The sequence below is a fragment of the Podarcis erhardii genome (assembly GCF_964252035.2).
Source record: "Podarcis erhardii genome assembly, chromosome: 5".
NCBI classification, from domain to species: domain Eukaryota; kingdom Metazoa; phylum Chordata; class Lepidosauria; order Squamata; family Lacertidae; genus Podarcis; species Podarcis erhardii.
Genome location: NC_138509.1, coordinates 26051706 through 26340063, shown reverse-complemented (window position 1 = coordinate 26340063; position 288358 = coordinate 26051706). Strand labels below are relative to the sequence as shown.

At 43.0% G+C, this 288358-nt stretch overlaps 5 protein-coding genes and 3 long non-coding RNA genes across 34 annotated transcripts in view; 5 read left to right on the top strand and 3 right to left on the bottom strand.

Moving 5' to 3' along the window:
• The window catches only part of CCDC6 (coiled-coil domain containing 6), a 36763-nt gene extending 13216 nt beyond the window's left edge, over window positions 1-23547 (top strand). The window contains exons 2-9 of the mRNA XM_081861251.1: window positions 2252-2401; window positions 5176-5304; window positions 11498-11601; window positions 13772-13932; window positions 17929-18085; window positions 19235-19335; window positions 19890-20014; window positions 21992-23547. Coding sequence (XP_081717377.1) covers window positions 2252-2401; window positions 5176-5304; window positions 11498-11601; window positions 13772-13932; window positions 17929-18085; window positions 19235-19335; window positions 19890-20014; window positions 21992-22171 — 1107 coding nt within the window. The 3' untranslated portion in view covers window positions 22172-23547. The remainder of the gene's footprint in view (window positions 1-2251; window positions 2402-5175; window positions 5305-11497; window positions 11602-13771; window positions 13933-17928; window positions 18086-19234; window positions 19336-19889; window positions 20015-21991) is intronic.
• Window positions 23548-44251: 20704 nt separating this feature from the next.
• SLC16A9 (solute carrier family 16 member 9) lies at window positions 44252-63783 on the top strand. 9 transcript variants are annotated; one of them, XM_081861244.1, is made up of 10 exons: window positions 44252-44372; window positions 45755-45829; window positions 46548-46629; window positions 47128-47232; window positions 50918-50981; window positions 51911-52139; window positions 58464-58607; window positions 59041-59136; window positions 61212-62123; window positions 62604-63783. In XM_081861244.1, the coding sequence occupies exons 6-10, from the start codon at window positions 51944-51946 to the stop codon at window positions 62786-62788; spliced, it is 1533 nt and encodes a 510-aa protein (XP_081717370.1). In that variant the 5' UTR covers window positions 44252-44372; window positions 45755-45829; window positions 46548-46629; window positions 47128-47232; window positions 50918-50981; window positions 51911-51943; the 3' UTR covers window positions 62789-63783. The 9 variants fall into 9 exon arrangements, with proteins under 9 accessions (XP_081717370.1, XP_081717371.1, XP_081717368.1 ...); XM_081861245.1 differs by lacking the exon at window positions 44252-44372 and adding an exon at window positions 44403-44419; XM_081861242.1 differs by lacking the exon at window positions 44252-44372 and adding an exon at window positions 44638-45252.
• A 5246-nt stretch (window positions 63784-69029) lies between these two features.
• Window positions 69030-108686, top strand: LOC309341587 (protein FAM13A-like). 5 transcript variants are annotated; one of them, XR_014156394.1, is made up of 7 exons: window positions 69030-69136; window positions 71482-71641; window positions 73176-73385; window positions 74372-74558; window positions 77423-77561; window positions 78337-78452; window positions 108071-108686. XR_014156394.1 is itself a non-coding variant. In XM_081861285.1 (6 exons), the coding sequence occupies exons 1-6, from the start codon at window positions 69107-69109 to the stop codon at window positions 78400-78402; spliced, it is 792 nt and encodes a 263-aa protein (XP_081717411.1). In that variant the 5' UTR covers window positions 69030-69106; the 3' UTR covers window positions 78403-81756. The 5 variants fall into 5 exon arrangements, 1 of the variants encoding a protein (XP_081717411.1); XR_014156395.1 differs by lacking the exon at window positions 108071-108686 and adding an exon at window positions 80710-81756; XR_014156396.1 differs by lacking the exon at window positions 108071-108686 and adding an exon at window positions 80710-81756 and having other exon boundaries at window positions 78337-78526.
• Window positions 103152-106205, bottom strand: LOC309341617. The gene is made up of 3 exons (XR_014156438.1): window positions 105925-106205; window positions 104526-105215; window positions 103152-104359 (listed from the first exon to the last, which is right to left on the bottom strand). It is a non-coding gene; the product is annotated as an uncharacterized lncRNA (long non-coding RNA).
• A 1024-nt stretch (window positions 108687-109710) lies between the features above and the next one.
• FAM13C (family with sequence similarity 13 member C) lies at window positions 109711-183926 on the top strand (the record flags this gene model as incomplete). 13 transcript variants are annotated; one of them, XR_014156384.1, is made up of 16 exons in its annotated part: window positions 124014-124141; window positions 133986-134042; window positions 136841-137021; window positions 142806-142927; window positions 144199-144262; window positions 156132-156285; window positions 160846-161056; window positions 163524-163662; window positions 164299-164380; window positions 166641-166843; window positions 173261-173356; window positions 174869-175068; window positions 175617-175718; window positions 176695-178139; window positions 181940-182024; window positions 182655-183926. XR_014156384.1 is itself a non-coding variant. In XM_081861210.1 (14 exons), exons 3-14 carry the CDS (start codon window positions 136947-136949, stop codon window positions 176816-176818), a joined length of 1572 nt encoding a protein of 523 aa, XP_081717336.1. In that variant the 5' UTR covers window positions 109711-110129; window positions 133986-134042; window positions 136841-136946. The 13 variants fall into 13 exon arrangements, 8 of the variants coding, with proteins under 8 accessions (XP_081717336.1, XP_081717337.1, XP_081717334.1 ...); XR_014156383.1 differs by having other exon boundaries at window positions 176695-176963; window positions 177911-183926; XR_014156385.1 differs by having other exon boundaries at window positions 181940-183926.
• Window positions 123396-128966, bottom strand: LOC309341648. Its single transcript, XR_014156495.1, has 4 exons — window positions 128868-128966; window positions 126954-127144; window positions 123808-124133; window positions 123396-123582 (listed from the first exon to the last, which is right to left on the bottom strand). It is a non-coding gene; the product is annotated as an uncharacterized lncRNA (long non-coding RNA).
• On the bottom strand, window positions 180451-266404 carry PHYHIPL (phytanoyl-CoA 2-hydroxylase interacting protein like). Of its 3 annotated transcripts, none has more exons than XM_081861227.1 (6): window positions 266339-266404; window positions 265324-265405; window positions 195384-195580; window positions 188646-188820; window positions 187098-187215; window positions 180451-185057 (listed from the first exon to the last, which is right to left on the bottom strand). In XM_081861227.1, exons 1-6 carry the CDS (start codon window positions 266387-266389, stop codon window positions 184523-184525), a joined length of 1158 nt encoding a protein of 385 aa, XP_081717353.1. In that variant the 5' UTR covers window positions 266390-266404; the 3' UTR covers window positions 180451-184522. The 3 variants fall into 3 exon arrangements, with proteins under 3 accessions (XP_081717353.1, XP_081717354.1, XP_081717352.1); XM_081861228.1 differs by lacking the exon at window positions 266339-266404 and adding an exon at window positions 265774-265889; XM_081861226.1 differs by lacking the exons at window positions 265324-265405; window positions 266339-266404 and adding an exon at window positions 231588-232048.
• Window positions 184941-186852, top strand: LOC309341620. Its single transcript, XR_014156441.1, has 2 exons — window positions 184941-185074; window positions 186076-186852. It is a non-coding gene; the product is annotated as an uncharacterized lncRNA (long non-coding RNA).
• Window positions 266405-288358: the final 21954 nt, after the last annotated feature.

Here is a 288358-nt window from a genome sequence, read left to right as displayed (position 1 = left end):
GCAGCCATAATCTTATACTTCGTCTTTTTGCTGGCCTGGGGTCGCTGCACATTTTGCAACAACCCCAGTGTCGCCCCACTCTTGTGCTTGCTGCTGTTGTTGAATAGCGAATTACTAATTGCCCTGTTTCTTTTTATATACCGTATTTTTCGCTCTATAACACGCACCAGACCATAGCACGCACATAGTTTTTAGAGGAGTAAAAACAAGAAAAAAAATATTCTAAACGAAACAGTAGATATATGATTTTTGTGGTTCATGCTGTGGCCACAGACATGTGATCTGACAGTGAGTTTGGAGTAGCCCAATGCAAAAATCCTGAGGATCCATGTGGATCCATGCTTTGTAACCACGTTTTTGCACCACTGCGGCCCCAGGCAACAGTGGGTGTGTGATTTATTTGGTGCAAGATGTAGCCATGGACATGCTATGTGATCTGATGGTGAATTTGGGGTGACCCAGTGCAAAAATCCTGAGGATCCATGTGGATCCGTGCTTTGTAACCACGTTTTAAGTGGGGAAGGAAGGAAAAGCACTCAAGGGACAAGGAGCACGCGTGGGGTGTGTGGAGGAGGATGCTGCTAATAATGCAGGAGAGGAGTTTAAGGGGAGAAGAAGCACGCGTGGGGTGGGTGGAGAAGGATGCTGCTAATAATGAAGAAGAGGGGTATAAGGGAAGAAGGCTCCTCTCCCCTCCCGCTTTGCTCCTGTAAAGAAGCAGGCTCTCTGTCCCTCTTTCCTCCCCACTCCGCGGCTCTTCTCCTGCTTTGCTGTTTCAAAGCGAGCCACGGAGGAGGGAAGGAAGGGGAACCATGGATCCTCTGCTCATGACTGCAGCAGATCCCCTCCACCACCCGAAGGCATTCACTCCATAACACGCATAGACATTTCCCCTTACTTTCTAGAAGGAAAAAAGTGAGTGTTATGGTGCAAAAAATACGGTATCTTTTGTTGAATTTCCTGCTCTGAGAAAATGTGTGATAACTGTTAAGTATTGCTAAGTGAGACCAAGTGTTTAGGTGTTCTACTGGATTACTAAAGGTTTTTGTCTTGTTTTATTTGCAGTAGCATTCACATTACATTTTGAACTTCAGTATTTTTCTCTCTCCAGATACCTTTGTGCAGTGTTGTGTCAGTTTCTCAGATAGGGAACCGGTATGAATCAGATGGTGGATCTTCCCCAAGAGCACACATAAATCCTGCAGTAGACTGGAAGCACAAATGAAAGCTGAAGTCTCTAGAGGCCCAATCCAGTTCTGTAAACACAAAGCAAACCTTCCCATTGCTCTTTCTGAGCTCTTTGAATCCTAATGCAAGTGTTACTGCTTCGGGCTGTGAAAATTTGCAATTGTGTTTAAAACATGCACACTGGGGCCTTTATTTCTAATGTAATTTCTGAAATTTCATTATGTACTGTAGAAGTTGACTATACATAGAAAACAGGTATTCCTATTAATGTGTTTCACTTGTTGTTTCTCCTTGCTTTTTTTGAGCCAGCTGCTGATAAATGTGGACCAAAGAATTGATGTTTTAAAATCTTGGCACCTGTATCATGTGTGGTGTGTGTCCTGTATAAAGGTGATGAAGGATCTCTGACTCCTCAAGTAGTCAAGAGACCCACTGTCACTTCATCACATCCCCCAGTCCTTTTATATACATGGCTTTATTGTCTGTTAAAATCACCTTTACTCTCCTAAGGGCTTGCATTTTGTGACGGCTAAAAATATTCTCACACTGGTTTGGTCATTGCACAGCATTGGCTAAAACTTGTGCGTACAGATCTGCTTTGCTTTTTATAGGAAAGCCCACTGTCTATTTGGGAACTTAAGAAAACAAACAAAGCTGACCACACCCAGGAATCTATTAAATGTATGGGGTCGCTTGGGTTAGTTTATATAGCCCAATCACCATCAGTCCACACAGAGCTAGGCACTGTTTGTCCATTGGTGCAGCAATGTGTGCATTACTTCTTGCTGTTCTGTGGCTCTCTGGATAAGCACTTGGGTAATGTGGGTTTTATGGGTAGCGCTGCTGTTTCGCATCTCTTTGAATCTGATGAAAGTGGGGGCAGAGCAACTGCATTTTTCTCTTGGTGCCCAGTGCCTTTCTAGGCTAAGTGGCAAAAGGAAGGACTGAGCAGAGAAACATTTAGGGTACAATCCAGTTCATTGCTGGTGACTGGATCATTTCATCTTGTGGTTTCTGGTTTTATTATTTTTTTAAAAAAACAGCAGACATGTTTCTCTTACAGCAAGCAAGGGCAGAGCAAGAAGAGGAATTTATCAGTAATACTCTGTTTAAGAAGATTCAAGCTTTGCAGAAGGAGAAGGAGACACTTGCAGTGAACTATGAAAAAGAGGAAGAATTTCTCACTAATGAGCTTTCAAGGAAGCTGATGCAGGTATGTAATGTTTCAGCCTGACTTTTCAGACCCAAAAAACCCACCAGATGATTCAGCTGAGGCACTATTACGAAAGTCATAGCTTCAAAAATTGTGGGTAGTATTCAACTAAATAATTGCACTTGTGTAAGACTGACATTGGCACAACAGGACATCTCCCCCTCCCTCTGTGTATGTCCTGAACCATCGCCAGATCTGCTCCTGAGAGTTGAAGGAACATCCAGAACATATTTAGGGGGCATGTGGGGGGAGAAATGTGCAGACTGTTCCATTGCACAAGGAGAAATCCTTGTAAAGATGGAAATGGAGGACATTGAATAAAACCCTGTAGTTTGAAATCTTTAAAACCCAGTACTGTAGTTTGAAATCTTTAAATGGGAAGTGATATGTAACTGAGAAAGACCTCTTAGGTAAGTAAGCATGGGATTAGGCTATAAACTAATAAATGAGCTTAGTTGTGCATGTTTAGCCAGAAGTAAGTCTCACCAAGTTCAGTAGTGCTTACTAGAGAATAAATGTGCATAGGATAGCAACTTAACTTTGGAACTTGAGGAGGGTATGGAATAATAGGGTCAGTGAGGGATATGGCCTGGGTAGGGACATGGCTTTGGGGGTGACAAGGACTACATAGAGGCACAAAAACCACATACAGCAAACCCCACAAGCCTGAAGTTCCCCAGCCCTGGCTTAAAACCACCATAAACCAGTCTCTAAAGCCAGCATGTGACGGCAAAGATGAAATGAACACGTGGGCACAATCTTGTTCTCAGCTAAATCAACCATGGTTTAAGCTGGAATTGTTATATCTGAACTGACCCACATGTTCCATCTTTGACTCTATCATTAAAGAGAATACATGTGAGCTAGGGATGTTGCATGTTCTGAACGTTGTGTTCTTGTACCATTTCCTTCGGTGTTTTTGCTTTAAAGCATTAAACACCTTTCCTCCCAGGCATAAGAACAGCCCCAAAGCATTTTGTTCTCAAGATGGCAAATCAGTTGCCTGGGGACATGAGACCGATAGCCTTCTCCCTTTTGCCACTATGAAAATTGCTGTGAGGAATTCTGGAATTCTAAGCTACTGGATTCCTGAACCTGTAAACACAGAACCCTCATTTTGAAGTGCTGCAAATTGTGCCGTTTTCGCATTAACTTGCTTAATTTACAGCATCTCAGAAGATTTTTGAAATCTTTCTCAAGGTGGTGGTCTCTTTTTGTCCTACTCTTCATGGCATGATCACTCAAGCAGATTTCCGATGTCCCTGATTGCTACTACAGTGGTACCTCGGGTTAAGTACTTAATTCGTTCCGGAGGTCTGTACTTAACCTGAAACTGTTCTTAACCTGAAGCACCGCTTTAGCTAATGGGGCCTCCCGCTGCCGCTGTGCTGCTGGAGCACAATTTCTGTTCTCATCCTGAAGCAAAGTTCTTAACCCGAGGTACTATTTCTGGGTTAGCGGAGTCTGTAACCTGAAGCGTATGTAACCCGAGGTACCACTGTACATCATTCCATTGCAAAAACAGTTAACAAAGCAGCTATCTCATAACGCCTGCACACATGCATTGTTAAACTTTTGCCTTTCACTGTGTAGGGACTTAGACTTGTGTATTCAAAGAGGCATCTGGAAAAAGCTTCCAGAAGGATTTTTTCAGCACACTGTAAATACAAAAGCTAACAGCCAATGTGAGAGCTATAGATCTCCTGTTAGCAGCTTGGCAAGAATTCCCCACATCAGCATGATTTGCTTTGTTGTAAGAAACACACTGATGTATCAGCTTTTCAGTTTTAGTGTAGGAAGGTATTGATTTTAAATACTCTTCAAACCTGACAGCTTAATTTAAAAGTAAAGTATGCTTTCACATGCAAGAGGAACATTTACTTAGACCCACCTCCAGTGAGAACATATTTTTTACAGTAGCATGTCATGACACACTATGCTAGCCTGAGCTGTAAAATGCCTGGATGTTGCTTTTAGTAATACTGTGTACTTATTTATTGGCCGTGTAAAGGCACTTTGTTCAATTAGGTTTATGTAGCACAGTAATTGGTTCCATAGATAATGCGCTACAGAAGCACAGTGAGGGGGAAATACCCTATTAGCAGACATCTTGGAATAGACTGTACTTGTCAGAAGAAAAGCTTTTAGAGAGAGACTGATGATGTAGAGCAAAACTTTAATAGACCCCTGCCTGTTGGATTAGGTATTCGCTGGGTCAGAGTGGATTGGTTAGGTGTTTCTCTGTGCTCTTAAAAGTCGTTGGGTTACAAGAGAGCTGAAGTCTGTCCCATTCTTCCCAGACTGCAAAAAGTTAACTAGCTCTTTTGTGTCCTTAACATTATTTAGAAGCTGTTCCAGTTCAGCTGATCGTTTGAGGCTTCATAAACTATTGAGTGCTGGGGAATAGATTCTGGTGCTGAGCGCACTTCCATTACCCTTGCCTTCCTCCTGTCGCACACCAGCTTTAGTTGTTGCTTTCCTAACATTATGCTATCCCTTCAGCAATCCCTTCAACAAATACATTGCTATATTTAGTGCCTTAGGAGCCCCAACAGAAATTTCCTATTAATTATAATGATGAAGCTATCCTTTCAAAATGCAATGCAATGTTATTTGCTTTTATTTCTTAACCATAATTTACAGATCCTTAATGTTTCACATTGAATTGCAGAGTCTTCTTGTTTTTAAGCCGTATAAATTAAATGATGCTCGTAAGTGCTTTGTAGCTCTTCAAATGCTTATGTCTTGGGTTTCAATATCTCTTCCAATCACAGCTACAGCATGAAAAGGCTGAACTCGAGCAGCATTTAGAACAGGAACAGGAATTCCAAGTGAACAAATTGATGAAGAAAATTAAAAAACTGGAAAATGATACCATTTCAAAGCAGCTAACTCTGGAGCAGGTAAACGCTATATTACCTATATTTAGGTTTGTCATATGTCAGGAAATTTCCTGAGATGTCCTGGTTTTCGGGTGTAAAAACGGGGTCGGGGGGGGGTGTCGAATCAGCAAAATGTCAGGGAAAACCCAGATGTATGGCAACATGATGGAAAAAGCAGCAGAAACAGCTCCAAAAGCTTAAAATCACTATTTTGGGAGGAGCTCAACAATACGGGTTTGTTCCCCAAAAAAGCTCAGCAACTTTGTGGGTGTCAGGAATTTTACTTTTTGAAATATAGCAACCCTACCCATATTGTATTGCACTTGTGCCAGTGAATTCTTTGAGGCTGACTGAGCTCTGGTAAAAATGTTGGGCATTAAACACTTTTGTGTTGCGTCCCATCAAATACTAATAAACAGGGACAATAAGAAGAATCTCTCATACATCTTATTGCATCAAGGTTAATAGAAGTAAAAGAAATGGCCTCTAGGTGGCAGTTGTTGCCTAATTCAAGTGCAATTGTTTATCTTCCAATGATTTGCTGGTTTACTGCAGGTTTTTAGGATGAGTTAAGATCTTCCTGTCTACCCTGCCTTTTATTGTCTTCAATATCCATTACAGATATAGCGTTACTGGAGTTGGTCATGTGTGATGGTCTTTGTGTTTTTTTCCTTATTTTAATTGCAATTTAAATTGGGAAGGAGACGTTAACACAAGTGTGTGGTTGTTTGCTTGCGTTGTAAGCCAGTTTGTATCCATTTCACCCAAAAAACAGGTTAAAATGTAGCAAAAACAAACACTATTGCAAAGGATTTCTGTAGAATAATGGCAATACACACAGACTTCTGCATAAGAAATCAGAGAGTCTAAAACTTGTTTATGTGATGACAACCACATTCTGTTTTAAATTTAAAATGGTTCTGTCATTTAACCTTAAAGTAAGGTCATTGTGTGTGGTGCATTTAGCATATTTTTTGCTGACTTGTTTTAGGTCGTGTTCTGTTTTTAAACCGAAAGCAACTCTCCACTGAGAACTAATTTTATGTGAACTTTAGTAGCTGGGAGTTGTAACAAAGAGAGGTTTGTTCCAATGGTTCACATTCTAGAATGATTCCTGGTAAATGATACATATTGGCCCAGTTAGCATGCAGTGCTAAACCATGGTTATCCTTATATGCAAGAGCTGGAACAAACCCCCCACACAACTCAGACTCATTCACTTCACTCCCTTCCATCTCCTCTTCCCATGCTGACTTAAGAGGAGGACTGTGACATTCTTTACTCTCACTTTCACAGAATCCTGACTTACTGTTGCACAAGAACCAGAGACCGTGACTTATAACAACTTCTGGTTTGTTTCAAAGCAAAGCAAATTCAAACCAGAGGTTAGGAAGTGGATTTGTCAAGAGTTATAAACCACAATCTCTGGTTCATATGCAACAAGTCGGATTCAGTGAAAGTGAACATGCAGTTCCACACTCTGTGAGTTCATCTTCAAATAACTTTGAGGTGCTGAACAGCTTCCATTGATCTAGAAAACAGCAACACACAAGCTGCTTATGTGGAAATTGTAAATGCATTGCCTTCCAATTTTTTCCAGCATGGCATGCTGAAGTAGCAATTCTGTGCACAAAGGGAGTGTGCAGGTATATTTTGTTTTTATTGACTAGTCTGCTGCTGCAGTTTGACTGGTCCCCTGTGGTGTAGGAAATGAACAACAACCGGATTAGCAGGCATGGAAATAGAAACCTTTGATAGAAGTGAGAACCATGATCATTCCAAAAATATTCTCTACAGATTTATAACGCTGACAGCCATAGTTGAACAAATGTCAGGTATGTTAGTATTTGTCTTTAGATGTGGAAAAAATTGATTAAGCCTATTAGACACATACTGCAGGTTTTAACATTGCCATTTAATTTCTGGGATTAATCCAAAGGCTTTATAAGAGTGCTCTGTGGCATGCTCCCTAATGGAATCTGCATCCCTTTGCAGTAGCACAAGGGAACAATGTGTGCTATGCATTTACATTCCTACCATTTAGCCTGGCTGTAGAGCCATCAGTGTGCGTGATATGCCCAATGGATGTGCAGAACTCGAGCCAGGTATCTAAAATAGCTCCTCTCTGTGGACAGTAACCTGTGGTCCTTCTCCAAGCCCGCAACCTTAGTTCCCCCAGCTTCTAAACCAAGCTGTGCAATTCATTAAAGCACGTAGCTTGCACTTGCGGCTTCCAAAAGTGTAGTTGTGAAGGGCTGTCTGGATCAGAATTATGGAAGAGGACTGCTGCAGTCTCCGTACCGCCTGCCCAGTTGTAGATTATGTAGATCACAGTGTAGGGGGGAAAGGTGAACACCACTTGTCATGATACCAATACTGATCCATCCCCACATGCAAGTGTCCAGCCAAGGTTTCTGCTGTTAGTGTGGATAGAGCAGGAAGGGGTCAGAGGTTGACCCAGCATCTGCACCTTGGCAGCACTGTGACCCAAGAAGCTGAAGCACCCTGCTTTTGATGTGTTTCCTTTTCCCAGGAATCACCTGGCAAGGAGAGCTGGGAGCACCTATATACTGTTGCAGAAAAGAAGGGTCTTCCTTGATGCATCTTCATAGTTCACTGGCAATCACTACAGTCCCTTCCTTCCCTCCTTCTGTGTGCCATCAGTTTCATGACCACGTTTTTATTTCCCTCAGCACAGTTGGCAAATCTTTAGACATCTACTTGACAAGCAGATGCAGGCTTTTCAGCAGTCACTTTGAGTGAAAAACTGGTTCTTATTTGAGGTGTCTGGTAACGCTCGTAACATCTAGCAGAGGTTTGAGCCCTACCTGCCAGTGATATTCAAGAGGCTGTTGAGCTAGTGGGCTTTGGAGTAAATTCTTTTCACACTAGAGGAAGATTTGTGCTTGGTAGTAAAAATATGGACTTCCGGGTTGACGCGATCAGTCTAATGGCGGATTCCCTCCGAGCTCTGGAGGGAATCGGCTCCGCTGAAGACTGGTCTTGCCGCGCCGGCGACGCGGGGACCCTTAGAAACCACAGGTGCTGATATCTGTGGACTTGGTGACTCAGTGGGCACCTTAAGCGCCCTCCTCGACAATCGAAGAGCCTTTTTAAAGGCTGCGGAGAGGGTACGAGGAATGGCGTGGTGCTGGGAGTAGACCGCTACTTCAGTGGAGTGAAGCCACAAGCCATTACCGGAGAGCGTCAACTTTCTTCCCGACATTTGGACTGGAAATAAATACCCCGTGAGTAGAAGGAAATTTGGACTTTAAAAGAAATTTATACCTTTAATTTGGAACGAACGGGGGGATGTGCTAAAGGGAAGTCCGCACCCCCCTACATACAGACAATTTAAAGCAAGGAGCGAAAACCTAAGATCGGAATAAAAAAAAATTGTGTCTTTTGGGACTGATAAGAGATTCCATTAATTTGTGAGAACAAGCTTTTATTTATTTTTAAGTTGCGCTGGAGGGAAGAGGTGAACTTTGAAAACTTTTGTGTACCCCCCCCCCTGGACCCGGGAGCGTCCTGCATCAACCTAGCATGAAAGAACAGGAGTTTGACAGCTGTTAATTGAGCTGTCAAACGGCTGGATCAAGATAAGAACTGCATTACTTTATATCTCTCTGATTTAACTAGAAGTGGTTGGAAACAAAGTAAATAACAAGGTATAAGACTGTTGGCAAAGAACTCTAACAATGGCAATCCCCCTAGGGGGAACCAGTGACACTACAATGGCTGCAGAAGGAAAATTACTAGCACAAATAGAAAGAGCCTTTTTTCTCGTGGGAACTTTACAAGAGCAAGCTATGGTTATGGACAAACAACTCACGACCTTGATCGCTAAAACAAGCAACCTTGCTGATGGAACTAAGGATCTGACTCTGAAAGATTCTGCAGCTGAAACAGAAAAGATATCTTTGGAGCTGGTGGAAAAGGAGGCTGGAGGGGAAAAAGTACAGATAAAAAATTTCGAACAGGACCTTTTGCAGTCAGGGAACAGAGAAGTTTTTTGGATTACAAACCATGAGAAGAGAAAAGCAAAGGAGGAAGCCATTGGACACTATGGAACATGGGAAGTTAAAAGAGTAAAGAAACATAACTGGGACTTCCTCCTCTTTTCTGGCTTGGATGACTTTGAAATTCGGGGACCCCTGGCAGAACCCTGGCAGCAAGCTTTTCCAATTAGGTTTGATTCGAGAAAAGATGAAGTGACTGTGACAGACATCCCTCGAGATCTGAAGACCAACAAAAAAGACTACCAACAGAACAGACAGAGAGAGACTGAAAGAGACTTAAAGGCCTCTGATGTGAGGAATCTGGGCTAGGAGTTTCATGGGAGGACAGTTATTTGGGAAGGGACAGATACCTGGGCAGGGAGGAAGGGGGAAAAACAGAATTCAAAAATTTTATGATTTTGGGGTTTTATAATTTTGATTTATATTTCAAAATAAAAAAAGGGAAATTTATGGTATAAGAACCTTGATCGATCTTAGATAAAGGATCTAATGTATATAAGTGAATGGGACAATAAATTGGGCCTAACAGAAAGAATTAAGTCTAAACATAATAAGAATAGGGTTAAGGAGAGAAACAAGAACTTGCTGAATTAAATATGGAAATTGGGATGTATGGGGTATGGGGGGTGGTGGGGGGAAGTCAGGGAAAGAGGGATATGAAAGTAAGGATATGAAAATATTCATGTGTTTTTTTTTGTTTGTTTGTTTGTTTGTTTGTTTTTGGTATGTGTTGTTGTAAAATGTGAAAATCCAATAAAATTTTTTTTTAAAAAATGGAGCTGGTTTATGTTCTGGTTCTATCATGAACATTCAGTGTAGCTGAGATACAAGTTTCCATATATGTTTTTTAAAAAATGCCAGTAATTTGTGAAAGCTACAGTCCCATGATGTGATTGGAAGTCATGTGATACAGCATTGGTCTTCAACTGGTGCGTTGGAACGCACTACTGGCTTGATCTATGATGGATCACCATACTATATATGGTAAAAAATTAAGAAATTGTCCCCAAGTTCAAATTTGGGTTACATGTAGGTCCTAGATCTGAAAACATTGACTACTACTGGGATACAGCAACCTTGCTAAAATTAAGCCTGTCTAGATCTGGTTAGTTGAATGGCAGATTTCCTGGGATCCCAGTGTACAAAGCCTTGATGGAATCTAAATGAAATACAGTGGTGCCCCGCAAGACGAACGCCTCGCAAGACGGAAAACCCGCTAGACGAAAGGGTTTTCCATTTTGGAGGCGCTTCGCTAAACGAATTTCTCTATGGGGTTAAAAATCTTGCGAGTTACCGCTAATAGCGCTAATCCGCTAAGCTGTCAATGGGCTTGCTTCGCAAGACGAAAAAACCGCTAGACGAAGAGAATCGCGGAACGGATTCTTTTCGTCTTGCGAGGCACCACTGTAGATAAAATAGAGCAAGACTACTATTTGTTTTTGATTCAGTAAGTATTTGGCATTATAGTCTCAAGCCCAATGGACTATATCTCTTAGTTTGTATGGGACCATTCAGCCTTGCAAAGGGAGGGGAGAGTGTTTGCGGCTTTCGAGGGTGGGTGAAATCAGATGGTGTGGGCTTACTTTTAAAGTTGTGGAGACATGGGGCTGCTTTTTCCTATTTTTTAACATAAAGGAAAAGCTTTGTCACCACTTCAAATGGCAGCTTGCTGCCCTCAGCAGCCCTGTAGAATCCCTTTGAAATTTGTGACAGACTGACCACTGGGAACAAAGGTACATCATGGTCAATGGGGACACGCTTTTCCCGCCAAGAATGCTCCTTGGAAATCATGCTATTTTATGATGGAATATTCTTCCTCAGATTTCTGTAATTTCATTTTCTGCAGTGAATGGTACCAGAGCAGTTAATCATTAGGAAATCAGAATACAAAATTATTCAGATGGTAGTTTTAATGGAATTACATTCACATTTAGGCTGTTACTCTTCTATCGTGTAGGACTGCTTCCTTTTTAAGGTGGGTGGGTTATTATTTTTTAATAGATGTGGTTTATGACAAGGGTAAGTAAAGGCCATCTAAATATGTTTTCTTTATCATCCATTACTTTGATTACAATTATTTAGTTGTTGATGATTGAAATTATCCCCCCCCCCATTATGCTTCTGCAGTGAAATGCTCATCTGAAACAGCAGTTTCAAGCTCTCTCTTTTTATCCACAATTTCTTTTTCCTAGCTAAGACGTGAGAAGATAGATCTTGAAAACACCCTAGAACAAGAACAAGAAGCACTAGTGAATCGTCTCTGGAAGAGAATGGATAAACTTGAGGCAGAAAAACGGTCTGTCATGGCTTTCTTTCTGTAGCTCCCCCCTCCCTCAAATTGTGTGATAAAACTCGGAATATCTCACAATACCTTTTAGAGAAAAGAAAGCTATTTAAGGAGCAATATAGTAATTAAAATAGGAAAGCTACATTTTTTGCATGCATTGATGCAAATAGTGTTTCATTGAAGATAAGAACCCTCTTCGGGCATCTGTCTGAACATACCAGGGTTAATTAAAATTATGTAAGGGGTAGAACTACGCACACAAGCCTGCTCCAAATGATGTGTGGCCTCCTCTCTGCCCTTAGCGCTAAGTGTCTTTGAACTGAGTGCTCTTCGAAGCCTCTGCAGCCCCCATACTTGTGGACCTTGGGAATGAAGCTTCTGCCCCTCAAGAAACTTTTAATGTTCACATGTTCAGGCAAATGCTTGAGAAGGACTATAGAGAAGGTTGCTGAGTCATGCAGTAAGGAGCAGAGTGGAATGCTTGTTGGTGTTTATTCACCGGTAGTCATCCTCTGTGTCCTATGACGAGCTTCGGCTTAATGTTACGAAACTCACTTGAAAACAAAAACATTAATATTCATGTAACAATCCTGACTAGTCTGGATCTTCATAGGAACTGACATTTTACAGCATTCGGTAGATTTCACAGAACTAGTCAAGTCTTTGAGGCTATGAATATTTGTGATGGTGCTGTTGTTAATCTAGTTAATGAAGAGGTTAGAGTGTGATCTCTCTTGGCCTTGTGACAGTTTATTTGATCTTTCAGATCACATTGGGCTGAAAATGCTTTTTTATGGCTTGGCTATGTGATGTAGCATGTCATGTGTTCTTTTGCTCCAGTTTGCTTCAAATGATGTTGTTTTTTAAGCATGGAGTTCTCAGTGCTAGCTGTGTAGTCAAATTGTGGCCATCTGATTTATTGGATGGATTTTTTCTTGAAATACAAAATGAGCAAGAAATTCCTTTTTATATGAGTGATATGTAAAAGGGACTTTAAAACAACATTTTGAATACATTAATGTTGACTTGTCCATTAAGAGCGCGTGAAGACACTAGGTGAATGAAAACGATAGTTTTCAAAGTGGTAACTTAAATAAAGTATTCATCTAGCCATGTTGTAATCTTTATTTGAATTACCGTCACATGTATTGGGGGAAATTCAACTAATCCCCTAAATCCTACCACAGATTTCTGATCAGGTATGAAAGCATTTTTTAAAAATAAAATAAATAAAACAAAGCTTATAACTTGGCATAAGATACCACCTCAGCAAGTATTGACTACAAGACTGAAGGTATGACTGGTAATTGCAATATATTTACCATCCATCATGTATCAGGAAATACGTTATTCAGATTTAGTGTCTGCAGTGTACTAACTAGGTGGCCTTGGGCATTTGCCGTCCTTGTCTTTCAGCTACAGACCTCCATTCTGCAGTATGATGGTGATAACAATAATTAGATTAAGTATCAGAAGCACCTTGAACATTCTGAAACACTAGAAAAAAAATTGGTAGTGATGACTACTACATCAGTTGTAGCAGCGATGTGGACCCTGACATCTTAAATATATCATTAAAACTTCACTCTTCTCCCACCAGCTTTGTTGCATTTATAGGATCAATGCTGAGTAGTATTTTTACTTTTTGCACAGAGCCAGAAAAAGGGGAATAAAAGTTCAGTCAGGTTTTTAAACCATTGTTAAAAGTAACCTATACTGAAATCTTTTAACCTATTAGAGATTCTGTAGAATTTGTCTGTGGTGTTCTCTATTGTCTGTTAATGGAAGAATACTAAAATGTGATGGCTCGTTTCCTTACATTTCTGTAAGGAAGTGTTAATACTGTATTTGCAGTTTGTTGAATTGGCAAAGCAAAGACTCCACATTAGGTAAAAGTATGGGCTGGCAAACCATGGTTTGTCATTAATTCCCCATTCCCTCAATGCTTTAGACAACTCCCATGGTCCCTGGTTGAAGCTGAATGGCTCTCGGTGGCCCATGCAGTGAACAACACACCATGTTAATTTTTCAGGAAATGAGTTTACCAGAAAGAATGCTGATAGTTTCAAACCACCTTGCTGTTTTATCTGTTGGTGTAATATTACAAAGAATTGAAACAGAATGTACCAGTTGGCATGTTTGATGTCAGAAGATAAAATCTCATTTATCTTGATTTCAGAATTCTGCAGGAGAAATTAGACCAGCCTGTTTCTGCTCCTCCATCTCCAAGGGACATATCAATGGAGATAGACTCTCCAGAGAATATGATGCGGCATATCAGGTTTCTAAAGAATGAAGTAGAGAGGTTAAAGAAACAACTCAGAGCTGCACAGTTACAGCGTAAGTCCCGTTTGCCTTGGCTGTGTGGTCTTACTCATAATGCTGAGGTGTGCTTTTCATGAACTGTCTCCTTTTCAAGTTGAAATTAATAACTCAAGGACCAAGTCAAAAATACAGTAATTCGTTTGTAGTATGCTAAACCATTTCTTTTTGTTCCACTTGGGTAGCTGAACAAATTTTAGTTGGACAGATCCTTTGGGCAGAACTGAAACAATTTTGTTACAAAGTTACATGTGATCTTATACATTTGAATATCTTTGCTAAAATGCAATCATACTGCTTTACTTTGCCTTCAGTAAATATACAGTAGACCGCTAGTTTGATTGCTATGCTATAGTGAAAACATATTGGACAGTATCCAGTGAAATATACACCCCATTTGCACCCTAAATCTGTTCTGGGGGTTCCCCAACCCTCTGGTGACAAGGAGAAATTCCATTGTTCAAGCAGAAATTCTTGTGCTGGCAGAAGCACTTTAGTTGAACACCACCCTTAGGTTCTTCCAGAATCGGCCCTACCATTTTGCAGCGTGAGGCACCCTCAGTGCTGGGGGGAGGGGTAGAAAGCAGCTTCCTCTTGAGTTATTTATTTGATTTCATTTATTAATCACTTCCCATCAAATAGCTCAAAGGGATTTCATAATGAAAAGGTGGGGGAGGAATAATGGAAACAGTTTAAAACTATTTTATATATACTGTACAAACAAAAACATTTCCATGTGTAAAAAGTTAAAACAATTTCAGCTGCCAGTCTGTTCAGAGTCATTAGGTGGAATGGGGTGTGCCCAGTTTTGTCCTTCAGCCAGCAAGCTGTTTGGGCCATCCTTGGGTCCTGCAACTGCCTAGGAGCGTAATCTAAGATCTCTGGTCATGCAACCCACATGCCTTTTGCGCTACATCATCATAGCCTTCAAGGAACAAGTGTGGACATCTTATGGAGAAACACTGTCTTGTGCATTTCATGTGCACACATGGTGACTAATAGTCCATAAATAACAATAAATAAGTGACCTATTGTGTAGAATTGCTATTCCCACCTCCCAGAACAACAGGCAGTTGATTGCTTTTGACAGAGCCTTGAATTTTATTTTGTATTGGCCTCATCCTTGCGATATCTGAATTTAAACAAATAGCTGTTTTTTAAAGTGAGATTTAACTGTGTGTGTCTATGGGTTTGGGGTTGTTTTTTTAAGGGCGATATCCATTGTTGGTCATAGTTGGAATAGACCTACTGAAATCAGTGGAGTTAAAGTATAAACTCTAAGTATGACTTTGTTGGATATCGCCCACTGAATCTAATACTCAGAAGAATGTTTTTATTATTATTACTCCCAATTTTGGTTTCTCATCTGCATTTTGTGAGGGGAACAGAGACTAAGTGTGCAAGAATGAAGGCTTATATCAGTTTTATTGTGTTTAGAGATGGGATTGGGGCAGAGGCTAAAATCTGCCCAGGACCTTATCTCAGATTTAATATGAACAATAGTTTAATGTTCTTATTTCCTTTGGGTGGAGTGAGGAAGAACTGTGCAAAGAGTTGCCAGTTCTCACTGCTCTTGGATGCCTATGTAGTCATCTTGATGAATGTGATACCCCTGTTTTGTCCTTTAATTCTTACTCTCATATTTTTAATTTAAAATCTAATAAAGCACTTTGGAATAGCAGTGGATTTTATTTTCAGCTTTGCTTTCTGGGGAATAATGTTTTGAATAATATATTCTTACCATTTGGAGGAGAAAGTATGTTGCACACTGAGACCTTGTATGCAAGTTCAGAAAATTAATATTCTTCATCCCTTAAAGGAGATGACATTAATCTCTCTCTACTTGTCGGTCTCTTCTATGCATTGCCTTTACTTTACTGTGCTCAAAAGTGGGAACAAGGGCTCTGAGTAATAGCTGTGTGCAAATGCTGGCCTGATTTATTGCCACGAGGGTGGATCTTGGTTTTGCTCTTCATCTTCTGAACATTCCATTCTTGTCCTTGAGTGACCTAATGAACAAGTGAAGCTCTGCGTGCGTGGATGTGGTTGATTTATCATTGCATATGCCACCAAAAGCAATCATAAAAAGATCCTAACAGAAGAGCTGCAAAAAATACAGGAGGTCTTTGGAAGCTGCTGTAATTTCAGAATGGTCCAATGACGTAGGAGAGAGTTCTGTTGTACCCTTGACCTGTTTCTGGGCAGTTGATGGGCCACCATGAGAACAAACTACGATTTGCCTTGAGCAGCTTTTCTCAAGGTGTGAGACTGAGGAAGAGGGAAGCTCTCCCAAGTGAGAGCTGTGAGAATTCACTTCTCTGTATGTGGATTGAAAATTAAAGATCTTATGGAGGGCTATATATGCACAACTTTGTGCTTTATTATATTATTTTATTTCTCTTTCTTCTTCCTTTTCTCTTTCCTCACCCTCCTTTATTTTTCTTTTTATGTTGTTATTTTGACTAGTGTTTTTATTTATCATATGTTGAAAATTCTTAATAAAATGGATTTATAAGAACTAACTGTCATGGGCCTGACCAATAGGGCTCTTCTTATCTCTGTCATCAAATTTCAGCTGGGACTTTTAATTCTACTTGAATGCCTTCTTGCATTTCCTTCCTGGCTCAGAAGCCTTTTCTCTGGGGTGCCTCCCCACAACATTGTTGCCCCATACCTCCTCTCAATGTGGCACAGGTCTTCTGATCTTGTTTCCGCATCATGACACTCAGTTGTGAAACTTGCTGGGTGGGCCTGGGGCCATTCAGTGTATTTGAAGCTAACCTATAGCACAGTTATTATTATTTATTAAATTTGTATACCACCCTTCATCCGAACATCCCAAGGCAGTTCACAACAGAAAAAATAAAAAATGAGAATACAAAATACATAATAGAACAAAAACAGACAAAACCAATAACCCCCCTCACTTTCAGTGAGTATACTTTGAGGACAACCAACTTTGGATACAGCCCAGCCTATCCAGGATGCTGGTGGTCCCTCTTAACCTCCCCATAAGACACAGCAGCGTCACTAATATTGTTAGCAGTGAACCAGAATTAAGGGTCGGGGGGATGCTTATGTGCTGGTGAGGATAATGATGATTTCCCCCTTTCATGTCTCTATAACACACCGCAACATCTTGCTAGTTATTTTTTAATAATTTAATGATTTTAAATATTAGGCACTCTTACTAGCAACGAACCAAATTTCTGGTATAGGGAGGAGGGGTCAAACCATCAACTAGTTAGTTACTAACCGTCTACTCTTTTTGTGAAAATAAATTGGGTGAAATCCCAGGGAGATGGGAGAGGGAGTCAACAAATGCAAATAGATAAATCATGCCTTGTGCGCTTGGGGATTTCTGTAAGTGTGAAAGGGTTTCAAGGTTTTAAATTATCCTTTTAAAAGGGTAATGACGTCTCGATCCAAACAGTTTTTCTCATTAATGTAGTAATGGCAAACCACTGCTATCCAGCAGGCAGCAGTCTCTCCAAAATTAAAGCTTCTGGCTGAATGCCTGGTTCTAATTTCATCACTTCTTCAAAGTGGAGAGTCTTTCTGTACTGCTGCTTGAAAATGGAGCAACAGATCTAGTTCAGACTACCATTTTAACCCAGAATGGGAAGCCTGTGGCCCTCCAGATGTTGTTGGATTCCAGCTCCCATTAGACCTAGCTAGTATGGCCCGTGGTCAGCGATGGTGGGAGTTGTAGTCCATAACATCTGGAGGGCCACAGGTTCCTATCATTGACCTAACCCATCATTTAATGCTTGCAAATAAGCTTGCATGACCAAAAAGACCAAAAACTTCCATTTTCCCTTTACAATAAACTCTGCATCTCTGCTACATATGAACTTGTCAAATGGGGGTCAGATTGGATCAAATCAATCCACATTCTCATCACTTGGAAAAGGCAAGATCTGAACTCTAAACACCTACCTGTATTTGACTGTGCCTCCAGAACAAAACATGAGTTTAGGAATAAAAAGGCTGATCAAATTTTTGATTCTTCAGATTCAGAGAAGATGGCACAGTATTTGGAGGAAGAACGCCACATGAGAGAAGAGAACTTAAGGCTCCAAAGAAAATTACAGAGAGAGATGGAGCGAAGAGAAGCCTTGTGCAGACAGCTGTCAGAAAGTGAATCGAGTTTGGAAATGGATGATGAGAGGTTTGTGTTGCCCGTATATTTAGGTGCTGCAGTAAGAAATCAAAAGCAGTCTAAAAACCAGGTTTCTAAAAATGGTACTGCCATAAAAATGACATCCTTTGTCAAGTTTCCCCCCCCCCCTCTATCATGTATTGGACACTGTCCCTTATGTCCCATATTATTACGCTGTGCATTTCCCTCCACGTCAGCCGACCTGGTGGAGCTGGGGAGGGAAGAGACACAGCATAATGATACTGAGAGACGAGGTAAGTTGTAATTAGCTGTAGTGGGGAGCATTGTGACACAAGTCTGATGTTTTGGGCAGCTGTCCAGTCTAGGGATAACTTAGCAAATGATATATATAAAATCAAAGTAACAGTCGAGCCATTCAGGCCAGAGCATAACAAGTTTTGAGCTTCTAAAAACTGACCACTCTTCTCAGTTACTTTTGAGTAGTGACTTCATGGTGCACCTCCTGGCAACCAGGTCATTTGTGAATTAAGCTAGTCTGTGTTGAGGACTGCCGAAAGGAAGGAGCACACACTAGATCTGTTACGGCTGGCACCCGGTCAGATAAATCCAAGTCCCTTCTGCATTTGGTCACTGCACTGGCTTCAACTGATACGCATAAATTTGCTTATGAACAATTCCTTTGAAAGAAAGCAAACACACATAAGCACACTGCGGTAGAGCTTTCCTTGCTTTGTCATTGAAGGGAGGCCTTGCCTTTCTGGAAATGGTGCTTGCCACCATTAGTTCTAGCGTCGGTACTTTTGTAAAATAAATGACTACTTTAAAAACCTTTTAAAACTAGTTGGTCACCAACCTAGACGGCTTTATTTAGAAGAGGATTAGAGAAACTCATTTAGGATAAGGCTATCCATGGCTACTAGCCCCGATGGCTATGCTCCGCCTCCACGGTCAGAGATAATAAAACTTTCCAGTTGCTGGGAACCATAGGAAGGGAGTGTACTCCTGCGTTCAGATCACGTTAGTTCACCAATGATTTAACTAAACATTGCAGCCTTGCTAACTACTGATGCTGCTCTAGTATCTTCCAGTATTTGTCTCATGGTACACAGGACATATGCTGGAGGGGAACCTAAAAATAAAACTTAAGCAATAGTTCTTGGAAAGAGGAAACTCATCCGTGTTTATCTCTTAAAATAGATATTTTAATGAGATGTCTGCACAAGGATTAAGACCACGCACTGTGTCCAGTCCAATTCCATATACACCTTCACCAAGTTCTAGCAGACCTATATCACCTGGTAAATATATGCACCGCTTTCTTCTTTATTTTTAAATGTATTGTGATAATATTTATATTTATCTAATCTTTCTTTTTACAAAAGCATTCAGCGGAAACTTGTGATGTGTCCTGAATTCTGTCAGAGCTTTTGTGTGTAATTAGCCAGTAAATGGGATTGAAGCATTTTTAATGCATGGACATATTGGAATGCATACTTTTTTACTAAATTTGTTTGTAAGTTTTGTCCTTTTTTCTTCTTTTTAAATAACCCTTCAGTGTAGCTTAGGAAGCCCAGCTGTTGGTGGTGAGAAGCAGATGTGCAAGACCCAACTGTGTGACAAATATGGTGCTAAGTGCTTGGAATGGGGCAGGCTAGAAATTAAAATAACTCAGTCATATCTTGCTTTGTCAATTCCACTAAGCATAATAATTGTGCAAACAGGTGTTCAAATGCAGTTTGCTCAGGTTAGGAGATAATGGCTGTTGCTTTCTTTTTTATAAGGTGCTGGGTGTCTTGGTATCTGAGCACATTAGCATTTGTAAACCTACACCGTCTCGCTTTCATTATTTTAGGTCTCTCGTATGCAAGTCACACAGTTGGCTTTACTCCCCCAACTCCACACACCAGAGCCGGCGTGTCTTATTATAACAACCCAGGCCTTCATGTGCAGCATATGGGACCATCCCATGGTATTACAGTGAGTATTTAAGAACTGAACATCATATCTCCTACACATTTTTGGGGGGGAGGGAGAATATATATTCTATGCTGGTTCCATTTAAGTGTCTTCTACCAGACCACCATTCATTCCATGCTTCCCTTTTTGCACTAGATAAAACATTTAGATTTTTGCTCCAGTATAAAGAATAGTGCATGCCTTCATCCCTCACCTCCAAAATCAGTAATGACTGTGACCTATAGATGGCGCTGTTGCTGCAAGATAGCGTGGCTCAGATTTGGGGGCAGGATAGTTTCACCTACGACCTCCCTCCCTCCATCAGTGCCTTTCATGCGCCAGTTCAGCTGCTATGGTTTCCTATAGCGTTCAGCTTATTAACTGCTTTCTACTTAAATAAAAAGTTTTTTTAAAAAAGAAGAGGAGGAGGAATAGTGCCAGTAGCAGCAAGTGTTAGAAATGAAAGTGGTGGAAGAAAGAAGCTTGGCTACATTGAGGATCAGAGCAGTGATACGATGAAAGCCCTTCCTGCTCCCCAAGAGAGAAATGCTGCTTTTCACATCTTTCACCACCCTGACAGATGAATCGTCCCATATTTTTCCAGGATTAGGTGTTCTTGCAGATATCCTACATATACTGTCATTCAGTCATTGTGTACTTTCACCCATTTTCTGCCAAATAGACTAGAAAGATCAGACCTCTTTGCTAAGATTGCCAGCTGTCTGAGTGTATTCTGGTCTGAAAAGCCAGGAAGCCTCAGAGCTGGCCCAACATACTTACTTATTGGCTCTGAGTCTGCAAGGCCCACCAATGTGCAGACTTTCTTCTAATAAAAACCTGGGAACCCCACTTTGTACTGGGTTTCTGGACAAGCAAATTGTCCATCCCTTGCAGTTCTTTCCATTTTGGACAATAGTTTTCAAGCTTTTGATTCCATTCTTAGTTCCATTCTGTTTCCTCAGTTTTCCTAGGAAACATTTTGTAGACTCATAGTATTATAGAGTTGGGAGGGACCCCAAGGGTCATCTAGCCCAACCCTCCACAATTCAGTTGTGGAGCTATGATAATAATGATGATTCACTGCTCAGCCACAAGGGGAGAAGGGTAGCAACAGTGACTGTACCTGTTGACTCACTCCCGCACAAAGCTCTGGTAAAGGGCTCCATAGGCCTCTTTCACCAAATGCAAACAGTAATAAAGGCTTTGTGAGAGTTGAGAGCAGTGACTGGTATAAGGGGAGAATCCTTGATAGAGCCTCTGTTGCTGATCAGTCTTGAGGGGCAGGTTTTGAAACAGCCCTTTCCCTGAGTATCATCTGGAGAAAAAGTGGTCCAAGTATTGGATGGAGTGAGGTCAGGAGCTATGATGGGAAGCCTTTGGAGTCCTTGACCTCCGATTGCTTATCTCTGTAGCAGTTTCTCTTAAACATTAAAACAAAAATACAGTTAATATCTAATCAATACACTTAGAGTTTCCTCCCCTCACTTGTAACTTCCTTCCTTCCTTTTTTAATTTACTCCTGCCACAGTCCAAAGGTGAGGAAAGTTGTGGTTAGTGCCAAGAAGGAATTGTCTCAAAACCATGGTTTGAAACGATTGATTTAGTGTCCAGCTACTACATCATTAGAGTTGAAACATTGTGTGTTGTTATTCAGGCGTAATTCAAATTCAGTTCTTCTAGAAAGGAGCCATTACTTTCAGCTGCTTTCAAGCTTTCTGCTACCATTTTGTATTTCTACTGTGTCAGTAGCATTTGTTCTTCTCATTTTGCCCTGCATGGGACACATCATACGACAGCAGCATCGCAGTATCCTGCTAAGAGGACAGAGGGCTATGTACAAAAGGCCAGCTTGGGACCCATAAGTTAGCTTTTCCCCTGTTTGAATTTCCCCACCAGGAATGATTTTGAGTTTAAGTGTGTCAAAAGGCAAGAGTGTCCCTGTCTTGTAACATGAGTCTATGCTAGTCAAAACTCTAGCTCTGTTGTTTTCTTTCACAGAGACCATCGCCCCGAAGAAGCAACAGCCCTGACAAATTCAAGCGTCCCACTCCTCCTCCTTCTCCCAATACACAGACCCCACTGCAGCCTGCCCCTCCACCTCCGCCACCCCCTGTGCAGCCTGCAGTCCAGTCGCCAGCCACTTTTCAACATTCAATGCATCCTTCTTCTCAGCCTTAGTGCATGTGCTCAGCAAATCTGTATTCCGAGTTGGACTCATAACACAGAGCAGTTTACTACAAGCCAAAGGCTTACAATGGTATATTTGGATTTGACTTATTTGCACTGAAGTTTTTGAGGCTTCACTGTTTAATTGTGTTGTACAAGTTTGTCCGAGGTTCAAATGTTAGCACGTCTCCTACATGGAAATCCCTTCTGTGCAAGGGGGTGGGGGAAACATGAAACCTGCATGTAGATAATCACATGAATACATGTGGTGGTTTTCATGGTGGGTTGTTTTTTCTTTTTAACATGGATGTGCTTTCCACGTAGGAAGTGTGCTATATTTGAAGTTGCCGTAAAACGCAGCCAGTGTTGTGGATCTGCAACACTAAATTTAAAATAAAATAAAAATTCCATCAGTGTTTTACTTGAACTTACATGTCTGTCCATCCTCTGGCTGGAAAATTTGCTACTTTGTTTGGTATTATGGCATTGCTTTGCTGAGCTCCCAAAGCTTAAATATATATTTTTTTCTTTTCCCCCAGGCTTCTAGGTTTGTAAAATAAAAGGGACAGCTTTTTATATTTTTTCATGACAACTTGCATATAAAATTACAGGCACGAGCTGTATGTTACGAACTCCTAAATATTATAGTGTGTTTCAGGCATATAAAGTAAATCAGCACTACAGTTCAGTAATAAAAAGATACAGCTTTTAGTGCAAAAGTGAAAGTCTGACACCTTAATGCCCAAGCTCACTTTTTTTAAAAAAATTATCCCTTAATTTTCTGATACAGCAGCAAACATACATTGACAAATCCATACCTTTTCTCCAGTGTGTGGTACAGTCTGAAGTACAATGTGGGAAGCCTGACTTGTCAGAGTATATAGAATGTATTGATCCATGGACCTTAAAAGTTGATTGTTTCATTTCTCATTCATGTTGACCTGTAAAACTGTCCGTACTGTTGTTTTCATCACAATGATCTTCTGTAAGTGTGGTTCTGCCAACAAGATCCTTGTGGCTGATTAACGTGTACTCTCCAATTTCTGCTTTAGAAAAGCAATTTGTATTAAAAAAGGCTGATTTTCCTCCCCTCCCCTTGTTTAAAATATATTGTGTGACACCCCCCTCCTGAATGTTTGAACCAATATTTTAAGCATTCAAAGAAAAATCTGAAGAAAATATGATTGAAGGTGCACATTATAGCAGCATATAGGTGTAACAGCCGAAAATGTTGTATTGCTTGGTAGAAAAGGAACAGATTGCAGAGAAAAGTTAGATGACAATAGCAAATGCATATTTAGCAGCATAAGCCGGTACAATGTATAAAGAAATGTATTCTGAAATACATTCTTTCCATTCATTTAGCACAAATAAATTGTTTGGTTTCACTTTGCAGTGTAACAAAGTGTCACTTTTTCCCCCTCGATAGGGCACCTATCTACTTACGCAGGTGCTTTTTTCTTGGTGCTCCTGCTCAACAGCTTTTACATAATGGGGATTAATTTTTTAAAAAGCAACAACAACAAAAATCAAGCCTGAATTTGCACAGCTCTTACATGGAATTCCCCTTAAGCCAGCATCAAACCACAGATCAGGCCATTTCGACGGCACAAAATATAAATCCAAAAATAACCACGGTGGTGTTGAAAAACTCTTGGCTGCAGCTTGTGGTGATGAGGGAGCTTGACCACAGATCCCAGTTTGGATGACCTGCTGCACCAAACCTTGGGTTAGCTTCCCACAGCTTGACAGGGGAAAGGACTAGGGAGGAGGAAAGCAGCTGAAAGCACCTCTCCAGGAGCCCGCAAATTTATGTGGTCTCCCCAAATCAAGGTTTGGCTTACCACGCCATGTGAACCAGCTCTCTCTGTTTTGGTTGCTTCTCTTGAGCAGCCATAGAGCCAGGTGGAAGCCTGGTTCCTTGTGAACCAGAATTGGCAAATGAGCCATAGAAGTGCAACTCTAACCAATTCCATGAAATTCTCCCCTCACTGTTCAACCTTGATTAAGTGGTATTTTGGCACAGGTACAAGCCACAGTCGAAAGGGGTTCTCCTTTACCCGGGATCTTGGAGTGCAACTTGAAATGTGTTCCACATCCTGGGTGGGAGTCAAAGGTGACATTTCACCTGACTAGAAATTGTCCATGTTAGTCACCATTATTACTTTTGATTATCCATATAACAAATAGAAAATGCATTTATTCCTTAAAAGTAATAACTTGTGTCTATCGCGGGCTGCTTAACATCTAATTCTGCTCCAGATCTAACTACTCTCCTTGTGTAGTTTTGTGTGTGTTTCGACAAATGATGTTATGTTGGTTGTAACTTAGAAAGCAACAGTGGAACATAGATGGACAACGGTTGAGGTTCTGTTGTGGTGCTTAAAAGCCAAAACAGTGCAATTTAACTTGAATTTGGGAAAGCTGTCCAAAACTGAAGTCCTGTATTCCAGTTTGAGCATCAATTATGTGTGCTGTGATGAATTCTCCCCCATTTGTCTTCTGATACTCATTAGCTGAAAACCAAGTAAAAGATAGAGTGGTATGCATTCTTATTCAAATAAGTATTGGCAGATTTGTGCAGCTAAGAATTTGTACCTCAACTTTTATACAGTCATCTGTAGGCTAGAGAAGCTCATTCAGACTAGGACTCCCATTCTATCAAGGGATTCTTTTTTCTTGTCTTACAAACTAGAACAAGGCATCTGGTTGAATTGTTGTTGACTCCTTATACTTCTGACATCACTACACTACCTTTCTCAGAGTTGCAAAGCCACAGCTATCAGCTGCTGCTCAGTTTCCTCTCTGATGTAGCAGTCACTCTGTGCTGTAGACACTTCTTCACTTGTTCTAATTTCCTGTTTCAACTTGCTAGACTAACCAGCCACCCTTACTTTTAAGAAGAAGAAAAGTGCTGCTACAGTGAATGTCATCTGGTTATCTCACCAGCAGACTTGTTTGCATAGCATGAGCAGAGCTGAGAGGCAGATAATCCAAAATGCATTGTTATGGTAGTTTACTTGACATTTTATGGAAACAGCTATGTGGATTAAGATGTAATCTGTGGAACCTCATTTTCTTTCCCAGCGTTGCTACTAGAAGTGATTGGATACTGTTTCTAAAACACATTTCAAGTGAGAAAAACACTCCCTGAACATTTTTTTTACCATTCTCAAGAAGGTAAAACATAGCTGATTGTGTAGGGCTTAGTGGTTATTTTTGTATCCCCGGTATTGTTTGTATTCCTTCCTTGCACAGAGTTTGGAATGAGGGTGGTATGCTAGATTGTTAACGGCCTAGCTGTTAATCTGTATATGTAAAATTGAGTTCCTAGAATGAAAAGCGACACAGGAGAAGAAGAAGAAGAAGAAGAAGAAGAAGAAGAAGAAGAAGAAGAAGAAGAAGTTGTTGTTTGAAGGGATGCTGCTCAGTTCTCAATGGCTTGGGTCACTAGGGGGCAGTGAGCATCATCATCATATGGTCCTCCAGATGCTGGACTCTTGAGCCCATCAGTCCCAGTGAGCAGGAATGATGGGAGTTGTAGTTCAACATCTGGAGGACCATAGGTTCCCCATCCCTGCTCTGTGCAAAGAGTAGCCATTGCACTGGAGGCAGCAGAAGGGGGCTGGGGCAAACCTAGAGATTATTTTGCAGTGCTGTGAGGCATCTAGAAGAGCTGGAGTGAATCCCAACCTTCCATTCCTGTGCTTGAAATCTCAACATACCTTTCGCTAGTAGCAAGAATACTTGGTGTTTGTTATTCTGTTAGTGGTCAGGAAGCTTCATAGACAGGACTGTGAGGTAGATCAGTATTCTTAAAAGTGAGACTGGTTAGCCATTTTATTCCAAGGGCTGCACTCGCTATGGGTCAGCCTTCTCTTGCACGCTTGTAGACAGGCAAGAAGAGGTGACGAAGCAGTTGTGGCAGCATACTGGAGCAGGCATCTCTCTTGGACCCTTGGGAACGGAATGCGGAACTAGATGTGCACTGGTCGTCTCCTGCAAGGCAGTTCCTTGTTGGCTGTTTGTCAGAGATGGAATTTATAGTCTTATATAAAAGTGGGGACACATCATGGGAGCAACTCAGCTACAAGTGCCTGCATGCTCAGCCTTCTAAAGGAGCTGCAAAGCACTGCATGACATACAGGTAAAAGTACAGCTAAGCCCTTTACCCTTAAATGAAAGATTCACACATCTTTATTGCCAATTCCTTTTGCCAGTAGCCTTAACGCAACATATCTCAGCCTAATGTAAGAGGATGCATTACTCTCTGTTTAAACAGAGACAGTTTTAGCAAACTTTAATGAGCTATAGCTGTCATACCAGCTTTATTTAAATGAATGTATAATTCTGTTTGCTTCTTTCCAAAACAAGCAGAAGCCATGACAACATATTAAAGTATCAAGTCAAATTCCTCAACCTATTAAGTAACTCACTAGGATTATTTCCTGGTATTCGGGGGGGGGGGGTTGTTTTTTTCTAAATCACAGACTAGTTTAATGCTTAATTCCTGGGGTGTAAATAAGGATTTTAAAACTTGAAGAAAACTTCCCCTTGTGCTATGAATTTGGACTTCTGCCAGATGCATATTTTTTGTTGCGTATACACTTAAATCACATGGAACAGAGTTTTTGGGTTTCCACCATTTCAGACTGCAAATAACATGGAGGACTGTTAAAAAAACACGAACCAAAAAAAGCACCTGCCATTGGAAATTGCATGTCTGCAAATTTTTTGTAATCCAACCTTCAAGTGACAGTTTTGTCTGCCAGTAATCTGTGGCGCACCCTCACACAAAGCAAGGCACACACATATCCTGACTGACCCCTAATAGACCTGCCTGTGCCGTTTGAATCTCCATGCGCCATGAGGCTCACTGGGCGATCTTAGGCCAGTCACACACACTCAGCCTAACCTACCTCACAGAGAGATTGAGAGTCTAAAAAGGAGAGCTCAAGAGGAGTCTGTACCTTCTGAGCCACACCTTATCTGAATAACCCATTCCTGGCTTCAATTTATTGGCCCTGGCGCAGGTGGCGTGACAGCGTTCCCATGCCTGTGATAAAGTCTGGTGTCCGCTCCTGGCAAATACCAGGGTCTGTGGTCCTCAGAGGGCCTACTGTGGCTGTAGCCAGCTTCCCTTTTTTGAGGGTGTAGGAATACATATTTTAGAGCCCAGCACTGTGATGTAGCCAATCCCTATCTTCATTGCCTCGTAATGCTGCTCTCCCCACATTTCCCCAGAGGCATTCCAGAAAAATCAAGATGATTGCAACAGGAGGCTGAACTCCTGCTCAGCACCAGAGACTGTCGCCATTTTCTCCTTTGCGGCCCAGTAAATATTTTTGTGGAGAGGAGGGCACCTATAGGGTGGTATTTAACACCAGTTAAACTGGCCAAAATGTATAGAACAAAAAAAGTTGGAAATGTAAGGAAAAGGAAGGTACTTTTTACCATATGTGGTGGACATGTGAAGAGATAAAAGCTTTCTGCGAAATGATATATAATGAGTTAAAAGAAAATGTCTAAAAACACTTTTGCTTAAAAACCAGAAGCATTTTTAATTGGGTATAGTGAGGAGGCAAGATAAAAAAAACTTCTTATATGCAACAACTGCGGCAAGAATTTTGTTAGGCCAAAGATGGAAACAACAGGAGTTACCAACAAAAGAAGAGTGGCAAATGAAGCTGATGGACTTTGCAGAACTGGCGAAACTGACAGGAAGAATCCGGAACCAGCAAGACCAAGCATTCCCAAAGGACTAGAACAAATTTATATGCAATTAACAGCATTAGCAGGGTTCTCTGAAGATTTGTAAGATGAAATTGCTACCTATTCAGGTTGAGTAATATAATATTTTAGGTAATGATACAACAAGGATGCGAAATGAAGCAGAGTGTAAAGATGTAAAGTTTAATTTTGTAAACCATCAAATGGGAGGGAGAAAAGTCGTTAGGCTCAGTTGAGCCAAAAAGATAAAATAAGAGGGTACGATGTTATGAAATGTGATTATATGTAAAACCAATAAAAATCATTTATTAAAAAATAAATTGAGAGAGGAGGGCACCTTGACCAGGGCCTCTTCAAACCTGGGGCAGTCCTGTGCTGCGCTGAAGACTCGAAAGCAGTTGTATCTGAGAATCTGCACCCATCTCAGCCAAATTAGCTGATGCTTATCTGTGCCTCTGACTTAAAAATATAGCCTGGGAAATGTCCAGTAAGATGAAGGTGTGTGTGTGTACTTGTTCATGTTGCCTCTTGTACAGCTGGAGGGCATGGGACGTATCAACAAAAACTAGTGTGAACCAGCTTCAGGGTTTCTTCCGTGAGATTTTGTATATAGAAATACTAACCAGTTTGTGATGCCAGTAAAAGTAAGGAGTTAAACTACCTTTCATGTGGCTATTCATTTAGATGGGTAAAAGAGAAGCACAACCCTGGTCAAAATGACGTATGTTGTGAGGGTGACTTGCTGTGCTGCTGCCATTGCTGCTGAATTATTTTTTTAATTGGATTTCATTTCCATTCCAAGGTGGGTCAGAACACTGATCTTCAACTGGTGGATTGGTACCTAAAAGCAGGCCACAGCCTAATTGCAGCTTAGGTCACAGCAGGAGCACTACCACCGTATAAATACATTTTTAAAAATATATTTCTACTTTTGCAGTGCTGTTGTCAATTAAGAAATGATAGCTAAAGGTTGAAGGCTGCTGGTTTGCAACAATGTAAGAATACAAAAATAAAATCAGTTGGAACAATGCAGAGAGGGGGCCAAACTACACCCAGCCTTCTTTCTCTTTTAACAGTGCAATCCTAGACAGCTTTTACTTGGAAGGAAGGCCCATTAAAGAAAATTAGGTTTTCTCCCTGTTAAGTGACTTAAAGTTTGCTGCTTAAAAAGTTGGTCAGCCACAATCATATGTAAAGGTAGGTTGACTTCCAGTATCAGAATGTACAACAACTCTCGGAAATCAATGTTGCCTTTTCCTATTACTTAAAAGACAGGGGGAAGAGACATGGAAGGTCATTTTATAATTAACTTTATGGGAAGTATAAGCTTGACATACTGTTGCTTTGATGCGGTCTTCCAATTTGGAATAACTGGAAAAGGGAATCTTGCAAAATTCCAGAAGTGGAAATCATGGTTGCACTCACAACCACCCTCTTAATTAGTATTGGATTATTATAATCTCACATTTAGGCTGCAGGCCATTGCAGAAAATAATTCTATGAACTCTGTACAGGAGTATAAGAAGAGGAATTGGGAAATGAGCCAATAACCTGCTAGGCCATACTCTCTCCTCCTGTTACGCTTTTGGCGAGCCAGTCAATTTAGTTTCCAGTTACCGGTAAGTGCGTTTTGTCAGAAAGCACAATCAAAAGAATCATTTTTCTTATGATGCTCCTTATGAACTTCTTTCAGAACAGAATATTGTAACTTTAGAAGCAATAGATCTTCTTTAGAAACAAATAAATAAGAATCCAACCATCTGACAGTCTTGATGTTATGGACTAGCAGGACACCAAGGAAGAGGATCCCAGCAAGGGGTGCAGCTATAATTGATACACACCATGACAAGCTGAAGATGGGGAAGAGGAGGCGGGGGACTTAGGAGGTACTCAATGGGCATCAGAGGATGTTTGCGGGAGCCAGAGAAAGTGGACACATCACCAAAACTGGAGATGCCCCCTTCTCCATGAACATGAAAAGCAATGAGCACTTGATTGGTTTTTGCGTGTGCCAGCAATGGTTCTGAAGGTGCAGGATCTCTGCTCTTGAGGGTATGCTTGCAATGATGATATAATTAATCTCTTGTCACTTTTGAATGTAATATACAGTGAGGAGATGTACCTGATACCTGCCCCCCCCCCAGCTAGATGACCCTTGGGGTTCCTTCCAGCTCTGTGAATCTATGTTCTCTATCCAAAGAACCCATAGTATGAGGCCCATAGTATGGAGTGAAGACACATGAGCCCATCATCAAGCCAAAGTTAAGCAGGCCTGGGTCTGGTCAGTGCCTACCAGGGAACTCCATGTAGGTTCCTTTGGGATCCATGATGGAATGCTGGTGGTTGTGATGAAAGACTCCCTATATAGTAAGGCCCTGAACAAAGCGACAAGCCTAGACATATGAGTGTCCTCAGTCTCTATAGATATGAAAAACCAATATCAGTCTCCTCCAACTTTGTGGTGTGCAGATGCCTCCCATCAGCCCCAGCCAGTAGTACAAAATAACTAGAGCACACCAGGTTGGAGAAAGTGGATCTACATCATTCCACATTCAAATGTTGCCTCCCCCTCCCCCAGACTCAGCAAATAGTTAATAAAGGCACATGAGGCCATCTGATTGGAGATTTTAATCCCCCTCCTCTTGGGGAATGTCCTCCACACTTATTAGAAATAAACGGGAAAACCCAATTCCTTTGTTCTTTGTGTGGGCAGCAAATGAAACACAGGCCAGCTTCCGTTCACTTATCTGCAAGCTGTTTTGCACCACTTTTTTGTTTTGCCTATTTTAGACTTCCTTATATGTAAAGCTTAGCTAGTTGATTTTGTGTTTTCTTTTCATTCTTGCAATTCCCCACTTCTGAATTACTTTATGCTTGGTTCTTGGATAAATGTATTTAATTGGACTCTGGAGGTGATTTGAGTTATTTGGCATAACCTAGGTTGGCTCTGCACCCACTCCTTCTTAGACCTCTAGCTTGGTTTTGTGGAGTTTAGAGAAAGCTCTGTAAAATGTCCTCCAGAAATGAAAGCTGTAAGCCTGAGCTGTCTGTGCTCAGGACACTGAGTGCATAGAATACCTTTAAAGGATATTTGAAACACATTCTTTCCCTCAAAGAATTCTGTAGTTTACCCCTCACAGCAGTGGCGTAGCGTGGGTTGTCAGCACCCGGGGCAAGGCAAGTAATTTGCGCCCCCTAACCCGTGGATTTGCGCCCCCTAACCCTAACCCCCAGATGTTGCGCCCGGTGCAGCCGGCCCCCCCTGCACCCCCCACGCTACGCCACTGCCTCACAGAGTTCCATGTCTGGAGAATAAACAAGTTGCAACCCATTGCTCACCTTGAAAGCATCTAATGAAACATTGGTATTTGGGAGTAGGTTTTTTTTGGTAACCAGAAAATTGTTAAGAGCCCTGCTGGATCGGACCAGAGGCCCAGCATATGGGAGCTATGTTCCCATAGTGGCCAACCAGATGTCTATAGGAAGCCTGCAGGCTTGAAGCAGTAAATTTAATTATATATCTGTCATTATTTAAAATCTAAAATTCTCTAAATCAGCAAAATTAATCTGTGTGCAAATTCAGTACTTGTTTGTGCAAAAGCATATGGTTACTTTGATGCAAATGTCACATACAGATCACGCACTGTCATCCATGTATTTTGGACTTTTGTCAGGGCAACTTAAAATCTAGTACTGGGCATCAGTTCTGACATCTTTGTTTTGTTTCACTTGCCACAGTAATGAATTATTTGCCTTTTAAAATAATTAAGGTTAATTTTTCATAATATAATGCACATTTTGTTCTCTTCATGACAGCAGTGAAGTCTCTTTGTGCTTACATATCCTCCTTCTATTTGCTTTTAAAAATTATTCTTAGTGATTGAATAAAATACCAGGAATCACAAGACAAAGAAACCAGTAGGAGAACACTTCAGTCTCCCAGGACATTCTATACAAGATCTCAAACTGGCTGTCTTATTACAAAAGAATTTCAGAAATAGACTGGTTACAGGTAGGTAGCCGTGTTGGTCTGCTGTAGTCTAAGGTGCTACTGGAAGGAATTTTTTAATTTTGTTTAGAAATAGACTGGAAAGAGAAGTTGCTGAATTGCAACTTATTACCAAACTTAAAACCATGGAGAGACCTGGTCTGAATAGAGACATTGGATTCCTATCTCATTATACATTATAAAGTTATTTTTAGCCATCTCACTCCTTGCTTTTTCCTGTAAGACCAATTGCAGTCATTAAGTGGTCAACAGGTTTACCACACTTATCAGCCAATCACCCATTCCCACCACCCTTCTTAATAATACCCCTCCCCACCCTCTCACTATATATAAGGGTCTGGTGACTTCTGTTTCAGTGTACAGTCACACCTCAGGTTGAATGTGCTTCAGGTTGAGCGTTTTCAAGTTACGCTCCGCGGCAACCCAGAAGTAACGGAGTGCGTTACATCCAGGTTTCGCAGGTCACGCATGCCTAGACGCTCAAAATGACGTAATGCGCATGTGTGGAAGCGGCAAAACGCAACCCGCCCACGCACAGACGCATCTTATGTTCTATTCAGGATGCGAACGGGGCTCCAGAACGGATCCCGTTTGCATCCCGAGGTACCACTGTATCTGAAGAAGTGTGCATGCACACGAAAGCTCATACCAATAACTACCTTGGTTGGTCTCTCAGGTGCTACTGGAAGGATTTTTTAAATTTTATTTTTTTTTATTTTATTTTGTTTTGACTATGGCAGACCAACACGGCTACCTATCCATGAATAAAATACAGTTTACCTTAGCATATCTATTTATGTTCTGCTAAATAAAGAAAAGGAAGTTAAAATGCCTTAGATATATACTTTGTTCCCCTTGCATTTAACTTGATACTTTTATCTGGGAGCAATTTAGCTTAATATATTGAACTGCTAATTATTTCAAATTCTACCTGTAGCCCCGCCCTTTTAATCTGTCTAATTTACGGCTGCATTACGATCCAATTTCCTGCATAGATATAAATTCTGCAGAGTAAAATGCATACACCTTGCAAGTGCATTTTGTCACACATAGCAATGAACATGTATCTATGTTGCCGTATTTACTGATGGGTGAAAATTCCTGACGCAAGCACATTTCTGTAGATTGTACATCTGGAAAATGTATGGCATGAGCTCACTTTCGTTTAAGAGGGTATCAGTGTAAGGGGCGGGGGGGGACTAAGTGCATTAAAGTGGTTCAGCAGTTTATGACTCCAGCTAAATTGCCCAAAAATAGTCAGGATATGAAAAAGCTCTGTTTATCTGAAGAAATGTAAACGTAAGAACGCTCTATTTTAAACACTGTTGGATTGTAAATAAAGTGCTCAGAGAGTGGGAAATTGTCTTATTCCTAACTGAAGCCAGAGAGAAACATTGTGTTGGGTTTTAGTTGACAGTCTGCCAGTTAGCAATTATGCTGTTGCTGGAGAAATGACATGTAACTTGGAAGGTTTCAAGTTGTGACAGTTGGCTGTAGAATTTGGTTTTTAAATGGTTCAGTGGACTTGAAAACACCAGACTGTTAAATATCAGAATTGTTGTTTTTTGGTGGGCATTCCATTCATACTTATTATAGGCCAACGAGGTTTCAGAATTCTAGAGGGAAACTGCTCTCTCGCACTCGGTTTTGCTCAGACAAGCACCTACTCCAATCAGTTAATGAATCCACAAACTCAAAAGTTTGGCAGAAAGAGAAATCCTGTTAGCCAATAACCATATTCGCCTGCCCACAGGGGCTATCTGCACCCCAAAAGGTGTCAATCCACCCCCACTCCACCTGTCAAACATGACACATAAGTGGCTCACGTAAGTGTAAACAAGCTTTAATAATGAACTGAGAAAAAACTGTAAGAGAATAACATAATGTCTGAGAGAAACTAAACATCTAGAGACAAGTCTGAGGCAAGAAAACAAGAAGTGCCAGTTGGTCTCTCTCAACTGACATTCTTAATGGAACAAGCACTGAAGGGAGGGGCTGATTCCAGAGCAAAAAAAACCCCCGCACTGCACAAGCCCCGCCCACCAGATACCAAGCACTCTATTATTAAAATTAGGCCCCAGTGTTTTTCTTACAGGGAGAACCCTTTAAATAGGCCTGGGTACCACAGTCTTTTGTCCCTACCATCTGAGTTCATTGATCTCTTACCTCAGGGCATGTCATCAGATAACCCGGCAAGTGACCCCCTACATTGTGTGCTACTCATGAGGAGACCAGACCTAAATAGGCATAACAGATTAACTAAGTAAATCAGCATACTAGATTTGAGCTAAAGAGCTTTTATTTTCCAATCTGCTATGTCCATTTGTCCTCTCCCCTACTTTTAAAAATCCTTATTAAAACCCCATATAATGTCAAATGTTAAGGTTCACATAATCCCCCACTTGCCTAGTTCTCTTGGTTCATGCTACAGGAATATAGGATTGGGGTTGATAGAGAAGAGCAGGCTGCTCTGATCTAAGTTGGCTGCTCTGATCTCAGTTATCATACATATTTTTGATGAAGAGCTGAAAGTTCTATTGTCAATCATTGACAAAGAAAACTCAATATGTTCCTGGGTCTTGTACGCTGGAATATAAAATTACTTGTTTCTTCCTAATTGCTCTGGGCGCTCTGTATTTTTACACTCAATTTAATTAACACTCCCCTCTTCATTCTTTACCTTATCTTTCATCTTAACAAATAAACCCTGCAAACCACTTTTAGAAATTAGATTTTCGCCCACATTGAACAAAATGTGGGCGAAACAAAATGTGTCTTGTCTTGTTTTTTTTTTTTTACGAGTAGCATATTTTTTTAAAGTAAAAAATTGAAATCCAGAAAAAAGGCATAAAGTTTTAACAAGACAAACCTACAATATCAAAATTAAAATGAGCATGTTTAGCCCCAGCAATTAAAAAAAGCCTAATTTTTAAAAGCAATAAACTCTGGGCATGTTTGCACTATGTTGAGCAGAAAGGAGTGGCACACTCCACAACCACAAACAACTTTTATTGTAATGTGGAAAGCCTATTTTCATTTACAGTGGTACCTTGGTTCTCAAACTTAATCCACTCCGGAAGTCCATTCGAAAACCAAAACGTTCCAAAACCAAGGCATGCTTTCCCATAGAAAGTAATGCAAAACGGATTAATCCGTTCCAGACTTTTAAAAACAACCCCTAAAACAGCAATTTAACATGAATTTTACTGTCTAATGAGTCCATTGATCCATAAAATTAAAGCAATAATCAATGTACTGTACTGTACTATAAAATAAACAAGATAGTATTGTAGATGATAATAATTAAAATTATTATTTTTTCTTACCTGCACTGATGATGGTCATTGTTTGGATGGGGGGGCTTTTATCCATTTCCGCAGTCACACCATCAATCAGTAGCTGAACTGGGTTCCACACAGCCACAAAAACCATTTAACCGAAAAAGCCTCAAAAACAAAAACACAAAATAAAGAGCAAAAACAAAAGCGCCAAACTTAATCCATTCCAGAAGTCCATTTGACTTCTGAAATGCTTGAAAAACAAGGCGCAGCTTCTGATTGGTGCAGGCGCCCCGGAAGCAATAGCCAACAGCTGCATCGGACATTCGGCTTCCAAAAAACATTTGAAAATCGGAACACTTCCAGGTTTTCGGCATTTGGAAACCAAGGTGTTTGAGTACCAAGGTACCACTGTACTATCTTATCTTACCTTCAAGCTGGCACACTGTTAAAAAGGGTTTAAAATCTAAAGCCATACAGTGTAAGGGAACACTGTCAAACAACCTCCAATTAAAAGAGGGCCAGAGTTGTGTAGTGGACAGAGTATCTGCGTTGTTGTATAACGAAGACCTGTGTTCAAATCCCCAGACATGAAATTTACTTGGTGACCTTGGGCTAGTCACTCACTCTCAGCCTGAGCTGACTCACAGGAATAGTGCTAACAAAAAATTCCTTCCAGTAGCACCTTAAAGACTAACTAAGTTAGTTCTAGGTATGAGCTTTCGTGTGCATGCACACTTCTTCAGAACTAACTTAGTTGGTCTTTAAGGTGCTACTGGAAGGATTTTTTTGTTTTGACTATGGCAGACCAACACGGCTACCTATCTGTAACAGGAATAGTGCTGACTGAGAATAAAACAGAGTGGGAGCTCTTTGGAGAAAGGGATTGTTTAAATAAAATAAATACGAATGAAAATGTGTATTATACTCTAAGCTTGCTTTCTAGAATATGTGCCTTGCTTACAGAAGCGCAAGAGATAGGTGGACCCTGCTCATAAGAGTTGATGACTCTGCTGTGGGTGGGAGGAGCTGGGGTAGACAGGAGTCCCATAGAAGAAGCCCTGATGAAACAAACATGTGAATTGCTGAAGTGTGGCTTTTGTTCCAAGCTGGATAAATTTGCTTGTGAATAAATAGATGGTCTAGTTAACAGGGGTCTCTCATGAGGCATTGCATATAGGAGGCATTAGATCTGATTTCTCTTTGTCTCTGACTCTCTCTGGGAAGAGATTGCACTGCCAGTTTTCATTACCGCTGCTGAGTTACTTAACTCATTTCTAAATCCCACTGAAGTAAACATGCTATGTATTTTCGTTTGAACCCTGCATTCGAGACTTAAAGTGTGCAGCTGTGTGCGATAGCGATTATTTTGCTTTTTGTAGATGTGCCATTTACTGGGATTTTCATTTCATTAGCTTAAAAGCTAGAGAAGGGCTAGGGCAGGGGTAGGCAACCTAAGGCCCAGGGGCTGGATCTGGCCCAATCGCCTTCTAAATCCGGCCCACGGATGGTCTGGGAATCAGCGCGTTTTTACATGAGTAGAATGTGTCCTTTTATTTAAAATGCACCTCTGGGTTATTTGTGGGGCATAGGAATTTGTTCATTTCCCCCCCCCAAAAAAAAATAGTCTGGCCCTCCACATGGTCTGTGGACAGCTGAAAAAGGTTGCTGATCCCTGGGCTAGGTTCTACCTCCCAAACATTTGCAAACTGGCACAATTCAGTTACCCTGATGTGGTGTTCAGACAAATGAATTTTGTTTTATTTTTTCCTCGTTTGACTTCTTGTACTCGGATTCATAAGACCGAGTACAAAATATATTCACTTTATGTCAAGCATGGATGACGTGTATCTGTATGTATCTTGGTGTGTGCAGTCTGTTGTCCCCCTTCCACCAAGCTTATACGAATACCTAACAAAAATGTAAAAAACCATTTTCAGTGCATGAATTTCATTTACTATATCAAGGCTTTTCCAAAAATGACTTAAGCTATCCTTTCACATTTCACCAATTTAGGGCACACCCACACTATACATTAAAAGCACATTCAATGTGTTGGTTGATGGAACCGCTGTTTATTGGTGAAGCAGTGTTACATATCTTTGTTTGTTTGTTTGTAAAAGATGTATATATAATTTTCTTTTGCATAATTTTGCTATTTCTTTGTCTGTTTTGTTTTTGTTTTCTTCTTTGATTTTTTCCTAAATGTTCTTTGTGTGTATGTGTTGATTTTAAAACCTAAAAAGATTAATATTTTTAAAAAGCACATTCAATGCACATTTAAAGTAAATGACAGCTTGCCCTAAAGAAGAATCCTAATACAGTGGTACCTCAGGTTACATATGCTTCAGGTTACATACGCTTCAGGTTACAGACTCCGCTAACCCAGAAACAGTGCTTCAGGTTAAGAACTTTGCTTCAGGATGAGAACAGAAATCGTGCTCTGGCGGCGCGGCAGCTGCAGGAGGCCCCATTAGCTAAAGTGGTGCTTCAGGTTAAGAATAGTTTCAGGTTAAGAACGGACCTCCAGAACGAATTAAGTACTTAACCTGAGGTACCACAGTAAACTGTAGTTTGTTCAGGATGGAAATTGTAGCTCTGTGAAGGGTGGCGGTAGAAGAGGAGAATGAAGACCCATGATAAAGTATGCAATTTCAAGAGAATCATTCAGTCTGGACTCTGTCCCCCGCCCCCCGCTTCACTGTCTGCCCTCAGTCTTGGCTGCTCCATAGAATCATATAACTGTAGAATTGGATGGAAGCTCAAGGGTCATCTAGTCCAACAACATGCAATCTCAGCTAAAGCATCCATGACAGGTGGCCATCCAGCCTCTGCTTAAAAACCTCCAAGGAAGGAGAGTCCACAACCTCCTGAGGGAGACCATTCCACTGTCCAACAGCTCGTACAGTCAGAAGTCCCCCCCCCCATGTTTAGTTGGAATCTCCTTTCTTGTAACTTGAAGCCCTTGGATTGAGTCTCCAGAGCAGGAGAAAACAAGCCTGTTCCACTTTCAGTTCAGCTGTTCGGGTGCCAGTCTGAGCCTTGAAAAGTACATAGAGCTGAGAGAGGAAGTGGGGGAAATTGCTGCTCCTTTCACTTCCTACTCCAGCTCCATTTACTCTTCAAGCAGGGGGTGGGGTGGGGAGGTGATCACCCTTGCCACTCTATGACTCAGGGGACAGTGAGTGGGAAGTGAGATGCAAAAGATTAATGGGTACCAAGGGAGGTCCTCATGGAAACCATTGTGCCCACATTGATGACCTCTGAAGTATATCATGCTTTGTTCCAGGAGTACTAAAGTGTGCTTACTTTAACTACAAACATGGCATGATTCTGGCAAAGCCAAGCCTTTATAAGACTAATTGATTTCAGCATGTCATAACATTTTTTAAAAAAGTATACCCACCTTTCCTTATAAAAGGTAAACATGACTTGTATGCCAGAATCAAGCAGTAATGCAACAGAGCAGCAGATCAAGAGATAACAGATAAGACCAGCAATAACATTTAATTAAAACCCGTGTTTTTTATTAAAAAACTCTCCCTCCCAATACACTGATGTACTCAGGTTAAGCCAACCCTTTCTAAACAGGAAGGTTTAAACACCATGACTAATGCTCTTCCTCACGAGTTTCAACACCTGGGTGAGCAACAGAAAAGGTCCTCTTCCTTTTTTCCATCAAACACAAGTTTGGAACTTTGTTGACTACCTTAATCTGCAGGCAGCCTCAGCTCACAAGAAGCATGTGCTTAAGGCTACAATCCAATACGCACTTTTATTTTAATTTTTACAAGTAAACAGTGGACACTCTCAGGATGGTTAACAATAAAATTTAAACCCATAAAGATTAAACAAGCCAAACAGAATAAAACAACCACAGTGTAAATCTAACTAAACAAAAAATGTGACAAAAGATGGCAGACTACCTAAAACTTTTTTTGAACTGACTGACAAAATGGACTTGATTGACATCTGGAGGACAAAGAACCCCCTGGGAAGAGAGGGAACATTCTTTTCTGAAGCCCAACTGACATGGACAAGAATCGACCAAATATGGATAACTAGAGGTCTGGCACCTAAGACGAGAAAGGTGGAAATCTGCCCAAAGACCTGCTCTGACCATAACGCTGTAAAGATGGACATGAGACTAATCCCAACCGGCTCCTTTAGATGGAAGATGAATGACAATCTGTTTAGAGATCAGGAGATTACCAAAAAGGCCCAGAAAGCTTTGAAGGACTACTTTGAGATAAATTTGAATACCACAGTGGAAAAAAGAATAATCTGGGATGCAAGTAAGGCGGTTATGAGAGGGTTCCTGATACAACAGAACGCTGTAAAGAAAAGAGCACAAAATGAGGAAAAAGATAAGATTTTGGAGAAAATTAAAGAATGTGAGAAGAAGCTAAGATTGAAACCGAAGTCAAAGGAGATTTTGAAAGAAATTAAATTTTACCAAGCACAATACTCCAAATTGATAAATCAGGAGGTGGAGTGGAAAGTTAAGTTAATGAAACAAAGATCATTCGACTCGGCAAATAAATGTGGAAAACTGCTAGCATGGCAGTTGAAAAAGAGACAAAAATTAAACACGATCACCAACCTAGAGACTGAAGGAAGAAATATTCAGAACCCTGTGGAGATAAGGAAGTGCTTCCAGATATACTTTAAACAATTATACACTCAAGGGCCGCAAAATGAGGCTGAGATAGAACAATTTTTGACAAAAAATGGACTACCAAGGTTGTCTCAAGAAAATAGATCAATCCTGAATTGTAAAATAACACGACAAGAGATTGAAGTTGCCATTCAGAATATGCAATTGGGCAAGTCTCCAGGACCAGATGGGCTTACCTCCAAATATTATAAGGTACTGAAAGACTACTTGATACATCCACTAATGGAGGTTTGCAATGAGATTATGGAGGGGAAGAAAGCATCGGAAACGTGGAAAGAAGCCTTCATCACATTGATACCTAAATCAGAATTGGAAAAGACACAACTTAAGAATTACCGCCCCATTTCCCTTCTAAATGTGGATTACAAAATTTTTGCAGACATTTTAGCAAACAGATTTAAAAAGGTTTTAAGTGAAGTGATTCATAAAGACCAGGCCGGCTTTCTCCCAGGAAGACATTTGTTTGCTAACACAAGGAACATTATTGACATTTTGGAACTTCTGCAAACAAATATTAATACTAGAGCAGTGTTAATATTTATAGATGCGGAGACGGCCTTCGACAACATTTCTTGGAAATTTATGAAGAAAAATCTGGAAGGGATGGGAGTGGGAGGGGGATTTGAAAATGGGATAGATGCAATATATTCAGAACAAAAGGCTAAACTGATAGTTAACAATGTGGTGGCAGAAGAGTTTAAAATCGAAAAAGGAACACGACAAGGTTGCCCTATTTCCCCACTGTTATTCATTTTGGTCCTGGAGGTGCTCTTGAATATGATTAGAGGGGACCGGTTGGTGGAAGGAATTCAGGTCGGAGCGAAACAGTACAAACTCAAGGCTTTCGCAGATGACCTAGTTTTGACCTTACAGGAGCCAGAATCTAGTACGAAAAGGGCATTACAATTAATTCAAGATTTTGGTCGGGTGGCGGGTTTTAAATTAAATAAGCAAAAAATTAAGGTATTGGAGAAAAATTTGACAGTTTCAGAGTCAGAAAGGTTTCAGAAGGAGACATAGTTAAACGTGGTTAAAAAAAGTAAAATATCTAGGGGTGAACATAACAGCAAAAAATCTGAGCCTATTTAAGGACAATTATGAAAAGTGCTGGTCAGAAATTAAGAGAGATTTAGAAAGTTGGTCAAGATTGAAACTTTCCTTGTTGGGCCGAATTGCTGCTATAAAAATGAATGTATTGCCAAGGATGCTGTTTCTATTTCAGACTTTACAGATTGTGGACAAAATGGAGTGTTTCGGGAGGTGGCAAAGAGATATCTCTAAATTTGTCTGGCAGGGCAAAAAGCCCAGAAATAAGTTTAAAATATTAACTGATGCTAAAGAAAGAGGGGGGTTTGCCCTGCCAGACTTAAGGTTGTATTATGAATCAGCAGCTTTTTGCTGGCTGAAAGATTGGCTGCTTCTTGAAAACACTGATGTGTTAGATTTGGAAGGATTTAACAATGCTTTTGGATGGCATGCATATCTGTGGTATGACAAGGTTAAGATTCACAAGAATTTCAAGAACCATATTGTAAGGAAAGCAGTGTTTAATGTCTGGACAAAATATAAAGACTTATTAGAAAATAAGACCCCAAGGTGGTTATCACCTATGGAAGCTAAAGCTGTGAAAAGACCCAATATGGAGGTCAAATGGCCGAAATACTGGGAAATATTAGAAAGAGATGGAGACAATTGGAGATTGCAGAGTTTGGAGAAACTAAAAGACAAAGTGCGAGATTGGTTACATTACGCTCAGATTAAAGAGGCTTTTAAATTGGATAAAAAGTTAGGATTCCAGGTGGAAAAATCGAAACTGGAAACAGAACTGTTAGAACCTAAGACTAAGGTACTTTCAAGAATGTATAACTTGTTGCTGAGGTGGAATACACAGGATGAAACGGTTAAATCAGCTATGATAAAGTGGGCACAGGACATTGGGTATAATATCATGTTTGTTGACTGGGAAAAGTTATGGACCACCGGTACGAAGTTTACGGCATGTAATGCCTTGAAAGAAAACATTATGAAAATGATATATAGGTGGTACATGACCCCAGTCAAGCTAGCAAAAATATATCACCTCTCAGATAATAAGTGTTGGAAATGTAAGGAAACTGAAGGAACGTTCTTTCACCTCTGGTGGACTTGCCCCAGGGTTAAGGCCTTCTGGGAAATGATATATAACGAGCTGAAAAAGGTATTTAAGTATACCTTCCCTAAGAAACCAGAGGCCTTCCTTTTGGGCATTGTTGGCCAGAGGGTGTTAAAGAATGATCGAACATTTTTTATGTATGCGACAACAGCAGCAAGGATACTTGTCGCTAAATATTGGAAAACTCAAGATTTGCCCACGCTGTAAGAATGGCAGATGCAACTGATGGACTACATGGAGCTAGCAGAAATGACTGGCAGAATCCGAGACCTGGGAGAGGAAGTAGTGGAAGAGGACTGGAAGAAATTCAAGGACTACCTACAAAAACACTGTAAATTATATGAGTGCTAAGAAGGATGAGGGATTTGAAAATAACAGGGCACCATAAAATTTGGTGAAAAGATTATGAGAATGAGTGAATTTTATGAGAAAAATAAATTTTGAATAAATATTATGGTAAGATTAGATATTTAAGACCTAGATAAAAATATTCAAAGTTAGGGACAAAATATTGGAAAAGTGTACAAAGAGAATGCAAATAAGGTGATAAATTGCTGGTTAAAGTGTTATAAATTTGGAAAGTAGGAGCGAGAGACGTGAGGAAGTCCAAAAATGAAGAAAAGTTGGTTATTATATGATGCTAAATTTTATGTTTGTTTTTCTTTTTTGTTTGTTTTTTGCTATGCTGTTTTCTTTTTCTCTATTGTAACAAAAAAATTCTTAATAAAATTTAAAAAAAATAAACAAAACCAACTGCAGCAAAGCATTAATACAGTAAATTGAAAGCCTTGTGATTAATATGCCTGATGAAATAAAGATGTGCTGACCTGGTGCCAGGTGAGTCTTATCAGTGGGAAGGGAGGAACAAGATCACAGGAGGAGTGTTTCCACCTGGCTGCCTCTGGAAGCCTAGCAAGTTGCTGCAGGAGAGGGGCTCTGAGCAACATCACGAGGCAGAGGGGTTTCCAGGACCAAGGTAAAACTGACAAAAGCTCCCTTGCTATTGTTACTATTGCCAGGAGGTATAATCTGGTTGATGCGATCATGTTATATTTATAGTACTGAAATGCTGTCTTTGTGTATGGTTGCTATTATGTTGCACTGTAATGAAATTGGTTGATGTGGGAACGTGTTTTAGTTGGCTTGCAAGGAGCCTTCAGCTCGCCACCTTTTGCAGAGAGACATGTGGAGGTGAAGGGCTGCTTTTGTGGTATGAACACGTGGGGGCCCTGCGTTATGTCACCTCAAACAGCAGCAGGGGCCCCTCCAAGGTTAAGGTTGTGTTTTGTGCTCAAGGGCACAGCCCCGGCCCTTCCCCAAGAGCAGTCCTTCCTCTTGTTCACAAAGGCAAAATTCCTGGGAGCGCACACACTAATGAAATGTGGTGCACTCCCATCGCTGCCTTGAGAAGTGGTGCGTGCACAACATTAGCCACAATCCATGTCTACCCCGTATCTACTCTTTTGTTCCTTATGAAATACTGTGTCCCCCAAAACAACTTTGATCCAAATTGAGAAACAGGATGACCTAGCAGCACTTTAAGCTAATGTGTACATAGCAATAAATGCAAGCTTAAATGTTAGGAAACCTGGTCTTTACAGCCCTCATCGCCCATTTCAGTAACTATCTTAGAAAATGATGTGAACAGAAAAGGGTCTGGGAAATTCCCTCATGTCCAGGCTTTTGTATGTTCCTGGTATTAGAAGGAATGGTAAGGGGGAAAGGACCTAGCCCTGCTTTGCTTAAATATGGAGGAAGGAAATAGTTACCTTGCTTTTATCTATTTTAGGGGTTCTTATATACCATGTGTGATCTTTTAATCCTTTGCCAAGTCCTTTTATTTCCTGGTGTACGAACAATGGAGTGATCCAGGGTGTGTAGCTCATCCAACGAACTTTTTATTGCCCCACTTTTAACGATACACAGAGTTAACAGGGAGATTTCGCTGGAATGCAAGAGACTTGAGAAGCACCTCTATGGCCTCTTTCTGCATGCGAGATGCAGAAAGGTATAGGTTTGAGTCCGGGATGTGAGATTAGGCTACTTTAGGAAGCTTGGAGTGAAGTGTGTGCACGGTGCCAAATGCAGAACATAAAAGCAAGCCTATAGAAATGCTGCAATGTCTTGCCTTGACAATTGTTTTTGCAAAGCCAGCACTCTTCAGCTGCTACCTCCATTGTGTCAGAGAAAGCTGCTCCCAGATTAAAGGACAAAGCAGATAACTCTCTCTTTGTGTGTGTTTCAAACCGAGGCAACTCACTCTGCTCTACCTAGCATTAGAAGCATCAGCATAAAGAGATTCACCCCAAACTTGACCCGCGCAAAACAGAGCCAACCGTAGAAAAAGCAAGCCTGTCGTTACCAAGGTGTGTGCAGGGCTTTGAGGCGAAGACTTGCGCCGAAGTTGTTTGAGGTGCTTAAGAAAACGCGTAACCTTTCCCCCCCCCCAATGGGGAGTTTTTAAAAAGTGACTTTTTCAGTTCGGGTCTCCGCCCGTGAACGCTTGCAAAGGCACTGGCTGCTGCTGCCTATGTGTGTGTTAGCTTCACCCCTCGCTAACCCCGCGGCGCGCGACGGAGAAGCCGCGGGGGACGCAGGGAGGGAGGTGGGCGAGGGGGGGCTTCCCGCCACCACCGCCTCCTCCCAGGGGCAGGAAGGCCGCCGACTTCGGCACCCAGCAGCAGCCTCCGCTTGACGGCGGCATTTCCCGCCTCGCTGCCTCGAAAAGGCGCCGCCTGCTGCCCATCCCCGCCCCGCTCTCTTCTTTGCAGCCAGCCAGAGGTTTATGGGGACAGACGGAGGCGCCTCAGCCGCCTGCTCTCTCTCTCTCTATCCGGCGGCGGCGGCGGCTGCAGCCCGAGCCTCTGCAGCGCCGCCTTTTTCCTCAGCAGAAAGGAAAACACACACAACACGCACACGCCCCACACGCTCGCTTAGTTACAACCGGTTTGTACCGGCCGCCGGCTCTGGCTGCCTCCACACGGCAGCGCCTCCCCGCCGGAGGATGAAAGGAGCCCCGGAGGGCGGCGGGGGAGAAAGAGAGCTCGGCGCTGGAAGGCGGCCCGCGCGCCCCCCGGCCGGCCGGCCGGCTAGCTGCCTGCCTCCCTCTCTCCCTCCAGCGGCCTCTCTCGGCCTCAGGGCGCAAATAAATAGAGGGCCGCCCCCCGCCCTGGGGGTGGGTGGGATCCCTGTCGCCGCAGAGCGAGCCTCCCTTGCTTGCCACCCCCCCCCCCGGGACGGCGGCAGGTAAATAGAGGGGTGGGTGGGGGGACAGAGGGAGAGCCCCGTGGGAATATTTAGGGGGCTGGGGGTGGGTGGGGGGTTGCTGTGTCACACTGGGGGCTGGGGCGGGAGGGGCAGCAACTCTATTAGCAGCAGGGAGGTGGGGGGAATTTAAATATTAAATCAAGACTGCCTGGACTAGGGATGTGTGGTGCAAAGGGGAGCCAGCCAGGAGACTGCAGGAGTGTCGTGGGCTGCCTGCAGACGCGGGGAGGTTTCTGCAAGCCCTGATTGAGCCGCTTGCTGTCCTTTTTAAGCGGGCAAATCGCCCCCCCCCCGCCCCAAAACAACGAGCAAGCGCAGGTCGCCGCCAAGAGAGCACATAGCTTTTGCTCAGGTTGCTTCTGCAGGTTGCAGATCTTCTCCCCGTGCACGCTCCCCCCCCCTCCTTGGACGTAGTGGGATTTGCTGCTGAGCAAGCATGCATTGGACTATGATGTTAATTAACTTCTTCTCTTTTTTGCAGTAATGCTATGGCAGGGCAGCGAAAGCTTCATTTCCTGGTTGTCTGCACCGGGGGATTCTAGCCAGCTTTCGTGAGGTTAACTTGCTGATATTTGTCCTTTCTTAGGCTTCTCTCTCTCTCTCTCTCTCTCTCTCTCTCTCTCTCTCCCTCTCCCCCCCCCCCCCCGTACGGAGCTTATTACTAAAAACTCATGCAGGCTGTTTCAGCTTGTTATCCCGCAAACCTCCCATGTGCATTGATGGCCATTGTATAAACAAGCAGGAATAGAAGACGCAGGGTTCTTAAAATTCCTCAAGTTTTGGTTAGAACTGTATGTTGTGGACAATTAGCGCACTACTCCCAAGTTAATTTTGCCCCTGCACACTGTACCCGCTGTCATCTGGAAGAAGCATGCTTGTTTTATGTTATGTGAACACAAGGTGTTTCCTGTGGTTAATGAGCTACAACTGTCAAAGGTGGTTGTCCCACCAGTGACACATAAGCGAAAAAGCTACATTTGTTCTGGGGGAAGGAAATGTTAACACTGTTAAATAGGCTACTTTTGGAGTTTGGGTCTCAGGCTGATGCTAAGGAGTCCCATTGATGGTTTAACCAACTTTAAATATAATTTTGATAGAACACTTAATACATTACTGCCATGTTATCTTATTTGCCCTTGCAAGACTCTTGCTCTTTTTACTGATGGAAGACCTAAGAGGTAGTTCCCCTTCAGTCATCTGCTGAGTGCCAGGATTTGAATCCAGAGTGCAGAGTCCAAATTTCTTTCCAATAAATTCCTTTTCTTTGGTCATAGTTCCAAGATAAGCTGCAAGCTCATCCCTTAAACGAGAACGTCAAAGTGCCTTAAGGACAACAAGGTGTTCCTTTATTTAAAGGTACTTTAATTTCCACATAGGTTTATCGTGTCCCCTCTTTTTAAAATTTCATTCTGGAAACTTAATTAAGTGTATTGTTAACATTCAAGCATGAGGATATCACTGTGTTTAAGCCTATCCTCAGCTTGCCTCAAGATACCCTGAGAGTTAAAGGGTATAAATGTGTTGAGGCTGAAGTGCATGTTGTCTTATGACAGCCTGGAGTTAAGTGTGTGTCTCTGGAAGTTGAGATTATTTTGAAGCTTCATTTTATAAAGCCAGTTGTATGTCTGAGGAGGTTTTTCTACTTCACAACTTAGTGTTAAAATACTAGAACTGGTCCTCCCCCCCTTAAAAATAACCCCCTCCCATGTTTCTTATTGGTTTGCCCCCTGATGGCACTCCAGTATTCTTGAAGGCCGTCTTTTATTAGACGATGATTTTGGTTTTTTTGTTGTTGTCAGCTGTGGACTAAGTAAGGAGACAGTCTTCCTGTTTTTGTTGTTTTTTTGTTGTCAGTTGTGGATTAAGTAAGAAGGAAGGATTGGAAACACCAGGAAGCAGATATGCCAGACACTTAAGGCTGCATTGCTAAAGTTAGCTGACTTGCTGTGAAGGCTTCTGGTAAGTTAAACCCTTTTCTTTAATTATCCTTGCATTTTCCACATTTTCCTCTGCTTGTGTGCCACCCTTTCTCCAAGATGCTCAGGGTAGGATATGCAGGATTATCTAATTTTATCCTCCCAACAATGCTCGCTCTCTCTCTCTCTCTCTCTCTCTCTCTCTCTCTGTCTCTCTCTCTCTCTGTGTGTGTGTGTGTATGAGAGAGAGATGGATGGATGGGTGGCTATCCAGTGAGTTTCATGACCAACTGTATCTTTGAACCCAGTTCTCATGTGTACTTGACTAAAACTCTATCCTATAACAAGGCAGAAATTCAGCTACAACCAACTAGTGGTTCGCAGAATTCTTACAAGGAATGTTGGACTATGTGAACCTTGGGTCTCCTCCAACAAAACACTTCTTACGTTAAGCAAGAATGCATGCTCAGGATCACTTAGTGCAGATTAGTTGTGCTTTAACTGTTCAGAGGTCTTGATTATTCAGTTCTGCTGTGCAAATTGAAAGCACTTTAGTGGGCCATGGGGAATCTACTTTAAAAACCAAACAGTAGACCAAACAACACTATAGTTGGTAACTCCTGCACAATATTATATTGGTTGTCATTGTCTTTTTTCAGTCTGTGTGCATGGTGAGCTGCATAGCGTTGCCTTGATCTGACTTCTAGATAAGTGCCAAAACATGTTAAAATAAGACTGCTTCCCTCAGTTAACCATTGTTACCTAAACAAACACAACTAAATCAATGCAAACATTTAGTGGTTATTTTCTAAAAGTATTTTCAGCTGTTTAATGTCAGGTGTCATGAAAGCTCAGTACAACTTCCCCTTAGTCTTATTAGTGCAATTCCATGTAGCATTGCATTATTTATATGCTACTGTTTATCAATTTGACAGTTTTTTGGGGGGAAAGACACTTGGCAAAAAGTTATTGTGAGTGAATAGAAATGTCTGAAAACAGGAACAATAATCCTTGTGCTTTGCTTCTCTGCACAAAGTGTTGAAGTGGAAATAATTAGTTTCTGTTTAACCAAGAGCGTGATAGGATTGTAGGCTATTGAGAACAGTGCTTTCTAGAGTGTTGGGCAAGAGATGTTAAATTTGTTAACCTAACCACAAACGGAAAACAGATTTTATCTGGAAACCAGGTAACGTAAAGGAAGTTCACTTATTAGTGATCTCTGAGAATGTGTATTGTTTGTCATAAGCAGCTCTGAAGTGGTTTGGGGATACTGTGAGGTAATAAATAGTTCAGATCTGTGTATCATTTAAGAGGAAGTTTGCCGTATGGGTGAGTAGGAGAACAACCCTATAAAACCCTGCATCCCTTCTTTAAAATAAGAACCCAGTTGCATGGACTTACTGAAATGGAGACGAGACTCTGAAAGGAGCCGACATGGATTGTGGCATGTAAGATTACAGCTTTCAGATGTTAGACTTTGTAACTAACATGTCAGCTGGCAGCTTGATTCAAGAAGCCATTGGAAATGCTTCTTGCTATTTAGCAATCCAGTGATGTGCTTTTTATTTATTTAAACAGTAAGCTCATTTCCTCCTCCTGGTTATATTTTTCTTCTCTGACAGTTCAGAAGCCATGAAATGTGAATTGGGAATACATTTTTATTTTATGAAATCTAGCCTTTGATAGGTAGACAAGGGCCCTAATCCAGTGAGTGTGAATGTTTTAAGTTGCACTGAAACTAATGGCACAAGTTAGTCACAGCTATTTGGTATCCAACACTTTCACTGGGACTTACCTGAGTAAGTTCCTTTAATCATTAGGACCTACTTCCTGAGGGGATAGGTAGAATCAAGTTGCATGCCAAAACTTAACTTTAGTAGAAACAGGGCCAAGTGTAGAGGAGTTAAATATTTTATTTACAGCTTTCTGATTACGAAAGAAATAAGACAAGTAAATGAAAGCTTTAAAAGAGAACAGAGAAATCCATGGAAATTGATGGATATGACTAATGTGAGTCCATTAATTTCATTGTGCCTACTGTGACTAGAAATTAACTGGATGCAACCCTATTTTTTCAGTAGCAATGGTTAGAAATATCAAATGGTCAGCAATTGCGAAGGCAATAATGCTTTAAGTAAAACGCCACCAATGACTAGCATACGATTTTCAAATTTTATAATATTAACTTTTGGTCATTCGTATTTTAGTAACCATGAACTCTTGTACACTTCTCGTCTGGTATGAGGTTCTTTTGATCCTTAGCCTTCTACGCTCTTAGCCCCACTGCATACCAGTACAAATGTAAACATTGGTGCAGATCATGGCACCTCACACCTGTGGTCTCTTGGACTACTGCAATGTGCTCTATGTGGGGCTACCTTTGAAGGTGACCTGGAAACTACAACTAATCCAGAATGCAGCAGCTAGACTGGTGGCTGGGAGCGGCCGCCGTGACCACATAACACCGGTCTTGAAAGACCTACATTGGCTCCCAGTACGTTTCCGAGCACAATTCAAAGTGTTGGTGCTGACCTTTAAAGCCCTAAATGGCCTCTGTCTAGTATACGTGAAAGAGCATTTCCACCCCCATCATTCTACCCAGACACTGAGATCCAGTGCCGAGGGCCTTCTGGCGCTTCCCTCACTGAGAAGCCAAGTTACAGGGAATCAGGCGGAGGGCCTTCTCGGTAGTCGCACCCGCCCTGTGGAACGCCCTCCCACCAGATGTCAAGGAGAACAATAGCTACCAGACTTTTAGAAGACATCTGAAGACAGCCCTGTTTAGGGAAGCTTTTTATGTTTGGACTACTGTATTTTAATATTTTGTTGGAAGCCACCCAGAGTGGCTGGGGAAACCCAGCCAGATGGGCAGGGTATAAATAATAAATTATTTATTATTTATTATGTAGGTTGGCAGACCTCTAGCAACTTTTTGTGGGGATGCCTCTTGCCCCCAACCCCATGCATCGAGCTGTTTTTGGATGGGATATTTGTTTTTTTGGGGAGCTGCTATATTTGCTTGTTTATTTTGTTTGCAAAGAGAAGTGTATAAAAACAACTTCTACTTCTCATAAAATAGCTAAGATAGTATGGTGGCTAAAAGTGTGATCTGGGAAGATCCAGTCTTGCCTCTTATAGCTACAGACTAACTTCAAAGGCTTCAGGCAACTCACTGTTTCCTCAGTCTCAGCAACCCAGACTGCAATATGGGGTTATACTGGCCTATTTTACAATTGGAAGGGTTCCTGAGATAAGTGTACATGAAGTGAACATGTGGGATCCATTACATAAATGTTGTTTGTTGGGCATAATTATGTAATATTCAGTTCCAAACATTGGGTTTAAAGGTCAATAGCTATCTTATCTATAGGGGGGTAAAATGATTATACATTAAGGACAAGTCATTGCCAGGCAATAAATAAAATCAACCGTCACCTTAGAGTTCTGTAAATCATTATAAAATATTGCAAGTTTCAAAGCTTACTTGCATTGACCTCCTTTTTACTTTCCTTCAGTCCAAGGCTGCTGTCAAGAACTTGAGTGATGGTAGGAGTTGGGTCATGATTTTTCTTTCTGTCTGCTTGTTCCAGAGAATATGATCTTTTGAAGTTGGCATGAAAGTGTGTAAAAATCAACCTCATACCAGAATTTCCTATTTCCATGTTCATTTCCACTACTTGGTACAGTAAGAGTTGCTTCGGTTTCATGTACCTGATACTTCTTTGCAGGTTGAATTGCCAAATACACCAAAAACAACATGTTCTAGAAGACTGAATGACAAGATTCTATTCTGTAAGTAATATACTTTTCCCTTTGTAATATTTATACGGAAGGCCTTCCTTCCTTCCTTCCTTCCTTCCTTCCTTCCTTCCTTCCTTCCTTCCTGGATTTTCTTTTAACTTGAAATTCATGATGCAATTGATATTTCTATGTCCTTCCCATTGTAATTCTGACTATCCTTCTTTCTTTTACAAAAATGAATCATTATTTGTAATACTTATTTTGCATCCTCATGCTTTTTGACATTTGGATATACTGTATTCAGTTTCTGTAGAAACGAAGATTATGCTAAATCCTCTGCCTTGGGAACCAAAACCTCTGATTGTTTTCTGGTTAATTACTTTATATTACACAACATAACTTCAACTATCTTTGGGAATTCAGATTGTGTTCACATGATACATAGTCTCAGAATAGTCAACCCTATCCAGCTATTGTGGCATCCTTGTGCCTTCAAAGCAAGCAAAAGTGTTCCTTTCTGCCTCCTTGCAAAACAAACATTTCTCCAAACTTTGGTTCCACAATGTGAGGCCAGCAGCAAGTTGCAAGTGCTCTTAATGGGAGCCTCTGACCAGTCATGATGTTGAGGGCAGTTGTTAAAACACCACTGACAAATATTTCATTCAGTAAACCTGAACTGGCTCCCAGGTCATTGTTCTATCAATTCTAAGACCATAGTACCCAGTCCTAGGCAATCTGAACACCACCTGTTAGCAGGATGAGACTTCCAGGTTTTTTAAGACACTTGGGGTATGTTGCAAACTTTCAGATCTTTGTATATTTACAATGAGCTCTTCATGGAGTTTAGGCAACTGGGTCAGCTAAGAGCCAGTTCACATAGTATGTATTTCCCAGAGGAAGAATCTGTCTCCAGTTCCCTTGGTGCTCTGTGTTCCTTCTTATCAACTCTGTTTTCTATTTCTTTGCATTCTTTTATATAGAGCTGCTTTTGACCCTTGAATCTATCCTGGAAAATGGTGTTCCAGAAGTCACCAGATGGTGGATGGGGCTGGATGATTGTACTGGTGTCCTTCTTTACCCAGTTCTTGTGCTATGGATCTCCATTAGCTGTTGGAGTTCTCTATCTAGAATGGCTGGATCTATTTGGAGAAGGAAAAGGAAAGACTGCATGGGTTGGCTCTCTTGCAAGTGGAGTTGGACTACTTGCAAGTAAGTCTTTTAGATAAAGCATATGATTTAAAATGAAGTGTTTACTTATTAAATGCTTTTAAAATGCATATACGTTATCTTTAAATTTCTGGCCTGAAAGAAATGAATTCTTTTAAGAATAGTTCCTTGCATATATTAGAATAAGAATATAAAGAAAGAAAATGTCATTTGACTGTCGTCAAGTTGAAAACATGCAACTTTTGAGAAATTGCAAATAACTAAAGTAAATTGGCATGATGGCTTGGAGTAAGGATTGACTTCTAATGAAAATTAGGTAAACATATTCTCTTTCCTGATAACGTGCTCTGGATTGTGTGGTTTTACCCAGAAGCTAGTCCCCAGCACTGAATTCAATTGAATTTATTCATAGTAATTGTTCTTAAGATTGCAAGCTTAGCAGACAGTAGGAAAGCCAACGTAGATGTTGCTGAAGCCAGCTTGTGTGAGCAGTGTAATAATACTTGACGTAGGAAGATGGAAGATTGTAGCAGCTATTTTCAGGGCTAGAAAACCTGAAATATGCAATTTTTCAAATAATAGAAATAGCTACTGCAGTCTTATACACTTATCTGCTTCAGGTGTTAGTTGAAACATGAAACAAGAAATAGAAAACCTTCAGAAGTGAAACATCTGCACCAGCTTTTAATGCAAATAGAAAGTCCAGTTTTGTAAGTTCACCACAACCTGAAGGAGCTATGTTTATTTTGGAAATAGTTCAAATGGTGGGTGCCATCCAGAGAATGTTGGGCACATGTTTGATCTTTTGAAATGATTTTTCAGTGTTTGTGGTATTTTTAAATACTGCACAATTCAGTGGAGGGACAAGGTGCTGTGAAAAGTGAAAATTTCTTACCCTGGTCGCTGAAAAGTTCAGTAAGGAAGCAGACACTGTTTTCAACTTGCAGAGCTTTCTCATGAATTTTTTTTTAAGCAAAAAACTGGAATCTGTAATATGATAATTGTAAGCTGTAAGCTGGACTCTAATCCTTTGAGCTCTCAAAGTCATGCTGTGAAACTAATTTTCTTAAATGTAAGAAGTTGATGAACCAGGTTTTATACGTTTTTTCCACATGATATCTTCACACATATCTTTCCACATGATATCTTCGCACATAACAGTGAGTGTTGTAACTTAGAAAGACCCACTATTTATTGGGCATCTCAATTAAACTGTGGTTTCCAGTTGTAGTTTTGAGGCAAGCTGCTTCCCTTACACAGGCAGAGCTTTCCAAATTGTGTGTCATGACACGTTAGTGTGTCGGCTGCAGTGTGTAGGTGTGTCGTCCAAATCTCCCCATGTTCCTCCCAGGGCTGGAAGGGGGTTAGTTTAACCTCCAGTTTGCTAGTAAAACTGAATTACAAAATGATGCATGTCTAAAAAGTGTGTCACCAACATGAAAGTTTGGAAAACTCTGGTGTAAAGTGTTGATTTGGATGTCGTGGCAAGGTGAATAAAATATGTACCTTCTGCAAACCACACAGGCTTTAAAAACTGTTCTTGGTCCTTATAGTAGACTGGGGCAGCGTGGCTGGCAGGGACCAAATTTGTTGCAGAAGGTCCCACACAACCGTATCCCTCTCTTCTCCAGTACAATCTCCAGTTTAATACTGGGATTTAGTGTTTGCCTTTATATCCTGTCTTTCCTATTAAGAGCTCAAGGTGGTACATGGAGTTCTGTCCTGTCCTCTTTCATCCTCACTACAGCTCTGTGAGGTAGATGAGAAAGAGTAACTGGCCTAAGGACTGCATGGCTAAATGAGGCTTTGAAACTATTTCTCCCCAGTCCTAGCCTGGTACTCTGTATCACCAACACCACATCACTCTGCCTCTCAGGGATTCAATCCAAGACAGGATTTTGCCCATAAAATATGATTTTAAAGATTATTTTTTTATGCGGTGATGAAGTTTGGATCAAAATATTTATCACCAGTGCTTATGAAGAAAAACGCATTACCCTTGAAAAGTGATTTGCTGGATTTCAAGGAGTGGGTCATAAGGACATCATATTTAAGCTTTAGAAATGGCATTGCCAGCTGCAGGAGGGAAGGCTATCCTGTTTCCCTCTCCATGGCAACCAAGGCTCTTTGGAGGTGCCTCATCAACCAAAGCAAGAAAGATGTATAGCAAAACATCCAGCCTAATTTCCCAAGTCGTAAACACCCCTGCTAGTGAAGAGGAAAAAAAACCCACTTGATTTTTTTTCTTACAGTACAGTGAGTTTTAGGCAGGGGTCATCAACCTTTTTCAGCCGTGGGCCGGTCCACCGTCCCTCAGACCATGTGGTGGGCCAGACTATATTTTGAAAAATAATAATAAATGAACGAATTCCTATGCCCCACAAATAACCCAGAGATGCATTTTAAATAAAAGGACACATTCTACTCATGTAAAAACACACTGATTCCTGTCCGCAGGCCGAATTTAGAAGGCAATTGGGCCGTATCCGGCCCCTAGGCCTTAGGTTACCTACCTCTGGTTTTAGATAATTCTTAGTGAAATAGAGCCTCATTTATTGAATGCTCCCTGTGCTCTTCTAAATGCTAGATGTGCAAGGGATAACTAATTTGGATAACCAAGAGCTGGTTACTGATATTTCTTCCTTTTCTGTCATTATCTATAGCTGTAGACAATAAATGTACTGGTTTTGTGTAAATGAACATTTATTATTTTAAATATTATGGGCTGAAAACACTCAAAATATTGCAAGTCCTTCATGTTTATTTTTTCCCATTGATTTAAATGGTACTAAAGTGTGCCTAATTTAGTTTGGATCCAGCCCATTGTGTTAATTTCTTAAAAGCAAATGCAGTTTTTCTCTTTTCCTTGGCCTATGTGCTGTGTTATCACTGTTTATATACCTATAATTATTATCTATATTTTAGATGTAATGCTCATGAACATTCAAATGAAAGCATGAAGCTTTTGCCCTTGAATTCTGACATCTACATTGGTGAGATCTAAATCTACCATCGGTTTCTCCTGTACCTTTAGGGCTTGGTGGCATATAGTTTTACGAAGTATTACCGGAAGAAATACCAAGAAAAAAGTTTTTACCATTAACCATGGCTTTAATGCCTCCCTAAATATCTGGAAATTCAACATTTCAACTGTGTGTCTGCTGCCAAAAATGGATCCCCGTGTTTGGCTCTCATTTTATAAAACTAAATAAAATTTATACCTATGTCCTCAAATTTCCCCATGCCTTCTGCCAGCAGCCACCAGTGAGGGAACAGGGAAGGGAACATAATGACATGGAAATGTCTACCAGACATTGCAGAGGCAGAGGACAGCTGCTGCTAAACCACAGAGCTTCCATCATTGGCAGCAGCTTCTAGTTTAGCATAACTTCTACTTCGGTCCTTAAAAGTGCATATTATCTTGGTTACTATGCCCCATTTCCCCAAGCAAACCAGAAGAGCATATAGCTAGAGATGGCTTATAGTTCCCCTCCCTTTGCCAGAATATTGAAGATGCTATGGCAGAGTCAACAGCTGCTAGCTTGCTGTCCTGACCCGAGGCAGGTACCCATAAAGCACAGCAGCCTGGTGGTTGCAGCACTATGGAAAGCTCCAAGTGAGCAGCTGTGCTCTGGCAAAAACTGAAGGTGGAGTGGGGTCTTTTGAGTCCATCTGTCCCATTCACCCAGCCCATGGCTCCGCTCTCCTGCCGGAAGAATACATGTTTTTAAAGGGCCAATTCCCTGTCCAGAAGGAGTGCTTCCTTCTGCATTGACTCCCCAGGTAAAGCGGGCTTACAGGGAAGATGTCTACAAGCATCCTGGTTCAGATTCTGCAGCCTCCTGATCACCAGACTCAGGCTCAGCCTGTGAACCCAGGTCTAGTGTTAGAGCAGCCCCAGATTCATCAGGCTCATCCTTCCTCTGACCAGAGCTTGAGTGCAGGACAGTAAAGCACTTGTACATTTTGTCTTCTGCATGCACTTCTGTAGGTCCAGGCTTAGGTCTCCTGCCTATGACTGCATGCACTGCCAGGTCAGACATGCTTACCATGCTAACAATGCTCTTTGATACCTTGTCTATTTCTTATTAAATAGCTTGCACTAATACAATCCCATTGCTGGTATGTGGTTGCAGTTTGCAACTAACTCACTCATTGTTGTAACAATGTAGCACATCACTTAATTCATGACAGCTCGTTAAGATATAGTGGCAAATTAGTCTATTCTGAAGTCTTCCGTAGTACTCCCATTTTTGTGACATGCTATAAAATTTGCTGTGTAAGTAGACCACTTTAGAGTTAAGCTTTTTTTAAACCAGCTCAGCGAAAAAACTTAATACATTATGCCAGCCTCTTAGCAAGAAATAACTGTTTTCCTGCACATTGCCTGGCACACTGATAGTTTCTATTGATAGTTTCTACATTTAGTTTCTTTAAGGGTCCCTATCAGCTTCATTTGAATGAAGAGTTGTGGAAGACTACAGAATCCTGACTTGGAAGCAGGGACCTGTTGTCTTGTACAGTTCCTTGCTGCATCAGTATAACTCTTCTATTAATACTCTGTTAATATTATCTTCTATTTAAAAGAATTTCTAAAAAGAATTTCCAAAAAAGTTGAAGATTTTGGGGGGAAGGTATCTATCTGCCTGGCTATTGTGAGAATAGAGTGCTGGACTAGATGGGTTTTAGGCCTGATTCAGTAGATCTCTTCTTAGGTTCTTGAGTGATGCTCAAGGTTTACTGAAATAGCAGAAGAATGTTGTAATGATAGAGAGGTTTAGTTTCTGGATTTCTTGTGATATGCCATTTTACCTTTGCCATTAGATCAAACATCCACTGGGGTAAGCACTGCCAGCATAGAACTGTGCATCTATTTTGCTTACTTGGTCAAGCGAAATTATTAAGAACAACTTTCTCTCCAGTTGAAATCCTAGCCATGCTTGCTTAGAAGCAATTTAATGGAAATATTTCTGCTTATGTTTCCTGCCCCCTTTTTAGGATTACAGCGTTTTGTCTCATCAGTTATGTATGCCGCTGATCAAATAGCATGTTTGCTTCCAAGTCCCTGCTTTGAGTCTAGGAATGTAGGAAGTTGCCTTATAAGTCAGAACAATTGGCCCATGTAGTGTCTACACTGACTGACAGCAGCTGTGCATGGCTCTAGGCAGGTGGCTTTCCTAGCCCTAACTGAAGATGCTAGGGATTGAAAGATCTTGGGACCTTTTGCATGTAAAATATGTGTTCTACAATATCTGGCAAACATCTGGAAAGATTTGTAGGAAAAAATACTGTAGGAAGCTTGCAGGCAATATGTATTTGTGTCTGCACCAGTTAGTGCTGTTGTATATTCTATATTTTGATTATGTTCTTTTGGGGTTAAACAACTATTTTATTCATCTGAACTGTGAGCTTTCAGGGCTCTTTTAGTAGCCAACCTAGAAGCAGGAGAAGTAATAAAGGACATTGTTGCTAGATAAAACGGATTTGTCAGCAACACACCTTAGAGAGTGGCACAGTGGGAGCTTGTCTCGCATAAAGCTGCTCCCCTGTAAAACTAGTTGCATACAAAGTTAACAGTTCTTGATCAAATATATTTTCAGGGTGGGTCCTGACTGGAGAGAGGGGGGTACCTAGTGAAACCTCAGGATTTCAGGCAGGACTCGGGTAGCAGCCTCTTATCCTTCACAAGGCCAGGGGAAAGAGGTTCGGTTTTTCAGAAATCGCCTTGCATAATTTGCACTGTGAATGCTTTGGGGACAGTAATGCATTTCTGCCTGTTTTTATAAGTTTAACTTGTTAAGTGTGTAAATATATATGTAAGCCCTCATGATCCATACAGAGGAGATTGAAGTCCAAAGGATATAGGTAAAATCAAGCATGTTCTTAAAGAATAAATTTGTGCTTTTTCAAGTGTAGCTGTACAATACTCTTTGTTATAAAATTGCTTAATTTGTCACCTAGCTTGAGGAAATCCAACAACGGGTATACTAGGTGGAAGCACTAACCATGGCACACTGTAGATGGACGGGAGGGACAAGGACTACAGAATTATTTCAAACTCTAGTTGGGCAGAGATCATGTGGGGAAGCAGATGTTGGTGAAAGAGTAGGTAGCCTCATTGACTCTTGGAGCCATAACTGGACCACCATTTCCTGGTTCAGCCAAGACATAAACAACTGATTGGAAACAGAGAGGTGATCTCAGTTCCCCATGCGTCATGGATCTTTTAAAAATAGATGCCTTCTTTCATATTGAGAGCAATTCTGCTAAGGGGAGAAATCTCTTTAGCGCTTGCTTATGGAACATTATTTTCTTTTCTTTTCTGTTCTTTCCTTTTCACAATTCACTCCTCTTCTTCTTAAATAGGTCCTATTTGCAGTTCATGTGTATCTGCTTTTGGAGCAAGACTTGTAACAATCTTCAGTGGCTTTATGGTTGCTGGGGGTTTGATGATGAGCAGCGTTGCACCCAATATCTACTTCCTGTTTTTTTCCTATGGAATTGTTGTTGGTAAGAATCATGAGAGATTATTTTTGAACAACCCCTAAACTAAAAAGGGGGTTGGAAGGGGTTGTGTGTCTCGATTTCAAAATTAAAATGTCAAATCTCCCTTTTATTTGTAGCAGCAAAGAATTATTATTATTATATTTCTATACCACTTAATATATAAAAAAACACTAAGCGGCGTACAAAAAACTGAAGCAACAGCAGACAACTTAATTCTTGTGCAGTTTTGATGAATTCAAAAACGGCTTATATGCAGCTGCCTCACGAGCCTTCTTCAGGTGAATGGAGGTTGTGTAGCATGGGGGGCGCTTTGTGAGTTTCACTTCCAAAATGGCTCTTTCTGTGCTGTTTTAATTTAATGAATCAAAACTGAACCATTAGCAGTGTTAATAACAAGAGTGCCCGATTCTTTGTGATTCATGCTTTGCCTTTTTAGGACTCGGGTGTGGCTTATTGTACACAGCAACAGTAACCATCACATGTCAGTATTTTGAAAAACGCAGAGGCCTTGCACTTGGTCTAATTTCAACAGGTATGGTTTTTATCTCTATTTTGAATTACCTTATACTGGTTTAGGACTTAGTTATGGTTTCATTAGCTGTGATTATTGCATCTTAAGTCTCATAGAAAAGTGAACTGTTTTGAATTTGGTTTGCAAACCATGGTTTGCATCTATAGTTGGTAAGCACTGTATTTGTTCTGAGCAAACTGTGATTAATGTGCTTTCCCATCTCTCCAGCATCTCAGCTTCCTAAGTCACATGCAGGTCCTGCTGGTGCCTCTGCCTTCCAGGGGAAGGGCTTGTCTAAGCAAGCTAAACCATTGGTTCATACATAGGTCATTTGGTGCCATGAGAATGATATCTTTGCATAGGCACTCACTTCTCCCCTTCTTTTCTGTCTTCATGTTCTCCACTTCAGCTACTTTCAGTGCAAACTCTGGGTTTGTGCTTGCCCTCTAAACCATCTTCATATCTTCATTTGCTCTCCTGGTTTGTAAGGCAATGACGAGCAATAATTTTGCTGATTTGGATGTACTGTAATGGTTTATGGTAAAGAAGTAAGCAAGTAACTGAAGCAAAATGTGAGATGGAAAGCGGTGACAGTGCACATCAGAACAGGGCATATGTCCTTAGTGCCATACCATGGTTATGGCTTATAGCCAAATGAAGTCTTAATATTTGTGCTCTTAAACCTGACAGTAAACCATGGTTAAGCAGTATATGTGCATTTAACAGTAGTGAAGAAGTGCAAAGGATTAGATCATGAATCTGCTTCAGACTGTAGTCCATACATTTCAACCTCACTTCCTTTAGGAAATGCCTGTTTTAAAATTCAGACTTTCATGTATTTTGATACCATATAGACACATTCTGATCTCTCTTTATGAAGCTTTCTTTGTTACTTTTTGCTCCAGAGATTATTCTCTAGAAAGCAGTGTCCCTCACAGACGTGTAATTGTAACCTTTCAGCAATAACTGGTCAGAAAATCAGCATTATCTTAGACACACCTAATCCCTTTGTACCATGCCTGACAAATAAAAACAAAAAGAATGCAAAACTGTACTAGATTTTATTAATATACTTCTGGCAATTTTTTCACATACTTAATTTGTCTTCAGTTAATTCATGTTTATTATCAGTCAGAGTCAGGTCAGGTCTTATACATCAAACAAAATTGTTTTTAACAAAAATATTTAATTTTAAAGCAGGTAGTGCATGATATATGGTAGCCATGCCTGCATTCTCAAAGAAAGAGGAAACATACCACCCCAAAAAGGGAACACAGATTTGCATTTTTTAAAATGCACATGCTAATTTATATGTAGAGATTGAAAATTAGAAATGCTGACTATAATTTAAATAGAAATAAAATGCATCTCATAGCGAGGGAGACTGTGCCCAGGGGACTTGTGTGCTTTCTTAGTCTGCTGTGTAGATCAGGCATTCCCCAACCTTCGGCCCTCCAGATGTTTTGGACTACAATTCCCATAATCCCTGACCACTGGTCCTGTTAGCTAGGGATCATGGGAGTTGTAGGCCAAAACATCTGGAGGGCCGCAGGTTGGGGATGCCTGGTTTGGATGTTAACAGTTGATGGGCCACTTCCAAGACCCATATTGTCTTACAAGTCTTTTACCTGTAAACAAAATTTTGAGTCAGACAATCTGCAAAATAGAGAACTGGTGCTTGTAGACATATAGCCACCCTAACATGGTTGTTTATTTATTTAAACATATCTGTTGCCTTTACAAAGAAAATTTATGCCCATAGTGATGTCCAATACAATTATCAATAGTTCATCTTTTATTTTAACTATTTAACTTTGCCAAGCACAACCACCCTGGTAATTGCAGCCCTTCAGCCATGGCATGACAGCCCACAGAGAAGCTTGATAAATTTCCTGTTTTTGCTTGCCTGCCTGGGAGTTCTCAAGTTCCTGCCAGGCCACAGTATGGGCTGGAGTTCTTTGTTCAGCTTGATGAACGAACACAGGATTTATTATCCAGTTTCATAAATCACACGTTCAGTCAGTGGATTGTGTGGAGCATTGAAGTTGTAGGATATTTTATGAACTCATTTATATGTTTCCATTCTCTCCTTTCAGGATCGAGCGTTGGGGTTTTTATATATGCAGCATTACAGAGGGAGCTAATTGAACTGTATGGATTAGATGGGTGTCTGCTTATTGTTGGTGCATTGTCTCTAAATATATTAGCGTGTGGGAGTCTGATGAGACCTTTGCAGTCGTGTGGCTCTGCCTTACCAGAGAAGCCAATCCTCGAGAAGGTTCCAGATCAATACCTCATTTATAATGAAAGAGAAAAGAACGCTTATGAAGAAAATGTACTTGAAAAAGCCAGCAGTGAAGGAAAAGGTGTGAACCAAACATCCTGTGGTGACTGCAAGCAGGAGTCAGCAATAACTAAGAACAATCTATTAACAATAACACCACATGAGAGAGAGACTTACAGACGGAAAGTTGTAGAACGGACCTATTTCTGTAAACAGCTTGCCAAGAAAAAATGGCAGTTATATTTAGACTACTGGGGGGAAACGCTGGGACTTTTTAAAAACAAAGTATTTTCATCACTTTTTATTGCCATCTTCTTCTTTGACATTGGCGGCTTTCCTCCTTCATTGCTCATGGAAGACATTGCAAGAAGTTCCAATATTGGTGAAGATGACACTGTCATTCCTCTCATTTCTGTCATAGGCATCATGACTGCCATTGGAAAACTTGTTCTAGGAATACTGGCTGATTTTGAATGGATTAATACCTTATATCTATATGTCCTGACTTTGATATTGACTTCGGTGGCACTAGTTTTGATTCCCTTTGCCCAAAATTACATCACACTGGCAATACTTTCAGGGGTTTTGGGTTTTCTGACAGGCAATTGGTCTATTTTTCCATATGTTACAACAAAGACTGTAGGAATCGAAAAATTAACACATGCATATGGCATACTGATGTTCTTTGCTGGACTTGGAAACAGTCTTGGACCACCAATTGTAGGTAAGGCTGTGTTTTAACAGGCATATATAAGTATTCTGAGGTACTTTACAGCAGTTTGTCTGCTCTAAAGTTCTACCTGTTCTGTACTCAATTTCATAAGTTCACTCATGTCTCCATGATGCAGCAGCCTGTTTGGCAGAACAGTAACTATAACTATGGTTTGTAGATTCAGACACAATCATACTACCTTGTGGTCCCCAAAGCAGCCTCAAACTGTTCATTAATGTCCTGGTTTGACAGCCCCTTGTAAGCCACAACTTAGCTAGTCTGAAGTGGCACCTGAATGCTGACAATGTCTTGCTTCATTTGCTTGTGCAGAATATTTATTTTATAATTACAATGCTGTTTTCGGGGAAATGCAGCAAGTATTCTTCCTTTTACTTTTTAACTGCCTGGCTGCTAGGTAGTAGGTTGCTTTATTTATCTGTTCTGTAAAAGCTACTTCTGACAGCTTCTCTTTTTGTTGTTGTTGCTTTTCAGGTTGGTTTTATGACTGGACAAAGTCTTACGACATAGCATTCTACTTCAGCGGACTTTGTGTTCTGTTTGGAGGGCTGCTTCTGTTGGTGGCAGCGCTGCCATGCTGGAACACCATGAACGGTAGCAATCAAGCTGAAAAGGCACTGCCAAATATTTACTCCTACAAAGTTGCTTCCAGTGTGTAGGTGACAAGTGCGGAACAGTTGCTCCTCTTTTTATACTGCACAGCAAGATATTTTTAGTAATGTCCTCACTTATTTATGAGGCTAAAAAAACACCACAAAAATACATTTTTATACTACTTTGAAATGCTTTTAGCCAGAGCCTCTTGTCTGGATGGTGCACCCATTGCTGGGTGTGGCAGATGAAGCTCCGTTTTAGCACAAGGGGCCTTTTGCTGTTACCAGCGGTGCTGGAAACCGTAGGAGTGGATGGGGCAATTGTGCTCATATCCTGCTTGGAGGGTTCCCGTAGGCATCTGATGGACCGCTGTGAGAACAGGATGCTTGATTAAATGGGCTACTGGCCTGATCCAGTAGGTTCTTATGTTCTTCACAATCAGAAAGCCCTGCTTGTGCCTATACAGCTACATTACAGCCTAAGGGCATTAATGTGTGTCCTTGAGCTCTAATGCACATGTTGAGCTCCTGTTGCAAGGGCTTGTTCACACACGGATCCTTTGTGTATACATGAAAGTGCACAAAGCTATCTGATACGCAGCCAGCAATGTACTCCTGTGACTTCCTTTTTCTGACACGTAGTATATAATACAGTTTCACAAGTTAAATATTTTTCCAATGGAACAAAACGTATTTTGAACCAACCTCTTGCTTTTGCTTATCTTTGACAAAAGACGGCACATTGCTTCTCTCTTCAGAAATCTCGATAACTATGTAGTGAAAGACCTTTAAGACAATTGGACCATTATCGCCATGAATGTAATACGAATTTGAAGTGCTTGCTTCTTTGGTAAGGTAAATGCTTTCTGTTATACAATCTCATGTGTTGCCACAAGCAGGATTTGGGTCACATTACTTGTGAAGTGAACAGTATGGCATGAATTGCACTTCTAAATGCCACTGAAGATGCTGCTGTCCAAATATTTCACATTTCACTTCTCCAGAAAATGTGTTAAACCAAAATCTGTGAAACCAAGGAATAAATATAAGTTCTGAAACAACCACATGATTTTGAAATAGTTTCACCCTGTGTCAAAATTCCATTTTAGCAAAACTTGAAGGTTACTTTATTTTTTATTTTTTAAAAAAAACAAAAACCAAAACCAAAACTATAGGCTCTTAAGTTTCAGGAATTTCACTTTTAAATGATCAAATATTTTATGGTTGCAATTGACAAGCAATCGGCCAATAGTTTCCCCTATATAGGCTTGATAGAAACAACTGGTGCTGGCATACAGTATCAACTTCTTTGTAGACTGTTTCCGTTTACTGTCATTCAGCTCTTTTATGCCAAGCACAACAACATGGAAAATTTTGCAACATGGGGAGAAAACAACAACCTCAAAGAAGTTTACAAAAAGGTAATACAATTAAATTATTGATAAGAAGAATTGACCACAATAATTTAAGGATTTCCAGAAGTTAAAGTAACAGTAAACTAAAAACAGATTAAAACTCACATCAGCTTTCTAATTATCTGGGTGGGCTTGTCTAAACAAAAAAGTTTTTAGCAGGTGCCAAAAAGAGTACAGTGAAGATGTCTGCCTGGTATAGGCTAGATGTTCTGCCTGGTATAGGCTAGATGCTGCCACACTAAAAGACTGAGTTCTTACAAAGGGGAAAAGGGTTCTTACATGGCACCCATAAATAACAGTGCTAGTCCACTGACTGAAGTGGTTGAATATGGTTTCGTAGGTACACTGCTCCCATGTTTTTACCGGCTTCATATACTAATGGTAGCACCCTGAACTTGGCCTAGTAGCAAATTGGCAGCCAGTGAAAATATCTGAGGACATGTCTTGTATACCGACAAGGCCTCAACTCTTGTCAGCAATCGTGCTGCAGCACTCTAACTGCAGCTTCTAGATCAAGCACAAGGGAAACCCCACATAGGGTATTTTTCACATAAAACTTTCCAAAAGACACATTTTCTTTATCAATGATAAAATCAAGGGGGAAGAGGATAATTTCTGACTCAGAAACGGTTATGTGATTCAGTTTTGGGTGCATCAGCATCTCAAGTAGTTCAGAGATCCCAGATGGTCCTCCTTTTTTAAAAAAAATTGTTTGATTTGTCACACAAAAAAGCCAAGTAAAAACTGAGACGGTTCTTCATTTATGCAATTTTATTCAGTAGAGGCCACCACTCAGCAGAGCAGAGGTTGTAAATACAGGACTGACATACATGTGTTAAAAGCAGAGCAGAGGTTGTAAATACAGGACTGACATACATGTGTTAAAAGCAGGGCAGAGGTTGTAAATACAGGACTGACATACATGTGTTAAAAGCAGGGCAGAGGTTGTAAATACAGGACTGACATACATGTGTTAAAAGCGTTAAAAGTATGTGTTCCATATACTATGGAAGTATATAAAGTGACATCAGACCAGTGCCGGATTTATGTATAAGGTAAACAAGCTATAGCTTAGGGCCCCACTCTCTTGGGGGGCCTCAAATAATGTAAAGGAAAAAAACCTGGATGTACATTTCCAAAATATAAGAGATCATGGTTGAGTCGGTCCTCATTTTGCTGCTGAATTGCACTGATCTAAGCAATGACTTGGCATAGCACAAGGGTGCTGAAACTTTTCCAGCCTGAGGATCCTGTTCCTTTCTGATCAACCTTCCAAGGATCACATGACATTGGTGAACAGAAAAGCGAGTGGAGCCATGGGTGTAATTTTTGCCTTTGTACAGAGGGCTGGTTTCTACACAAGCACATGCACCCCTCGCTATCTTCCATGCAGACAAGCAAGAAGCATTATCAGAGTTAAGGACACATTTGAGGTGTGAATCAGGGCCAGCAAAGATTATGGTTGGGGAGAATCATGAGAGGCCCAGAAGGCCATGTTTTCAAGTACTATGTGCAAAAAGAATTCAGTTCAGGGAATGCCTGGTGCTTCATCTCCATCTTGTGGCTCAAATGAGAAGTGAATGAATTTTATTTTTTGCTATTTCATTTTTATTATTTTATTATTTTTTATTATTTTTTATTATTTTTTTATTATTTTATTATTTGCTATTTTACCCCGCTTATGAGTAGCGCACTATACTCATACCATTCTAACAGCCACGGCTCCCCCACCCCACCCCAAAGAATCCTCAGAACTGTAGTTTGTTTGAGGTGCTGATTTTTTTTTAAATTATAGGGTTTTTAAAAATTGAACTTTAAGAAAAGACAACAACAAAAAGTCAAGTAAGTCATACTAAGCCACAATGAAGCAAAGCAATAGTTTTATGCAGGAGGGGTGTGTGTAGCTGGTGGTCCAGTAACACAAATAGATTTGTATATGGTATCCACATATCTTAAAATCTTCCACTTGTGCTTGTTGAAGGTCATCTCATATGCTGGGAGCTGTTAGAAGACCCTCCTCACAGAGCTACAATTCCCAGCACCCTTTGCAAATGACAGTTTCCAGGATTATTGGGGAAATGTTGCTGTTAAAGCGGTATAAGAGCGCTTTAAATGTGTTGGTGTCCATTTACAGGTCAAAAGTCAGTCCTCCGATCAACTGTAGCAACATCACTCTGGAAATATCAGTAGCCGCATTGGAATCTCCCAGAGAGGGTTTGTTTTTAATGAGAGGCAGTTAATTCTGAGCCTCTCAAGACAAAAAGAACTTTCCTCCGCCTTCTGGAAGGAAAGCTTTCAGCTGCCTGCCTGCTTCCTTGCGGCCTGCCAGGAGCCGGGAGAGACGAGCTTAAATTGGCAGTGAGCTTCGCCACACCTTGTAAGGCGCAAACTCTTCGTGATGCATGGCGGCAGGGGCTGCTGCTCAGGCTTCCTACTCCCAGGGCCCGTTGGGTGGGGCCTGCCTTAGTCACAAGGAGTCACGAAATGGTGGCAGAGCTTGGCACGGCTGACAAAACGCTGACGTTCTCGCCTCACATCTAATCCACCTTTGGAAATGGCTGAGTTCTCCCTCTCTTTTTTGACACCGTGATTTCCTGTCTTGTGGTATTGTGACTCAGCCTCCCCATTTTAGGCAGAATTTGGAAGTCCATAAGCTCTTAAACGGAAAAAAGGCTTTTCTTTTTTGTATCTTTTTCTATTTCCGCCCCCACAAGATCTCTCACATCTGTGATTTCTTCTCTCATTCTTTCCCAAACTCGGCTTGTACCTAATCTGCCACCTCCCCCCACAGCCCTTTTGTATTCACTTTCTCCTTCCATAATTGCATTCCTCTTATACTCTTCATTTCTATTCCAAGTTCATTTATTTACTAAATATAACAATATGGCTGCTGCAGAGAGAGAGAGGAAAACCCCCCGTTCTTCTCATTTCCTTCAGCATCTCTGGCCCCCTCTCCCCTCAGTTGGAGGGGAGGCCTTCCTTCCCTCTTCTAAACTTAGCTTTTCTGCCAACCACCTTTGTTCAACATGCAAGAGGTTGCTGGCGCTTCCTTTGCTCCAACCAAAAGGCTGCTGGGCACTGAGGCCTTCCTGGAAATGGCTCAAGGCCCCCATTTGAGCAGCGCTGCTGTATATCATACAATCCTCTTGAAAGCTTCAGTTTGCCATGTGGCATGAAGGGCTACTACTCAACAAACGCAGGCCCGATACTGTCTTGGGCCTGTGGAACTAGGAGTGCAGTTGTTTGGATACTAGCCGCTGTGCAGGTTTTGTGTTCACTTTTTAGAGGAAACAAAAACTGATTTTCTAAAGGAGATTTAACACTGGACAAGGCAATCCTAAACCATGGCAGAGTGGCAAATGGACTGCTGTGTCCCTAACGCTCACACCACCGAGGAAGGTGGAGTGGCTCCCCCCCCACCATCACCAAACACAAAATTAGACCCCTTTGAGGATCTGCAGGGTTTTGGATCTAGCGACTCCAAAGATGCCAGTACTCTGTCTTGAAACAGACTGTTTTACAGCTGGTAGGAGAGCTACCAGTGATAGCTTCCAGTCCCCTCCATGCTGGCAAGTCCAGCAGATGTTCTCCTCAGCCTTATAATAATCCCCTCTAGAAACACGGATAAAAGGGTTAGGATTGCACTGTTACGATTACATCTCTTTTATGAGTTTTGTATGCATTGTGCAGCCATGTCAAAATGCACACACCTCATAGCTATTAAGCCCTTCCTGTTAGGTGGTATCAGTGTTAAGAAAAGATTTGTGACAGATTGAGGTTCTATGGGAAAATATATTTCTGGCACCCAGCCTCCTATCTGGAGTGGATGTTGCCAACCTTTTCTACCTGTGGGCACTTCTGGAGATTTAAGAAATGTCATGGGCACACACCGCAACCTGTTATATTGGCTACAACAGAATTCTTCTTTCAAGCCTGATTTCAGTGGGGCAAAGGGACCGCAATGGCACCGGGGAAGGCCTTTGTGTGCACATGTGAACCTGCAGTCACTGGATTGGAAACCCCTGGTTCAGGGAATGCAATGGTGGTGACCTCATAGCATTAAAAGTCTTTACTTATGTAAATCCAGATTCTGTGACAAAAGTTCTGCACCAGAAAAAGCAACCTGTATAAATCAAGCACGTAGTGGAAATGTGCATTAGTTGTCCCATTTAAAAAATATTTTCTGCTAGCCATAGCATAGAACAATATTTTCTGCACAAAACCACATTCACACCTGAATTCTGCAAACAACATACCGGTAAATGACGCACATAAAGCATGTGTTTGTATATTTTTCTATTTGCATAATTTAGTCTGCTTCCACTAACCATGGTGAGGAGAATGCGTGGCACAGAAATGGTAAATCCTGGCCACTGGGAATCGCCCCAAGCCCCAGTATTTCACCAGACATTGCCTATTCACTTTTACAGTCCCACCCGCCTCTAAATAAGAGCTAGAATATTACCAAGAAGAAAGGTGGGATCCTCACAATTCGGCACACTATTCTGAACGCTATGACTCTCTAGTTTTCATATGTAAGCAATGGTATCTCCTGGGTAAGAAGTGGTCAGGGTTGGCAGGAAGGAATAATCGGCAGCTCTGCTAGTTACTTCCCCGTGGAATGCAAAAGCTGAATGTCAAGCAGGCTGTGAGCATGTCGGAAGTTATTCTGTGCTGCTGCTGTGTGTGTGTGTGTGTGTGTTAGGCACTATGGTAACACCATTGGCTCTGACACCTCAGTAACTTTTTGTAGCTACAGAGCTGACTGAGTAAAAATTATTGTTAGAGGAGGAAAAATAAACTAGATTATTTAATTTAGATCAGGCTAGATTAAAGTAAGAATCTGCATGTAACAATAAATTTATTTTAATGTATTGAATGGTTGCATGCAGAGTTGCTGAGAAGATGACATGGATTGACCAAGGAACATGACATTCGGCACAGTGGAGCTTGGCTGATCAGGCTTAACATGGGAACAGGTGCCTCCATTTCGATCTGTGTAAGTGGAATGTTACTAGCTAATTGTTTCTGACTTGTGACTGATCCACATCTGAAAAAGCAAAAGAGGTCTTTATTTTATCTCTGAAGATTAAAAAAATGCAGAGACTGCCAGAATCAGAAACAACATTCCTGAATATTTGAAGGAGACTTAAGGGTTGTTGTTTTTACAAATCATGAACTTGCACGATCAATTCAATCAACGTTCTTGTTTTTTCTCCTGACTGCATTTTATTTTTCAACACCCTGATTGATTGCAAGCATATTTACTTGGAAGCAAGCCCCATTGATTTCAGTATGATTTGCTCTAAGAAAACAACAACTAGTAAAACACAGTCGTTGAGATTCACATTTAATACTGCATTGCAATGAATTTTGCACTACCTGGCTCAGGATAGCATATGGGAGCTGAGGCTGGTGTTCGTAATTCAAATGTAAAAGGTCAAAGATGGATGTTCCAAGTTTTATTGCAATTATTCAGTGCTCAGTGGAGAGATCACATTGCAATCTCCCTGACTCCCTTGAAAACAGTATATTTGTCAACAAGGGCTGGTAATCAACTAAATTTTACTCCGAGCAGACCATTGAAATCAATGGACCTAACTTAGGTTAATTAATTGTCGTGGGTAAAACATGAGTAAAACTTTCTTGGCTACCACCCCTGTTTGGGAACTGCAAATTAGATAGTTTCACCTATAAATGCAAGCTTAACCAAGTTCTCACCCCCTTCCTAGTTAGATTAGGCCAAAGGCCCATCTAGTCCAGTATTCAGTTCTCATGGTGCCAACCAGATGCTGATGGAAAACACACAAGCAAGACTTGACTGCAACAGCATTCTCTTGACTTGTGATTCCCAGAACCTGGTATCAGAGGCATACTGCCTTCAGAAGTGGAGATCACACATAGCTATCAGGGCTAGTGGCTATTGATAGTCCAACCTTTTTTGAAAATCATGAAATTTAGAATTGCAGCAGCTATTATTTTCCTGACATAGCTGGTACAGTTTGACTCTTCATTCTGTTTAGAGCAGAGTAAATCACAATTAAATCAGTGGGATTCACTCCAAAGTAAAGGTACATCAGATTGCAGTCTTAAGGCTGTCCATTTCTAGCAGGAATTATATCTGCATATTTTTGTCATGGCAACAGAAGTAAACAATCCAGCAGAGCGCATAATTTTACTCGGTTCCGCTGTTATAAATCTGTAGAGCAAGAAGTGTACTATGTAAATGACACTAGAGTATTTTGACCTGAAAAGAAGATATAAATAGGTGTTTTCAATTTATCAACATTTAAATACTAGCTAATAAGTGAAAGATCAAGATGTATTAAATTCAGTGTGAGATCTGCAATGATGATTCATGCATGATATTTAACTTACATCTCAGCTACTCACTTTTAGGTAATCTGTGTGATTTTATCTTTTTTAAATAGCCCCTACTTGTGGCTTTTGGGAAAATTACAAAAAAAGTTAGAATTGTATTTCCTTCCTTCCTTCCTTCCTTGGAAGAGATCATATTCAAAGTCAATAATCCATTATTTATGCAGAAGTTACTTTGTGCATTAGGAAGAGTAGCCATTGCTGAAAACTTGCATCACGAAGAATGGATTGTTTGACTCTTTTAGTTTATAATGCAGCTGCAATTTTCTAAAACCTGTAATAAATAAAAATATTAAAATGTTTGGTGGTTATTATTTTTTTAAAAAATAGTTAAGTTGAGGCATCTGTAAAACTGCCGGTCCTATGTGCAGCTGCTGGGTATTTTGAAGATGTTTGGGCATTCTATCAGGCTATAACAGAACTGGTTTGCTGAGAACCAGAAACCTTTAGCTACCCCTTTTCTTGAACTCTTTCCCTTCAACTGGTCATTGCAAGAACCTCACAACTAAAGACTAATGTCTGTGTCTCCTTTCCCCCCTTCTCCCTCCCAATCCCTTTTCCTTTTGTGTCATGTCTTTGAGAAGTCAAGAAATTTGGCATGGTTAGATAAAATCTTAGTCTAATCACTTGAATTTTGATACTGTGGTAGTATACAGAACAAACCAATAACTAGAAAAACCAAAGCTTGGAATTATTTGGACGGGAATCTTTTTTATGACTCAAGTTGCTTTAAAAGGCAACAATGGGAGCAGTGGGAACCTTTGATTTTGCTCTGCTGGCAGAACCAAATTTTCATTCCCAATTTGAGATTTCCCCCCCTCCCAATATTTTGTAGGAATACATTTTTAACCCCATCCTCACAAAAAGCTTTCCAAGCTCGTTAGATCTCTTCTGCTCCTTCAATTTCTTTTCCATCAATGGTGCAAAGAGGCCTCAAGAAGTTGTTGCATTTCTTTCTGTTTGCAGCAGTCGTTATCCTCTGTAGAAATTAAGTACTGTAGAAATAAAGTTGGACCACAACCTCCGAGAACTTTTGGCATTCCTCTTGACTACTTTGCCCAAGAGGAAACTCAATTTCCTGTTCCTTCCGTCGTCAAGCACTTGGTGGAATATTTAGAAGAGTTTGGTAAGTTCATTATCTTTAGCTGAACTTTGTAAGAATTTCTCTTGTTCCTTTCAATAAAAATGCTGAGCTCCGCACTGAATTTCTGTGGCTTCCTGATCTGGTTAGGAAGCAGCATTTGAAGTGGGGATTTCGTATGGCCTGTGGCTCCCTCCAGAACATTGATGACATCATTGATCCTGTGCTCTGCTTCAGGCCTCTGATGTGGGCATCTGGTGAAGTGTCTATGATGTCATCAATCCTGGGCATGCCCTAAGGCACTTTCTGGGTTCTGAAATAGAGGGTTATATCCAATATTAGTCATACTCTGCTTAGATCCATTAAAAATCAAAAGACTTAAGTCAATTATTTCATTGGTGAATCCCAACTCTTTCCCTACCATTGACACATCTTTAAAGAAAATGTTTGCATAATTTTTTGCAAAGCTATCTTCTTTTCCTGGGGGAATGAGAAAAAGAAAGATCTCATAAATTTCCCCATAAGAATGTCTTCTGAGAATTTTTTTCTCAACCCATTTTTTGGGTGGGTGGGTGAGAGAGAACACAAAATCTGTTCTTGGTAGCAGACACCTGCCTTACCTCTAGTCATATATTCTTTGCAAATAACCACTTGTAAAACAATAAAGCAGAAGTTAAGTATAGCAATAAATGATTTTCATGTAGGTAACCTGAAGGAATAGTTATGCAAATTTGTTAGATACAGAGCTAAGAACCATTTTAGAACTGACACCAGGCCTCCTATTGATTTTGACAGATCAGGACTGTGTATTTACTAATATTCACTAATATTCATAATGTTCATACACTGAAATGATAGATTTATCTTATTTCTATGGGGGGAAGTGTTTTAGTGCCATGTACTTCTCATATTGGACGCGGGTGGCGCTGTGGGTAAAACCTCAGTGCCTAGGATTGCCGATCGTATGGTCGGCGGTTCGAATCCCCGCGGCGGGGTGAGCTCCCGTTGTTCGGTCCCAGCTCCTGCCCACCTAGCAGTTCGAAAGCACTCTTAAGTGCAAGTAGATAAATAGGTACCGCTTTATAGCGGGAAGGTAAACGGCGTTTCCGTGTGCTGCGCTGGTGCTGGCTCGCCAGAGCAGCTTTGTCACGCTGGCCATGTGACCCGGAAGTGTCTCCGGACAGCGCTGGCCCCCGGCCTCTTAAGCAAGATGGGCGCGCAACCCCAGAGTCGGACACGACTGGCCCATACGGGCAGGGGTACCTTTACCTTTACCTTTACTTCTCATATTACTTAAAGAAAATGTTTTCTTGCTTACAAAGATGCTGATTAACTACCAGGTTGTTTAGTTTTGTTGCCATGACAAAAGCATACCCAGAAACCATTCCTACCATACATGAACAAATTTAGAGATGCAGTCATGCATCTGAGACAGTATGTGAGGAAGCAGGTGTTCTTCCCCCCTACGTTTTTTGGGTATTTTTTCAAATCCTAGTGTTCCCACAAGCCCCTCCTTCTGCATGGATGTTAGTATGAAAACCAATTTGCTGTTACTATAGGATGTTGCCTATTTCAATAGGTCTGAATCACAAAGGCCTATTTCGGATCAGTGGCTCAGTGACTAAAATCAAAGCGCTGAAGGAGAAGTATGACCAAGGAGAAGAGGTGGATCTTGTTAAGGAAGGAGATGTCAATTCCATTGCCAGCCTGCTTAAACTCTTCCTGAATGAGCTCCCAGTCGCTGTTCTCCCTGACAATCTGTGCGCCAATATTTTAGCTACTTTTGAAGGTAAAACAATTACATATTTTTGTTCAAGTGGGCATGTTGCCACATCTTGGAAAGATACAGGTGCAAAGGTTCTTGATCAGGGAGAGGGTTGAAATGGATGATACATATATTTTGGTCTATTCTGTAATTAGAAGCCAGTTTGTCAAACACGAATGAAGGCGTTTGACCTTGAGCATAAGAGAATGAACTCAGATGAACACTACATGGATGTGCTCAAGATTGCATAATGGTTTGTGGCCATTGGTATCAATTTGTGTACACTGACTTGCTGTCACCCTCTTCATCGAGCTTTAAAATTCTTGTATATCCTCTTGTGTTCCCCCTTCTTACCCTTTTCACTTCTTCCGTTCTTCTCAAACTCACATGTTAATTAACTGCAGCTTGCTCTGCTCTCATCCCTGTGCTTTCAGCTATATCACGACATATGCTTGGAAAGGTTTTTCCATCTCCACTCATCAGACCACATTCCTTTTTTCCAGTAACCCAGTACAGCTCTCGCCCGGTGGTGGCACCCAGCACTGTGTCTTCAGCCCCTACACTGAGTCCCCATATGATGTGTCTTGTGCGCAACACATCATATGGGGACTTCCAGTGAGGCAAGATGGCAGGCGCCTCCTGAAGCCAGCCAGAGCCAACTGCGCTACCAGGCTGGCTCCGGGCTGCTGAGACTGCCGCTGCCACGTTTCCCGGGGACATAAGATGAAATCCGGGGACATTCCGGGGATGGAATTTGTCCGGGGACAAATTTGCAAATCCGGGGACTGTCCCCGGGAAACGGGGACATCTGGTAACCCTATCATGTTGCACAGGACGTCACTCATGTTCATGCTGTTAATGCTTCTCTGCCACCCATCTGGGCAGTGACCATCTTACCTCAGTACAAAACACCTTGCACATGCTTGGTACTCAGTAAGTATGAAACGCTAGCAATAATAACTACAACTTATGCTAACCTTAGTTAATGATTAACATTTAATCCTTCACAGATAATAAAAACGACATGGCAGACTGCCCAGGATGCACCCTAAGAAAGCTATTAAGTAGCCTACCAAAAGCCCACTATAGCCTTTTCCATTTCCTTATTAGATTTCTGGTCAAAGTGGCAGCACATAGCGATGAGAACCACATGACAATGGAGAACCTTGCCATTGTTTTTGGCCCCACCCTTTTCCGGTAAGATGTTGTTATGATTGCTGTATAATGTGTAAACTCCCTTTTCCTGTGGTAAAACTTTCCTGGCAACATTCCTTTAGTCTGCAGGTGGGGGCTTGGATGTTCCCTCTAAAGAAGCCCTCAACCTTTCTTGTATATGTTATGTCTAGAAATGCATGCAAGAGAGAAGGCTTCTGGCCTAGTTGAGAGACTAATTTTCCATTTACAGGGAGTTGTTCCCACAAAGGAGCTTTCAGACTTATTTCACTGCCTGAAGTGGGATAGTTCAGGAAACAGTTTACGCAAATGATTTTGCTGGTTGTGTATTCTGGTCCCGAGGGTAGTATGCTTAAACTGACTTAAAATGCAAGTGTCCTCTGAGTTTCCATGTGCCTTGGAATTTACAAGTTTGTAAGTACCGTATTTTTCGCTCTATTGGACGCACCGGACCATAGGAGGGGGAGAACAGGGGAAATTTTTTTTTCTTGTTCTCCCCCTCTAAAACAAGGTGCGTTCTGTGCGTTCAAGGTGCGTTCACCCGAAGCCTCCGGATATCTGCCCGAAGCCCGGGGCGCACTGCGCAGCGCGCCTCAGGCTTCGGGATGCAGGCTGCTATCCGCAAGCCTTGGGAGCCTGGCGGGAACTCCCGCCCGGCTCCCAAGGCTTGTGGATAGCTTCCTGAAGCCTGGAGAGCGAGAGGGGTCGGTGCACACTGACCCCTCTCGCTCTCCAGGCTTCAGTGAAAGCCTGCATTTGCTCCATAGGACGCACACACATTTCCCCTTCATTTTTGGAGGGGAAAAAGTGCGTCCTATAGAGCGAAAAATACGGTAATAGCAGAATTACTTTTTCTTGGCAGTTTGTTCACTATGTTCAGTCTTGGAGCTCCTCCAGATGTGCTTTTTATTGTGCGTTCATGACGATGTGTGTTCATGATGGTATCAGGGCTGTTATACACAATTCTGCTTTAAATACTGTTTTTGCTTGCAGAAGTTTTAGGACAGATGTACTGCTTTTGTTTCCATGCATCAGTGCATGTCCCATAACTTCTAACCGAAATCCTGTAACTTTCCATACCATAAATGTTCTGGTTTATTTATTTAATGTCCCGCAGTTGTCAAACACGAATTTATGTCCCGCAGTTGTCATGCTATAGTGGTCCAACTACAACCTTGGTCCAACTACAATCAGAGTTACCAAACTGCATCTACGTTGAAAATGGCTTCCTTGATATTGCTGATGCATTTTCCCCTCTGTGGCTATCTGCTCTCCCAGCCTGTGTGCTGGGGACCTTGACTGCATTAAATTATCACTTAATTATAGTGAGTTACAATTTAATATTCAGCTTCAGAATTTATATGGGCCTGAGAGGATGCACAGCATTAGACTATGAAGTATGCCACCGTTTTACAACCCTCTTTTGATGTACCATAACTTATATAGCCTTCATAATTACACCAATAATCGCTTTATTGAATTAACAGCAGGACCAAACACCCAAATATTTTTAATGTCTGGATTAAACAGAAACTTACTGTTTACAGTATCATTAAAAATGAATGAATCTCTTCTCCACCACAACAACATTTGCAATAATAATAATAATAATAATAATAATAATAATAATAATAATAATAATTTATTATCTGTACCCCGCCCATCTGGCTGGGTTTCCCCAGCCACTCTGGGCGGCTTCCAACAAAGATGAAAGATACACTAAAATGTCACATATTAAAAACTTCCCTGAACAGGGCTGCCTTCAGATGTCTTCTGAATGTCAGGTAGATGTTTATCGCTTTGACATCTGATGGGAGGGCGTTCCACAGGGCGGGCGCCACTACTGAGAAGGCCCTCTGCCTGGTTCCCTGTAACTTGGCCTCTTGCACTGAAGGAACCGCCAGAAGGCCCTCGGAGCTGGACCTCAGTGTCTGGGCAGAACGATGGGGGAGGAGACGCTCCTTCAGATATACTGGACCGAGGCTGTTTAGGGCTTTAAAGGTCAGCACCAACACTTTGAATTGTGCTCGGAAACGTACTGGGAGCCAATGTAGGTCTTTCAAGACTGGTGTTATATGGTCTCGGCGGCCACTTCCAGTCACCAGTCTAGCTGCCGCATTCTGGATTAGTTGTAGTTTCCGGGTCACCTTCAAAGGTAGCCCCACGTAGAGCGCATTGCAATAGTCCAAGCGGGAGATAACCAGAGCATGTACCACTCTGGCGAGACAGTCTGCAGGCAGGGAGGGTCTCAGCCTACGTACCAGAAGGAGCTGGTAAACAGCTGCCCTGGATACAGATTTGACCTGTGCCTCCATGGACAGCTGTGAGTCCAAAATGACTCCCAGGCTGCCATTAGAGAACAACAGCATCATTGGCCATGTTATATATATGCGCACGCTGTGTGCATGCTGTGAGCTTTCAGTTCCTTGCAATATTTGGATGACTTTAGCATGGAGTTACCAGATTTTATCCAGATATTTTAATAACAGTTTTATTATACATACAAATAACTATTGCCAAAGCAGGATAGCAAGCAAAATTCCTAACGATAATTCAGGTTAGAAGTATGCTACATCAAATATGTACTGACTTGTTAAAAGCAAGCGCAGAAAAGGCTTCTTTCTTTTTCTCTCTCTCTCCTTATGGCAAGTTCAGCAAAAATTGTCGCTGATCACACACACACACACACACACACACGAGCTGTCTACAACATGCACATTTATCTTTTCATTTCCTCCTTTTATAAAACATAACGGTAAGCACTTAAAACATTTATGTTCTGTAAGTTCCTTTCTAATGACCACCAGACTGGGTGGTTGATGATTCATAGGGCTAGAGTATGAAGACCATTAAACTGATGGCATTCCATTTTCTTTTTTCCTTTTCAGAATTCCTTGCAGCCCCTCAGCTCATAAAAAACAAGCAGTATGCAATGGCATTCTCCTATATATTCTTCAGCACCATGAGGAGATATTTGTGGTCTGCCCTGACACTCATTTCTCACTGACAGAGGCAGGTGACCCCCAGGTAAGGAGCTATTAAGGGAGACTGAGTCAACAGATAATTTCTCATTAACTCCTAGGTATGTATTTTTCTCAACTACACTGTGAAGTCACCCCATGGTCAATGCTTGGTTTATCAGTAGCACATTGAGTGCAGATGGGAAACTTGGTTTTTAAATTATAATTTCCCCTGCCAAAGAATACAAATAATCAGCTTTAAAGAGAATGTTGTTTAAACTAAAGGCGCTAATAAATTGTTCCAGGGCAAGTGAGTTTAAATCTATTTTTTTGTCGTTTCATGTAAGGGTCTTAAATATAGTGCACTTTATAATTATGATATATCTGGTTTAATAATGGAATGATATATATTATGTTGTAATTACATAATCAGTAAATATGACAAACTATATATTGTGTGTTGGGGAAAAGCTTTTAAAAACTAGGGGAAAGGGTTCCAGCCTTGTCTTTTTATTGACAAGCTGGTTTTCTAGGTGTAAAGATGTTTTTAGGAGAAGTGGCCTTTCAAGCATAGTCAAGAGACAATTTCACCATTTGATAAGCTGTTTGTGTGAACTTGGCTGCAATGCAGTTTAGATTCTGGGGGTTAATGACAGAGGACATATATGCCTCTAATATATGGTGAAGGGGGTTGAAAATGACCTTTTGATCTCTCTTGCACAGTTATAAATCTATTATAAAGAATAGGTTATTAACAGTTTTCAACATAACATCACTCTGCTCCTTCCCCCTTATTTCCGCCTCACCATCCCATTCCAATCATTTGTACGCTTTCCCCACAGATTCTCTCCCCTGCCCCATTGTCCCAAGAGCTGACACAACAGACAGAGGAAATCCATCATCCATAATGTATGCGGCAAGCAACCTAAGACTGGCTGGCCCCTTCCCTCCACATGGTGTCAGTATTGCGTTTTGGAATCTCACTGTTCCACTTGATGGCAACGGGCTGGATTTTAACCTGCAGTTTTCAAGGTCTTTTTTTTACAGTTTGCCCCTTCTTCTGTTCACATGCACAGCAATGTCATCATGACTGATTTATAACAACTCAAAGGATCCGTTTGGATAATCAGATGTTTGGGGACATAGGTGTGCAAATTTAGATCCTTAATTAAAACACTGAGATGCAAAGAACATTCCCTCCGCTGGTCCTGTAATGGGTGGAGGAGCTGTGAGACTCTGCAAGGGTTTCCTCTCAAGCAAAGGCCCTTTCGAAGCCTCACCACTGGGCAGGAAGAGCCTGGCAAACTCCACAAGGACTTCCAGAACGCCTCTCTCTTGCTGAGAGGGAGTCATTCTGGAGAGCTTTGCCGCTGCCCCTAGGGATGGGGAGGAATAGCAGCAATCAAAATAGGTGGTGAATCAGTTCCTACTCTACCTCCTATTTCCAACCGTATGTGATTCTTTCTTAGTAGCATCTATAACTTTGGCCCACTCATTGATTTGACACCTGAAATGACTTTTAAAACAAACAGTTGAATGTGCATAGGCAGTATCATATGCCAAAGGCACAAATCCTGTTGCTAACAAAAGTGTCTGACCTCTGTTGATAATATTACTATAGCTATTGTGTGTGTGTGTGTGTGTGTGTGTGTGTGACAACAAACGGCTCTTCTCCTTTTTTCTGAAGCATGGATTCAAGGCTGGGCCTTTGGATGTTGATAAATCTTGCCCCACCCCTTTGAAAACTCTTTGGGGATGACTGTCAATTCCCTGACATGTTTTCGGTTATAGGATGGTTACTGCCATGCTCTGTCAGTAAAATGTTACTAGCTGCACTTTGCCCCTTGTTTCTGGAAGGCTAATGCTGTCGGCTGTAGTGTGCTTCTCTCTCTCTAGATGCTGCTGTTTGCCATCTGTCTCTCGTTTGTTCCAAGAGGACAAATTACTCTAGGTTCTGTGCTAATCCAAAGCAATAGGCAGTAACATTTCTACTCCCCTCCACAAAATCTCTCCAGCCATCCAGAACGATGCACAATTGAAAATCGTTTCCACTGATAATACCTTCGGAGTTTAGGAAAATTATTTCACAAAGCGAAGCAAACAAAGCTCGGGTGAATTTCCACTGTGACTCTGCAAGAGATGTCATTATATCCCTGTTGTCTTTATTTCTCCGTGTTCTGAAAGCACCTAGGAATTAAGTGCTCTTGAGTTTGTGAGAAAGGGGAACTTGAGTGCAGCTTCTCACATGTATGTGCATGCTTAAGTGTCTGGAGACAGAGCTCTGCAGAGGACACATTGCAGGCACATTTTGCTACTGGTCAGCACCCCTCCAAGAAACCTTGAGTGACAGCTGTGGGCTGGGCCAGCAAATGTGAAACTCTGGGTCATTTCCTCTGTTGTTTTCTACCCCATTGCTTTTCACTTGCTTACCTCTCCCCACACACACTTCTTTCCTTCGACCCATTCCCATTTTCCCAAAGATTCCCTTCATCCACCCCCACTCCTTCTTTGTGCTTCCCAGCAGAAGATACAAGCTGCCTCCCACAGGGTCAGGCTTTTCCACCATCCCATTGACTTCAAATCTGTCCAACACAGGCAGAAGCTTTGCCTCTGGTGAAAACTGTCTCCATTTAATGGGAGAGGCCAGCCATTGAACTAGAAACCTGCAAGCTGTGGTCCCTCCTATTTTCCGCTGGGGCTTCTCCTCTTGCCCCTAGAATAGAGGCTGCAGTTGGTCTGGATCGGATTCTGACAGCGAAAGGTCAGCACAGCTGAACCATGCCTGTCCACCACCTTTCCCTTCCATCTTCTACTGTTTTCAAGGGATTCTCTTTTCAGCTATCTGATTTCACCCACCCACCCATGTTTATTTATCCAGTGGGTGTCATGTTAATTTTATGCCCCGGGTGCCAGATTCCTTTAGGCTCCCCCTGCAGACCCACACACACTCTTTTCTTGTTCCAATGTATGGAGCCGTATTTGGAAGAATGCAAGAAGCCAGATATGGAGGCAGCCAAAATTAATTTCTCCCTCCCCCCCCCCCCGCACTGCCAATCTCTGGGAACAAAATGAATAGCTTTGACTTAGAATCTTTTTCACTGGGCAGGTTGAGTGGGACCTTCTAAAAATAGCAATGTGTTCTATTTTGTTGCTGCTGTAACTCTACTGCACAAATTCTTTTATCAACACAGTTAATATTTGCATATTTCTCTTAGGAAATATAACAAGGAGTCTGCCAAGTCCATCGAGCAAAGGGAATATTTTCTGGATTCAGCTGCTTGATCTGTTTTTTATAATCATTATTTGTGCTTCAAGTCTGACCTTCACATCCCTCAACATGAAATCCATGTCAATAAAGTCCCTGTTATTTGATCTTACATTTACAGTCCATAGGGTGCTGCCTTTGCATAGAGCAGTGCTAGACATTGCAAAATAAATAAATAAACAAACAACCACCAAAAAACCAACAGCACTGCCCCCCCCAGCTGAGTTTTCCTCTTCCTCTCTTTTGGATTTGGCCTGCCTCATTCTGGATGTTGTTGTTCTGAGTTTTCTCTGCCCCTGATAGTCCTGTAGATATCGGGATATGTGGTAAATGGGAGCAGATGTTATAGAGCGGGGCAGGGGAGGAGGAACTTGGCATGGGGCTACTCTTTTTGGCAGTAGCAGCTCTGTATTTTGTAACATCTAGGTACAAACACACACTGCTTCCACTTGGCTTGGTCCCATGAGGCTGTTTTATGTGTGTGGATACTGCAGCCTCCCACACAAAGCCAGTGGCCCAAGTCTTTCTCAGGTGACTTCAGTCTCAGTGGTACAGATAAGTAGCAGCTTGCGGACAGGATACCTAGCAGCCCACCTTCCCCTTTACAATATACCTCTGGTTGGTCGCTCAGATCTTCCAAGGGGGCCTTTCTGATGCAAAAAATGATGGGATGCAATTTTATAGCATCTTGCAAGCAGGCCTTTTCAGTAGTGGCACCGTTCTCTGGAACATAAACCATGTGATGCTCATGAGGTAACAATACCTTCTGAAGACCCATCAGTTTATGCAGGCTTTCTCTGGCCTGTAAGCTTCATTGCACTGCTCCATTTTACTGATGTATTCTTTGCTTTTATTGATGTGGGGTTTTTTTTGTATTTTGGTTAACTGTTGTAATATAGATCTTTTAATGATCTTAACTGTTTCATGTGAGCTGTTTAGAAACGTCACTCATTAACTGGCACATAGATATTATAAATAAAAATGAATGAAAGAATAATATGGGCTGAAATATTTGTGGACTGCTTAAGTGTGTGTGTGTGTGTGTGTTTAAATATTCTCTGGGAGAGGTAGAATTCGCCAGGAGTTTGGGTGAGGGCAAACAATAAATTTCTCAGAAAACTTTCTCCTGAGAAATCTTGGCTCACATAATCTTGAATGAACCTCTGTTGTTAGTTCATATAGGTGAACTCCATATTTGTATATGCAGCCTTTGTGTGTACATGTGCCCAGTTTTGATGGAAATATAGAACTACACTCTATCTATCTATCTATCTATCTATCTATCATCTATATCTATCTATCTATCTATCTATCTATCTATCTATCTATCTATCTATCATCTATCTATCTATCTATCTATCTATCTATCTATCTAATCTATCATCTATCTATCATCTATCTCTATCTATCCATCTATCTATCTATCATCTATCTATCTATATCTCCATACCTTGGTGGAGGAAGTGTTTCCTCCCAGCTGAAGAGATCAGTGCCTGCATTTTCCCTCTACCCTTTTTACTGTCCAGTTCTTCCACATGCCATATACCCTCTTCAATAGCTAAGGAGGCCCTGAGTATTTGCTGTGGAATCCTTGCACATAGCAAAGCCAGTGTGTACACTCAGGACATGTGGGTCACTGACCAGGCCCATTTGGGCCTCACCATTTTCCTGCACGAAGTGACCCCATGCTGTAGGGATCACCTAGCACTCGGCCACAGATGTCCATTAGAAGAGACCAGTAATGGGTAAGCAAGCTCTTTCAAAGGAAATCTTCTCTGCCATTTGTGGAATGCCTAATCAGGAACCACAGGGCTCCGGCAATCTAGGAAGCACTGCAATAGGATGTATTTCTGTGGGTATTTACCATGAATTTTGTGATATGTTTAAAAAATGAATATGTAACAGATATTGCGAATAGTTCCACTTGCCAAGCCCTTCTGATGTTGCTGACCCAGACTAAAAGCCACAGCAGTCATTTTGTCAGATATCGGAGAAAGAACCTAAGCGTCTTCTGGTTGCTAAGGCAACGCAAGAGTACATTCCTCTCTCTTTTATCTCCTTTAGCAAATTTCGTTCTTTTAGCTTCAAGACTAGCCGAAGTAGATCAAAAGTAGTCTCTTCATTATGTACCACCGAGATAGCTGCTTCTAAGGCAAATGAACTGTTAAGTTGAAGTGCGTTGCAACCTGAAATACATTTTGTTTTGTTTTGTTTTGTTTGGAGGAAGGCCATTGACTCGGGAGTGACTTGCTGGAGGAGATAAGATTAAGCCAAAGCAGAGAAATTTCAAAGCACATTATAAGGATAATCTCTATTTGCAAAATATTTCAAAAGGGCAAAAGAATTAACATTTCTTAAAAAGACCCTTCCGCTCAATGCTGAAAAACATTCCTTCATCTACACATATTCAGTGCTTGTACACAGTTTGGAATAGTGTGTGTGTGTGTGTGTGTGTGTGTGAGAGAGAGAGAGAGAGAGAGAGAGAGAGAGAGAGAGATTTGTTATACTGGACTTCCTTGGACTTCTCAGAATGTTTCAGATAGTAAGAGCTGTTTGACCGTGGAATGGTCTCCCTCCTTCCTCAGAGGTTTTTAAGCAGAGGTTGGATGGCCATCTTCTATGGATACTTTGGCAGATATTCCTGCATTGCAGGAGGTTAGACTAGATGGCCCTTGGGGTCTCTCCCAACTCTACAATTCTATGATTCTAATTCCCTAGCTAACAGGACCAGTGGTCAGGGATGATGGGAATTGTAGTCCCAAAACAGCTGGAGGGCCAAGTTTGGCCATTGCTGCTATAGATAAAGCTTTCTGTTTACATCCAGTGCCCAGCTATGTGTTTACTAGTCTCCTGCCAGCAAGCAAGACCACATGCACATCGATGTAATATAGAGTTACAGTTGTGTGTAAGAACTGAATGTAAGAACAGATGCTTCATGATCTGTGGCCACGTTAGACCACATGTATAACACATACATAAACAGTACATTGTTTAAAGAATTAGCCAGCTAGAATGTGTTCTAGAAACCATTTATCCCATTTGACATGAGAATGCTGAGACTGAAGTTTCAATTCTAGCCCCACTTAATAGGATTAAATCCCATTGACTTCAAATGGGCCTCTGAATAGACCTCGTTAACATTACGATATGACTTGCCCAAGTACACAGTGACTCATTGCACAAATCCCTCCTCACTTCTCATCTTGCACTCACCAGAACAGGAGAGTAAAAGCTTCTGCTTTCAGTTTTAGTCTAACCACCAGTCCTGTGATGACTGAACTTGAGGAACTGTGGTTTGCTTAGAGTTCTAGGGATGGGTAACCTGTAGCCCTCCAAATATTGCTGGAATCCAACCTCCATTAGCCCCAGCCAGCATGACCAATAAGCAAGGAGTATGGAAGCTGTAATTCAGCAACATCTGGAGGGCCACAAAATCACTAGTTTTACCTTTGCTTTGAGAACAATCTAGGATATGAAACCATAGTTTGATCCTGGATTGTTTAAACAAGCCACAGTTTCCTGAGTTTGGGTGCCACATGGAACTGTGAAACAGATGCTTCCGTTTTCCTCTGGCACATGAGAAGGGGGGAATTAATTTTTCAGGGACTCCTTTCCTTCCACATAGACATGAATTAACCCATCAATGATATAAATGAATAAGGGAGATTGAAGCAAGTTCATTTTATTTTCTGTGGTAGTTTCTAGGAGCAGAGGGAATGCAAATTGTTTCAGATTATTCCTTTGCTCCAAAGAGTCGGCATGGTGTGATTAGACAAGGAATGGAGAGAACTGGCTATGAAGCTCTCACTTGGTGACCTTGAGCCACTCAACATCTCTCCACCAAATTGATGCAGTGGCGTAGCGTGGGGTGTGCAGGGGGGGCCGGCCGCACCGGGCGCAACATCTGGGGGTTAGGGTTAGGGGGCGCAAATCCACAGGTTAGGGGGCGCAAATTACTTGCCTTGCCCTGGGTGCTGACAACCCACGCTACGCCACTGAATTGATGCATGGAGTGCTGTGAAGGACAGGAAAAGCCATGGATACCGTCTTGAGAGCCTTAGAATAAGGGTAATTACAAACCGGTCTAGACTGGTTCCAACCAGCTTGGACAGGTTCAAAACAGCACGGACCAGTTCCACCCAGTCTAAACCGGTTCAAACCAGTCTAGACTGGTTCCAACCGGTGTAGACCGATACAAACCGGCTCCAACCGGTTCCAAACAGCTTGGACTGGTTCCAACCGGTCTAAACTGGTTCAAACCGGCTTCAACCGGTTCAAACTGGTCTAGACTGGTTCCAACTGGTGTAGACCGATTCAAACCGGCTTCACCCGGTTCCAACCAGCTTGGACTGGTTCAAAACAGCATGAAACGGTTCAAAACAGCATGGACCGGTTCCAACCGGTCTAAACCAGTTCAAGCCGGCTTCGACTGGTTCAAAGCAGCTTGGACTGGTTCCAGCTGGTCTAAACCGGTTAAAACCGGCTTGGACCAGTTCAAACAGGCTTCGACCAGTTCCAACCGGTCTGAACCAGTTCCACCCAGTCTAGACTGCTTCCAACCAGCTTCGACCGGTTCCAAGCAGATTGGACTGGTTCCAACCGGTCTAAATCGGTTTGGACCGGTTCCAACCAGCTTGGACCGGTTCAAAACAGCATGGACCAGTTCAAAACAGCATGGACCAGTTCCATCTGGTCTAAACCGGTTCAAACCAGCTTCAACTGGTTCAAACGGGTCTAGACTGGTTCAAACGGGTCTAGACCGGTTCAAGCCGGTTGAACCAGTTCCAACCAGTCTAGACCGGTTCAAACCAGCTTCGACCTGTTCAAACTGGTCTGAACCAATTCCACCCAGTCTAGACCGGTTCCAACCAGCTTCGACCGGTTCCAAGCAGCTTGGACTGGTTCCAACTGGTCTAAACCAGTTCAAACTGGCTTCAACCGGTTCAAACCAGTCTAGACTGGTTCCAACCGGTGTAGACTGATTCAACCCGGCTTCAACCCGTTCCAACCGTTCTAGACTGGTTCCAACCTGCTTGGACCGTCAAAACCAGCTTCAACCGGTTCAAACCGGCTTCAACTGGTTCAAACCGGTCTGAACCAGTTCCAACCAGTCTAGACCGGTTCAAACCGGCTTTGACCGGTTCAAACCGATCTGAACCAGTTCCAACCAGTCTAGACCGGTTCAAACCAGCTTCGACCGGTTCCAGGCAGCTTGGACTGGTTCCAACCGGTGTAGACCGATACAAACCGGCTTCAACTGGTTCAAACCGGTCTAGACTGGTTCCAACCGGTGTAGACCGATACAAACCGGCTTCAACTGGTTCCAACCGGTCTGGACGGGTTCCAACCAGCTTGGACTGGTTCGAAACAGCATGGACTGGTTCCAACTGGTCTAAACCGGTTCAACCAGCTTCAACCAGTTCAAACCGGTCTAGACTGGTTCCAACTGGTGTAGATCGGTTCAAACCGGCTTTGACCAGTTCAAACCGGCTTCAGTCGGTTCCAACTGGTCTGGACCGGTTCCAACCAGCTTGGACCAGTTCAAAACAGAATGGACCGGTTCCTTTTTTTTTTTTAATATTTTTTTATTAATTTTCCAATTTTTAACACTAAACAACAACAACACACAAACATCAACAAATACGAACACACACAAAAAATATCATTTCTTAACCTCATTTTCATACGCCTCGTTTCTCGGACTTCCCCATACCTCACCCTTTTTGCATCCTTATTTTACAGTTTTTCAACAACCCTTTTTGCCAATTAAATTTGAACTCATTGTCATTCTCAATTTCACCTTAAATCATCAAACAGTTTTAGCTGCAATTCTGCATCTTCCTTCCCCTTGACATTTTATCACTCCTCTATTTTACAACAGTTCTTAAGATATAGTTTAAACTTTTTCCAATCTTCCTCCACTGTCTCTTTCTCTTGGTCGCGGATTCTGCCGGTCATTTCTGCCAGTCCCATAAAGTCAATCACTTTCGTCTGCCATTCTTCCAGTGTGAGAATGGACCGGTTCCAACTAGTCTAAACCGGTTCAAACCAGCTTCAACCAGTTCAAACCGGTCTAGACTGGTTCCAACTGGTGTAGACCTATTCAAAGTGGCTTCAACCGGTTCCAACCGCTCTGGACCGGTTCCAACCGGTCTAGACAGGTTCCAACCAGCTTGGAGCAGTTCAGAAGGGTCTAGACCAGTACTGACCAACTTGGTCCGGTTTCTACCAGTCCCAACCTGTTCAAACTGGCTTGGGCTGGTTCAAACCAGCTGTGACCGGTTCCTACTGGTCTAGACTGGTTCAAACAGGCTTGGACCGGTTCAAACCTGTCTGTACCGGTTCAAACTGGCTTCAACCAGTTACAACCAGCTTGGACCGGTTCCAACCGGTCTAGACCGTTCCAACAAGCTTGGAGTGGTTCCAACCGGTCTAAACCGGTTCAAACCGGCTTCAACCGGTTCAAACTGGTCTGGACTGGTTCCAACTGGCTTCAAACTAGTGATATTCAATGCAAATGCATTTTAAGGCTGAGTCTAGGTAGCCAGTGTGGTGCCCTTCAGATTCTGTTGGACTCCAACTCCCATCAGTCTCAGACAGCATGGCCAATGGAGAGGGTTGATAGGAGTACAACAGCAACTGGTGAGATTAAATGCATGAGCCGCTGCATTTAAGAAAGGCCACTCACCCTGCTTTTTGTCCACTTTCAGTGCTCGAGCTCTATTTCTTCAGGGAATCTCTTTAACTTGTAGAACCATTATCACCTACTAACAAATTGCTCAGTAGCCTTGTTAATTGAACAGCACCACAGTTCATTGGCATGCACTGCGCCTCTTTGTTGGAGCCATGGTGTAACTCTGCAGAAAGGATCATCATTAGCCTTGGGTTTAGCATTTGACTAGCCCACCCAACGAGCTCCCAGTCAACAAACTTAAGAACAGTAACTTTAGATCGAATAGTTTAACCTCTCTTCATTTCAGAAGGAGAAGGTAAGGTCTGTGTGAACATGTGTGTATGACAGGGAGCTGTGGAGTTTGGTCAGACGATAGTAATAGGTGAAAAAAGAGAATGAATGCAGAAAGGACACCACTAATATAAATAATCCATTCATTTTCATGGGCACTGATGTTAGTAAATAAGTATTCCTTGAGATGGACCAGGCAGGCATTTCATAATTATGACCTGTTGAGATCTGAGGGTCCCCCCCCCCCGCCCGCCCTTTGCAATCAAGTGGCATATAAATTTTATGAATAAATGTATAAATAAAATTGCTGGCTGTTGTAATCCAGCTCAGCTATTTGTGTCTGTAAATACTACTGCATTTAACCATGGGCAAGACTGCAGCCTTCCTTTGTTTTCAACTTTTTGATCCATTCCATTTTAAGACAGAAATGGTAGATGAGAGCTATTTTTCATGTACTTATCTCTCCCTTCAAGTTAATCCGCTGTTACTAGTCCTGAGCCCTTTGGTTTCCATAGAAACTGCCGCAGCCTCCAACTGTGCAGCCCTCAGAGACTTAATTGCATTCCAAGTTTCATAAACTTTCTATTAACCTTCGCCTGGCAGACACATGCGTGTTGCAAGATAATGAGCTGAATTAATAGTCCAATATGATGGATTTGATTTATCCCTCAACAGCAACCGGCCCCTCAAATATCCTTTTTTTTGGGGGGTGTCAATGAATATTATCTGTAAAAACTGCTGTGCCGCCATTGTTGATGTTTTGCTCGCTATTTGCAAAATGTCAGACATAAATGAAAACGATCCCATTGGCATTCAGAAAATGGCCTCCAGTTGGCTAGCTAGTCTCCCCCCTCCCACTTTTAAAATACGCTGCTGCGGCTAGAATTTCTGACACAGGCTGCATGCACACCATATATTTAAGGCACACTTCTCCCCCCCCCCCCAAAAAAAATAATTCTGGGAACTGTAGTTTATCCCTCACAGAGTTACATTTTCCAGCACTTAACAAACAACAGTTCCCAAGATTCTTTGGTGGAAGTCGTGATTTAAGTATGTGGTGTGTACAGAGCTGTATTCTTAAGGCAAACCTATGCTATGCACTTATGGCTTCAAGGAAACCTAAGAAAGATAAGTCTAACAAAAAAAATGTCTGTGAGAAGATTAGAGATGTATAACAGATTTCTCTCTTTTTTATTTTTTATTTTTATTGATTTTAACATATAAATTATAAAATGTACCACAAAACTTATCACTTATACAATCTTTTTAGACTTCCATCAGCACTTCTGATGATCCACCGTTTTAACCACTTCTTATGTATTTCTTAGCTTTATATTGCCTTTACATCTCTTAACAAATCATCCTTCCCCTTCTCCATTTTTGCAATACTTCCAATAATACTCCTCACAAAACTTCTTGCAAACCTACAAACGTCGTCTGATCTCCACAAATACTTTTCAAGCAGTCCATAAATTTACTCCAGTCTTCCGTGAATTTCTGGTCCCGCCGGTTTCTAATCCTTCCTGTTAGTTTATCTAGTTCTGCATAGTCCATTAACTTCATTCTCCATTCTTCAATTGTCGATAATTCTTCTTGCTTCCATTTTTTGGGCCAGTAATATTCTTGCTGCTGTTATTGCATATAAAAAGAGCTTACATTCCTTTCTATTTATATTACTCCCCACAATGCCCAATAAAAATGCTTCTGGTTTCTTTATGAATGTATATTTCAACATTTTTTTCATCTCATATATCATCTCCCAGAAGCATTTCACCTTTTTACATTCCCACCACATGTGATAAAATGTTCCCTCTTTTTCTTTACATTTCCACATTTTTTACTGACTTTATACATTGTATAACAGATTTCTCAACTCCCTAACAAATCTAAAAATCTAAAGGTTTCCTCATGGGGAACCACAGTTAAGGTATGTTGTACAGATAGAGCATCTTTTTCCAGGCCATCCCTGCCCCAATTTCTGACTGTGGTAGAACTTCCAAGGAGGCCCTTTCTACCAGTCTTAACACCCTGATTCAGAAAGTTACCTGGTCAATGATTCTCTTTCAGAAGTGAAGGAGTGTGTAAATACCTCCTGCAAAGGAAACAGCATAGGAATTGTTGGAGTTAGCAAATATGGGGCAGCCATGCAGGGAAGATCTATCACCGACAACCTCTCCTTTTTCAGATCTAAGTTTTCACCCAACACTGCCCACACAATTTCAAAGCTGTTTCCTGAAACCATGTAGAATAGAAACTTGGAGACAGAAGATTTACAGGCTGTCAAATTCCGCACCAGTTTGAATGGTTTGTCCTGAAACTCAAAGATGAAAATTGTTTGTGAGTTCCTCCCGCCACCCCTGCAAAAGAGCACCTGCTTTGAGAGGCTCCAATGTGACACAGAAAAGCAGCACAGGGGAGTGCTTAACCCTTGCCCTCTTTCCCCCCTGCAATTCCCTCCCCCAATGTATTTCCAGATTATTTGCAAGGAACTCTGTGAAGTGTATGGATCAGCTAGGGAAGGGGAAATTAGTGGGCAGCAAGAGAAAGGTTTAGCATCCCTTTTAACGCACACACACACACAGCTTCTCTGTTCTAAACTCCCCAACAATCATTTTCCCTTGCTGAACTGGCTGTCATGATTGTGGGATACACATTAGTCATCCCAATATGTTTTGAATGCATTTGGCTGGGACAATTAAACAGAACACAGACACCAAAACATTGATCCATCTACAAAGCAGGCATCTGCTCACAACTAACATAGATGCAAATTTGTACCTGCTTCAGATACTTCTTCACAAACTGCCTGGCCGTGTCTTTTCAGTGTAGATGGAGAAATGCAAACTGGGCAACTAAGCTGTTTTACACCATTTGTTGCACATCATTAGAGATGGGTTTTTTAAAAAAACTAACTAACTAACTAACTAACTAACTAACTTATACCCATGATTTCTTCATGCCCAGCAAGACCACATATGAACACATTTGAGTCCCCGAACATTCAACCTTGTGACCTGAACAGCCTTGTTACTTTTGGCTGTTCTCAAGATGACCTATTGCATAAAACCAGCTTATGTCAAGGCGCATTTGTGTTTTTCCCCTTATACAGTAATTCTCAACAGGCAAGGAGCCTAGTTCCCACAGTCCCTCCATCAAAGCCAAAGAAAAGAAAAAATAATTTTGGTTAGATAAGGAAAGATATAAATAGAAATAGGTTTAGTCTTTTTTCCCACCTCCTCTGTGCCCTGTTATAAGTTATTTTCCTGGTTACTCTATGAGGCAAAGCATTCTGCTGATCATTATCAGGATTAAATTCTTCAAAGATGGGCACAAACTAAAAATACTACATTCTACTGTTTTTCATTAAAGGCACACACTTAAAGAATCTCTTCTACTTAATGCACTATAGAACAGAGAGGATGAAAGTGAGCATTAGGGCCTTTCTCTTTTCTTCTTGAAAAGCACATCAATACCCTCAGCTGAAGACTGTGGGAAATTCTCAGCTCTCGTCATTGGAATGTGAACTATTCCATGGGCCCTCCAATTTTAATGTTAGCTAGCGGCACCATCCATGCTGGAATATCTGCAGTTCATCTTCCTGGTTTCTGTATAAATTTATCCATGTGGCCAAGTATACACATTCTCCAAAAATGCATATTATCTTCACGAAAGGGTACCGTCAGGTGGAGGGCAGGGGCAGAATGACAGGACCTTCAAAGGTCTGGCAGTGGCTATTAGCCACTGGTGTGAAATCACACTGTTAGTGGAGTGAATGGCAAAAGAAAGCAGGAAAATGGGCACTTGAGCCTTAATAGCTTAGTTGGTTAGAGCACGGTGCTGATAATACCGAGGTTGCAGGTTTGATCCCCTTATGGGACAGCTGCATATTCCTGCATTGCAGAGGGTTGGACTAGATGATCCTCAGGGTCCCTTCCAAGTCTACAGTTCTATGCTCTATGAAGCAGGGCCAGTGAGGGAGATGGCCTTGGGAGACAGGGTGTAGCCTGGGTGATGGGGGTGGCCAGACAGAAGGCTGTATTCAATCCAAACCTGAGGTTCCCTACCCCTTTCATAGATGCGGGTGGCGCTGTGGTCTAAACCATTGAGCTTCTTGGGCTTGCCAATCAGAAGGTCAGCGGTTCGAATCTCCATGACAGAGTAAGCTCCCATTGCTCTGTCCCAGCTCCTGCCAACTTAGCAGTTCGAAAGCATTCCAGTGCAAGTGTATAAATAGGTACCACTGAGGTGGGAAGGTAAATGGCGTTTCTGTGTGCTCTGGTTTCCATCACGGTGTTCCGTTGCGCCAGAAGCAGCTTAATCATGCTGGCCACATGACCCAGAAAACTGACTGGACAAACGCCAGCTCCCTCAGCCAGAGTCACCTTTGACTGGACTTAACCATCCAGGGGTTCTTTACCTTTTACCTTTTCTACCTGTACCTCTGGATTTTGCTGATGCTAAGGAAAAGAAATCATAACTGAAGCAGAAAACGCACACACAATCACAGCCAATGTTTATTGTTGTTGTAGAACCTGAATAGTATTACAATTGCAAGTCCTTTTTTTTTTTTTTTTGAAAAAGCATCCCATAAACCCAACCCTAATCATAGCATGCTATCAGGTCCAGGTAGGAATTACTTGATGTGTGAAGCAGCCTTAATGACTCGACCTCTTCATTACTAGGCCTGCTTGTTGGAATGCCGCACTGGGAAAACGGTTCCATTTAAAGTTCTAAGTGTGCTGAAAACATGAGGATAATTTTAATCAAACCCGAGGAGCTATTGGAGAGGGCCAAACACTTTAGACGGCTGAGTAGCAATACCACAAGGTTTCTTAGGGATCTGATGAACTGGAATTGGTGACTTGTACTCCAGCAATGCTTGATTGCATCTGGAGGAGCAGTATCAAAACTATTAAGTGTAAAATAAAATTACTGCAGGCTCTCATCTATAACGCCTTAATAAAGGCATATGACTTGGACACAAGGGTTTTCTGGCTTTTGAAATTAAATGCTATTAATGATTGCTAACGTGGTGTTATGCACCCCATGAAGTTAATGAGCATAATTTAGAAGATAACTGAAGTGTCACCGGAAAGCTCCAAGGTGATCGGGGGTGGGGGTGGGGAGGAATGGGGACTTGAAAAATATGCCAGATGAACAGAGCAGAAATTAAAGGCTTCATTTTCATGCTTCTCAAGCAGCCCACTCTAGAACAGGATATTGATGCACACAGTTGATGTGTATGAGCTTCATAAGCAGATGCAGATGGAAATCTGGATTCTCTCATCCAGGGAAACTAGTTGCATGGCGCAAAGCATTCCTACAGCCAGGGATGAGAAAATATGGCCAGTTTCTCATTTTTACAGCGTTCAGTTCAGTTCTCTGTATTTCATCATCAGATATATATATATATATATATGCAGGTTTTGGTGTCCTCGGGTGTCTTCCCGTGTAAAAGTTGGGGTGTCTAGGCGACGTTTTGACGAGGTCTCACTCGTCATCTTCAGGCTGGTGCTTTCGGCTTCTTGTTACTGGAACAGAGCAGGATCTCAGTGTTTGAGTTCCTATAAATACTGTAGAGGGGGTGTGGTGTATAGCCTCCAATGTTCTGGGCAGAGAGGAAGTTCCCAGGCTAGTGTGCCTTTTCTTCTTTTGTTCCTTAATTACTTGAGAGATATCTTGAGTGATTTCTTGAGTGATATCCTGAGTACCACTTAGGTGGGTCATTAGGTGTGGATTAGTTGTTAAAGTCTTTGTGTCTTGACCTCTTGAACTTTGTGAAGAGTTTTCCTGAGAAGATGGCTGAACTGTACTTAGTTGTGCTCTGGCTTGGCAGAGCACAACTAAGTACAGTTCAGCCATCTTCTCAGGAAAACTCTTCACAAAGTTCAAGAGGTCAAGACACAAAGACTTTAACAACTAATCCACACCTAATGACCCACCTAAGTGGTACTCAGGATATCACTCAAGAAATCACTCAAGATATCTCTCAAGTAATTAAGGAACAAAAGAAGAAAAGGCACACTAGCCTGGGAACTTCCTCTCTGCCCAGAACATTGGAGGCTATACACCACACCCCCTCTACAGTATTTATAGGAACTCAAACACTGAGATCCTGCTCTGTTCCAGTAACAAGAAGCCGAAAGCACCAGCCTGAAGATGACGAGTGAGACCTCGTCAAAACGTCGCCTAGACACCCCAACTTTTACACGGGAAGACACCCGAGGACACCAAAACCTGCATTCCTGTACCCGTGAAAATCTACGAAAGCATATATATATATATATATATATATATATATATATATATATATGGTTGTCATGAAAATCCACTAGCATTTTAATGTGGATTTCTCCTAATAAACACATTTTGCACTTGCTTTTGTCCACTATACAGTTTCCCCATACAATGCAATTTGATATGTTAGCTTTTCTAATATATATGCAATTTAATGCACATTTTACCCTAGTAAATGCATTTTTTGCACATATTGATTTCCTGGTTTAATCGCATTGCAAAACTGGGTGGTGTGCACTTTTCAAAGGATAACTGTGTTTTGGTTTGCATATTGCTTCGGAAAGTGTGAACTAGTTAGGTCAACTTTAAATTTGAATATAAATTTCTCTCCACATCCCTAATGCAGCTGATAAAAACCACTTTCTTTTAGCTGTTTTGCCCTGGATGCCTCAGTGTCATCATGGATAGTTTTTCAGATAAGTAAAAATTGTAACTAGAATGGTCACAATCACACATAAAGTGCAATGAATTCCATATAATATACAGTATGTGTGTGTGTGAGAGAGAGAGAGAGAGAGAAAGAAAGAGAATTAAAACTGAATTGAATTAAGAATCACCCAAAGTTGTACTGCAAAGAAACAATTCATGTTTAGTTCATACAGGAATTGTAGGAACTACTTTCAGGTGTAATTCTGAGATTTTTGAATTAGTTAAGTGAACTAGTTAATCCAAATTAATTCATGGCAAGCGATGTATAAAACTGAGGATTTTTTTTCTACTAAAGCTTCTCTTTTCTGCTTCTTTGATTATTAATGCAGACAATTTCTCCTCATAGTCTTCTGATCATGAACCTTCAGTTGGTTTTGTAGAATTCTCTTTCATATTCCTTTCACATATTGCTATGTCTTGTCCTTTGTTAGCCTTTAGTATTGTCAAAATCCATCTTTTTCTATTTTGACTGCTAGGATGATTGCCTGGGTTCCGATAATTTTTCACCTTCATTACTGTAATATTTTACTTTCGGAGCATCCTGCCTCAAACTTTAATCTCTGTTCCGAATGCTGCTGCTCGGGTAATTCATTCCACTTGTCATCTTGATCATGCAAGACCTCTTTATCATCCCCTCCTTTATCTCCCAGTTCCTTTCCCCCATGCATTTTAAACTGTGTTTATACCTTTTACAATTCTTTGTGGGCTGGTTCTTCCATTTTTGCCCAAGTCCATATTCATTAGCTTTGCTATTCTGAGTCTTGGCTTCCTTGTTTTCCATCAACATCTGAATTTTCTGGACACAGCAGAGCAGATTGAGGGGAGTGTGCCCGCTTCAGTTGCACTGGGCCTCAGGGGCACCACTGGGGACTCCGAACAATGTTTTAGAAGAGGCCGCACAGGGCAGCACTGAGATTTGAGATCCCAAGATCTGCCACTGTCCCAATATTACTTTGTCAGACACAATGGATCTGGTCCAAGGAGGCATTGCCCCACCAACCTCAGCCTGCCCTCACCTCCACCTGTCTACTTTCTTACTTACAACCAATTCAGAGGGTGGCACTGTCTGTCAGCTTCCTCCTCTGTAGTCTCAGTGTTGCTGATTTGGGACATGTCAGGAATTTTCCTGACGTATGGCAAGGCTAGGCTCTTAAACCTTCTACACAACTTCCTTGCAGGCTAATACCAAACATCCAGCTGAAAGCAAGCATTACCAAGGGGCATGTGGGGAAGCAACAGTTTGGGAAAACCAAGGAGGTTTAAGTGGAGGGAGGAACACCCTGGATCAACTGAGCCAATCTGATCCATGGGAATAATTTCCTCTCTGCCACAAATATGACAGTCAGCTGAACCGCCGGGATAAATTAAAAAACCATCTACAGGGCTTCTCCATAAGAAATTGTTCTTGGTCAGCTTTCTGTAAAGCTTGCAACAACACATGATTTGAGATAGGCATTCTGTTCTAAGGAAACACTGTGACCCAGCCAATTTAGCTTCCAACGCTATAATATGTGGGTTTGTTTTTCTTGGACCAGTCTCTCCAATGCTCAGTTCATACTACCTTATTAAACTCACTGCCCTTACAGTATCAGTGGTGAAATAAGGATCTCGGGTGAACATGCTGACCTGCCAAATTTAAGAGCTAGAAAATCTCTCAGCATTGAGTTGTCTTTTCCAACCAGTGTGGTTTTGTGCCAAGTAGCGTCCAACGAGATCATTCTGTGATGTAGTTGTGTGTAACTGCAACAGTGAAAGAAATATCACCCTTTGCTAACAGGAAGTCAAAGGCAGAAGGAAATTGCTACCACATGTGTAGCATTAGTGCCCTCAAAGCTACGGCATTTGATTCCCACCCACCTACCCTGTTAAAAAAAAGCAAATCTTGTCTTGTTGAGTTGGCTTTTGGCAAGTCCAAGCATAGTAAAGTATATCTCATGTTTTGTTAACACCACAGCATTGCACCTGGTCACCTGAGGAATGTTCCTGGTGGGTTTGGCACAGAATGTAAGGAATTTTAACAAACACCCACAAAAGTAGGTGGAAAATGAGTACCAAAACGAAAAAGACAAATTCAGGCCTTATGAGGGGAGTCACTGAATGGCCAACTTTGAATGTTTTGATTTCTTGGTCCCTTTTGTTTATTAATTTTATTTGCAATTTTGTTGACATATGCTCTCTGGGTGACTCTCAAAATACGCAACAATTAAAGTTAAATAATAATAATAAAAAGAATTAATTCATTTTTTTAAAACTAAGAGGACCAGAGTGTAAGACACATTTAAAAGCACTAGGTGAACAAAGAGGTCTTCACCTGGTGCCGAAAAAGATTACATGGTGCAAGACAAACTGCTCTGAGAAGGTTCTTTGCATAACTGGGCTGCCTAAGTATTTTTGTAGGGAATGTTAGTTTAACCAAGTTTTAATATGCTTGGACCAATCACCATTGTACTAACTCTTCTATGGGGGAGTAAGCATCTCTCTTCCATAGCATACAAACATTCAACAGTAGGACTATCTGTCAAGACCAAATCCATGCAGAGCGTGTAGAGAACATAGGCTGCATACACACTATACAGTGGTACCTTGGGTTACAGATGCTTCAGGTTACAGACTCCACTAACCCAGAAATAGTACCTCGGGTTAAGAACTTTGCTTCAGGATGAGAACAGAAATCGTGCGGCGGTGGCAGTGGGAGGCCCCATTAGCTAAAGTGGTACCTCAGGTTAATAACAGATTCAGGTTAAGAACGGACCTCCAGAACGAACTAAGTTCTTAACCCAAGGTACCACTGTATGTTTAAAGCACACTCAAAGCACATTTGCCCCCTCAAAGAATTCATGGCACAGTTGTTTGTTAAGTATAGCTGGGAATTGCAAACAGTGCACAGAATTCTCTGGGGGAATGAATGTGCTTTAAATGTGCCTTAGAGGTATATGGCGCATACACAATCATAGATGGCTGGTTCATATGTAATGCTAGAATATAGAATGTAGCCCTAGATGCATAAACTAGCATAAGCCTGAGCAAAGTCAGAGGCTTCTAAGTTCATTCTCCATTGTGTGTGGGCTGGAGGAGGATTTCTGCAATGTTTTGTCCTCCCCCACCCCCCCCAAATCTTGGCTTAGTCTTGCCTACAAATCAGAGCTTGTGGTTTAAAGCAAACTCTGGTCAGTTTCTTTAAAAAACCAACTTCAAGGCATGCATTATGAAGCTGGTTTGTTGAACTAGCCAGTGTTTGTTTTAAACCACAAGCTCTGGTGTGTGATGCTATGCCAGAATTCTTTGAAAGTGAAACTAAATGCTGCATAACTCCTTCTCCTGCTGTGTGCCCTCTTTTCTTCCAGCATCCTCCTCCCCACCTCCACCCCCGGATCCTTGTCCACCATTACTGATCTTTTCATTGTGGAATCTCTCAGGAATTTCCAAGGAAACATGGTGTTTGCTTGGTTACATTTTGGAAAATACTGATTTACATTACCTCAATAATCCTCCCCCAAACCCTGCCACGTAGGTCAATATTATATTTTTACCTATGTACAATATTACAAAGTCAGAGAGAGAGACCTATGCTGCTTGATTTCATGTGTGGAATGAGGTCTGGACTCCAGCTGGTGTGAAAAGTAGAACCATAGACCCATAGTCCCTAGTCCCTCCCTGAAGTTTTGTCTTCGTTGATTGATGACAGGTCACTGTCCTTTTCAAAGAAACCAAGTGGAACTCTGGGGAAAGGAAGAGAAAACATATTCCAGGAGAGTTGCGAAGGCGTGTGGTTATCTGTGTAGGTTTTTGCTGAATTTGGGGATTTTTTTCGAAGATAAAATTTTAATTTTCTAGAGGTCCTTGGCCTGGGCTGTAACATTGATAGTCTTATCTCATTATGCTACACTGCACCAGCTCTCAAATGTATACAGTGGTACCTCGGGTTACATACGCTTCAGGTTAAATACGCTTCAGGTTACAGACTCCGCTAACCCAGAAATGGTGCTTCAGGTTAAGAACTTTGCTTCAGGATAAGAACAGAAATCATGCTCTGGCAGCGCAGCGGCAGTGGGATGCCCCATTAACTAAAGTGGTGCTTCAGGTTAAGAACAGTTTCAGGTTAAGAACAGACCTCCAGAACGAATTAAGTACTTAACCTGAGGTACCACTGTACATTATAAGCACATCCATGAATAAGGTAGTCATACTAAATAAATGCCCTAAATATTTACTAATTAGAACCCCCTCCACTTACAAAAATTGTGTGATTTTTACAAGTCAGAACCATAAACCTTAGTACTGAGGCAGTAGTATTTTCCAGCAGAAACGCTGCAGAATTTAGCTCCATGTACTGCTTGATTTTATTCTTAAAATTTGTGTACTGCTTAACCGTTAAAGCCTCTACATGGTTTACACAGAGCATGAAACGTACATCAAAATTAGCAGCAAAAGTCAGATGTGAAAAACAAGTTGACCAAAAATATTTTCATTATTTGTTACATTTATATGCCACCATTATCTTCCAAGATCAAGGTGGTCTCCATGGTTCTCCTGCTCCCCATTTCATCCTCACAACCGCCCTGTGAGGTAAGCTAGGTTGAGAGGTAGTGACTGCCCCAAGATCACCCAGTGAGCTTCATGGCTGAGGGGGGATCCAAACCCCCCTGGTCTCCCAGGTCATAGTTCAGAGCTCTAACCATTACACTACACTGGCTTCCAAATATAAAGAAAACCAGTAAACTCTATATATCTCATTGAAGTCAAATGGACTTAAGCAGACTTAACCGTGTACACCAGAGCGTTCCAAACTTTTCTTGTTGGTGACACACTTTTTAGACATGGATCATTTTGCAACACACTAATTCAGTTTTATTAGCAAACCAGAAGGCTGCCCACTCCCTTTTCAACCCTGGGAGGAACGTTGGGACCGTTTGTACGACACACCTACACACGCAGCCGACACTAACGTGTCGCGACACACACAGTTTGGAAAGCTCTGGTGTACAAACTTGCAGCTGGAAGCTAATATTCTGCCTTGTAAGGGTCTTTGGGAGATGGGGTCAGATTGCAGTTTCTAGTCAAACAGTTTCTAGTGTGCTGTAGCTTTGTATAAAACTGGTAATATTCTCAGCTTTTTTTTAAAAAATGAAAATATTATTCTAAGACACTTTCAAATGTCACATATTTGAAATCATCATAATCACCATTCCAGACAACTTTCCTTCATAAAGATGGAATAATTTTCTTGGTGAGAAAAATCTGGTTGATGCTTAAATCAGAGGCATAACTTTCTCCCATCGCCATCTGTCGTTTTGCATCTACCTGTTCCCTAAGTGACTTTCTGGCTCACTCGTTCTTTCTTCGTGACTAACCTCACATGCCTCTGTTGCACTCATTCATTTTGCAAGAGCAGCAGGGTTTTCCTAACTGCAAAGACATGGAATGTGCTGTGGAATGAAGTGCCATATTAGACCAGTGTCAAGATGTTAGGAAGGAGTATGGAAATGTGATCCAGACATATGCCTTGCATAATAATGGCATGTGATGGTTCCTAGAGCAAACCTCCTTTACAGTGGTACCTTGGGTTACAGACACTTCAGGTTACAGATGCTTCAGGTTACAGACTTCGCTAACCCAGAAATAGTACCTTGGGCTAAGAACTTTGCTTCAGGATGAGAACAGAAATTGCATGGCGGCAGCGGGAGGCCCCATTAGCTAAAGTGGTACCTCAGGTTAAGAACAGTTTCAGGTTAAGAACGGACCTCCAGAACGAATTAAGTTCTTAACCCAAGGTACCACTGTATTAAACATCACTCCAGTGAGGTTTATCGGAGGGTGGGAGGTGCTTCAGAGTGCGATTTGCCAAACCGCTCTCTGAAGCGCTCCCCTCCATTAAACATTGATAGGGTGGCATTAACCAGATGGGGCCAGCAGTAAGCAGGGGCACCCCCTCTCCCAATGAGATCAGACCCCAGCCTCATAAAGCGGCACAGGGCTGGCACCGCTCCAGTGGTGAGGACTGGGCTGCATGGAGCTCAGTGGGCTCCTTTCGCCCTCCGTGCCCCGGGTGTCGTTAAAGCACTCTCTGCCACTGCCCTTATGTGCTTGTTTTCTGGGTGCAGGGTAATATCTACATGGAGAGTTTTCTGCCGTTTGATGTGGTTCAGTCCATTTTTCCATCTCCTTCTGTTCCACATGCATTTTCAGTCTGTGAATCAGTTTTTCACACACTGGCTAGGGATTCAACTTGCAACTATTGCGAGCGCATCTGGGGATTTCCTATTGTTGGCAAGGGCAGGACTTGTGCATAAATTCTCTGCCTTCTACAGCCAATGATTAGACTCCCTTGCACATATTGTTCTCTGAAATGCAGCCAAATCCTTTTGGAAGCAAGGTGTAATTTGCGCAGCAGCAATTTTAAAATTCTAGATACGTTTTTTTCTATTAGTAGAGTTATAGCCTTATGAACCATAATGTATGGGCCTTAATTCAGAACACTAATACCCTAATCTAGCATATTGGTATGGACACAGGAACAAAATGCCAATGCATACAAAGATCTCCCCTGCTGTAAGGTCTTCCCTGTTCATTTTGATGAAGTTGGCAGCTGTGTGTGTATTATGCTTTGTCTGCGTGGAACTGATGCTTATGTTGAAGTAAACAGGAACACCAACAGCCATGGGGGAACTTTGTGCGCGTATCACTGGAGCTGCAAAGCTCTGGCTAGGAATTCAGAACTGAAGAGGAAGCAACACAATTCCAAGGGTATCCTTCAGCCCCAACTGATTGCAGTGGATCTTACTTCCAGGTAGGAAGCGCTGCTAACATTTCCCCCCCTGGCAGGGCCTTTGTGCCTTTAACAACTGCACAACAACCAGAAAATCAACTGGTGAGCCGTTTCACAACAAGCAGATGCAGCAGTTGGAATGAGCTACACCTGATGGAATTCTGCTTGCAGATCTGGGCCATTGATGAGAACCAGCAATGCTCAGTTTCTAGAAAAAAGAAATGCCAAGGTTGAAATAGGTTTGGAAACCCCACCACAACTCCCTTCACACATAAATTCAAAATGTGGAAAGTGGGCCAGGGGGTGGTGGGACCAGACCACCTTTGCTAGCCCTTCCCCCAGTGTTGTGCTGCCTGGGACTATTGTCGCCAGCAACACCTCCCTCTCCAAATATCCATGCAATTGGCACAATACTTGAAAGGGGTGTCCTCACCTGTACAACTGTATGCGCTTAGGCTATCCTTTCAAATAGGACTCGGAGCACAGGGCATGAGGGGTGGGGCCAATGGCCTGTGTGACTTTAGAGTGGTAGGCATGGTCCCCTGCCCCTTACAGACACTGGAGAGGGAAGGGTACCTAACACTTGCTCAGAGAGATTTTCATCTAGTCTTACGCCATATGCTCCAGGGTTGAGCCTTAGCATTGGAAAGCACATGCTGGAGCAGAGTCTTGGTGAGCCCCGGCACATTTTAAGCTCCAACAGCCTCTGGGGCTTAGGAAAGAAAGTTACCAATGTGCTAAAGTAACTAGGTCAGACAGGGCCTAGGAAAAGCAAATACGTAAGCCAGTCAGTCATTTAATATTTATGCACTGCAGAGCCTAATCTGTGAGCATGAATCATCTGGGCACATACATACTTGAAAGAACTCAAATGCTCACATCTATTAAACAGAAAATCACCAATAAATATATAGCCAAATTATAAGAGGTATCGAATGCTAACAACCTGAGTGTCACGAGCGATGTGTTAGGAAACCAAACAGCTATAGAGCTTGTGTTACCCATTTCAGAAAACATGACAGCAATCATGGTGGCTGGGGATGGGCGGGCAGTAAGCGTGAGCAACCTGTTTCCAAAAAACTTCACTTCAATGACAAGAGGTGGGGATATTTCCAACTGGACACACCACAGAAAGCCAAACTATGGTTTACTGAGGATGCACAGATGTGCTGGTTCCCTGAGAGCAGCAGCTCACACCTGCTTTGTTCCTCTTGGTCCTTTTAACACAGCACGGCGCAGCAGCTACACCAAGCTGTGTAATTCAAACTGGGATTGTGGTTAAGGTCTCTTCTCCTCACAGTGACCTGTAGTCAAAGTTTTTTGCTATCCTGGGCTTGGACAGCACTTTAAGTCAAACCTTGGCTCAGTTGCCATGTCACAGTAAAAGGATTGGGTAAGAGCTCCTCTCTGGGAACAAGCACAAGGGTTGTGTTCCTGCCCCACCCCACATTGACGGAGTGTGCATTAGCCCTCCCCGCCTTGTTACACCCCTGTTATGCTCCTGTTTCACCCTCTTCCAGGTCCAAAATGACCCATGTGTTGGCGGTTGTGCATCAATTGAATGTGCTCAAAATGGTCACAGCCTGTAATGGAAATGTGAAAGACCTTTGTATTATGAGGAGTTAGTGGTGTACAGCAATAGCTCCTCTCATGCTGAGACCTTTTTGGGGTCTGGGACACTTTAGCCAGCCACATTTCTTATCTTATCTAGACAGCATCTTAAAAAGCAGAGACATCACCTTGCCAACAAAGGTCCGTATAGTTAAAGCTATGGTTTTCCCAGTAGTGATGTATGGAAGTGAGAGCTGGACCATAAAGAAGGCTGATCGCCGAAGAATTGATGCTTTTGAATTCTGGTGCTGGAGGAGACTCTTGAGAGTCCCATGGACGGCAAGAAGATCAAATCTCTCCATTCTTAAGGAAATCAGCCCTTGCAATTGAATGCCTGCAGATAAGGTGGCTAATTTCTTATCTATCACTTTGTCATGGGTAGATCTTCAGAGAGCCCCAAGTCAAAGGGGCACTGGTGTACATTCCAGGAAGAATGTACAACAACAGTAGGCTTGAACACAGCTACAAGCTGTCTCTCCTAATACAGAAGGGTTTGTGTGAATTAGTGCATACGTGTTCTTTATACTGTATACATAGTTACTCAGACAAGTGTACAGCTCAACAATTGTGTATATGGGTCCACAGACTGTAAGGCTGCTGCTCTCTTACCATACCCCTTCCCCCAAACTGCTACACTATTCTGTAAAGTCACTTAAAATGAAGTGAAATAAAATGGGGAAAGAGACAAGAGGACAAAAAAAACCACCACATATATTTTCACTGGAGTTCATGGAAGTTGGCTGCCCTTTTCTATTTGAATGGCAAGTATAACTGAGCACCCACTATCCACAGGCACCTTTGAAACCTTTAGGTTTAATTACTTGACTAAATTTTACTTCCCTTTCCCTTTTGATGCATGATAAGACCTGCATAGGCACTAATTGACTCATAGATCCCAATGCAGGTGTGAAGGTGATTTAAAAGGGCCCATTTGCAATGATGGTCTGGATGCTAATTAAACCCTCAGAAGTTCTGTGAACTTCCATTTTCCTGCTGTCAAGGTTAAAAAACTGAAATATGGAAAGTACGTTCGACAAATGAGAATCATTACATTTTTCTCATTTGCTGTGCTTGAATTAAACTTTCTAACCCTTCAGGTTTAGAGGTTTAATAGTTAGCTTTTTTTATCCATGGTGTGCTTTGCTACCCAATCCTATCAGGAGGAAACATAAATTGACCCTTCCAGGTACGTAGTGGTTTTAGCAGTAATTAAGGGCAAAACCACTGGAATATGGCAGACCTATCTGAAAAGTGTTAGTGTGGGAAAAGGAAAAATAGTAGATACAGACAAAAGAATTCCCTGGATGCGTAGATCCAGGTTTGGGACAGCTACTTTTTGGTGAGAGAGCTCCAGCAGAGATTTAAAATCACAAAGCATGCAGCAAAGTAAAGGGTGGAAATATAGGCTGTCAGATCTTTAAAAATATCCCCTTCTAAATTGCATCCCCACTTCCTATAGCATAGAGAGACACCACATATTTGCTAAGTTAAAAATGGTTTACTTACAAACTCTTCAAAGGTCAGAACCATGTGCTTTTCCATACAGCACAGTGGCGTAGCGTGGGGGGTGCAGGTGGGGCCGGCAGCACCGGGCGCAACATCTGGGGGTTAGGGGTAGGGGTAGGGTTAGGGGGCGCAAATCCAGGGTTAGGGGGCGCAAATTACTTGCCTTGCCCCGGGTGCTGACAACCCACGCTACGCCACTGATACAGCAACAATAAAAGCCAGGCAGTATAACTTAGATTCCAAAACGGTAAACAGGGGTGCCAATGGATAAATATTGTGAGGGCCCAGGTAATCCCTGTCCCACATAACCAATCACATTATGCAGTGCACACACAACATTTGAATGGGAATGCCCATCAATTTTGTGGGTGCTGAAGCCCCTGCAGCACTTATGAGTTGGCTCCTATGATGGTAAGAATTTCTAAATTATTTATATGGAAACACAAAGATGGTTTGCTTAAGCCATACAGTCTAAGCATGGAGCATCTAGCTTAGGCCTCCTTGCTGGTAGGGTTCACATGGTGGAAGAGAGAACAAAGAGTTTGGTAACCCTTTCTCCCAAGGTGAGAGGGTGTGACCAAGTTAAGCCTGGCAGGACTCTATGGTCTTAACCCCTTCATACATTAATTAGAGTTAAGCATGTTGGTTATACAAGGCTGGATATGTTGCATGATAGCCTCTCATGCTCTGCTGTCATTAAGTTAAGTAGCTCCTCTCTAGTGGCTACCTAGAGTGAGCCCTCTGTGCTTTGTTCCCCTCTGGGTCTTGGGGCAGTTTTCATATTCCCAAACATCATTGCAGTTAACTTTATCTCAGGCCTTCACTATAGTTACACCCTTCCCATTTAATGGATTCTTTAATGGCTTTGCAGTTTCATTGCAGCCTGCAGGTATAAAAAAAAGAAAAAAGAATTGCATTCTCAATAAATCAAGAGGAAGGCATCTTTATTTGATGTGCCGAGTCTCATTTGTGGATGTATGTCTCCAGACTGTATTAATGTCTGCACATTCTTTAATCCCACCCCTCCTTTTGGCTGGACCTCCTCACACTTCACTACTGATTCTAATCTATTTCTGTCTTAGTTTAATTTGAAGCAAGTCAAAATCCATCAGAAGAAGAAGAAGAAGAAATGGAATGAGAAGGGCTATCACAAATGTTTTAACTGCTAATAAATGCCCAGAGGAGTTCTACACCTATTACATTTTACCTCTTGATTGCTGTACCAATAAAACTCATACCTTGATAGCAGTTAAGGGAAGGGAACCTGTAGCCCTTCAGATGCTGTTGAACTACAACTCCCATCAGCTCCAACCAGCATAGACAATGGTTCAGGGATGATGGGAATTTTAGTCCAGCAACTTCTGGGGGAAGGCATATGTTCTCCATCCATGCTCTTCCAGTAACTAACTACCTAAGCCTACAGTCCTAAATTCCCAATCTTTGGGAATAAATCTGGGTGAAATAACTGAGTAAACATGGAAAGGCTGAGGCTTTGTGGTACAGCAGAGAAGCTGACTGGATTGGCAGTTGAATCTTCTCTGACTACTGGAAACAGGACAGCACCCTCCACCTCCACAAGGTCAGTCTGCTACCTTATGGTATAGGGTTGGCCATGTGGCACACGCAGCTCAAGGCTCCAACACCTTACTGCTACCCACTGAGCCCCAGCTACAAAATCTGTGGCCCGAAACTGCCACCTCACCTTGTGCCATGGTAGGGCTTCTCCCAGAAAGTGGCTGCAGCAGGCCTACAGCATAGCATAGTGACACATAGAAATGAACTCACAATTGGAACCAAACTTTGTTATGGGGCAACTAGTAATTATAGTCTGCATTAGGGATGGGGGAGAAATTTGATTCAGTTTGCATTTAAAAGTGAGTTTCCATTGTCATGGAAAAGTGAGTTTCCATGACAATATGAAAACTGAAATGCAACCACACTTCAAAATTCACACTTAACCTGAATTTTGTGGTGCATTTCTCTAACCAAGCAATGTTTACAAAAATACACATAAAAATGAATATGCTACTTAAAATAACATGCAAAAATGCATTTTATTGAGAGAAATTGTTTGCAAGGAATGTGTACACTAGTTAAAAATGTATATAAAATGTGTTTATTTGGAGAAATTCACAGTGTAATGCTGAATAATTTTCATGATACTCTTCCCCCCCCCCCCGATACTCTTAAAACAACAACAACAACCCACAAATTGCTGCAGCAATGTGGAGAAATGGGAAGTAATGTGGAAATTTAAGATTGGAAAATGAAAAAGTTAAGAGAATTGAAACTGACAATTCCTTCCATTCATAGTCTGCATTCCTTAAGGGGCAGACAACAAGCTAAAGAACCTCCTATTTTAATAAGAGGAATATTTCTCTTAAGATTGTGGTGGTGATTTTTTTCTTTTTGAACAGCTTTGATATATTTTCCAGGGGCATGACTATGGCTTGGTGATATAGCAGATGGTTTGCCTGAAGAGGGTCTCGGGTTCAGTCCATGGTACCTCAATTTAAAATGAAATAGCAGAACTGGGAAATACCTTTGCTGGCTGAGAGCATGGATGCCAGTTAAAGACACAGTAGAGAGCACTGGGCTAGACCAGGGGTGAGGAACCATGTCACACCACATGTTGCTGAACTGCAAATCCCATCATCCCTGGCCATGGGGCATGCTTGCTGGGGCTGCTGGGAATTGCAGTTCAGAAATAACAGGTCCCTCAACCCTGGTCTAGACAGACCAGTGACCTACTTTGGTATAAGGCTGCTTCTTATTTTGTTGTGAGTCTGAGTCCTTTTCAGGCATTACGTTTAGGTGTTATTTAAACATGTGGGGGGCAGTGGGAGTGAATTCACTATCTCAGCCACCTTGTTGCTAACCCTGCCACCTTCCAACTTGTGGTAGGTGAACGTCTGCAGTGGGGAGCCCCGATTTCCCATGGTTCTAAAATGCATGGGGAGCATCCATAGGTACAAAAGCTTCCCTGCAGCAGAAATTCATCTTTCTCAGTTTGAAAGGTGACAGAAATGTCAATGGGGATGTTGTTGGCAGACATATTCCCTCTGCTCCTCTCATACTTCTAGCCTGAAGTATTACTTCTGTTATACTGATTTCCATAAATGTTTCTCTCCCTGAGTTAGGTCTTAAAGGTAAGCATCACGCGATGATTAGTGAGGCAGCAAATGAATGTCAGTGGCTCTCTGGGCGTGGAATTATTTCCTCAATAGGTAATTGGTTTGCAGAGTTTGGTGCATGTGTCTGAGATCTTCACACTCTCTCTCTCTCTCTTTCTCTCTTTCTCTCTTTCTCTCTTTCTTTCTCTCTCTCTGTGTGTAAAAAGAACACAATATTTGTCACTTAAACCTTACAAGAAGGACAGGTTACATATTGCAATCAGTTAGTCATTTCCCCACCACAGAGATGGTTAGAGCTGATAAGGTACTGCACATAATATGCTGGATGTGGGTTCAAATGTTGACAACACTGTGCTATCTCAAGCACTGGCATGTCTTCAGAACGGCTTCTTAGGATGTGCCACTTATCCATTTCTTTTGGCTGCCAAAACCTATTATCAATTTCAGTTAACATCTCTTTTTTTTAAAAAAATGTATTTTTATTAAAGATTTTCTTGGTTTACAAAAGTATGTGCAATCTCTCTCCTCCCCACCCTCCCGCCCCAGTAACATGTTTAACAGATCAGTTTCATTAACATCTCTTTTTGAAACTTTTCCTTGCAAGGCACTGACATGACCAGCCACCAGGTGGAACGCTTTGAAAAGCGTATGAAAGGAGGTTGAAGAAATTGTATCCTGGATCAATTGCTCTTTTTCAGCAGTGCCGTTTGCTGTTATTAAACTCTCAGCATCTCATTTGTCTGCTCTGGATAACCACGCTGAGAAGCATGTTCATGACCCTGGTGATGAGAGCTGATATGGCTGTCTTCATATCTCTTCATTTTAAGCCCAGAAAAACAAACACACTTGATAACTTTTCTGCCTCGACAGCAGCCCTGTGAAGCAAATTTATGCACAGTGCACTTCTGATGTCTTTTTTTTTTTTTTTGGAACGGGGTAGCCATCATGAAAAGGATTAGCAAATGTTAAGGAGAAGGCTCTGAGAAAGCTGCTGCCTTTCCTCACCAATTACTGTAGTTCAAAAGGCAACTCAAAATCGGCACTGCCAAAGATGCCGTCCACAAGTTGGAGCTGCGAATTTCTTTAATCTGCAAATCTGTTTGTTGGAGAGCAATTTGTGTGTGCATGTGTGTTTGTGGGAAAAATATAGGATGCTTCTTGACAGTAACAACAAATCTATACATTTGATGCTAAAGATAAATTTGTGGAAACTGTAATGAATAGATAAAACCTTTATATTTTAAAAAATAAAATGTTTTTACTGAGTTTTTCTTGGGTACAATTTGCAGATGAAACCTTATTGATAGAAAAGCTACCTCATTATATATATAACTCATGAATTGTTAAAACTGCTGTCAATAGCAGGCTTTTTAAAAACAACAACAACGGTTTGTTGTATTTGCTGGGTCTTTATAACAGTCCTTCCTTTCTGATATTCGTATGCTATGCTGTAACCTAAAATTCTCTGATGGGCTTACAGTGAATAAAGAAAAACAACTGTAATACAAAACATAAACCATTAAAAGGGAAAGAGCTAGATAAATAGAACAAAACAGAATTTGCTGCACCACTGCCACAATTAAAAACTGTGTGTGTGTGTGTGTGTGTGTTTTAAGGTTCCAGACCACTTAAGCTATTTAAAAGGCCTGGATGAACAGAACTATCTTTACATGGGATGAAAAAAGATCACAAAGATGGTGCTGGGTGAGCCTTTTTTAGAAGGCTACTCTGCAACCAGGGTGCTACTACTGAAAAGGCTTTGGTGGTTACTTCACTTTGTGGTCACTTCATTCACCCTGGAGCAAGCAGGACATCGAAGAGATCCAGGTCGGATATATATGGGAGAAGATGATATTTGGGTTATGCACCAAAAGGTGGCCTATATCGTTACATATAAATGAATTTCTAATTCAGATGAATCCCAGACCATGGTTTGGAGACACAGAATTGCCATGTATGAGGAGAGGAGCACACAAAAGTCCAGGTCTCAGTGTCCCCTCATGTGTCTCACATCAAACCATGATTTGGTGTTGCATCTGAATCAGCTTACTATTGCACCTGATGTCTGGCCTAAATATCCATGTGTGCACAAGTATACCTGTTACTCATTTTGAACCTTTTAAAAACCCCTTAAAGAGAGCTTTTAAAAGATCCTTTACCCCTACCCTTTAAATCCATCTTCGGCTCTAGTGATAGCAAATGGGGGGGGGGGGGAGATGTGGAGAGAAGAAAAGCATTGGAAGAGACAGTTTAGCTATAAAACTAATCTAAGGCTGTGTGATCATTAGCAGCTTAAGACTCAGGCCATTTCCCTACATGGCATTTCAAGTCACATTTGCATGTTGCTGCACAAACCAGAGAGCGAGGTGGGATGTCCTATGCACATTACCTGTTTGTTTCCCTGGCACCTGCACCTGCCTCTATTCGTTAAGCTGTGATTGCACATGCAAAACAGCTGCCTCACAGGAACACACCTCAGCTGAACTGTGAAGTGATTGTGGCTTATTGTTTTCAAACTGGATGGGAGCTGGTTGGAGGGGAAATGCATCAAACTGCAGTATTCCTCAAGAACTACGGGATATGGATGGTGGCTAATAAACATTGTGTGGACACAAGTTCAGACATCAGGAGCAGAAGGAAGCCTACTGGAGCCAGAGGAAAAGGTAATGCTTACACAGCGTTGTTAATTCATCTATGAAATGTTATAGGTATTAAAACCAGGCTCTCTCCAGCTAATTCAACATAACTGGGGCCATGGGTGTAGCTAAGGAGGGGTGGCTGCCTCCTTAAATCAATAAAATTCAATAAAAATACATAGCAAACTGAGGTTCTGCCCCCCAAACAAAAGGCCTGCCCCCCTAGCAAAAATCCTGGCTATGCCCATGACTGGGGCAGTTTTGTGCTTAAATGTGGCAGTAGCAGTTCCATGTGTTTATTTTAGCTTTCAGACCCAAGCTGGCACACTGTGTATTTCATTGAAATGTCTTGTGTTGAGGTGGTTCTTGAGGTAATTGGATGCTGAAATGAATCCTCCCCCTCCCCCCGTCGAATCTGGTGTTTCTCCTCTAGCTTAAATTCACCCACTTCTTGAGTCCTTTTCCCTCAGTTCTTTTTGTTTTACTTTGTCTTCCTTCTACCACAGGCTCTTAACTGCCATTTTCACTGAAAATTCCTCTCAAGTGCCATCTTCCTTTGTTCACAGCCTGGCCTCCCATTGGTCAGGGCAAATATGCCATGACATCATCACCCTGACCAGGTGATTCCATCTTGATGTTGCTCCTTTTTTGCCTGTGAGAGTTGTGATGAAGCAGAGCTAAAGAACTGACACAGTTGAGGGTGGAGTGGAAAGTTAGGTGCTTTCCCCCTTGCTTCTCTTTCTTTTGTTAACCCTAGAACTGAATAATGTTTTCCCTCATAAAATGTGACATTAAGGGTTCTGTTGTTCTTTTTAAAGGCGTTTAAATAATTCACAATGGTGTATCTCCACAGCGCTGGAAACGTTGTTAACAAGTGTCTCTCTAGAGAGTCACGGTTCTGCTTTGAAATTCTCACTCCATGTGAGAAAGGAAGAGTTCAGAACTTCTTGGCACCGTAGAAACTGTAATACGCAGGCATATTATCATTTATTCATATAGCATAATCTATGTACATGGTGCTTTGGAAAGAACAGGCATGTGAGCATTTTATTTTAGTGGATATTGAATATTGGAACATAAGCATTGTGATTTTCAGTATGTGCAATATGGAAACAATATGTTCCAAAATTTGTATTTGAAAACATGTGTTTGAGAACATGGGCACATGCCACAGGCAATTCCCAGTTAACCATGAACTCCCTGTGGCATTATATAGAAATACTTGTTTTCCCCCAAGCCGTATATCAAATTGATCTGAAGTCTCTTAAATCAAAGGGCTAGACTCTGGTGTAGCTGATTTGTTGTTTGAGGTACATTTCTTGCTTTAGGACCATAGTTTTCAAACTTTGTTTTGAAGGAACCTGGGGTACCTCAGAAGCTGATCAGCAGTTCCTCAATGAGATCACCATAATGGCAGACTTTATTATTATTATTAATTGATTGAATATATATATATATTTCATATATTTCTCTGCAATACAGTCCACTGCTTGGAAAGTCCAAAACAGCCACAATTGAAGTGTGTGTGTGTGGGGGGGACGCTATTAAAAAAGAGAAAAGATCTGACACAACATTGCTCCAACAGTTATGCAGAGACATGCAGGTGCAAAACCACATTTTGTACTAGTGTGGACAGGACCCATGTGAGCGTCTACCTCCTGATACAGTACAGATACAGGTTGAGCTGCACCTTTAATTACATCCTGTGGTGATAGCCTTCCCCCTGTTTCGCTGTAATCTCTGCTTTGCGTAGAAAAGTGGATTTGAATTTTATAGAATGTGTGACCTCTTGACTTAGTTTGTCCTGAAGTTTGACATCTTGCTTACTGCTTACTGGAGGTTTCTCTCTACTTTTCAACTGTGCTTTTAATTTGAAGATGATTTGCTCATCACAGGTTGATGAGGCACTCATGCGTCTTCTTCTGTACAGCAATATCACCGTATCGATAAAGACAGTTACGTTTTGTCTGAATGCCAGCCTCTGTGTCTGCCTTTCTTAAGCAGGGAACCTGGTAGCCACAAAATGGACAATCCAAAAAACCTTAGACCATAAGTGTATGTATCCCTGTGCCTTTTGGATAATTAGATTCTAACTTCTATTACTTTGAACTGGAGTGATGTGTGATCCCTGGAGACTATGCTATTTAATGTAACCTGGTAGAGGCATTATATATATATTTTTATTGGTTAATATTGCTATCACATAGCAAGCGAGTTAAAAGACAGGTGTGCCAATACAGTTTGGAATTGGGTTGGATATACAACCATTTCTGCACTGTGACATTTGCTCGTGAGGCCACTGTGTCTAGCTGTGTCTCTTCTTGGGGTTGCACAACTGACTTGTGGGGCTATTTGTTGTGTCTCACTTTCAAATAAGGTTAATACTGTATCTGAAATTAAGAGGATTGAAATGTCTTAGAGCAGTCAGTCCCATCCTGAATGCAGAAATGTAACAGAATTACCTTCCCTTAGGGATGCAATCCTATCCTACTTGGGGTTAAGCCCCATTGAAATAAATGGAGCTTATTTTGAGGTAAATGCACATGGGATCAAACCACTGTCAGGCCCCACCCATTTGCCGTGACCCACAGAGCACCTGCCTTTGGTCTCCTTACACTTCACCAGGAGGCTCATCTGGCTATTTCCTGAAATTTGAAGGCTTGATTAGCTAAAACACTTGCTGGATTCAGGGCCAGAGAGGTCTGGCACCCACAAACTCATAACACTCTCCCTTTGTCTCCCTCTGAGACTCGGGCTCAAAGGCAATTTTGTGTTTCCAACTTTTTAAATTTCTTTTTTTATAAATGACTTTCCTTCAAAAGATCTGAAGAGGCAGGGAAGCTATGCCAGTACCTTTGAGACATCAATCACATATGGTGGGAGAAAATGATACTTTGCAGATCACTGAAATTTAATAGAACAATTTGTATCGGCCTACCCGTCTGTGTGCCATCATTCTAGCTCTGAGCAGCATCTATGAGCTAACAGAACCACATGTTGCAACTCTCTGTGAGTTGCCATCCTGGCCTTCCTTCCTTCCTTCCATCTAGGAATCCTTATAGATTAGTGGCAGAGGGCCCAAACAGATGTAGTATTAAATATGAAAATACATAAAATGTCCCCGACTCTGTCTGAGCACGTGGGAGGGCCACTCTGAGCCAGAGTGCATATGCATAATTTTTGAGCCCCCCCGCCCCCGGGTCTGCACCCAGCCCACCACTGTGGTGACCAGGAGGTTCCTCACAAGTGGATGGGCCAAAAAAATGCCCTCCTCTTTTTTGACACATAGTTTGAAGGATGTACCACTTAAGAGCTCCAAACATGCTTGGCTAAGGAACTTCCATGAGGCATCTGGCTCCTGGCCACTACTGGGAACAAAATCCTGGACTAGATATGCCAGTGATCTGATCCAGCGAGGCAAATCTTCTAACACACGAGACCTGGGCAGCTACTCAACCTTCCCAGGTGCTTCTGGCAGTCACTGTTGTAAGAGAACTGTGGGACTCTCTCTCTCTCTCTCTCTCTCTCTCTCTCTGATTAAAAATATTTTGGTTCCTAAATGTATTTTGAATAAAGAAATATGAGCTGGTCTTGCTTGGTAGCGCACCATGCTTTCATGTTGTGAATAATTGATGATCATTGGGTCTGTTTATTGGTCTTGGGGGTATTGCTTGGGTGATTGATCGCTGCTTCGCACACAGCCTTTACATAATTTGGCAAGTACACCTTGCTCTAGAAAATAATAAATGTGCCAGAGGATGGAAGTTATCCCTCCCACCTCTCCACACATTTAACAGCAACAGCCATATTTTCTGTTGCATCTTGGGTTCGATAAAAATAGGATGCTGCTCACTGGAATGGCTTGAACTTGTGCGTGCAGTTCACCTTATAACGGGGCCATGGGCTGATCTGCAACAAGGCGGATTAGTCCCAATTGGTTTTATGGGCAAGCTGGCACCTCTGGCTTTGACAAGGTATTTATCTTGCAGAAGGATCTTTGGGTCTAAGAGAACACAGTGCCGTTTCACACATTCTGTGGAAGTGAACCATGGGGTTTGCCCGCTCAGTGTATACTTGGCAGGGATTTGCAGCCGGTCTCAGCACTCTGCCAGGAGTCACTGGAGTTCGGAACCTTTGGCTCTCTACGCAGCTGACCATGTGGTGGACAAAAAAAATATATATATAATGCAGTTTGGAGCATCTTACTGGGCTCCTTACTGGTCCTACCAGTAAGTCATTGGGCCCTCCAAACCTGGAAGGGCTATTGAAAGCTTCCTGTTTGGACTCGGTAGGACCGTACTCTAGTAGGTAGAGCAACTGCTTGAATAAATTGTCCCAGGTACAATCCTTGGTGTCTCTAGGTAAGGCTGGGAGAGACTCCCACCTAAGGAGCCACTGCCAGTGTAGACAAGGCCAAGGTAGATGGACCAATGGTCTGGGTCAGTATAAGGCCACTTCCTGTATCCCTCCCTTCCTCTGTTGTCTCCATGCTCCTGCTGTATCAAGCCCCAGGCCCATCTAGTCTAGCATCCTGTTTTGACTGTGACCAACCAAACGCCTGCGGGAAGCTTACAACCAGGGCAAGTGGGTCAGTGCTCTCCTAGTTTGCAATTCCCAGGTTGCAATTCCCTTGGTGTTTCCAGATATGGCTGGAGAGGCTCCTGGCTGAAACCCTGGGGAGCTGTTGTCTGCTCAGGGTGCTGGGAATTGTAGCTCTGTGGGAATTGGGGGAGGGGAAGGGCAGAAGCTACAGGGGCCATTTCAGAAGTGGGGAAGGGATGTCCCATGAAGCATATCGTGCATTCAAGAGGCAGAGAGGTGGTGGCAAAATGGTGACAAAAGATGGCATTTTAAATTTGGTTGAAATTAGGAAAGAATTGAAAAGGGTACTACTGTTAAGTGGGCCTTTGAAAGTGTGACATGCTGTATGGACATTCCTGGAGGAGGGATGATTCATCAAGCTCCAGAAGCTTGTTCTTAGATGCAGTCAAGGTTAAATTGTCAAACAGCAATGCATTTCAAGAGCATTTATTTGCAATCATAATTAAATATAGTGTTCTACAATGTGGATTTTTGTTCTTGTCTTTTGCATGTTTGATCCTTATTCATGTTTTTGAAAACTGCTTATAGTTTTCCTCCTAATATATAAAAATTGTCTAAATCAATAAAACAAATTGCTCTTTTCTTCCTTTTCCCCAGCCTCTCCACACTACCCCCCCAAATGTATTTAGGCTTCCTTGTGTGGTTTTTTTTTGTAATAAAAAAAAAAACTTACATCAATTTTGCTGTCTTCCCACCCTGAAAAATATTCCCAAAGCTTTTTAAAAAATATACTGATACCTCCCTTCTTGTTTCTTAGTGACCCTGTTATGGCTTCAATCCTATTGGCACTCAATCAGCATAATTTGCTATTAGAGTGAATGATGGCAATAACTATTGTGAGGTTAGCTGCATGGAACAAGCACATTTCCCAGCTATATCTTTTTTTAAACAAAGGGATATATGGTTTGCCCATGCTTGCCTAGTATAGAGTCCCATTTGATTTGTAGCAATGTTCAACCTGCATGCAGAACCGTTGAGTTGAGAGAGAGAGATAGCTGTGGGGCACAATCACATACTGTACAGTATAGGGTTTGAAATATGGAGGACTGGGAATTACATGGATGATCCCACCTGCCCTCCCTCAATGAGTGGAGGGCTGTTGGAAATTCTGGCTGTAACTCACAGTTGCATTGCCAGGGTGACTCAGCAATGAATGGCCCCTTCAACACGATGGAAGCACATTTAACAGTCTGACTCACTTGGTGTGTTCTGCACCTCCAAGCCATTTTGTCCTAAAGTAGAACTGTTAAAACCATCCAAGTACTATGTCAAACTTAGACAGTGAGTTAACAGTGATGGAACTGGGAGCTGCTAATCTTGGTTCAATATAGGTCTTCCACTTCCTGTTTCAGAACAGTGTAAAATGTATTCTGCTTGCTTATCCTATACAGATTTGGAGTGCAAAGAGATTTGAACAGCTATTAATGCCTAACTGGCATTTGGTTCAAAGCGCAGGTCTTGAAGGAACGGTGCTGACTCAAGTCACAACTTGTGAGTCATTTATTTGAGTCATCCAGTTCTACTACTTTTTGGTGGCTGTCTTATTTTTCTGGATACAGCCTGTTCTCCTAAGAATAATTGTTATTTCTGCCTTTCATTAAGAGTATTTTCTTTCTTGATAGCATTACAATCATGTATAGGGATCAAAAGTAGGCTGTTTTATTGAATATTTACATTAGATAGAACAAAGCAAATGAAAAATTAGGAAAAACTTTATCCCTGACTGGCAAGGGTTGGCCAAATGTTATGGGCAGATCATGGCTTTGTCCAGACAGGGGGATTATCTTGCATTTGGGTCATTTGGATATGATTTTTCTGCATGCTCAGTGAAGGACACCCCCCTTTTTTTGCTCACCATCTTTATTGATATTCTGCTTCTGAGTGGAGCTTGGCAGAGAATAACCTGGGGTTATGTTTTGTTTTCGGCCTCCTCCTTAAATATTCCCAGTTACCTTGCAGGATCAGACTGCAGTTTGCTTGTTCATTTATTTAAAAATAAATGCACTTTTGCACAATTTGGATTTAATAGAACTGTGCAAAATCAGTAATGATAAAACAAATTCGGGCCACTTAATGGTCTGAGTGGGATGTGTGCTGAGCTCTCGGTAAATTAATGATCTCGTCTATCCTTCTCCAAATAGCATCCAACTTCATATTAAACCACACTGGGATCTGATTATGTTACTGAGGGCCCAGCTACACTTTCCCATACCTCTTTGGCCCATTTTCAATTTGGTCCAGAGCTGGGTTTCGTACTTGGGATTTTTGCCTAAGCTTTTACTTGAGGAAGATCTGTGAAAGCCCGTGTTTCCCCATGTATTCTTCCTTCAGCTCTGCGCAGCTATGGCAGAGAGTAGGAGAAACAGCGAGTCAGAGAATCGAGAAGGGATTACGTTCACATAGCTGGACCTGCATGGATCTTTAAAACAAATGAGGGCAAAATCGAAAGAAACAATGAACTGCGAAGGCAGCAGACATGTTTTGCGCATGTATCATGTGATCAGTCGGGTCAGCAACTGGTGGACCAGAAGAGCTCTGCTCAGAAGTTGGAAAGACAACTGGAAAATTATTCTTGAGGGCAGGCAGGGAAAGAAGGTGAAGAGGTGAGGGTGGACTGCTCCAAAATGCAACTCCAGGGAAAAGTATGAGGAATCCCATTTAAGAGCTGTTTTCAGAGCAGTTTAGGAAGTGGAGCAAATCTCTTTCTGGGTTTCCCCTGGATTTCATAAAACTTGATTTAATGGTTAACCAGAGCAAGCAGAGAAAGAAAGCTGTTGGACCCAGGATAAGAGATCAGTACAGAATATGGGGGTAACATGCGTTCAACAAAAGACAGCTACACCACCCCTTTGTTTAGGTGTAATGTTTGTCTTCACGTTTAAATTGCTATGTCTCTGTCTTGTGTTATTGCATTACAGTGAATGCATTTATGTAAGATGTGCTGAAGAAACAGAGAGGCCAATTCAGCCATACCCAAGCAAGGAGATATCAATACTTACTGATCCGGCAGTATTTGGGGCAGTGGGGGCTGTTCTGTGCCCAAAAGGCTGCCCTACCTATAGAATCCTCAGCTTTTTCAGCAGGACATGATGTGCCAAAGGTTGTGTGTGCCTCCTTATATTGAAGTGAATAAGAAAGCCTGCTGGCACAATACTCCACATAGAGAAAAATGAAGAGCTGAGTTATTTTTAGCAAGCTGCCTTTTGTCTTGGTTGTTCTAGATTCTTGCTTATGTATGCCTCTAGGTCATGCTCTGCTGAGAACCTGCTTTTGGTGAAATAGAATTTCCTCCTCCTGACACTCACAAGGGAAAAAAATACATATATTAAAGGGGATGCATGATCAAAGCCTTTTTTCCTGAACTGCTAAATGACCAAGTCTCTTGAGGTAAAACGTGTCCTCATTCTGTGAAATGTGTGGTAGAAAGCTACTTGGGCAGCAAAATTGAGCACACATAGAAATGGGACACAAAGACAGGCACTCTGAATGGAGAGATGTAGAGTTAGGACTGACCGGTGAGGTGGCCAAGTTTGCTGAAAACGAGAGAGAGATCGTGAAGAGCTTTTAATGGACCTTTCCCAACTGAGTGAATGGGCAGCAAAATGGCAAATGCAAGTGTAAAGTAATGCATTTTCGGGTGAAAAATCTTAAATTTCAAATGATGGCTCTGCTCTGCCTCCACTGTTCAGAGGCAGTAATGCTTCTGAATGCTGTTTTGTTCAGGTCCTGCTTGTGGGGTTCCCACAGGCATCTGGTTTGCCACTGTGAGAACAAGATGCTGGACTAGATGGGCCACTGGCCTGATCCAGCAGGCTCTTCTTACGTCCGTATGTTCTAATGCGAAGCCTACTTGAGAAAACAACAACAGACCACTGCTGACATCTTTAAATGTGTATGCATTCATACTGAACTCAGTATGTGAACAGGGACACCCCAGAAACCCCTGGGTGGTGGATATTACCTCAGTGTCTGACTGTGACATGGAGCAGAAGACTCACTAAGGGACCTACCACTTGACATGGGTGTGTGGTAGTGGAGAGGACACTTTCCTTCCTCTACCCTGTCCATAGCCACCATGAATTGCTAAGGGGGACAGGTGCAGAACTATAACCTGGTTCATAGCACAATCCTAGGCTTGTTCACTCAGATGTAAATCCCACTGTATTCAGTGGTACTTAACACAGTTGTTTGTTTAAGATTGTGGAGACAAACTACAAAGCTGCCTTATAGAGCATAATGTCAGCTCATTGGCACAGACCAATGTGGGGAACCTCTGGCACTCCAGATGTTACTGAACTACAAGTCCCATCAGTCCCAGCAAGCATGGCCAGTGGCTAGGGATGATGATAGTTCAGCAACACCTGGAGGGCCAGAGGTTCCCCATACCTGGTCTATGTAGTCCAGGATTGTCTTCTCCAGCCTTACTATGTTGTGCCCTCCAAATGTTTGGGGCTGAAACTCCCATCACCCTCAGCCAGGGTCCCAAAGCCAGCAGCTCTCCATAAACTCAGGCAAGACTCTTCCCTCTTCTGCAACCTGGGATTCTTTTAACTGATGATGCTGGAGATTGAGCTCAAGACTTTGTAGATGCAAGTCATGAACTTAAACCCTGCACTGGGGGCACTTTTCTTCTTTCTCATTTGGTGGAAACACTGAACACGTCACTCTTGTGACACTCCCAGTTCCTATTCCTTTTACCATGTCAGAGATTTCAAATGCAAAATGCCAAAGTGCAACAGAGTCAAAGTTTTTACTTAAAAAACTAAATCATAATGCTTTGTGTGCTTTTCTCTGTGGGTTATTTTTTAAAAAAACCCTTAAATCCTGGTTAGTCATTTCTATGCTAAAACTCTTATCTCCTACTCTGCACCTTTACAGCATCTTACATCATTGTTAATGTTTCTCCTTTGAGGTTTTAGTCAGTGCTGTTAGCACTATGTATAAATATGAGTAACCCTTCCAAAAAAAAAGTGAAGTGAGAAGAACTGCAGATTTGTTCGCAAACCTTATTTGCAAACAGGAAGCGAGGCCCATGGCCATTCTGGAGAATTATAAGGCAGTGAAACCCAAACAAGCAGAGCTGAAAGCATTCATCACTTAATCTGTGGAATCTGTTCATTAATCATAGATTTTAAGCTCTGGAATTTCTCATCAGAAGAACCCTCTCTGCAAAGTCTTGTAAACAACCTGTGCACATTAAACCATAACCCTGCCCATGTAGTCAACAGAAACAAGTAATTATTATTGAGTAAATAGCTTCATAAGATCAAAGGCAATGAAGCTTCATTGTACTAATTATTAAATTGTTAAATGCATACATTAAGTTACAGCCACAACTTCTTTGTTAGACAGAAGAAGAACCTCCTTCTCTGATTCAGGCTAAAGGTTTGCTTAGGGCAGGTGTTTGGAACCTTTGGCCCTCCAGATGTTGCTGAACTACAACTCCCATGTCCTGGCAAGCATGGCCAGTTGCCAGGAATGATGGGAGTTGCAGTTCAGCCCCTCCCCCCTCTTAAATGTGAATGCAACCTGGATCAAAAACATCAGACAGCCAACCTAACAGCTGCCAAAGAATTATAACAAATAACCATAACCACCCCCTGTTCATTATTGACTTCAAAATTCTTTTAAGTAGTGAATGGGGGGTTGTAGAAACTATCATTGTCTGATTTCCCCCCAAAGCAATTTATGATTTAAGAACCCTTGGCATTAATGCTGTCCTTTGTTTTTGTTAATACAGTGGTACCTCGGGTTACATACGCTTCAGGTTACAGACTCTGCTAACCCAGAAATAGTGCTTCAGGTTAAGAACTTTGCTTCAGGATAAGAACAGAAATCGTGCTCTGGCGGCGCAGCAGCAGCAGCAGGCCCCATTAGCTAAAGTGGTCTTCAGGTTAAGAACAGTTTCAAGTTAAGAACGAACGGAACTAATTAAGTACTTAACCTGAGGTACCACTGTAGCTCCTAAAGGAGCTGTCCAAAAGACAGTGAACTTTAAGAGATTTGCATCAGTGAACATTGGGGTCTGTTTTCCTTTTTATCTTGTTCATTTGGGGTGCTTTCCCCATTTTTTCTTGCACTCCCATAGTTTGGGAGCCAAGATTGTAGAGGGGTGTGTGTGTGTGTGTGTGTGTGTGTGTGTGTGTGTGTGTGGTAAGCAAGTATTTTTAAGTTTACTAGTCAGCAGTCTCAGCTTTGGCTTCTCCTTGCATATCATTCCTTCAACTGGAGTCATCTTGGTTTTTTAAAAAACTTATTTCCCCAGAAATAATATTATTGTGTGCTACAGAACAGAATGTGAACCCTAATGGTCACTGGGACAATGTTGGGGGCAGTTCAGTAGAAGTAATCTAGGCTCTGTGAAAAATAGCATAAAAATAAAGGCCCTGCAATCTGGGGCTTACGAAGTGGGGGGCGGAAGGAGTGGGCTGCCCCGGGTGCCACTTGGGGTGTGTGTGACAAGATGGCCCCTGCCTTCCCCCAGCTGTAGAGCGACCAAGGGTGCACACAGTCATAATGGGCGCTACTCACGTGGCATCCATATGGGCTGCCGCTCTTGCGAACCGTCCATATGGGCATCTGTCCAGGATGCCTCTCGCACGGCAACCGTATGGGCTGCCGCTCGTGAGCAGCGGCCCATAAGGAGTGTGCACGCGTGGCAGCCTGTATGGTTGCCGTGGGTGCGTCACCGGGCGGTTTGCCCCGCCCCTCGGCATCCCACCCTGGGTGCCAGAGAGGGTTCTTCCGCTACTGCCTGCAATCGCTGTGAATCATGCTTTGTAGGACTGACAGCAAATGCCACAAGCAACCAAGCAGAGATGCTCAGTTTTCCTGTGCACCAAGGAATGTGGATTTCTCTAGTATTCACTGTGCTGCCTATGCACCAGCTGAGCAAACATTTTATTTCCCCAGATTACAAATATCATTATTCTGTTGCTAGGACTGAATACTCTACTGGCTTCGGACAAATATTCCTTACAAGTGTACTTGGTGGCTTTATCACATAGCACAGACATGGTGTAGGAAACAGAGCTGCATTGATTTTCATCCTTGAATATTGTTGAGGCAAAATGTTTTTTTCTCCCCTTGGTTTTTTTTAAGGGCAAGATGTCCAGGGGGTGGGTGGGTTGCCAAACAGTGAAATTTCTCTCACACACTCCCCAAGTGTTCACAGGCATTTATAGGCTCTGGTTTTCCTTACGATTATTGCTTTAGTGCCGTTTGCGTTTACCTGGGATTTTGTCTTCTGTAAGTGATCCCAACCTATCAGGAAATGTAAATGGAATGTGATGACATCACTGCGGCACAAAACCTATCAAATTTTGGTGACCACAACACTGAGGGCAAGCAAAGCCGATCCTTTGGACTGGTGAGGGGAGGAAAGGCCAGTCTGAGCCAGAGCAGAGAGGTGAGTTTTGTGCCCTCCAGGGCCTGACAAGCTGGTGGCAGAGCAGAGAGGTGAGTTTTGTGCCCTCCAGGGCCTGACAAGCTGGTGGTGGCAGACAAGCTGCCAAACCCTAGGTATGTCCCTGCCTGTCCTACCTACATTTCAGATTATTTATGCTTGGGGAGGGAGATCTGGGGCAGGATATAGACAGATTATTCTCTGCAGGTGCACATGGTGTTCTATATTTAATGCAGCAACCTCTGTTTCCCCAAACACCCATTCCTCCTCCCCCTCCCCCTCCCCCCTCCTCCTCCTCCTCCTCCTCCTCTTCTTCTTCTTCTTCTTCTTCTTCTTCTTCTTCTTCCCCTGTGAAAGATGAAGTGTATGGAGAAAGCAGAGTCAGGATTCAATATGACCTATTGAAATTCATTTAGTTAGTTTGCTATTCAGCTTTGGTCAGACCACACCTGGAATCCTGTGTCCAGTTTTGGGTGCCACATTTTAAGGATATTGCCAAGGTTGAATGTGTGCAGAGGATGACGGCCAAGATGATTGAGGGTCTGGAAACCAAGTCTTATGAGGAACGATGGAAGGGGCTGGGTATATTTTGCTTGGAAAAGTGGAGACTTGAGGGGAGATATGAGCACCAGGGCTGTCTTAAGCATATCTGGCACTGTGGTGCAAAGCTCCCTCTGGTTCCCCCTCTGGTTTCCCAGAGTTTTTTTTAGGGAGGACGGTGCTGCCAGTGGGGCTAGAGGAGGAGAGCAGCAGCAGCAGCTGGAGGGTGGCTCCTCTGGAGGGGAAGAGGCAGAGGCTGGACGCAGCAGCACCTCCCAGCTCAGCTGGCCACTTTGTGCCGTGGTGGCCATGGCAGACGGAGGCTATGGGTGCGGCGCTGCTTCGGCGTGGCATGGCGAGGGTGGCGAACTGATGCCGGGAGGCGCCGCGTCCATCCTCTGCCTCTTCCCTGGCGCCCTCCAGAACTTGGTACCCTGTGGCACTAGCCTCTATCGGTAAGACACCCCTGATGATCGCCATCTTCAAATATCTTCAAATGTCACATGGAAGATGGAGAAAGCTTGTTTTCTCCTGCTCTGGAGGATAGGACTCAGTCCAATGGCGTCAAGTTACAAGAAAACAGATTCCAACTAAACATCGGGAAGAACTTTCTGACAGAGCTGTTTGACAGTGGAATAGACTCTCTCGGGAGCTGGTGGTTTTTAAGAAGAGGCTGGATGTCCTGGATGCTTTAGTTGAGATTCCTGCATTGCAGGGGGTTAGACTAGATGACCCTCGGAGGTCTCTTCCAATTCTACAGTGTTATGATTCTCTCTAACCACATATGTAAACACACACAGAGAAACAACTTCCCCTCTTGAATCTCCATAATTGCAATGGTGAGCGCGCTTCCTCCTCCTCCTAATTCTCCAGGCGGCGCGGGATATTTTTCTCGCGCTCTCTCCCGGGAGGCGTCGCGCTGCTGAGCAGAACCTGCGAAAGGGAATCTCCGAAGATGACTCATCCTGGCGGCAGGGAGGAAAGGAAGCCCATCCTGATCCTCGCACCTACCGCAGGGACCGACAAGTGTGGCGAGAGGCTCGCGCCAAAAGCCTGGGATCGAGGTGCGCGCGCGGACTGCTCCCTCCTCTCCCCCACCCCCCAGTTCCCCAAGACGCGCGCAAGGGCGCGTTCCTCGCCTAGCCCTTGTTTCTGTACGTTCATTCAGCGCAGCAGCAGCAGTGCCTGATGGGCGTTGTGGTTTCCAGCAAGGCTGACACGCAGAAATCCCAGGGGGTCCTCGGATGGTGAGCATGTGCAGAAGAGGCCAGGATACAGCCTTGTGTACGCCGAGCTAGCCGGCGCGCGCGCCCGCCCGCAGGATAATCTCGCCTTCGCCGTGCCATGCCTCTGCATGGGTTGCAGCCGCTGAGAAGGATCCGAGGAGGAGGCGGAAAAGCAGCCTGCCCGCCTTTCTGATCAGCCCTCCGATGTTTTCTTGCTTCTGCTTCAGCATCCAGGACCATTCCTTCAGCAGCTCGGCTCTGCCAGAGTAAGTGTGCCTGCTTTCAGTGGCTGCCCCCCGGCTGCCTACCCCCCCCCCCCCCATGATGAATGGCAACGGTATGCGTTTTGGCCAATGGATATGTTGCTCAAACCCTTTGCATGGAAGGCAGGTAGGAAAGGAAAGGGGGGGAACATGTCCCCTCCCGTAGTCATCGTTAAATTACGAGCCGGCCGAATTGCAACACAATAAGCGAGCAACCTCTCTCTACGTGCAAGGAGTAGTTAACTGTTTACCAGCTGGACGCGCCTGGCAACCTCTAGTACGGGTGTCAGCACTGGTGCAGATGGCGGGGTTCCTGCTTTGGATTCGCACGGTTCTGCAGAGAGGAGTTTTATGCCTAGGGCACGCCTCGAGAGAAAAGAAGGTGACGATCCAGCTGGTTGTAAATCGGGGCGAGCCAGTACGTGAGGGTTAGGAGAGCACATGAGCTCTGTTGCAAGTGACGGCAGGAGCGGGGAGGTGGGGGGGGGGAACCACCCCATAAAGCATGTTTTCAGGGGAAACCGCTGAATTCCTGCAGATTTGGCAAAATCCGCCCTCCCCACCCCTCGCCTTGTTGGGAGTTAATGCACAGTGTGTGTGTGTGGGGGGGAGGCATGCATTTATTTTATTAATGACCCCAGATTTTATTTTATTAAAAAACCCTTGATGCTGTTTTCCTTCAAGGTGTCATTTTCATATCTGAATATTGCTGAGTTTATTGCGAGCTGCAGTTGTGGATCCCTAGAGCATGTGCCATGCCTGGAATATTGTGGTCTATTTTTGCATCACGTCCCCCCCCCCCCCCGTTATATTTTTGGAGCTAGGAAACATGAGGGTTCAGCAAGGTCAGGAGCAGGGAAACAATTTATGGATTTGTTTATGTGTGGAGTACAGTTTTCCATTGTGGAAATGGTGGGAACGCAACAAAATACATTAAACACATGCATAAAGGTGTGTTTTCAAGACTAAAGTACTGCAGGAAAGATTATATGTATTGTTTCATTAGCAATAAGCAGTGCTGCCAGCAGGTGCCTCTGAAAAGTGGGAGTGCTACAAGGCCTACACATTGTGCCAGGTCAGGCCCTTACCCCTTTGCCCCTCAACTCCACCCACACCAAGCTCCTCCCATTTTTCCTGTCCAAGGTCTACCTGTGCACACCTGTTAGTGACATTAGATAAATGCATAGACATAGCCAGGATTTATTTGGGGTGGGGTTAATGTTAGGAGGGGGACAGAACTCAGTTATCTGCAACACAAATGGCCAGTGGGGGGGGGGAGGGACAGCTGCCCTCTGCCCCTCCTGGCTACACCCATGGATAAATGGAACCAAAACCAGGTATTTGAAGGCGCTGCTGGACACATCAGATGGGGGGTTAGTGAACAGGGTCTTTTTGTGGGTTGGGGCAGGATGGCAAATCAGATTGTGACTACAGTAGTGGCCAAGTGGAAGTTAACTTCCCCCCTGTTTTAATCACCCCCCCTTCTATTTAGGGGGAGAGACCTTGCATATGTGACATGTATGCTTTCCCCCAGCAAATAAGGTGTTGGTGGTGTTGGATATAAACCTGGAAAATTGTGTTTGTGAGGGTTAGGTGGAGGGTTTAAATCTCCCCCTCACAGCAGTAATATGATTCCCCCCTTCTCCTGTAGGTAGGGGCTTTAATTTTTGTTATTTTTAAAGGTGGGAAATCCTGTTGACCTATAGATTGCCCTCTGCATGGAGCAGAATCATAGAATTGTAGAGTTGGAAGGGACCACAAGTGTCATCTAGTCTAACCCTCTGCAATGCAGGAATCTTTTGCCTAATGTGGGGCTCCAACCCATAACCCCGAGATTTAGAGCCTTATACTGTAGAGACTGAGTTTCTCAAAGCATATGCTACTTCTAGACTTGCTGATATGCCATGCTACAACCTTCCAACCCATCCACCAATTTCCCAGTGATCAAAAGGAGTACAGTGGTACCTCTGGATACACACACTTCTGGTTGCATATCCTTCGGGTTACGCACACGGCAAACCTGGAAGTATTTTTCCAGGGTTTCGCCATGCACGCTTGTGCAAAAGTGCTCTACGCACCGCGCTCATGAGCAGAACAGGCACTTCCGGTTGCGAATTCCTTGGGATCTGACTGGAGCTCCAGAATGGATCCTTTGCACAACCGGAGGTCCCACTGTACTAGTTTTGGAAACTTTGGAAAACAAAGGTTGCACTGCCTCAGATGGCTCTTAAGAAGGTTAGAAAACCTCAGAGAGGAAGGACCCATCAAGGGCTACTAGCATTTGGATACTCCATTTTCAGAGACATTGTATCTCCGACCCAAGCACTAAAGCCAAGCAGGTACTACTTTGTATCCTCCCATTTGCTGACACACCTCCTATTTGCTTTTAATTGCTTCCCCTCTAAAAAAAAACAAATAGCATTTCAAAGTTCACAAGGCTCAGAAGGAGAAACAAATTCAGGCATCTTCAGAAAGCAATTCTGTAGCAGCTGAAGATGTAGGACATCTCCAAACAGGGCCAGCCCAACTGTTAGACAGAGGGAACAAACACTCTGGGGCAACCCCTGGCTGTTCCTTCTGACCACCACCACTCTACCCAGTATAGAGCAGTGCTTGTTACAACTGGCAATGGGGTGGGAGCAGGGTGTTTGTAGCTTCACACAGCACCACGTCTTGGAGTGGCCTGGTTTCCTGGTGTTTTAGTTTTCATTGAAAATCAGCTAGAGCGGTGAAGCTTCCCCTGTATGCCAATTTCCCCATTTACATTGCCTGCCCCCCCCCCCCGAGCTGCCGTTGGCTCTGCTATGGGACATACTTGCATAGTTGTGTGCTTTTCCCAGGGGCAAAATAATGGCAGCTTTTAGGGGGCTACCACAGATCAAGAAAACTGGCAGAGGGGAAAGGATCAAACTCTCTCAAGTGCCATTGGCCTGAATACTTAAAACTTGGTCTCCGGTGTCTTGTGCTATTCGGCCTTAAATGGTAGGTGCCTCAGAGTGGCAGAACCTGAAAAAGACAAAAGCAAAATAATAAATAGGTAAATGACAGTCACTTAGTTTGCATACATGTGTGCTGACCGTAAATGATTTTTGTCCTTAATTTTTTGTATGTCCTTGGCAGACTTCCCCTCCCCCTGGCTGTAATATAGTGGTTCTGCTTTCTGGGTTTTCTGTAAATCAACCAGCGTGTAATTCTTTATTCTATAATGCTATCCTCCAGGGTAGGAAACCTTCCCCCCACCCGAGGGTGACATGTGGTGGTTCATGGATAGTTGGGGGGGCATCTGTTCCCCCCACCTCTCTGACACACATTATTTCTCTCTTCCGGTCAGTCTGGGAGGGTAGTGTGATGAATTGGTTTAACTACCTTGCTCTGCTGGCTGATGCAGGGAGGCTTCAACCCCCCCATACCACCCCCCCCACTCCCTGCACCTCCCCAAATCTGCTATGGAAGATCAGGGGAACCCCCAGAACAGTGTGTGTGGAGAGGGGGGGAGGGAATTGTTCTTCCAGATATGTAGAAATGCTTGTGCACTGACAGAACAATCTCCATAGGGCTGTGTTGGATTCCATCTTTTGCCTCTCAAGAGGAGATGTGTAAAGAGTTTCCTGTGAGCGAGCGCATTGGTGTTTGGTGTAGGTAGGCCCCATTTCCTCCTGCTGATTGGAGTGGTAGGGGAGGACAGGCCTGCACCCTTTTGTGGCTCCCGTCTCTGCTCTTGTAGATGTGGCAGCCATTTTGTGACTGGTGCCCACAGCACTTTCCTCAACATTCCATATTTGCCCATTGGCCTGAAAAGGTTGGTCGACCCTTCATGACTTAAAAAGCACAATCCATTGCTACGTGGGCAGGGAACGGCAAATAACACAATGGGGGCACGTTTTTCTCACTCCTCGGCTAGCTCTTGTCATGCATCAGAAGCCATGGGCAGCAGAACATGAGCACAACAGCCATCTGATCCCAAGTGACTAGTATTCAAAGGCACACTGCCTTAGAATCATGACTGTTATATAGCCATGATGACTAGTAGGCACATAGCCTTATGTGCCATGAACATGCAGTGCTGACTCTTTTACAGAATGGGAGCCCTGTGCTGGCTTTCAGTTTTGGAGACTCTTGCGCCTCTCCCTCATTTAAGTTCCATGGCAGTCAGGACACTTAACTGCCTGGATCATTCCTAGAATTTTTGTGAATATATTAACTGCTTGCTTTTAACCTTCAAAGGCTGGATATAAAATAGCGTTCTCCTCTTTTTCTTGTAGGATGTATCAAGTGTGGTAGCTCATTTTTTTGAATTACCCATTATGGGTACTCAGCTTCTTCCTTGCGGGTTTTTACTCATTCATACCTCTGCTTTGTTTTTGGCAGTGTTGTGGGGGCATTTTGTAGGCTGGCGACTCATAACAGGTCAAAAAACAATCCCAAATAGCCCCGAAACGACATTGTTGTAACTAGTTGACAAGACAGTTGAAAGCCCTGCAGATGTCTTGTCATGCAAATGATTGTCATGTCTTGTCCATAGTGTGCTGGTGACAACCAGAGACCATGCAGTTGCACAGTAAAAATATTTGGGGAGTCTTCTATTTTATTCCATATTAATTTTGGGTGTTATTGAGAAATAATCGCCCTCCCAATATTGCTCAGTTTCAAATTCTATGTAAAAATGGAATTCAGTGAGGTAGAAATCCCCCCCCCCTAAAAAACACATTGCAATTGTACAAGCATTCACCCTTCTTTTCCTTTTTTTGTTTTGTTCTGTTGCTGCTTCTGGCTCTTGCTGGTTCTGGCTCTTGCAATTTGTCCCCCATGGCTGCCGCCTTGCCCTCCTCCTCAGATAGGCCCCATGGGTGTCTCCAGCCAATCAGGTACCATGTAGTGAAAAGGATGACATCACAATCCTGTGTAGCCCATTACTTTTGACTTAAGTAACAAAGCCACTGAGGACAAGCAATGTTGAGGGCAATGCCAAGTGAGCAAGTTTACATTCTCAGAAGTAGTAACAACAGCAACAATAATTACTGGAAAATTGCTGGGGAAAGGGGAGGTAGGTTCTATGGGAGTGGAAAAGGGGGAACTTACTTGAAATGTCTATGGCAAAATGTGAGTGGTTCTGGTTGAGCAGTAAGCTCTAATCCTTACATTGTAGTTACATGGTATATTTCAAAACTTTCCAGACTGTGGGGCCTTGAAGAAGCTTAGATAAAGCTATTTCCTCGCTGATATTTTGGTTCTTGCACTGGCTAAAGGTTCTGAGTGAAGAAGACCACAGTGTTGCATGTATGTTATAATGACAATTCTATCTCTCAGTGTGCAGCAATCTCATGTTCTTATAAACCCATATGTCGATTCATCAGAAGTGCGGCCAACATGGTAACAGGATTTTGAAAATATATGTCCTTGGCATGTACATTAGCACAGCCCTGAAGTTGCCCAGCCTAACATAGTGCTTAATGCCCTTCACCTTGCCCTTTTCAGGAAGTCTTAAAGTTGTGAGGTGTGCTTCATTTGTGCAAAAGATCTTGTCTCAGGTCTTCTGGGCTCTGCTTGATGCCTGCCTGCCACTGTTGCTGGTATCCCTTGCTACGTAGATACTAGTCTCCTGATAGTATTAGGTCTTCTCTCTACTGCAGCAGAAATGCATGTACAAAGATTTTGTTGGAAAGCCAATACCTGGTTCCCCACTACTAATGCAAAAGCTGTTCCCCTTTTTTTACACCTAAGGTCACTTGGAACTCAGCACATGCTACTCTTGGGGATTCTTCAGATCACGGCAATGCCGTGGTGCGTTTGCTACATTCCCAGCTGCAATGTATATAAATATGTAATATTCCTAGAAGGGTGATGATTAGCAGCGTGCTGAGAGTTCCCATGTGAGTCACCATCAGCTGCATGATGATAGTAATCCGTTTGATAAAGACTTCCAAGCAAAACGCTGTGACCAGTCTGTTGACGAGGACAGACTATATAGTCTGGTGCTATTAACCTAGTGCTCAAAAGCCTGCAGAGGCTGTCCATACACTACTGAGCCGGGTTCAAGGTTCTTGTATTAATTTACAAGGCCCATAATGATTGGGACCCAGGATACCTCAGTGACTGCCCATTCACTGAGGTCTTTGCGGGAGTAACAGTTAGTGGTCCCCTGCCCCCTAGATTGTATGCTCATCTCATATCCACCAGGAGATGTGTGTTTAGTATTGTGGGCCGAATTCCAGTTGAGATCAGACAAACCCCTTCTCTACTGAGCCTCAGGCACCTACTGAAGACTTCTTTTTAATTTTAGCAGGCATTTTGTTGAAGTTTGATTTTATAGTTTGAACTGATTTTTATTTTTTTGTATTCTGTCTTTGTAAACTGCTTAAAAACTGTTGTAGTTAAGCAGTATATAAATTGTTTAAATAAAATAAAATAAAAATGTTAGAGCTGTGGTAGAGAGCTGATCAGGGAGGTTGTTTTTAGTGATCTTCTCATAGGCAGAATAACAAGAGTGCTGCCTCTTGTTGGCGATACCTGATAACCCGCTTTGGTCTCAGAGCAACTGATATTTCCTTCCCTGGTGTAAGGCTTCAGTGAGAGGAGGAAGGGACAAGCGCAGAGCAGGGGACACTCTGTGTTTGAATCCATGTTTGAAATGTTGCTCAGATTCGGCGTTAAGAAGCCAATTGGCACCAAGGGAGCTACAAGCTGTAGTCACTGCCTTAAGCATTGTTTGGCTGCCAACACAGATACACAACAGTAAAATGGGCATGTGCAGACATATTGAGTAAAAACTGATCTATCTTTAAGTATAAATCTATGTTCCTCAAGGAGTGGAACCAGCAGTGGGTCTGTCAGAACCAGGCAATTTTTGTCTCCGTGAGAAAAAGCTATATTTCCATAGGGACAGAAAGCTTGCATTGCTATACACCAAGCCCCAGCCCAACAGCTGCTATGACCAAAAGGATATATGCATGTGTAGCTAATGATAATATTTCTATCGATCTACCTCATAATGCAATCTGAGCTTCGGTACTGGAAGAAGAAAGCAGAAAATTAATTACTAGTTTGCATAATGGCAAGGCCCAAGGGAGGACTTTTTACTCAGCAACATTTTTTTAAAAATTGACTCTGGATGGTTGGTTTGTATTTTTGTGGTTTTTTTCAGATTTTTGGATCAAACTGGCTAATTTCTATCAGGTTGGCTTACATGTGATTCACACATAGTAGTTCTCATGGTTTGCATGCTGCAATCTTTAATCATAGAATTGAGCCCAACATGGGGCTTGAACCCACGACACTGAGATTAAGAGTCTCATGATCTACTGACTGAGCTATCTGGGCTTCTAAATACATATTTCTGACTACGGCTGAGCTGTTTTCTGATTTGAAGGTCACTTAAGCAGCCAAAACAGCCGCGCCACCACCACCACAGATAGCCTTGAAGTTTGCCAAAGTACAACCAAATATTTAGAATTCGCCCTTCCAAATAGTCCCATGAAGACTGAGCATGCTCAGTGCCACCAAAATGCAGACTGACTATTGGATGAGGTTGGCGGTGAGGACACAGAAAAGCACAGGGAGGGGAATTGAATGGAGGCAGCCTCAAATATGTTTCCAATTCTAATTCAAACAAATGAAAAGTCTCACAGCCCACACTGAGATGTGGTTTTGCTTGCTTTCTACTATATCAACCAAACGTCATGTCATTAGTGGTGATGGTTAGATAACATAATTGTCTAGCAGTGGCGTGTCTTGGGCCACGAATTTTCTGCATTTCATTTTCCAGGTGGAAAACACCTAGAATTTTGGAATATGCCTCACGTAATTTCTAGTAATAAAAGCAAGTCCTGGATCATGTAAGAACATAAGGAAAGCCCAGACAGACCAGCGCAAAGGCTCTATCTAGTCCAACATCCTCTTTCTCACAGTGGCCAACTAGTGCCCTGGGGAAGCCCGCAAGCTGTGCATTAAGGAAATAGTCTACTACCGCTGTTGTTCCCTAGTGTGTGTGCTGGCACACAACCTCGTGGTTCTATGTGCACCCCCTCAATGACTGGCAACCATTTAGAGATTTATTGTCAATGAATTTGTCTAATCCCCATTTTAAAGCCATCTAAGCTACTGGCTGCCACCAGGTCTGAGGCGACAGCAAATTGCATAAATTAATTATGTTCTGTGTAAAGGTATACCTCTTTTTATCTGTCCCAGATCTCCTGCTAATCAGTTTAATAGGATGTTCCTGGGTTCTTTTCTTATGAGACACTTTCTCCATGCTACGCATAATTTTATAAATTTCTACCATGTGCCTTTCTGCCCTCTGTTGCTTCCCCCGTAAAAAAACATAATCCCCCCAAAACATGTAATTCTTCTGTTATTTATTTGTTGGGCATTCCATGACTCCATATGGTGTTAATGTAACCTAAATAAATGTTCCAATAACAGAAAAGGGGAGGGGAGGCAGAATAGTTGTGGGGTGATATGAGGTTGAGTGAGTACCTCCTCATAAACAGCTAACAGTAGCAACTTCTGGAGAGAGACAGAGAGTTGGGTATATCAAGCTCTTCTCAACAAAGAATGGTTGCAGAGTATAAATACTACCATTGTGCCAAAGAAGGCAGATGCTGTAAATAGTGGAGGAGGTCAACCACATTGCAGACTGTTTCTCAAATCAGGAATAGGCCCTACTCCACTGACAGCAAACTGGAAATATAAACGCAAAATAATTGTGAAATATAAAGGCAAGAGAGAGAGTGAGTGCGGCATTTGTGCAGACTTGGCAATCCAGCGGAGACAGGTTGATTTAAACTGATAGCCACGGAAACCTTCGATATGCTTTACTGCCTCCTTCTACTAGGACTGCACAAATGAATGTCCTTATTTTGCCGGCACTGTTGCTTGTGTTAAATATTTATCTTGTATTTCTCCCATAGGATTCTGGGGATGTTTAGTTTCAGAGACATTTCTAACTGTCAGGTTTTTAAATTTTAAGTAGTTCCGAAAGCTCTTTCCGTCTACTTTATTTTCAGTTCATTGAAAACCACACTGGAAGTATTCCTTATTGGTATTAAACATTCTTAATGCCGTTTTTGGAATCAGAAAAATTTGCTGGGGGCATCCAGTGTGGCCTTTTCCTGTTTGAATATAAATGGGACTTCCAGAAGGCCAGGATTACAATAATAAAGTGTCTAATAATGTGCAGAGCAACTTCCCATCATGACTGACTAATTGTATCTAGCCCTTAAATATTTGGGCTGGGGGTGATGGTGGCTGCCATTGCTTCTAACTCAGTGGAAATGTCTACTAGGCAGGCATGAGAGTGCTGAAATGAAAATTAGTTATGCATTTTTGTGTTCTTGCGCGTTTGACATTATTTTCTTTTGGGTTTCCACATGAAAAGTTCCTATAGGACCGGGACAATCCCAAACTCCATAGACCAGATGTGAGGAACCTTTGGGTCTCCAGATGTTGCTGAATGACAGCTCCCATTATCCCTAACCATTGGCTATGCTTGCAAGGGTGGATGGAAGTTTCACAATAGCAGTGGGTTTGTACAGCACAAAGCTGAAGTAACTCCCTCCCAAGAGAAACTCCTGAGAGGCATAGGATTAGGTGCTGGACCTTCTTACAGTCCTCCTTTGGGTAAGGAGTGCAGGCACAGGATAAAACTGGTGTGATTGTTTTATACAGGCTTTATTTAGAGTATATGAAAATGAGCATCTGTATTTATCAGAACAGCGTTTGTGACCTAACCTGTCTGGTCTTGTGACTGCAATAAAGACTGATTGATTATGACCTGAGAATGAACATATTAGCTACTTGAAAAAGACCCAAGTAGAAGAAATCCAATAATTATTTTATATCCATTTTCAAGGTGTGGCGAGGATACAGAGTCTGTACATGAAGACCAAACAGCCAGTTCCCTTCACAGGTATCTTGCTATTGTGTTTTATAAAAGGAAATAAAATGTAGCAAGCAGATCTCTTTTTAAATTTATCTTAGGGATTTTTCAAGAACCACTTTCTTAGGAATTGCAGACAAAGCATAAATTATTACCAGACAGCAACTCCATAGCTGGCCGGAGATTTAAACAGAGGCCTAAACACAATTCTATAAATGTAGGGCAACAATGGTGATAAACTTTATGATAAATACTGGGTTCAATACCCCCTTACCTCAACCCTTTATTATCCACTAAATGCTGCACAATGTGAGGCAAATTTTCAGATTTTAGCTTGGGCCAAAAATACACTGAGGAATTTCAGGAGATAATAAAACTTTGTCTAGAACCTGTGAAATCTCTGAGTTTAGTTTCATGTCATTAGTAAAAACCTCTGCAAATAAAGGGTCATTACCTTGGGAGTTATCAGATTATACTAGGTGGAAAAGAGAGAGGCACAATATTACTTTCAGATGCTTGCCAGGTTCACAAATTATTGCAGGAAGTTCTTTTGGAATTATCCAGTATTTCCCTGAAAATGGCTTGAGGACACGTATGTTAAACTGTTAATGCTGAGACGGTCTTATCCTGGTCAATTGCTGGGATGGGAGACTGCTTAGGGGCCCCATGGAAGACGATGTGAGTCTTCTGTAATAGTAGTGGTCTGTGCTTTCTCCCCTTAAAAACAAAATGTTCATGGGTACTCTCATTTTGACTCAAGATAATCACCATTTTATAGTTCAAATCGGGGAAAATAAATACACCAAATGGACAAAAGTACAGAGATTCACAAAATGTTTAAGGGTATGCGTACCTCTGCATCCCCCCAGAAAAAAGCACTAGTAGTGGTATATAAGTTTTGTAAATATCTGTACAGTTTATCTCCCATTAAGCAAAAGCTGGTCAAGTCTTGGGGCCTGCTAGGTCTTGAGAAAACCTCTTCTTTTGTAGTCTCAGGCAGATGACAAAACCAAGAGATTTATCACGTATTTGGTGGGACACACTACATGTTTCGTGTGCTGTGGTTAGCAGCCTGAGGCCCTAGAACCGTGTGCGGCCCTTACTCTAATTATTTGCGACCCCCAGCTTCATTTCTAAAGTCCTCTCTTAGTGAGCAGTTCCAGAGGCGGTTTTAGGTTAGCATGGCCAGTGCGGTTACACTGGGAGCCACAACAATGCCGTATAATGGAACACGAGAAGTGGGGTGGGGTGGGGCAAAGTTTAGTGTCACACAGGGTGCCTGAAATTTGAGAGCCCAAAGTCCACCACGGTCAGTTCAGACATTTCCCCCAGTAGCTTGCTAAGTGAGGAGGGGAGATGGAGAGAGATAGAAGGGGTTGGCAGAAAGCCAGTGAGAGAGAAGGGTGACCCCACCCACAGTTCACATGTGGCTCTGGACAGATTGCCCCTCCACAAAAAGGAAGGGAAAAGTCCAATTTGCTCACCCCTAAGTTAAAAGCGGGACGCAGGTGGCACTGTGGGTTAAACCACAGAGCCTAGGACTTGCCGATCAGAAGGGCGGTGGTTCAAATCCCCGCGACGGCGTGAGCTCCCGTTGCTCGGTCCCTGCTCCTGCCAACCTAGCAGTTCGAAAGCACGTCAACGTGCAAGTAGATAAATAGGTACTGCTCTGGCAGGAAGGTAAACGGTGCTTCCATGCACTGCTCTGGTTCGCCAGAATGCTGGCCACATGACCCGGAGGCTGTATGCCGGCTCCCTCGGCCAATAAAGCGAGATGAGCGCTGCAACCCCAGAGTCGGCCACGACTGGACCTAATGGTCAGGGTCCCTTTACCTTTACCTTAAGTTAAAAGCAGGTGGTGCTGTGGTCTAAACCACAGAGCCTAGGGCTTGCTGATCAGAAGGTCGGCGGCTTGAATCCCTGCAACAGGGTGAGCTCCTGTTGCTCGGTCCCTGCTCCTGCCAACCTAGCAGTTCGAAAGCACATCAAAGTGTAAGTAGATAAATAGGTACCACTCCAGTAGGAAGGTAAACGGCATTTTTGTGTGCTGCTCTGGTTCGCCAGAAGCGGCTTAGTTATGCTGGCCACATGACCCGGAAGCTGTCTGTGGACAAATGCTGGCTAGAGCGAGTTGAGCGCGCAACCCCAGAGTCGTCCGCAACTGGACCTAACGGTCAGGGGTACCTTTACCTTTAAGTTAAAAGCAGCACAGCTGAAGTATATGCTTGAAATGCAAAGACCACAGATTCAGTCCCTAGCATCTCCAGCTAAAAGGCTCCAACAGCAAGTGATAGGGGAGGGCGTCTGCCTGAGACCCTGGAAAGCTGTTGCCAATCACATTAGACAAATGGTAGTACTGGACCACATGCACGAGCTGCCAGACCTAATACAGAAACATAGAATTGTAGAGTCGGAAGGGACCATGAGGGTCATCTAGTCCAACCCCCTGCAACGCAGGAATATTTTGCCCAATATGGGGCTAGAATCCATGACCCCGAGATTAAGAGTCTCGGGCTTTACCAACTGAGCTATCCCAGCATAGGAACGACCTGATATAAAGCATCCTCTAAAGTTGTAGAGACCTGAAGTATGGCCTGATTAAGCAAAAACAACCATCTCACATTTTAGCAATATTTTTTGTAGTTTTAAAAATGTTACATTTGTACGTAGCTCTGTCCTGGAATGTTAATTAAATAGGAGAAAAGGGGGAAAAGGGGGGTCTAAACAAAAGTAATCTAAAAATAAATTGTGAGCATGATGTCTTGAGCATTACATTTCTTGCTCACTCGTCACGGTGCCTTTTAAAATTTGCTTTTATTTTCTTCTAGAGATGAAAACAAGGAAAACCACCCAGACAAAGCTATAGTCTTAGAGGAAAACCAGGCAGTGTTCCAAGATACCCAGACACCCTGTGATGGCACATTGAGGGTTGGAATGGGGAACTTAAAATCCAGAAAGCCCACATCCATTTCAAAACCAGAAAATGGGAAAAACCGTGAAGAAAGTCAGGTAATAATAAGCTCTCCTATTTGCGCTATAACTGTTTGACGATAGAAGAAATGCCATTTAAATGCAAAGTGGCGGCATTTTTAAACATTTGGGCAACTGGCTTCCACTGGTGATCAGGGTCATGTACGTAAGCGATAGGGCCACCAGCCACATTTCAGCTCATCTTGGAGATAGACTGGAGTCGCTGCACCTCTACAAAATGTGCAACAAAATAGCCCAGCCCAGCCCATGTAGCTCTAGGCTTCCCAGCTGTGTGATTGGTCACAGCCCTTTCCTGTCTCCCTATAATATTTCCCCTTCCTCTTAGCAGGTTTGTCTGTGCCATAGATTGGGCGATGTGCATCTACGGTGGAAATGTGTCCTACTTTATAGAGGACAGTTGTCCACCTGAAAGCCAGGTGTAAGGCAAAGTTCAAAGTCTTATCCAAGTCCAGCTTGGAGAAGTTGCTTATCGAAATTTAGCACTTGGATATCAGACTGAGCAGGCACACAGGCCACAGGCACCCCCACCATTGAAATTATATTATTTATTTCTAAATTTGCATGCACACAGGCAAATTAGCACGCACACAAATTTGATGCGAATAAGCTGTCTCTTTGGTCCTCTCTTTTTTGGTAATGCAAATGGCTGCCCTGTCTCAGACTCTGCTGTCCCTCATCTGCTCTGACTTCGCTTACTGAAGGCTGCCTGGAACTGTCCCTTGGCTGCCCTTGATCCTTAGTTAGATGTCTTTTCCCGACCACCTAATTGTCTGTGGCTCAATCCTGCAGATACCCAGATTTTGCTCCTCTCTTCTCCAGGGATATTGAGCCCCATCTCCCCCCAATCTGTGTGATTGGGCAATCCCGTGCACACCTACCAGGGAGTAACTCTCATGGAACTCAATGATATTTTCAAGTAACACGAGTTGGATTGAGCTGCGTAATATTTCCACTATCTTTAAGACCAACTCCAAGGAAGGGCAGTGCAAGGTCAGTTCAAGGACAATAAATTGTCCTGGGCTGTTGCTAGTAGTGCAAAGCATTCAAGTCAGGATGGTGGCCCTTTGGTGGATACATTGGGTGCCAACTTTTTTGGGGTGTGTGTGTGAATTGTTTGTACCCATTTATGGGACCTTCATGTCAAGCTAGGATTGCTCCTACATATGACTAGGGAGTGATGGGATCGGATGAAGCCCTGAGCTGGTGGGGTTGCTGGCAATGCCTTAAGATGTCTCAAGCTGGTGGAGCTAGAATTGTGAATCTGGGATTTTTCTTTAGCCCTTCATGGTCTGGGAGGTTTGGCAATTGGCATGTGTGTGTTCTTCATCTAGTTTGCTATGCAGCTCAAGTCTGGAGAGTGCTGTTGTGCTTTGTGGGTTTCTTATAGGCTTCTCACTTGGTTGGCCATTGTGAGAATAGGATGTTGGAAGACGTTAACCTTTCATCTGATCCAGCAGGGCTTTTCTTATGTTCTTAAATGCATTGTACCTTCGCGATATTTTGTCACAGTGCTATATTGAAAACCAGCTCTTCACCAGAGCTGATGTTCCATCTTGGTATTCTTTTTAATGATTTAAATTAGTATAGTCGTTAATGGCAAATGCTACAACATATTTTCATGGAACTGAGATAGGATTTCTCCAGCACAGAGTACACACTACCTATCATGGTTGATCTGCAATAGGAATCCTACATGTTTTTATTTATTTATTATATTTATATATCGCCATTCCACAAGCAAAAAGTGCCCAGGGTGGCTAGCAAAAATGAAACAGACCCAAAGAAAACAAGCATGGTAAAAAACCAGAGCAAATAAAAACAAGCCAATGAATTAGTAACTAATCAAAACCAGCAAAATATTCTATTAGCTAGATCAGTTTCCTTTGTACAGACTCTGACTTCAGATGGATCTCCACTGTGTGCAGGCTCCTTTTATTCTCAGATCCCTCTTGGGCCAATAGAGCTTCCTCTTCCGTGGAAGTATAAGGGCAAGCCATTTATCATGTGTGAGATGTGCTCTTAAAAACCCCTATGTCTGCATGGATTCACTTAAGACTACAGTATTTCTATTTGAAGTCTGCTGGATAAAAAGCAACCGTGGAATTTGTAGGATGAAACTGAGGTGTTAGAAGGCAATGCGTATCGTCCTCCAATTGCACATGTATCATATGCATGGATATAAATATGGATAATGAAATGATTCACTCTTAGATCCTTAATTGGCACAGAGATGAACTTCTAAAATGATACTAAACTCCTTGGTTTAAAAAGGAGAGCAAAACAGAATTTGTTAATTTTTGTCCTAATTGCTAGGAATGGAGCGCTAAGAAAGTACAGATCTTCAAAGGTGAAGATGCTAAGAACCTCAGTTTGAAAGAATATACATAGTTTGATTTAATCTAGGTGGGTGGTGGCTTCCAAACCCTGAACAATTCAACATTTAGGATATGTTTTTAAGTATGTGAGGCTGCAGTCCTATTCCCACTTACTTGGAGGCAAGCCCCCCCCCCCCGAGCTCAGTGAGACTTACCGTACTTTGAGTAGACGTGTAAGGGATAGCTCTGTAAGTCAGAGGGTTAATGATAGGACAGGTAACCTCACTATAAGGAGGTTTAGAAAGTCTGAAAGACCGAACAAATTCGTGAAACTTTCCTGCCCATGTCAATGTCATGTTCTCTCCAATGGCGAAAGCAGGCAGTGGGGTAGAAATGCAGGTTGTTTAAACACAACCAAGGGATAGGGTAAAATTTATTATTATTTTATTTATTAAATTTGTATAATTCCCTATACCCGTAGATCTCAGGGCGGTTTACAACACATTAAAATATAAAAAGCACAAAATGCATAATGAAAACAAAAACAAAAATAACCCAATAATCCCTGCTTCCACAGCACATTTAAAAGGGTGTTAGATGTCAGCCAGCTAAATGCCTGGTTAAAGAGGAATGTTTTTTTCCTGGTGCCTAAAGATATGTAACTAAGGCTACTCCCTGGGGAGAGCATTCTACAAACAAGGAGCCACCACAGAAAAGGCCCGTTCTCGTTTTGCCATCCTCTGGACCTCTTGCGGAGGAGGCACATGAAGAAGGGCTTCAGATTATGATCTCAGGTTCCAAGTAGGTTCATACGGAGAGCATCGGTGCTTGAGGTATTGTGGTCCTGAGCCAGTTGAGGCTTTATAATTATTATTATTATTTATAAGTCAAAACCAGCACTTTGAATTGGGCCCAAAAACTAATTGATAGCCAAGGCAGTTGGATCAAAATCTGTATCTGTACTCAGTGTATTGCATTCTACCAAACTGAGATTATTATGAGATATATACGACGCAAACAGCTATATCGGGACCATAACTATATAAAATAATAAAGTCTACTCCCAATCACACCATTCCATTATTCATTAGATGAATGCAGTGTGTGTGCATAAGATAACATCTGAATTGGGGAAATCTGTGTTTTGTGTCAATCAGTGCGTCTGATTTCCTTCAGCCTTGGACTTCGACTATAGAATTTTCTAATACTGGAATTAAGGGATGTACAAAACCCCATGAAGCAGCTATGCTAGCATGTCCCTGGGAGTCATGGTTGATCTGCAGCTTGCACGTTACCCAAGCAATTCCATTGATTAGTCATATTGATTAACACTTTCAGCCCGACAAATAAAAGATCAGCTATGGACAGAGGGGTGAAAGCCAAGCGCTCACCTCTTTATTTCAAGGGCATGCTATTTGGCATGCAGCGTTAAAGCCTTTTAAGTGGGAACCATTGCAGGCTGAAGTACAATTGATTTGATGTGAATGTGAGCTCGGGAACAAAGATCGTTGCAACTTTGATGTGCTTCACGATTTATTTTGTCTGGGTCAGTGAATTTGGCAATTTGTAGTGTAAGCACCTCAGGGCAGGGACTTGTCTGTTGGCGGCTGTGTAGAACACCAGGGAAGCTGATCATGTGAAGGACCATTTAAATATGTAAATAAATAGCAGCAGTTGCTTAGTGTGGTAGGCCTGAGATGCAGGAGTCCCTGAGAAATGATCACATGTCATATGAATGGCTGGGGGGGGGGGGACTTGCCTCCCGAAATACAACCTTGGGAGGTCTCCTTTCTTAATCCTTACGGTTAGACTAATGTATTGGGCTGTACTGTCTCCCAGCCTCTAAGCACAACAGCTATCTCTAGTTAATTTCCTGTCTACAACAATAAAATATGTTCTCCTGAATTAAAAGAAAAATACGCAGTGGGAAGCAATCGAGCGTTAAGATCTGGTCTCTGATCAAACAAATCCTGGCTTGTGAAGGAAAGAAAACTGCTGTGATTTATGGTTTCTCCAAACCTCATGGGTGTGTGTTTGTAAGATTCACAAAATAATGTTGCTTTCTGACAGTGTGTTGCTAAGAGGCCTTGCCATGAGACTGTCTCCTTTGTGTGTTGCCTCAGAAAGTCAGAGGCTTCGTTATCACCAACAGTGGTACAGGTATATATATCACTTCAGACTGGCAGACCCTCAAAGTGTCCCCATTTTCCAGGGACAGTCCTGGATTTACAGAAGCCAACCCAGTTTCTGCTGTTATCCCGAAATGTCCTGCTTTCCCTTAGGAAGTCCTTTTTTTTTCATTGGAGAAATGTTGGAAGGTATGGAATAGAAGTGGGGCTCACATGATCATATGCTCCGATGATAATAATAAACAAGCTAGCAAGCAAACAATTAGAATAGTTGATAATAACGAAAGTAACCATGGCTAATAATAACAATAGATAAGAACAACAGCAATCATAAAAACAACAACAATAATCCCTGCACATAGAAATCTAGCATACAGGGTGAGGCCAGAGCTGCTTGTTTTCTTGAGAGCTGATTTTCTCTGTATAAATAAGTGTGTGTGACAGCAACAGAGCAAGAAAGCATTTGGTTGCCTGCGTTGTGAAATGCTGCAGCCCAGACATGGGTTTTTATCACCTCGTTGAGAATTAGTATTGAGCGGGAAATTTTGACCCTGACTCAAAAAGTGCTGATATTTAACCTAATTGTACACAATGAACATAAAAGTCTCAGTCTCCTTCGGGCTTCAACTTTGGAGTTATGTTGACAAACTCTGGATTCCTCTTTCCAGCTCTTCTTCCTAGGCTGCTTGTGTCCCTTGCTGCCCTCTTCCCCTTAAGCTCCTGCTTCTTCAGTCACCAGCCGAGCTATAGGCCAGCCAGTGGCAGCTGGGCAATCTCCTGCATGCCCATGCTTCTCTATGGCATTAAAGCAACCCCATTATGGACAGAAACTTTATCCCTACCACCAGAAACCCTTGGTGCACCACAAAACTGGTTTTCAAACTGTGCTGAGGAACTTAGAGGTACATTGGAAAGCTGATAGTTCCTGAGCTGGAAACTCTGTAATGGTGGGCAAGCTTTTCAGAAATTCACTTGTCCTCTTTGGTCCTCCTTCCCTTTCAGTGCACAACTATATAGGGTAATGATGGGTTAGGGTTATCTCTTTTAAAATGAGAAAGTGACAGAGAGTTACAATAATAGCACTGATACTGCATGCAGATGTGTCTTGGGGACTCCTCCCCACCCCACCTGTCCCCATTACAATCTTTGCATCAGGTTGCTGCCATTGCATCGAGACAACGTTTAGTACAGTCCCTTCTTGGGCCCCTCATTTCTCCTCCCCTTCTCCAGATGAGCTTTGATTACACACTTACATTCCCCCCTCCCACCTCCCAAAATAGACAGCTGACACCAGTCCGGCCACTGTTTACTTGAGTGGGTTGCATTTGTCGATTTGTTTGCTTGTTTATTTATTGCAGGAGATGGGAAATGCATTGCCGTGGCTCTCCGACTGCCAGAGGAAAACGGGAACGCCGGCTAATGATTACACCGAGAACGTGGCATTCAGATACCAGGAAACCGTCATCAAGTTTCAACCCAGGTATTCTCTTCCAAGTAAACAAATCTTGTTCACTTCTGTTTAACTCTAAATCAGGGCGGACACCTGCACTTCTCTGTTTGCAAGCTGGCATAACTTGTTATCCACTCAGTCAGACATAGCCAGCCAGCCATGGTTGGTGCTCCCCTGGGTGCCTAACACTTTTCCCCAGTCTCAGACAGGCAGCAAAAACCGATTTATTAATCCCCCTGTGGGCTAACCCATACATGGCTGCCAGATCATAAATTTTGCAGGTCTACTCCCGTCAGAAACAAGGTTTTAGAAAAAGAAAAAACACAGCTGAAAGATGAAATTCTATGCTAAGGTAACCCAAGTTCTTTGTTTAGAAAACCTGAATTCAGCAACTTTGAAATTATGCTTCATTATTTTCTCTCATAGAAGCTAATTGAAAGCACTTACTTCTGTGGTAAAAGTAAGCACTGTCTGTGCAACTGATAGGCACTTCGCTAATGAAAACAAATGTGTTATTTTTTGCTCAGTTTGCTAATAAAAACAAATGTGTTATTTTTGCTCAGTTCTTTGTATTCTTACTAACCATTACAAACAACTGCTTTTGCTCAAGTGGGAATTGATCTCACACTTATTTGGATAACTATCTTACGATTCCACCACCTTGTCAAAATACGAATTGGATCGAGTTTCAATTTTTTCAAGACATTCTAAGGTTCAAACCAGTCTCTATGCCATTCACACAAGTACCAGTTGTGTGAATCTTTTCTTTCTTTCTTTCTTAGTCTAACTAGTGCACACAAGACCAACTATCTGGGTTGGGACCCTGGCACAGGAAGATTAAGGTGGTTTATCCATTTGCTACAGTACTAGTCTAGATCAAGGGCCCCACAATTGCTATTTGAAATGTAGAGAAATCCTCCTAATGGTGTCAGTGGAAACTTTCTACTCAGTGCTGACAAGCAGGCAGCAGGGGTCTGATCTGGACTGGGAATGTCACAGGGAGCTCTCTGCGTGCTTTTTACGCTAAAAAGTCACTCGCTTAATTGCCATGAGTGTGTGGTTCATGTCTAGTTTGGGCCTTAGAAAAAAGGAAAACTAGGTGGCATTCTTAACAATGCCACAGTGGGGTCTCCTCCTGCAGTGTGTTGCTTTGTGACACATGCAAGCACACACAAAGATACATGTGTAAGCTGAATCGGCTCTCCATCTTGCCCCAGTCCTTGTTCTTGAGGTGGGCAGTCCACCTTTAAAAACACTTCAAAGTGGCACCTACAATTACCCTCCCAATTTTCATGTTTCAGGACAGATCAGAGTGCATTCATTTCACCAAAGGATGGCACTGAACATTTCCAGAACTTCAGTGAGGTAAGTTTATCAGTGACCTTAAAAGCCTGCTATAGGATGCTGTGGGCATCTTTATTTAAGGAAGTAAAAGAGCCAAAGGGCCGGTTTGCACTTGCATGTCCCCCATGCGTCCCTTTATGACTGTACGGATAATCTGTTAGAGACGAGTGATGGGAAGCACCTTTGCCCAAGATCATGGAGAGCTGCTTTGCTGCTTTTAGATATAGATAATAATGGGCTAGATAGACAAATAGTCTTACTTGGCATAATGCAGCTCTCTCTCTCTCTTATTTATTATTATTTATTATTATTTATTACTACTACTACTACTACGAATAATAATTTAACCTTCACATGTACAGATAAAAGGGCAGGTACAGAACATAAAAAGTAACAACCAAAGTATACAAGAGACAACAAAGCCTTATACTATGCACCATCAAAACAAGCAAAGGCAGCTTAAAAATAGCAGGGAAGGCTAAACCATCACCAGCGTGAAAACCTTAAAAGTCCTGGGCAAACAAATACAAGTATTAACCTGGGGCCAATATGGTAACAATGTCAGTTGTAGTTATGTGCATCAGAGGAGGGTGTTCCACAGAGAAGCAGTAGCGACCGGTGGGGCAGTGTGGGTACCAGTCTGCTGCTGTCCTGGCTACCCAACACCACAGGCCACTGTTGCTTAGTGATAGGAAGAAGGAAGAGGGATGAGGCCCGGGCAGCTTGTTGTGGTGCGACAGGTGGTGGTGGAGCCTGTCCAACACTCCTGTGACTGGTGCCAGGCTCTTCACACCCTGCCCCTTCCCTCTTGGTAGGTGGCTGTGGCCTGCAGTGCTAGGAAGCCAGGAGAACAAGACTCTCTTCCCCCTCACCGTGTAACAAGCCATCTCCAAGCATCTTCTGAAGAACTCAGAGACATGAGCAGGCTGGTACAGGGAGAGCCACACTTCCAGGTGTTTGGGTCCCAGATAGCGGTTCAAATGGTCGGATTTCAGTGAGCTTGGTTCATGCTTCCATTGTCAGCCAAGTAATCAAGAGTGCAAGGGATGTGCATGCATGTATGAATCGGCCTAATTTTATTGAAGGCATTTGCTTCGAAACACTAATTCTGGAGTACGTGCAGTGGTCCTGAAAGGAGGCAGGAGTTCTGCATTGTGATCTGAATGTACATGTACTTAGTAAAGAGTAAAGGCCATCATTGACAGCATTGCTTTTCTTACATGCATTGGAATATTCCAGAGATTTGCATCATAGCTGCTTACTCCTTTAGCCTAGTGATCGGTGTCCGTACAAATTATTTTGTTTTGTGCTGCTTATATGTCAGCTACAAAGGCTGATCAGTAAAGGGAGGGTCAAAAAGAGCCACTTCCTCTTCATCAGGCAGTCACAGTGGATAGTAATTGGCTAGTAGAATGCTCTTCTTACTCTTGAGAGCCAGCCCTGTATTAAGCTCAGCGAGTAAGCGGAAAGCTTGGTGGCAAGTGTGGCAATTGGTTAGCAGTTAAGAAGGTGGCACTGCTGCCTTGAAGAAATTGGGGAGAAACTTTGGGCTCGTCCATACTTCCGCTTGTCCTGTGCTGAGAAATATGGATCTGAGCGTTTTCCTGCTTGTCCCATGCTTTCCGAGCAGTTTTGTGTTTGCCCCACAACTTCCCCCTGGAAAAAACACTCTTTACTGCTGAATTGGAACAAATGGCAATCTGTGGAACCACCCAATTGCTATTTGGTCTGATTCAGTAGTAACCACGGGTTTCTCCAGGCGAAAGTGGCAGGCTAAAGAGAGGTGCGGACAAGCCTTTCTTTGCACTCCTGTAACTTGGTTGCCCTTGTGCTGTTTTGAATTACATGTGGTTCAAAATTAGTCCTGGGATGGCCTCCTTTTGTGAAATTTCGCACCATACAAACCATGTGTTGCCACGTTGCCATGCCACCCATCTTGTGACACGCATGCAGATAAATTAGCTGCCACTACTTGTTTAGGGTTCTGGTTTGTTTCTATTTTGAAAACTGAGATGCCTTTGAAAATCAGAAGCATTTGTAAGCTTAGAGCATTGTAAGGGTACAAGGGCAAGATTGCTCAAGGTAGACGAGAGACCATGTTAAGCTGAGGGGAGAACGTGCAGATGTTATGTGCTGATAATAGCAGAGCGTAGAAGAACAAAAGAGGCAAAACTATAATGAAAGAAAATCAAGACTGGTGACTAGCAAAATAGCAGGATCAAAATGTGTTGCTGAAGAGTAAATCTGAGAAGCTTTTTAAAATATAATGATAAGATTGCCTACTTGATCAGGCAGTGGGAAACATATTAGGCCAAGAGGATATAACTGAGCGAATTTATGCTCTGATGATCATAACAGTGTACTACTGTTGCCCTGGGCAAGACTACCATCATGAAGGAGGTTGACTAAAGGCATATTTGCACCAGATTCAGCATTGTGGCAAGCATGCATAATAAAATAGGAGTGATCTGGCACAACAGAACCCTGCTCTAGATTTGCCCTGCCTGTAATGCAGTTGTGGGTGCAGGACCACTATGGGCCAAAGCAGCACTTCTCAAACTTCTTTTTCATAGGACACACCACCTTCCCCCCACCTTTTGGTTCCCCCCCTCAAAAAAGCATATAGGTAACTCATATTTTAAAAAGGTACTCTCTAGTGCAACAAATGATAAAAAATAAAATACACCGCCCCCTTCAGCACTGAGTTCATAACTAACACCAAACCAGGTATGTATTATGAAAATTATGTGCCCTTCCCAGGCCATGCTACATAGAAGGGCCCCCTTAACTCGTACATTTTTTAAAAAGGAATAATTAGTAGAATGCACTAGCACCGTATTATGAAAATCACTGGCCCTAGGCCAGGAACTTAATGCTAGTTTGATAGTCTGACTTTGACCACCACCACCACCACCACCACCACCATCATCAAAATAAATCAAGTTCAGGGCCAAGTATAAATATCCTCAGCTGTTCTCAACCTTTCCATTGAGCCCCTAAATGGAGCTTGCTGACCACCAGGGATATACTTTGAGAAGCTTTGGGCTCAGAAGTTTGGGGTATATAGACTGCAGGTGCATCTACCCTCAAAAGCCTCTGCTTTAAATGGAGAGGTCCCTGTGGCACTACAGTACGTCCCCCACCCTAGACATTGAGCTTGAGCAGAAAAATCCAAATCTTGCACCATGGTAACTTAAATTCAGTGCCAAGAAAATCTTTATAGTTCTGCAACTTGTATAACACACGCAGCATTCTGGGCTTGCTGGTATTTCTCAGCACCAAATAAAAATGTATTTCATTTTGTGAGAAATCGGCAAATGCAAAACAAACGTTCAGTTATCGACCTTAGAAATTGTGGGGAAAGGGCAGATTCATAGATCTCCTACATTTCTTTAAGGGTACAGCAAAACCGGTGGTAAGAAAATTCAGAAACACTCCACTTTTATGCATGTGTTGTAATATGTGTAGCTTAATGGTAGTGGATAAAGTTGTAGTCTAGGTTATGAACACAGAAGCATCGAATGCAAAATTGAATTAATGAAACACTTCTTTTTTTTTTTTTAAAAAAAAGAGCACACTTGCTTGGTTTATATTCTCCATGGGGGCAAAGCACTATCCAAGAGTATTGAAATCCATCTTGTAATAGCTAGAAGTCTTATTCTTTCTCCCTTCTCTAACATCTGGTGTTTTGCCAGGCAGCGTCCACCCACTTTCAAGCTATCTTAAGGGCCGGAAACATCCGTTTTAAAAAAAAGAAGTGAAAGCTTATGATTTCTTACTGCTTGCATCTGTACCCAGCACAAGTCCTGTGCTTAGGTGGTGTAATTGCAGAATACATCCTGCCTTGACAATGATGCTTCTGCACCCAGTTCTGCAGACTCTCGCAATATTGCTTTGCAAGCACTTAAATGGAACAAAGAGTTTCGGATGAAATATAAGTCAAAATGATGCCTTTGAAAAGAGCGTGATTGCTGCCACAGTTCTGCTTGTGAATCATATTCTGACGTGCATTAAGTGAACAAGTTGCCTTTAAGAGCCCACTCTTGGCTCTTTAGTATACTGTGGAGCCTTCCCTGCTTTATTTGGATCCGCCTTTCCGTTTGGTCTGTTGTTTACCGGGATCAGTAGTTGAAGTCCAGAAATGTTATAGTCTAAATGAGCTGTCTGCTAGACAGAAGAATCATGTGGAGTGGCTTAGACTGGAGACAATGTGCAGCTCATTAAGCCATCGATAGCAATCCAAGATTGTAGGCCAAGTGCACAAATAATTCAGATGAGTTGCTTCACACAGTTGCACCAAGAATGTAGGGCCAGGGATGTAGTGGTAAATTTGGAAGTGTAAGCCCTCATCCTGACTGCCCACATAGTCACACCCCCAAAGAGCATCTGAAAGCAGCGTTGATCTCTGTGGATTTGTTGGCAGTCAAGAGAGTAACAAATGCCTCATTCTCTGACGTCCTCTATGCTAATCTGTCACAACGAAAGTCAGAAGCTGAAGGTCTTGTTATCCACTCAGTCGCTTGCGAGAGCAAGGAGGGCCTGTCAGTTACCCTCAGCTCTCTGACGGATGACAGAATTGCTACTGCTGTGTTTGTGTGGGGAAAGTCCTGGAGCTGTGCTTTGCTGTGTCCATCCTCCTCCATGCTGCTGATGCATCGTTTGTTGGTTCGTGTACAACAAGCCGTTAGGTGGCTTGGAAACTGTGGTCGTTTCAAAAATGGAATATGGAATATGGAGGTCTGGCAAGGGGCTTGGATAGCTGAGTAAAGGGGGCAGTCCCAACCATGTCTGCTCGGAAGTCAATCCCACTGAATTCAAAGGAGCTTACTCTCAGGTAAAAGGGGTTAGGATTGCAGCCCAAGTTGCATATACAGTCATACCTTGGTTTTCAAACAGCTTAGTTCTCGAATGTTTTGGCTCCCGAACACCGCAAACCCAGAAGTGACTGTTCCGGTTTGCGAACTATTTTTGGAAGCCGAAAGTCTGATGGGGCTTCTGCGGCTTCCAATTGGTTGCAGGAGCTTCCTGCAGCCAATCAGAAGCTGTGCTTTGGTTTCTGAACATTTTGGAAGTCAAACGGACTTCCGGAACGGAACGGATTCCGTTTGACTTCAAAGGTGCAACTGTATACTTGGAGAGCTCTGCATATTTCTTGCAGGCTTGGTGTGTGGTGTAAAAACCTTAGAAGAGTCACATCCCTACCTACGGAAGCCAGTTCCCAAGTTCAGGATGGGCCAATAAGTCCATGCCACTTTTCCATGTGTTCATTCCTGTCTCTTCTTTCTCGTTTCCACATTAACCTGTTGAATTTTAAATAAAGACGTGTGCCCAAATTTGTATTTCATATGTGAATTTAAACACATGTTTCCAGCTGCATATTCCTGCATTGCAGGGGGTTGGACTAGATGATCCTCAGGGTCCCTTCCAACTCTACAGTTCTATGATTCTATGATTCTATGTGTGTTTTCTCTCAAAATGCACATCTGAGAAATTCTGTCTTTTTTGTGTTCTGTGGGTCAAGATTCATGTTGGAAAAACCAGGAAGTGTGGAAAGCTGGCAGCTAACAAAGTTCCAGCCTGTGTGTTAGTCTTGGGAGGTGTGTATCAGGTTAGTTCATACCAGAATTCAACAAAGATCAGATTCTTCAAGCATCCCTCTCCAAAGGTCCACCGTACACGAATATATTCTAGCAAAGGAGTGGGGGGGGGAGGGGGACCTATGGCCCTCCATGTGTTGCTAAACTACACTTCCCATCATTCCTTTACATTGCCCGTCCCCTCTGGGGCTGATGGGAGTTGAGAGTCCCAACATCATCTGGAGGGCCAGAGTTTCTCTACCAGTGTTGCAGTGTGACCAAAAGACACAACCCAGGCTGGGTCTTCGAAAGCAAAGGGGCAGGGCTACGGAGATGGACATCGGTTCATATTACAAAGTCCCACCCCCCCATTAAGTTCTGTTGGGGGAAAATAAGGTGGTTCTGTGTGAGGAGATGCACTTCCCCTCCAGAGGTCCTTGCAATAAACAGGTTCTTCATCTCCCATCAGCAAGAGGGACATTTCTTTAGTAAATAAGGAAAAATAGCTATAGCCGTTATGCCATGCCTGAATAAAGCAATTTCTGCATAGCTGGTTCAGCAGTGGCCTGTAACAAACAAAACACGAGTCTCTTTGTGTTTCACCGCTGTTGGTTTGCTCTGCGCACAAAGGAAATGGCTGACTGGAAATGGCAGTGTGTTTTCTCCCCTTCTTTTCCCATCTTAACAGATGTTGACAGTTTCCTTGTTTATCACATATAAAAACCATAGCAATTTATTTTTGGATAAATAGAGGCAGGCAAAGATGTGTTCTCTTTGATGCCCCCCCCGCACTCCCCACAACCAACACCTAAATAGACTCTGAATCTACCACCTTCCTTCTTTTGAAATGTTGCTTTCCTTGAAAGGATGCTGTGTGTGTGTTGTTGTTGTTTTTTTTTTAAATAAAACCTAGTGTTTATTAAAAGCCTAGCGACTAGTATTAGAAATGGCCCTTTCATTGTTACGTATTTCATTGTGTGCTGACTTTATTTTTTTTAAAAAAAAACCCATTTGATTAAACTTGGCTTTCTGAGGTCCTTCCAAAGACTTCCATATTCAGCCTACATAGAAAGAGGCAACGTGAGGCCAGTTTGAGCCTGGAAGGGAGATATATTATTATTATTATTATTAATTTATTTAGCACCATATATGCAAATGAACAGGTGTGACAGCTCCCTTTCCAAAGAGGCCTGCTATCTAAAACAGACACATGGAAACAACACAGGAAGGGATAAGCAGAGACTGCACAAATGACAGAAGAGCATGTTATAATTTCTATCACATGCCCTTTTGCTTAGGTCACACGCACACTATATATTTACAGCAGATTCCCCCCCCCCCCAAGAATCTTGGGAACTGTATTTTAGTCATCACAGAGCTGCAATCCCCAGCACCCTTAACAGACTACAGTTCCCAATATTCTTTGGGGGGGGGTGTGTGTGGCAGAAGTCACATGCCTTAAATGTGTTGGTGTGGATGTGACCTTAGCTGCAGAAAGATACAGGGAGCAGGAGGTTGATCCAAAGGCTTCCTTGAAATGGTGCGTTTTGAGGACGGTTTAAAGGAAATAAGAGAGCTGGTAACACAGAGGCATTCTGGGAGGCCATTCCAGCCATAAGAGGCAGCGAGGGAAAATGGGTGGAGCCATTTCAGGAAGCAGGAACCTTTGGAAGCCATGAGTGGTCGTGATGAATGAATGAAAGGAGGAGTCAAAGTTAGGGATGGGTGACGAATTCAATTCAGTTCACATTTAAAGATGAGTGTACCTAATTCACATTTCCCGAAACAATAGGGCAACAAAAAGACAGTCATCCTTTGACATCCACACTCCTCTGAATTTTGCAGTGTGCTTCTTCCACCAAGCAATATGCTCAAAAATGCATCCCTTCGTTTTTTGGAGTGTACATAGAAATGGATATATTGTTGAAAATACCGCGGAGGACATTATATTAAGAAAACTGCTCTGTAAATATATGAATGTAAGGCAAAATTGCACACAAACGTATTTATATTAGGAGATACCCACACTAAAGGGCTGATGAATTTTCCTCAGGTGGAAATGCGGAGAACCTAATTGAAGATTTGAAAAAATATATATCTAGAAACCAAAATAAAGCATTTTTAAAAGACCTGCAATCTTAAGCGCGCATATTGGCTGTGGGATATTGGCTGAATGCTGTGGGACCTGCTTCTGAACAAACACGAGTAGTAGGACTGTGCTGTAAGAGTCATAAAGAAAGCAGAATTTTGCTACAAGTTACTTTTCCCCTCCATTGTGCTGCAGTGAGGGAAAGAGTTGTACCTGGTAGACTTTTGTCTTGTACACAGCTCCTTAAACGTAGTTCCCCTCAAGGTCTGGAGCTGCCAACCTTTATCAGCGAATCGGGGCAGGAGGAGGAATGATAAGTCTTACCAATGGCTTCAAGTGATTGATATTAAACCTTCAGGTTGAGAGACGCCATTCCTCTGAATACCGTTTTCTAGGAAATAGCAGGAGAATGCAATTGTCGCCATGCTATGCTTGATGGCTTCCCAGAGGCATCTGACGTTCTGCTGTGGGAAATGCCATGCTGGACCGGAGAGGCCTTTAGTTGATCCAGCAAGACCCTTCTTATGTTCTTAATGCTTTTGTGGCTCAGGCATATGAGGTAAATGTGCACGTTAGAAAAATGGCTTATTTCCCAAGGGTTCACCTTTGAAATAGCTTTCCTCCATCTTTCGATAGCACTTCATTGGCCCATCCCCCTGAAAAGAGGAAACAGTAAGAAATGAGAGATTTCAGACTTGATGCTTTGCAGTTATTTATATTGGTTCTGTATGCCAAGTCACTATCAAGGTCATGTTTAAAAATATATTTTTTAAAAATATATTTTTATTTCAAATCCCTCAACAGTAGCTGGAAATCTTCTGGAAACCTCATGCCTGCAACAGATGGGGAAAATATATATTTAGAGCTGATTTAATTTTTCTAAAGATGAGTATATTACAGCATCGGCATTGCTAAAAACAGCACTGACCACCCAGTTTTTAACACATTAGTCTGCTTGGGCAGTTTTGTACCATAGTTAGTAATGAATGCCAGCTGTTAATTACGGAACAAATATATATATGTAGGATTATTCTAAATTGAGGAGTGTATTTTCCTCTTGATGAAGGAGTTAATTGCTTCTGTCTGGTCAGCCAAACGAGAGAGATATTTCAGACATATCCCTGCTTATTCTCTTGTTGCCTCCCAGGGCAGTGATGTGCAAACCGTTCTGGGGAGCTCTATGGTTTGTAAGAAGTTTAGTGGGGATTTCCAATGGGAAGATAAGTAATGGCAGAGAAACATCCCAGAAAGACTGCTCCATCAATCCCCATTTGAACATCCTCTCTTGCAGTATTACGACTGCAGGACTGCCCTTGCTGGTTTCTCTACACATCACCCATTGGAGGGAAGAGATCTGAAGTGGTGTGCGTTCTCTATATAGGTGGGCTCCTTGCATGACTTAGAACCCCGCACTATATGAGTTCAAAGTCACATAGGAAGCAACGCTCCCCACAAACAGATGGTGCTGGAGAGAGGTTAGGGGTCAGTGACCACAACCCCAGTTACCAACCAATCCCCTTTTCTGGGTGCCCTCATCACCAGAAGTTAGTTTGGAGGGTGGGGAGGGGAACGGGCATTTTTGGCTGTGGTATGCACTTAAAGGAGCTCCCCACAGAAACCCAACTAGTGCCTAAATTAATACTATTTATATTCCAGATGGAAGATTTTTTTCTCATTCACCTAAGCATTTTTATATGCCTGTTGTCTTTGTCCATGGAGTTTTCTTGGCAGGGATACTGGAGTGGCTTGCTGGTTCCTGCTCCAGGTGGATCACTTTTGGTCAAAACTCTCCACTATGACCTGTCCATCTTGGGTGGCCCTGCTCATAGCTTCTCTGAGTTATTCAAGCCCCTTCGCCATGGCAAGGCAGTGATCCATGAAGAAGCATTTTAGGTTATGCTGTGGATATACCCTCTGTAGATTGTGTTACGTTGCTTCAAATTTTGCTGCTGGGTTGTTAGTTATTTTACGGCGTTGCACCTTGCCCTGGAAACAATGCCCTCCCTGCCTGATGAAAGTCAACATAGAAGTTCTTGAAACAAAATGAATTAAATCATTTAACGCTCCTATGAGCCAAAAGCCCCCCTGTATTTCTGGATGAGGGAAGTTCTAATGCTGAATGTTCTGGCCTTGCCTTCTTCCCGTCTGCCTCTGCTGGATGGGTGACGGTGCAAAGTCTTTGGTGTAGAATGCAATTTGGTTTGTTCAGTTCTTCCCGGTGCAGAGAAGGGGCACAAGTTATTTGCCTGAGGAGGAGAAGGAGGTAATTTCAGGGCAAGTGCTTCATGCAGAAACCCAGAAGCTAAACTCCTGTGAGGGTGTGCATTTGTCACACTTGCACACTCTAAAAGTTAAACTCCCCCCCCCCAAGAGGAATACATGAAGTGTCTCTTCCAGCTTTGATTCAGAAAACACCTGGCAGTTATCAGAAGTCTGAGAAACATTGGTGTAGGGTAGGGATGGATGAATCTTATCCATGCTGGTTTCTCTTTCTTTCTCATTTTTCCATTCTTAAATCCAGTTCTCCACATTTCTCCAGCAATTTGCATTAAAAAAAGAATCATGAAAATTTACCGGTTCTTTAGTGTGAATTTCTCCTAATAAAAACATTTTAATGCAATTTTCATTAATGTGTTGTCACGTTAGTGAAAAATGTTTGCAGAGATGTGTTCATCTCTGCAAACATTTTTCACTAACGTGACAACACATTTCTGCACATTTTCACTAAAATCTGCATTTTCATATATACTTTCTACAGATACACACATTTTTGCACACACTGTTTAGTGATAGAACTGTATCACAAAATTCTGAGAAGTGTGAATTTCTAAGGATACCTGGGTTTCGGTTCACATAAGGGTCAGGAAATGCAGATTAGGTGATTTCTCATTATAATGCAAACAAAATTGAACTCCACCTCTAGTTGAGGGTATATTTGCATACAGTGTAAGAGGTTTTTGGTTCGGATAAAGATATTGCTGGATTGAGCTCCTGTACCCCTCTCCCTGGGCTGTCACTTGCCTGTCTGCAGTTTAAGAGCCAGTGTGGTATAGGGGTTAGATTGCTGGATGAGGGCCTTGGGAGACAAGGGTTCAAGCCCCCACTCAGCTGTGAAGCTCCCTGGGTGATCTTGGGTCAGTCACTGTCTTTCAGCTTAACGTTTCTGGTAGGGTTGTTGTGAGTGTAAAACCGGGAAGCCAAGAACTGTGGTTGCTACCTTGAGCTCTGTAGAGTTGGGGTATGAATGCAAATCAATCAATCAATCAATCAAATTAAAATCAAATGTAAGCTGTAGAAATATGAGGTCACACGTTTTTGGAGCAATGCTCGTTTATGCCTTAGCGTTGACAAGCTCTCCTCATTTTGCTTTATCTTGGATTGTTACCTGCTCAGAGGGTGTGAACTCTTTTGCATTCTGCCCTGCATTTGGGGGTGTGGGGGGAGAAATTGTACTTTCATGGCCTTCACACGGACTTCCATCACCTCCTCGGTCCATGAATGATTAGGGCTGTGGGAATGCTTGCGTCCCAGCAAGATGCTTGTATCAGATTATGCGGCTAGAATATTGCACTCTGTATTCAAGACTGGGAATGAGAAATGGATCAAGCGTGAAACAGGAGCTGGAGGAGCTGCTAAGAGATAAAGAGCCTTTGCCGTCATTGATTTGTTTGCAGCGAATGACAAAGATCTGTTAATTTTGCCCTGGCGCAGGATGGAAAATGAAAAGCCAACCCTCTTTTCCAAAAAAGAAAAGAAAAGAAAAACAAAGAGGAGCCTAGAAATGTAACCCTTTGCTTTCTGCAATGTACTGCACAATATTCTATGGAGGGATTTTATTCTCCCCCTTTTTTTATGAATGGAAAAGGGGGAGGGGCTTAATGCCACCGGGCCCCGCAATCAGCACAACCTGTGAAATCCTTACATGGCATTTTTTGCTCCGAGAGCAAAGCCTCCAGCTTCTCAGACTGGCTTTCAGGAACAAATCTTTTCTTCTTTTTTGCTGATGAGATGATCTTTCCCTTGTGTCATAAATAAGCCAGATCAGTTAAATAGATGGAGGAAACGAAGGCGCATAAGGAGTATGGCATGTCTAAGCAGTTAATTCACTTTTCCTGAGCTGCGAGGAGGAGCAGCCTTTCCTGCAGACAGCCCCAAGGAGCTGAAGACTTGATCCTTGCCATTCCTTCGCTCTCCATCTATCCCAATGTTCTGTTTTTGCCTGCAGAATTCTTTGCTGAAGCTGCAAGCCCTTGAAACTGACCTCTGCTCTGCATTTCTGCCGAACCAGGAAGAAACACCACAGCTGCCGGCTTCAAAAGACCCAGTCGCTTCATTGATCCCAACCAGCAGTGTGCAAGTTGATGGGGAGAGTTGTGGAGGTAAGAGAAGGTCTTTGTTAATGGGCTGTCCTTGTTTCTGATTATAGAGGCAACTCAGTGGCATACATCGTGACCTAATAAATTGCAGCCCCCCCCCTTCAAACAGCATGGAGGGCTGAGGCATAATTTGGGGGCACAAGTGTTTATTATTATTATTATTATTATTATTATTATTATTATTATTGATTAAATAAAAGTTAATACAGTCACACACACACACACACACACACACACACACACACGATTGTGAGAGGAGAAATGAAGGAAAGCCAAATGCCATTTTGTTTGTGTTTTGATTCATATAAATACTGATTACTTTGGGGAAGAGCACTGTCTTAAATTTGGCCAGTTCCTTCATTTTCACACAAAAGTGGTTTTTGTAGGTTTCCAGCCATTTCACTTCTGATATGTTCTGCTGTTAGGATTGTGCTAACATGTGCTCTTTTTCAGTGACTGTTAGTCTGTTGCCTGTGTTCCCCCAACTCCAACACACACACTCGCACACTTTTGCCAGGCCATTGTTGATTTCCCCATTCTGTTATTGATTGCAGATTGATTGCCTGAGCAGAGCAAGTGGAAGACTTAAAAGCCACACATTAATTTTCATCACCAATGACTTGCTCATCAAACATACTATTTTTATGTGTGCATCCTTTTTTTTTTGTTCATTCCTTCCCTTTCCTCTCTTGCTCAAAATCAACTGTTGGAAATAAATGGATTTGAAGCTTGGGATTCTTTTCTGTCAATTCAGAGCTTGTAATCACGCAGATGGCATGAGATGGATTCCTGGGTTCAGGCAGAAGGCAAATCACTGTGCATGAAAGTGGGTCATAGTTAGCAAGACCAGTATAGCAAGCAGATGAGTTATAGGCAAGCTTAAAATCTGCAGACCGTGTGTGGTCTCCATTAAGGCAAATGGGTCAGTATTACATGGCCTAATCCCAAGGTAATTTTTATAGATAAATAAAGTGACTGTAGCAAAAGAGCTTATTTCAAAAGCTTTTTATTCTCGGTCATTTTGCAGAGGCTAACCCATCTCTTTCTAAGAATCTCTCAAATTAGTTTGGCAGTTCTACCTTTTGAGATGCATTTCACATTCTTAAAAGCCACTGGTGCAAAAACTCTATAGCTCTCGAGGGCTAGAGAGATCCTCATTAGATGTGCCCCAATTAAGTCAAAGAATGGAAGATGCATCCAGCTGCTTCCGTCAGCATCCCCTATTTTGTCTTGGTTTAAGATATATAAAAGAGACCCAAGCCACTCTGCTTTTAAAATTGCTGAGTAGATCAATTTGAGATGAAAGAAAGAAGCTACCGTCCTCCGTGCTCAAGGTCGGCCTTCCTCCGATACGGCAAAATTCAGTCCACACACCAGGCATAGCCCATGTAATGCTGCCCAGATGTTGGACTATAGCTCTAACTATTGGCCATGCTGACTGGGGATGATGGGAGTTGTAGTTCAACAACATTTGGAGGGTAGGCTGTTGGCTGCTCCAGCACGCACACATTCAAAAGCAGCCAATGCACATCTTCCCTGAATTCATTCTCTCGTGTCCATGAGGATCATTGTTCCAGGGCTAGTACATTTGTAAGTTATTCTTAAGTTGCACTGGAACTAGAAGGATTTTATTTTCCCCCTGGCCACCCGCAACTTCCCTGCACTTCCCTGTTTTGAGAATTGTGGACTTCTCTTGTTCATGAGCTAGGAGGCACAGATCTCACTGGAAAAGCTTTGCATCAAAGTTCAGGATATATAAAATAAAGGAAAATGACCCCAATCTTGATCTTCGTATATTTGGAGCGTAACAAAATGGCTTGTGGCCATTGTGCTGAGGGAGTTGATTTCACCCTAAGCATTTGTTTGCCACTTGAACCAAACTTAGGGCCGGGCATTAAATCAGTTAAGCAAAGTCATGTGAATATACAAAAGTGAGGGTACAATATTTGTCATAAGAAGCCAATTCCTCCCTTTGCCCCAACCTGATTAGCCTCGCCTTAATACAGAGCTGCACAGCTTGCAAATGATCTTGTTGTTCAGTTATCAGTCACGTATGCTTGGTTTTGCTTCCAGCCTTGTTCTGCAATAACAGGGCGGTTGTCAGATGCCGGCAGGTCATTGTGTGTGGCTGGCAGGGTGAATTCAACCATGTGGGGAGCCTGTTGTGGAAGACCTGCTTTCTCTGTACATGTTCTGATCACAAACCTATTTGAAGAAGCAGATTTATGGCTGGAGCATATGTTAGGCTTCCATAAAATATTACCTGCATGGACTGCCTCCGTGGGGCAACTGCTTTTGTCTCACCCCACAGAGCGGTTTAAAGTGGTTGTCATGCAGCATCTACATTGTGTACAGCTCACAGCAACTATTCTGCAGTTGCATAATTCCCAGATCTTTCAGCCAAAGGTCTGGCTGAAAGTCCGCTTCACGCTGGATTGCAACTCCCAACATGGCTGATGGCAGTTGGAACTCCACAACCTCTGGAGGGCCACAGGTTAGCCACAGGCGGATTGTAAATCCACAATCACATGTGCTGGCGAAACTCAACATCCCTTTCTTGGGACTGCAGAAGCAGGAGAGGTGTCCCATTCTGGCTTGTCTGGTGAGGTGCTTTTGGCTGCAGAGGATTAAAAGCTGAGCAGGCAAAATAAAAGTTCTTACCTAAGAATGCATGTAAAGCAGAGCACAGCTCACAATGCAGCAAGGTTGCCTTGTGCAGACAAATGAGTGTCTGTCTGTGGACCCTCTTCTGGACCGAACCCTGCACAGGTGCAAAGGTACTACTGGGTAGGAAACTGCAATGCTGCTTACACTGTGGTTCCTTGCTGAACTTGGGCGTTCAAATGTATTGAAGCACAGATGTGTGCATAACCACGGTGCTATCAGCTTTGTGTGTGTCGAAAGGGGGGTTGATTCCAAGTACCCTCTTTTTCCTTCTCCCTCTCCCTCTCCACCTTTGAATGACCAAACTGAAATGTGGAGCATCTGTTTGGTGGAGAGAATAGCAATAATCTCTGGATTCAGGCCTCCATGATGTGTTGTTCTGTAATGTCAATATTGTGTCCCTGTTATTTCCTATGCATAGTGTACAAACTGCTCCTACAGGTCTTAGCTCACTTATCTCTCGTCTCAGGTGTATGGATCTGTTTATGATTAAACACACAAGCATAGTTTCCCAGGAAAATACATATGCACCCCAAGTGTCAAAGTGCTGGTTCACCCCATAGTCCATCTTTTAAAGACCAGCTAGAATGTTAACAATAGGCAGTCTTTATATGAAAAGGAAAACTTGCCCTTTCTTTTTAATGTAAATATAAAATCTATCCTGGGTTGATTGTGTGAGTGGTGATTGATCCATGATCATAAATTATAGAAGCTGTCAGTCAATACAGTTTAGAAGTCAGGGGAAAGAAAACTAGGTCAGATTCGCTCCTCATGATGTCTGCCAGAATGCAGCACTATTCATTAGTGTTTGTTTTCCCCCCTTTAAAGAGATTTATTAGAAGCTCGCAAGCTCTTTAATCCTTATATATATATATAGACAGAGAGCGAGAGAGCGAGTTTGTTTTGTTGTTTGCCACTATGGGCTACTGGGAGGAAGGGTGCAATAAAAATCTAATAAATACTACTACTACTAAATACATGTATTGCAAATGCCATCTATTTAGCCTAATAAATGGTTTTGATCCAGCTGTTTTAACTTTAGATAAAAATTAGGCTTTGCGTGCTCTGAAAGAAACTGATAGGGGTAAAAAGCCCCCCCCCCATTTTATTATTACACAGCTCATTTGTTTGATGTTTTGTAATATTTTGAAAAGAGTCATACAACCCATTTTAAAGTAGGGTTGCCCTTTTTTTTCCAGGGCATGTCCTCCTTTTCATGGGTAGTCATAATAGTGATCCCTAGTTAAAAGAAGAAGTCGGCAAATGTGCCCTCTTTTTTGCTCTTCAAAATTTGGCAACCCTACTTTAGAGGTTCTTTGGTGGATGTAGGCAGTCCCATTCATCTCTTTATAGGGAGCTACTTAGGCCCAAGGACTGCCTAATATAGCTAGCATATAACCATTTTAGTGTCGCGTCAGGATTCATGAACACATAGTATTTTAAGAGTGCGAGAAAACGATTATCTCAGGAAGTGTAATAGAAAGATTTATTCACTTATGCCTTACTGCTGCTAGTAAGTTTCATTCATGTTAACCCTGACTCCAGTCCACTGAGGGATGGCCGTTCCTCAGTCTCTTTAGCCAAGCAGCACCTTTGCATGCAACTGGCAATTTATTCTTCCAATATTTACCATGTGGCTTTGCCCTATGCATGTTAACTCAGAATTAGATACCACTAGGTTCCTTAGGACTTCCGGTAAGTTTGTTAGGATGTCAGTTTTAAAGTTTTTCTTTTAAACTATTTTTGATGTGCACAACCTTCTCTTGCTATATGCTTACATCCCTTTTCCGCTATGTCATGTCACAACTTTCTCCAGGGAGCACTGGAGGCTCTTTTAACGTGTGCAGCTAATGAGCTTTACCCTTCTAAATGCCTGTTAAATTCATCTTGTCATTGCAGAGCCTGCACAAGTCTACAAAGAGGGCCAGGCAGATGCAGACAATGGACATGAAGACCACCATTCCTTAGGGACCAGCAGGCTGCTGTATCACATTACTGATGGAGATAATCCTCTGCTGTCTCCTCGCTGCTCTATTTTTAGCCAAAGCCAGAGATTTAATTTAGACCCTGAATCAGCTCCTTCTCCACCAAGTGCTCAACTGTTCATGATGTAAGCTAAGACATGGTTTATTTCCCAGGGCTGCCTCTGCGTGGCATATATATATTCTCTCTAATATATATCTGATGCTTTCCTCCCACCTATTAAATAGCAAACACCAAATGATAATGATGTGGGGATAGCTCAGCATGAGACTCTTAATATCAGGGTTGTGGGTTCGGGCCCCACCTTGGGCAAAAGATTCTTGCATTGCAGAGGGTTGTATTAGATGACCCACATGGTCCCTGCCAACTCTACGATACGATAACCCTTCCCAGAGTGAAACAAGTGGAAACTTCCTCCAAATAACCCTGGGAATTGTAGTTTGGTATAGGTGGTGAGAATTTTGTTAGCCCCCTGCTCACAGAACCTCAATTCCCAGTGTTCTCTGGGGAAAGGTAATAACTTAAACAGGTCTAGGTTTGGAGTACGGCTAGCCCCACAAATGCTCAGCTACAGTGCAATTACTCTGTGCACACACACACGCACACTGCTGAGATATATTTTGAACGGCTGATAGCAGCCATTTATTTAAAGATAAAATAGATGAGCTTAATTGTGCCACAAGCATAATCTTGGCTAATAATAATAATAATATGCAGTGCTTTTTCGGGGGGGACGCACACCCCTAAACATTTTGTGAATCTAAGTTTGGTCTCATTGAGGGGCAGTATTTCAATATGAGTAGGAAAATGAGAGTACCCCTAAACATTTTTTAAAATAGAAAAAAAAGCACTGATAATACGTAATATATTTGCATAACACTTTCAAGTGTCCCAAGTGCTTCATATACATTATCTAGGTGAAATCTTTATAATAACCCTGTAATGGAAGTCAGTGTTGTTACTTTCGATCTATGGTAGGCAGGCTATTGCAGAGTAAAAGGATACATCATGGACCAGGTTGAATAGAAGCATCAGAACTGTGGGGCTGAGACAGAGGTTCATGGTAAAAGAGCAGAGATGTTATAAAATGTATTCCTATTTTTATCTGTTGTATGGTGAGTATGCAAGAGGCATGCAGTGCAAACGAACTTGGCCTAGGATGCAAAAGGGAGAGCTGGGTTCTCTCAAGAGGAAGTGAAATAATAATATTGGGAGAATTGGTGTTTTGGTTTGTTTTTAATTAAATAAACAAACTCTTAAAAACAAATTTAAATATACATTGATGACCCTTAAATACTGTCCCTCTGCCAATCTAATCTGAGAATAGCACTGCCACATGTCTGAGCAGTCCCTTTAAAAATCTTAGGTGCTTTCAGATACTGCTTGGGAGCCCTGGACTGATCATTTGTTCCCCTTCCTGGGCATCCCCATCGCTCTAGCCAACTGAGGGCCAATGTTGGATCAAGTGGAGATCACCCTTCTGTCTTATGCTCTGTGTTATTCCTCTTCACTTTCCTGATTCTTCAGTGCAGGGGTGGGGGGACCTGGTGCCCTCCAAATCCCCATCTTCCTCAGCCAGCATGGCCATGTTAGAATTCCTGCTCCATGATTGCAGTCATGGGATTTTTTTCTATCTCATAACGGTGTATGTTTTGACTCCACAAAGTGGGAAGTGACGGAGACAGGATGTTTGTGTTACTGAGTTCTGTGAAGTGGGACTAGTGTCCTATGTTCTTTATCTTTGCTGTCTGATGCTCGAGAGAGAGGGAGCCATGTTGCAGTGCTTTGTGTGTGTTTATACATAAATAAAGTAGATCAGCCAAAATGCTGAGTTGCTGAGGTCTGTTACGCAAGCTGCAAAGACTCTGTGGATCCCTAAGTGTGCTGATGTCTGTTGGCATTGGTCACTTGGATGTTCGGGCTGAAGAAAGCTTTTGAAGCTCCCGAATGAATGACCAGGAGGGGGAGAACATGCCAGTCAGGCATGTGACTCTACCAGGGTCCTACTCGAGTGTAGGATGAGCTCCTGACAGGCCAATGGTCAGGGACAATGAGAGTAACCTCTCATCAGTAACCTCTGGAAGGTCACAGGTTCCCATCCCCACTGTATTCCTTTCTTCTGTCCCAGCACAGACACACATAGAAAGAGGTTTCCAACTCCAGCCCTTGTTTTGCTAACCACACCCTTGAACAGTATAAACGTCATGGTGCCAGGTGGACTTCTGGGATTTAAAGCAGACCTGCCCAATTGGTGAATGGGGTTGTCAACTTCTGAACTAAGCACTGTGGCTATGTGTCTTTAACAGCAGCTTGATGTGTAGACATTAGCAGGTGACTGTCCTCATTTCCATGAAAAGCTTCACTTCCTGCTTTCAGCAGATTCCATAGCTTTTCAAGGAACAAGCAGGCCAGACCAGGCCAGACCACTCCTCCGTTTCTCCTTCTCTCTGTTATTATCCCTCCCCCATCACCCTCCTTCATGGTCTAACCCCCCCCCACCTCCACTAGAGTCCCATCACTCCATTGCAGTTGTAGACCTAATCCTGCAAAGCAATTTCACATTTAGGACATTTTCGTAACTTCTACCTTTGTAGGCCAAGAAGTTCTTCCAGAGGTAGCTGTGATGACTGCAAAGAGCCACAGACGATAGCACAACTCACAAAGCACCTGCAAAGTCTTAAGAGGAAAATCAGGAAATATGAAGAAAAATTTGAGCAAGAGAAGAATTATCGGGTGAGAAACTACCTTGTTTCTGTGGTGTTTGATGAGGTGGATGAGACTGCATTTGACTTGCTGGGTCACAGTGTTTATGTGCCTGGATTAAATTATGTTTCTTTCTTGTTGTTTCCTGGGTCCAAAGCAGATGCAAATCTGCTTTACTAGTATTTATGTTGGTGAGAGACATGGTAGTCACTAGTGTTGATGGCTGCAAGTGACCTCATAACTACAAGTGACCTCATAAAGGTCTGGGCTAGTTAAGCAATGATGTCACAAATACTCAGGTGCTGGTTATCAGATACACTTGCCACGTTAAGCAAAAAGAGCCAGTAGTCACCTGGGCACTAGCAAGGTTAGGGAGCAGCAATGTGCAGTCTTATTATAGAGGCTGGTGAAAGGGCAGGTAAGTCATTTTTGCCATTTAGACTCTAGTGGGGTTTGGATGCCATCAGTGTATAACAGAGTTTGGCAGTCAAGTTACTTTTGACCCAGCCTGGACCACAATCCAGATGTCAGCTGGAACATTATATATTCTGGATTAATAAATGCAGAATGTATGTGGGCAACTTTGCCCATTAATAATGAGAGCTGTATGAATAACAACAGCCACAGTCTAACCACCTGGTTTTCCCCTTGTTCTTTCCTGTCCAGCCTTCTCACGCTGACAAAATATCGAATCCCGAAGTAATGAAATGGATGAACGACTTGGCCAAAAGTCGGAAACAGCTTAAAGGTACACACAACTATCAGCTGCAGTCTGTAGGATAGGTCATTTCTCTTTCACCAATAAATCTGGTGGAAGACACATGGGGAAAAATGCTTCTTAGGGAAGTTTAGGGAAGTTTTTAATATTTAATGCTGTGACTGTTTTTAACATCTGATTGGGAGCCGCCCAGAGTGGCTGGGGAGACTCAGCCAGATGGGCGGGGTATAAATAACATATTATTATTATTATTATTATTATTATTATTATTATTATTATTATTTTAGCACTCGGAGTCATTTCTCACCAGGGCTTGAAGGAGGGTCAAATTCAGCTAGATCCTGAAAATCCAATATTTAATATTGTCTTGAACCTTACCAGAAAAGCAACTACCGTAATTTCCTAAGAGCAGGAGTGGACAGTTGTTGGACTTTAGTTCCCATAATCCCCCACCAGCATGGACAAAGTTCAGGGATGATGGGAGTTGTAGTCCTGCAACATCTGGGAGAGGTGCATAGGACTGCTATAGAATACACAAAACTGGTTTTACCCAAGCCTTAACAGCCATCACCTCCCTGAAAGCATCCTAGGAACTGTAGCAATACCCCAGCCCCACTACCCTAGTCCTCAGTTTTCTCTAGGGAGAAGGAAGTTGGTTAAGCCTTGTGTAAGCTGGCAGTGTAGATTTGCCCTGTAAAGTGCAGTCTGCCAGGAGCTGTTCCTGTGGAAGCCTCAATGAAATGAATGGGGCTTGAATGGAAATCATGCTTGCTAGATTCCATCCCTTTTCCTGTAATTTTAAATAGCAGCGTCTCTCAGTGCCACAGAGTGCAACACTAATGAAGTTAATGCTGAGCTAATAGCTTCATTACACTGATACCTTTTACACACTCATAGTTAAGTGATGCGTTTGATCCTGTGTTAACAAACTGCTTAAAACACTTAATTTCCCCCCATTCTGTTAAGTTGTGAGTGTCGGATATTCCCTTGAGTGTGAGTTTCTTACGCTTCCATTATAAGCTGTATCCCAACCAGAAGGAAATCACGTCCACTTCATACTTTTTCTTCAATTAAGAATGAGGGTTATGCTGCAGGATGAGACAGATGAGGTTGGTTTTTTGGTTTTTTTGCAAAATGCAAAGTGGAATAAATCAGGACAAGTAACCTAATCATCGTACAGTGGCACCTCGGGTTACAGACGCTTCAGGTTACATACGCTTCAGGTTACAGACTCCGCTAACACAGAAATAGTACCTCGGGTTAAGAACTTTGCTTCAGGATGAGAACAGAAATCGTGCTCCGGCGGCACAGCAGCAGCAGGAAGCCCCATTACCTAAAGTGGTGCTTCAGGTTAAGAACAGTTTCAGGTTAAAAACAGAAATCTGGAACGAATTAAGTACTTAACCCGAGGTACCATTGTATTACCATTATTATGAAGGCATGTGCAAAGTTCAGAATGGCCACAGCAGGTGGAATTCAGATGCAGAGCTTCCTGTGGGAAGCTGGAGTGATTTAAGTCTGTTTTAGTCTACTGATGTCGACGCATCAGAGGCATGTCGCAAGGGCAGGATGTGGGAGCAAGGATCCAGGGCCACACTCAGAAGCAGAATGAGGAGGAGGGTTCCCAAATGCAGTAAGCAAATGGGTAGCCATTGTGAGAACAGGATTCTGGACTTTGATTTGAATCAGCAGGGATCTTTTTAGGTTCTTAAAACCAGGAGTTTTAACACACGTTTTGTGAGCTGCCATATATGGACAGAGGGACGCAGGTGGCACTATGGGTTAAACCACAGAGCCTAGGACTTGCCGATCAGAAGGTCGGCAGTTCGAATCCCTGTGACGGGGTGAGCTCCCGTTGCTCGGTCCCAGCTCCTGCCAACCTAGCAGTTCAAAAGCACGTCAAAGTGCAAGTAGATAAATAGGAACCACTCCAGCGGGAAGGTAAACGGCGTTTCCATGTGCTGCTCTGGTTCGCCAGAAGCGGCTTAGTCATGCTGGCCACATGACCCGGAAGCTGTACGCCGGCTCCCTCGGCCAATAAAGTGAGATGAGCGCCGCAACCCCAGAGTCGGTCACGACTGGACCTAATGGTCAGGTGTCCCTTTACCTTTATATATGAATGGGGGATTGCATTTAACTCTATGGGTCACCTGTAAGGGTTGTATGTGAGCAATCCAGCTCAGTGTGGTGATGGGGTGTGTGTGTGTGTGTGTGTGTGCACATTTTGTGGTGGCAGAAGGAATGTGTTGTGAGTGGTTGCTCATTCGTATCCTGGGAATTTTCCTCCCAGAGCTGAAACTCAAACTGTCAGAAGAACAAAGCTGCCCCCTCAAAGCCACTCAAAGGAACCTTCATCAGGAGAGCTCCAAAGAGACTGTGAAGCAGGACACAGCTGGAGCTCCCCCGAGCCCCTCCGTAGAAGAAACCATGGATGCCGTGATGAAACGACTGAACGAGAAGCGACAGCAGCTCCATATCCCCGAGAACGTTAAGGTAACACGGCTCTTGTACGGTATTTCTATTTGCGCAGCCTCAAGCCAAGTTCAGCTCCTGAACTGTTGGGCCTGTTTGTCATGTGCCAAGCCATCAAAAAGGCAGTGGCAGTTTCCATGCATTGCTGTCCCACCCCTTCAGTGTAGCTCCACGTTTTGCCACCAACAGTTTAGAAGAGTTAAATGAAACAGTTTAGTAGATTTATACGAAAACTGCAGGGGGAGATACCGTTCCTCCTTTACAAATAATGTCTTTAGGAAGTCTTGGATAGACAAAGAAGTGATAGGCTGTTCAGAGAAAAGGTGCAGTTCCTGGTCAGTATGTTTCATGAAACTTCCACTAGGAATGAGAGGTGTGCAATAGAACACTAATGTTTAGATTGGGGGAGAGTTGTCTATATATATATTTTTAAAAAACCTTTTTTTGCATCACTCTTCAGCAGAAAGATGCTGCCTGAGCAGCTTAGGCAAGATAAAAACAAAACAGTCCTGTATTTGCAAGACTGCAGTCTATAGAACATAACACAAAAGGAAAAGGCAATGAGGAGGGATGAGCAAAACAAGTCAGCTTAGACATCCATTTTTAAGAATACAGAGTAGTTCTTGTAATGGCCACCTATAGGAATATAAACACCTCAAGAAGAGGAGGAGCCAGTTGGAGCTGGTCTCTCAGCTAAACAGCCCTGCCCACCATCTCCCCCCTGTAGCCAGATAGATTGGCTGCTATTGGGTGACAACATCTTGATGGATCTAGTCTCTCAGCTGAACTGATGGAGTGTCCTTGCTTCCCACCTCTTGCTCTGCCACAGCCTGGTGGAATGGTTGCTAGATGTCAGTTGACAGAGGGAAGACCATGATGGGCCTCGTTTATATGTCAATAACGTAATTAGGAAGCATGTGTCTTAAGACTTTAGGCCTTGTGTGTGTTGTTCGTAAGCTCTCTGGTCTTAGACAAATGATACAGGCAAAAATAACAGGCTCAGTCCAGAGATAGTGTCCCACTGAAATCAGTGGGACAAGGACATCTCTGTTTTTCTGGACTGGGCACAATGTCTTCAAAACAAGGGATGAGGGCTGTTTTAATTGTGATGATGGCCATGTGGAGACTGTCATAAAGCAGTGGCTCACTTAGGAACTCCAGGGCACCGGACTCAAGGCTTATCAATGTGTCATCAGCTGTATAAAGCATTTGCACAGGAAGATGCTTCTCCGTGGTCTTTGTGTGGATGCTCCCATGTTTAAATCAGCCCCAAGGGTTTTTAAAAAGACATTTTTGTGTCCTGCCTTATGTCCAAGGTGGTATCCAATGATCATGATTTTTAGGCAGTAACTACATGACCCTCAGTTTAGGCTAATCTGCTTGTTCCTGCTCCTCCACATGCAGCTGCTGGGGGACCTTGGGCTAGTCACACTTCTCTGAAGTCTCTCAGCCCCACTCACCTCACAGAGTGTTTGTTGTAGGGAAGGAAGGGAAATGAGATTGTTAGCTGCTTTGAGACTCCTTAGGGTAGTGATAAAGCGGGATATCAAATCCAAACTCTTCTTGTTGTTGTTGTCGTTTGTGGTCTGATAGGCAATCTCACCTAGAAAGGGAATGCAGCCTCATAGCACCAGTGGAGATCAGCTTTGTTTTTAAGTTAACTTATTCAGTTTTGAGAACTTCTCTGCAATGTGAACCTTTTCCATCTCAGCCTGACTTGTCTGGCTCAGTTGCTTACCAACATAACCTAGGCTGTTGTTATTATACATCAGATCTATCCAAAATAAAGGATCTATCATCCACGGTTTAATCGTGGATGTGGGGGCCAACCTGGCATGTGTTACTGAGACCTGAGTGGGTGAGCTACATGGAGTTAGTCTTTGTCCAGTGTGGGTGTCATTGTGATGCACAGGGATTCATTCTCTCCCAAAAGTGGTGGTGATGGACACTTGGATGGTTAGAAAAGAGAATTTGACAAATTCATGGAGGACAAGCTGAAGAAGTGCATTGCAATATTCGGAGAAGTTTCAAACAGTGGATGAGTTTTGGATCGTGTATTGTTTCAGAATCTACCAAATTTGGTAGGTTCACCTTTGAAATGAGAACTGAATGAAATTTCACTTCCATCCTTACAGTGATTGTAGGAGATGCTTTGTCACTCTTGTGGTGCTGTGATGTAAAATTGATTTATTGTTGTAGTGGTTTGATTTTTTCCGGATTGTTATATTTTATTACGTAGCATATATTTTTTATGATTTTCCCTGCTCTGGGATTGATTTTAATGAAGAGTGGATTATAAACCACCCATATAAATCAGTACATAAATTAAATCCAAAAACAACCCTTAGCGGCTTTTGCTCTGCTTGCTTATCATCCCCATCCCCCACCCTGCTCCCTGGCCACAATTTAATTCGGCTACTTAAAATTATACCAAGAAATCATGAGCTCTGTCAGAAGCATATATATGAAAGCTGGTTTATCCCCGTTAATCCTCAGAAGTTTAAAACAAATTGCAGAACTTTTCAGGCAGCTGTAACTGGTCTAGGATTAGTTAAATGTGTGCGCTCACATGGCACCTGCAAAATAAGATTGGGGAGTGGATGTTTTTTTCATCTCTGCCCAGTACTGTAAGCTGTTGCCTGAAAAGATGTTGCACGAGAGCCAAGGCTGATACCAGGAGAGAACTTTGTCCCCTTTGTCTGAAATTCAGTGCAGACAGCCTGCGGCACATGCAAACAAGGTTGAAGTTACTCCACTAGCAAGGATGGAGGATCTCTTCTGGTCAGGAAGCATAGTACCTCTGGTGAGAAACACGTTGTGCTCCTTCTGGGGTAGTTTGTCCACCTTTGGTCCCCACCCTGCAGTGGAGACCCAAGTTTACGAGTCAAGTACAATAAGGTTGTAAACTGAGATTACTTGAAACAATTTATGGGAGATTGATAGTAAAGAAAATCAAATGCATTTGTATTCCCCCCCCCCCCCAGGATGATAATTAAATTAAATTTGATGAGCATCAGCTTTGGGGCTTGTTTTCAGAGAGCCTTCCAGGTTAACTCAATCTAATTAGGTACATGCCTGCATGAAGACAGATCGAAAGGCCCACAGTGCTTTCTGAATCAGAGAGAAAACTCAAAGAGTAGGATATCAAATAACACTTGTTGGTGCTGGAGGGAGCAAGGAACCTTTGACTGATTCATCAAAACATCTCTGTAAGCTTTATCACTTTGAAATATAGCCACTATTCTAAGGGGTCTTCAAGGCTTTGTGCATAATTCAGAAACCTGCAGATGGTTATACAGCACAGAAAGAAGAGGACCTAATCTAGCTAAGGTTTGTTGGGGCTAATGTTACAGTTACAAGCTGTGCTGAGTACACGGAATAAGTCAGTTGCAAGTACAGGCAACCCCCGATTTGCGCTGGGTTCCATTCCGAGTCATTGCACGCTTGTGTGAAAACTCATGCAATTGAAACACCCCATTCTGCCCTTTTAGTGATGTCTTTTATGACGTTTCCAGGTTTGGCGATGTGCGCATGTGTGCAGTTGTGCATATATTCGTCACGCCTCAAAGTCACATTTCTTTCACTGAGACTTGGACAAGCTGAGGCCAAACTGTAATTATTCCACGTGTATTGTGTTTTGGTACAACTTCTGCCTGCACAAGTCCATGCACATGTCCAAATTGGAGAGGCATGGATTTCTTTTAGACTGTGGAATATAATGCATCTTTTCATGTTCCTTCTTGCTTTTCCTACATGTAATGTATAAATGGAAGTGGAGAGAATGGATTGAAATCTTCTGCCTAGTGATTAGCTAGTTTTATGTGTGCAACCTGATGGGTACTTAAAACCTGGCGAAGGGAAAACTGACTTTTCTGATTCTGTGTAGATGTTTTCTAGTTAAAGCTTTTCAGAACAGGAGATTTATGTGTGGGAAAAGAGAAAGTACAATAAAGCAAAAGAAACTGGTGTCTTTATGGATGGACAGAGCAAGCTTCTTCCTGTGCATGCTCATGCAGGAGAAATTAGGTGTCTCCCAGCATATGCTAAGGTAGACCTGCATATGTCAATGGCTCAGGAACCGCACACACTCTGCACATGTATTTCCTGGGGCTGAATTGCCACCTTGAGCAGTAGGTGCTGTAGACTTGGTTCCCGTGGCTGGCTTTGGAGCTATGTATGCTATGCACTACAGCTTTAGCAGCAGAAATAGCCACTTACCTTTGTGGATCTGTGGGGCTGGCCCCTTTGCTGCCTTAGCGTGTGAAATATACTCAGAGTCACAAAGTGATTTCATGCTCTTTATTCAGCTCATAGTGGTGAGGAGGAATGAATGGAAGTCCCCTCAAAGTATCTGCTTTATATACATTATTTACACAATGGGCTGCACATGATTGGCTAATTCCGGAATTCTACTGTAAGCCAATCAGGTTGTGGATTCACTTCAATCTGGAGCATGATTGGGTGGTTCCTGCCATCCAATCATACTGCTGCATTTTGGATCCTATTGTTCTAGGACCAATCAGACTGCTAGTGCCTCTGCATCAGGGTTGAAGAGGCTAATGATGCAAATATTTACTTCCTGCTTTCTTATACATCAATTGAATTGGACTAAAAAGAAAGTCTGTCTCCCTCCCCCTCTCCTTTGGTCCGCCCTCAGCTTATTTGCTGGAAGATAGCTCAGTGAGAGAACACATGTCTTGTCTGAGCAAGTCCCAGGTCAAGGCCCTGACCTCTGCAGTTCCAAGATTGCTGGTTGCAGGTTGCGGAAACGTCCTGTCTGGGGTCTTGGATATTACTGTATAAGGATTCAGTATAAGGGAGCTTCATATGTTCATTTCCAGATCTGCTCAGTTTTTCTTCCTCTCAGCCCCCATTTCCAGTACCCTGACTATTGCATGTTTCCCCATGCATCATATCCTTAAGGATTTGCTTCTTGGTTTTCCATTTATCCTACAGCAAAGTTCATATCTTACTTAAGGTGGGATTCACCCAACACACCATGTTAGTGGAAGTCCTGGGCAATGGGGCTATCTCATTGCACCTGTCCCCTTCAGTTGGCTTGGGGTTGGTGTTGGGGGGTGATCCCCCAGAACAGCACTGGGGAGGGAGAGGGGGGAGAGTTTCATCTGGCTGCAATGCTTGAACTGGTGGGATGTTTGCAGTAGAGGGATTTTTAAGTCTACACTTGGTCTTTGATTACGCTGGGCTTTTGTGTCTGTGTAGTCGCTGCCCTGAATGTATAGATCTTATATATTGTGGAAATGGAGGATTACACCATAACTGAAGGTTGCAAATGTGGATTGGCAAATCAGTCTATTTCTGGTCTGTGTCACTAATCAAACCCATTTCTGATGTTCTTCATTTTTTAAATCTGCACTCGAATTCGCATTTAGCTACATGTTTAAATCATTTAGTTGCAAATGTATTTTTTCTTCAAAATATGCATGTTTAAACATGTTTTGTTACTGTTTTTGAGCCACTGGAACATCCGGTTTAAAAATCTGGTAGACAACTTAAGTTTCAATCTGCATCTTTGTCTGCGAGGTTCAGATCAGGTCAGGTCAAATGAGGATTCTCAGATACTGAATTACTCAAGCTTCTCCAGTTACCAGTGCCTTTAAACTTTCCCAGAATGGGACGTCTGTCAAAATGACCTTTGAGCCAAACCTACTTGTACTGCTTCACATTGTAACTGTCCATAATGTGGTTTCTAGAACTGCATAGTTGGTGCCTTGGCATTTTCACTAGGCCTTCCATAAGAATGGACAATCTTGAGGATATGACATAAACGAAATCCTTTCAGCCACCAGGAGCAGGCAAAAATGTATGACTTCTTTCAGTGTAATTACCTCATTTTGTCTTGGCTTGAGTCCCTCTTTCCTATTATTTTGAGGCAGAAATTAATCGTGGTGCTAAGACTCAATTATGTCAAAGGAGAGGTTGGTAGATATCTGGACAGTCCGCGGCTTGACAATCCTTATGTTGACTGACAGTCAACAGCAAGTCACTAAACCAAGCACCCAGCGCCATAACAGTGCCAGTATTTTGAGACAATGGATCATGCAGTTGTCAGGGGCAAAGAGTGTACAGAGACAGTGGCAATTTTGATCCTAGCACTCCTGGACACCTGTTTTTGCAGGACTACTGGAGTCCAACTTCAACACAAACGTGGTGCTCCAGTGAAATTGTTAGCCAACCAGGAATTTACTTCCTCGTTTTTAAATCCCTATTGCAAAAAAAAAAAAAAAGCAGTGGCACGAAGTGCGTTTGTGGTTTTTTTTTTTAAAGCCAGAGTCACACTTCCCTCCTGCTACTGCTAAAGAAACATAAAGCAGCGTATAGATTAGGACCAACAACACTTCTTCTTTGGCACCCAGCACAATACAGACATCTTGTTTTGCCAGAGTCAATATGGTGTTGCTTCTTATTTCTTTTCAGGGAAACAAGCAAGATAGGAGTCTGATGAAGCCCCTTTATGATAGATACAGAATTATCAAGCAGCTTCTGTCGACGCCAACTTTGATCACAACCATTGTAAGTCCAAAGGAGATTGCGGAAATAAATCTGCCCAAACTTTTGCCTTTTTAAAGGCTCCATTCATATGAAGCGTTTTGCCCACTAGGGAATCCTTCTCACGGAATGTGTTGAGGGAATAGTACAACCAAGGGAACTGCAAAATAGCCTTCCCAAGAATGGAATAGCAGCTGTTGAGAATGCTCAATACAGTGTTTATTTAGGCTCCATCTTGCCTCTCTGTATAATGATTGTTGTTGCTGTTTTAAAAAATAAATTTACTGTTTTACAGTTTTAATTAACCCTGCAGATTGACAACACATCCAGGACTACTGCTGGAAACCAATGTTACGCTGGTGTTTTCCACGCAGTGCTGGATTTACGTATAAGCTAAACAAGCTATAGCTTAGGGCCCCACTCTCTTGGGGCCCTCAAAAAAATTAAAGGAAAAACCCTGTATTAATTGTATTTCAGTTCAGCAATTACTTTGATAAAATACCTATTTTGTTATGTACAAATGGCTTTTGATACCTATTAGGTCCATAAATTACCATATAGCATATATTCAACACGAAAAACAGCGACAATTTGTTGTTGACAAAGGACAGCTGGACATATAAAGGGCTCCATTACCTTCAGTAACCTAGGGCCTCATCAAACCTAAATCCGGCCCTGTTTCCACAGCAGTCTAATAACCCTTGGAAGTTAAATATGTCCATACGTATATCTGTAAATCCCTGGGAGAAACATCTGGGGGACACAACTGATATGTGCACACTTTATTTCCACACTTGGTGCACGACACTGGTCTTCACACCGGTGTTTCCCACAGGAATCCTGATGTGTCCTGCCCTTCCTTTCCCACATTCCTGGGTATCCCCATCTTTTGGATTAGGGAAGTTGCATCCCAGGCAGATTTGAGTCCTCGGGTTGTCTTCTTTTAAAAAGTAACCACTGTGTCTAGCTCAAACTTTGATAATAACAAAGCTTGTACAGTACTGGGAAACAATGACCATCCTTTGGGAAGGTGTCTTTTATGAGAGTGAAGTAAGCCAAATTGTTTGTTGCTACCCCATTAAGGGTGTGCCTCACTTTCTTTTCTGTGGCAATCTGCTTACACGAGTAAGGCTGCAAACACAAGCATTATTCCCAAGAAATAAAATGCATTGGACTCAGCATTTTTACTTGTTTAGGACTGGGCTTCAAGGCTAGTTCCATGGAAATGGTTCTGAAGGAAAACTAGATCCCCAAAATTGCAGTTTCTTACATTCATGTTAAGAGGTGGTGTCACACAAAGTTAATTCCCTTGTGGGAATGACCATGTGAATTCCTGATTAAGAGTGTGTAGCTTATGTCCTGAGGAGATTCTGTTAGTCACATTTTCTTAGCATTATTTTTTAACCATGGTTACTCTCATGCACTTTCTATGGAACTTTTTCAGTAGTTATTTCTGGTGCAGATCTATTTTATGTTTCCTTTCCACCGATGTGCATGCAGGTAATTAATTTGATAACCCTCGCTCTGTGTTACAAGCAGGAGGAGGAAGATTCTGATGAAGATCACTCCCAGAGCAGCTATGAATTGTCCTCTGGCATGTCCCTCCATTTGCCTTCTGAAGAACATCTCTGTCATTCAGATGAGGAGAATGAGCCTGCCTTTGTGTCACCCCTGGATGAAAAGAAAGCAGTCAAACAGCCTGCCCTGTCAATGTCCAACTTGCACGAGGCCACAATGTGAGGACTGATTTTTGTTTCTTAAACTGAACAAAATAGCATGGTTGTTCCTTAGGGGGGATACGGTTTCTGACAAGATGCAGAAGTGTGGGGAACAAAAAGCGCAAATCTCCCCGTCATCTCTTCGCATTGTGCTTTGAAGTGATCCTAAGCCATCTGTTCACATGCCTAATGTAACAGAGGATATATTTTTGTTTCATGCCTGTGCTAATAGGCTTTTTACGGCATCGACAATGACCCACAGCTACAAACAGTAAATACGTACTGGAAATTGGCCTAATGTAGTACAACTTTTCCTACTTGCCTAATAATAATAATAATAATAATAATAATTAGTGTAAAACATTACTGTAAATCACTCTGTGTCTTGTCAGAACTTTCAAAATCTATTGGAATTAATTAGCAAAATGCATGTCGTTTGAGAACATCCTGTCCTAGGCACGGGCTGAAAGAGGAGCACCTGTTGAAGCTGCGTGCATATTCCTGATCCCAAATCTGTTACCTGTCTGTCACTTTCAGTGTTTTCAGACACAATTCTCCTTTTGCAGGCCCGTACTGCTGGAACATCTCCGAGAAACGAGAGCTGATAAGAAAAGGCTAAGGAAAATGTTACGAGAATTTGAGGATCAGTTCTTTAAGCAAACAGGAAGGTAAGGCAACTACATTCATGCTTGGTCTCTGTACCCCTTCTGTATGTCGCTACTGACCTAGACAGTCACAGATCCTGAAGAGTAAGTTGTCTACAGATCTCTGAGTGAGCCTTTCCCCTGTAGTACTAAAATCCTGAGAATTTTCCTCTGGTGACTACACAAACCAAGATTTGCCAAGGATTTCTGATTTTGCCATAGCAAAGGTACCCTTCTTTTCCTAGGAATTGAAATTGGCAGGCACACATCATGCTCACAACTCTCTGCCCTCCACCACAAAAAAGTTTATTACTGAGGTGTGTAAGAATAAGAGGTATCTTCCTGCAGGAGAACTTCCTCCCTATGTGCCTATGATTGGAAAGAGACAAGTCCAGAGGAGCCATTTATGCAGAAATATAATGGGCAGCCACCTCTGTCTGTCTGTCTGTCTGTCTGTCTGTCTGTCTGTCTGTCAATGTGTGTTGGGTTTAATTGAGTTGTACCAGCATACTGGCAGTTTTAAGTTTGCCACAATGTACACTTTTGGGGATTACTCTCCTGCTCATTCCATGGGAGTATTTGTTGGCCATTTGTAGATGAGAACAGCACCTATGATTTGTTGAAAAGATGACATATTAGAATAGCTCACATACAGAGCAGACCCAATGGCCTTCAACATGTTAACAAACGTATTAATGTGTGTGAGTGCAGGGGTGTCCCACAGTCTCTGAACCCCACTGTTGCAAGCAAGCATATCGCCTAACCTTGCGTACAGTTCTCTCCAATATTCACTTGCCTCTTCTTTGGAAGAAGACTGTCTGAATGTGGGTTTTTAAATATCAATTCCTAAAAACATATCTGCACTATATTTTCTTTCCCCTTGTTATATGTGGGAACCTATGATTAAAGAGACAAACACAAAAGTCATATTTGAGCCAGAAGTGCTCTGCGAATGCTTGCTCCTTTTAAGCCCCAGCACTCAAATTTTGCCGCTTTACAGGACTCCCCAAAAGGAGGACCGCATCCCCATGGCAGAGGAGTACTTGGAATACAAGCACATCAAAGCCAAGCTGAGGCTGCTGGAGGTCCTCATCAGCAAGCACGATGTCTCCAAAACCATCTGAAGTCCAGTGGTTTGCAATAGTAAAACTCCTTGGTCTGGGAAAAGGAGAGAGAGAGAGAGAGGATTGCACAGGTCTGGCTCTTCCTGCACAATGGCTTTGACACCTTGAAATTCTGATGCACTTTATTTATGTTCTACCGCTGCAGGTGAGCAAGAGAGTGAGAGAAAGGGGTGTGAGAATGCAGGAAGGAGGAGTGATTGAATGGGAGGGCTAACACTTACCTGTGAGTCTCCTCTTGTTTCTGGAGCTGTTTTTCACTCAGACAAGTTTCCCCTCGCTTTAGCCAAAAGGAGGTAGTCATATATGCACATTCAGGAAGCCAGGTTGGCGGGACTTCCTGTTTCATTTCAAAGCTCCACTGCGACGTGTTTCCGGGCAGATGGTGCTAATTCAACAGCACTCAAAGGTATGGAAGGACAGTGCAATCATCCAAACAGGCTCACCCAGGTGTGTGTTTTTTTTGTCTCTTCCCACTTGGGCAGCATAGGACTAGAGAAAAAGAGAGGCACGTCAAAGTCTCTTGAGCAGCCCATCAGGTAAACTTGGAACACAATTCTAGGTAGGCAATTCTCCTAAACCTACTCAGCATTATGAAGTGTCCTCCACAATCTGATTGGCCTTTTTTATGTGTGATATTCCAGTGTGTAGCCTGGACAGCTTTTGTATCCTAGGATTCACTGGGAGGGCCAGAATGAAAACCATCTCTAATCTTGGGAGGAGAGATGCACCAGTAAAGAACCTCTTTTCTGCTTGCTGGGCTAGATAAAAAAGTACAGGTCACAGCAAAACTGTAGTTTTCCATCTTGGTTGAGGACAATGACGGAAGGAAAATCAGCACACCCCTGCAGATAAAAACTTGACCAACAACCCCCAGGAATGTGAGCAGCTGTATTTTCTGGTTCAGTGTGCTCTAGAGGACCCTGTTTGCCCAAACACAACCATCAGTAAAAAATCTTACTTTTTCCATAGATCAAATACCTGTGTAGGAGGGGACATTTTTGAGAATTTAATGGGCACCCAAGATGCAAGTCTTCATCCGTCCTGCATTTAGGGGGTTCCTGATCCTCTTGTTTCCCCTCCAATATTTAACAGATAAGGACCATCTAAATCCACCAGTTTGGCAGAGACACTTCTCACTTGATGTGTATGACACCCCTCCTGAAGTGGCGGAGCCAGGGTGGAAGTTCAGGGCAAGATAGCTCCTGCAGGATAAAGAGAGAATGAAGGATGGCTCTGATATAGGCAACAACCTATGTTTGTGGAATGTGCACAGATTGGACTGCATGGAAAGCTCCACTGCATCATTCAGGCTGTATTTAGGGTAGGTAGAAATTCTACTTTTCAGGTGCAGGAAACATGGGAAGAATTATGGCACAAAGGAAGAGCCTCAGATACCTAGTTCAGATACCAAATTGGCAGGCAGAATTTTGGAGAGCGGTTCACACTTGGCGGGATGGGGGTATTATGGGATGGGTTTGAGGCAGGAACAGGAGGTGATGTGGTCTGAATCAAGGGTAGCCAGCACCAGATCTTACAAATGTTTTGGAGTACAGTTCCCACCTGTTATCTGTGCTGGCTGGGGCTGATGGGAGTTGGGGTCCAAAACATATAGAGGGCACCATGTTGGATACATGAGACAGCACCCAGATGTTGTGGGTGGGTGGAATCCTGTGGCAGAATAGAAATATGCAGAGCTTGTCTGAGCTGTTGTTTGTGAGTGTGTGCTGTAATTCCACGCAAGCAGCAACCCCCCCCCCCGCATAACATATGGAACTGGGTATAGAATTCCATTTCCTGACAACGGTAGCTTTTTATCTCCTTATTTTTTTGGGTAAAAATAGGAAGGAGGCTCCTAGCTCTTGGTTTGCAAAGGCATGCTTGTGAAAGTGTGTGTGTGGGCAACACTTAGTGAAATGTCAGGAGGCAGCATGGAAACAGCATAGGATTTGCAGTGGTGTGACTTCAGGACCTTTAACGGCTTTTCCTTCATCGTGACTAAATTAAAAACAGAAGAAGAAGAGAGTTGTGCACAGCAAGATAAATTATGACTATTTGCGTAATGTACACAGGTTGTAGAATTCTGCTTTTCTTGGTGAAGAACTTGGCTTGCCCATTTTCATTGCAATACCATAGCCTGCCCATTTCCCCCACCCAGCAGAGGCCGGTGTGAATGGCAGCTATTCCTTCTGGATCCTCAGCTCTGTGAAGGTTAAAGAGGCTGTCTTCTCCACACAACACAAGGGGTATTCAGATCACCATGCGGTTCCTGCCATGCTGGCACATCAAGGCAAGAGTGGCTTTACTGAGGCTGAGGCAACCTTTCCTGTGCTGGAAAGCTGGGGAGAGCAAGCTAGCAGAGCTTCATTGTTCTGGGGAAAAAACAGGGTCTTCTGGTTCTAAATATGCTTATTGGGGGAAGCTAACTCTAGCAGGAACCTAACTTAGGCTTTGGACGATGGGCCCAGCTTCCTGAATTTGCATAGCCCTCATTGATTTTGGCTGAGTGAGAGGAAAACCCCAATAAGGCATGCAATACCTGCTTAACCAGGGAAGACAAGGTTTCTCTTTGAAGTGCACTGTGTAGAAAGTTGCAGAACGAGAGAAGAAAAACAGGGGAAGGAGGAGGTTTATTGGTCCTCATTTGACCCTCTCCTCTTTTTCCACTACCCAGTCATTATTTCTGGCTGTATGGAGCCGGCTTCAAGTATAGCTGCCTCTCTGCTATCATTGGCAGGTGCCCCGTTCAAGCAGAGGGGCTGCAGTGGAAGCTGTACAGCCCTCAAGACAGCTTTGGGGGTGGGGGCCTAAGGGTGTGTGTATGTATGTGAAGCTTGCCGCTTCCCATTGGCCCCAAAGCCAAGACTCAGGGAGAGGACCCCCCACCTCATGCTCCCAGAAACTGTGAAGGAACAATTCCTAAGTTTAAAGGATCCTCCAAGTGGGGGGGTCAGATTAGGCTTGGAGCTCCCTCCTTCTCCATAAACGTACCCCCCACCTGCCTCTGCTCACATTATCCCCTCCTTCTGCCCCTCACCCAAAGTCACTCTTGCTGGGGTCTTAATTTTTTTCTTCACGCTCCCCCCCCCAATTGGAGAGACCCACCACAGGCCTACCCCTGGATGTATTTTGGTGCCTAGCCTGTTCGTGTGCAGGTGATACCCACACACTCTCACCCATTTACTAATAGGAGTGATGGCATAATTGCATGTATTTTACTAGGTGGATGCCATCTAGATTTGTAAGAGCAATGAAATATCGCTGGTGTGTGTGTGTGTGTGTGCGTGGTGGAAGGGAAGGAGTCAGCAGCCGTATTGCACATGCCCATTTGCCATTTTAGGTACAATTCCAAAAACAATGATGTTTGCAATGTCCACTTGGATCATTAGACCTGTGCCTTATGAGCTGGCAGTTTCTAGATAATTATATTCATGACCATTTATAACCACTGGTTGCAGAACAATTGAAACAAAAAGATAAAACGACAGACAGCTGGGCTTCCAGACCCAACTCTCTTGTCAATAATGCTTGGTTTAGATAAATGGGTTTTGGTGGGCAGAGCACATCTGTGAGACAGGGCGAAGCCCACTTTCCCTACCCACTTGTGCTTGTCTTGTACAGAGTCAGACCATTAGTCCATCTAGCTGAGCATTGTTTACTGGCAGTGTCTTTTCAGGGATGGTTCTCTCCCATCCCTACGTAGAGATGTCAGGGATTGAACCAGCGACCTTTTGCATGCAAAGCAGATGTTCTGTCACTGAACCATGGTCTTTCATGTGGCTTTCTACAGTTGTGTGACTTTTTAAAAAATAAAAACCTCCCTCTCTCATTGCTCATTGGGAGGAAAGTTACAGTAGGTTCAGGACTGGAATGTCCGCCTCCCCCAAATTCAGGGGACTTTGGATCCTGTAGATCCAGCACCTTGTCCATCCTACTCTGGACTCTGTTTGTCTTCTCAGATGTTGCAGGTCTGATCATGGAGAACTGCCAGCTGCTGACCTTTCAAGGCAGATCTCTCTCTCTCACCCTCATGAGAGGGAGATGGAACAAATCCTGTGACGCCAGGGACAGCCTCCCAGGAGCTATAGAATTCACACCTAGAGAAATCTAAAAAGCAAACAAACCATCAATTTTAAAAAGTAAGAGAGGTGGAGTGTTGTGCTGATGACAGGTGGCTTTTTTATCCCTTAGCTCATGGCAAAGGAGTCGGCCAATTAATTTTTCCAGGCTTCATCTCTGGCCTGAGCACTGGAATGCAAAACACCAGGGAGGTCCTGCATGAAAATAGCTATCAGGAGCAGGACTCCTCTGTGCATTGCCTGCCAGTCTAATTTTTCTTTAATAGTTACAAGTTTTCGTGAGCGTGTCTCGTCGTTGTTGCCTTTATTCACTCATTATTCAACTACTCCAAAGCAAAACATCAGAGTGGATCTTAAGACACAGTTATGATGATCTAAGCTGGTTACAGGTACTTTTAAGTTTCGGAGTTTACCCATTTTGGCAAAGTCACGCAGTCTTGCCCATTGCATTTGGTTCTAGTGTTGCTGCTTGTGCCCCCGTTATCCCATTCCTAGAGCCTCTTGCTTTCTCGAGGAACCTTGATTACAGTGTGCACTGAGAAACTAAAGCTTGTGGCACTCAGACTTAAATTGCAGTCCTTGAGATGGGATAGATTAAGGTCTTTGAGTAATGTTAGCAGAGTGTTTCCAGAGTTCCTGTTTTTGCCAGTGCTGCTACACAAGCTTCCACACCACCACCAGCAGCAGCACCTGCTGTTATTGAGCCCAAGCGCTGCTTCAGGCAAAGGAGAGTGGCTACCGGCTGCCTAAACAGCAGCTGTGCTCTCCAGTAGTTGTGATATTGTGCATAGATTCAAGGGATGCTTGGGTTTTCTTTGGAAGCTTACTGGGGTTTTGCCAGAACAAGGCCAGTAGTGCTAGACTAGCAGTTCCGAAAGCTTTATCCGTCATGATAATCTCCCTTACAAAGTGCACCCAGAATTCACGGTGTTGCAAATGGGGAGTAATAAGATCAGCAGGGCTGGTGACTGTGATACAAAACTGACTGTTTCCATGCTGAAACCCTTATTAAGTTACTCTGATTGCAGTTCTGGTGATCTTCTAGAAGCTTTAGAAGCAGGTGTGTGTTGGATGTCGCTGGAGCCAGGAAAAGGTTATTCGTCACTTGAGCCCTTAACTCATAGAGCGAGGTAAAATAGCTTAAGAAAATGCTGAAGCAGAATAAAGAGGTAAATAATAATAATTTTGAAAAGTCTCAGCTATTTGGTGGGGTGCGGGGATACGAAATACGGCATATATAAGGGAGAAAGAACTTAAACAGGAAAGAGTGGCTATTTAAAAAATGACCAGGCAATGTAAAGCTGCTCCATCCTTTTAAGCAGAAATTGCTTAAAAGACACCGGTTGATAGAAACCGAAATAAAGCAAAGTGAAGCAAAGTTATTAATGGCACATGCCAATTTTTATTTCTGTAGCACTTTTCCTTAGCCCAGTGCTATAATTTGTTTTGCTTTTTCCTGACAACCAAAGCTTGTTTGAAAGCATGCACTTTGTAGGACCTTAATATTTCCTGTGTGATGATTGCCAAGATAGTTTATTAAAAATAGTGACAATAGTTTATTGCATTATGATATTTTGGATAGATCAATGTATGCAGATTATTTAATCTAAGTGTCATGGTGATGAACTGAAGGAGGCTGGGCTTCTTTTCTGGTTTACTGTGATAGAATATAAACGTGGATATATTCCCCCACCCCCACCCCCCGGTCTTGCCGTTAAAAAAGGAATACGCCTTTATAAACGGAGGTAAATTTGCAATAGGTCATGCCTGAGTGGCACATGAATTCCATGGGAGAGGGACAGTCGGTGAGAACGCACCACTCACTGGCAAACACAGGTTTCGGTGGCAAAGAAGTTCGAGAAAGAGCTCCAGGTAGAGATATATGTACTGTCTTTAGTGTTCTTGTTTTGTCATTTTGTACCAATGACAAGAAAACCAGGGGCATAATCCTTAGTCTTCCAGCACTGCTTCTGTAAAGGTGGGGGATCCCTGGGTAAACTATGTGAGGTCATTGTGTACTGCCCCTCGTGTGGGGCTGACCTTAACCGTGTGGTCCTGTCCTTGAGTGCAGGGTTTTATTTTCACAAATAGCCAGCAAGGGGTTGGGGTACAATCCAAGCGGTTATGTGCCGCTTGGCCTGGGAGGCTGAGCTGCCAGGGCCAGCAGGGAGGCCTCCATCAATGCCTCTAGGGGAACCCCCTCCTTGCGAACAGAGCTGAAGACAATAGATTGTACCTCAGCTCTTTTTGCTATAGTAATAAAAGAAGCTGTTGATTTCATGAAGCCTATTTAGCCACAAAACTTGTTTTTTTATTTATTTCTGCTGTATGTAACGTTGAAGCATGGTTTTTAAAAGAGAAAAACAAAACAAAAAGAACTTTCAAAAAAACATTTGTGGGATCATGTCACACTGCTTATATACCTAAGTGGAATTTTTAAATTTATTTTTTAAAAAAAGAATGATGTAATGTTTCAGTGTAATTGGCTTCATCATTTATATAACTTTTATGAATCAGAATGGTCTCCTTCATAAATCTGTTTTAATTAAAAGTCATGTCAGAGCAACAGGAACAGATACACAAGAATTTGAAGTTTACAAACTACATCTTTGATAAGGGAAAAATGGTTTCATGACATATGTATACAGTTGCTATTAAAATGTATCTATATATTCTATATGATTGTATAATATTTTATACAACAGTACAAATAAAATATTTTTCTATTTATTATGTTGAAACACAGGTGGGTTTTTTCCCTGCTTGTTAGCTAATATAAATAACATAAATAACACTGTCAAACAACACATTGGAAGTGCTGACATTTTTTTTTTCTAGGCTGCAAGAGTTAAATCATGCTGCAATTACACCCTTTCATGCTGTTTGGAGATATCTCAGTTAAGTTGTTCAGTAGATTAAAATGAATACATATTTAAAACACCATTTAGAAGCCAGTAGTTTTTTTTTTTTATTTCGCTAAAGCTTGTTTATATAGATTTGTTACATTTGGCAATATGAAGGAGGAGGAGGAGGAGGAGGAGAGAAAAATAATAAGAAAATGGAACACCAATTGCAGCATCTAGATATATAAATGGTTGCTAGAAAGAAAAAACCCAAGATTCCTAACAGTTGAAAAGCAGTGGTGGACCAAGAAGGTAAGGAATATAATACTAAGGGCAGAACTACATGCTTCACTGGGTACAGCGCTGCCGCCAATGACATCATGCCCAGGTTGGATGGTCCTTTTCCCCGACAACGTTTGGGCACACTTACCTGCTTTGCAGTTTGCCATCATGTTAAGTGCTGCCCAGCCAATGATTTTTGAATGTGGACAGGAGGCTACAGAAACATGAGGACAACACAACATGGGGTGAGTGTGCCTGCCCTAAATATTACAGTGGGGAGGGGGAAATCTGGACACAGGGTGCCGTGGTGGTGGTGGTGGAGCTGCTGCTCTGTGCCAGCTGCATTGTTAAGCTCTGCTTGAAGAAGACTATTGAGGAATTTGATCACTGGTGTTTGCTCTTGGGAAGAGCAGCATTATGCATGCGTCTGATGAGAACGGATGGCAATGGGGAATAGGCCACAGAGAAGGCTCCTAAGGAAGAGGTGGGGGGGGACCACCGAATTAACGTCCAACACTGATGTTACACGTCTTGCAGCTGGGATCTTTCTTAGCGTTGGCCGTCGACAAGCTCATGAGCTGGTGGCCTGTGATTTCCGCGACGGTGCCGAGGGAGAGATCCACAGGGTCAGTGTAAATCACTTCCAAGATTACATCCTGCGCGTGGTGGTAGATCATCGCCCCGTCTTCTTCAGTGCAGGTCAGGAATTTGTTATCCTGCAAGTTCAGCTGAGGGAGGCGCTGCTTACAGAACTCGTCTCCCGGCGAGCCGGCGGGCGCGAGGACGAGGATGACATAGTGGTAGGCTGTGTACATGCAGTAGAAGTCCCCAAAGTACAAGTTAGTATTTGGGTTGAAAAGTTTTTCCGCCGCTATCTCAAACCTGTATCTTCCATAGGGCGAATCCTGCGGGGGCTTCCCAGTGTTGAATTCGGTGTTGCAGCTGAAGAAGATGCCCTCCAGCTTCCCGCTGATGGGAGAGCCATGGCTCCCGCTGTTATCCTTGACCGAAGGCTGCAGAGCGCTCCCGTGCTGCTCTCTAGAAATGAAGGAAGGGTAATGGTTTATATTTACAGGGGCATCAGTGAGCGAGACATTAGGAACTTAAAGAAGCTGCCTTGGGTCAAGGAAGTGGCTTTAAACAAGACCTCTGGTCCATCTAGCGTGGTAGCAGTTGCTCTCCAGGGTTTCAGACCAGGAACCTTTCCTTTGTTTCATCGAAACAAGCACCCAAGGTGAACCACTGTATTTACACACCTTCTGCCACCCACAAAAGCATATATCCCTTTCCCATTCAGGAAAACAAACTATATAAGTGTGTAGGCACAGATCTCACATTCTAGCTTTTTAAAATGGCACCAGCAATTGTGCTTTTGGTGTACAAAACCTCTGAGACTTGCTTTCTGATAGGGCCAATCAATGCATTGCTTCTGTTGGGCAAAGTGTGGAGAACTGATTTCAAGTCTGGAAAAATTAGAACTCAGAATTGACAGATTTGCCCCAGTCTAATGGCAACAGAATGCTAAGGGTCTGTTGGGACTGGAATAGAGTATCCAGAAAGAGGGTGTGGCTGGCTGGAACACTGAATGTGGGAATTCGATGCTGCAACATTTTGCTGCAGGCGGCAGCAGTAGCAGCAACAACCACCTCCCTGATTCTGCAGCATTTTGTGTGTGTGTGGAGGGGGGGGGGCAATTCCTAAGACTTGCTACACAGATGCATACAGAATGTGCCACATCGGTGAATTATTCATGCAAGGGCAGAGAGTTATTGACTTCACCGGTTCTATGCTACTATTAAGTGCAGCCACAAGGCAAATGATAAATGTTTATCTTCCTGAAAGTGCCACCTTTGTTTTCCTAAAACAAGACTGAAAAGAAAGTGTATTCAAAATAAGATTAAGCTGCTGCAGATGAGCTAAACATCAAAACCACCATCAGTAAATAAAATCCATCATCCTGGAAATTGAAAAGGGCCAGGTAACCATTCTTGAACGGCAGTACAGTGACATCCAGTGGCCAGTTAAGCTAATTGTAGACCATCCCCCCCCCCCCCAGGCCTGGATATATTACAGAACGTTTATACTACACTGATTCAAGTACATTAGAACAGAATAATTAGTCTGGTTCACACATCATGGTAAGTTAGCAAGCTATGGTTTACTATGAGTGAGCAATTGTGCTCATGCAGCCTGCTAAAAATTGTGCCCTACTCCTCCTTTTCCCTAGTTCCAAACAAACTGTGAAAGGAAGCCAAAGTATGTTGCTGGTCTGTTTTGGAGATAAACAAGCTATGAGTGCTGGTTAGCACATAACACAACTTCGACTTGTTTTGCTCCTGCCTGGCTTGGGAAAGGGAGTAACAGCAGGGCAGGAGTTTAGCAGGGTGAAACAACACGTTTTGCTCACTGATGGCAAGTCAAAGTTTGGCTTACTGACCTGCTTGCTAATTATCTGAGGAAATGAAAGAAGCTGAATCCTGTCTCCTTTCTCAAATAGGTGACCAATGACAGTAGTGACAATCTGCACTTCCAGCCCTGGAAATTGTATACACAGCTGCCCAGTTGCATATGGGATTCTCAGTTGAGCAGCTATAGAATTCTACTGCTCCCTCTAATGCGGGGGAACTCAGGCCATGCCAGCCCCACTGAGAAGCAACATGGGGTATCTGTATTCTCTTATGAGTCCCAAGGTTTGCAGAAGTATATGTATATATTTTTAAAGAGAGGTGCACAGCACAGTGTTTGTTACAAGTCCCATACGTCCTTTTGTACTCTAACTGAATCCCAACAATGGCAAATTATGAATAAATGACTGTATCTGGAGTTTTTAAAAGTCTTGTTTTTATGCATGTTATTTTATAAAGCTGTCACCCACCTGAAGCTCTCAGAGGTGGCACAGATTATACAAACAAGTACCTGGCTACTAACTTCACCATGTATAACATGTATTGGTAGCCAATGCTGATCAATAAAGAAGCTGACACATAGGCAGCTTTCTTGTTACGTACACAGTGGAGAAAACCTTGTCCTCAGCTCCGCGCAGAGATACTTGCCTTTGACAAGTCCTGGTTCTCTTACCTGATATAGTCAAAGTATTCCTTGTGCTGGTTCCGATAAAACACAGAAAATTTAAGCATGCGCCCTGCAATCACTTCCGCCTTTTCCAAAAGCTGTGTTAAGTGGACCTTTGAATAATCTGTGAATAAAAAACAGTCTGCTAGTGGGAAGCAACACACAATGTTTTCCAAAGTCCACATGGTGATGCTCTACGCTCTGGGGTGAGACAGAGGTCAGTGGGGACCCAGGAGCAACGATCACGTTGGAAGTTCTCCAGCTCTCATTCTACCCTTAGAGAACATTCGAAACACGATTCTTTCGCTCAAAGAACCTGGGCAATGTAGCTACAATTCCCAGAAGCCCTTAATGAACTGCAGTGCCCAGAATTTATTTGGGAGAAAGAATGTGTTCAGCCAGCCACTCACACATTTTTCACGTTTTTTCAATTTTTCAATTTCTATTCCATCCCTCATCTGTAGATCTCAGGGCAATTCACAAGATAAAAATCACACACACACACACACACACAGCATAATAAAAACAAGAACAAGACCAAACCAATAACTCTGGCTTCCTCCTCCGACAAACACATAGGATGTTAATTATCCAAAGGCTTGGCTGAAGAATGTTTTTGCCTGGCACCTAAAGGTGTATAATCAAGGCACCAGGCAAACCTCCCTGGGGAGAGAGCATTCCACAGATGGGGAGCCACCGCAGAGAAGGCCCATTCTCAGGTTGCCACCCTCTAGAATTCTTGTGGAGGAGGCACATGAAGGGTGTCAGATGCTGATTTCAGGGTCTGAGCATACTTTTTTTTCTACCTAAAAACACAGGCTGGACTTCAACATCACACTGTTACGAATGTTCCATTGGTGCAAATGCTTCATTCAGCTTAGCAGATGGGACGATTCCCCCCTCTCCTCCTGCTGAGGGCTGTCTTGGGGCTTCTCCCAACCCCCCAGGGACAATTTTGGGGTGCACAGAGGTGCAAAGAAAAGGAGATGGGGAGAAACCATTGCTCACGTAGAAATCCTTGCACAGGGCTTCTGGCAATGGGGCTCATAAGGTGAATCCCACCCAAAAGGGATTAGCTCCAGACTAATATGCTATTAAAAGCTCCCTCCCAAACCCACTAATTAACACAAAGCACACTAACCTCTGAGCTTTCAAAGTGTTTTAGTTCCAAGTGAAAAGCAGAAATAACAATGTGACGTTATTTCTGCTCACAGCAGCAGGAGGAGGAAATATATGATTAATATTACAGCAATCGGGGTAGGCCCATGAAAGGTGCCTTCACGTTGGTGCCTTCACACAGAAGGGAATTGCCAAAAGCAAAATAGCCTGGAAGGATGTGTGCATTGTAAAAAAGAATCACTCAATTAATGGCAAGTCTGTAAAACAGTTACCTGTTGTAAACAGAAATGAGTTAAGTCACACATCTTGAAGATGCTTCTTTTTTATGGGTGATATGCAACTAAGTCATCTCAGAGCAAACCCAGTGAAATAAATGGACATACATTACTTAAGCCCATGACCCCATGAGCTGGATCTTCATAGCAAAGAGCTCACCTCCTGTACAAAATTCTATGATTTCGCTCCATTCTGAAACCATGTAATCACCATCAACTTGCTTTGATGCAGTCTGCACGGCAACGGTGTACTCAGTTCTTGGACTCAGGAACCAATGTCCACGGACAGTCATGGGCAGGGGAACAGCCTTTGCCACTAGTTTCGTGGGTACATCCTAATTGGGCAGACAAAATGGGGAGATCAGGTGCATGCAGAAACAGCAATAGCAACAATGATCATTCTAATCTCAAGTGCCTAACACAGCCAGGCACTGTACAATGATTTAAAACGTTTATTGTTAGGGGTGGATGAAAAAACATCCCATTTAAATACAGCATATTGTCTCTCAGAACAGGAATTTCTAAATGCATTTTATATTGTCTTTGAGCCAAGTGCAGTGCTAGAGCATTTGGCAAATGCACAAAATCTATGGATAACTACGTACAAATCCATGCATTAGTCAGGGAGGTTTAAATTAGATTTGTATTGAAATATGAAAAATACCCATCTCTTCAAGCATTCCCCCATACAAACTAAATAAAGTTCTGTTGGTGCCTAGGCTGCCATGTTAAATAATATGAGCCTTCCTTTTTTATGCTCTCTAGCTGAAATCCTGCTTTCCTATCTTGCATTAGTCACCCCAATAAAATCAACTGAATGGTTGACTTTGGGCAATGCAAAGTATTTGGCTAGGAATCCTTCTAATACAGCAATTGCTTTCTGATGAAACTGGAATTACATTAAGGCAGAGCAGCATGATCTGCTATTATGCTAAAGCAGTGTGCATAGTTCACAAAGTTTAATTTGCATTTTGAACACATGCACCTGTAAAAGAAGAAAGAAGAGAGAGAAAAAAATTCAACCTATTACCCTTCTCATAGAACAGAATCTGGGTTAACATGGCTTTCCTCCTCTGGAACAACAGGCTGGAATACTCTAATTCTGACCATTATGTGCCTGGCATCCCTTACCCCCAAAGCACTAAAAGCTCTAACTGCAAAATTAAGGAATTGGCCAACGGACACAAGCCTTTCATTTATGCACATTAGCTTCAGTGAGAAAACTTTGCAAATTTGCCGTGAAAAAAAAAGCACACCAGTTCTGAAATCTAAAGAGGTAAAAGCAAGGGAATAAAAATAAAGGGCACCAGGAATGATTTGCAAAGCAAACTGCACTTGCTAGCGAGGAAAAGGTAGCAATATGAGATGGAGTGTTAGGATGTCTTGGGTCCATATAGTTCAGGAGGAACACACAACAACAAAAATATAAGTTCCAGCCTACATGAACAGTAAGACTTCCTAGACTGCAGCAGGAGGATCAAGCTTGAGGATTCCCTCACAAAAAGAAACTGCTGCACATAGAAAGTGAGCAAGTCAGGTTCTAGCCAAGCCTTCTCCCTAACATGCTAGTCTTCTACATACAAAGAGGTGATTTTTAAGCTATATCTATCTAAATATTGAGGAGAATATTCAAAACATGAGATTAACCCACTCTCAGTCTGAAGTACAGTTCAGAGCCAGTTTTATCATGTAATAGGCACATACAATCTGTTAACTATTTGCAATAGGAAGGACCCATTTTTGTGCCCCAAGTCAAGTGCCTGAAGCCCTTGCAATGCCAATAAAATGTTGTCACTCAGTATGTTGTGTCTGTGTGTAATAACTACTGGTACACCCTTCCCATTTGTTTGCATGTTCAGGACATTTGTTTTCTCATCGGTACAGTGGTACCTCGGGTTACATACACTTCAGGTTACATACGCTTCAGGTTACAGACTCCGCTAACCCAGAAATAGTACCTCGGGTTAAGAACTTTGCTTCAGGATGAGAACAGAAATCATGCTCCGGCGGCAATGCGGCAGTGGAAGGCCCCATTAGCTAAAGTGGTGCTTCAGGTTAAGAACAGTTTCAGGTTAAGAACGGACCTCCGGAACGAATCAAGTACTTAACCTGGAGGTACCACTGTACTAATGTAACTGTACGTTAGTACAGTTTATAGTTTGTAAGTCACCTGGAGTTACTTTAGTAAAAAAGCGGCCAATAAATTTAATAAAATAATAACGAGCAACTATTTAGGTCCCACAGCAAAAATGACACCGTTTCCCCACAGCTCTGAAATGACCAGTCTCAAATTGACAGCGCCTGCCCCCCCCCCAGTGCAAGCTCAGCTTTCACAATAAATATAGCAATTCAACATTGCTGGATGACAGGTATACATCACTCCTCTATGTATAGTGCCACCACCCATTAATGGGCCTGTACATAAGGTTTTTTATCCATTGGGCAGGATTGGCAGAGAGAATCAGAAGCTACAGAGTTCCATGCTACTGCATAGAAACAAGAGAGGCAAGTTGCTGAACCAACATAATAGCCAAAGTGAAAAATGTAGAGGGTGGCTCCAGAAGCCGAAGCAAGGGAAAGGTCCATGTGAGCCTGCCCGCACCTATGGCATGCTGGGAGATGAAAGTCACCAATGCCGCTGAGAAATTCACCAGCTGGGCCTGCTCCTGCACCTCTCCACAACTGTGAAACATGCAGAAATAAGTTGGGGTGATTGTAGAACAGTGTTTCCTGAACTTGGGGACTACAATTCCCATCATCCCTTGCTAGCTAGGGATGATGGGAGTCGTAGTCCAAAAACAGCTGGAGACCCAAGTTTGGGAAACACTCTTGTAGAGCAGGGGAACCAACAGCCATCCAGCACCAAAGCTAAGCTAGAACTAGACCTAGGATAGGATGAGTTGGGGTACTGTACCAATACCGCCTAAGTAATGTGTCTCTTAAGGTGCTGTCTGGACTTAACAGCAGCCATTTCTGGGCATTTTGGAGAATGAGTGAGCATAGAAAGTTCTTCACGCAACACGTCAAAGCAAAAGGCTATTTGTTAATTACATCTTAATTCAAACCAGATTCCATTCACTCCACCAAGAACTCTATTACGCTCAGCAAAAAAAAGAAGAAAAAGATGGAATGTGCTATTGATGAATAGCATCACTCTCATATTTCACACAGTTATGCAAGATGCACCTTCAACCCATATAGAAAGAATATCAGCATGCCTATCAAGTTCCTCTCTCGGCTTAATTATGCTTAGCCTTCAAAAAGAGGTTCAAATGCTGTTGCATCTTCACAAGAGACCCAACGTCAAAGAAACCGCATTCTCCTTTCCATTCTGTAATAATCCAAATATTGTTATCATCTAAACACAGGAAGTTTTCCACTCCATAATTCTAATACAGCGCAAGTGTATTATCTGAATATCAAACGATACAAACAATTTATTATGTCTCTTTATCCAGGCAGATAAATAACACCCAGTGACGTGCAGCAAAGGGCTTCAGTTTGTACGCAACTGAAGTGTGGGGGAAATGGTCCTGTTTGAAAGGCGAGTACAGTGTGCAGGGGAGTGCAATTTCAGATTTTAAGAAAGAGAGCAAAGAGATTACAGTAGCTGGGCAACAGTCACGATAATGATCAAAGATTAGGCTTCTGGGTATCATCAAGCCTTGGCTATATTCAAGACTATCCTGTGCGTATGTTCATCCTATGCAAGGACTGAACTCTCCGGAATTCTACGCGGTGGTTTGTTTTTGAAATTACTTTGCACAAAACCATCTTCTTAAGTCATTCTGTTCACAAAATGCCTTGCAACTCTGCCCCATATTGTTTATTGCAAAATCGATGTAAGTGACTTTGAATTTTCTCTCTCTCGAAAAATCGCTTCACAATTGATTGTGCAACTTAGGTTCTACTAATGCTAATCATTCTTGGCTGCCATCTCCACAGGTAGTATTTGTCCCCCGGGGTCTTGTGGCATCTTCTTGGCAAAACATTTTCTTTTTATTCACCCTACACTTCTCTCTACATTTCTGATTTTTATATTTTTCCCTTTGCCATTATGCAGAATTTATTTTGAGTAGAACCTAGTTGGTAATAAACTATCTATTAGGTAATTAAATATTTGTAATGTCTGAAGTGTTCAAAGTTTCGTGAGCTGCAACCCCCCCCCCCCAATTTTTATACATTTGCAATTTTGTTTTGAAAGAAAGTCCTCATGAAAAATTGCCTCTAAATTTCTCCTAAATATGTACTTCTTGGCATGTGAGTTTGCCTAACATGCATTATTTTGCAAAGCAACTTCCCCTAATGATGTACCTTTTTATGCATACTTTAGTATATGCTTTTTTGTATACATTACAGGTGAACCACACTGCAAAATTCAGAAATGTGAAATTTCCAAAGGATGGCTGTGTTTTGGTTTGTGTACAGTGGTACCTCGGGTTACATACGCTTCAAGTTACATACGCTTCAGGTTACAGACTCCGCTAACCCAGAAATAGTGCGCTAGAAGGATGTTTATAGGTTTACACTACTTGTCGTGACACACCAAGCTGATCACAGCTCATTTGTCAGGTACCCGCCCACCCCTCAACTGGCAGGCAGCACAAGCAGTTGTTATATGGAGGTCTTGGTGGCTTGCCTATTGCATCTGTTAGGTTACATTTAACTTGAATAATCTGCTACATACTTATATATATTAAAATGTATTGTAGACATTATAACTTTGTACCCAAACTTTTCCTTCATGCAAATTCTGCTAAGGCCATCAAGCCTATTAATTAAGGATCTTCTAGCTCCTTATCTTCTAGTCCAGGCAGGGATCTTCTGAAGTCTTTTTTTTATAAAAAAAAATCAGTTCAATCTGTTATAATTGCCAGCGGTACCAATAGTTGCTGCTATTTTAACCTCCTATGGGATAAGTTTGTCAGCTGAAGTATTTAGCTTCCCATTCATCTCTCTCTCTTGTTCTCCTTGCCTCTTAATGTCTTCTATGGTCCTTTCTTCTGCTACTGCCCTTCACCCTCTATGTTTTCCAATACACCCCAATGTTATTTTTTAACCTGCCCCTCAGATTCCTGCCAGGTTTTCTAATTGTCAGGGCACAACATTTTATCCTGAAGCGTTACAACTCTCCTTTTCATTTCCTTCCACTTTTGCATTTGATTAAATTTCTCCGTAGGGGGCAAACCTCAAAAAGATACCATAATATTGATGTGTTTGAAATCATCCTTCTGATCCATGGGGCAATGAGCATATAAGCTGATACGTTTTCCCAAACAGGCATACTTGAATGTGCCTATAGGGCCTTCAGCCTCGCCAGTTACTAGGAGTTTCAGAAGGCTTTTGGAGAGAGTTTTGCAGGCATTTTGCGCTACAGAATCAGTGTGCCTGGTTAATATTTTCTGCACGACTGGTACTTCAGCACGACCCTGTCATGTTTTGTGTTTAAATTTGTCTTCATGATTTTAAAACGCCGCAACTATCCTCAAGCCTATGGAGAGGTGGGAAAGAGGAGATCCATACCATAAATTTAAAGCAAAGCCAACAGACATGACTTCCCACAAAGAATCCTGGGACCTGTCATTTCCCTCTCACAGGGCTACAATTCCCAGTACCCTTAAACTACAGTTCCCAACATTTTCGGTGTGTGTGTGTCATGTGGTTCAAAATGTGCACTGGATGTGCTTTAAATGCATGGTGTGGGTATGATGTCAATACATATAAGGCACCTGGTTTAAGGAACTCACCATGACCCAGAGGTTTGTGGGGCTCCAGTTTGCTCATGCGTTGGGGTCAAACCCCAAACTACTAGAACAGGGCCAATAATTTTCAGAGCATATGTTTGGACACAGTCTTAGTAGCCTTAGGGTAGATCAGCTACATTGTTTTATAATAACCATTGATCTGTTCCTATTACCCCCGTAGCACCAAACATTGATTTCTTTTGTCCCCCACCCCCCAGTGCTATTCACCCAGAAATGTTTTATTTCTTCTGCGAGACCTAAATGATTATTTCTGTTGCAACGCCTTTTCAGTTCTTCAAAAGTACCTCACAGGGTGAACTATTGTCATTCTAGTATTAAACTGATTTTCTTTTTAATTGACACCTTTTGCCCCACCTCAAAGCATAATGTGGTGTACAACTGATGAAAAGGACACAACTGATGAAAAGAACTGATGTCCAGGCAAAAATCAATAACCAAGTTGATGTACGTGGCAATTCAATACGTACACAAAAAACAACAACAACAAAATGGTGTGAGGTATCTTTTAAGCTGCTGCTTTTATAACACCGGGGAAGCCATTTTGCAGGTTTCCCCCCTCAGCCATGCCTTCTGGAGTAAGTAGGACACATATCTTGGTCAAAATACTTGAACAATAGAGTTTAAAGAAACACCACAAGGATCACACCACGACTTAAGATGGTTCATGTGTGTATACTGTTTTCTCTACTTCTCCTCCATATGATCTCTCATATGTTTAGAATCACAAGGAGAAAGGTTGGTGTGAACCAGGTTTATGTTTGAAATGAGGGCTGTATGCAAATGACCTCTTAAAATTCTCCACCTTGTTTGAGGAGAAAGAAATCTGGGCAGTGCGGGTGGGTGGGGGAAATGACATTTCGCTGATGGGAACAGAAATTATCCATCAGTTTCTTGGGGGTAGATCTCACCATTAGGACTGGAAGAAAAACACTCAACTGGAGTTAAAACACGGACTCAATGGAAGCCTTTTATTTGGCAAATTCACCACTTAAGAGATTAAGATCACCACCTCCTCCCTTTCAAGTGTCACAATCAAAAAGCATTTCAGTGATCTGAAAAGCATGTAGAACTTTGCAGTTACTCGAAGCACATTCCACTGCTGTACTTTCTGTTTGACAAAAACAAAAACATACCTTGTGCTTAAATTTGTTGGAATTCTTGTTCTCTTTCTTATTTAGATCAATGAAGTAGTGAGTGATGCGTTCCTTAGACTTGGAATCCATGTCCCATGAAATCTTGAAGGAATCACAGGTGATGTTGCTGATTTTGATGTTGTGTGGAACAGGAAGCTCCTCCATCTCTGCAATTCCACTGTCTTGCGATTTGTTCCCTGTACAGGAGGGAAGAGAGAATAAAGAATCTCTGTCATCGAGAGTGACGTTGGAGATTGATTGCCCCTTCTAATTTTCCTGGAAAACGAGAGGGAATTGTTTTCTTCATTAATGGTGCAGGATTAGGGTGTGTGTCTGTTTTAAGAAGCCAAAATGCTGGGCGAGACCAGGGGGTGGAGCCAAGCCAGAACCTGTCATGTCACACAGGCGGAGCAGAAATGGGAAGGTGAGAATTTGGAGATTTTTGGATCTCAAGACCTGGTCTATACATGCCATACTCTCAGGTAGAAGAATAGAGATTGCTCGATTCTGGGGTCCATGCAAGGAGGGGTTTCTGTTGCATGGGCAAATCTGGACATAATGTTTCTTATTTCTTTAACTGTAACTTGTTGTTGATATGATTTAAACAATAAAAACTGAGCATCCTGATCTGGGGAGACAAATAAATAAATGATGCAGTTGCCATCTGAGGCCTTAACTGCTACAGCAGGCCTCCTCAACCTCGGCCCTCCAGATGTTTTTGGCCTACAACTCCCATGCTCCCTAGCTAGCAGGACCAGTGGTCAGAGATGATGGGAAATGTAGTCTCAAAACATCTGGAGGGCCGAAGTTGAGGAAGCCTGTGCTATAGGCTATTCTGCTGCAGGAGTGGAGAAAGGCTGAGTGATTACCTGACAGAACAACATTTTACTCTTTTGTACCAGTATTAGTCACCTGGCAACTGTACACAAGGGACAGTGCACAGGTGCTGCATAGATGCAGAGCCTTTAACTGGACTGGGGAGCCTGTGGCCCTCCAAACGTTGTTAGACTCCCAGTTGCCATCATGGCCAAGGGGTCAGGGATGATGGGATGTCCAACAGCATACTCATAAGCAGGGCTTGCCCGCAAACGCAAATGGGATTAATCCATGTGACTCAATGCTCATCAGCATTAGTTAAGACTGCAGGAAAGTCAGGCTGAGCTAATGTGAGTTTTTTCTTTTCTTTTTACTATCCTGAGAGACATATGAAGTAATTAATGTCAGAGAGAATTGTTGCTGTTCCAGAAATGATTGCTTTGCTAATTTAATAGCTAATGCCAGCCACTATTCCAGTCCATTGGAATATTTTACTTACTTTCTTACACACACACACACACACACTTTAATTAAGCTTCAATGCACATTTTAGACATGGGTGCTAAGAAGGCCTTAATGCAGGAAAGGAAATGTCTGCTAGCATTTATAATCAGCAGCAATAAACAGTAACATCACTTTTATTGCACAGCCCAGTCAGAGCTTGTGGTGTGCTCTGTGCAAATGGTACAATATGTTTTGGAGATTTATTTACAGTGGTACCTTGGGTTACATATGCTTCAGGTTACATACGCTTCAAGTTACAGACTCTGCTAACCCAGAAATAGTACCTCGGGTTAAGAACTTTGCTTCAGAATGAGAACAAAAATCATGCTTCAGTTGTTCGGCGGCAGCAGGAGGCCCAATTAGCTAAAGTGGTGCTTCAGGTTAAGAACAGTTTCAGGTTAAGAATGGACCTCCGGAACGAATTAAGTACCTAACCCGCGTTACCACTGTATTTGGCTTCTATACAAGAACTAAGCACTTGCATTTGGTTCAGCATCCCGCTTCCCACAATAGTAACCAAATGCACCAGGGAGCCCGCAAGGAGGGTTTGATGACAATGGCGCTTCTCTGTTGTTTGTTCATCTCCTTCAACTTAGTCAGAGACAAACGGCCTATGAACCTGGAGGATGAATGCTATCTGTCAGCTAATTATCAAGTAGAACCTCCAGGTGCAGAGGCAGTGTACCTTTGAACAGAACAGAAAAGGCCTTTTGGCTTCAAAACCTGCTTTGTCAAATTGCCTTTTAAAGGTGTCTAATCTCTTATGTGACGCAGGTGGCGCTGTGGGTTAAACCACAGAGCCTAGGGCTTGCCTATCAGAAGGTTGGCAGTTTGAATCCCAGTGACAGGGTGAGCTCCCATTGCTCGGTCCCCTGCTCCTGCCAACCTAGCAGTTCGAAAGCACATCAAAGCGCAAGTAGATAAATAAGTACCGCTTCGGCGGGAAGGTAAACGGCGTTTCCGTGCGCTGCTCTGGTTCGCCAGAAGTGGCTTAGTCATGCTGACCACATGACCCGGAAGCTGTACACCGGTTCCCTTGGCCAATAAAGCGAGATGAGCGCTGCAACCCCAGAGTCGTCCACGACTGGACCTAATGGTCAGGGGTCCCTTTACCTTTACTAATCTCCTATGTACAGTACAGTTGCACATTTAACTAATGTGATTTCAACCTTGAAGTTGAAACTGTGCAAATTAAATGCATGCAAGGAAATGCTATGGCCTGGACCTGGGGACTCCTATGTGTGAAGCACATGCTCTACCACTTCAGGAAGTTCCCATGGCTTGGATTTGAGCAGCTGTTGATGAAGCCCGGGTGGCAGAGTAGCAAATGCTATATCATGGGTGGGGGAACCTGCCCCCTCTGGCACTGAAGGGCTACAGCTCCCATCAGGTCTAAACACTGGCTGTTTGGGCTGATGGGAGTTGGGAACCCAGCAATTGGCGACCTGGGAGAGGGTTTCAACAGCAAAAGGCAAGGTGCTCTGATTGAAAGACACTTTAAGTGCTTTTCCGGGCCAAAAGCAGAAATTAAAAGTGTATGTGTGTGTGTGTGTGTGTGTGTGTGTGAAATCAGGATGGGTGGACTCTGAAACTCGCCACCCTTCTCTCAAAAACTAAAGCCCCGAACCACCACCAACACTTGGGATTTGCCTCTTGTACGAGGGAAGTTTTTGTATGCTTCACCACAGCACACATGATTTCAGTGGCAGGTTTGTTTTTGGGTGTTTGTTTTGGCTCTGCTCCCTAGGACAGCAAAGTGCCTTGGATCAATCAGCCTATCAGTATGCAAATTACTGCACTATCCATCTCTTGTTAATGCAATTTCCTCCCCCTCCCCCTCCTTAGTGCCAAACACAACATACCATCTTTTTTAATAAGAAAAACCTGATTCTGGGCTTCTACAAATGTGTGCCTAGCAATCCTTCTCCTCCTGTCACCTTCAGTCACCGTTCTGGGTGTATTTACAGTTGCACTGCGTTTCCGAAGAGCACCCTGTCAGATTTCTGCAGTTCGCGCAGGAGAGGGAGGAGCCAAGTGCCCACTGACATCCCACTGCCAAGGGAGAAGTGTCTGTACTAAAATTAGGCCTTCTCTTCCCGCATAGCAGCTCTTTCCTGCAGTGGTGCCACCAGCAAGTGCGAACGCAGGCAGGGCTATGTGATGTTTATCTGCTTCATGCTGCATGAGACGGTGGGGAGGTGCAAAATGACACTGCAGAAGGGGAAAAGGCAGAGAATGGGGGGAAAGGGTGTGTGTGAAAAAGATACCACACTGGGGAAACCAAGAATGCGTGGAGAAAGAGATAGGAAAGAAAAAGGGCAAGGAGAAAGCCGAGCTAAAACATTTGCAGTTGATGGAAAGCTCCTGCTGAATGCAGACTCCAGACTCCAGCCAAATGGCTGTGGCTCTCATTCCACGATTTAATGTCCAAGTCTCCTAGTTTCTCCTTGAGTGGACACAGGAGCTTGTGCTGCATTACAGGCAGTAAGTCAGCAGGTGTGGTTCTTACCAAGCAAGGGGAGGTAGTGAGGAGGAGCCGCACCACCTTGCATGCCTGCATATTGCGCAGCATGGCCCCTCCAAAAGGGAGAAAAAAATTGCCTCAGAAAGAGATGGCAAACCATGTTATGCAAACCAAGCAAGAGGTGTTCCGGCTCCGGACAGGATGATTCAGAGTTTTTGAATGAAAAAGGCTGAGTCAACGATTGCAGCTGGCTTCCTTCATTTATTTGTAAATAACCAAAGAGCTTCTCTTAGTTGCTGGGACACGTTTCGGCATTTTACAGCAACTCCAGCAGAAAATGCCTGCGACTGTAACAAGCCCAACACTTGGACCCAACAGTCATGGCAGTGAGGTGGGTAGTAAAATGCAGCGGTCACCTCTGTTTGTGGGATGCATGTCCTAGGCCCTGGAAAAGGCTCTCGCTTCTGCATCACATTTCCAAAGACTGGGACCACACAAATTCAAAAGAGATGAGAGAACATGTGGATAAGCAGGAGTCAGGATAGCTCAGTTGGTTAGAGCGTGGTGCTGATAATGCCAAGGTTGCAGGTTCAATCCCCTTATGGGACAACCGCATATTCTTGCATTGCAGGGGGTTGGTCAAGATGACCTCAGCGTCCCTTCTAAGTCATCAGTTGTGTGATTCTACCTTTAAACTGGATCACAGAGTGATGAGGGCTAGTCACTTTTATCTCTAAAATGACACGTGCACTGGGTCCCTAGACATGCCCAGGAACGGACTGCCTCCGTCAGGCATTGAGGCTAAGCAGCGAGAGGAGGAGCAAGGTGGGGAGGAGACAGATCAAGGCTTTCTAGGCACTGCATTGTGTTCAGTTCCCTGGTTGCTCATCATTTCATCCCCTCAATGGGCTGGCTTCTTATCATCAGTGGTGTGGCTCTCCAGATGTTGCTGGACTTCAGTTACAGCTATTGCTGAACATAGGCCTTGCTGACTGGAGTTGATGAGGCTTGGAGCCCCAAGTACCCTATCCTTCCCCTCCCCTCCCCCCAAGCATGTTTGTCTGTACAAAGGAACATTTGGTTTCCCACCCCTACCACAAACACAAAGGGGAGGGATCCTGGCCAGCAGTGATGGCTCCCCATTGCTCTTACTTTATGTTAAGAATGCAAGAACTGTGTTGGTTAGATACAGATAGGTAGCGGTGTTGGTCTGCCATAGTCAAAACAAAATAAAAAAAATCCTTCCAGTAGCACCTTAAAGACCAACTAAGTTAGTTGTTGGTATGAGCTTTCGTGTGCATGCACACTTCTTCAGATAAGTGTGCATATCTGAAGAAGTGTGGTATCTGAAGTGTGGTATCTGAAGAAGTGTGCATGCACACGAAAGCTCATACCAAGAACTAACTTAGTTGGTCTTTAAGGTGCTACTGGAAGGATTTTTTTTATTTTATGTTGGTTAGATCAGCCTTGGAAGCTCACAGAGCATGGCAGATATAAACATTCTCCATTGTTTCTCTCTCTGCATATTGCAATCAAGAGGTATACAACTTTCGTTGACGTGAGCAAATTCTTCCAGTTCCACCTCATTATGCATTAGATTCCAACGTGATTGTCTTCTGGCCAGAATGAATAATTTTGGAATGTTGATAATGTATTTTGCATACAAGGAGAGGAAAAAATACGACGACCCAGCTTCCTTAGAAGACAAGATTCTTATTCTTCTAAGCAACATTTTCAGGTAAAATGTGGGCCTTAAAAAAACACACGTCTTTATTTTTCTTTCTGCTCTGGTGCACTCCAGCAGAACCAAAAATAAAATAAAATAAAATAAAATACAACACACAGAGACACAGGCTGGGAAATATCAGCTTTTCAACATTGTGGTATATCACCAGCCAGACATTGGGGTGTGGCGATATACCGCGATGTGGAAAAAACAAGCTGCGTTGGCCTCAGCCTACGAGGCCCTGAGTGAAATTGCCATATCTCTCACTGCGGGAGCTGAAGTACTTTCACCCCAGCGCCTAGTGGGCTGGGACAATGTAGCTTGTTTGAGCGGCTCACAGAATCATCCCCGGTGCTCCCCCTGCTTGCGTGGGAGCCAGCACCAGGTTGGGGGGTCCTTTAACTGCTTGGCTGAAGGGAGTGGCAACCTCATACTCCTTAGCCAAGCAGTTTAAAGATAAAGAGGGAGGAACAAGTTGTATTGGCACCTTGCTGATTTAGCTTTTTTTTCTCCCTCTGCACAGTATGAGGGCAGAGTGGGATGGCAGTTTCACTCAGCGATATGTCACTGATGGAACTGCCACCGCTCCTGAGTCCCTCTGCTAGCAACACTCGCCGGAGGAAGTCGCTAGCAGAGGGACTCAGGAGCGGTGGCCGTTTCATCGGCGATATATCACTGTGTGAAACCACCATCCCACTCTGCCCTCATACCGCTTCTGGGTGATATATTGATGTACCACCCAGGCCTAACACACCCAGCTTCCCTACAGGACAGGTGCCCTTGAATATTTGTTTTATGTTGCCTTTCTTAAAGTTCTGGAAATTATATAGCCCCCCCCCCCATAAAAACACTGGCAGATTTCAATTGTGGCAGCCCAGAGGTTTAACAGCCACCCCACTTGTGGGAACCCAATTTTTAGCGTAGTGTACTTCAGTGGGTGGCTTGCGAAAGATGTTGCACATGTGTCGGTCCAGGAGCACCTCTTGATTAATGCCAATTGTCCAAATTATGGAGGAACCCACCACAAATCATGCTGGAGATAGAGTGTCGTCCATGGCAGGGACACACTCCCAGGTTGCACCCGCTCTGCCTTTCAATTTGGGAGACATGGGCTTGTGTGGCACAGCGGGATGCAGTGAACTCCCTAGACCCCACTGGGGAGCATTGCCAGGATTTTTGCCTCATAAATCCTGGCTTTCCCCTGCCTGAACCTCCTCGCTGTCCGTGGAGGGCACTGAGGAGCGACCACCATTGACTCGTGATGTAGCCGGAAACCCTAGTGCAACTTCTACTGTTCTACTCTCCAACAGTTAAACTTGTACGCTACCTCTTGCACAACCACTTGTACTAAACCAGTCCTCAAAATGTCTCATGCTGATGTTATGCTGGATCTCACTTGTGGATTCAGACGCAGTGCCCCGCCACTGCCAGCAAACACCTTAAGCACCCGTAATTAATAGCTGCCACTGACGTACCGATTTCTGGTTCAGACAGGCAAGTACAACACTTGATCACACGATAGCTTGTTCACTTGCTGCCGAACATTCAAACTGCCTCCATTAAGTCACATTGTGTGTTTCTTCAGGTGACCTCTGAGTCTCTGTATGAGAGAGTAATTTCTGCCTTTTCACTCCCTCTGCACCATTCAGAAATGTGCAAGAGCCTTTTATATTCCCTGCTATTCATCTTTTTTCCTGAAGTAAAAAGCCACTACCTTATAAGCCTTTAATTCACAAGAAAGGTGATTCAAGCCGGGGAGCTGAAAATCTAAGCCACATTCTTCTTCTTCTTTGAGCTCTGGACTAACCTTTCTTTCTTTATTATTTCTTTATTATTTTTACAAGTTAAGGTAAAAAATACCCTCAAGGAGCCTTACAATAAAATAAAATATTAATGTACATGAAATAAAATATCAATGGATGTAATCAATAATGAACACCAAGGCCCAGTGTATTAAAAACAGCACCGAGGTGCAGCAGAAATAAAATAAAATATTGATAAATATGAAATATCAACAAAATCCAGCAAATACACAATGGTCCAAAAAGATTAAAATATAGTACCCAATTACAGCCAAAAACCATCAGCAGATGGGCTATCAGCATTTCACACAACATTCCCAATGTGAGGACTGCAAGAATGGACACCCTCATAATGTATTTATTTATAAAAAATATTTGTATACCACCAGCAATAAAAATAAAAGCAGTTACACACACACACACACACAAAGATGCGTGTGCATACAATGAAAACATAAAAATTTATATTAGAGATCATCCTCTATTAAAGGAAAATATTTGCTTAATTGCCTGCACAAATATAATGGTAGTTTTGTTGCTTTATTTTGAATTCTTTTTCTTAACATTGAATTTGACTTTTTTGAGCGGAGCTTAAACTGATCTTAGGGTTGAATTCTGAACCCATCAAAACTGCATGCAGAAAAGGTTTGAGGGACATTTGTATATCCTTTTACTGAAAACTACCCACTTGACACGGACATTCAAACACATGCATCTCTGGGTTTCATTTTCACGCTTAAGTTTCCCTCAGCCCTTTCAATTGCATATACAGTGGTACCTCAGGTTACAGACGCTTCAGGTTACAGATGCTTCAGGTTACAGACTCCGCTAACCCAGAAATAGTACCTCTGGTTAAGAACTTTGCTTCAGGATAGGAACAGAAATCACGCAGCGGCGGCGGCAGTGGGAGGCCCCATTAGCTAAAGTGGTACCTCAGGTTAAGGACAGTTTCAGGTTAAGAATGGGGTAAGACCTGAGGTACCACTGTACTACGATGCACTTTGCACCTTAGTTCAACAGAATTTACCTTCAGGCTACCAGCCGACAACTATAGGCATATGTGGACAGGTAGGCTGCTAAAAGTTTGTTGACCAATGTTCACAAGTGATTACATATTGATTTGTAAACTCAGCATTTTTGGACAGCGGTGGCTTGATACGGGGTGGAGGACAGTGAGAGGGGATGCCCATGGGCCAGACAGATCACTTGCAGCCAGGACATACTCTTATCAATCAATTATAAATCCCTACTAACCTCTTGGGCCAGACTCTGATAGGCAATCATGCCAAAAGCAGCTCTCTTTAAAATGGGGTGTAGAGATGCCACATATGTGAAGTATTATGATGGCAACCTCTATCCGAGAGCCCTTAACAGCAGCAGTGTGGGCTGGTAACCTGAGGGTAAATTCTGCTGAACCTGCTTAGAGGGCAAGCCTAAACAGAAAGGTTTCCTAGGCATCCTGGGCAGCCACAAGTCAACTGCTCTGCCTGATTGCCAAGAAGCTTCCTTGTTTAGTCTCCCTGTCATTTTCTTGCTTGGTGAGAGCTGCAGGAAGGCACAGAGATTGTAGCGCTTCTTAACATCCTTCAGATCTGGGGCGTGCTGCAGGTTTGCTCAATTTGCCCAAGACTACAATTCCTCAAGGACCACCTTTCCCCATATGAACTGCCCCGAACCCTGCGGTCATCATCCGGGTCCCTTCTTTTTGTGCCTCTTCCACACAAGGTCTGGAGGGCGGCAACGCAAGACTGGGCCTTTTCTGTGGTGGCTCTCTGTTTGTGGAATGGTCTCCCCAGGGAGGCTTTCCTGGTGCCTTTATTACATATTTTAGGCACCAGGTGAAAACATTCCTCTTCTCCCAGGCCTTTGGCTAATTAAACAACCTACGGCCTTTTAAATGTGTTTGTGGGATGGGCATTGATTTATTGCCACTCTGTTATGTATTTTGTGTTTTCACTTTGTATTTTCATGATGCAAACTGCTGTGTGATCTTTGGATGAAAGGCAGTATATAAATTTAATAAATAATAATAAAACAAGTAATAATAGTAGTAGTAATAATAATAATAATTTCCAGGCCAAATTCTGTGAAGTTTGGCATGGGAGGTTCTTTTCCTCCTATACTCAGGAGTGCCAATTTCTAGGAAAGTGCTTAAGGGAAAAATACCACCAACACTCTACGGAAGAAACTGTTTAAATGTTGCGCTAATTTTAAACATAGTAAAAATAAATAGCTCCTTTGGTCATGCGCAAGGATGCCAGGTGGGGAACAGGACATTTACCTCAGGCCTACAGATTTTTTAATGTGTCAAGTGTACGTCTGAGCCAACAATAGTGATGAAAGCTGTGAACAATTGTTGCTCTTTTCTCCCCACCAACGTCCCCAGCACATGTCTGATTCACAAATGGCTAATTGTATAATTAACTTATTATCCATATGAGCAGTGACTAAAAAAGAGTCACAGTTGTCGAACGCTATGTTAGCACAACATGAACTAGCACACTCCCACTCTTCATTACTGCCTTTCTTCCAGAACAAACACTCAAAGGCAAGCAAAATTATTTTAATTGCAAAATAGGGTGAAAGAACAACCTTTTCAAAAGGACACGTTATAGAGCTGAACTTCTACTCTCACTTTTTCACTTTAAAAAATGAAAAACTAAAATAAAAATTCCCTTTCAGTCTTCAGGTAGCCAGTCAGGTACTTCTGAGAAGTTTGCCATGCTTCTTGCTGTTTGCCCCCAGAAATAGAGGTATGTTGTCTCAGATCTTGGATTTGCTATCATAGATGACAAATTTGTTAGCAGTTCATTGGCCCATCCTCCATGAATTTGTCTAATCTCTTTTTAAAGCCTGCTAAGCACTGTATTGGTTGGATATCCGATGTTGCCTCTGGTGATCTGGTGGCAAAAGGCGTTGCAATGACACATTTTTGTGTGGACAAGGCAACTTTTTCCAGAACTGTTGAGGCAGTTTACTCTGTAGCGTTGCTAGCTATTTCATCAGGGGCTGTGCCAGTTTATGGAACTGAAAGATGGCTTGAGCCATCAACCCAATGGCCCCTAGGCACTTGCTTCCCAGGCTTCCTCTGGCTTACAGAGGGAATTGTGGGCGATAAAAGAGCAGCAACAGCTGGAACATGAGAGGTTTGTGGCCAAATTTTAATACCACAAAACAACCATCTAAACCTTGGTGGTGGGACCAATGAAGATACCTTTTCTCATCAGAAGAAATTCAGTGTAGTACTATGGATAACATTCTGTCAACACTTAGCATTTTAGCTTACCAGACCGAACAATCCCCATTCCCTTGCATTTCTCAGCAACTTTGAATAATTTCTATGCAGTACGAACGGTGCAGAAAAGCAGATCTTATTCTGACATCTCCCGTTGGAATGTATTACATTAGAGCACTTTAAAAACAAATTAATTCACTATCAATGACATAGTTAAAAACTGCATTTTCTCTAATGCCTCATTAAAATGATGAAATATCCTACCATGGATGCTTACAGAATCTTGTCAGAGTCTGCAAAATGCAATTTCTTAGCTATCGTAATTTTGCTCGGTTTTCCAGAAAGGTCCCTTTGCAAACTGCAACAGCAAATTGATTTGTCAAATACATTTCACAAGGTTCTTTGTCAGGGGCTTTCTCCCAGCATCTTATGAAACCCACCAAAGCGATTGATGGTTTTCACCACTTGATATGCTTCAGAAATATTAGACCTTTTGTGCAGAGTCTTGCTATCCAAACATGGATCTGGTGAAAGGTTCCCCATTTGAATACTTGTGAAGCTATTTTGGTTCCCGTGAGTTTTGAAGCTCAACATATGGGATACATAGAAGGAGAGCCATTAGTTCCCATAGGGCAGGGAATAAACAGCTTCAGGGATGAAATCAGAAAGGTGGAGGCTAATGGTCACCCCCTGCAGATCATGCACCACCACCCCTTCTGTTTCAGCAACATTTATGCTGGCTGCCCAAGGAAGAGAAAAGCCCTCCTGGCTAGTCAGAAAACTGGGACCCTCCTGAGTAGCAGACCAAACCCTAAAAAAAGCAAAAAACCACCAAACACTCCCCAATGGGTTTCTATTTTCAAGGTGATACTTGAGGGTCCCCAATTCTTTTTTGAGTCTAATGCTTGGCTATTGCCAGCTGTGACCAGAAAAGAAAAGTTCAGATTTTCACGACGTTAAATTTTGTTCTTGTGCAGTATCATGGAAGCAGTCAGCCTAGGAAATATCAAGGAGGCAGAACCATTAATGGGCAGCATGTTAACTGGTGTTGGAGAGCCTCAGAATATCAGGTGCCAAGTGTAACTAAGAGGGGAAGGGCCATAATTTGTATGTCTTGCTTGCTAATGCCTGGAGGCACCTGAATGACCACTGTTGAAAACAAAAGGCTGATATATCTTGGTCTAATCAACCAAGGCAAAGCAATCAAGTTCTTTTGCTCTCAGACTTATCCGGTTGGTTGTCTGCCCGAGGATCTGTGCCACTTGCCATAGAGGATACAGTGGTTGTAACAATAGGCTGCAGGGCTTGCTGTCTTGCCAGCCATCTCCTTTTAGCACATCAAGAGAACGCAGTCATCCATACTCAACCGGTCCTCAACCAAGCAGGAATCTGAGCCCTCCAGACCCTCAACCAAGCAGGAATCTGAGCCCTCCAGACAAAAGGAAACAAGTGAAACCCGTTCTGAAACCCTGAGGCTATGAGATAGGCCAAGCTGATGAAGGAAAACTACAAGCTGCTTGATTAAAGTTTGCTTTTGGAGAAAATAGCATCAACAAGCCTACCCACACTCTAAATACAGAAAGCCTGCAGAGACAACATTGGGGGAAAGCCCAGGCACAGGGGAAAGCAATGAAGGACTAATTGCAACAATAATTTATAATGTGGGAAAGTCCTTACTCAAGTGGTGTTCTTGCTTTAAAACAGGTACATTTGAAGATTATGGACCCATAGGAGATATTTGGAAATTTCCAAGCGTTCATAATTTCAGACAAATATGAAATGGTTAAGATCATCTCGTTTCAAGCTTTCCATCTCAAAGCGGATTTGCGATTTATACAGCAGCCATATTTACCACACCAGTGTTTTGCAGGGGAATACAGGGAAGGATGAAGGGGAAACAGAGTGACCTGTGTCAGGAAACTGTAGCGAACCATGATTTCTGACATGCACCCACCTCAACTCAGTATATTTGGAAACGAGTGTTTCTCCTTCCCCTTCTGCAGGTCGCCCACACAAAACACAGATTATCTGTGGCTAAGAAGTGTTGCACAAAGTAGGATTCAAGCCTCAGAAACGTGCTTTGGGGTCGGCCCCAAATCCAGCACCAGGAGGAAGTGAACTCTTAAGGCTAGGAGTGGGGAGTCTTCTTCCTTTGAAGAGCCTCTGAACCACAAGAATACTCAGTCAGGGGTCCAACTAACAGTTAGCTGAACCAGAGCCAAACGTGTGTGTGTTGTGTGTGTGTTGTGTGTGTGCAGCATTTATTGCAGGACTGCATTGCTCTTTCTCTCTGTGTCATAGCATCTCTTCTCCACCTCTTGTGTACAACACACTACTATAAGCAGAAGAGATTCCCAGAGGGGTGGATCGGAGAGCAAAAGTGGGAATCCTTCAGCATCCAGTGATGCCAAATGCCACCTTAAATTAGACCATGGGCCAAATGTGGTCCTTTGTCCACAGATTCCCCATCCTAGCTCTAATGCAGCGAACAACTCAATCTTATGGAAGCTTTTCTGCTCTCCAGAAAGCCTTGCTCTCTCCGAGCCAAACCGTTTACCTTTCGCCATTTTATGAAATGCCAAAGAACAAATATTGTTCGCACATTTGAGTGCAAGATTATACCCTTAAAAAGTCAAAAGAATAAGCACAAGCTGCCAGCTCTACTAAGATCAAAGGGGCCACCAAAAGATTAATGTTTTATGCTCCTGTTCACAGGCTTCTCTCTCTTCTGCCATAGCCAGAGCTAAATTTCAAGTTAAATTGTCTAATCAATTCTAAAGCAGTTGTGATCATCACAACTGCAGCTGAAGCAAAATCTCAGCAAACAAAGTGTTTTCCACGTACTTTATTATTCTCTTTATCGTTTCATTACCATCAATACACAGTGCATAGGGAAGAGAAGGCAATACATTTCTGTCAGATATTCAAAGCTTTGCCAGAGGTAACAATACCGGGAAGAAAATAGAATTGAACTAAAAGAGCAAAACATGCCTGAAAGGTCATTTGTGCTTTCTTAATTTTCTTCAGCCTTATTTTGTTTTTTAGGGTGGGCAAATATAGCAAATATAGCAAGCACCTCCAAAAGTGACTTGGGGAGCCTTATACCATGTACAATATATTCAATGTGAATCAGCCACAAGAGACAGCCATTTTAGGTTGAATTAGCAGAAGTGTCATGTTCAAGTCTCAAGAAGAAAAAACTTATTTACACACTATGCAGAATCACAGACTGAAATATTAGAATTGGTCACTGCATCACTTTAAACTGCAAGTGGGGAATCTTATAAACACACACCTCCCTACATATAGTAAATTAGTACATCAGGTTTAGCTTACTCCACACAAACAGGGAGCATTGAGCACTGGAGTGAAATGCACACGAGAGAACGTCCACACTATGAATATAAACCGTTTTAAAACTAGTTTAAATGCCAGGGCTTCCTCAAAAGAATTTGCAGAACTACCATTCTGTAATGGTGTTGAGATCTGCCTGTCAAACTATGAATCATTGGCTGGCATAAGATGAGTTTCAAACTGGTTTAAAGCTGTAATGTGTAGACATATTAAGAGATGCAAAGTCCTATGATTCTGAACAAAGATGGAGGACAATGTCATAGGACTTCTGCTCCACCAACCCAATTTTGAAAGTCTCATGATGAGGGCATGTCCTGTGGAGAGCGCCAACAAGCAATGTGACATTCTGAATCATGAGTGTGACCTTCACATTCCTGTACCTATGTGGATATGCATGTGACCATACGTCAGCCTATATCAGAAAGGGGTGCTATTAAATCAGTTACTCTGCCTAAGGGGTGGAAATTATTTTTCCAGTCAACATGGCCATTGAATTTCAGCTCCTTGAAAAACAGCAGGACATCTGCTACCGATGCCACTCTGTTTTCATAGAGTGCCTGTGCAGAATTGTGACTGCCAAAATGGGTTTTCAAAGCACGCCCTTATTTCTCAAGGCACAAATACCTGCAAGAAAATACCTACAAGATAAGAAGACATTGCAGTTTGGGAGCAAGCAAGGCAGGAAACCACCCCCCCCCCAACATAATATCACTCAAGATGGATATAAGAGCTCTAACAGTGTGAATATTAAAAGTCCTACGGATTGTACCCCAAAGCATATTAAAATTTTCAGAAACAATACCGTTGCAGCTATAGGCATTCGCTGATCAATCTAGGATTTGCTCAAACAAATGAAATGTAAGTATGCTGATGTATACTGCATATCAACAGCAAGATTCTTTTCTAGATCGTTTTAACTGGAGACAAGGTACATTCTTTCACCTTTGGTGGACATGCCCAAGGATTAAGACATTCTGGGAGATGATTTATAATGAAATGAAAAAGGTATTTAAATATACCTTTCTGAAGAAACCAGAGGCCTTTCTCCTGGGCATGGTCGGCCAATTGGTGCCAAAGAAGGATAGAACATTTTTTATGTACGCAACAGCAGCAGCAAGAATACTCATCACGAAGTATTGGAAGACACAAGATTTACCCACCCGGGAAGAATGGCAGATGAAGTTGATGGACTATATGGAATTGGCGGAAATGACTGGCAGAATCCGAGACCAGGGAGAAGAGTCGGTGAAAGAAGATTGGAAAAAATTTAAAGATTATTTACAGAAATATTGTAAAATTAATGAGCTTTAGAAAAATGGTGGAATGAAGGTATATGGCTTGGGCAGAAATGTTATAAGGAACTAGGTACAGATAGATTGTTAATGTATTAAAAGGAAAAAAAAACAAGGTTAGAATATGTTAAGATTAATTACAGGACAGAAAACAGAGGAAGATGGAAAGGAATTGCTGAAACAGTTAATTGAAGTGGAATACAAAAAGGGAGGCGTGAGGAAGTCAATGAAACAAGTGAATGAAAGCTAAGTTTGAAAATATTGGAAGTGTTTTTAATTGTTCTTGTTTTGTTAATTCAATGTTCTATGTAGTGTTTTTGTTTTTGTTTTTGTATTGTATTATATTGATTTGTTTAATTCTTTTTTTCTTTTTGTAATCTTTAAACTCTTAATAAATATTATTTTTTTTAAAAAAAATAGATCGTTTTAACTGGAAGCAGTTACCAGTTCTCCACATTAAATGGGAATAGACTTCCATGGTTTTACTGTGGCTAGAGAACTTGGAAAAGATGGGAGGGATAAATCTCACCCTTAGAACAAAAAAAGGCATCCCAGTACCCCAAGTGGCGAATGCTTAGCGGGTGGTACTATTTCAAGATGGAGTTCGGAACCAAATATCCAGAAAGTCCCCCCTCCCCCATAAAACTACCATACTAAGGAGAAAGTTCTAGGCCAACCTTTTCCTCAATATGCTATTTGCAGGGGGAGGAAGCATTTTTTTGCTTGTTTTATGTATGGAAACATTCAGCCCCACCCCCCCGGTCTTGAATAGTCCAGCCCAGAGAAAGATAACCTCCCCTGGGGTTTCTGTCCAAATCTTTTAGCTCTCTTTAGGGGCCAGTGATTGGCTTTGGACTTATTAAGTGTTGCTTAAGTGCCACCTTGATCACCACCTCCACATGAGGTGAACTTTCAACAGATACGATGGCCTGGAAATGCAACCACTGCCAAAACATCTACCCCCCCACCCCCCCAAGCTAGAATAGATCATTCTTCTTGCATAATAGTGGAATCTCACGGTTGGACAAGGTCATTCTCTAGATGGATTTCTGCTTGAAAGGGCATGAGTGACTAATGGACCTGCAGAGTTTTTTAAATGCCAATACTGATTGTCTCTGGCTTCCCATTAGCTTCTCCAGCCATGAAAATTCATAGCACTTTCAAAGAAGCACTCTGTGGGGGTTGAGGGAATAGAACAGCCGGGCTGCAGGCCACACCGACTGGGAGAAAGATATCCCATTCAAGAAGAATGATAATAAGTTGTAGCTATTATCCGGAAAAGTAAAAAACTGTAAACCAGAAGTGATTTAATCTGGGACTCAAACAGAAGAGCGATTTTCAAATTTCCTACCTACAGGAACCCTTATTTGCTACATCTATTTGCTTGTTAGGGAACCCATGTGAATCTGCCAAGGAATGCCTTTACCAGCCTTCACCAAGTTGGTTCCTTCCTGATGTTTTAAAGTACATCTTCCATCAGCCCCAGTCAGCATCCTAAACATAGGAAGGGCACAAGTTTGGCAAAGTCTTGCCTATATACTGCTGTTATTCTGGGTTCTATGGTACAGTCAGGGCACTGGCCAGGCCTACAGAGCCTTGCCCGTATGAACTGAGGGCCAAAATAGATGGGATTCTATTTATTACTTTAGCCCTGGCAATGCTTGCTTTTAAAATAAATAAGTAAATAGCCAGTGGGGCGCAGAGACAACCGAGACTAGGGTGGCGATGTGGGATAATGGGGACCTGCTGCCATGGTTGTGATCAGAACCCTGTCTTCTCTAATCCTCTTATTCACAATGGGAAGCAAGCAAGCATAGCAGGGTTAAATATGCAAATAATGTCACACCTTGCTTGCTTGACACTGAGTCTACACACCAGAGTGTGCGTGCACACACACTCTCTCCTCCACGTCTGCTTTACAGGAAAGATCAGTAGTATCTGGTAATCTTGTTCGCCATTGCTGATTGGCTCGCTTGAATGGCCTGCTGATAAACTCATGAGGGATTACTGGGTTCCTGGGAAAGAGTTTGACAAGCTTTCTTCTTCTTCTTCTTTGGCAATCACTCGTAGCCAAGTAAGATTGTCTTCCATAAACACAGTTTTAACAATGAGTCTGTAGGTGACTGTGGAGGCCAATTCTGGATCCACACGTCCTTCCACAATGGGGACATTGGTTTCTAGGCGGGAGTTGATCACGGTGTGGATTTGCCAAGCGTGCCTTCCTCTTAGCACATTTCTCCCTTGCTTCCTGAGTTCTAGTGTCTTCAAAGCCCTTGACACCTTTGGTAAAGGCTGTTCTCCAACTGGCATGGTCACAGGTCAGTGTTTAAAGCATATAAAGTGTTTAAAGCAGTATAAATCAGTGCTCTATAAAGCACTGCTTTATAGAGAGATAGAAGCAAACCAGATACTTAGACTGGCTTAGTCAGTCCCTCTCCACAGAGAATCCTGGGAGCTGGAGTTCTGCTGCGAGAGGGGCCTGAGGAATCTCTAACAAAATTCCTAGAAATTTCACCAACTAGGATTACTTCACATGAAGCCATGTCAGTTCAGCTGCTAAAAATCCAAATGTGAAGTCCACCTGCATTTCAGCTTCCATTTCAAGCTCCTGCATCAACTTACCTGGCTCTAAAGATCTGGCTCTTGCTCCGTAAGTGCCAAGTATCAAACTTTGGAAATTGACAAAAATGAGAGTGGCAAAAGGATATAAAGGATTTGTACTTGCAACCTGCAATCATTGGCGCCAACACAGAGAGTCCTGAGCCTCTTCCTTGTACCACCAGCAAACGCTCTTTAATTATAGTACCTGTCCTTTGGCAGCAGGGCAACCCACCTCTTTATTACTGCTACACCTACCTGCAAAGTGTTAGACCGACTCTGGATGCATGGTAGTTCTATTCATTCATAGGTATTTTACATTTCAATGAGTATCATATAACAGATCAAGATAAAAAAAATTCTTACAATCATCAAGGTTTTAAATACCCAAGAGACTAAGCATCCTGGGACATGTGGACCCAAAGGAAGGAAGAAAAAAGTATACTGGCCACAAAAGCAGAGGAAGAAATGGGTGAGGTGAAAGGCAAATGTTTTGTAGCAGTACAAGATGAAGACTACCTCAAAATCTGCACTGCAGATATTCTCCAAGATGCACACAGCATATTTGTTGTCAGATGGTTCCAAGTTCTTCATGCCTGGCAAACTCTTACCGCATAAATCATGTTTCTCAACTTTTTTCAAAAGCAGCAAGTCTGCTCCATAAATAACACATTGCTGCTCAGTTTGCCACGGAGACTTGTGTCCCTCAAGATTTAGAGGTCTGAGTTCTTCCCTTTGAAATAATATTTCCTCTGCTTCACAAAAACATAAACTTGCCTGAACTGCCTTTAAGAATCCTGGCTTTCACATATTCTCTTTTTCTTGTGGCATATAAAGAAATATACTGAAGAGGAAACTTGACTGAAGAATATCAAGGACAACCTTGCAGGAAACTCACTCCGATTTATTTGGAAGCAAGTCTTGTTGACTTCGAAAGAAACTTGCTTCCAAACTAGGGCACATGTACACAGCCAGAGCAAACTGGATTTGAACTAGTTTAACTGTCATGGCTTCCTTGAAGAAACCGTGGAAACCGTATTTTTGTGCCCATAATTTTCAACCAGGAGCCCTGGCCCACTCAGAGGACTACAGTTCTCATGATTCTTTTAATTCCATTCTTCTTTTGTTTTATATGAGTCCTAAATATTTTTCTCATCTAATCTGATTTCAATTACAGTACAATGGTACCTCGGTTTAAGTACTTAATTCGTTCCGGAGGTCCATTCTTAACCTGAAACTGTTCTTAACCTGAAGTACCACTTTAGCTAATGGGGCCTCCTGCCGCTGCCCCACCACTGGAGCACGATTTCTATTCTCATCCTGAAGCAAAGTTCTTAACCTGAAGCACTATTTCTGGGTTAATAGAGTGTGTAACCTGAAGCATATGTAACCTGAAGCGTATGTAACCCGAAGTACCACTGTAAGCTAATGCCCTGTGCAGCAGCTGAGGAGGTTGCCTGTGATGCTTATACGGTTTACTGTTTGCTGCTTTTTCTTATATTTAATTAGTTAAATGTTGCACAGATTTTAACTGTCTCGTTAACAATGTTGTTTTACTGAATTGCTTGCTTTTTTAGCAGCTTTGGGAGGATGGATGATCCTGAGAAGCAGCTTGGAAATTGTTTAAGTCAGGGTGGAGAAGCTGTGGACCTCCAGATATCGCTTGACCACAGCTCCTGTCCATTGACCATGCTCTCTGGGGCTGATGGGAATTGTGAGTCTAACAACATCTGGAGGATCACAGGTTAGCAACCCCCGGTTTAAATAAATACATTGAAGAGTTAAGTTAAGCCATTTTACTAAATATAAATATATAAATACGGTGGTACCTCGGGTTATGAACTTAATTTGTTCCGGAGGTCCATTCTTAACCTGAAACCATTCTTAACCTGAGGCACACTTTCGCTAGTGGGGCCTCTCGCCACCACACGATTTCTGTTCTCATCCTGGGGCAAAGTTCTCAACTCGAGATACTACTTCCAGGTTAGCGGAGTTTGTAACCCAAAGTGTTTGTAACTCAAAGCGTTTGTAACCTGAGGTACCACTGTACTAGGCTGCCTCTGTTTCCTGCTTGCTACCCCTCCCACTTTCCACAAATCAACCCCTCTTTCTACTCCATTAAACTTCCAAGTGGGACACTGATATATTCCCCTTCATTTCTCCCAATGCCCCTCTCCCTAGCCCTCTCTAGCACAGCAAATGTCTCCTTCAACACCATCAATTTCCATTTGCTCCTTCCTCAATTCTTCCTCCTCTCCAACTTAATTCCCTCTTTGCCAGAGCCCCAAAATTCTCTCCCTCACAAACACTTCATTCCCATCTCCCCTATTCCCCTCATTCCTCCAAATGTCAAATTTACTCCCACCCAATTCCACATGCTCCTTCCCTGTTGTTGTTGTTTAGTTGTTTAGTCGTGTCCGACTCTTCGTGACCCCATGGACCAGAGCACGCCAGGCACTTCTGTCTTCCACTGCCTCTCATAGTTTGGTCAAACTCATGCTGGTAGCTTCGGGAACACTATCCAATCATCTCGTCCTCTGTCATCCCCTTCTCCTTGTGCCCTCAATCTTTCCCAACATCAGGGTCTTTTCCAGGGAGTCCTCTCTTCTCATGAGGTGGCCAAAGTATTGGAGCCTCAGCTTCATGATCTGTCTTTCCAGTGAGCACTCCTTCCCTAGTTCCTCCTTTCCCTTCCCCGCTGGAAGCAGAGAACTAAAACTGCTGCACACACAGAGTTGCTTCTTGCCCCACACCAAGTCCTTCCCTTAAACTTCTCAAGTTATTTACCATAGACATGAGTCCTCCCTTATCCTTCCGGACCCCTTTTCCTTTTCCCACCCCTGCCTTTAGAATCTTGGGAAACAACCAACAAAAACAGCGTGATGACAGACTAGTGCAACTATAGTATAGACAGATGTAGCATCTCCGAGAGCGGACTTATGATCACAGCCTAAGTTGAGTTTCACATAGGATTGCAGAAGCAAGCAGGACATAATTCTGAACAGTTCTTCTGTAAAGGTCTGTAAGAAGCTCCTCTTGACTTTGAAGCTGCAAGGAGCTCCTTAAAAGATCTGGAGGTTCAAACTGTAAGTGGTAACGCTCCACTTTTCCTTTGTGGTCAGGATGAGGATGGGGAGTGACGGGGGTGGGGAGCAGACTACATTACTCCTAGGCAGGAAATGTTATCCTTTTTTTGCAGAAACATGCAAGAACTTGTGGACAGGTTTTTTGTGTTTTGGTAGTGAAAAGGAGGATGAGAAATGAGAAGGATTCATGAATCAATGACAGAAGGAAAGGAAACAAGAAGGAGATAAGACAAGCCTGATCAGGGTAGGCTTCTGCCAGATTTGCAGCACAACCCTAGGCATATCTACTCAGGTCCCGGTGAGTTCAATGAGACTTACTCCCAGGTCGGCAGCCTAAAGAAGTTAAGCGTAGTCCAATCTCATTTGCAAGGCCAGATTCTTTGTCTATGAGCTCTAGCAAGGCAGACTCAATTTCTGCTTCAATACCATTTGGGAGGTGAGGAGAATAGAATGGAACTAAATAGTTGCAGGGGCAAGAGACACAATTGTCACTCTGGAGTTTTACATCATGAGCAGTTTAGGGGCAACAGTAGTTAACAGTTACCCCCTGTAAGCACACACAAACAAGCCACACCAACAGTCACTTGGGGAAGTATACACTTGGAGCAGTGAAACTTTTGGGGCTCTTGAATCTATGCAAACCCGTCTTTAAAATTCCTGATCTGCAAATACAGACAACACAGTGAATGAATTTATGCACTTGACATAGGTCAAAGGGAGTGGAGATAATTGGCACTTTCCCTCATTTTCTAGAATGTTTTCCTAAAATGTAACTCAGGAAAAAAGGGAAAAAAGATCTGGTTCTGCGAGGTTATGTACTATCTGGAATATGGCTGGTTACCAAACCTATTACCAACCGCTATGACGTGGCAAGCTGGTTTGACACACTCCTTTGCTCTATATATATCTTGGGAGAACAGTGGGAGGAAGATGTGCAAGAGCTATCTGCTGACATTTATATGATGAAAAATGACTTCAGTTTAAGAAAAATGAAGACTGGAGAAGATCAAGTGAAGTGAAGTTGATATTTAAAAGATGACTACTAGGTGACATTATACCAAGATTAAAAAAAAAGGCACACACAAAAATGTCCTATATATACACCACACAAGCCTCCTTGTGATACTTGTATCAAGAAGGAATTCTGGAACTCAAAGGACTAAAGCTGGAAATTCTGGGCAGAGGACAGAAAAGGGGAACACTCCTGAGCATGTAAAAGAGGGGAGGTACATTGATTTTACTCTGCCGCTTGGCCTTGGCATAATACAGGCAGCTACACACAAATATTCACCAAATGGAGGCTGCCTCCATCAGGCAAGCTGCTCAAAGTTGAAGCAGAGAGTCTGCCATGCTGCTGCAAAACCACCTGTTCATGAGTAGTGCCCCCTCCCCAATGACCTAGCAGCAACCGGTTCCAAAGACTCAATGCAGCAGCCAGATATTGCAATGAAACCAAGAATCCTTGGGCATAAATCCTAAATTAGACAGGAGCAACAAGAACCAGAGTCTATAGACAAGAGATTCACAGGATGAACAAGTGATCCTCACATTGGATGCAAAGCTTCCTAAGATGATGGCAGAATGCCAGTTTTCTACATAGATGAACAAGACATTTTTCTCTACAGAAATACTTATTAACAATATCCAATTAAGTATCTGACTATGCAAATAGGCTGCTAGATCAATGGGCATGATCCTAGTAAGCAGCTGCAAACGACTACCAACTCCTTCGCAGCACTATTGCGTTGTGTAAAATGTGCAAAAATTAAGGTGGATGCTCAGCAGATACAGAAACTGAAGAGTGAATTTTTCAGTCCATAACTGGAAGAGCAACAACTATTCACTCATTCCAACCTACCAAATAAACACCTCCAAAACAATAAGTGAACCTGTCTTAGTTAAACTTAAATCCCGTTGAAATGAGTGCAATTGAAAACATGACTATTTCTCCCCTCTTGATTTCAGTCGGAATCAAGTTTACCAACATTTTTTCTGGATTCTAACTAATGTGGATTCTACGGTACAGTAGCCTTTAAAGGCCAAACCATAGAACAAGCACTCACCTGGAACAAGTATGTCTACAGACAAGATAAACATTTGTAATCTTGAAAATAATTGGTCTTTCCCCCTCGCCCCTTTCCAAGTATTAATATACTGTAAATTATGGACAGACATATGTGTGGGCAAGGAAGGATTTTTCTGGGCTATCGTTTTTCACTGATTTGTTTATAAGGCTGTTTTAAAAAGGGAGGGTGTATGCGAATGGGTCTCGCCTGAATATAGCTGCTGGAGCAAAAGATCAATGCATCTAACACATAATCCACACAACATATGCAAAACCACACAGTCCATACTTAGCATTAAAAGGACAGCTACAGAGAAAGACAATGGCATCTATAAAAAGCTTAGCACAATGTTATTTTGGGTTCTGCATTCTCATTTAAGGCTGAATGTGTTGATGCAATATCAAATGAATGCTCAGCCTAGCAGGACTGTATTATCTCTCTGCAGCATAAGTCGCAGTGACTAGATCGATTTTTTGGGGGGTCTCCAATTACTCCTGTATAAATGGGATGTGTCAAAATGCCACTGCACATTTTAAAAAAGTGGAGGCCAATTTAGGCATCAGAAATCTACACTTATTTCATAGTGAATTCTGTATTGCAAATATAGAAATAAATTCCATTCAACGGAAGAACAGCCAGACTGGGTCAGGACTGCATCCAGGGTCCAATAATGTCCTGATGATTTAAGAACACAAGCAGCGGATGCTTTGAGTCCTATGTATACACTGAGGGAATACAGAAGAAGCATAAACAAAAGGAGTCTTGTGGCATCCTATAAAGACCAACAAACTTTAATGTGGCAAAAGCGGAGTTGCAGGTACATAAACAAATTGTAGAAAGAAGAAGAAACCACAGGGAAGTGAAATGCAGAAAAATACAGGCAAAAGTAAGATCCCCACCTTCCGGACGCCCAGGTGATGATATTACTTGGGGTAAAATTCAGCTTCCTGAGAATTTAAGGGCCGAAGCACATGTGATGGCAGAGATTTGTGAATGCATCTCCAAGTCTAATCCTGCCCCTAAGCAATGTGAATTAACAGATCCCAATACAGAGCACACAAGGAGAGACAAAATGAAAAAGGCAGGCTGGCTTTGTTTACATGTGCAGCAGAAAGAGGTAGCAATGTTCAGTCCTAAAACTACAGATTGGTGAGGGTCACACGTGAATGCTTAAAACTCTCGCACACTTTGCTGCATGTACAGACCTAGCACAACAAAGAACTGGCTGAGCAGGATCCCACCCACCCCAGCATAATACAATTGCTCCTCTGGACAACTTATTTATAGCCCCTTCATCCTGATTGGCTTGTCCAAACCTTAGGCAGAGGTTAGATTGTATCTGGTCTTTATTGAACATTTGTTCTGATTTTTGTGTGTGTGTGGGAAGGTTATACGGCAATGAGCATCCGTCCTGCATTTGCCCTGATTTGCTTGCAGAGTTTTTGCTCATCTTCCCATTAATCATTTACCCCATGTATTTGATGCATTTCCCTGTTACTTTCCAAACCACGAAAAAATCTAATATTTTAAGAAGTGGATTTAATAGCACATTTTCCCACTGCAATTGTGGAAACCAAAAGTTCTGGTATGTACTTGAAATACTGAAACCTTTGTGAAATACTGAAACCTTGAAGGCATTCAAAGAGAGCATCAACAAAGTGGCAGAGCCCCACTTACAATCTGAAGTGGTACATTCCAATCTCTCTCCTGAAGATTTTACCATGTGATTTTACTGCAAGCGCAGAACAGAAGACATTCAGCAGAAGAGAAATGAATAACCTTCCTAGTATGACTGGGCAGAGCTTGAAGAGTGCCAGGGAGGCATTGCAGAGTCACAAGGGAAGGGAAGGTTCCCGTGACAGAGGAGCGAGGCAAAAGAAGGGCAAGCCATCATCAGGGAGGGATACTAAAGAAGTCCAGTGAAGAAAGAGGCCATTGAGCATAGAGTCCCTTCACTGTATCTACAAACTATAACTTTGCATCCATCTCCTTCCAACAAGACACACTATTATAGCCAGGTCTGCTCTGTGGGGCAGCTGGTTCCAGCTGCTGCAGTGTTTGCTCACAAATAATAATAGTAATAATAATAATAATTTATTATTTGTACCCCGCCCATCTGGCTGGGTCTCCCCAGCCACTCTGGGTGGCTTCCAACAAAGATCTGGTCTCCTCCTCCTTTCGGCACTCTTGTATTAGAAATCCTTGTTGCTGGGTTCATTTGATGGAGGTCTCCCGGGTCAACCACACTGTGCAAAAACTATTTGGCCAACCTCTTTCACTCAAGACCATGATTTTGAACGAATGAGGCAGGTCTACATAAAGATGCATGGTTTCCATGCTCCCCTCCCAAATACTTCTCCCATTGTTGATTTTAGCTGGGTCAGGAGGCAGAGACCCCACAGCCCTGCCAGCCTACCTTATCAATACAAGGCCAAAGAGCTGAGTACCTGTATGATTTTTGGAGGCGTATCAAGTCTATAAGAAATCAGGGCCAAAATACATGTGGTGCTGTGACTTTCAATGTGATTGAACTTAAATCACACACAAAAAAAGAAAAGTGGAGTCTATGAACAGTCCCAATATCTTCAGCAGGGTGCAAGGAAGAGATTGCGAAGAGGGCTGACTGCTGTTCCAGGTGGAGCTCCTTCACCATGCCTTGAATCTGTTTATAACAGGGATGGGGCAAATGTTGTCGTCTCTATCTGCCCCTTGGCACTACGCGTATGCCCCATCCACTTTCCAGCCCTGCTTTGCATCCTCCTTGAGTGCTTTTGCCTGGCTGCAATGCATTATTCGACTCGGATAATGCTTGTTGCTTGCCAGGAGGGAGCAAAGAGGAGGGTGTCCAAGTGTGAAGAAACTAGCTTACTGGACAAACACAAAACTTAGTTTCTCTGCCCACTTTTGCCTCTAGCCGCACACAGCACTGGAATGTGGCCCCCAAAAGGCTGCCTAAAATGGAATGCGGCCCTGAGGGTGCAAAGGGTTCCCTTATCCCTCGTTTATACCTTGGTCTGCTTTCCTTTCCTTTTCTTTGGCTACCTCTTTTCTGAAACCCAGTTCTTACTCCAATTCCACCTGGCCTAGCTTACCTCTTCTCTGCCATACTCTGGTTTCCATGTCCTGCCTGCTGGGGCCTGCTCCAGCTATGACATCCAATCCTGGCAGGTTAGCAGCTTTTAAGATTCAGCCCTAATTAGTATGGAAATTTGCTTTTCTTAGGAAAGGCATAGTTCAATTATCAAATAATAGCAAAGTTAAAAGAGAGCATTGAGATTAGACAATGATCTTCATCTGAAAAAAACATGAGGACAGAAACATGGAGTTTCAATATATATTACTTGGGAATATTCTAGCCAATCCCAATTTGAGGGACAATGGTCAAGGTTCGCCAATGTCTTCAGCATATTTTTTTAAAGTCTGATTATTGTTTTCTAAGCCACCTGCGCAAAACAGTACCTGCATTCAAGCGTGGACAGAAGCAAGAACACTTCGTGATAACAATAAAACTAAAATTGATTAATGACTCAGCTACAACCCCACAATGGAAACTGATTCCATTAGCAACACCACAGTGTGTTATAACCAGCTGAAAGAAATATTTTTAAGGTCAGACAAGGGATGTGACAACGCACACATAGCATCAAAGCTTTTGAAGGGAAACTTTGTTCTTTTCTTCTCTCTCTGTTACAACTGGAAACTTTTGACACTACTAACAGGGCATTATATTTGGTTCCATCACTGAAACATAAAATGAAAGATAGAAATCACCACACAGTCAGAATTCATGATGGTGGTCATGATGGGATGTGGTCCAGCTGAATAAAATCCAGCTTTGTGTACCATACAGTTTCATAGGTGGTTATATACATATAGGTAGTTGGTGTACCATAGTAACGAAGGGTACAAACTATTAAGTCCCCAAATCAAATCTTCTGTTATTAGTACACTAGAAAATCTCAGAGAACCCAATACTGCTCAGTACCAGTTCAAACTCATTTTATCTCCAATGTGAACATAAATCATTAGCTCTGATGTTAGTAATGTACTAGATATGTTCGAAATTAGCCAGGCGCCAGGCGCAATTTGCACCTAACTATCAGTCACTTGTGACCAAGTGCAGGTGCCTGGGCAGCAGGGTGGTGCCTGACATTTTGACCATCTGGAGGTGCATGCCTGAGGATACTTGAATCTTGACAGTTTTCACACAGGCAGCATTCATCATCACAAAGCTCCTGACAGAGCACATCCCATACACCTTATCAAATCTGCTGGGGCAAACTTCAGTTAAAGTTGCTGATTATTTACTATATCTATAGCTTACCTCACCCTTCTTCCAAGGAATCCAGAGCAATGCACGTGGGGTTTCTCTGCTTTATGGTAGCAACCCCATGAGGCAAGTTAAGCAGAGAGACAGTGCTACCCAGTGAAGGTCCTGACTGTCTGGGGATGTTAACCAAGGACTCCCTGGCCCTAGAGCAACATGCAATCAATTCCCATTCATTTCGGTTCTCTTTCAGAGATAGTCCCTTCCCATTTAGCTGCACAGTGCTGTTGTGGTTATCCAGGACTGGTTCCAAAGTATAGAAATGGATGTGCAGAAGATAAGTGCATGCAAAACTGGAACTTTGCTTTCCGAGTGGTTTGTCTCTGTGGTAGCAAAAACAGGTAACAAAGCCACAACTGCACGCACAAGTTCTTTTTCCTGTTGACATGTATGCAGATTTTGGCTTGACTTCCTCCCCCTGCATTGCTACTTCTTCTTAAATAGGTAGCCTAGTGCATCTAGCAAAAAAGAAAAGAAAAGGAAGACAGGGACAGGGACAGAGAAATGGACACACGATGCCCTCGCTGAAGCCTATTTTCAAGGAACCTGCAGATGGACATTAATGGCAAAGGGGGCAGAGAAATTGAGAGGAACAAGCGAAGGAGAAGAAAAATTACTCTGGATATGAAAAGTGAAGGCGAATTAATGAGGTAGGAAAAACCCAACAGCTGCGAGATTGTTCAAAGGAATAGAGAGGACATGGCAAGCCAAGACTATTAATGAGGAGAACCAGAAAGGGTGAGTGGCGGCAAACTGTCAAGGTCAGAGAGGCAGGCTACAACAGGAAAGAGTTAAAAACAGGCATCTGTTGCACACCAAGACCTTTCCTAGGTACTGCCTTGTTTTGCAAGTAGCAAATAGCTACAGAAAGTGCCATCATGCATAAAGTAACAAAATTCCATAGATTCCATTCTGCAGCTAAGAGTTCCACAAGCCAAGCATATACCATGTTCCTTTGGACCACCCTGAGGCTATGCCAACTGGATTCACTGGTTGTCCCCAAGCTCTCATTTTTAACTATGGGACAAACCTGTGACAAGACTTGGTTAAATTCACAGGCTACTCCATAAATGTGATTTATTTCCAGTTAAGATGAGGTGAGTGATAGGCAAAAGAACTGTTGAAATGTGTGCAATTGTGGAGAAGGGTTGCAACTCAGTGGTAAAAGTGCCTTCTTTTGTGTGTGAAAGGTCCCAGATTCAACCTCCGGCATTTCCAGGTATGGCTGGAAGAAACTCCCGCTTGAAACCCTGGAGAGCGTTGCTAGTCATTGTAGACAGGGCTGAGTTAGATGATGAGGATGAACAGTAATAATAGCCTGCTCTTCATTGAATATTTCCAATCCCAGTGTGTGGAGCAAAGTCATAAAAATAAACAGAGACAAATCAAAGCATCTGGACCGATGCAGCATCCTAATGAGCACTGTCCACTCAATGCATATTGTAAGGGTTGTCCAGCACTTGACAACCCCTAATTTTGCTACTGGAAACCACCTGGAAGATGGACCATACCAGCATTTGAAATTTGCCAGGCACCAGGTGCATTTTGCATCTCGCCAATGGCCACTTGTGACCAAGTGAAGATGCCTGGGTGCCAGGATGGTGGCTGACATCTCTACCATCTGGAGGTGCATACCTGGGGATAGTTGGATCTTGACCGTTTTCATATACTAGGCACACATCCTGTACAATTCTGTTAGATTTCAAATGCACAATCAGAACAAATTTCAGGAACCAAAATGTTGTACATAAAAATATGTCTTTTGAGCAGCTAGGCATTCCGTTTTGGTGAGGATAACCCTGGTGTAAGGAGCCATTTGGTGCCTAACCTGAGTTTCTAACACTGGAGCCTACATGGATGGATGGACCTAAGTTAGGCACAGGTCTGAAGGTTATAAAGCTGAAAAAGGCAGCCTCAAGTAGCACCGGTCTCTCACAGAAACAACAACAAAATAACCCACCTTAAGAATAAATTGATCATAATAAGCAGTTGAAGTCTGACATAGATTGAGGGATTTGTGGTTCTTTTTTCCATATATATTTTTTGTAAAAGGTCCTCTCAGTCAAACGATTGGTTGGCCTCCTTCCTGCCACAACATCTTGCTTGTTGTGGGAACACTGGCACATGGGAGTGAACAAAAGACCACACCTCTCAAAGAGGTAGAAGAATGACTGCTGAACTATTCAGAAATGGTCTAACAGAAACACACACAATGGAAAGGCAAGACAGAAAAAACTGCCTGTTAGGAAATAGCATGACTTTCACCCCCCATGCTTTCCTTGTGAAACTGTAGTGAATTCTTCTTTCATAGTTTGAGTATTCCATTTATAAAGAAAGCTCCACTGGGAGACTGGGTGCTAAGCAGAGACAGTCCTCAGCGGACTATATTCAAGTGCCTAATGAAGAATACTTCTGGACACAATTTGATGTAACATTGGAGCTGAGATAGGACATCCTAATGATTACTCTGCTTCCCAGCTAATCGTGGCCTCAGAAGCAGCTGTCAGCATGTTAGACCATGGTGCTGATAAAGCCAAGGTTGCAGGTTCGAAGGATATAAGCAAAAGAATTAAGAAGGGGATATTAGTAAAGTCAAAGGGAACATGGCATTTTTAGAATGTGAGAAGTAGGGACAAAGAAGAATATTCTGAATTAGTGTTCTGGAAAGATGTTGCTACTAAGCTACATGAAAGCATGGAGTGGACCTCTTCCACTGGAGCTTCACATCTCTTACCTAGGTACAATTTGTACCCTCTCCACACAGTGCCCAGTTAATGGAATTCACTTCCCCAAGATCTGACAACAGCCACAAGTTTAGATGACATTGAAGAGGGAACAGACTTGTTTGTCCTCCTTGAATTTGCCTATCTACTGCTATTAGCCATGTAGCTAAATGGAGCCTGCATGTTCAGACACAGTATACCTTCTGACTACCAGGCGGGGAGCAGCATCTAGGGAACTGCTATACCTTCAGGGCCTGCTTGTGGGCTCTCTTGGAAGTATGGGGGAGGGTTACTGTGGGAAATCCAAATGCTGGACTAGATAAACCCACTTTGTTTTCAGATTAAGTTTAAAAGCTGTGCCTACACAGGAGCTAGACGTGTGTGTTTGTGTTGTGTGTGTGTGTAATTCCATATGGCAATCACAACCTTAACACTGTTCTTTTATTTTCAATGAACATTAAAAATGTTGATGATGCACTAGAAATGTAATTGTACCATTTCAGGATGTGCCTATAATGAATTTAAAGAAAAGATGACACTAGAGTTATTTATGCTTGTGGAAAAGAGTGATTAGGAGACTGAACAGATTTTGTGCCTTCACAATATGACAAGTTGCAGTCTGGATCCCCTTCTGCAAAGTGTGTAATGCTATTTATTAATATTAATATTTTAATATCACTTTCTCAATTCACATTTTATTTTGCTTAAAGATCATATTATATTGTTCCATCACTTCCACAATTATTTAACTGTAAGTCAGATCCGGGTATCTGAAGACAGACAAATAGGTATGAGCACTTATTCAGGAATATGCATTTCAATATTACACAACAAACAAAATGTTTAAGCAGATACAAAATAACCAGAGGATATTGAAAATGAATGAATATTTATAGTTTGCATACATCTAAATACCTATAAATTGGGCTTTGGAGTGGTAAAATGGAACGAAAACATTTTAGATTAGATCCATCAAGACAACAAAGAAAATCCATTGTTAACCTGCATAAACAGCAGCAAGAGAAAAATGGCTGGGAATGGTCTTCTTTCTCTCTCTCTCTCTCTCTCTCTCTCTCTCTCTCTCTCTCCCTCTCTCTCTCTCTCTCCCCCCCCCCACTCCATCCCCATTTCACTGCTTCCCTGTGCGACTATGTTACCAGTAAATTGGTTACAAAAGAGGGAAGATATTGTGAGCATACCAACAACAATGTGGGATGAGAAAAAATATATACAGTATTGCTTTATTTTTCCATGGGAAAATTTCCATTTCCTAAGTTCGTTGATAACAATGAATGGATGCCAGTTGTAAACACAGTATTAAACAATCTTGGCAGTTACAAAGTGTTTAGCTCCATTTACTAAAGACAAGTAAAATAAACATGCTATGTTAGATTACTAGAAAACCCTCAGGAATGTACAGGACATGTTTCCAATTCGATTCCACCCCCCCCCCCAAATACCCCTCACATCACTGAATACTATGCATCTCATTCTGTCATCAAGGTGAATGGGGAACTCCATCTGCACATTCAGTCGCCACAGCAACAAGGGAGCCCTGAATTACCGTATTTTTTGCTCTATAAGACTCACTTTTCCCCTCCTAAAAAGTAAGGGTAAATGTGTGTGTGTCTTATGGAGCGAATGCAGGCTGCGCAGCTATCCCAGAAGCCAGAACAACAAGAGAGATCGCTGCTTTCGCTGCGCAGCAATCCCCCTTGCTGTTTTGGCTTCTGAGATTCAGAATATTTTTTTTCTTGTTTTCCTCCTCCAAAAACTAGGTGCGTCTTATGGTCTGGGGTGTCTTATAGAGCGAAAAATACGGTAGTTTTAAAAAGGCATTCCCTATTACAACTTACAATTTGCAGAGAGGATCTGCTGAAAACACTCTAAAAGTAGACTTGATTGGATGATCTAGGATTGCTCTTAAATAGCGACCCCAGCTTTATGGAACAACTTGAACAGGGAGGTTGGTTTGAGCAGATACCTGTAGGCCTTTAAGTGCTATTGAAAAATGTTTCTATTATTTATTATTATTATTATTATTATTATTATCATCATCATCAAAGAATGCCCTCACCCAGGCTGACACACACACACACACACACACACACACACACACACACACCAAGCTTGTGTGGGTGATGGAACTACCAAGAGGCCCCTCTCTGCTGCTCTGTAAGGTCTGTAGGGAAGGAGGCAGTTTTTCAGATATTTGAAGTCTCTGTCATTTACACTGGCGTGAACACTCTTAAGTTAAGCCTCAACATGAGCTGTGGACCAGCGCAGCTATCTTAAAACAGGAGTTTGTATTTTTTAAAAGAAGGTTGAAAAATGTTATAATTACTATGGACTGATTTTTCACTGCATCTATTTGTTGATTTTGGCACTTAATAAATATTTCATTTTTATTTAATTTGATCAATATGGATGTGGACCACCTGAAGAACATTTTGATAGGAAAATGGAGTCCTAGTCTATATCTAGAGAAAGAGTTTGTGTGTCTCTGGAATAATCAAATTTCTTTTCATCTGGAATTTATTAGTATTTTAGATTCTCGGTTCGGCCTTCAGGGCGGCAACACAGTTGGAAAAGTGAAAAATGGAAATTAAATGCATGTCACATCATAAATGTATTGTTGTTATCAACAGGTAGACTATTTTATCTCGAACGTCTAATATTAGGATTCTGACATCTCACATTTGCTATACATCGGGTCTAGATGGTAACCAAGCAAGCAACTTTTCAAATCAAATCAACTTTCAAATGAGACTGTAGAAGAACTGAGTTGTTTTATATTTATAGAGCTAACATCTCCACTACATAGCGGTAGGTTAAAATACTGCTGAATATAATGTTTGTTATTCTGTGTGTTCCTTTATCCTTTTCACATTTTCATGCACATCATTGTCAGTGGGCATCGTTAAGTGCTTGTCTGATTAGATTCACCTTGAGCAAGTTAAAAGAAAGCCAATTCCAAACATCTATTTTCTCAACAAGAAAACAAAACATGGGCTGCAATAGTGTACTTGGCGATTTCAGTGAGGTTCACACACATCAAATGGGCAAAAGTCTAAAGCCATAAAATGAAAACATTAGTCAGTTTAAACCATGGGTCAGCTGGGGAAGAGTTGAACACCCAGTGATTTCAAAGAGATGAGAACTGCAAAGATCATATTCAAGTCTCCCTTACAATTGCTGCTGTGAAATAGCCATTCATTTCAGTGGAGTTTTCACAGGAGCCCTGCCCATGAGCCATCAAAATGCTCATTGTACAGCAACACTGCTTGATAGATTGCACCCCATGATGCTTTAGAAGAGATGCTATGTCATTTTTTATGGTGTTGCACTTAGAAGCAACTAATTATATGCTGCTCTCCTGGAAAGTTGGGTCCATTTATCCCATTTTGTCTTTCCATGTAGGCATTCCTGAGTCTTAAGTGCCACCTGTTGGAAGCAAAGTATGTTTCAAATGCACTTACCCACATCAGGTTCTGCACACTAGTGGTAAAATTTTGATGCACGAAGCCTGCACACGTTTCTGCCTGCCTGTAAAATTTGGAATAATGCCCTCCCTCAAAAGGCATTGGGATTAATGAGTCTTGCACGGGTGGAGTTCCAGCCATCAGAGTTTGGTATGTATGAGGATTAGCTAGGCACGAAATCTATTGTGGGGAGGAACTGGCATTTCCCTAATATCTTTTTTTTTTTTTTGAGCCAGCTTTTCTTTTTCTTAAAGATCAGGAGGAAACAAAATCACACTAAAAAGTGTAACCCTGCTTCATTGTACACAACAATTAATTAAGACTATTCTGAATCAATTAGCAGACCACTACAATTAACTTTGCAAGCTTCACTACACTTTGAGAACTATGTGAGCCTTCCATTTACCCCCATCTCAAAATATCTGCTGCTACCAAACACAGCTATGACTAATATATATACTGGTCACGTTTGTGGCTTGTCATGGTTTATTGTGAATAAGCAGTGTGCTGATGAATGCTGCCTAATCTCTCTCACTTCACCCCTCCCTCTGACGCAAATAGAAGATACAAACTAGGAAGCCACAATTAAGCTTGGCTTCCTGTGACATCCCAACCCAGGATCCTTGACAAGCCAGAGGTTCATAAGTTAACAACAAACCATGGTTTGAAACTGAATTAAAACTGACTATGGCTTCTTGTTTTCCACCCACATCAGAGGAACAGCAAAGTGGGAATGATGCAGCAGTGTCCGGCTTGTTCACAATAAACTATGGTAAGCCAGCAACCCTGGCTTATTGGGAAGCACGAATGCATCCACTGTTAAATATTTTGTGGAAATGACATAGTTAAATCAATTTAAGGAAATTATGCTACTGTATCTGTTAAATGAAAGCTAGTATTGCTTTGTTGCTGCCCACACCAACACAGGAACATTTCCCTTAACACGGGTTTTAATGCCATTGTACTTGTAACCAAAAATATAATCCTTGAAATCTGCACGGCAATTGTGGGAACTCAAGTAGAAATGGAAAAGGCTCATTAAACTCACACTCCTGAACACAATGTTAAAACTAAAACTTGACAAATATTCAGCTTCAGAATGGTTGTCTGGTACTAAAAAGGCCCATTAGAACAAAGCTTTTAGGGTATATAGCAAATTTGTTGTGCTACTTGATTTGCAGTCCTGAACCAACTTTACAGTACTTCAACTGTCACAAATGGGACTACTCAATAATAACGTGCTTGTAGATTGCAGATGCATACTCCAAAATAATATGTGTAGACAGAAGAAATATAACATTAATCCACCAAATGTTCAGAGTACTAAAACCTTGTGGTATTGTTCACTGCCATATAAGCCATATTTTTTTCTACTTTTAAGCTAGGAGATACTATTTAAAATAATTTTAAGTTGTTTTGAATTACTAGATGTTGAACAATATAAGGTAGGCAAATGAATACAAAATTAAATTGTGTTCTGTAAATTAACTCTAGGGTATTACTTTCTGAACACAGGTTATTCTGCTGTTTAGCACAGTGCTTCTTCAACGAAGTGAGACATAATTGTATAGAATTAATATTAAACACACTCCTAATTGCTAGTCTTCAGTGTGGTACATCAGTATGTAAATTGGTTGTTCCCCGTTCTTTATTACACAGCCTTACAAATGCCTGGGTTTCTGCAGCTCAAACAACCCTTTTGCACTCTGCCTAACAAATTAAGTTTTGTTATTAGTTTTAACCATGCCACTTAGCAGAATATGCATTAACAAGCCAACACTGTCACATTCCCTTGCTTTTAAGATTTTCTCGCTATGTCTACTCACATATTCCCTCTGTATCAAAATTTGTAACTGCTAGAGTGCAGAACAAAGGATTTAACATTAGCACACCAAAACGCTTGCATCAGTCTCGAATTCTGCGTTAGATCAGACTCCACCAAGCGAACTTCCGCCACAGTCCAGAGAAGAGGCTGCAACTGTCCATGGTGCTGAAACATACAAACCTCCTTTTCCCTTTTCCTTTACCAATCCCCGTAGTACCGCCACAAAACCTGGCGTTTTTGTACCCCTCAAGCGGCATTTATATTGAATTACTACATGTGACAAGTTTATTCCTTAGTAAAATAAATAAGAGAGAGCTAAGCACATGCGACCCCCCTCACACCCCACTCTAAATAATAATTCAGGACGCCACAATCGGGTTCCTGCCTGGAGTTCGAGATCATGGCTTCGCAAGAAGCGATCATCCCAACCGGACTCGGAGTGGCTGTGCGCGTGAAAACGCATGCCTAAACACGCGTTTCTCAGAGCCGAAAATGTTAATTAACGTTTGAATGCAGCTCCTCCTCCTTTCCAATTCTCGAAAAAGGCAGGCGCTCTGCAAGGCGCAGAACTAACCCCCCTCCACCTTATAGAGGGGTTTCCCTCTATAACACTGCGACCCCTCCTTTAAAAAAAACACACACAAAACTGTTCTTTTGTTCTCAAATGCCATGGATGGAGGGGGACATTTACACCTAACCCCGCGCAAGATTGGATTGGGGGGGGGGGGCTGACTGGAGAGGGTAGATGGGGTGGCAACAAAGAGCCATACGCGGGGGGAGGGTAATTTTGCATTAGCAAGCCCGGTGGGGGTGGGGCGAGGCGGTGGCAGCAAGAGCACGGGCCGCTTTGCGCTGAGATGAGCACCCCCTACCTCCCCCCCAAGCCCCGGCACCTTCCACTCACCGTCCCTATCGCAGAGCTGGATGGCCTCCAAGCTGAGGTTCTTGATGACATCCTCGCAGGGGCTGCTCGGGCTGCTCATATGGTGATCCAGGCGAGGCACCTCCATTGTTTCCCGCGCCCCCCACCCACACACTTCTTGCCTTTCGGGTTTATAGCTCTTTTTCCCCCCTTCCCTTTTTCCCCCGCTTTGAAACAGGGGGCTGTCAGGGGTGGGGAGGAAAAGCGAGCGCTGGAAGGAAGGGGGGGGGCGCGCACGCTTTGCGATCAGCGGCGACGGCAGCAGCTCCTCTCTCCTGGTGCGCTGTCTCCCTCCCTCCCCGTCTGTCTCCGTCTCTCCAGGCTGGCTGCGAAACTGCTGGGTGCAGCAGGGGCGCGCGCGCGCACTCTCCTCTCCCCCTTCCCTCCCCGGGACTGGCTGGCAGGCGGGCGGCGGGCGCGGATTGGAAGGCAGGCGCGCGCGGCGGACGGGGGGGGGGGGGCGAGAGCCGGCTCCCTGTCCCTGCAATGGAGCCGAGAGCAAGGGAGGGGAGGGGGGAGGGAGAGACGCGGCTCGCGCTCGGCACGCCTGAGCCTGGTGGAGAGGGGGGAGTTTCAGCTGGCCCTTTAAAGGGGCCGCGCGCCACTCTTGCTGAGTCAAGGCTGGCGGTTGCACCAACATCATCTCTCCCTCCCACCCCTCCCCACCCCGGTGCATGTAACGCAATGCACTGCGTTGCCTGCAGGCAGCTTTCTCTCTCTCCCAGTGGAGGGAGGGGGAGCTGCGGCGGCGGCGGCCGCCTCAAGTCTCCCCGTCGCTCCTTATGTAATGGGTTTATCAGGGAATTAAAAGCAGCAGCAGCAGCAGCAGCAGCTGCAAATAAGGTTCTAATTCCCCCAATGCGCGAGCGCGCAGTTCCCGCCTTCTTCTGCGCCCAAGCAACGCTGCTCTTGGCGGGAAGGGCCGCTTGGCTCCTCCCCCTTAGTTATTTAGGCAAGCCACTTCCTGGGGGGGGGGGTGCGGGGGAGGACAATGGGCCGCTGCGCGTTTCGAATTATGTTCCCTAACGCTTGGTTAGCAATGACAAACCTAGACAGCATCTTAATACGCAGAGACATCACCTTGCCAACAAAGGTCCTTATAGTTAAAGCCATGGTTTCCCCAGTAGTGATGTATGGAAGTGAGAGCTGGACCATAAAGAAGGCTGATCGCCAAAGAATTGATGCTTTTGAATTATGGTGCTGGAGGAGACTCTTGAGAGTCCAATGGACTGCAAGAAGATCAAACCTATCCATTCTTAAGGAAATCAGCCCTGAGTGCTCACTGGAAGGACAGATCCTGAAGCTGAGGCTCCAATACTTTGGCCACCTCATGAGAAGAGAAGACTCCCTGGAAAAGACCCTGATGTTGGGAAAGATTGAAGGCACAAGGAGAAGGGGATGACAGAGGACAAGATGGTTGGACAGTGTTCTCGAAGCTACGAACATGAGTTTCACCAAACTGCGGGAGGCAGTGGAAGACATGAATGCCTGGCGTGCTCTGGTCCATGGGGTCACAAAGAGTCGGACACGACTAAACAACAACAACGATGCTTGGTTAGGGAAAGCGTGCTGCCTTAAATAGTGATGTAGTTGTTCGACGTCAGCAATTCATCCTAGGTTTGGATAGGTATGTTGCATTGATGTGACTGTAGTGGGACTATGGAATTGATTTTCTTTTGAAACGTATCAAAAATAAAGCCATACGCCAAAATGAAAACAAGACTTGAGACCTTGCTGACAAGGAAAAAAATGTCACTGGTGTTTGGAGGAATGATCTGCACGCATTCTTTTTCTTATTTATAACCCGCTTTGTTCCCCAGAGAGGGCTGCTTTGGCCTGGACTTGCTCTGTAGTCTCTCAAGGGCCACTTCCCAAGTGTCACCTCCACCTCCTCCCTTTCTGCCACATTTTATACTCGAGGACAAATCACTTGAAGCCAGCTCACATATTACAAACTTCCTAGGGTCCTCTTTTTGGCAGATTGCCTATCCAAGCCAAGTTCAAAGAACCCTAGAAAGGAGACCCTCAAAGTTGCCCATTGACAATAAGCACAGGACAATAAGACAGGACAGTAGAAACAACAGCTACACTGTTATATTGAGAGGGATTGTGATTCTATTTAAATGGCAGTAATTGTTTCCAAGTGTGCATCACTATGTACAAGTTAGCATTTGCAGGATTTATACAGATCTGCTTTTCTTTTGTCCTTTCATTTGGTGATGTGTAAGTGCCCACCCTACTACCCTGCATCCTTTTCTTCTGCCCCACTCTTTACGAGAGAGAAAGCAACAGAATTTCAGTAAGTAATGAAATTCCATGGGCAAGAACTTCCCTCTGCATGGCTCTGAAGACAAGTGCCTCCATGCATACTGATCACTTGATGGCTTTAATGTGCATCAGTTATTTTCAAAATGTGAAATAGCCTTCACAGTGCTTCCATGAGGAGCTAGCCAAAGCTCTGTAGGAATACAGTCACATGACAGAAATAATATCTGATCTGACATCACGCAAACATAGGCACTCTGCTCACACAAATAGCTACCAGGAAACAGCTGCAGTATCTGGTGTTGTTACTGGCCAGATGTTGTCTTCCTCATAAGGCTGCATTCTGTAATTCTAGGCTGCCTAGATGGTTCCATATAGAAAACCTTCTCCCAAGCCTTTGGCTAAATAAACCATCTGTGTGTGGGGAGAGGCATTGTTTTGTTATTATGTATTTTTTGCGTTTTTATACTGCAAACTGCTCTGTGATTCTTGGATGAAGGGCAGTATATAAATTTAATTAATAATCATAACAGAAAAAGTAGCAGACCTGTGAATCAGTCCTGAGGAAAAAAAAGATACTGAGCGATGCATTATAAAGTTAAGTACAAAGAAGCATCATTTGACTCCAGTGCAAAAAGAAAAAGCCAAGATACAGAAAACTAAAGAAACCCCCCAGAGGCCATTTAATGACCTATCCAAGAAACGTTGCAAAATGACAACAAATGCATCCATTTCAAATCATAAGAGTGCATGACTGACTGATTTTCATATAATAATCTAGTTTCCAGTGGTGTAGTCTATATATCTGGAGGCCACCACTGATGGTGGGTCATCGCCAACAGGCCAGCTCCAGCGGGGAAACCCCAAGTGGAAGTTCCCTTTTGGGTTGGTCCTTAGGGGTCTGATGAAGGTGAAGGCACTACCCATAGGTGATTGGTTGTGGATGGGCTTGCTCCTAGCCTGGAGAAACCGGGGTGTGTAAGAGGGTTAACTGCACTTCTAGGTGTTAAGTGGGATACTGGGGGCCATGTCTGTGCTGAGAACATTAGTGCAGATCATGAATGCATATCTAGTGTGATCAGTATTTTGCAATTTTATATTGTATTGATTGATTGATTGTACTCTTTTTATCTTTCTTTTGGATTAATATGCTGTTCACTGCTTTGGGGTTGACAGTATATAAACAGACCCTAGCACAGCATAATGTGTTTCACTTGTTTTATAACTTTATATTATTATATTGCTGTAGCCCTCCCTGAGACCATATGGTAAAGGGTGGGTAATAAATCCTGTTTTTGTTGTTGTTGTTTTTTTTAAAAAACAACCCATAGCAACACATAGCATGTTATATACAGAAAGTTGGAAAAAAAACTGTAAAGAGAGGCTGAGGCAATTCTTCTGTTCTTTTGTTGAAAACACAGCTTCATGTCTGCTCTGACCCACCCACTTGGTTTGCTTTTGGGTGCAAATTGCTGGTAGAATTTCATGAATGTCAATGAGGCTGAAAGAACAAGAGCAAAAGGTATAGAGAGCCACCACCAGAGAAATCCGACAGGAATTTACATTCACACAGCTGCTGAACATATTTCAGCTTTTGTCCCGATTAAAAGCCAATAAATACAGATTAAAGATGACAAATTCTACTGTGCTACATTGGCTTAGTGGGATGATAACAGGATACGAGGATTTTCACCTCCAGGTCACTGGTTTAAATACTGATCAGGGCTCAGTTGTGCCTAGAAGTGGCTACCAGCTGTCCAGTGAACACTTCTGAAATGAGTTGGTCTCGGTCCATTTCCTAGCAAATAGCAATTCACTTTCCAATAAACACATTTGGTGCCTTTTTTGCTAGCAGTTCCTCCCCAAGGACTGGAACCAGCTTGGTGAGTTTTTGTTTTAAAAATGAACATTTTTTATCTTGCTCAGTATACCTTTTGCTGACACCACCATAGAGGCTTCAGATGAAAATACTGTTTCACGCTCATCGCTTCACCAAGAGGTACAAAGCTTTGGAGGCGGCCTTTTACACAAGGATCACTTTCCTTGTGAGGAGACAGTACTGGAGAGATTCATGGCACCTTTGTGATTTTTTTTTTTACAAATATTCCATGAGGACAAATACCCAGACAAATGGTGTTAGCCTTTACATCAGTTAGAACGCTAGAATTGTAGAGACTCTGATAATCATTTTGTCCAACCCCCTGAAATGCAGGAATATGCCACTGTCCCATGTGGGGATTGAACCTGCAACCTTGGTATTATCAGCACCATGCTCTAACCAACTGAGCTATCCAGGCATCTAGGAAGCAAATTGGCTTCTTGTCAAGACAACTACAAATCTCAGATATTCTTCACTTTCTCCTTCCCTGGATATGCCAATGCTGCAAAACCCAGCAAACTGTTTTGTTCCTTCCTACACAGATGGGTGTGTCCAGTAACGACTAGCCACCAGCCATCAAATACTGCCCTTCAGTAAAGTAATCAAAGCAATGAAAAGTCTACAAACGTTGCCACCTCTTTAACTGACACAGTGCAACATAACTCCCATAACACCACATGGTTTTACTGAATTGTACTAGGGCTCGGATTCTGACTGAATGCCAGTAGCAATTCATTGGGTTCGGGGGGGGGGGGGCTAGCAAGACAGAAAGCAAAAATGTCCAACACACTAAAAGCTAGAGCTGGAGAAGGGATAACAGGGATCACATTTCCAGGAATGCTTCTAAGTGCCACCCATTTAAGAAAAGGAGGAGAGGGGTTCTTTGTTGTTGTTCCCTTCTTTATCTTCCCCCAGATTTTTGAATCACAAAACCATTTTGGAAAAGAGTAAACTGGAGTGAAAACTACAAGCCCTGTGAGTGAAAGGAAGGATGGATCACAGACAAGGTGCAACAACAAGCTACAGCCTATAATAATAATTTATTATTTATACCCTGCCCATCTGGCTGGGTTTCCCTAGCCACTCTGGGCGGCTTCCAACAGAATATTAAAATACAATGATCTATTAAACATTAAAAGCTTCCCTAAACAAGGCTGCCTTCTAAAAGTCTGGTAGTTGTTTTTCTCCTTGACATCTGGTGGGAGGGTGTTCCACAGGGCGGGTGCCACTACCGAGAAGGCCCTCTGCCTGGTTCCCTGTAACTTCGCTTCTTGCAGTGAGGGAACCGCCAGAAGGCCCTTGGTGCTGGACCTCAGTGTCCGGGTAGAACGATGGGGGTGGAGACGCTCCTTCAGGTATACTGGTCTGAGGCCGTTTAGGGCTTTAAAGGTCAGCACCAACACTTTGAATTGTGCTCGGAAACGTACTGGGAGCCACTGAGGACAAATAAGCGAGTCAATGGAGGAGGTGAAGAAACTAATAACTGAATGAAGCAATTGAAACAGAGGATGTGTAGGTAAAAGTGGAAGGAAGAATTTCATTTATTCATTGGCTGGCAGTGATTCATTACACCCTCAGTAAGGAGGAGTGGGGGAGGAATAAATTGGGGGGGGGGACAGGGCAATATCCCACATTCTAACTGTCCTTTTTACGCAAAGCATGTCATCATTGCTGCATTGCTTTATCTTCCTATACCAGTGCTTGTTTGAAATTCATTTTTGTCAGTTTAAGGCAAAGACTGAGAACCTGTGGCCCCCCTAATGCTGGTGAACTACAACTCCCATTATCCCTGACCATTAACTATGCTACCTGGGGCCAATGGGATTGTAGCTGAACAACTACTGGAGGGCTACAGGTCCCCCAACAACTACATAAAACCACTACTTTTTATATATTAAATAATTTCAAAAAAATCACATATACAATTCAAAACATAATAAACTTTTATTTTGTTTTTTTCAACTTCCTCTCCCATTTTCCATGCTGTAATTAATTTATCCTTCTTGCTGCACCCCGTCTTTTCTCTCTTATATAATACCCACCATTCAACAATCATCACTACTTTAATCAACAGCTGCTCAGAGTTGCCTAACATACCAATCCAGGTGCAAAACTAAGAAACAAATATTTTATTTGAGTATTTATATCCTGACGTAGTGTAAAGACACAACTCAGAAATGATGATTTCATTAAAATAACATAAAACAATTCCAAAAAAAAAAAATACCCTCAGCTACTGTGAACAGTTTAAAACATATTCAGAAATGCCAAAACAAGTAGTCTTAAAAACCCAGTCAGGTCCAAGCAGTTATCATACACTTCTGTACTGACTTGTGCTTGCAGTATCTGGGTACAAACAAAAATATAGTATTGTTTGGTGGGGTCAGTCTGAATGATAGCTATGGTTCCCTTCCAGGCCTGTGATCCTGTATCCAGTGAGGTTTAGAATCTAGTAAAGGAGGCTGCTGAACCTGCCAGACAAGTTTATTTGCAAGATAATAAATAGCCTTAGCTGACCAGTTAAGTACTGCTATTTACATGTCCAAAGAAGTTGTTCTGTTGCCATAGAAATAAATAGGCGGGCCTCTTCCCAGCTCACCTGGAGAGCAAGAGGCCTGTGTGTGCCTGTGGCTTGAGACTTCCCTGGAAACCTAAAGGGAAAGCAGATCTGTTGGGATGTTAATGCTGCGAGCCCTCCATCCTATGCTCAGGTTGTACATATGAGCAAAATCCCCGATGTATCCTAAGGACACCACAGTCTCCACTGACCTTCATTCCAAGGAAACCAAACCTTGGGTAAGTTTTGAAACCCCTGGCATGTCTTGCCATTCAGAGACTGAGGTGTGTGTATCAGTATTCATAAACTTAGAGCAATTTAATGTGGACCATGCCATACAGCACTGGAAGAGTGTATTTTTTTTTTTTACCGGGGAGATTTCCCCCATGAGCAAGAGTCACACACTTGAGAAATCTGTTTTGGTGTTATGCTCTGCAGACTCATATTTCAGGCGCTAATAGCCTGCGTTAATTAAATTCCCAGGCTCTTAATTGGCATTTAAGATTATAGTCCTTCTCCTAGTTTTGCACAGCTAAATCCCCAGCATTTTCAACTGGGACTTTACCTGTGTGCATAACCACTCAGCAGCAAGAGGGCCTTTTCAAATGCAGTCACTTTTCTAAGGAGCCATGATTATAACTAGCCAGATGGCACCTGTGCCATCCATAATGTTCTGGCAGAGCTGTCATTTCCTAGCAGCTTTAAACCACCGTGCTGTATTGCTGGAAAACGGCTATTCTTGTCCCTGGAAGTAGGACCACCACACCTAATTGTAGTGTGGACAGGAGATACACCAGGGCAGATCTGCACACCTTGTGACCAGTCAAGCCAAACTGAGCCCACCAGCTGTGTTTTGATAGTAACCCGCTCCATCCCTCCCTCGTTTTAGCAGTCCCAGAGATGGCAATCAGGACTGTTTATCAACCTCCTGGCAGATTACTGTGCTTGTGTGGCAGACTGTGTTTGGTTTGGTGGGGTGCAAGTTGTGCAGGCCTGAACTAGTGCTGGTCATCTTTTGTACAATGCCTGCTGCAGAAGTTCCTTTTCCATCTACCCACATCATTTTATATCTCCACCTTTCAACAAACATGTACTTGTTTGCAGAATACTCAGTCCAGTGCTATTGCATATCACTGGAATTATATAAAGATACAGTACACACACACGCGCGCGCGCGCGCGCACACACACACACACGGATATGCCCCTATGCACAGCTAGTCCTGCCCCTTCTATTCTACCACAAGAGGGATGGATGCTGCTATTGGATAAGATAAGTAAAATGCCAGCAAACTGACAGTGATGTTCTGCTGGTAAGACCCTGGGGTTGCATAGCTGGCAAAGGAAATGGTCCAATGTGCCATCGTTTCAAGCCACAAACCACACGGTTCTGTCCCAGTTGAATTTATATGCACCTGAAAGTATTGTATAATGCTCTCTTTCTAACAGGAAATAGCTGTCTGAGATACGGTCTTATGTATGCTAAAAATAATAAAACTGAAACCTCAGCATGTAATCAAAACATCTCTCCCTTGATAAATTGTACCTGACAGTGATTAGGAAAAATGACACGTTATATAATGGGAAGACTGTCAGAGGAAGAGTGGTGTTCAAGTCTACAAAGGCTTGCCATAACAACCACCTGATCGGTTTTCCATACGTTCATAATCAAGTGTATTTACATACATTGCTTTAATGCATCCCAAGCGTGGGCCTGTTGTCACGTTTAATTTTCATACGTACATGCAAAAATATAATGTATGCATATGCTTAACTTTTTTTTTGCAGCTCAACATATCCAGTGGCTGCTTGCACCAAGGGCCCTAGAACTCTCCACTGCACACACACACAAAAGCAAATGTATGTTTGCTATTGTATCATCTGAAGTAGAGAATACCTAGCTGTGGTATTTTGCAGTGCAACACTGAGTAGGGAAAGCAGCATTTCAAGTCTTAGGCATCCTTTCTGAAGATATTTTCGACCCAGCTCTAAGTCTGGATATCAAAGTTGTGGACAGAGCCTGGGGCAAAGACCAACAGCAAGCCAAGTCTCCTTGTTGTTTAAAGCACAGAACACGACTAATCCAGGCACTTTTGTACGTGTCAGCCCTTATCACATGACATCCTATGACCCTAGTGTGCTTCAGCAGGCCTTTTTTTGCTGATCTGGTTGGTTAATCTGTAATCCCTTTCCCTTCCTTTGATTAATATTTTGAGGGTGGAACACATGTTGAAGCAGAATCCCTGCCTGTTATCACTCAGGCCACAGATTCTGGACCTGCTATGGGCTTATTTCTTAGTAAAGTGTGACTTCCCAGAGAAAATTGGGTAGCCATTCTGTGCTTTTTAAGGAATAGGTGCTTCCAAGAGAGGAGTTGCAACATAATCAGCTTAGAGGAGCTTCAGGTAATGTGAGGAAAGAGTTTCTGATATTGAACATGGAACAATCTGGAGGTTCCTTCATCTTGTGCCAATGACCAAGCAGAGCTTTTACGTAATAATTATTGTAGGTAAAATTCTATTTTATTAATTGTACTCTTTTAGAGACTCCTTTCACAATCTCTTGCTCATAATCCAGCTCACAGGATCATTTGTGTATATTGACTGTGATATCTAAATCCACATATATGTGTTGCTCACCCAAACCACAAATCTGCTTTTTATCCTGGGGAGGAAAAGTATTAAGATGTGATAACCTGGACAAGTGGGAGCAACTGCAGGAAAAGCTGAAGGTGAATTCTTATGTTTATGCATGGTATGTGGAAATAGGAGTGTTTGCAGAAGTCCCATTGAAATGAATGGAAGTTAAGCAACAGCATAGCTTCAATAGATTCTTATGAAGGAAGAGTTTACCTTCAGTGCGTTGTGTCCATAATTTATCCTCTGTTTATAAATATGTTAAGGGAAAACAGGATTAAACTTTTTTTTATAGGATGCTGCTGGGTGCCTAACCTTGAATGGGTGGACCAACATTTTTAATTACTATTGTTGTTCTGATCTATTCAATTGCATTTTGATTTGAGCCAACTTGAACTGTTATTTACCTTAGGACATACTGTGCTCATGTGGAAACATTATTGAATGCTTTGCTAGATATAGTAACTGGATTCCATTCCTCTTCTAGCTCCTTATACTGGAAGAGGGGACAGAGCCAGGCTTACCTTTCTTCTGTTATGCCCTAGTTCCATTTTACAACACATTGACTTATAGAAAGAAATGTATCTGAATGGCAAGTCTTTCTTAAGGTGGCAAGTATTTCTGAAGTAGATGACAGGCCTGCCAAGCTGAAGGTGGCAACTGAAGTGCAACCCATTTGTTAAAACTAAAAGCTTTTTGGAAAAATTGTGTTGATCAATATGTCAGAGCTCAAAAGACAGTTTTGCTCTAGAGGAGAAAGATGCTGCTTTAAAGCCACTTGTATCAGATTTTGCAAAAAGAGCAGCGGAGGAGGAGAAAAAGAGGAACTGGCTGTTTACATTTAGCTAATAAGAAGCCTCTTGGGACGTATGATGTCTTGCTAAAAATAGGTCTACTGAGATTACTACTGCCAGCACATTACACATATCCTAGCCTGGCTGCACTGGATTTCAATTCAAAATCCTGGTTTTGACCTATAAGGGCCTAAATGGCTCAGAGCTGCAATACTTCAAGGACCACCTCTCCCCATATGATCTGGCCCAGATCCTGTGATCATTGTGTTCCTCCTTCATGAGAGGTCTGGGCATGCAGTGGCTCCCTGTATGTAGAATGTTCCCCTAGGCAGTCTCTCTTAGCTTCTTCTATCTTTAGGTGCCAAGCAAATACATTTCTCTATAACCAGATCTTTGGATAATTATCATTCTTATCATGTTTTAAATGTTTTTGTGGGAGAGAGGTGGTTGGTTTTTAAAATAATAATAATAATAATAATAATAATAATAATAATAATAATAATATGTACTTTGTGTTCTCATTTTGTATGTTTATGTTTTGAACCACATTGTGATCTTTGGATGAAGGGAGGTATGCAAATTTAATAAATAAAACCAAATGAATAATATTTGTTGTGCTTGGGGAAAATACTGGGGGAACAGGTTCTCAGCAGCCATAAATGAAAACTAATGCTATGTAAAGCATTGCAAATCCTTTAATAACAGTGGCCCCTCAGTTGTGATCCAGGGACCACCATTAAGGTTCCTGAGACCATTAGGAAGTGCAGGGATTTCTTATGAGGTTTCCTATACTTACGGAGAGATAAGCTTGTAAAGGTTAACCTTTAAGCTGCTTTTCAATTTGCCTCTGCACAGTAGAACAAGTGGCTGTAGAAATTTCAAGGAGGGAGGGCTGGCTGGTGAATGGAACCAAATGAAGAAAAAACAGATTCCAGTGGAAGAAGCATTTGAACAAAGGAACAGGAAATGTATTGCAAGAAGCCTCCAGAAGAGCTTCTTCCTTCCTGCAAAATATTGGTGAGAAGGAAAGATTGTCCATGAGAAATGAAGCAAGTGGACTGAATTAGGCTGTTCATCAGGGAAGAACAGCAAAGTAGTCACTTTCCCAAGGATTATTCTACGTGATGCCTATTAGCATGAAAAAGTGTGTTGTCTATGAAGCCAAATAGTGGTACTCAAAATTTCATTTCTAAAACTGGTGAGTATAATATGAGCTTGCAGGACAACAGGATGTTCACTTGCTCCTTCAAACTATGTGTACAGAAATGGCTGGCAGACCCAGACATATGCTAAGAATAATTATTTAATTGACACTGAAATGGAAAATGCCTAAATGTGTATTGGTAATTCTGTGGAAATTCCACTGCAGTATTCTAAGGTACTTTGAGCTTTAACTGAGTCGATAATTAACTATTGTTGTATTCTGCTGGCTGACACATGAGTGTTTAACCGTAGATCACATGAGGAGTATTGAATTGCAAATCACATGAAGAGTATTGAATTGCAAATTTGGAAGGTAGTTGCTTTTAGTCTTTGTTCCCAGAACAGAAGATGTAAATGGAAGATGTAAATGGCTCTCCAGATAAACAGCCTCAGGCAGGATGCAGGCTAGAATGGAGGCTGTAGGGAAGAGAAAAACCTTTGCTTTTAGGTCTGTTGGAATTATGTAATATTTTGTAAGATGCTGAGCTTATGCCTTGGACTGGCATCTTATGGAACTGTTTGGATATATTTTTGTTGTTTTTGTTACATTTTTAAGAAAGTTCTGCAAGTAAAGCTTTTTAGCAAACTTATGGGTCCTGACAATGTTTTATTTCCAAAAAGGAGCCAGTTTTTATGCATTCATTTGCTTCAATCTGTGCATTATTAGTATCTGCAGTAATATATTGTCTATATTGGCTACCCAGTCTGGGCTAAATACCAGGACTGTATTATGCCTCCTAATGTTGTCCTCACCTTTGTTTAAACCAATTCTAGTTCTATATGTTATACTAGCATTGAATACCAGTCAACTGACCATTTAGTATGCAATAATATTTGTGGTCGTCTAGCAAGAATGTCCATAGGGACCACCTGATAGCAAAAGCTAGGACAAAGCCTCCATCGAAACTAGCTCTGAGGGCTTGTTCAATCTCTTCAAAGTTGCTCACAGACACTTATAGTTGCTCAGCAACAGTTAGCTGAAAATAAAGATTATAGAATTCAGAATGCTATTTTTAGCATAACGAGCATTAATTATTTTGGTGGATTTTTGCAATACGCTTATTTCTGTTACAGTTGTACTATATGACCTTTAGCTAAGTGACAAACAATGTTTTGTCTAGTCAAATAGTCAACCGATATGCTGTAATATTTTGCCATAGGGAGAAAGGCTCCTATGCACATGAATCAGAGGAGGAAACCCACTGAACACAGAGGGGCTTCTAAGTAAATGGCCTTTTTCTATGATTTTCTTGCTGGTATGATTGCTGGTTCTCTTTAAGTTGCTTCCACATTTCTAAGGGGACGTTTAGGACTTTCACTTAAATACAATACTTTGTATTTTGCAACCATTCAGGCAAAGCTCAAGGCTGGAGGTCAACCCCTTGATGCGAAGGTAAGTCTAATGTTCACCATACAAATATTATACAAAGTATTATACTAAATATATATGTGAATCTGCATAAGCATCCTGCTGTCTTTGGCACATGAAGCCTTTCTCTAAAAATGTGTTCAGAATTGAATACCAACCCCAAGTGAAATTTCCATTTTCAACAGCAAAGGGTTCTTTACAGGATAATCCAGACAGACCCCAGTTGGGCAGTGATGGGGCATGATAGCGTGATAGAGATATGACTGCATCTGCACCCTCATTGCTCACACCACCTCAAGTGGAAGGCAGGTGGTGGTGGGTGCAGGAATCAAGTCCAATACTGCAATAATGGCAGCGGGACTTGTTAAGTATAATTGTATAATTCACAATAAAATGGAGAATGCTCACGTGTGTTACTGAAGGCTTTAACATGGGGATTTTCCATGGGGCTATATTAAGCTGTCTGAGCTCCTAGATGGGTTGATAATTAATTATTGTTTTCTGCTAACTCCAATGTGTTTAACTTCAGATCACACAGGAGGCTATTCAATTGCAAATCACCATTTTGAAGGGAGTTGCCTTTGGCATTTTGTCCCCAACCAGTGTGGAAGTAAGATGTGATAATGGAGCTCACTGCAGGAGCTGCATAGCCTCAGGCTGTAATGGAGAAGAGAGAGTGAGTTTTAATCTCAATCCTGTTTAAAGCTATTTCTAAGATGCTGAACCTGTGCTGGACATGCACATGTTCTTATGGAACTGTTTGGATATATCATTTATGTACTGTTTTTTTGTTCTGTTCTGAAGAAAGTTCTGCAAGTAAAGCTTTGCATCAAACTTATGGGCCTCAACCATGTTTTATTCCAAAAGGACCCAGTTTTTATGCATCCAGTCATTTCAAGCTGCTCAATATTGGTATCTGCAGTAGGGTTGGTTATCGATCCTTTGGATCCCAGGCCAGCTCACACCACCATCCCCCAAACACCCTTCTACAAGCTACTGCCAGTAGGCATTTTGCTGGCAGTACTGTCTGCCCGTTTGGTGGAATAAGAGTTCTGCACTGGCGAAGTGATGCTGATGCCCCTTCACAGGTGGACTCTAGTGGAGAAGAGACACCTCCGACCTATTGGGGAAAAGAAACACAGCCTGCTACAAAGGCAGTTTGGATTGCAGCCTCAGAGCCTTCTGAATCTGCATCCAAATGGCAACCCATGTTGGAAAGATTTCCCCCAGAATTATAATGTAGAGGCCCCCTCAAATACTACATTAATTCCCTTGCATTTGGCTTTCTTCAAGGTTGATTATCCATTCCTCTTGCAAAGGAGCCACTCCGCTCTGGGAAGCCATTAGGAACTTCCAGATTCACACCTGATCTTCCACTCCTAAATTGGAAGTAGATGAACAAGGACCTCATCTATTTTAAGCAAAAGTAATTAAGGACCTTGGCTGTGGCGGCCTCATCTTTATCTGAAACATTTTTTTATAAAAAAGATGCAGTTAGATAAAATATTAGACCTTTGTAACCTAAATTAATGAAATGTTTTAACAGCCAGCTGCTGATAGTGTCAGCAGTGCTGTTATGGCATGATAAGGGTTTTCCTGATGTGTGCATGTTTGTGGAGCTGATAAAGGTAAAGGAGGAGAAAGTGGGTATAATTAACATAACACTGAATCATTTTCTACATTTATCTGTCTCTGAAACCCTCTTTGGCAATTCAGAGGAAGAAAAGAAAACCTTTCTATGCAAAGTTCTTCATTTCATTGCACTACAAACTTTCATGTGGTATGGATCATTATTCCTCTAACAATTCCTTCCTGGAGGTAGGAATGGATGAATGTCAGGGATTTCCCCCCCTTCCATTTCTCATTTTTTTAATCTTAAGCTCAGTTCACAACACTTCTGTATCAGTTTGAGATTTTTAATCATGAAAGTTCATCAGCATTTTAGGGTGTTTCGCTCCTAATACACATTTTTTTTCTCTGCAGTGATTTTGCCTAATATAACATTTTGCAACAATTCCCCTGATAAATGCATTTCTGTGTATTGCTTTCAGTAATACTTGCATTTCCACACACCCTTTCCCCTTCATATATGATTTTTTTGTACACTTTTCTATACTTAGAGAGCAGCATCACAAAATTGGGAGAAGTGGGAATTTTGAAGGGCAGTTGCTGTTTGCAATTAGTGCATTGTTTTGGCAATTTCAGTAGGTTGACTATGATACAGACTTGTCTCTCTTTCCCACCTGGAAATCCAAATACAGTTAACAGGTAGGCAGTTGTTGCTAGAAGTTTGATTCTGGTTAATGGAAGGGAAAGCCACCAGCAATCCAGGCAGGAGGTAGAGTCTCTTTTTCAAAATGCACAAGGTGTTTTGTGTTGGGGTGATGCTCTCCTTGAAAGAAACCCTCTCCCCACATGTCTTAGGCACAGAGAACAGGCCTTGGCCAGCAGAGTACAGACAGTGACATGGCTCACATGAAGAGGGAAAAAACTGCCTTACATGTTTGTCTCAGGACTGGAGGGCTTTAAATGGAAGCAACTTAAACTAGACCAAGAAACTAGCAAGCAACCCAGTGCAGTTGCCATAAAATAGGCGTCTAATATGCTTCCAAGGGTTCAACAAGAAGCAACTCGAAGAAGCATCACAGAGGTCTTCAAGGGGAACTCCAAAGAGAGTTCATTACCGTAGCCAATCCTAGAATTTACAGAAGGTGAAACAACATCAATTTTCCCCCTCTCCAAAAAGGAGGACAGAGGCATGTTTTGGGGAAGCGTGTCTGGTTCTGCTGTGCTGGGTGCTGAGCCTAGAGGATGCTGCAGGGCATCACAACTATGGCATAGTGAATTGAGCAGAATAGAAGGTGAGAGGGGAGCTGAATTTTGGTCTTGCACAGGGCAACCCTGAAATTTGAAAGACCAAAGTCTTGCAGATGTGCAGCCTTTATCACAAACCAAGATGGGAAACGGCATTCGTAGTCACTGCTATTTAAGAGCAGAGCGGTCTCCAGAAGTATCTAATTGCCAGCAAACCTCCTCTAACAGGGAAATTTGTTGAGAACTGAGATTTGCCAGTGCCATTACATGTGCTTTGCCTCCTCCACTTATTTCATTTGTTTGCCATGGCTGAACCTTTCCTTAACAAGCTTTTGAGGAACCTCTAAATCTTGGGCTGTAATTAATCAAGACTTTTAATTGGGGCTGTCCCTGGTTGGCCGGTACTCTACACAAGGCAGCATTGCTGCAAACCATCTATGTTTGACATCCCTGGATACCGTCAATGGGTTTAATATGATGTTCTCTGTCAGTAAAGGATTTATTGTTATTTAACCAAGGGAATATTTTTCATCTCCATTAAGTAGTCTCAAAATATCTCCTAGATCAATATAATTTCCTGCCGAATTAAATAATCAGTTAAAAGTGAGGCTGTTAATTGACTTAAAAAAAATACTCCAAAACCTTCCATCAGCCAGCCAACTCGTAATTACCCATGGAAGATTTCCGGGTACACACATGTGGAAGAGCAAGCAAAGGAAATAGACGAGCTCTACTGCTTGGTGAATGCATTAAGGTTCAGTAACATACAAATTACAGTACGGCCTTTTGCCCCAGGTACCTTATTAAGCTACTTATTTCTGTGAATATGGGTGCCATTTCCCAGGTGAAAGCAATTGTCTGGATGAAGCAAATGTCAACTGATTTAATTAGCCAGAAAAAGTTAGTTGACCGCTTTAACAGAACCCACCCCCTCCCACACATACACATAGGATGCAACCTCACAAGAACATGCAATTGGCAATTGTAAAGGCTTTGAGGTGTAGCTTTATCAATTACAGTTCACTGATCACTAATATGTGAAAGCTCTCAATTAGACCCAATTAATTAAACAGCAGGCTCTTTCTTCGTTGTGAAACCGACATTAAGACCTTTTCCAAGAGATCGACTTGGGTTTCTAAGTGTGAATGCTGTGGGTAGCTACTTCATGAAGTTAAACACTTCACAGAAATATATTATTACCAAAAGCTATACATTACCCTGTGTAAAAAGACTTGAATGATAGCTTACCTTGGGCACAATCAGACTAAAACTCAGGAGTTTTTAAGCTCTGCTGCTTTCAGTGTCTATGCTTAACTCTTTGCCCTAAATAAATTGTGTTCCCACACCACCCATATAACATCTGTAAGAAACAACCGCATAATTCAGTCAAATGATGTGGTTCCTTAAAGACATTACAGTCACACCTTGGGTTGAAGTAGCTTCAAGTTAAGTATTTTTGGGTTGCGCTCTGCAGCGAGGACTAGACAGGGAGGAAATTGCTCCCACATCCTTCTGGTAACTGAGGCATCATGAGTGGTATTGAGAGATGACCGACAGGCAAGAGGTGAAACGCCACCACAAACCTACTTTTGATGACAGGAGAGACAGACAGCAGTTCCACACCACGTAAGGTAGCAGGTGCAAAATATCAAATCATTAACACTACTTTTCTATTTAATTCTGTATAAGGACACAAGCCCATCAAACTGACAATGAGTGGCACTCACCAGTATATTGCTGCATTTCAACAACACACATTGCATTTGAATGACCATTTTAAAAATGCCTTGATTCTATTTTCAGAAATTAATGGCGACATCTGACCACTCTTCTGCACTACTCATCAATATTAATAATGAATCCTAAGCCAACAATCAGTTTCCAGCCGTCACAGTAAATTTCTAGCCCTGGGCATTTGAGAAAGATCTGCCAATTGTATCCACCAAATTACAGGGTTGACGATTATGCAAATTACACTGTTCTTGCTTATGTAATGTGACATTATGTAACAGCAAGTCTGGGTGAAGTGAACAAGTTGAGCTCCAAAACAAAGGATCAGGACATCCTTTCACAGTTCTGTGCCACCTCTTGTAAAACCCTTCCACCCACCGGTCACTGTTTACGTCACAAGCTGGTGAAGTCCATAAATACATTAATAGCAGCAATAAAACGATCTTTCCATAAAAATGCAAACCAACAAATACAAGATTGGAAAACAAGTGGTGTGCAAAATGAATTCCAGATAAATGATTAATTATTTCTCTTTGCCCGGGAAATTGTTAATATTGATGAGTTCATTTACAGCACGGATGTTTGCAAAACACAAAGTGCACAGATATTTGCAAAGTGCATTTTAAATCCTGTATGTAATGTTATATGGGGCATGATTCCAGTGGGAGAAGATTTGCTGAGGGAGATTGCTCTGCTGCTCAGTCATCTGAGCTCCTAGCGGCTTAAAGGGGGTGACAGTTTGGAGGAGGACGATTCAGACAGCAGGAGTTCATGGTGTGTACAACTTGTTCCTTAACAGGGCAACCCTAGACACAACTGCTGAGAAGTAAGCTTCACAGATAAGTGGGTCTGATAAAATGTCTGATAAAAAAGGATCGGGCGAAAAAATGCAGGAAGTATATTAACTTAGGAGTAAGTCCCATTGAGTTCATGTCTGAGAGCCACTTCCCCCCACAAATCCCAGGCAGAGGTAAGAATATATCATGTCTCATGGGCATAGCCAGGGGGCAGAACCTCATATTTGTATTGATTTAGAGGGGCAGTTGCCCCCCCTGCCCTCCCCTTAGCTATGCCCATGTCACGTCCCTACAGGACTGCATTTGTCTGGGTGGATTAGAAAATGTGAAGGCTAAAGGATGTACTACACTTTTTAAGTTGCCACTTCAAATGGAGTTAATTTATCCTAAGAAAACTGGCTGTATATCCTGGGAGGAATCCCTTATTCAAAACTGCCACAGAATATATCCAAGTGAACTTTTAGACCTTGCTCAGACTTTCCTACTCACACATATGAGACGAAGAAACAGAGACCGGGGGTGAGGTGGGGGGCAGAGATCTTTGCCAACCCAACTTCCCTAGATGGAATTTGAAATAGCAAGCCTGTCTCTCGAACTGCATTCGAACTGCTTTCGGCAGTGACCTGATGATGCACAGGCAGGCAGCAGTGAGATTGTCGGTGCTAACTTCACACACACACACACACACACACACACACACACAGAGAGAGAGAGAGAGAGAGAGAGAGAGAGAGAGAATGAATGAATACACACGGGAGGCAGTCTGAAGATTGCTAGAAGGCAGATGAAGGTCACATCTCCAAAAGGAAAAATAAAAAAGAGAACATTTGTGCTTCTGTAGCAGTAAGGTGCAACATGAGACTGGACATATTTGGGAGTTGTCTTTGGTACAGCTCAAGCAGTCGGATGTGCATGCATGTGGGACCAGAGTGCAACCTGGAGAAATCCAGCATATGTGTCCCTCATGGACCCCCAAACAGGTAATGAGACATTTTGTGCAGCTCACTGGGTCTTATTGAAACAGGTAGTGTACGAAAGTGTAGAGATGGGTCAGTCTGTGGAGAAAGAGGCCGAGTAATTGCTAATAAGGCAGGTAGAAGTTCTCCAGATTCCGGCATGCTAAAACTACCACAACATGAAAGCAGGACTCTTGCAGCAAACATATGCACACTGCACACAGATGCACACATGAACACCTCCCGGTGTTAAAATAACTCGGTACCCTAATTAAAACAAAACAAGTTATTCATCTAAAGGTGTAATATTTGCTGCTGCAAAGCTTATAAAACACGATGCGTAGAATAAACGTTGCTATGAATACTGTGCAACTCCACAACTTAATTTCAAAACAGTTGCTACACTGGGCTCAGAGGTGGATTCCGCTGCACTGGGCACTGGGGCTAGGGGGTGCCACAGGGCATTGCAACTATGATGTGGTGAATTGAGCAGAATGCTAGGTGAGAAGTGGAGCAAGCCTCACACAGGGAACTGCTGAATTTTGAAAAACCAAAGCCAACCCCTGCTAGGTTTCAATTTTCTACTGGTGTTCCTCTAGACTATTTCACTTCATGAACCTGCTAATGGAATACTTTATTTTCTCTCTCACTATCATTAATCACAGTGAAGTCCATCAATGGCTATCAGCCATTAGAGCTGAATGGAGCTGCCATGTTCAGATACATCCAAGTGCAAGTTGCTACAGACAAACAAGGGAAGGCTGTTGTCTTCACCACAACCCTTCACAGAGGCATCTGCCTGGTCACTGTTGGAAACCAAAGGTTGGGGCAGGAGGATTTTGATTCTGATCCAGCAAGGCTGTCAGTCCAAATACCTACGTATGTGACGAAAATCAAAGTCCCAGTCATCCCCTTACTGTTTCTGCCAAGGGGGAATGCCAGATCAGAGGGCTCACTAATAGTACTTTCCTACTCTCTGGAAATCATATAGCCCTGAAGTGCCTCAGTTTCCAAATCAGGGAGGTGGTTGTGGTTGTGATTATTTTATTAGAAGCTACACACCTCAGCTGAAAGCTCTTACTGTTTCAACTTGTTGTCAATAGTTTCCCCATTCAGGAGTAGTCAATAGGATACCAACCAGTTGTAGTTAGACTACAACTCCCATCAGATCCAGGCAGTCAGCATTTCAGCTGAAAGTGCCTATTGGTTCAACTTATCAATAGCTTAGGGATGCAGGTGGCGCTGTGGGTTAAACCACATAGCCTAGGACTTGCTGATCAGAAGGTCAGCGATGGGGTGAGCTCCCGTTACTCAGTCTCTGCTCCTGCCAACCTAGCAGTTCGAGAGCACATCAAAGTACAAGTAGATAAATAGGTACCACTCCGGCGGGAAGGTAAAAAGCGTTTCCGTGCGCTGCTCTGGTTTGCTGGCCACATGACCCGGAAGCTGTACGCTCGGCCACTAAAGCGAGATGAGCGCCGCAACCCCAGAGTCAGTCATGACTGGACCTAATGGTGAGGGGTCCCTTTACCTTTACCTTTATCAATAGCCTCCCTTTTTGCCATACGTGAGGCAGCAGAATGTAAACTAAGACACAAGCATTCATGCATACTCATATGTTCACCACACAGACACGGCATGATTCCCCAAGACTGTGTCAAACTTTTTAATGAACTCCAACACCCTTTTATTTGCTTTTCCTAAGCACATCCCTGATCACTTCTGTTTGTATTTCTGAAAACTCTTATGTAAACTGCCAAGGAAATCATTATGAATAGTAATGAAACTCTTACTTCCAAAGCTTGCTACCCCATGCCCATCCCATGAATTCTCTTGTAGCACTCTTTCTGCTTTTGCTCACTGTACTGTTTTCCACCTTGAGCAATAAGTTGGCTATCCAGATCTCTATTCATTCTGACATTCAGGTACTTAAGCCTAAGGCTCAAACATCTTTAGAAAGGTTGTGCAAGGTGATAATTTCTACTTCTGAAGACTGAAGCCTAGGCAGACAGCGAACTCTTATTTGTATGCTGCCACCTGAAAACAAAACGCCCATTTTTTATTAAAAAAAATAATATTAATTTATTGCTTGCATAATGATGATCTGTCAGATTTTAACCCACCCAGTGTTTGATGGATGGCTCTTGATATTAGAAGAAGAGGAAGCTTTGGTGTGAATTGTTTTTTAAACGTCAGGATAGAAAAGCTTTCTAGATACAATAGAGAATTTTCACTGTTATGTTTACATTAGAAGAATAGGAGAATAGGTGTGTTAATAGCAGCAGTGGGCAGCATGGTATGGTGGCATTGCTCACCCAACCTCCAGTCAGTCGTGTCTCTGCTGCTTAGTGGGAGATAGAGGGAGAGGGCTGAGGCAGTGTAAACACACAGAGCCAATGTGCTGCTCCCACTGGTCTTTATGGTTATTTCTTTGAACATGGAGGGGTCATGCTTACTGAACACAATGTGTTCCCTGAAAGACATTCATTAGGTGACTGTTCACATAATAAGTCCACAATTTCCACTGATTCCTATGGGGAAAATTCTAATGCATTCCCAGCCAAGGAGTTTTGTCCCACCCCCAAGAAAAAACAAACAAACCCCACCCAGGAAATGCTGAAAAAAATGCTCCGATTTGTCTCATTGCTCCCCCCCTTCCCTCTGTTTGTTCCTCAGCCAACCAGCAAAAGGCAAACAAGTAAAAAACAAAAAAGCCCCTTTGTTTGGATATCTGAATCCTCAGTGTGAATAGGGAGGTTTGGGTACTAATTCTTCATGCTTGGATAAGTGAATTTTCACCTAGTGAACATTCATAAAGTGATACCTAAGTGTATACACTAGACAGTAGCTTTTGTTTATTAAAAAACATAGCACCCAAACTGAGCTGTGTGACATGACACCCATGTTGTTCAGGTTAACTGAAAGCACAGTCAAGATGGTGGTCTCTCAGCCACTTAGAAATACTCAATCTTTTTATAGTCTCAAAAAGAAAGAAAGAAAGAAAGAAAGAAAGCTGAGCCTCCTTGGACCACTATATACAAGACTAGTGAGCTCCTTTTGGCTTGATGGGTCAAAAGCCCTGCAGGCCTTTTGAGGCAGCAGTAGAGCAGTGTGGTGCTACCTTTAGGAAACCTAAACATACTTTATTCTGCTCCAAGGACTATATTTTATTGAACTCCCTAAAACATGTAGTAACAAGTATTCACCTGCAGTTTTTCTTTTACTCTTTTTTATTTTATTTTTAAAAAACACACAACAGGGAGGAAGGAATCCAGGCATAAAATACCCACAGCAAAACTGTACAGTTCCCACTATAGCAGTTTATCTTAGCTGACTCAAGCCCAAAAATCAAATAAAAATGTTCCAAATAAATGCTGTGATACAGCACAAGTCTTTGAAAAGAGGTTAGGTTCACGTTCTTGAGGCGGGAGGAAACTTAGTCCGAGGTGATTATTTTGTAGTGTAATGTTTTAGGAGGACCTAAAGCTATGGTATCATAGAATCATAGAGTTGCAAGGGACCATGAAGGTCATCTAGTCCAACCCTCTGCAATGCAGGAATCTTTCTCCCAATGTCAGACTCGAACCTATGACCCGGAGATTTTGAGTGCCACGCTCTACCAACTGAGCTATCCCATAGTAGCATTGATGCTAAGGGTGTTGTTGTTTAGTCGTTTAGTCGTGTCCGACTCTTCGTGACCCCATGGACCAGAGCACGCCAGGCACTCCTGTCTTCCACTGCCTCCCGCAGTTTGCTCAGACTCATGTTTGTAGCTTCGAGAACACTGTCCAACCATCTCATCCTGTCGTCCCCTTCTCCTTGTGCCCTCAATCTTTCCCAACATCAGGGTCTTTTCCAGGGAGTCTTCTCTTCTCATGAGGTGGCCAAAGTATTGGAGCCTCAGCTTCACGATCTGTCCTTCCAGTGAGCACTCAGGGCTGATTTCCTTAAGAATGGATACGTTTGATGCTAAGGGTAGAACTACATATTACACCAGGGATAGTTAACTCTGTTACTCTCCAGATGTTTGACTCCAGCTCCCATCAACCCAACACTGGTCAGGTATGATGGGAGTTGTAGTCCCTCGCCATCTGGAGGGCCTCAGGGTTCACTGCCTCGGCATTACAATGAACATGGGACTAGTGACACAAATGGCCATCCCTATCAAGTTCTCCACCTTCTCCTCTGTAACATTTTGGAACATCCACCACACCTGACATTATCACCTGTGTTTCTTCACCCAACTCACTGCTACCTACCAATAGGAAAACATACCATGTAATGATGTAACAACATGGCGTAAGTGCACCTAAATACAGTGGTACCTCGGATTAAGTACTTAATTCATTCCGGAGGTCCGTTCTTAACCTGAAACTGTTCTTAACCTGAAGCACCACTTTAGCTAACGGGGCCTCCTCCTGCTGCTGCGCCGCCGGAGCACAATTTCTGTTCTCACCCTGAAGCAAAGTTCTTAACCTGAAGCACTATTTCTGGGTTAGCGGAGTCTGTAACCTGAAGCATATGTAACCTGAGGTACCACTGTATTATGAGGGAGAGGCAAGAACATTTGCTACAGGACATTCTGTTTCAGCAATGTGAAGTTCTATATGAAGCAAGTGTGGTCAATGCCTGTATCAGAGACTATGGGGAATTCCATGAATGCTACCCAGAGCTACACAAGGAGAAGCTGGATGTAAGCTGAAGAGTATCTAAGCTAGAAAGTTCTAAAGATTACACACATTGCAAATATGATTTATTTATTCACACTTTGAATTTATGGTGCGTATTCTCAAGCTTATTTCGAATGCTCAGCCAGACTACAATATTACTGGGCGATCAACCCGACATAAAGCCAAAGTTCCCAATGCAAGGCTAGGTATTTCTACTGGCATCAGAGTCTGAAGTCCTACCAAAATTTGTCATCGTTTGTATGAGAAATAATGTCAGGGTTTCTGGGAGAAGTGAGGAGATGGCAGAGGAGACGGAAAGCGAGTGGGAGGAGGGAGAGAGAGACGAGGAAGAAGATGACGGAATTCGAAGGGAATCTATGAGCCTAAGCAGTGAGTCAGAGGATTCCCAAAAGGGAGCTAGCATGATCAGGCGAAAAGCAGGAGAAGAGAGAAGCTGTGAAAAGTCAGGAAAGGAGGGGAGAAAGCCCAGTGAGGCACAGACGCTGTCAGAGGGGTCTCAGCCGGAACGGAGTAAAGGGGGTGGAGTTGTCAGCCTCTCGGAGGGAGGAGGAACAGGAGAAAACAGAGAGAGGGGGTTGGAGCAAGGTGTTCAGCCGGAAAGGGTAGAGAGTGGAACAGGGGGCAGTATAGAGGACGAAGGAAAGGTCAAAAGCAACGTACGCGCGCCAAGTTCAAACATAGAGGCGCGCGGAAGTGGGGAAAGCTCAGAGGAGGAGCCCGGCCCCAAAGCCAGAAAGAGGGGGCAGGAGGCGGCAGAGGATTCAGCCTCAGGCGAATCCCGGAAAGAGAGAACCCAGGGGGGCAGAAAGACCCTGCGGAAAAGAAAGGAGAGGAAGAGGTGGTCTAGAGCCAGGCTATTAAGTTGGTGTGGAGGAGGGGAGGAGTCAGAGGGGGACTTCGGCGGTCTAACGTGACAGACGTACAGCCACAATGCTGAACTGTGAAAGAAGCAATTATCTTCAATAAACTTTTCCTGTAAGTAAACTATAACGGAGTAAGGTCTCTCGTGAGCTGGGACCCACCTGGGTGGCTGTGACAGAAAGTCCCCCTCTCAATGAAAGCAAAAATTTTTTTTTTGCGAAGCTCACGAACGGGGCAGCCATGAGTGCTGAGGAACAGCTGGCTGCACTCCGGGATCAGATTACCACTCTCACAACGGCAGTCATTGCTTCGCAGAAGAAGAATGCTGACTTGGAGAAAGCGTGCCAGGATTTGCAAGCAAGGTGGGAAAATGCGGACAAGGCAGGGACCCCGGGCTCCAGAGCGGAGGGCATTGCGCTTGGAAGGAGGGGGGGTGCCCTAGTTTCGCATTTTAATGGCAACTTGCAAGACTATCCCAACTTCAGGGCAGATGTCGTGTATGCACTGCATTTACTCCGTCATGATTTTAGAGATGAGGAGGAGAGAGTGGGATTTATTGTTTCGCACCTGCATGGGGAGGCCAGGGCTTGGCTACGCAATCTGTGGCGCGAAGATGGACCAGCCCGTCGCAATGCAGATGCGTTTATCAAGGCAATGGATGCTTGTTTTCAATCCTCTGTGGATAAGGACATTGCGCGCCGGCAGATGCACGGGCTGAGGCAGGGGAGAGCCACTGTACGCCAATATCATTCTAAATTTTTTGCATTGCTCACCGCCTTAGATTGGCCGAAGGACAGTCTACCGGTCAGGGATCTTTTTTGGGAGGGATTGAGCCCCTCCGTCAAGGATGAGATCGCAAGGGGGGACAGACCCCAGACCCTGGAAGACGTGGTGCAACGGGCTTTGGCTATAGGAATTCGACATGAGGGACGTCCGTGGCACGAGGAGGGGGGGCCCCAAGCGCGCGCGCAAGCAAAAGCTCTCCCTTTTGTGCACGGGGATTTCAGCCGTGCGCACCCCTCACCAATGGGGAAGGAAGGCGAGGAGCCAATGGAGATTGGTGGTGCTAGGGCTCAAAAGCCATCCCAGAGCCCCATCCCTGCTGCAGCCAAAGCGAAGCCTCCTAGAGGGACCAGGAAGTGTTACATCTGCGACAGTGCACACCATATGGCGAAAGAGTGCCCCCAGAGGCTCCAGAAGCACACTGCAGCACTAGCAACTGTGACAGCAGAGGTGCAATCAGAGGAGCAGCTTCAGGGAAACTGCAGTGCCTGGCTGGAAGCAGAGCTACTGGGGCTCAGCCAGGCGGATCTGTAGAGAAGTCCCCAGCATCCTTGCAGCGCATGGACCCTTTACCTCCCAAACCAGCAGTTTTACTCACAGCAACACTCCAGCTGCCTGATGGGCGACTTCTCGAGGTTCCAACAACCATCGATTCGGGAAGCAACGCCGATTTCGTGGGATTACAGTTCGTCAAGCAGCATAACATAGCGCTCCTGCCTGCAACGACGCCTCTGAACGTGGTCACGGTAGACGGCAGGAAGTTGCTGGGGGGGCAAGTGGTGCAGCAAACCCCTCCCATGATGATGCAAATTGGAGACCATCGAGAGCTTATTAGTTTCAATGTCACCCACTTATCGGACACGCCCATCGTGTTGGGCATGAGTTGGCTGGACAGGCACAGTCCCGCGGTTGCTTGGTACCAGAGGCAGATCACCTTTTGTTCATCGTATTGCGCCCAGAATTGCATCCAAACCGATCAAGGAGGAGAAGCCGAACAGCAGCTGCATCTGAGTATGGTGCAAGCGGTTCCTCACAAGTACGCGGAGTTCTTGGAGGTTTTCTGCGAAAAGGAAGCTGACAAATTGCCGCCTCACAGACCTTACGACTGCGCGATTGATTTAGTGCCAGGCGCGCAGTTGCCAACTGCCAAGCTGTACTCCATGTCGGAAGACGAGCTGCAAGAGCTTCGGGAGTTCATAGAACACAACCTCAAGCGCGGATTCATCCAGGAATCTAAAGCAGCGGGAGGCAGTCCTGTTTTCTTTGTGAAAAAGAAAGACACGCCCCAGAAGAGGCTCATTGTGGACTACCGGTTCATAAACAGACTAACTAAGCCCAAGGCCTTCCCCATGCCCAAAATTGACGACCTTTTGGCTACAGTCAGGAGGGGGAAGATTTTTACCAAGCTGGATTTACGTGGAGCTTACAACCTCATCCGCATCAGGAAGGGCGACGAGTGGAAGACGGCCATGTTCACTCCTTTGGGCACGTACGAATACAGAGTTATGCCCTTCGGTCTGCAAAATGGCAGCCATGTTTTCCAAGCATTCATGCATCACGTCCTGGCAGGTCTCCTCTACAAGAAGTGTGTATGTTTTCTCGACGATATCCTGATTTTCTCGGAATCGCCAGAGGATCACGATAAGGACGTGAAGGAAGTTCTGCAGAGGCTGAAGGAACACAGGCTGTACGCCAAGTTGGAGAAGTGCCAGTTTGATGTGAGAGAGGTAGATTTCCTTGGCTACAAGCTGTCCGACGAGGGACTGGCCATGGACAAGACTAAAGTCCAAGCGCTGTTGGACTGGAAGAGCCCTCGAAATCGGAAGGAGGTCCAGAGGTTCATCGGCTTTGCCAATTTTTATCGCAAGTTTATTAAAGGTTTTGCAAACGCGACGGCGGCAATCACTGACACCCTCAGTTCCAAGAAGAAGAAGTTCGTCTGGACCGAACAAGCAGAGCGATCCTTTCGGAAGCTTAAAAGCCTTTTCGCCTCCGAGGAGCAGCTGCTGCACGTGAATCCTGGCAGGCCCATGCGGGTAGAGACAGATGCATCAGACAGAGCAGTTGGGGCCGTCCTCTTGCAAGAGGATTCGCACGGCAACTGGAGACCGGGTGCATTCTACTCCCGGAAGCTCAGCAAGACGGAGCGCAACTACACCATATGGGACAGGGAGTTGTTGGCCATTCATGCAGCTTTCAAAGCGTGGCGACACTTCTTGATAGGAGCCAAGCACACGGTGCAGGTCCGCACGGATCACAAGAACTTGGAGTATTGGCGGACGGCTAAATTGCAAACCCAACGACACATGCGCTGGGCGGAATTCTTTGCGGATTTCGATTTCAAAATAGAATACATCCCTGGAGACTCCAATGTTATAGCAGACGCGCTGTCCCGAAAGCCTCAATACCTGGAGGAAGTAGCTCCAATCGCAGCAAAGTACATTTTCGCACCGCAGGCGTGGACGTGCGCTACCATCGCAGTCGACCTGGACGCGGTGCGACGCGCGCTGCAAGAGGATCAGTTTGCACAATCCAAGATGGAGGAGCTCCGCAGAGGGTCGCCTGACAACAATGAGTTTCAGTTGCGGGATGGACTTTTGACTCGCAAGGGCGCCCTTTACGTGCCCACCGACGAGCTTCGCGCCACGGTTTTGCAACAATTGCACGATGCCCCGAGTGCGGGCCATTTCGGCAAAGAGAAGACGATGGAGTTGGTGGCAAGGGACTTTTGGTGGCCCCAGATGAGAGGAGAGGTGGCGGACTACGTAGCCAGGTGCGATATCTGCCAGAGGTCCAAACCAGTGCATCAGAAGCAGGCGGGATTGTTAGAACCGCTGGAGACACCGCAGCAACCGTGGGAGAGGGTAGCGTTGGACTTTGTTACAGACCTGCCCAGCTCCAGAGGTAAGACGGCGGTGTTAGTGGTTGTGGACTTGTTCACCAAGATGGCGCACTTCATTCCTTGTGCCAAGGTGGCGACGGCAGAACAGACCGCAAAGCTCTTCATCGATCACGTCTTCAGAGTGCATGGACTACCGCAGTCCGTCTTGTCCGACAGGGGGCGCCAATTTGTTTCCACTTTCTGGCGGAAGCTTCTGGGCATCTTGCACGTCAAGATCAACCTGACGTCGGCGAGGCATCCACAGACCAACGGTCAAGCGGAGAGGGTCAACGCGATCATGCAGCAGTACCTACGGTGTTACGCCAACCAGCGACCCGCGGCGTGGGTGGACTACCTGCCGATGGCTGAGTTCGCCTACAACAACACGAAGCACGCATCCACCGGGGTGACGCCTTTCTTCGCGAACTATGGACGTCATCCCAGAACCTTCCCGAGCTTTACAGCACCTGAAGGGGGGGGACCTCAAAATGCCGACCAGTTTGCAGCAGAGTTGCAAGAGGTGCACGAGGAGCTGCGGAGACATTTGGAGCTGGCAAAGCAGGCGTATAAGGTGCAAGCCGATAAACACAGAAGGGCGGGGGAAGACATTCAGGTTGGGGACTGGGTATGGTTAGCAGCCCACGCGATGCCGGCCAGGTCGTTGGCCAAAAAGAAGTTAGAACACAGGCAGCTAGGACCATATCGAGTTGAGGCTAAGATCAATCCGGTGGCTTTTCGCCTAGCCCTTCCGGAGGGCTCCAGGGTGCACCCGGTCTTTCATAGGTCGGTGCTCACTCCCTACAAAGCCCCACACAGGTTTCAAGAGTCAGGAGCACCTCCAGAGCCACGTAGAAGGGCGCCTGAGGGAGGGGAGTCGCCAAGACCAGAACCTCTTAATGAGGTCACAGAGATACTGGATTCACGATGGGGGGAGGAGGGAGTTGAATATTTTCTCGCCAGGGAAGGCACTCCAGTCTCTGCAAATAGCTGGGTGCCGGGTTACGCTTTGGACGAACCCCTGTTGAAGGAGGAGTTTCATGCAATTTTTCCGCACAAACCCATGCCCGAGGAGTATTTTGATGATTGGCTTTTCACGCCCACTTTGTCGGGCAGCACGTTCGGGGGTTTCTCCTCGCCCGAGGGCTCTACGCCCAAAACAAGCCCGACCAGGGATCCCCGCCTGGGGGGGGGAGAGACAAACCCTTATTGGTGGGTGGATCAGCCAAGGGAGGTATGGAGTCAGAGGTGGATGATAGGTCCTTGGCAGGCAGCGCCAGGAGAAGCAGTGAGGGAGGAAGAGACTGTGATGCCTTCAGGGGGGGAACCCGAGTTCGAACACACGTATACGGAGCTGCCAGAGGAGAAGATTGACGTGGACACCCGGTATCCTGAACCGACCCAGGAAGAACCACATTTCCCTCAACCTGCACCCAGCGACCGGGAGGGGGGAAGGGGGGGCTTCGAGGGGGGGATGGATGTCAGGGTTTCTGGGAGAAGTGAGGAGATGGCAGAGGAGACGGAAAGCGAGTGGGAGGAGGGAGAGAGAGACGAGGAAGAAGATGACGGAATTCGAAGGGAATCTATGAGCCTAAGCAGTGAGTCAGAGGATTCCCAAAAGGGAGCTAGCATGATCAGGCGAAAAGCAGGAGAAGAGAGAAGCTGTGAAAAGTCAGGAAAGGAGGGGAGAAAGCCCAGTGAGGCACAGACGCTGTCAGAGGGGTCTCAGCCGGAACGGAGTAAAGGGGGTGGAGTTGTCAGCCTCTCGGAGGGAGGAGGAACAGGAGAAAACAGAGAGAGGGGGTTGGAGCAAGGTGTTCAGCCGGAAAGGGTAGAGAGTGGAACAGGGGGCAGTATAGAGGACGAAGGAAAGGTCAAAAGCAACGTACGCGCGCCAAGTTCAAACATAGAGGCGCGCGGAAGTGGGGAAAGCTCAGAGGAGGAGCCCGGCCCCAAAGCCAGAAGGAGGGGGCAGGAGGCGGCAGAGGATTCAGCCTCAGGCGAATCCCGGAAAGAGAGAACCCAGGGGGGCAGAAAGACCCTGCGGAAAAGAAAGGAGAGGAAGAGGTGGTCTAGAGCCAGGCTATTAAGTTGGTGTGGAGGAGGGGAGGAGTCAGAGGGGGACTTCGGCGGTCTAACGTGACAGACGTACAGCCACAATGCTGAACTGTGAAAGAAGCAATTATCTTCAATAAACTTTTCCTGTAAGTAAACTATAACGGAGTAAGGTCTCTCGTGAGCTGGGACCCACCTGGGTGGCTGTGACAAATAATTTATGAGCTGGGGAAGAAAAATTCACACAAAATCATGTACAAGTATGTGCGTGTCTCTGTGTAGCGTTTAATTAAACTAAGCAATGAGTTACCATAGTCACACAGCAGTTTCAAATGTACTGAGGTTCAATTAGCTAATCTTAAAACGTTAACACATAGAAAAGAGAGAGTTGGGCACAATTTATCAGATTCCTCTGAACAAGCTTAATTGAAACGAACCGGAGATCTACAGCTGTACTCTGACGCAACTCCTGTTCAAATTGAAGTGGCTTACACAGGTGAGATTCCCAGTAAATTGTTTCCCTTATTAGAAGCAAACGTCCTCACTTTGCCTGCTAAGCCTGTAATTAATTTTACATCTTGGTCTCAAGATGCTTTCTAGCACAGAGCAAGAATGATAAATCAAGAAATGCTGAATGAAAGTTTTAATGATCATTAGGGCTGTATCTGCAGAGAATTATCAGCAGCCATGAGCAAAGACGATGAGAGCACCAGAAGAAACTTGGAGGATCAGAATAAGGTCCCATCTGTCTAGCACCCCACTCTAAGCAGTAGCCAACCAGATAACAACATCATTAGGAAGCCCACAACCAAGAAATGAAGACAACAGTTCTCCACTACAAGCGGCATTCAAGGGTTTACTGGCTCTCAACCTAAGTGGTACCATCTTCAAAATGTTCTCCAGAATCCATGAGGACTAGGGTTTAAACAAAATAAAACTGAGATACTCCAGACTGTCAGTATTTTGCAGGAGGGTTTCAAGCACATAACAGGAACTTTGTGCAATTAAAGCGGATTTAAAGTACTCTTTCACCGCAGTGCAAACAAAATCCACTTTAAAAAAAGAAACTGGCCTTTTGCAGCTTGGAAAGTGACCGGGAAATGCATGGAAAAGTGTGGAATGAATGAATGATTAATGGGATGACATATGTTGTTGTTGTTTAGTCGTGTCCGACTCTTCATGACCCCATGGACCAGAGCATGTCAGGCACTCCTGTCTTCCACTGCCTCCCGCAGCTTGGTCAAACTCATGCTGGTAGCTTCGAGAATACTATCCAGCCACCTCGTCCTCTGTCGTCTCCTTCTCCTTGTGCCCTCCATCTTTCCCATACACAAGCTTTTAAGCTCATCTCCACCTTTATGCATCCCTCTGTGACCTGGCAGGCATTACATTTCTAGAAACAAATCTGATCGTTTCCCCAATTTATACATTCGTAATGAAAATTTAATGACTTGGGTCTTGTGCATTACTCCAGTGCATATTCAGTAATTATAATACATCTATTTGTGTTCATCAAATTATCGTTCCACCGCTATAAATGATTTTTAAAAATATACAGCATCAAACCAGGTTTAGAACAAAGATTACAATGCACTACAAGGAGGCATTAGTCTTCAGTTATCAAAGTGGGGGATAAAATACTCTGGTATCTTTCGTCTTATAAGTAGCAAGGAATCTGGTGGCAGGACTCAGTCCTCCATCTGAGCCTGTGCCTAAGGGATACAAGGTAGAGAACCTGTCAAACTAACGCCAACCTCTTAGACATGTAAAGGGTAATACAGTCTCCTGCAATGTGGTGCCATTCAGAAGGTTTGGCCTCCAGCCCCCATTACCCCCAGTCGACAGCCATGGTGGTTGATGGGAGTGGGGCACCAGGTTGAAGAAAGCTGGGATAACCTGTCATAATAACAAAGACGAGCCATGCTGGATTAGACCAATGTTCCTATGGGAAACTCACAAGCAAGACATGAAGGCAACAGCCCTCTACTGTTGTTGTTCCTGGCATCTGGTACCACAGCAGCACACCGTCTCTGAACCTAGAGGTTGCCATCATTCATTCAAGACAGCGCAAGAGTCTCTTGAGCAGCGATAGGCTACATCAAGTCATGTGACAAAGCAAGAATCCCTATAAAAAGCTTCCAGAGCAGGCTTGCCCTTTGCTTATTGCCTGCCACCATTAATGGCTGAAAACTGGTCTCTCTCCCTAGGCCTTGCTCCACTGAGTTAGCAGGAACTGAATCCAACATGGTTAATTACCACATGCCATACCTTAGAACATACCCCTCAGGAATCCAGGCTCCCATTTCCGGTAAGCAATCTATGTTCAAGAACTATGTCTGTGGTCCATAGTCCTGTTCGACCAGGATGCTTGGATTAAAGCCCACTTAGCCCTAATTTATTTCAAGGGAAATTGGCTCCAGACTCAATGCTCTGACCGCTGGCTGTAGATCAAGCTGCCCATAGCCTGTCATATTGCTGATTACACTGTTATCCATGCCCCGCAACAACCATTACTCAAGTCACTGGAGGTCACCAATAATAATAAAAAATTTTAAAAAGTAGCGCTGGAGTATAATAATAAAAAACCCTATGGAGAACTAAATGCAAAGTAATTTAAATGTACAAAAGCTGACCCACATTAGTGGCTGGAAATTAATTCTTCAGACACTTGAATTTCACACGCAGAAAATGAAAGGTCCTCGAGTTAATAATATAACTAAATACTGCAAAATGTTCCATATTACAATTACTGCGTAAGTGCTAGCCCGTTTTTCATGTTGCAACACATCAGTGGCCACCCAGGACTTGTCTGAAAAGAAATAAAAGCTCCTTGAAATGCTTGAGTCTAATAATATAATTTCTCAGAGCTGGTGCAGTGTAGTGGCTAAGAGCATGTGCTATGAGCCCGGGCGTTCCTTCATTCCAAAACCATCTCAGTCACACATTGACTAAGCCTGCAATCGTAAGCACGCTTACCAGGGAGAAAGTCCCATTGAACTCAGAGGAGACAGGTCTGAGTAGACCTGCAGAGGATTGCACTGTGATTTAAAATTAAGAAATAATAAAAATGCTGTGTAATGCATCAAGTGATCATCCCACCAGGCTGCATGAATTCAGAGTGCTGGGGGCGGGCAGAAGATCACACAGCTCCTCTCTCTCTATATATTTTAAAAAAGCATCTTTGCACATAGAAAACTAGTATTTCGTGGTGGAGACCAGGCCAAAATCCATCTCCATAACATTCTACTCTTGAATGGCATAAATCTCCACCTGCAGTCAGAGGTGGTATATAGAAGTGGCAGTGGTGGAGGGAAGCAAGAATAAGACCTTGAGAATAATGTGAACGTTGCAATAAAGAGGCCACTATACATTTGTTCATAACACAAATAATTCCACTCCCCCCACACAACCACCCCAAACCAAGAGACAGTTTGTGTTTGTCAAGCTTACTCATTCCATTGAAGCAAGTTCTCTCCCTATTTCCTAGAGCAGCTGGAGAAGGTGATGAACTGAGATTCAGAGAATATCCCTCCTATTGAAAAGAGAAGACATTCTTGATGTGTTCATGCTCTTTTAGAGGTGCAGTTTTAGAGTAATGAGTCACGACGACAACCGTGGTCCTGTTGCCACATTTCTTTTGCCACTTTTAATTTCCCCATCTCTTTGTATCTAATAAGCATACTATGCTTATTTACTTGCGGTGAAAAGTCCCAAGCAAACACTGTGGGATGGACTTATAAAATAAGCATGCATAGGAAAAAGCTACCAAAGAAATTGCCACTGGCTTCAATCTTGGATCTCTATCATCATGGCTGCCCTTTTGCTAGGAATCCCTCAGTTCTTCTCATTTTCCTGACACTCATTCCTTGCCCACCCCCCCCCCCGGCCACAGGAACTTACACATTGGCTTATCTGCAGTTGTTTGGCCCCTGCTTAAGAAACCGCTCCTCCTTGCTCCCGGTGGCGATGCCTTTCCCCAGAGCTCTGTGTCATCCTAGCTGGCTGAGTTCTCTGTAGCCCACTTTCCTCCCTCCGGGCGGGAGGGGAGGGGAAACCATGGGTGGAGCAGAGATGAGGAAAAAAAACCCTGGTTGGCTCTCATCATGGGGAGTCACCAGTGATAAACCAATCCAAAGTCAGGCCATGCCAGAGAGAAGACACTTTTAGGACAACTGAAGTAATCGCCATGAAACCAAAGGTCAATTCAGTCTAGCTCTTGTATATTGACTAAAAGATTTTTAACCCACCTTTTGGTTCAGAACGTTGCAAGAAAAATTGACAATTAAAACTATATATACTTCATATGTTAAATGGCCTACCCAATCTACATAGTAAAAATGCCGATCATTATGAGGGGAGGAGTGCGCAGTATGGCCCTTCCATAGGTTTTCCCAACCTCCAAAGTAGTCTCCCCCCCTTCTATTGGCATATTTCTATTTGCATATAGGATTAATAACTTAAATACCTCCTGCCACCTGCTCTTCCTCCTGTTTACGTCCTCAGTGTATGTTCTCATGCCCAGTCCCTGGTAATGCAACTGAACATCTTTAGGCTGTAACCCCTATTTTGCATCCTCTTCCAGCTATGATGCTGTCTTCATTAATATTATAAAGATTAAAGGGCCTTTGTTATGGTTCTTTGGCACACATATTCAGCTGACTCTCTGTGCCACTGCACACATTGAACTGCATGAGAATAAACACTGGCTTGTCCAATAGACTTTCTCTTTCTGGACGAAATTCTCAGACTTTCCCTGTCCAACGGAGAGAGTGTTGTCTGTCTGACCTACTTGTTTTATTTTGCAACTCTCAGATTGCCATAGAGATCCACCGGTATAATACACTGAAGCTTTACACAATTGTATCCCAAGTCTAACCAGCATCCATGCAGCCCAGTAATGCCAAGAGGATTCGATCCCATCTCTTCCAGATCAGAAATAAGAGTTCTTTCCGAGGCTTGCAATCTTAGATCCCTTAGACAGAAATGCTAAGAGTCAAACTTAGGATCTGCAGGGCAGTTCTGTATTTGTCTACTCAAAAGTTAAGCTCCAATGAGTTGAATGGGAATTATTCCCTGGTAAATGCACACAGGATTGCAATCTTAATTTCTAAAACAGCCAGCGCTGATTTCAGAACACAGTAGAAGATGCAACAACAGCAGAAGATGGTCACCTATGCTCTGGTCAGTCGCATCACTGGTGCTTACAAGGAGGTGGGGCAAGGTGTGGCCAGTGATAAGATAAAGACACTCTGCCCATGGCCAGAGGTACTCTTACGATTTTACACATTGCTCCAGGTTCTACATACCTTACATATTCTACATATCCTACATATTTCAGGTTACCTATTCAATCAGCTTCTATGGCTACCGAGTGGCTGCATTTGAGTTCCTGGCTTGATTTGAGTTTCTGGAAGTCACCTATGAAAATAACGTTAGTTGCTGCTGTATTGCTACTAGTGCTTTCACTTGGAGAGAGAAATCTCCTTAACTTGCAAAAGGATTCCCTCTTGATGAGCCTACCTTCAACAGTCATTTGCCAAAGGCTGAAAGACAGACACATGGGGTTGCTGTTGTGGGTTTTTTAAATTAACATGACTAAAGGATTTTGTTTTTCTTCTTAAAACACACACACAGGGACAGAATTTTATTCAAATTAGAATGTGTATTCTGTAGGCTCCAATTCTGCTTTTCAGCGATAAGCAGCATGCACAACTATAACAAAAAGTAACAGCAAAAACCACAATAGTGGCGAAGGACAAGCCATCGCCCCCTGACAGGCAACATGCTCCATCAAATTTCAAACGTCTGAAATGTTCATAGCTTTGCTGTATGGCACAAACAAGCCACCTAAGCTGCATCTCATTCCTGCACTCCATTATGTTTGGTGGTGACTTTCACTACTCTCACCGAGATCTGTAAACACCACCACCCTGACATAGAGTTAAGAACTTCAGAACATATTATAATCAAGAATAGAAATAGCCACGTCCCAAGGTTATGTCACATCACAACATGATCCCAAGAAACAGAAGCCAAGGTGTGGACTGGGACAACGCAGGCGCCAGCTGGCTCAGTGGCAGAGCACACACTTTGTGCGCTAAAGGTACCAAGCAGTGGCAGACCTACATTTTGGGGACCCTGAAGCTCCAACTGTTATGAGGGCCCCTTCGCAACTAGCAATGAAATCTGGGTAACCACTGTTATTTTCTTCAATGGGGTTGTTTACAACAACCTTTACAACACCTATGCTACTGTTGAAATATAGGTAAAGGTAAAGGGACCCCTGACCATTAGGCCCAGTTGTGACCAACTCTGGAGTTGCGGCGCTCATCTCACTTTATTGGCCGAGGGAGCCGGCGTACAGCTTCCAGGTCATGTGGCCAGCATGACTAAGCCGCTTCTGGCGAACCAGAGCAGCGCATGGAAACGCCGTTTACCTTCCCGTCAGAGCGGTACTTATTTATCTACTTGCACTTTGATGTGCTTTCGAACTGCTAGGTTGGCAGGAGCAGGGACCGAGCAACAGGAGCTCACCCCATCGCGGGGATTCGAACTGCTGAACTTCTGATCGGCAAGTCCTAGGCTCTGTAGTTTAACCCACAGCACCACAAAAAATCAATTTGAGTCATGCAACTCAAATTGTGTCTACTAGGGAAACTGCAGAAATGGAACACTATTTTGGCTACAGAGGTTTACACACTAAAGAAGACAATAGACTTATCTATTGAAGAATGGAAGGGACTTGGCATCATGTTTCGTTCCTGAATAACAGAGCCTCTGCAGTGGAATTTAGAAGCTTTTGGAATTAGAACATTTGTGCAGGAAAACAGGAAAAGAAAGAGGAGAGAGATTAACAAGAACAACAAGAATAATAAGAATTGGACAAAGTTGGAAGTGGGAACATTTGGGACATCCAGATTTGAAAGGTTTAAGAAATAAAATTGGAGTTTTTACTCCCAAGTATATAAAAATCTGGATGGAAAAAATGGGCCTTTTTGAGATAGACTCCTTCCAAGATTGGACATTTAAAATTAAAGAAGACTGGTAAAGGACTATGGTTTAAATAAATGTGGGAGCTCCAGGAAGACATCAGATGTTGATTAATATGGGGAACGCAACCAGGAAAAGGGGGAGGGAAATTTGGAATCCAAAGGGTGTAAAATCATATTTTATTTTATTATATTTTAATCTATTATGTATATTAAAGGGGGGAACGCGCGGAAGGGAATAGGTCGATCTTAGGAGATGGGAAAATATTTTTAAATTGGGTTAATGATAATAAGGTTAAAATTTGGGATAATAAATTGCTGAATTTATTTGCAAGAATTGGAATATAAGAGGGGGAGGGGAGGGGAAGTCCTGGAAAGATGTTACGGAAAATAAGATCTTAAATTTGGATGTTGTTGTTTTTTTATATTGTTATAATTGGAAACTTTTAATAAATATTATTAAAAAAAACAAATTGTGTCTACTAGACCCACTTTTTTTAAGCAATTGGACTAAAGGTGATTTTGGGGCCCTTGCAGGATTAAGGCCCCTGAAACTTAAGCTTCATTAGTTTCACAGTAGATCCGCCCCTGGTCTCAAGTTCAACCCCTGACATCTCCAGCAGCATTGGGAAAAGTTTCCTACCTGAAGCCCTGGAGAGGTGCTGCCAGTCAGTATAGACATTACCAAGCTCAATCTTCAGGTACAACTGGGGAAATCTTCTGTCCAAAAGCCTGGTAAGCTGCTACCAATCACTTTAGTGGAAAATGCTATGCTAAACTGACCAATGGTCTGACTTGGTCTGAGGCAACTCCATATATTTTCAAAATAAGCAATATCCAAATTGGGGTATTGGCATCCTACTCTGCTCCCTGTCCTGAACCATGGGTGCAAGTCCACAGTAGATGGTAATAAGTACTCCAGCAGGCTAAAAAGTCCAAAGTCCAGTCAGGCCAGGTCTCTGCCTCTGCAGCTGTTCCAGACGTCGGGGCACTAGGAAGTCAATCCTGCACAAACACAGTCCTGATGAGCTCCTGTGTTCAACCAACATAGAAGTTGAGCCAGACCCAGCTCCTCAGCTCTGCCTCCCTTTTGTGCCTTGCATGCTGATTGCAGCATCTGGGCTTGATGAGGCATGTGGCCCTCACCTGTTCCAAGCCTACTTCAGCTGAGGAATCACAACCCTCCTCCCAGAGCTAGCGAGTTCCATCTGGCCAGCTAGAGGGCTGGGCTGTGGGCCCTGCCTGCCTCAGCCTCCTGGAGCACCCCACCCACTGCTTCTTACGCCTCACAGCCTGTCGTGTTTGAGGAGACAGGAGGCCCTCTGGTTCTGGTGATGGACCCTGCAGCTCTGGTTCCTTTGCACTGACCCTTCTCCATTGCTCTATGACTATTTTCTAAACCAACCTCTTCTTCTCCATCTCCAGCTTGCCCCAGTGTCCCAGTCACGGCTGCACCCCTCGCTGGGATCCTCTTCCTCCTCCCCACTGCCCAGCCAGTACATGACACTCCCAAGGAGCTCAGGGAGGCAAACATGGAATTTGTCCAGTGCAACCTTCACAACCATGTTTAGCAAACTAGGCAAAGAAATAATTGGCTTCCTGGTTCAGACCAGAGGTCCCATCTAGTCTCATATTCTGTTTCTCAATCAACAGCTGGGTGGATGTTTGTGGAGGCACAAAGTCAGAGTATGAAGATGACAACCATCCCTTCACCTGTCCCAAGCATACGAGACACTGAGCTTTACTGCCTCCAAACTTGGAAGTCCCATTGAACTATCATGGCCCAATAGTAATCGGTAGAGCTATAAGTTAGTAACCAGTGGCCCTCCAGTCGTCCTACCAGGCCCATCAAGCGTGGCCAATCATCCAGGATGATAAGAGCCAAGGAACCTGAAGGGCTACAACAGTGTTTCTCAACCTGTGGGTCCCCAGATGTTGTTGGACTACAACTCCCATCATTCCTAGCCAGTATGACCAGTGGTCAGGGATGATGGGAGTTGTAGTCCAACAACATCTGGGGACCCACAGGTTGAGAACCGCTGGGCTACAGGCTTCCCACCCCTGCTTAAAGGTCTCCTGAATTTGAGACCATCACCACATCCTCTGGTAAGGACTACTGAAGAAGCTGCCCTCCAATGAGGTAAACCACTGATCCATCCAGACCAGAAATGCCTACACTGACTGGCCTGCAGGTTTTCAAAGGAGGTTTTTCTCAGCCCTGCCTGGAAATGCCAGAGAGTGAACCTAGACCTTCTACAAGCAGTGCAGATGCTCTATCACTAAGCTATGTCCCTTCTCCAAATCTCTTTGGTGTCTCCACATTCAGGCTGCAAAGCTTGGATTTTGTGTTGAACATGTGGCCCAACCTCCATGTGGGATGCAGAGGTCCCTCATGCCTTCCAGGTGCTGATGCCCTTGCTCCTCTGGAAAAGCCTACAGCTCTCTAACCTTGAGCTGAGTTGGAAAACCGCTCAAGCTGAATCTTGGCTTCAACCCCTGCAGCAGGCATAATGCTGATGTTAATTATAACGACAAGCCCATTAGCATTCATTCCCCGAGTAAAGAGAAGCAACACTTAAGACGGGCCGAGTCCCGCCACGGAGCCACACCTCCAAGCCAACTGCTGCCGCCGGAAAAGCACACAGGAAAGGAAGCGCAAACGTTCTGTGGATTTCTGAACGCATCCAGTTTGCACAAGGTAATGATTGTTTGCTCATACATGCTCAGCAAGTTAACGACATCTGGCCTACTTGGGTTTAAAAATGCCTATGGGAATCAAAGTAAGGCAGGCAAGGAAGCAAGCAAGGACAGGTTGGGTTTCATATATTTTGGGACCTGAAGTCCCCCAAAGTGGTGCACAACATTTAAAATAATAAAGAATACAAACATGCAGCAGCAACAACAATGCAAAACATATTAGCAGCACTGGCCTCTACATGACTCATTGCAGTTGGCATGGAAAGATGGGGTGCAAAGGCTCTTTGCCAGGCTGTAAGAGGCAGAGTAAGCTAGGGAATGCCAAAATATGGTCTGCCATCCTTTACTGTTTCTAGAAGGAGAATGGTATATGATGCAATAATATATATTTTTTAGAACAAAGGTTTGGAGAAAAGCCTCCAGAAGTGATGTTACTCCCCTCCATCTACCACTCCCCTACAATTTCCTCTTCCTTTCAGGTTTGTATAAAAGCATTTCTCTCTTTCTTTTTCCAGGAAATAGGGATTGATGTTGCTCTATCATGACCCAGTCACTAGCTGTTATTTAGAAGGGACTCCCGGAGAGTCGTACGTAGTCTTTCATCCCAAAGTCCATGGGCCAAGCACTCTTCCAGCCAGCTCTACCGTCTCCTCTAAGCAGATTGATGATGCCACAGAAGTGTTTGCAGCCCCAGAAGTGGCAGCTAAATTGCTTCAAGGGGACCTATTACCAAGTGAAGAGCAAATACATACATCAAAGCCTTGTGCCTTGAAGTCATCTTTCGTTAGGTTTGAACAATCACTCACGCACAGGTCTGCAGAACTACTTCTAGTAGTTCCTTTCAAATTCCACGCATACTTCCTAGTTGGAGTGCTGCATGTGTGCTTGAGAACCTCTATAAACCAGGTGCTTCTCCAAATTGTCTTCCATGTTTGGTAGTCTGACTGTCCTCCTCCTCCCAAACTGATTCATTGGCCAGCTGAGGTATTATCAGAAAGAGGAGAGGAAGCAGAAAGTAATAGGCTGAGTTTCAAGAACTTGTGACTTTTCATCCGGGAGAAAGCGCCCTCCCCAAATTCTTATGCAGCGTAGGAAATGAGTTATGGAAACCATAGCAAGGTTAACCAAGGACAGAGACTTGGCACATCAACAGCCTGAACATCAAATGCTTCCTCACAACTCTTTGCATGATTGCAGCAATGACCTGATTCAGTAGCAATATGGTGAGGAGTGGGTGGGGGCACACACAAGCCCTCCTGGTAATGTAAACTCTGCTACTCTTCAAACTGGCATGAAAGATTGGATGTCAGAACCAAGTCCAGTTATTCTGAGCTGCAAACAAGCTAGGTCTTTCATTTCCTAAGAGACCCTGGCAATAACCTTGGACTCCTTTGGAGTTCATAAGAATAATTTTAAAAAGCATTATTGTCTCTGGAGAGTTGAAGCCCTCCCCTGTGTCCACAGAACTGATCAGTCAGTCTTAGTCCCCACTTCTTTGTCTCAGATTATAATGAATCAAGGAGAGTATTTCTTAGGGATAGGGAACGGCTAAATGGAAAAGGAGACAGTTACACAATGAAACAAAGAAATGTAAATGTTTAGACCACGCTAGACCAGTCATGCAATGAAAGGGCCCCTCCGCCATTTGGGAAGCAGAGCTTCTAGTCAGAAGCAGCTTTTGTTTTTTATTTTTGCCATCAGTGTAGTCCAGCAAGCTTTAGCTCGTCAGTATTAAATGCCAACAATCAACAGATACAGGCAAAACCTATAACTGCAATGGCACCCTGGGGAAAGCTGCATTTGTTAAATTTCTGCCTGTTGTGTTGTTATTGAAGGCATAGGTCCCTATAACAAAAAAGCAATGTTTAAAATAGAGCATACTTCAACAATGGCTACTTTAAAATAAGTAGTCCATTGAAAGCTCTTCCAAGAACCAGTGGTGCTTGAGTTATGGGAGTCTCCTCTTTTCAGTCCATTTTTTGAGTCTTCTGAAAAATGAGGCCAATGGGGAGAGAGTGACAAGTCCAAGGTGGTTTCCTGGCCTGGGCAGAATCAGCCCTGGCCATTGCCCAATCCTTATTACTTACTAGAGTTTGGAGGAAGGCAGCAGAGAACGACTCATTGAGATGAGGTGGCCTTGGATGTTGCTGCAGGTATGGTGTGCTAAGTATGGTGGGACCAAGAGACAACAGAGGGAAGGGATTATAACTTCCATTAGACACCATATATGTGGCAGTATCATGGTGTTCTTAAAGTCTGAGGCCAGGGCCAGATCTACCTTCTGACAGAGAAAAGCAACCACCTTAGATAGCAGATGTTGCAGGGCAATGGCTGTTCCTGCTGCCCTCAGCTGTGGTGGAGGATGCTACACCGCTGTCAGTACTGAAGTAAGATTCAACTGACCAGTCCTATCAGCTTCTGCAGATGGAATGTGCAAGTTCTGCCTTTGTGTCATCTTATCCTTCGCTTCAGGCAACAGAATATCCCATAATGAAGCTGTCTGAGGCCTCTCCAACCTGGATAGGACTTTCTCCACCTTTGATGAGTAGCATGAGTATGCGACGGGGACGTAAGGAGCTTTGTGGGACTGGTTGCACTCCAATGACATCAGCAGGTAAAAAAAGGTAAAGGACCCCTGGATGCTTAAGTCCAGTCAAAGGGGGTGGCACTCATCTCACTTTAGGCCAGCGGTTCTCAACCTGTGGGTCCCTTAATGTTGTTGGACTACAACTCCCATCATCCCTGAGCTCTGGCCTTGCTAGCTAGGGGTGATGGGAATTGAAGTTCAACACCATCTGGGGACCCACAGGTTGAGAAAGGCTGCTTTAGGCCAAGGGAGCCTGCATTTGTTCACAGACAGCTTTCTGGGTCATGTGGCCAGCATGACTAAACCGCTTATGGCGTAACGGAATGCCATGATGGAAACCAGAGCGCACGAAAACACCATTTACCTTCCCACCACAGCGGTACCTATTTATCTACTTGTACTGGCATGCTTTTGAACGGCTAGGTTGGCAGAAGCTAGGACAGAGCAATGGGAGCTCACCTCATCACAGGGATTCGAACCGCTAACCTTCCAATCAGCAAGCCCAAGAGGCTCAGTGGTTTAGACCACAGTGACACCCACACAAAGCAGAAGCACAAAGGCCTTAAATGCTTGGCTTTGCAAGTAATCCTTTAAAAACAGATTAATTGAGAGGATGTCTTAGATTAATTATTTTATTTTATTGTTTTTTTTAAGGATTAATGCAGGACACTCAGTGGCGGTCCTCTTAATTAATCCATTTTTAAAAGGATTAATTGTGATTTGGCTGTGGAATGGGAGGGTCTCCCATTGCTAGTACTGAGCCAATTTTATTTCTTTGTCCAGCCTGAATATACCAATCACTTGCCAATCTGAAATGTATATATAGCTTTGACCCTTTGCCACATCCTGCTAGACTTATTGACACTCTTTCGGCTCCCCTCTTGCCCAAGAGTAAATTCCTACATTCCCTTAAAATTTCTCTTAAGATACAATTTCAGCAGCAGCGGTAAAGTTTCAAGTTTAAATATCCGAAGAAGGATTTTCCTACCCTCATTCCAACAGTAGGTTAACAATCGTTGCATCATTGAGAGTTGCTGTTTCCATATTGTAAAACTCTTTTGCTTTGCTTCCATAGGGACTGATGTGCCTTTCTCTTTACAGATTCAAAGAGCAGAGCTGTAGAACCCTAATGCAGAACATGCATAAAGCTTGCTTCCTGGCCTTCTTTTCCTCTAGCTGCATTGCTCAGGACTGCTTCAAGGGTGCCCTGACCTTTTCTCACTCTAAATGACCTGCAGAACCACTCTCCTCATATTAAGAAACCAGAACACTCCCTGGAGGCCTCAGCCTTTGCAGATTTGGTGGCGCACACCCTCCACGATAGCAATGGCTCTAGGCCACACAACTCAAGTTCAATCTGTACAGCAACCTGCCACACAGAGGACAGCTCCTCCTTTATCATCATGGCATGGATGGCTAAACAAGGCACACTTTCAATTTCTGTGATGGCAGGTATTATGCATACGAGGGGTGGGCAATTGTGGTCTCAGGGTGAGGGCCACATCTGGCCCTAATTTCAGAAGACCCCTCCAAGCAATCTGGTCAGATCTCTGGCAAGAGTGAACTGTCCCTTGCCCAGTAGTCTGCCAGGAAGAGAGAAAGAGGATGAGAGAGAGGGAAAGGGGTTGTCAGAAAGTGAGGTCAGCTGTTATGGACCTGGAGCAATTGCCAGCTATAGGCTATGCATTCTTGGTGCGTACAATGTATGTTAAGTTACTTTGGAGTGGAAGATTTGAAGGGTGAGATATGTGCTTATTAATGACTTGTTTATTAATAAAATGTTTGCCGATTTTGGAGATAACAAAACACTAAATTACACTGGAAAACTGTACTGAATACAAAGGCTTCCAAAAGAAACTTGGAAGCTCTGTCCTTTCAGGTCAGCACAAATCTCTAAATTGTACAGCAGCTTTCAGATGAAAGGGTAGTTTACCCTCTCTCTCTCTCTCATATGAAAAATACAGTTTGGAAAATTCTTCTCCTTAATTTTTTTCTGATATAGAATTAGAATGCACCCTGATTTAAGAAAACACACACACATTCCTTTTGAATTAGCCAAGCACATGCATATTAAAACCTCGCTTCTGTCGTGAAGACATGAACAAAACTGTCTACAGAAATCTTTTGGACAATGGTGGCCTTCATTCAGCTTTTCTTGTTTTGGAATACCAATTGGGCTCTGGCGTTTTAAAGTCAACTAGGATTTCCAACTGGCCTTTTATGCTTTGACGTTCAAATAAGTCGGTCCAAGAAATGCAGACAATGATACAAACAACAAAGTACTCTAAATGGGTTACATAAGGCATTCAGAACAGACCCAATTCATTTCCGTTCAGGAGTGCTGCTGAGTTAAAAAGAATGCGCTCAGCAAGTTGCGACAATCTGAAAAAAGAGAGAAGATATTGTATGTAGGGAGAACTAGTTATATAACTTGCGGGCTGAGCAATGAAATAAACATCTCACCCCACCCCTCTAACTGAAGCTCTCCAAAATCACTTGTTCTAAAGATGCTCTAATTATCTAATATGTGAATTTTTCACAAGCGCAGCCCTTCAATTCTTTTGCTGAGGACCTTTGACAAAAGTATTGACTTGTACTCTGTTAAGTGTTGCAGGTTGCTCCTGACCAGCTCATGGCCAGCAAATGAGTTGCTGGTAGTCATATACAGTATTGATAAATGTGCCAGCGTGGCATGGGCGCCAGAACACATGCTTGCTATGGGAAGAAGAAGACAAAGAAGAAGTCATCAATCATCTGTACCAGTGGGTACTGTGGCAAAAAAAAAAAAAAAAGCCCGGGCACACATCTGTCTGTCCTCCAATGCTGACCCCAGATCTGCTAACTGAGAATGCTTCTGGTTAAGAAGGTTTCTAGGTCAGAACTGACCTGGGTTAAGGAACTTCTACTGAAGTCTGGCCTTCAGAAATTGTGATTGTGTAGGTCTCTAAGCACAACACACCTCTCTGTCACATATAGAGACTCAGGTCAAATCCACACTGTACATTTCAAGCACTTTTCTATCATAATCATGGCTTCCTGCAAAGAATTCTGGGAACTGTCGTTTGTTACAGTTGCTGGGAATTGTAGCTCTCTGCAGGAGCAAACAGCTCTCAGCATCCTTAACAAATTAGAGCTCCCAGGATTCTTTGGAAGAAGCCATGGCTGTTAAAGTGGCATAAGAATGCTTTAAAATGTATGGTGCAGATGTGATCTCACTTTTTTGTTTCCTATAAGGGGTGGATGGGATGCTAAGCACTAGCCTGGTGAGTATGGCTTTTGGCTGTGTAGGCCACTCGTAACTTATGCTGGCCTGGATTAAATACAAGAGAGTCCCACCACATGGTGTTTTCTATTTAAATGCAGGAAAGAGGAGGAACGCTTTTGTGAATTAATTACATCTCACAACTCTCTTTTCTCCCCCATTTGGTATTAATTTTCTCCCCTAAGCACTACATAAAGTGTGTGTTAAATACCAGGAAGCCATTTTCTCCTGGAAATCCAGGAGGACATTTTGAGATCCTTCTGGGGAGAAAAATACAAACAACTTCAGGGTTTGGTTGGTGTTTTTTTTAATGTTGTTGTTAAGCTTCAGCTGATGTCGAATTCCACTGCAGCCACAGCTGTCTAATCACCAGCTCAAGAGAGCTTTTGACTGCAGCTGGCAAACTAGATATTCTCAGATCGACAGAAGCCCTCTGTCTGTTTCACAGCCATAATTTAAAAATCATTTCTCAGGCCGTCATCTTACAAAACCCACTTTAAAATAAACAAGTAGAGATCTTCCCTCAAAAGTGTGTGTTTGAAGGGTGTAGAATTAAATTCTTTGCCATCACCATTGTTGATATAAGTCACACTGATTGTTTATATTCCAAAGCCAGCCATTTTCAATATCTGGTTCAACAAACGTGCCATTGATGGTGGGGGATATTAGAAATAGTCAATAAATTCTGATCTAGTCTACCTTGCTATTAGTAATTTTGAGATCCATAAAAAGACAAAAAATTAAAATACAATTTTAAATAATTAGAACATCACAGAATCCCAAGTGTTGTGAAGACCATAGAAAGATGGCCAGCTTTGGTATTAGAGTGGATAATGCTTTCTACTGAAAAGCCCATTTCTAGATATAATAGTTTATATATAATAGTTTGTTTAGCATCCAGAGTCACCCTAGAAACATGCCACAAATGAGAGACCTAGAAACCCTTTGTATAGTTGCAGTTTATTAGCATAAAGGGTTCTCAAATATAGCTACGGTGGGAAAATATACATTCAGCATAAAGCTTCCCAATGGTAAAAATTAATCAATGGACTTTTTGCAATCTGGCATCCATTCATGGATAACGCCAAAGCATATCAACAAATATGCGAGTTTTTCTCCAACCCAGGGATGCAACCTTGTCTCCAACAAAAGTCAATCATAAACATATTTACCTTTCTTCTGTGTAGCCCTACGCATGATATACAAGCTCTTCTTGCACAAACTATGTTCACCAAGTGGTCTAGGGAAGGGGTGACTGGGAAAGAGTAAGATTGTTCCCTGTTCAAACTCCTTATTTTATTTTATTTTGTTCCTGACATGTTATAACAATTGGATGTGCCCATTTTTTTTTGGTATCAGCTCTGTTACTTGTACTCAACATCCCATAAATGAACATTTCCTCCTTTTTATGACACCATCGGTCTACATGCCTCTTATGAGAGCTTTCTAAGCGAAGTCTCTACCTTCATGGAGATTACAGAGAATGTGAGTGCGGTGAATAGAAACAAATTTAGTACCTCAGCTTGGTTATACAGCTGCATGAATTTCGTGGCAGATAGTATGATCAATGGCTATTAGCCACAAATAATAATAATAATAATAATAATAATAATAATAATAATAATAATTTGTTTATACCCCGCCCAAGTGGCTGAGTTTCCCCAGCCTCTCTGGGCAGCTTCCAACAGAATATTAAAATACATTAGTCTATTAAACATTAAAAGCTTCACTAAAGAGGGCTACCTTCAGATGTCTTCTAAAAGTCTGGTAGTTGTTTTTCTCTTTGACATCTGGTGGGAGGGTGTTCCACAGGGAGGGTGCCACTACCAAGAAGGCCCTCTGCCTGGTGCCCTGTAACTTCACTTCTTGCGGTGAGGGAACCACCAGAAGGCCCTCAGCACTGTACCTCAGTGTCTGGGTAGCACGATGGGGGTGGAGACGCACCTTCAGGTATACTGGACCAAGGCCGTTTAGGGCTTTAAAGGTCAGCACCAACACTTTGAATTGTGCTCGGAAACGTACTGGGAGCCAATGTAGGTCTTTCAAGACCAGTGTTATGTGGTCTCGGCAGCCGCTCCCAGTCACCAGTCTAGCTGCCATATTCTGGATTAGTTGTAGTTTCTGGGTCACCTTCAAAGGTAGCCCCACATAGAGCACATTGCACTAGTCCAAGCAGGAGATAACTAGAGCATGCACCACTCTGGCAAGACAGTCTGTGGGCAGGTAGGGTCTCAGCCTGCGAACCAGATGCAGAATTGACCTGTGCCTCCATGGACAGCTGCGAGTCCAGAATGACTCCCAGGCTGCTCACCTGGTCCTTCAGGGGTACAGTTACCCCATTCAGGACCAGGGAGTCCTCCACACCCACCCGCCTCCTGTCCCCCCTAAACAGTACTTCTGTCTTGTCGGGACTCAACAATGGCTATGTCAGATGTTGTAGACCTCAAAATACCAGTTGCTGGGGAAAACAGGGGAAAATTATGTTGCCGTCATGTCCTCCGATAGCTTGTAGTTTGCCACAGTGAGAATGGGATGCTAGACTAGAGAGACCTTTGGTCTGACCCAGCCGGGCTCTTCTATGTTCTTACTTTATGAAATCCCCTTTCAAAGCTGTTCAAATTGGGGACCATCGCTACTTCCTGTCGGAGCAAATTTCACTGGTTTCATATGCACTGTGCAAAGAAGGCTTTCTTCTTGCCTGTCCAAACCCAATATGATTCTTGAGAGGTGAACTGAAGCCAAGCTTCTTGGTTTTGTGCTGTGTAACAACCCTTGAAAATGATGAAAATGTGGCAGCTTTGCACCAATAGTATTCTATGGCACCCAGCAAAACCTGATGAAATTCTGCTGTCTCCCAGCATGAGGTGGCGGTGCTCTCATTAATCTTCTTACATACATCTTTTTGTGTGTGTGTGTGAACTACCCCTACAAGAACTACGAGACGCAGCTGCCTCGGCAAGAGCTCTTTTGCTGGACTTAAAAAAAAAATGCAGTCACACACAGGCCTACCTTATTGCTCTCTAACAACCTGTCAGTCTGAGCTCAGTGCATCTGTCACTTCCTTACATTTGAACAGCACATTTCCAAGGCTTTGGATGTTGAATTTGGGCAGATTTGCCTGCAGTCTCCGGGGGTATAAGCCATGAGTCACTGAATCGAGTGCTTAGAAAGTGGAAAGACCTGAGCAATAAGAGGAAATAAATCAAGCAGCATTGAAAATGACACCTAGAGGACATCCTCTCAGGTGTTTCTTTGAAATTCAGTGTGAAAAATCTCTATTTAAAAACATTAAGTAGGAAGGAAAGCTAATGTTCCAATCGAAAACCCCAAATCCACACAAACTTTTTGCAGTTCCAGCAACATGGAAGTTAGCAAGACAGACCTACATTATGAATGCAACTCAAGACATGATAGATAGATAGATAGATAGATAGATAGATGATTAGATAGATGATAGGTAGGTAGGTAGGTAGGTAGATAGATTAGATAGATAGATAGATAGATAGATGATAGATAGATAGATAGATAGATAGATAGATAGATAGATAGATGATAGATAGATAGAGATAGATAGATAGTATATATCCCGTATGGAACTCAACAGCGTCCCATCATTTTTGCCTTCTCAGGTCCAGCCTTAGGAAAGTGGGGGTAGAGTCTTTCTCTCCACTGGAGTCAACAATAACTTTTCTTCAAATGCAAATAGCAGCTTCAGAGGGGGGATTTTTGGGTGGGACCTACTTAGCAAGTAGTAAATTCCACTGAACTTATGTAAATATGGAAAGTAAAATATTGAGTACATATGGAAAGGATGGCTCACCTAGTGGTGCAACAATAAAATTGCTAGCCCTTTTGCAAAGCTAAGCAGGATCTGGTATGGTTTCAAATTGGATGAGGGATCATGTGTTGAGATTCCTGTATTGCAGAGGTTTGCACTAAATGATCCTTTGGGTCCTTTCCAACTCTACAGTACTATGATGGTGCAGCCAAACTAATAAATAAAAACGACGGATATATGTGATTTCCTTCATCTTGTTTCCCCCCCCCCTCCAAATAAGGATGTGCAGGAGTAAAATGAACATGGGGAGGAAATGGGTGGCACAGACTTGCTGATTAAGGTTCAGACATTACAAATAAATGTGAAAGGTAGAAAGGGCAAATGATCTAAAGCCACTCTCAGTATCTATTACCCTCCCCCAAAAAACCACACACTCATAGGTTAAAAAGGAATGTGGCACACTCTTCTTTTATTATTCATTATACAGTGGTACCTCAGGTTACGTACGCTTCAGGTTACATATGCTTCAGGTTACACACTCCGCTAACCCAGAAATAGTGCTTGTTCTGGCGCCCATGCCACACTGGCACATTTATCAATACAGTGGTACCTCAGGTTACATATGCTTCAGGTTACATATGATTCAGGTTACAGACTCCGCAAACTCAGAATAGTGCTTCAGGTTAAGAACTTTGCTTCAGGATAAGAACAGAAATCGGGCTCCGGCAGCGCGGCGGCAGTGGGAGGCCCCATTAGCTAAAGTGGTGCTTCAGGTTAAGAACAGGTTCAGGTTAAGAACGGACCTCCGGAACGAATTAAGTACTTAACCCGAGGTACCACTGTACTGCCCTTCCTTCAAAATGGCTTCCATATGGTTTCCAGAAAGTAGGGGAAATGGCAGAATGTGTGACTTCAGATCATTCTCTAGCCTGCAGGTCAGCAAAAAAACACAGACACACCACTTGGCAATACAGCCTCTCAAAATGACATCTCAAAATCCCCCCACCTATTTGAGGGCAGAGAAATTGAGGGGGGGGGCATTTCACCAAATTTCTCCAGGGGAGCTGAGCAATTTTTCAACAGATTCTTGCACATGGGTCTCGCTATTGAAAGTGACAGTAGCACAGCTCCTTGCCTCCCACAGTGCTGCCAGGGCACTGTGTGGGTGTAGACAGCAAATGGAAGCCGACACATTTTTTTAAAAATTAAAAATGGTGAGAAATATTTGGAGAAAATTCTGCACAGTGGATTTCTAATATTTTCGTTAGAACAAAGCTTTGACATTTTACATTGGGATGAGGAACTGGATTTGGCTGACAGCCAGATCCTGGATGCTCCCATCCTCGATGGCTCACTCTGACAGGTGGGCAGGATTTGCCCTGGAAAACTGGTAGTGTAGCCAAATCTGGAAGATTGATGTCATTGCCATAAGGTACTGACTTCAAGTTCTACTTTCCACAGAGGTCAGCTGGGCTTCATAGCACAGCCAATCTCAGGGAGGTTGCTCTCACCACCAGTTGGTGGTGGCAGCAGACCTCCCATTGCCAGTGAACAACCAGAAGCACACTTCAAGGCCAAGTTGGGACCCATATTGCACCTAATTAGGCCTAATTAAGCTCATGAGCTGGAGGTTCACCATTCTAGCATTGCATGGTGCCAGACAACAACAACCAACTTGAAAAAATTTGCAAACATTATACACATATGGCAAGAGGGAAAAAAGAGAAAGTAGGAGTTAATAATACAAAAAAGAAAAGAGGATAAGGATTAAAAGATTATGGCAGACATGGAGGTATTTGATTGATCTGAATCCTAGACGTATTACATTTCCAAAGCTATAGTTATTGTGTTCTCGTTGCTAGTTATACCCCTTATATAATATTAGTTGCCAAATAAACCAGAGAGGTTAAAAATATAGCTGTATATTTTACTCCATTTCATTCATTTTTAAAATTTGCATACCACAGTTCACAATTTGCATACCACAGTACCGGTTCACAGCATAAAAACACAAAATATATAATAAAAACAATAACAAATTAAGCCAGGGATGATGTGATTTGTGGTCTAGCAACACTGAGAGTGCCACACGTTCCCAATCTCTACACCTTTCTCTAGTACACTGCCTTCCCTCCTACTCCCCAGACCCAAAGCTCAAGCACGTTGGACAATTCTGGAGCAGATCATTAAGCAAACAGTCTGTGAGCACCTAGAAAGGAATGCTGTGATCACCAATAGTCAGCATGGATTTCTGAAAAATAAGTCATGTCAGACTAACCTGATCTCGTTTTTTGACAGAATTACAAGCCTGGTAGATGAAGGGAACGCAGTGGATGTAGCCTACCTTGATTTCAGCAAGGCATTTGACAAGGTGCCCCATGATATTCTTGTAAAGAAGCTGGTAAAATGCGGACTTGACTATGCTACCACTCAGTGGATTTGTAACTGGCTGACTGACTGAACCCAAAGGGTGCTCTTCATCCTGGAGAAGAGTGACTAGTGGGGTGCCACAGGGTTCTGTCTTGGGCCCGGTCTTATTCAACATCTTTATCAATGACTTGGATGATGGACTCAAGGCATCCTGATCAAATTTGCAGATGACACCAAACTGGGAGGGGTGGCTAACACCCCAGAGGACAGGATCACACTTCAAAATGACCTTGACAGATTAGAGAACTGGGCCAAAACAAACAAGATGAATTTTAACAGGGAGAAATGTAAAGTATTGCACTTGGGCAAAAAAAATGAGAGGCACAAATACAAAATGGGTGACACCTGGCTTGAGAGCAGTACATGTGAAAAGGATCTAGGAGTCTTGGTTGACCACATACTTGACATGAGCCAACAGTGTGACACGGCAGCTAAAAAAGCCAATGCAATTCTGGGCTGCATCAATAGGAGTATAGCATCTAGATCAAGGGAAGTAATAGTGCCACTGTATTCTGCTCTGGTCAGACCTCACCTGGAGTACTGTGTCCAGTTCTGGGCACCACAGTTCAAGAAGGACACTGAGAAACTGGAACGTGTCCAGAGGAGGGCAACCAAAATGGTCAAAGGCCTGGAAACGATGCCTTATGAGGAACGGCTAAGGGAGCTGGGCATGTTTAGCCTGGAAAAGAGGAGGTTAAGGGGTGATATGATAGCCATATTCAAATATATAAAAGGATGTCACATAGAGGAGGGAGAAAGGTTGTTTTCTGCTGCTCCAGAGAAGCGGACATGGAGCAATGGTTCCAAACTACAAGAAAGAAGATTCCACCTAAACATTAGGAAGAACTTCCTGACAGTAAGAGCTGTTCGACAGTGGAATTTGCTGCCAAGGAGTGTGGTGGAGTCTCCTTCTTTGGAGGTCTTTAAGCAGAGGCTTGACAACCATATGTCAGGAGTGCTCTGATGGTGTTTCCTGCTCGGCAGGGGGTTGGACTCGATGGCCCTTGTGGTCTCTTCCAACTCTATGATTCTATGATTCTATGATTCTATGATTTAACCCATTAAACAAAGATTCCAACCTAGCTCAGACTTCCTCTGTTCTTCCTGAGCCACATTAGTTTGTGATTTGTGCTCCAGAGACTTGGGTTTACTCCCCCCTTCTCAAAACCTATGGCATCGCCAAACATTTAGTCATTGTTACACCCATACATGTGGGGACATGGGTGGCGCTGTGGGTTATACAGGTTATACAGGACTTGCCGATCAGGTCAGCAGTTCGAATCCCCGCGACGGGGTGAGCTTCTGTTGCGCAGTCCCTGCTCCTGCCAACCTAGCAGTTCGAAAGCACGTCAAAGTGCAAGTAGATAAATAGGTACCACTGTGGCGGGAAGGTAAATGGCATTTCTGTACGCTGCTCTGATTCGCCAGAAGTGGCTTAGTCATGCTGGCCACATGACCTGGAAGCTGTACGCTGGCTCCCTCGGCCAATAAAGCGAGATGAGCACCGCAACCCCATAGTTGGCCATGACTGGACCTAATGGTCAGGGGTCCCTTTACCTTTACCTTTACACCCATACATAGCTGTCAACGTTTCCTTTTTTAAAAGGGATATTCCCTTATTCCGAATAGGATTCCTCACAAGAAAAGGGAAAAGTTGCACCCATAAAAAGAAGTTCCAGCTATGCACCCATAAAAAGAAGTTCCATTGGCTCCAATGGAACCAAGTTGTAGTAAGTTATTTCTATGGCTTGCTGTCCCCAGACTCAGGAGAAGAACTGTTCTAATGAACAAACTTGGACAGACTCCCACTATACTCACAGTGGGACACAGGAGGGGCCCAGAAGCTGTAGCCAAAGTCTCCTTTATTTGCTGTTGTCTCCTTAATCCACAAAGGCAATGTTGCTGTGTTGGTTTTGCTTCCCTAGCCAACCGCAGTGAACTTGCGCTGCTCCTTTTCGGTGGCACAAATGCAGATTTTGTTTCTGCAAAACTCCCAGGCTTCAATTTGTGACGGGAGTTCAAAAGTTCAACAATTAAAAGAGTGTCAGCAGGCAAAAGAAGAAGGAGCAACTGAGTGAATCAGACACTCAGAATGGGAAACAGTACATTCACAATTCGCAAACATGGAAAATGCAGGGTTTTGTTTTTAGAAAACCAAAGGCGAGGACAAAGAATAACACTAAGCATTTACATAGTGGTTCATTCCAGGAGTATTCAGAGTGTTTCACATACATTAGCTCACCAATTCCTACCATGGCTGCCTCAGCCTTTAAAGGATTCTCACACATGCCTTCTAACTGAAGTGCATTGGGATTAAACCCGAACTTTGCTGGATCACATGTGCCGTGAGGTCAAACAAAACCCTACCTCCTCATTACTTTCTGAAACTACCTTGCAGGTAGGAACAGTAATAAGAGCACAAGAAGAGCCTGCAGGATCAGGCCAATGGGCAATCTAGTCCATCATCCTGTTATTACAGTGGGCAACCAGCAAATGAATATATGGAGATGTCAGATATGGAGCAAGTCAATGTAGTCTGTCATTGTGTACTCAGATAGATGCTGCCCACAGCAGAGGATTTTGCTAGCCCTGATTCATACTTGCAGTGCTGACCCAAGACATTTTGGCACCTGAGGCAGACTCCAAAATGGCACCCCTCCCTGCCAGGCATAGGAGCCAACTCCTATGGGCCAAGGTCCCTTTGGCCACCCCCCAATAAAATATTTGAAGGGGCTGCCACTCCCAAAGTTGATAGGTATTGCCATTCAAATGGTGTAGGTGAGCCCCATCATGTGATCAGTTATGTGGGGCGGGGCTTACCTAGCCTCTCCTCCCCCAATATTTTATTCAAGCTAGCATCCCTGCTGTCAGGGAAGGGGTGAGGGACGACCTACATGAGGAACAAGGGAGAAAAGAAAGAGTCACACCAGGATCTGCTGCCTCTGTGGAACCTGTCACCTGAGGTGGTCGCCTCACCTTGCCTCATGTGTGGGCTGGCCCAGGAAACCTGAGGCCCTTCAACTGGAGAAAGATCCAGGGAAATTCTGCCTTCAAAGCCTGTATTCTACCACTGGACTACAGGGCCACCCCTTACATTGTCATAATGGCAACATTGTGATAGGTAGGTGCAGAAGGATGTGTCAGTTTTGGTTCTCTCAATTTCAAAACCATAAATTCAGTTCTCTGCATTTCCGCAGCAATTTGTGAACTTTTTTTTTTTTAAAAAATATCTTCATGAAAATTCATCAGCATTTTGGTGCAAATTTCACTTGTTAAAACCCATTTTCTGACTAATGTACACCTTTTTACAAACAATTTCCCACAAAATTATGTATTGTTGCATGTCATTTTCACTAATATATTGACTTCTATGCGTATTTCCCCCATATATATCCATTTTTGTAAACACTGTTTGGTTGGAGAATTGAATCACAAAATTCAGTTAAGTGTGACTTTTGGCTGTGTTTCAGTTTGAATACAGTTTCAGAAAGCGCAACTCTGATGGATTTGGCTTTAAATGCAAACTGAGTAGAATTTCTTCCACATCCCTAATGACAGATAATCTCCCTCTGCATCTTTCTTTTTTTTTTTAAAGACCACAAGCAGCAAGGGAGCGAGGCATTTGCTGTGGACCATTCAGAAAGTCATCCTTTAGCTGTGAAAAATAATTACAACCATGACTCAATGTTGTTGCAAGAGAATGCAAAGGAAGCCACATAAAAGCAAAGCTAAAATAATGGGGAAACCTGAAATATTTTAGAAGAATCCCAACTACTCAAGGAAAGTCATGGAAGGTGAATCCAAAAGGAATCGCGCCCAACCAACCACAACATTTTGCTATCAAATTTAGGAAAGACAAGCCTCCCTGAAGGAATATTATCAACTCACTGCAGTTTCAATGCGTAAATGTCAAGGAAAGCTTATTTTAGATAAAATAAAATGATCCTTTGCACTAAAGAAAGGTCATGGCAATATTTTTGAAAAAGGTTACATGGATCTACTTCATAGGTAAAATAGACATCAGTGTCAGCCTTTCCACTGACCTTAAAGGGAATCAAACTCAGGCTGCAATTTAGGAGGAGTTGAATCTTCCTACCACCCCCACTTTATTACTTTTGTACCACAAGATATTATATGCCGAGTAGGGCGGTACACACAAACAACTAGTTCATCTAAAGTGAAGGAATGTGCCCTACAATTAGACATGGGACGGTGACCCACATCAGACAGCTGATTTTGGACTACCATTAAAGAGAGAAGTAAGCTGTCAATTATTTACAATATTATTAGATTTTTATTTCAACTGCGACAATGTCGGGGACTGGGCAGAGGAGGAACGGTGGAGACCACCTCCCCATCCTGACCATTCCAGGGAGGAGGAAGAGGAAGGCAGTACAGATTTACAACAGGGGTTTGAGGGAGGTTGCAGCTCAGAGGCAGATGAGGGGAAAATAATGGGAGAGCCAGAACAATCCCGGCTGACACGTTGACATTAGAAAGCATTCCAGATCCCCCATCTCCCAAACCTGACGAGCCTAAAAAGTTGGAGAGCACAGAGTTGAAAGACAGAGGGCACCTAGCAGCACTCACAGAGGAGGTGATGAAAATGACGAATGAGGAAGTGGGAGAGATGGGGGGGTGGAGATTCACTTGGGACAACGCCATTATCCAAGAGGCTGGGTTCTATACCCTCTCTCTGTAAAGACTGAAATAATAAAGGACGGTAGGAAACTTTTCCTTGT

Bases quoted from the DNA above. Each gene is read 5' to 3' on its own strand.
- LOC309341587 (XM_081861285.1), top strand. From the start codon at position 69,107: ATGGGAACAGGTGCCTCCATTTCGATCTGT. The intron at 69,137-71,481 runs GTAAGTGGAATG...TTCTGTTTGCAG, and splicing joins GTGCCTCCATTTCGATCTGT to CAGTCGTTATCCTCTGTAGA. The intron at 74,559-77,422 runs GTAAGATGTTGT...TTTCCTTTTCAG, and splicing joins TTTGGCCCCACCCTTTTCCG to AATTCCTTGCAGCCCCTCAG.
- PHYHIPL (XM_081861227.1), bottom strand. From the start codon at position 266,389: ATGAGAACATACACTGAGGACGTAAACAGGAGGAAGAGCAGGTGGCAG. The intron at 195,581-265,323 runs GTAAGCTTGACA...CCTCCTGTACAG, and splicing joins AACTTGCTTCAATGGAATGA to GGAACAAATCGCAAGACAGT. The intron at 185,058-187,097 runs GTAAGAGAACCA...CTTCATTTCTAG, and splicing joins GAATACTTTGACTATATCAG to AGAGCAGCACGGGAGCGCTC.
- SLC16A9 (XM_081861244.1), top strand. From the start codon at position 51,944: ATGGTGTTCCAGAAGTCACCAGATGGTGGATGGGGCTGGATGATTGTA. The intron at 52,140-58,463 runs GTAAGTCTTTTA...CTTCTTAAATAG, and splicing joins TGGAGTTGGACTACTTGCAA to GTCCTATTTGCAGTTCATGT. The intron at 58,608-59,040 runs GTAAGAATCATG...TTGCCTTTTTAG, and splicing joins TTCCTATGGAATTGTTGTTG to GACTCGGGTGTGGCTTATTG.